This window comes from Cygnus olor, chromosome Z (genome assembly GCF_009769625.2).
Source record: "Cygnus olor isolate bCygOlo1 chromosome Z, bCygOlo1.pri.v2, whole genome shotgun sequence".
In the NCBI taxonomy this organism is placed as follows: Eukaryota; Metazoa; Chordata; class Aves; order Anseriformes; family Anatidae; genus Cygnus; species Cygnus olor.
In genome coordinates this window covers 68,246,433-68,466,639 of record NC_049198.1, presented here as the reverse complement: position 1 = coordinate 68,466,639, position 220,207 = coordinate 68,246,433, and the positions used below count along the sequence as shown (strand labels likewise).

Below are 220,207 nucleotides of genomic sequence, written 5' to 3'. Positions count from 1 at the left end.
TTCCCTGGCTCTTCCTTCTTGTTCTTCCTGAAGATAGGCGTGACGTTCTTTCAGTCTTCAGGAGCCACTCCCAATCAGCATGGATAAAAGAGAATCAAAGCTGTTTCTTTCAAATTGTGTTGTTTTCTTTCCTTGTGTTAGTGAGCTTAGAAAACAATATGCAGTGTTCCTGTGAGCAATTTCAGATGTGCAGAACACTGTGATACATTTTTAATTATTTCTGTCTGATAGTATTGGTTAATGCTTCTTAATGCTGGAATGTACTACTTTACAACTGGAGGAATACATTCCCAAGGTGAAGTGGTTGTAAAGTCTTTCAGTATATTTCCATTTTTCTGCTGCAAGCATGAAACAAAAATACAAGGCACAAACCAGACCATGATGAGGCAATAGCAATAAGAAAATCTTATTTTGAGGAGATAGGTAGCTATTAAAATGCTTACTTTCATAGAATCACAGAATATCCTGAGTTGGAAGGGTCCCACAAGGCTAGTTGAGTCCAACTCCTGGCACCAGACAGGACCACCCAAAAAACAGACCCTACATCTGAGAGCATTGTCCAACCGCTTCTTGAACTCTGGCAGCTCGGTGCTGTGATCACTGCCCTGGGGAGCCTGTCCCAGTGCCCGACCACCCTCTGGGTGCAGAACCTTTCCCTCACACCCAGCCTGACCCTCCCCTGTCCCAGCTCCATGCCGTCCCCTCGGGTCCTGTTGGTGTCCCCAGAGAGCAGAGCTCAGCGCCTGCCCCTCCGCTCCCCTCGTGAGGGAGCTGCAGGCCGCCATGAGGCCTCCCCTCGGCCTGCTCTGCTCTGGGCTGAACAAACCCAGGGACCTCAGCCACTCCTCATACACCTTCCCCTCCAGACCATTCACCCTCCTCTGGATGCTCGCTGATAGTTTTATGTATGTCCTTCTTATACCATTCTTCTTAGTATCTGCTTTGAAGAGACCACCTTAGAAATATTTTTGCCTCACACTGATAAGGCATCTGGGTGGAGTGGACATCACAATTGTCTGGAGTGAAAAAAAAATCTTGGATCCTGAAAAGAGATTATAAAACCAGAGTTTACGTGAATACATTCACAACAGTGAATACTAGCTGAATGCTGTAGACAGCAGTAGGTGGCAAGTCCAGCCAGAGCAATGCTGCAAAGTGCAGGTTAATCAATGGGAAGGAGAACTGAATTATTTCCAAAACAAATAGTTGTCATCTTTTTCAGTTAGGAGGAAGGAAGCCATTCAGCATTTCATAACCACATAGATGATTGGAATTCAAATTCCAGCTTTGATCAATCATTTGTTGGGATTGGCAGACATTTGGAGCAGAGGAAGAAGTGTTTCTTGTCCTTACTTGCAGTCTAAACGGATTCTCATTTCAGGAAGGAGGACTAACCAGACAATATGCCAGAAAAGTGAAATGGAGGAAGCCTCCCACATTTAAAAAAAAATGAGCCAGAAATGTAAAATGACCTGCTCTGTTTCCTCTTGTAAAACTAATTCCTTGAAAGCTACATTCATTAAAAGTGACTGAGCTTGATTCACTGACCACTGGTATCTTTGGATTAGGCCCAAGATTTCTGCTTTGCAGCAAAGAACAAGTAGGGTGCAAGAGGTCTGTCTTGGACACCCAATGTGAGTTTGCCCACCTGCAGTGGGGGTGAGGGGGACTCAGCACATCTGAAAATTAGAAATCAAGAAAAAAAAAAAAAAGCATGCTTATAGTAGAAAGTATTAAACAGTACTATCATTCATACTATGCATGAGAGACAAAATACCAGATTAATGCCTTCAGATTTTCAGTATCCTTCCTTTTCCTTATTTTTCCTCTAAATTAAATGAGGAAATTGTGTTTAATGGGTAGACTTGTGTTCAGGTTTGCTGTATTTAAAATTATTCAGAATTATTGACCTTAGTGTACAATAATGAAGTCCTTTATTTATATGTAAATCTACATTTTTTAAGTAAGTTCTCAACTTAAGAAAAGAAGTGTATTTCTTTCACACTTCCTTATTTCAAGAATGCCTAAAACTGTATCGTTCAAATACTCAAAAACATTACCATTTAGAAACTTCATCTCAGAGAGGAGGGGCTGAATTTAAAGCCAGAGCTTTCCAGTGAAGGAACTGTTACAGACCACCAACAGTGACTCTACTGTTAACCAGTACAAGATTTTAGCCAGTCTGGAGGGTATGTAAATTTGGAAGCAGAGGCAGAAGACAGCAAATTTCTCACTAAGTTGCACTTGCCAAAGGCTGGTGGTCTGCACTGTATTTTGAATGAAAAAGGGATTGTTTATATTTTGGGGGAATTGTTTGACAATATAACAAATGAGTTAAAAGTTGATTCAAATCTTGGGCGGAATCACTATAAAGTTTAGTAATGCAGCCATTCAAATCAAAGTTACCATTAGAATCAAATCAAGAGAGAGATGATTTCAGTGAAAAATAGTGGATCCTGCAAACAGGATTTTAAGAATAAATATTTGTAATGTTAAATGATAAAAACACTACCCCTGAGATCTCTTTAGTGTGACCTATTTCCTGGGCCTTGGAAGCCATAGTCAGATCTGCAAACATCTTGTACATTAAGTGGCTTACACAGTTAATCTTTATTTCTCCAAGCTGAGCAGGTAAGAAACTTGCCTCATTAAGGCAAAGCTACTCTATGGAGACTTATTTTTATTGCCTGATCTAATTTGCGATGATTTAATGTTAACATCTTAACAGTGATTTGGAACTATAGTTGTTACCATTAAACATAATACAGACTCATTCATGCTTCAAAATGCATTGTAGAAAAATTAAGTAGAAAAACAGTAATAAAGAACAGAGAGGAGAAAAATTATAAGCTCTGTGGTTTCTGGATGAGCTCTGCTCACCTCATGTGGGATGACTTCTCTTCCAGGCTGCAGAATCCCATTCGTCTCCAGACTTCTTTTGACTTTAGGGCAGCAGGAGTATTAAACTCCCTTACACTTGTACTCCTAGAACCTGATCCAATCTTGGCAGAGAAACACAAGCTTCAATTTGGGTTAACTTAGCACATGTTCAGGATCACCTCTTTTGGCATGCATTTTAAAAAAAGAGAGCAGATATGCTCTAAAATAGGGAAACAATAGGGTCAAAAAAGTACTGACATCAAGTATGCAGGTTTGTTCTTTTCACACACATGGTGGGATAAAACTAACTTGCTTCTTATTTATGTGACTTTGTACACGTTTGGAACCATCAGTGGCCAGCACCACTGCTGGCCCTTCACTTCTTAAAGTTTCACTCTCCAATAAGTTCTGAAATACAGTTTTTCCCGTTTGTCGGCAAAGAATTGGGAAACAAGAATTATTTTTTTTCTGAATAATTTCTGAAGAATTTATTTTTTTTTTTCTGTTAGCAGAGTTTGTCCTCTGCTAACAACTGGTCACTCTAAAATCTACATAAAGCCTATTTCTGCAAAATACAAGTGACTCACAAAGCTTCCAGAATGCAGGCATCAGGCCTTATTCAATCCGCTTGATGTACTTCTCAATGCCTTTACTGATACAGAGGACTTCAAGGACTCCTGTGTTGTTTGATCAGCTGAACCTTCCCCTTGAGAGAAACCTGAGGTTCCCAAAAGATCCCATGTATGATTCCACTGTAGAAGATGCCATTTCGTTTCATTTACATGGAAAACAAAAAAGCAAAAGCTCCCTTTGGCTAAGGCTATCCTACAGACTGCTCAAACTCAGCCACTTCCCACACTGTGGTCTCCTGAAGACCAAAGAGAAGGACCTTTCTGACAAGAAAACAAAAAAAAAAAAGCTGAGCAAAAAAACATCAAACATCATAGCTCTACCTACACACTGAAACAAAACCTGCCTCCCCCTCCATCTTCTGCACCACCAGTGCCCGGTGTGGGGCTGGAGCCAGTCCGCAGCGCTCAGCACAGGGACAGCTCGTGTCTGGCTGCTGCCATGCTGCCAGGGCCCAAACCCAGGGGTCTGTCAGGCTGTGGTTAGCCCCAGTGGCATACATTGTTCTGTGAGGGACAGCGGGGTCTGTGTAAGGAAGACAGCTTAAAAGTCTGTAATTTATGAGCTTTTGCTCCACTTTAGCTGACTGCAGTGAGCAGCACTCCTGAAGATGCTTTACTGCCTCCTGCTAGCACATATTAACATCATGTCAAGGACAAAGTAATGGCTTGCTTCCAAAAAGCATAACACAGCCAGACACTGCAGGAGGATATGTGTTTTCTGCTAACACATCTACCTGATTAAAGAAGTGCAGAGTGGCATTGTTTCTTTTTCCTCCTCGCATATTTCCATGCTCTGCAGTGTGCATGAATGGATTGTCCTTGAGACAAGCGTGCTGCTTATCTAGAAAGGAAAGCCTGGTGTCAGGAGTTCACAGCACTTGACATATCATAATATTAGCTTTCAGCAAACAGAGTTACGAAAACCCAAGTTTAATGTTCGGATTGTATTTACATGTTGAAAGACAATTTGTTTCCCTGCTTTAATGACTTAACGATGCATGCACACTGCCTTGATGGGTGTGAAGCTAGATGTGAATGCTGATATGTGTTCACCAGCAGTTCACCACCACCACCAAGTTCCTGAGGGAATGCTTGAGAAAGCACATGGGGCTGGGCAGCCTTTCTGACTCCCCAGGTGCCTTCGGAAAAGCCAAGGGTGTTCCTTATGGGGTGCAAACACTGCTGTGAACTCACCTGAGGATGTGCTAGGAGTATGTCCACTGGTCAGCCCAGAAGCCAACAGACTCAATTAGCCCCACGTGCAAGGAAAGCGAGAGTAACTCAACACCTTGTTTTACTCTTCCTGCCATCCTCGCTTTCAGCCCTGTTTCTTTTACTGACAATATCATTTTTGGGGTGGGTGAAGACACTTAGATATGTCAGACACTTAAATATGGGTAAATCAAGCCAGAATAGTGAAATAGTTTAAATTCCAAAAGCTTGTCACAAGATTAATTCTGACTTCAATGGGAGCAAAAATCAAACTGTGATGTTTAAATGCCTTTCAAATAGAAACAGATGTGAGCTTAAGCACTTACTGCACATTAAGTAATTGTTTGCTGAGTCTTTTAAATTATATATATATAAATAGATGCTATTCAAAATTTCTTCAATAATGAAACGATAGAATGAAACAAACAAAAAAAAACAAATGCATGAACTTGATGAGGCTGGTATCCCAATCAAATTCTAACTCTTCCAGTTTCAACAAGAATTTGCATTCTTCTTGTATCTGTGAAATATTACGTATCTGGGCTAGCTGTTCTCATCCCAGAGATAGCTACATTGTCAGGGCACATGAAGTGACCAGTAGGCACAAGCTTTTTTTGAATAATGTTGAATATTCATTCAAAAAATAGTGAATTTCTCCCACAGCTGACCTAGTCATTTATACATACTGTAAAATCAGTATCATCTGCAGCCTGTATTTGCTGTTGTCCATCTAGGCACATTACAAAGGGAAACATGGCACATTCCTCCTCAGTGACCTCTTTATGCACTGGGGAATGAGATTTAAGTAAAAAAAAGAAAATTAAAAATTCAGAACAGTCTGGAGAAGTTTAGTCTTTACTAATGTTGGTTAACCCCCCACCTCTTAGCAAATCAGAAGCCAATGAAGAAAAACTGAGGAAAGGCCAAGTTATAAGTAGGTTACCCACTAGATGGGAACTATGGTAATACTACTCAGTGTCTGGCAATATACTAAGTGTTCTGATAATGGAGGGACCTATACCACTAGGTTTATATAGGATAACATGCAACTGGAGTGTGAATAATCACTTTATGTCTCAGAGAGGAAGAAAATGTTCTCAAAAATCAAATATGGACAAAACACATGTATGTGTGTGCAGAGGAACCAGACCAGGGAAATACTTTGTATTCTGCCTTCTTAAAGCCTTAACATTGAATTTTAGTAGTACATCGACCTCACTCTATGTTTTTCCACCTAGAGGGTATTTTCAATCTAAGTTCCTACTTGGTTTGGTTTCTGTTTTATTTTGGGGGTATGTTGTAAGGAGCAGTTCTGGGTTAATGCATTGAATCTTCTGTAGGTGATACCCTTTTGTCCACAAGGCACTAGATCTTGGGTGTGAAGGACTTCCTCTGTGAAATCTGCACCAACTGAAGTGGAAAAGGTCTTCCAAAGGAAATTAAACTGAAGTAGGATGAACCCACACCCCCTTTCTAAAACGATGCTGAACATTTGCTTTTCCATACTTCTGTAAAAGTCATTCTGGGTGTTAGCATCTTGGCAGAACTACAGGACTTTCAAATGGTGCATTGTCATGGGTTATATTTAGTCAACTGGTAAATATGATTGCCCTTTATTTGCAATTACACTAACTCATCTGAGTGCTGCCTCTGCATTTATTTCATTAATTCTACTCTTTTTTTTGTGTGTGGTTTTCTTTGTATTTTTTCCTCAAGTTTTGCTTCAGCTTCTGAGTTTTGAGCCCCCCGAGTGATGTGGCATTTTGATTCCACTGAAGTCATACAAACTCTGGTTACGATTTATTATCGTAACAAGTTTTCAGCCTGTTTCCAATTGTCACACACACACACAAAAAAAAAAAGCACACAAAATAATGGGGTAGTTGGTTGGATGGTGGCTGGTGTTGGTCTGTATTGGATTCAACTGGTTGCTTCGTCAGGGCTTACTTCATATTTTTATTGCTGGGTGCTGAGACACTTTGCAGCCAGCAGCTTCCACACAGGTTGAGAAGTAACTGGAAAGATGAGAGGGGCCTGAGAAACCAGCAAATCTGCGCTGAGGGAAGGGGGTGACACTTTCCACCTACGCTACCTCGGAGGAGGACGCTCTGCTCACAGTCTCCCGCCAGCTGGAGGATGCCACCGCTGTTCCTGTTTTGCTGACGGTGGCCAGCAGCCGTCCTCTGCTCCCCCAGCAGCTCCCGATAACTGTTTTGATGTATTGCTGGATGGACGGGGCTTGCGCTGCCCTACAGCCCTGCTGATATAAAAATGCCTTTAAGATCCTGCCTTTCCCATCCTAATCTACAAAGGAAACAGGAAAAAGGAACTTAAACTCCCTGTACTCAGACAGCAATGAGACTGTTCCAGCCTGCTTCGCCGCGCCGGTTTCTTGCCCATGACTTGTAAACACACTGCGGTGTAGCATGCTGGAGGAGAGTCACCGGTAAACTCCTGCCCCAGGAAAAGAATACTCCATGAGTGGCTGCAAGAACTGCATGGATATATCTTGGAAAGCATGGACCCTTTAGCACATCTGGTTCTCTATGGATTCAGCCTGATGATTTCAGGTAAGCTTTTGCTTTACTGTCTGTAGTCGACCTGTCACACTGTTCTTGCTTCCAACGCGCAGGCAAAGCACAAATCCCCACTCCTCATTCTAGGAGTTATCTTTATCGATTTAAGTACTTGTGTTTGCTTCAGTGAGACCACTTACCCTGGTGAAGCTCTCTCACAGCAAGTGAGGGGAGGAGGACAGACTGCAAGCTCCCAGGGAGCGTGCTCCTATGGTCAGAAGCTGCCGCTACCTCTTTCTAAGTGCTGAACACTGCAACAGGTTTTCTCTGCTGTCTGAGGGTATTAACTTTTTCATAAAGCTCATTACATTGAAATCATCAGCGTCTTTCCCCCAGATTATCTGCTGTAGACACAGACTAAATGTTGACTCCTTCTGTGCCTCACTTTGTGAACTGGCAGTGCAGCAGGAAGTGTTGACGTTTCCAGGTATTCCCGTACCAGATTTTAGACAAGTATTATTCCAGTACAAGTTTCTAGACTTCATTCTGCAGCTGGAATCCGCATGAAAGTCAGTGGACAAAAGGGGCGGAAGAATGCACATTGTATAAGGCCAATTAATAACACTTCAAGCACAGCTGAAGAATGGTTCGGTATTATCAGCAAATGCGATTACTTTAGCAAGTCAGCAGTTAGTCGTAAGAGACATCTGCAGAAAGGTATAAAGCAGAAATATACTAATGCAAATCTGGTTTATAGCATTCAGAACAGGCAAGTTGGAGATCATCGCTGAAGCTATCACAAGCACAGTCCTGAGGAAGCCTTGCTCTCTTCCCATGGGACTCTCGGTTGCTCAGCATTTAAATATTGCTATCACCTCTCATATTTTGCTTTTCTGGACAGTTTATTCAGGAAAACATACCAAGCATAATCTGTAAAACAGAAATGCATCTCACACAGTAACCTTAGACTCACTCCAAAACGTCACTGAGACACACATAGGTTCTTTCAGTCCATCTCTCAGCAAAAACACAAGACGCTGTAAAACAGCAGATTGTGTTGCAGTGAAAACCAGAAAGAAGCACGAGAAGGCAGAAGTCCTCCCTGCAGGGTAACTCACTTTACAGACCTTCACAATTAGAAGCATGTTAATAGCTAAGTGAACTAATGAGTTTGAGATGTTTCTCATTTTTTAATTATTTTGGCACTTAGAAAAAGCAAGAGATTAACACAGGCAAAAAAAAAAAAAAAGTGCGTTTACAATCTGTTGAATGTGTGTTTGTAAGTATTCTTATCTAGCCAGCGCTGTAATAGGCTGTACATTGTTTACCAGTTCCTCTTCTGTGGCTTAAGTTCCATGATTGCTTAGCTGCACACTGATCCAACCTACGTGGCCCTCAGATCACCTACAGCTCGTCACTTTAAGGCAATTTCTAGTGTTCTAGGCATTATGGACGGAGAAGAAAAGACAGACCAATTACCCCAGCTCTTTCTCCTCGCCCCTTCTGTTGCTCTATGTGGTGGCACACACCTCAATGCCACGGAGGGCAGGCAGTGCTCATGAAGCTGCAGGCATGGCAGAAACGAGCAGCCGGCTGCGCAGATGAGCAGCGCGGGTGGACAGTGCCGGCAGGGGGTTGCTGACGGGCCGCTCGTCACAACCCTTTCCACAGGGGCTGGCCGGTTAGGTGTGTATCGCAGTCACACCCATCTCAATAGATCTGTCAGCTTTCCCGCTTTTGTTCGGGAATGATATCATGTTTCCTGGGGCGAGCGGTGGAAGACAATGCGAGCCCGCTTTCCTCCATATACTGCAGGCGGAGCTCAGGAAAGCGGCGCTGACATTGCCCCGCAGCGGGGGCTCTGCGCCCGCTGCCACTTCATCTTCTCCTTGCTGCCACGGGCTGCTGTAAGCAGGTTCCAAGCCCACCCCAAGCCTCTTCCACCATCAGCTTGCCCCCAGCTACAAGGAACGGCCTTTGATTTAACTCCTTTTTTTGATAAGGGTACTCCATTCGCAGCCGGAGCTCAAGGTCTGGTGTTCGGTACCCCAATACACCCCCCTGTCACGGTGCCCAGAGAGTCACTGCTTGCCACGGCCAGCCTCCAGTTTTACTGACAAGGGGCTGAATTTAATTCCGGAGGGATTCTTGAAACCAAACTGCGCCTCCCCACCTGTTTGTGTTTCGGTTGGTTCTGCTCCAGTCAATGCTTTGTAGAATCAAAGTGATCCTGGAGCACAACCTGCAGTAGGGATTTGAGCCCCAGGGCCACGCCGTGGTACAGCCCCTGCTGAGCGCGGACCAGGAAAGTGCTCCAGACTCACCTACTCCACAACAAGTAGCCCAGTGTCACAACTTGCCTCTTGCAAGAAGCAAGCTTCCTCAGGTGGTCTGGAATTCTGCTTGCAGCTTCTCACGGGGAGATAATTCTCAGAAATGATGGTGCATGAGCCCTGTCTAGGCAAGTTGGCCACCCTGAGTAAGAGATTGGTGGAAGCTGGTGACAATTAAACCCAGTTTCAAGCAATTTTTGTTGAGTGCTTCTGTCAGGAAACAAATACATTGTCAGATGTCTCCATTCTCAAAGATGGAACCTTGAGCTACCAGTAACATCAGATCCAGTGGGTTTCTAAAATCACAGGATTTCTTATTTTGGTGGGTGATTTTGCTTCTGGATCCATATATGGTAAAAGACTCAAATGGTTACATTAGCCTTTAAAGAAAGGATAACAGTGGAACTAACAGTGTAGTGCAATTCAGTGCTATATCCCTGGAGATGGCTGAGCTTTCCTTGGGATCAGTAGGTGTTATCACGAAAAATATACATATACCTATAAATATTATTATTACATGACTCCTTTACATATTCAGAAAGTTAAGCAGCATTTAATATACACTAACAAATGCACACAAGCACAATTGTGATGCTGTATGCTCTTCAAAATGACAAAGAAATTGCATTTTCTAGTTATAGACTGGAAAGTTCTAACAATCCTGTCTCAAGATTTGTTTTTCCTTTATGAAGCCTGACTTAATCTATTGAAAACCGACACTTTTTCTGGTGCGCTTTCTCACACACATGCCTGTGGCAGTGTGCATGACTGTCATTCTTCCCATAACTAAAGGAGAGACTAGGACTGCATGAGCATCTTCAGACAGGCTGTCATCTGTCTGCAGTGGCACCTAAACTTTGACCACAGCCTCTCTTGTGGCTGAGGTGCTGGCTTTTTGAGCCTCTTGACAGCTCAGGCAGTGGATACAAACCATGCCTGAGCTTTCAATCTCAGTTATTTTGAAACTATTCTGACTAGACATTAGACTGACACGGAACATTTCAGACACCTACAATACAGACATCTTCAAGGCCAGGCTGGATGGGGTTTTGGGCAACCTGATCTGGTGGGAGGTGTCCCTGCCCATGGCAGGGGGTTTTGAACTGGATGGTCTTTGAGGTCCCTTCCAACCCAAACCATTCTGTGATCCTAAGGCTCTGTGATCAAACAACTACTAATGTGAATTGCAGAAAAAAATTAAAAAGGGTTCTCACTCCTGAAGAGTATTTGATTTGCGAGATCCAGCAGTTGCATCTGCGGGCCACATTTATATAATTTTCCCAGAGGAATCAGTGTCCTGTTGGGTTTTTCATGAGCCTCAAATTTAGATAAAATTTAGATTCTTGTTGAGATACAGCCTTCACTGAACCCAGGACTGATGGCCTGCCACAGGAATCACTGGTTGAACCTTGGTGACCTGCTGACTCCTGTTACCTCTACACAGGTCTGCTAAGACAACCATGACTACAAAATGGATATATCTACATTGTGGGAGAAAGGAAAGCTGTTCTTTCTTAGCTACACTGCTGACTATATGTTTGCAAAGAAAAATATTCCAGCTGTGACCTAATTCACTGCCCCTGACTCTGCAGCTAGGAGCCAAAACCAACAGCTTCAGCCTGTGCAGGCAGCTCTGTGCACCTACCCTACATGGAATTACAAAAGTGGGCCAACTGTCTTCAGTTATTTCTTCTTAGCTTTATAGATTGCTTTTGGTGTGTGCCTGGTTCAGCCCCAGCAAGAGGCAGGGTGGCTCTCAGCAAGCCTCTGTGCCCAAAGGCCATTCCAGCAGCTGGGAACAGTCAGGCGTGTAGAGGCATTGCATCAGACCCAAAGGAATTAAATCTAAAAGGGAGAAATGAAATCATGCTACATTCACAAGTGTTAACATATGCTGTTGGTTTAGATACAGATTATGTACATACATATTCGATTGTCTGGATATTTAGTCATGATTAAGTTGGTTGGATGGATTACTTTTTTGCTGAAATTTCACTTTAAGAGGGAAAAAGATGAAGCTGAAACATTTTACTGAGATGGTCTGATCCCCACGTAAATTTACTTGAAAGGCTTTAGGTGAAGAAAAGGGATCACACAAGTCAGCAAGACTGACTGCAGCTGAGCAGCAGACTTTAGGACAGGGGAGAGGTGGAGCTGATCCTTCATGTGCCACCTGTGTGGGAGACCTGCTCTGTATCGGTCGGGTAGACTTCAGGCTGCTTGGCCCAGACCTGTCTCTTAAACACACAGATTTCCACAGCAGTCATTGCGGCATGGAGGATGTTGTGTGGGCACAGAACAAACACATGAAAAATGGATGCTTTTACCAATTCTCTGGGATGGACATACAGGTCCAGTGCCAGCTCCCGCTGTGACACAGGGAATAATATGTGACATGGAGGGGCATGTACCTTGTGTTTTTGAGCTCACTGGGGAGGATGCTGAGTCCTTTTCCAGTGCTGGGTTGTCCATCCCAGAAGATTTGCTTCTGGAAGTCCTTCATGTTATATTTGTGGAAGATGCACTTGGGACCCAAGGGATGAAAACGCAATGTGTTAAAAGAAACTGCAGTGGAGGACTGTTCTCTGAAGATATTATCTACCTTATGCTAACTGCAAAGATCATAGTAAGAATGCTGTTCCACTGCAAGTTCAGTGGAGACTCACAGCAATGAACCAGATTTGATAATTCCTACAGCTCCCTCACGAGGGGAGCGGAGGGGCAGGCGCTGAGCTCTGCTCTCTGGGGACAGCGACAGGACCCGAGGGAACGGCATGGAGCTGGGACAGGGGAGGGTCAGGCTGGGGGTTAGGGAAAGGTTCTGCACCCAGAGGGTGGTCGGGCACTGGGACAGGCTCCCCAGGGCACTGGTCACAGCACTGAGTGTGACGGAGTTCAAGAAGTGTTTGGACAACGCTCTCAGACTTAGGGCATAGTTTTGGGGTTGTCCAGTGTGGAGCCAGGAGCGGTACTCAATGATCCTTTTGGGTCCCTTCCAGTTCAGGATATTCTACAATGCTCAACAATGTTCTATGTTTCTAACACCCAAACAAAGAACATGCAGTAAGAACATTAGTAAAGGGTCATATCAAAATGAAGTAACAAATCCCATCAAAATTCATTTTCTAAGTCATCACTAGGAAGCGCAAACACTTTTATAACACAGGGATTCTGGGTCACTGCTAAGTTCTGAAGCGATTTCTGAAAGACAGGTTCACAAATCTGAAATTTCACTATTCAGGGGTAACGTACTTAAACTTTCTGCTTGAAGGTCAGTTTTTTTGCTTATCTGGTGCTTATCTACTTTCTGCATTGTGTCAACTTGACTAATGTGGTGGCTTGCTTAATCTCCCTTTTGAAGTCTAACAAGTTTCTCAAGACAATGCAGTTCCATCTGCACTTCTGACAGGGCTGATGATTTTATCTTGTATTATTTGCTGGTTGTTCATCCTAGGCCTGCCACTGCTCAGGGACAGTCATAAAGTGTACTCATAAATAGAAAAAAAAACCTACTCAGAGAAGTCAGTAAGCAGCAACATGAGGATACACAACTAGACAGGCAAAAACCATGTCCATCCAGCAGCCAAAGCCCATGGACACTTCCAGACTCTATTAACCTTACACGTGCTATCTGTTCTGATACACCCTATGAAGACAAAATTATTGCATATGTTATTTTGTACACTTCAGCTTAGCACATGCACCCAAAAAATATGCCTACATGGTATACACATCAGCTTCATAAAGCAACTGACAAGGACCATCCTTGATATGGACAAACTTAGTCTTGCCTGCAAGTACTTCCCTGATCGTAGTACCCATATTTGGCTGGCTGCAAATCCCGCTGGATTTAGCCTGTTCTACCCAAGCCGTCCCACATTCTTCATCCTTTTTCAGCATTACCTAGCACATTGTCAGCTGCTTGCTCAAGCAATTTCTGCTGATAGTTTGTTTTCTGCTTTACTTGCAGAAAACGAAACCATGCAGAAGGAGAAGTCATGAGAAAGCTTTTTTCTTCTTACTTTTGGATTACTCCACACAGAAATATTTAGGCACCCTCAATTGGGAAACAGCAAACAAGTTGCACCAGTATTTCTTTTTTAGCCTTTTCATCTTAAAATATTGTTTTGATAAGTTGTAAAACAACTGGAATGTAGAGAAAACAGTTTTGCTTTCTTCTGAAAGTAGACAGTTGCATTTCCTTCAGCTGCTCCAGATGTACCCAAGGGCCCTTAAGAAAGTATTAGACCTGGTAGCTTTGGCAGACTGTGACATTTTTCATATTTGTGCTCAGGTTTTCCCACTACTACTAAGTAGCAAAATGATGTCCTGTCACTAATTTTTGCCTCTTTTTAGTTTCACAATGCCTTCCCTCCCAAAACAATGCCCTGTTTCTAAGGATAAGACACATCGATTGAGGTACAAGCTGTCCCACAGCTGCCCGGTAGCATCCATGAGATACAAGTAGTAAGAGTCTTTTCTTGGACATCTGGTACAACAGAAATGGCAAACCTGACTATTTGCTCTTTTATGAGCTGTTTTTCAGAAACATTTCTGCATTTTATTTTTTTTTTATCCTGCTGCTGCTGCTATGTGCTGGAGTGCCTTAATCTGTTTGGGGTAACAATAATCTCTGCAGTGTCTTCCTCTTGAGGACTGCGCTCTCAGAGGAGAATTTGACTCACTGTTAGAAGTCACCCAAGCTGCTGTTGTCTTTGCATCCCAGACGAAGCTTCCAGGACACCAAGAGAAAATTGAGTCCATAAAATAAATATGTGATTTCAAAGGCTCCCCAGATCACTTACTTTTTTGGAGAATGAACGAAAAAAATAACCAAGATTTATACAAGAAATATTGAGTGCACACCCAAAAAAAAAAAAAAAAGAGGAAATAATGATTGCCAAATTCTGGTGCAATGTATATTCTATTCTCCACATGAAAAACATTCCCAAACAGCTAATTTTTGGGGCCAGTTTCTGACTAATTTTAATATTAAATAAGGAATACTCATTTCTTCTTTCTTAGGAGTAATGGATCAGGTCTCTCTGTTGTTAACTTCTTCATATTTCAGCTACATTATTTCAATCTTCCAAATTGATGAATTTGTTAATAAATAGATTTCAATGCAATTTATTCAGTAGTTTACTAAGAGTTAATCAAGCACTATACTTTTTCAGTAATATTGCTTATGTTTTCACTATTTGTATTCCTAAATAGCTTAGTTATATTATTCTGGTTCGTTGGGTGGTTTTATGCAGTAAAATAGAATCAAGGAGTGTACAGCTGAACAGGAAAGTACAAAACAAGATACAAGGAGAAATCTGAGGTACAGATGATTTAGCAAGTAAGGTTTGCTCTAAATCAAAACCACATACTTTCAAGCACTTGGTGGTGTGGGGTTTTTTTAGGAAACATGAAAGAGAGGGGGGTTGGTGACTTGACAGTCTGTGATACACATTTTCACCAGTCTCAAAATAATTATTGAGCCCTGCACTTAGTATTAGAACAGAAATACGAAACTGATTGCTTTGCTCTCAACATAACACCAAACATACACTAAGCACAGATTCTAGTATAGTACCTATATGATTTATACTCACATTTTCAGGTACTTGTTAACAGAAATAATTTGCGTTCCAAGCAATAACAGTAATAAAAACAAGTAAGCAGTTCAAATTTACATCACCCTTCTTTCCTCTCACTATACCTGATGAAAAAAGAGCTAGAATTTACTGGGTAAAAACCTTTCTGCTTTCTCCTCACCTCCTCTCTTAATTAATTAATTGATGTCTCCACCCACCTCCTACAACAGCTCTTTTTTTTTCTTTATTACGCTCCAGATGCAAAGGGAAGGATTTTCATCTTACAGCCACCTCAAGCAATTAGTAACAAAGCACTACAAAGGAAAATAAATACATCATTAGATCTTCAATAGCTGTAGAGCTGTGAATTATTTTTTCCTCCCACTACTACCCTGTATAAATAGCTAAAACATTTACTCAGAACTTTGCATTCTCAATGAACTCTGCAAATTTGGACTGATGGTTAAATATATGTTTTGGGGGCAGTGGGTTATGGTTATTGTTCACCTTGATGAAGCTGACTGCTGTGGCTAACTGCTGTGGTGGAGGTACGTTAGCCAGTACTGACGGTTTTCCGGTTAACAGGGAACTTTTCAAAGGCCTCGTGTTAGGTAGAAATTGTAATGAGTATTTCCATGATTTCCCAGGAACCAGACAAGTGTTAAGTATAAATCAAGAAATATTTGAGCAGCGACTTTCTGAGATGAAAGAACAAATCATAACACTTTTCTATTCTCATAGCATTTGCTCTATGTATTCATCTACGGCATTAAGTTATCTCTTCTTGAGATTGCCTTGTTGTTTTGTTCCCAAACTAGTGTCTAGCACCAGTTCTGGTCTAGGGAAGTGATGTTTCAAACTTCATTAGAGAATGTCATGCTCTTTGAGCAGACCTGTGTCTGGGATATGTTCCAGGGAATTTCCCAGAGATGTTTGATCAAGCTTCTGCTGAGTTTTGCTGGTGCAACAAAGCACTGAAAACATGTTGATTGTGTGCCTGTTAGAATGGCATTTTGATGGGGAATGGGACTGCATAGAGGTTGCAGAGAAAGCATGATATACACTTATCCTCTGTTTGGTGTGATTTCCCCAGAGGACTATGTACCAGAGAAGCTGTGAAAGACCAAGGAAAAAGTCTTGCTGGTGCTGCCCAGGTCAGTACAGCCCAGTATTAATAAGAGAGAGCACAGTCTTGTAGTTAAGGCGGGGGCAAAGGTCTCCCTGCATATGTTTTGCCACTTGGGTTCCAGTGGGTGCACTATTATTTAAACTTACTGCTCTGAAGGATGCCATTTTCTCTGTGCCAGGAGAGCACAAAGCCCTGTACAACAATGAACATGTGTCATAAATATCAGGCAATTAATCCTCTCTGCATGGCATCTCCCATTTTCAACACCAGCTTAAGTGAGTGTTCTCTCTTCTCTAGATCTATTTGCACACACAGCAAATTGCCTTCCTGATAAGGTCAGTCCTTCAAGGACCAGGGCAGGAGTCAAAGGACTTTTTCAAGGAAACACGGAGTATTGTCACTGATACAGGGACAGGCTGTTTCCTGTCTGTATTTGTTGTACTTTTCTCAGAGAGCCAAATCCTGTTGTCCTTATTTAGTCCTTGCATGCTCCAAGTCTTCATTAATACCAAGGGCAGGATCTGTCTACTTTTTGCAGTCCTAGGTAACGAAAATTCCTTCTCAGCAAGGATGGCTGGGTCCTTGCTGAGATGCATTACCAGAAAGACATGCTCTAGGAAACCCTAAGCACAAAGCATATGTAGATTTTACACTTTTCTGTTGTTCTTTTTGTTGTTGTTTTTTGTTTGTTTGTTTTTGTTTCTGTTTTTCCGTAATCTGAGCACAGGAACTCCCAGAGGAGTCAAAGATAGCCTTCCTGTCACCTCAGAGGCCTTAGGCTGACTTCAAAAGGCCAGTCCTGATAGACTCTTGAGTTGAACCAGTGAAACGCTTTCACACACTGCAGGGGTCAATCTTTTCAAAATACACCTAAAGTCTACCTTTACTTAGTGCAAAACTTTCACCTGGATGTATTTTAATTTCTGCATGCAATATACTCCAACTGTGAAATCTTAGCTGCCAAATCATGTCTGGTTCGTGAATCATGAATCATGAATGATTCAGTACTTAAGCATAAATATTACTCCCTATTAGACACAGAAAAGTCTTTAAATGCTGCTCCGTAAAGACATGAGACTCCATCGGTGTTACATCAGCATCACACAGGTGTCTTGAGTTGCTCTTCAGGGTTTAATATGCCAAAGGACACCTAGTTTTAGACAATCCACTATAACACTACTCATCCAACTGTGGCTAGATTTGGATTCCTCCAGAATAATCACAAGTGAAAATGAGTGATAGGCCTGAGCTAAGGTTGTTCTATACCTTGACTTACACAATTTGTGTCACTCCAAAGAAGCAGGAAACTGCGGCAAATGCACCGAATCTGATACGACATTGCTTTGCTCTATCTTGCATAAGGACTCAAGGCAACACGAAAGCTAGTCCTCAAAACTCAGATTTCTCCTACTACTTCTCACCATGTTAAAAGTCTGAGATACAGGGGAAGAAGAGGTGTTATTTTCACCTTTCAGTTTATGTTGGAAGTGAAGGAACAGAGAAATGCTGGGAGCAGAGAAATGGAATCAGAGCCCTGCATGCACAGCAGCTCCTGAGGGACCCCAGCAATTTGGGCCCATCACCCTGTATGGGAAAGGCAGCTGCAGCTCTGTGCTCTGTGGATGCTAGGCAGAAACATCCAAATAGCTCAGATCTAACCTGCAGCACCCTTCCTGATCTCAACTCAGATCATCATAACAAGTCATGCAGTCTGGATCCAGATTTGATTCTGAGCTCTATGGAACTCTGCCAAAAACAGGACCTTGCAATTTATGATTTTAAGCATATCTCTACCTGGCATGTGAGACCATGGGGAAGATCCCTGCTAACATAAATTAAAGCTCTCTGCCTTCAATGTTGGTGACTTTTGAACCACATCTGCCTACAGCTGGTGTGTCAGACCCATACTAAGAGCACAAATGCTCCTCAGATAAGAAACATACTTAGACAAATGACCTATAAGTGAACGCACAAGTCTGGCTTCACTTCTATCACACAGCTCTTTAACTTCACTCCAAGGATTTACTTTTGTAACGTGCGGCAGGATGAACTGACTCCGCTGACCCCTACCTTTATGCAGTGTTTACTGTAACGGCGTGCTGCATCCTTTCCAGGAGGTTTCATTTCTCCATTGTGTAGCCGCAAGTTATCTGGGCTGGCACAGCGCGGGGTGGTGGCTGTCACGGGGCTGGGTGTGGTGAGTGTCAGCACGCTGTCGAGATACTTTGGTCCCCAGAGTGGCTGCTGGCACGGCGAGCAGAGAAGGACCTCCTCTCTTGGCCCCAAGCTGGAGGGACACACGCAAAGGCTGCAGCAAGCACCGAGACCTTTTGGCCTCCCTTATCTAAGACTGTACCCGTTCCTTCCAACAAGAGAAACCTTTGGAAGCCGAATGGCACTAAAATGTTGAGTCTCTCTGTATAAATACACAGCATGCTTGTATCCAAAGCAGGAAAATAGATGTGATAAATAAAAGAAATCAATTATTCTTCCTGTTTTAGCTGGAAAAAATGTTACCGTTTCCCTTCTCCTTACCGTGGATTTCAAAGGTGAAGGGACACACCTATTATTTGCAAAGCGTTGATTATAGGGGACTTTTCTTCCCTGCTGCCATCCACATTCGAACAACTAAGTCTGCCAGTAAAAAAATATTTTTTCAAAATATTTGAAAAAGTATTCCAAGTGTTCAAAATACTATTAATTCCTAAAGCTGAAAGACACATCCTCCTAATACCAATTCATACATATTAAACCCATGTAAAGTACATAACAGAAACCCTGTTAAGCTGACGACCTGACGATAACCAGTCCTCTCACTGGCAAAGCACCACAATTGAGGCAGTTGTGTACATGTCCAGCTAACCAAGGAGCAATCTGCTTCTGCAGCCCAAGATTTTCCCTGGGCTTCTGCAACAGCTTTAGGAAGTACTTATACAAGCCTGGCAGGTCTATTTCCTCTTCTGAGAAGAACAAAGCTTATCTGTTCTTGACATGTTAAGTCAATCCTAAACTCTTACTAGCTGTAACAGAACAATTAATCAGCAGTCTTTTTATTTTGCCCTAAAGCCGTGTAAAACCCAACCAGAGGAAGCCTGCGTGCTTGATGAAACAGTTTCTCTGGTGATTTGATTAGCTGCAAACTCAAAATCTGCAGTAATTTTTTTTCACTTGCTGTTTGTTTTTTTTCTTAGGTAAAGTGGAAGCAGCACTGGACCTCATACTGATCAACTCATTCCCTCTGGTGGGCAACTCAGAGACATCACTCATCTGTATCACTTCCAAGTGGCGCTCCCGTGAGTCCATCACAATTGACCGGGACCACGAGGATGTGACAAACCAGCACCGAGAGCCGCTGGAAGTGAGTGAAGACTCAAAGAGAGCCACAGCCAAAATGGTGGTGTGGAAAAGGGAACAGGCCAGCGAGACTATTGGAGCATACTACTGTGAAGGGAAGCTCAAGGATGAAGTGACGAGGATACACACCATGAAGATGCCGCTGGGAGGTAATGCACAGGGATCAGAGCTGAATTTTGCATGTTGCTGCGTGCACACCAGCAGTCGTCCCTGGTTAGCACAAGTGGGCATGAAAGTGGCTCCAGAGCTGGTAAGGCCGCCTGGAGTCAACAAAAATAGACCGGGCTCAAGTCCATGTTTTTCTTCTGAAGTGCAGAGACAACTGGTTGACACCAGCTGCTAGTCATTTCCTCGTGGAAGTTAGTCAGACATCTATAGGTGCTCTGCCTGCATCTGGCTACTGCCAGGAACATGCAGTCAAGTGGTAAAGGCTCACTGATGCCACGAAATAATGCACGTGCAAACCCCTTCCCTGCAATTTTCACACTCTAGACCCTTGATTTCTAAACACGGTTACACTTCAAATCTTGACAGGTCTGGGATGTAGACAGCCAGACATTGCTGTCCTTTTCCTTGGTAGGAAACCTAAGCCTGGAAAATAACTGCCCACAGTTCGGCACAGCGACACATCAAACACTTCCGATCTGCACAGTCTGTCAGCACAAAAAAAATCCAGCACAACAATGGAAAGGGACTCCAGGGAAGTTTCTCTGATTCTGAGAAGGTTATTCACAAAAATCCACTGCATATTTCACTTTTGATTTGGTGTGGGTTGTAAGGCTATGAAGACTAGAAAAATTAAATTTGGCAGTGAGATAGATAGTGGGGTGCAAAGGTGGGGTTCCCAAAGACCAGCACTCTGTCCTGTATATGGCCTTGTAAGATTTATAGGACAAATTATAAAGCACAGAGATTACCATAAACTACAGAAAAAATCAAGGAATTCTGGCTAGTAGCCCAAAGCAAATCAAGTTTTTAGAACTTCAACTGATTTTAGCACAATTCACTGTATTGCTAACATTTTACACCATAGCAGCTGGGCTGTGAGGACAATCGACATTTTTTGTCTTTGTTTCTAAAGTTTTAATAAGAGGAACTATCATCATTGGTATCTCCCAAAATTATGCAGTCTTAGAAAAAACAAACATCTTAGAAAAAGAGATTTTTCTCTTGTCTGAACTATGGCTGGTGTCCATTTGTTTCTCTTGGTATGGGAATGTTCCAAGAAAGGTGGGCAGGACAAGCACATTTTCATTAGGTTTGTGTCTCTTCTGGCCCAATGTTGTCTTGAAGGGTTTTCTTTCACCAGGAAAGCTCTCAGTGTGCACTTCATTTGCAGGGCAGTCAATTCTGTTGTTTCAGAGGAGTCTGCAGCAGGGAGGAGGACATAAGATAACAGTCCATGGAAAGCTCTGGAGGAGGGAATGACGTCTTCATGTTGACCCTCCCTCTGGCAGAATGCCGATGAGCTGAGCACAGCTCTGGCTGCCGTGTACAGCAACCTTCATGTGTGGATGTGTGTCCTCTGAATCGATCAATTTTTTGCAGTCGCTATCTGTGCAGCTAGCAGCAGAGAAATTAATCAAACTTTGAGAGCTTCCTATGTTGTTCTAACAAAAGAACAAAAAGTTGTTCTAACCAGAAATAATGCAGCATTCACGTCAGCTGTAGGTAGGCTTCTATGAATCATTTCTGAGTTTGAGTCTATTCCTCAGATTTTCCTTGCAAAAGCTTGACTAACAAAATTTGAGCTAGAAACTCAGTGTTGAACATGTATAATCTAATCAGGCTAGATGGGTGAGAAAGAGGTAAGACAGACATTCTCAAAGCTATTAAGTCCACAGAAAGAGGAAGAAAAGGTCAGTGAAGGACTGTGCAGTTTGGCAAAGCATCTGTAATTGGAAAACATGCCTTTTTGCCCTTTACTGTTGTTGTCTGCATAATTTTTAAAGACGCAGTCTGTTGTCCAACACCGAAAGTTAAGCAAGAGTTGAAACATGCCGTTTCCTACTGCGGACACAAAAGACACAGGAAGGAGAAGCACTTTTGAAAATCCAGCCACTGTTTTACAGCCTCAGGCCAAGAAGCTAGTGAAACACTCGCTGAGCATCAATCACTTGGGTAGCCCCTCTGACTTCATGGCAGGGGAAACAGCCACCTGCTTTATTATGTACCTGTTGTCAGATGTGAAGATACAGTGAAGATGTTTGCTATATAATAGGAAGAATAACATTCATTTTCCTGTTTTACTCTACACATTTGCCATTCTGAAAGTAAGGAGTCCATTTTCCTGCATATTTTAGTATTTCAGCATTATGGGTACACATGTAATATTCATACATGCAATAATAAGGATCAGACTATGCTTTTCATGTAGATGGGGAGTAACTATTATACTGCATATAGCATACAAACCTAGAACAGAACACTACATAGTTTGTCCTGCATCTAGTCATACACAATTTGTTCAATTTCTCTACACCATAAATATGTTTTTTCACATATATGATTTTGAGTTTCTCCCACAGAAACTCTCCAGAGCAGGCAAAGGGACAATAATGGAAACACTAGTGAGACAACGTTACAACACTTATCCTGCAACTCAGTTCATTATGTCTCTATAAGGAATTGGCACACTCAAGATGTGAAATCATGAAATACGACTCACAGTCTAAAAATACTTTGGAACTGAGCCTACAAGGGACCATGGGTTCCTTTCCATTGCAACAATACTGTGAAGAAAAAGTCTTGTGGTTAAGGTAAACAACATACAAAGAAAAGAAAATGGGAACACAAAAGTTTAATACCTTGTTAAAACAATTAGTAATTCTTCACAAAATTTAGTGCAGAAACCACTACAACTAAAACACTTATGATCATTTGTAACTAACTGTTCATTTTTGGGAAAGCTCTTGAATTTTCGTTTCCTAAACATTTCATGGTTTTCACCAGGTATTTGTTATTCACAAATATCTTCTAACTCTGCAGCTGAAAGAAGTTGGGAGTGCTCTTAGTTTTTGTTTGCCCGTTTTTAATGAGAACTTATTTCATTATTCTATATGAGAATTCTCTGTTTCTCTAAGACATAAGCCGAGATACCAGTGCCTCGGTAACATGGCAGAAGCTCAATAGAGTCCTGCTGTACCATGCATGTGCTAGGTAGCATGCAGGAAGAGTCTTGCTGAAATCAATTAGATAGCACTTACCGAGGAAGGTGTGAAAACATGTGCCAGAGGCTCATTTCAGTTAGAAATAAACTTTTAAACATCAACATTCACAAGGAAAGAAAATTCTGGCAGAAAGGCTGGCTTGGATTGACAGAAATGTTTTAATTTTTTCTCAAATTTTCCTTATTATTATTTCACATAACGTTACACAATCATTTTGATTTAAAATTAATATGCCGTTCTGAAATGGAAGTATTAATATATTCTTTCCACAAATATTGCGAAAATACTACTTTTATTTTCCTTCAGATTTTACAAAATACTATTCTGGAGATATTAACACCATTATAGCTTCATATTAGCTTTGGAGCAGCATCTACCTGACGTTTACTTACAACTCTATTACATGTAAAATATAACAAGATGTTAGTTGATTTTTTTCCCGTTTTCTGATCCTACCCCTCTATATTTATTAGCAGCCAAATTTCAGTCACTGACTCCAGATTTGTTTTCTGCGACCACTGGCAAGAACCAAAGAACCTTGATAGCTTTCTAAAAATGAAACAAAACAAACAAAAAAAAGAGATAAAAGCTAAATGGAATTTTTAATGATTAAATTGCCTGCAGTTTATACTAACTTGTGTAGGTGTTCCTTAAACAAAATATCCCATGAAATAAATCTGACTTTAATAAAAATGGAACCTATACAAGTACAGAGCTAACCAGGACCATGAACAGCTCTGGAGCAACCCCTCCCAGCTGAGGCTCAGGTGAGTCTTTCTGTTGGAGAGGCCCCACGCACCTTCCTGGCAAGGAAGGGCAGCAGCACTGAGCTTTTGCAAGCTGGCAGAAACAAGATGCAGGAGAGTCTGACCTAAGAGGAGCATGCACGGGAGGCACTATGAGGCTAAACAGCCTCAAAAGTAGAACGAGAAAAGGGGCTAGTAAAAATCAATGCTTCACATCTCTGGGCACTCTACAAAGAAGAGTACAGGGATGTAACAGACTCAGTCAGAAAAAGAGCTGATTATGCAACTTCTAGAAAAATTCAGAATTTCCTTGACACATGACATATCTATCAATAACAGTCCAGCATAAAATCTCAGGGCTAAAGCTATGAGAAAATATGAATTTGTTCTAAAAAAACCTCAGTTTTCCCTAGGAACTTTCCATCTAAAAGAAAGGAAGCATCTTTAATTTCACCTAACTTGTTTCAAAGTAATATATTGCAATCAAAATGAACATTTCACTGGTTACAAAAAATACAGTTTCTTGAGATTCTTCTGCCTCTACCCCAATTGTTCTTTTGACCTTTCTTCCACTGATAATGATATGTAAAAGACAAAAATTCTGTGAAAATCCTTCTATCTACTACTATCTTCTTTTGCTTAAATCAAGAGCTATAAACAAACACATAAAAGTACTTTTCTTTTTCTTTTTGAGCAGGCAAATGGATTTCTATTTCCCTGGAAACTAAAAAAAAAAATAAAAAATTGGAAGTTTAATTCAATTACTAAAGTTGAATGCAATTCCAGTTGAAAAATCCACTAGAAAATTGAAAAATACCACTGATCTAGAAAGCTCCTCCCACAAAACCTCTATTTTAATTAAGTCACATTTTCAGATGAGAGTATTTTGGTAAAAACAACACTGGCTCTGAATACAGTTTCTTCTTTTATTCTCAGTGCAGGCTAACACTCTCAGCATTTACAGACAGCATGTTGAACGAACACAAGAATGGGCCACTCTATCTTACGGTCTCTCCCCCAACCCCTGCAGTATCCTGATCTGTCTCAACTGTTCTGCACCAGAAAGCTGAACCAGAAAAGAACTGAGTCACTCAGCCTATTTATTTGTCTGCCAACGACTGCTTGTTCCCTACAATACATTTTCCAGTACTTTATCCAGTCTGTTTGAAAAATGTCTCAAGGGATGAAGAAACTTAGGAAAGCATTTTACAGCCAGGTGGAGCTCCTAGTTAGGAAGTGTTTCCAATTACTCAGCCAAAATCCCTTTTTCTTTTCTTTCTTTTTTTTTTTTTTTTTCTTTTTCTATTTTCATGCTCTAGGTTCTAGCGGTACTCTGATGTTTCAGATTATAGGTGTGTTTGCAAAAGCACAGGGTAAAGATGGCTGATGCTAAATAGTGTGTGCAATAAGGCAATTTAAACTTCAGAAAATGAGTGGGGGTCATGCTGTAAAACCATTCCCAGCTTCCAGCCCAGAGATCAGGTAGAGATAACAACTGCTGCTATTTATCCTAAACTTATGTCCTGTTCTGTTTTTAGCTTCATTCCACCCTGTGGCCTTAACTGTTACAGCAAACAAGGGAGAGCATGTGAATATTTCCTTCATCAGAATGGCAGCAAAAGAGGAAGATGCAGTGATCTACAAAAATGGTAATTAACCTCTCCTCTTCCTACTATCGTTGTCTTAGCCACCTGCCACATTCCTTGAGGCATAACTCCTTATGCATCTAATGTTCCTTAAAGGAATTATTTCCAATATCTAAATAGTGAAATTGATTGATTTATTTCTCTTCCACCAGAATGCCTTTGCTTGGTTCCTTTTTCATTTCTTTCTCTATCCCCTCATATCTTTTTTTTTTTCTTTTTTCCCTCTGAAGGTTTATTTACTGAATCTCTCTTTGCATTTCTACTGCTTCTCAACTGCATACCATCCCCTCTTCAAATGGCTTTCATAGGCCATTGAGCTTCTGTGATGCTTTTTAGATTAAGAAATTAAGCACTAGTAACCTGCTGTTAGAAAGGCAGAACTGTTAACAAAACCTTATCTTCCCTTCATCCAACTACAAAAACAGTCAGGTTGTAAAATTTATGACATCAGCTTTTCTGTCTAACATAGCACCTAAATCACACGTAACTCAGCGCTCAGCTGCACATTGCTACTGCCCAGCACTTGGAAATACGTGCAGTTTGCTGTGTACCTCCTGTAGAAATGGAGGCCGCTAAAATTCACAGTGCAATCATATTTAATCAGAATGTTAAATGTCAGCAAATTCTAGCTGTGGAGAGCACATGTAACAACATTCTGCTCCATCTTTGTCTACTGACAGTCTAGCTTACAATGAGCCACCAGGAGACAGGGAGTAAGTAGAGCAGGATGATGTCAGTACGTGCCATCACGCTGCAGAAGACTGCATGCAGTTAGTCAGCTTCAGTCCCACTTATAAACACTCAGAGCTCCTTTCTGCAGGCTGGGAGAAAAAAATCACTTGTCCTTTCAGGGTCCCCAAGGAAATTTTGTGACCGCCCTGTCAGCATTTTCCCATGCAAGTTCCAGCTGATATGTTGGTGCAGGAGTGTTTACATCCTGGTGCTGCCTTAGCTGGGGCTCCAACTGGAAATTTGGCAAAAAGCCTCAAATTAACTGTGGACAGTAGGTCAAGTCCTCCACCTGAGACTGCAGCTGAAATATCATCCCAGAGGATTCCTGATACAGCACCTGGCAGAGAACAGAAAAAGCATGTCCTGATACATTTAACCGTTACTGTCTTTTGCCTCAGTCGTTTAAAGTAACGCTTCCCCCTTGCAAACCCTCACAAAGGTTTTCCAGTGAACAAAACTGGTCTGTTAAACAAAATTGTGTTAAGACATTGGCATAACATGGGCCATCATAGAAAATGAGCCACAGAAACTGACCCTTGCTAATGCAATGTTAGCGTAAGGCTTTCTTAATACTTTGCTGTCAACATTGTTTGCAGATTACGACTCAAAAGACATGCAAACAAAAACAGCTCCAGAACTAATCCCTTGCATTCTTTTTCTTTGGCCTTGTTTCCTTGAAGAACTGTTACGTGTTGTCATGGTCTTGTCTTTCTGCTGTTTTGACTGTGACTCTCAACAAAGTTTAATGTTTCTAGGCTGCCTGAAGTTTGACTGCTAGGTAGTATGATCCCAGACAGTGAGGACCTGCTTATCTTTAGCCTGTACATGATTTCAGCATAGTGAAAAAAGGTCTGTGGCTCCCTACCAGGTTCCATTACCACAGTAAATGTACGGAGATGCAGAACATACGGGCATTTGGTTTGTGAGAGTATCATCTGGTTCATGGTCACTCAGCATAAAAGACTAAGATGGGAAATAAGAGAAGTAATAAATAACCAGACGCACAAACCCCTAAGGAGCAGCAGATAACAGAGACAACACTGAAGGCCAGAGCTCTCCAGCTGCTGAGAGGCCACAGGGGGAACAACATGACACCCTGAGGAGCTTCAACCAGAGCTTATAAGAAGGGGAATTATCACAGATCTCAAGGGAGAAGGGGCAAACTTATGATGAGATGATCAAGGGGAACTGGGAATGAGTGAAATAACCGCATGTTTAGGGACAGAGCCGATGGGGGGAAAGGGAGGGATCAAAGCGAAATGGAAAGGAACAAGCATCGGAGAAAGGTGCAGAGAGCAGGTAAAAGGGGTCACTTGCACCAGTGTATGTTGCGAGTCACGACACTCGCCTCGCACAGCCCTGCTCTACAGTTAGTCCGATCTTATTAAACTGTAGTCTTAATTATTCTTCAACATGAGTGTGCACATGTCTAACATGTCTGTGCATGTCTATATTCTGCTGGTGACCTTCAGGTCAGATCAGAAGGCAGGTAGCACAACAGGATTGACTCCTCACAACTGGAAACGCATGCCTGGGGTCAAAGGGTCTTGTAAGTGTGGGGCCAGCAGCTGGCAACACCGGGTGTCTATGTCCAGTTACGGCAGGGACCTTTGTGAGCCAGTGTGTGTGAGCACATACATGTATGTTTTGGCGATAGCTGGCTGGAATGGGCATCAGCGGGCTGCAGCAGCCTTGCTGCAATAGATTGGGGTGGGAGGACTCCCTGGGGTCCTGAACTGCACTGGATGGAACTTCAATTTGACAGCAACCCATGCAACCCATGTTCACATGTCATTACTCGGTGATCCAGAGGGATGGGAGAAGACTAAATGTTTTTGCCTTACTTAGCAAGTATGTATGAACAACTACAGCAAGCCTAGAATAATACAGACAAGCTCCCATGGTGGAAAAAAAAAAAAAAAAAGAGAGAGAATCATATTAAGTTTGTGAAGAAAAGATAAAGCTGTACTGTTGTCTTCCTGTAAATCTCTGAGCTACTGAGATTAAATAGGACCTGCCCAGCATTTGCTGTTTGACTCCTTCCAGCCACACTAGGGCTCCTTACAGGGAGTCATCCTGACTTCAAGGAGGGCCAAGGAATAAAAAGCTTTTAACCACAAGACTACTAGCAACATTCTTGTAAAGCAGTGCTTAACTCCAAGCTGTTTGCACCATTCATCTGCTTCCTTTTCACTTGTACCTCTCCAACTACCAAGAACTAGCACAGTTAAAGAGCTGCCAGAAAATTCGTAACTCATGGATGTATTCTGCTGCTTAGTTCATCCCAGCTGTCCTTCCTCAGTGACCAACTCAACCTTGCTCTGGCTGGAAATGCTGAATGACTTCTGTCCTCTGTCTCTGTGTGCTCCTTCCCCAGGTTCCTTCATTCACTCCGTGCCCAGGCACGAAGTGCCGGGCGAGCTGGAAGTCTCCTATCCTCATGTTCAACCACAGGATGCAGGGGTTTACTCTGCCAGATACATAGGAGGAAACCTCTTTACTTCTGCTTACACAAGGCTTATTGTAAGACGTAAGTTCCATTAATGTGTGCTAATGATTAATTGTTTAACGTTGTAATGAATCTGACATGAAATCTACACTGTGCCCAAATAAGGCCCAAAATCTTCCTTGGCATGAGCTGCCATCAGATTATGTCATAAGAATTTCTTTCCCAACAATCTTCGATATAAGCTGATCGTGATTTAAGCAGCTGAGAGAGAAAAAAAAAACCTTCAGATTTAGGTTCAATTCATCTTAGCCATTGCCAAGAGAGACAGCTCTTTTCTCAGCAGCTCAGCTTTTCAAATATCAAGCAATTAGGAACAAAGAAGGCAGCACAGGGTCTCTCATGAATATATGATGCGGATATGAGCAAAAAATACAAATTTTCAAATGTCTCTGTTCTCTGTAGTAAGTTATATCCAAACTCCATCTATTCTAAAATAATCTTTAGCGTACAGCATTGCAATTTCACAAACTACCCCAGTTTGTTTAAAATTGCCACAGTCAGCCATTAAAGCTCAACTCCCAGTGGAAAACTGGACCACTTCACAGTGCAAGTGGATATTTTTTATTAAGCATTCTAGATGTCTGGTAGCCCATGCTGCCATGCCCAATTTCATCAGATATAAAGAAAATTATATTCTATTAACTTGAATAGAAATGTAAAATTGATGTGTGAAAATAAATAGCTGTTAAAGCATTTTACATGATGGAGAAAATGTTTCTGAAACTAAAACATACTTTACTTGCTGACATCCACAGGATATCCAGGAGTTGCAAATGAATCAATGTAAAGCCCCACATTTGGATTCTGAAGCTATGGCCAGCTTACTAAATAAAATGGTCCAAAGTCTGTTCTCTGCTCTAGTGCCAAGCTGCACAGCAGATGACTTGCCCATACACTGCCCATAAATGCTCTCCCATGCCTTGGAACAGGTCAAAAGCCTTGTGCATCCTGCCTATTGGGAAAACTCCTTGGGTGTAGTCTGGGAGAGCTGTAGGGAGCACACTAACAATAAAGAGAAGGAATGATTACATGCCACTGCTCAGACACATGTTCAGGCTTTCTCTGAGTCACTGTTATAGGCATAGATGGATGATTTTAGCAAAGGTTGTTTTGTTGTTTGTTTGTTTGTTTTTCCCTAAGTATGCACATTTAGTAATTTCATTCTGGGAGAAGGAGGAGACAAAGCTCTAAATACCATGTTGACTCATTAAATGTATGCTGAAATCTGAAAAAGCTGTTCCAAGATTTAATTAACTAAATTACTCCAGTTTTAGCGAGCCTATTTCAGTTTCCCGTTTATCAACTCTGTTCTACTTTTACAGTAGAGGAAGTCATGAAGATCACTTTCTGTGATGTACAAAACATTGTTACAAATCAAATACTGAAAACTACAGAGTCCTCTCACCACTAATTTCAAAAGCAACTCAGTGAATTTTGTATCTTGCAGGGATTTGTTAAGCATTTGCACGATGAGGCAACACACTCCTGTAGTGAAGTTTAGAGGTTAAGTTTTGCTTCTTTTAAATCAGTAGCAAGACTCTCACTGGCAGGATTCATGGTAGCAGTATCTTTTTAAATTAGGAAGTGGGAAAGAAAATTCTGACATGCGTCTAAACTGATATATATACTGGTTGCTCTTAGTCCATTTTTTCTAGAAACACGTCATCAGTTGATTGATCCTTATAGAGGCCCAGTGAAGACAGTAAAGATATAGCAGAGGAGAACCTGCTCTATTGAGCTTTCAAGAAAAATACTGCTACAGAAAAAAATCATCACTTGCCAAATGCTGGTACAATGCCAGTGATGCCAAGCTCGGACCTGCTGGCTTAATATTGGTACAGCCAGCTGCAGGTGAACCTGGAGCTTTCATAGGTCTCAAATACCTGCTATAAGAACAGAAATATTAAATGAAACATCTTTGCCAACTTCCAAACTTACTTTCCCAAACTAAAAAAAAAAGATAGATTTACCTCTGATTTCAAAAAAGGAAGACTTTCACAGTTCCTTCTATGAAAATGCTAGGTGGTGTTGCTGTGTACTACACAGTAGATCTGCTCCAGAAACCGGAAAACTTCCACATGAAAAAAGTGCCTCTTTACATTAAGCCAGCTGGCCAGCATTTTGGGGTAGGGGCATATGGATCATACTGTCACTTATTTTACTGCTTGACTGGTTATTGACTGAGGAGACAACAAACATGTCATATTTCTGCATAAAAGGATGTGAAGCTCAGAAATGGGGCCCTTCCTGTAGCTCCCACTGCCCTTCCTGCATGAACAATGGCATTTGTCATGAAGATACTGGGGAATGCATCTGTCCTCCAGGTTTTATGGGAAAAACATGTGAGAAAGGTAAGCAAATATTCTCTTCACAGATTGCTTATTAATTTGTGCTCTGTAATAGAAGTTGGCAGAATACACTAGCCCTGTTTGACTGTTTATAGCTATTGCATTTACAGCTGGTGCTGGAGACAGGACAGTGTTGGGTGAGATGAACCTGGAATTAGCATAGCAGCTCTTGTAGTTAAGACAAATGTTTCCAATTCCTCAAAAATCAGCATGCTTGAAGCTGCTGACTGACTGTTAAATGCATGACAGACTGTGGGATCTTAAGCATACCCTGGCACTGGGAAATGAAGCCCTGTGACAAACATTCCCACGCTACTCCTGAACAAGCTGCCACCTGGTCAGAGGGTGAACAGTCTCTGGAGGGGCGTATCAATAATATATGTCTGTGCATATCTGTGTCTGTGACAATTAGTTTGGATTCTGGAGTAATTGGAGTACGAGCACACTGCACACTGATCTGTCCAAGCAACTTGTGAGTACAATGCTAAATATCTATCTAAATATTCTGACCAAATTGCAGTGCTGCAAATATTACAATGCAACTATTGGAACAGATGACACCTGAACCACTCTAATTAATCAGTGGTCATAGCAGAGAAGCAAAACCTTGAGCAGTTTTATATGCACTGGCCTCTAAGAAGGAGATTTGGTTTTCAAGGCAGTGTTTGTCCATTCAGTATTAGAAAGGCTTATAAAGAGGGTTTATTGCTGAAGCTCTATGCCCAAATATCCAAAGCAATAGAGGCTTTGATGATGGATTCTTTCTTATATGGCAGAAAGCAATGTTTGTTTCAGCTGCCAGAACTTACCATTCGTGCAGCAGTGCCTTAAGATGTTTTGGAAGTTAATAGCTCTAGTATCTGAATGGTAAAAATGTAACTTTTCATTTTAATTCATGTTTTCTATTGTCTAAAGCTGTATCATTGGAAGCATTAGCTCTCTTGCAGACTTACTGCTCTTGGATCTTTCTTTCACTCTCTCCCTTCAATAGCTTGTGGAGCCAATACATTTGGCAAAACATGTGAAGAGAGCTGCAAAGAAAACTATGGCTGCAAAAACTATATGTTCTGTCTGCCAGATCCATATGGTTGTTCTTGTGCCACAGGATGGATGGGACTGGAATGTGATAAAGGTATAGTCAAAAATATGGGGAATGGTGAAGAGTCCTTAATGTGCTGCACATATGAAACACAGAAACTAACAGAGGAGATTAAGAGAGAGGAATGTTTCCATTCTGTAAAAAAGGGATAATAATATTTAATTACCTCAGAGGAGCATTTCAGATCCTCAAAAGAAGGATTAAGCAAAGTTGCAAACTATTCAAATTATTCTGCAAAATGAATTGATGTTGTAACATCAGCTCTGATAACAGCTACAGCCCTGCTGTATTTCTACATGTCACACTGAGCTATGCACTGTCAATCACATATCCACCTACTGGGCAATAATTAGCCTTGTTCATTTCTATTAGACTGAAATCTCTTTGGGACATGGTGCACATCTCCATGCATGTGTATGTACTATGGTTCATTGGTGCTGTTAACACTGATGAAATTTTGACACTACCACAGTGCAAGCGTGAAACCACAGTGGATGTCGAAGAAGCTTCCACATTTCCATCTAGCGTACAAATGACAGGCATGGATATAAATGTGCTCTATATTTCATGTTATTTGTCCTCCGGATGCTCTGTGGATAACTTAGTGCTGCTACAAAGAGTTTCAAACTCAACCCAACTGAGGGAAGTAAACTCTACTGGAGAGAATTGATGCATGACATTGAAAACTTATGGAAGACATTATCTAGTACCTTTACACTAACTGGAAACATATGTACTTGCAGAGTGCAAACCTGGTTTTTATGGGTCAGATTGCAAACTCAGATGTAATTGTCACAATCGAGGGACGTGCGACAGATTTAAGGGCTGCGTCTGCTCCCTCGGATGGCACGGTCTGCAATGTGAAAAAGAAGGTAAAGCAAGGTAACACGGTAGTAAATGACTTTTACCCAGTGTAACTGAAACAGATCTTCATGCTGGTGTAGCATTTCCACTTCAGGCTGGTATCCTTATGCTGTCAATTGCATTCCAAGGGCCCACATGTATCTGCATACCTTTACTGCAGTGCAGTGTTTCTGAGCGCTATATGCTGCATTTTACAGGCCAGCATGCTACAGTTATATCTGACTTATAGCAGACTTATATCTGCTGCTTACACCAGGTAAAGGATTGCCAATAGGTTGAGGGAGGTGATCCTTCAGCCCTGCTCAGCATTCGTGATGCCATACTTGGGAGTGCTGGGTCCGGTTCTGGGATCCCCAGTACAACAGCAACCATACCAGAAAGAGCCCAAAAATGGCCACAAAGTTGATGAAGGGACTGAAGCACCTCTCCCATGAGGAAAGACTGAGGGAGTTGGGACTGTTCACCCTGGAGAAAAGAAGGCTTGGGGCGATCTTATCAATGTGTGTTAATACCTGACAGGAGGGTGCAAAGAAAACGGAGCCAGGCACTCTCCAGTAGTGACAACACAGGAGGCAGTGGACACAAAATGAAACACAGGAGGTTCCCCCTGAACATCAGGAAACGTTTCACTGTGTGGGTGACCAAGCAATGGCACAGGTTGCCCAGAGAAGCTGTGGAGTCTCCCTCCCTGGAGGTCTTCAAAAGCTGCCTGGACATGGGCCTGAGCAACCTGCTCTGGGTGTCACTTGAGCAGGGGATTGGACCAAGTGACCTCCAGACGTCCGTTCCAACCTCAACCATTCTGTGATTCTGTGACTTGCTTTCATTAAATGTAGCGTTACAGTCTTTACTCTGTAGGTTTGACACCAGCCTTAATATCAATTACTGAAAGGAGCTGGACATCCTACTTGCATGATCACCTTTTGGATAGGTTCATGCTAAACCTTTAAGGTTTCCTGCATACCTCTTATTCAGCTGCATACACTCCTACACCACCAGGCTCATAATCTGAAATTGATGTCAGAGACACTAGGACTACCCCAGAGTTTAAAGCAGCTCTGCCTCTTTGACAGAGTTAGGCTTGCAAAGCTGGATGTACTTCATTCAGAATATCTTCGGATTCAGGCAAGGTTGGCACACAGTATTTTATGAAATGCACTCAGCAACTATCATTTCTGCTTGATAAATAAAGTGACGAATCTATTGTTAACTTGTAAAAGCTTTCAAACACACACACACAAAAAAAAAACAACCAAAGAAATAAAGCCATGACCCAACCAGGTGAATTACACCATTGTGATCCAACTGCTCTTGTGAAAAGACGTAATGGAGAGCTAATAGTAACTACACATTCATTACAAATTGTGCGCATGATTTTGCCATAAGTAGTGTGTGTGTGCTTAGAATATAAAAAGGAGCAAGAAAAAGAGGGAATGGAAGAGGAAACAAAAGAAGAATGGATAGAGGGGTTGTTTCTTCTCACATGCTCTTTACTCTGTTATAACAGTATTGACTTTGGTAAGCTTTGGGTATCCGTGGGTATGCTTACATAAGCGAGGGAGGACCAGATACCTATGCTGCCTAAGCTTTCCAGTGTGCATGTGCATTATATGCCTAAGCGTGCCTTTTGAAAGTTCTGTTTGAAGGATGACATAATATATATTCTGCAGGTTCAGCAGATCTTTCGCCTCAGATAGAAAACTTATTAGACCCTGTGGAACTCAATTCTGGTGTCGAGTTCAAGCCTTTTTGTATAGCTACTGGGATGCCACTTCCTAAATCTGAAGAATTTAAACTTTTGAAGCAAGATGGAACTGTCCTAAGGGTAGGCTCCTGATTACTTGCTTCCTGTTATTTCTGATATTTATACTGACTTTATCTGTAGTTAATGCACACTGTGCTTTATAAGCATAACATGAAATTTCAGTATTCTGAGATTATCATATTGCTTATCGCACTGCTCATTGTTTGCTGTTCTTTATTTACTGAGTTCCTGTTCCAAAAAGTTTAAAACTTTGCTATAATCCACATGACTTACAGGGCTAGCAAAAACAAACAAACAAAAAAAAGTGATTTAGATGAATGGCTCTCACATAGGCTAGGAACCGTTGAACAACCAAATCAGATCATGTTGACATTCCTGAAAATGAGAAAAAAATCTTGACTTGTTGATAAAATGGTAAATTATACTTTGAAATATATATAGGTAACTTAATTTTAATTCTGCTCTTCCTCTATGACTAACTGGTAACAATGTAAAATATGTTACTAAATACAGTAGAAATTAATCATAGTCTCTGAAATACCAGTGATTATTTATTTTTCAATTTTCAATTATTATTTTTAAATAATTTTAAATACTTTTTCAATTATTGAATCTACATTGTGTATTGAAGTTATGTTTACTATGTAAACACTAAAAGAAGGAATACATATACAGCCTTTGATTTAAAGAGATTGAAATCACATACATGGATTAGGATTTAAAGAGAATGAAATCAGATACATGATCAAACACAGCAGTCACCATGTGAGCTTCCTCAACTGTAGAAATAGAACTCACGGACTGAAGCATATGTGAATCTATGGAACTGACCTCTATAGAGCCTCTCTAGTGACACCACTAAACCCTAAATGAATTCCTAACCTGTGAGAAAGGTGGAATGGAAAAATTCCGTAATGCCCGCAGTTTTCAGGTCCATGTCTTTTGTCTTTTCAGCCTTCCTTAATTGTCACCAGTAATCGCTCTGAAGCTATGTTTACAATTAATCGAGTCCAGCCCCGTGATACAGGAACCTGGGTCTGCAGCGTGCAGACAGTAGCAGGAATGGCTGAGAAGCCATTTCAAGTTACAGTTAAAGGTAAGAGCATAAATCTTTTCTAACATCTTTGCCTCTCTATTTTTAAAACAAGATTTATAGTCTAACATGGCAGGGCTTTCCATTCCTGAACTGCAGGAAAATGTCTGAATAAATATCTACAGTCAGAATATAAACAGAAGCCTCTTATAAGCGGCACCCTAATTAAGTGTATTGGGGTATAAAAGTGTGATGGTAAGGATTAAAAGAACAGGCAATTTTTTTATAATTTTTTTTTTTTGAAGGGTACAAACTGTGAGTTTTAGGGTCTAAACCGCTGTCTACTTTTTAAGAGTTTGGAAGAGCATCTCCCATTTTCCTGTAGATGTAGGAAGGTACCAGAGTTTTACTGATGTAGGGAATTAAAAGGCTGGTTTAATACTTGCATTCTTGCTCAGTTCCTCCTGTGCCACAGTATGCCCCACGGCTGACAGACAGTGGACATAATTTTCTCATTATTGATATCAATGCTGAGTTACATCTTGGAGATGGACCTGTTGTGTCAACAAAACTCCTGTACAAGCCAGCAAAGCGTTATCAGTCCTGGATGTCTGTAGAAGGTAAGATTCTCTAATTCTCTCAAACACAAACTTCACTTACATACTGAAACATAATTTCACGTCTGCCCTTGACCCAGATTCAAAAGTCTCTGTAACCCATAAAAATTAAATCTTTTATGACTGGCCACATGGCTCTGTATAACAGTACTGTATAATGTTAATGTGAGTGTGGTACACCGACAGTGGTTGGAAGTGTTTATTCAATTTTCAGTAATCAAAAGGTTCCCCCCTTCTGCCCTAAGATAAACAGTACTCAATGCTGGGCCCAGCTGTTGAAAAATCCTGTGCAAATTCCTGTTTTTCAAAAACAGTGAGCAGTATGGAGTGGTCCTGAAGCATCTGCTGTCTTCCTGTATGCTTACTGTGCCCTCCACTGCAACAAATATTTTACGTAAATAGTGATCAGGAATGGTATAGGTAAAGTGAAGCCTGCTTGTGAGTGAGATGACCACTTTGTCTAAAATACTACAGGAAACATTACAGGAAATTAAACAAGTAAACAATAGTTACACTAATTCATGGTAACCCAAGATCTGCACACAAAATACGTACTGCTGAAGTAACCAGTCCTGCTCTGACCCAAAGGAAGGATGGATGGAAACATCCCTTGCGCTGGGTCAGAACCCAGCCGTTACTATGGGCTTACACTGCTTACGTTAAAACTCCATATATTATATGCTTCAAAATAGCTTATCTTAGTGAATTGGGAACAAAAGAAGAGCCTGAGTATCTTACCTTCCATGTGTAGTCATTCAGGAATATTTTCCTGCCCTTTTCTTCCTTATCATTTTTCAGGACGGGGTATACAACTTTACTGTTTCTTTCTCCTTCTCAGTAAAAGGCACAACCAAAAGACTGGACAATCTGGAACCTAAAACAGAGTATCAGTTCTGTGTTCAGCTGAGTCGGCAAGGGGAAGGTGGGGAAGGCCATCCCGGACCACAGGCTAGCTTCACAACAGCTGCACTTGGTAACTCATCCATCACCTTGGCTTTTCAGAAAAGGGCCATTTCAGAGGGTTATCTCTGTGGTCTGCTCCCTGATCGGCCAGAGCACTTTCATTTGAGCAATGGCAGCAGCTAGATGTGAAAAATATAGAGAGCCTTTTGAAATAATCTCAGGCAAAGGAAAAAAAAAAAAAACAGGGGTGAAGAAAACCACCCTATATGTAAGACAGTCCTATTATGCTCCCTGATTTAGAGGTGGAGGATCTGGGAAAGGAAAATATGCATACTTTGCCTGACTAAGCAACAGAATTGGAAATAGGAAACACTTCTTTTGCATGCTAGTCCTTCCTTCTAACACCAGATTGGTCCTTTCACTTACTATTAGATCAATTTACTTTAAAAATTAAAATGTCTGAACAAGCAGATAAGCTTTCAGATCACTGAGGAGACAGCCCAAACTGAATACTGACGTGCAAAATAAATTAGGATTCCACTAGGAATTACCTAAAAAGACAGCAAATTTCTGATAACTGGGTGGGGTGTGGGAGGGGAGAACTGCCCTTTGTCACTCTAAGTTAGGGCAAGTGGTTGCGAATAACTGGTACCCCTGCTTTGGTTTACATACCAGATGTGAAATGTTGTTCCCTGTCTCACTGTGGCTTCTCCAAGGTCTTCCTCCACCAGAAGGTCTCACACTCCTTCCAAAAAGCACGACATCGCTGAATTTGTCATGGCATCCTTTAACTCTGAGGACAGAGGACGACATTCGTGTTGAAGTGGAAAGGAAGAGCGTGAATGACAATGGTGACGAGAGCAGTGTTATTACTCAAGTGCCAGGAAATATGTCCACACTGATCATTAAAGATCTTGAGCCCAGACAGCAATACATGTGCAGGGTACGGGTGAACACCAGGTCCCAAGGAGAATGGAGCAACTACCTGTATGCGTGGACTTTCAGTGACAGTAAGTAGCTGATTCACTTCCGTTTAATTCTTCCTCTTTCCCCCAGTGGTCAGAATGATTGTTTCTTAATCACTACATTAAACTAATCCTTTGTTTTGGTAACACTCAGTTCCTGATGACAACCTGTCACAGTTGCTATTACTATTATTATAAAGAAAATCTCTGTATCCAAAGGAATTCTTACCTTGGGAATTGTCAGGAACTGATGATGAGTTTTATGGGAAAGAAAAAAAAAAAAAGGAAAAATAAGTGAAAAGCTTTGGAATTCACATCTTCTTAATATCTATATGATTTGTGCTTCTAACACACATAGCACTTTTTTCTCCTTGTAATGATGAACACACAGATTTTCATAATCTAAGCTCTTTTTTAACTCCAAAAAAAACAACACTCAGACCCTGCAGTTCAGCCATGTCAATACAGAAATAGCCAGCTTTTAAGGAAGGAAAAGAAGATACAATGAAAGGTACACATTCCTGTGAGCAAAGTGTAGTTTCAGTGTAGCTACGCTCAAGATCAGTGCCCGTGCTTGAATTCCTGAGTATGAACCGTGCCCTTTCACAGTGCCAAAACAGATGCTCTATCAGAATGAAGTTTGCCTGGCTGATGGGTGTCACTGCCCAAACCCTACACTGGAAAGGTATGCTTCTTCCTCACAACAGGTCATGTGAGGAAGCCCTCAATGAAACCCTACACGTATTAAAAGAAGTATCAACGGTTCTCATGGGACACCGCAGTATCCCAAACTGCACAAAGAAAAACTTAAGGGTACTTTTTTCCAGCAGAAGGTACTTAGCATAGCCGTCATGGGTGTGTCCAGAAGTCCAGACCTCACCTCTGCTGGTGTTTTTCTGATGAAATTTTGGACTTGATGATCCTTGTCGGTCCCTTCCAACTCGGGATACTTTGCTAAACATCGATAACAATTTCCCTTCCTTCTAATAGCCTGTATCCTGACAGGGAATTGCTCCCTGCAGCAGTGAGGGTGCTCAGAATCACATGGGGATGATGATTCAGTACAGAAGTAAATCAACCCTTTCTGCATTAATTTTAAAGCAATTATGCTGTCCTTGCAGAACAGCTTAGAGCATTCGTATCCTTTTTGCAAGGACAGGGCTATACTGAATACTACTCCAACCTCTGCTGGAAGTACGGAGTACTGCAATATGGGTGACTGCACATGGTTCATAAAACAGTTGTGCTCAGTTACCAAAGCTTGTCAACAAAATTCTTCTGTTTAGCACAACAAAGACACTGAGTAAAATGTTTGGCCTCTGAGGGAAGGCAGGTGAGGTGATGTGCACTCCAACACTTTTTGTGTGTTTATGTCTGTTCTCAGGAATCCCTCCTGCACCATACAACATCAAGTTTTCTAACACCACTGACACATCTTCAGTCATCTCTTGGACAACTGCCGAGGGTCACTCCATCTCCTCCATCATCATCAGCTACAAAATTTATGGCAAGGCTGAGTACAACCACATCGACATTATCATTAAGAACACCACCATTACTCAATACCATCTCAAGGGCCTCGAGCCAAACACTGTGTACCAGGTTCAGATTAACGCTCAGAACAACATCGGCTTGAGCAACCCAAACACATCCTTTGAACTGAAGACTCTTCCAGAAACTAAAGGTTAGTTATTCCAGCATACCAGACTTGCACAAACCAGGGCTGATGATATAAGCCAGTTAGATAGAGCAGTCACAATATCCCTTTTTTGACTCTCAGTTCCCTACATGGCATCAGTGAAGTGGAAACATACAGCGTTTGTGTGTATTCACTAGCAAGCGCCCAACAGCTCATAAATTAATGGAGTTAATTAGATCACTGAATGTGACCTTAGCTCTGCTCTCCCTGAAATAAGCAGGTGCTCACAAATCTGAAAATCAGAGCATACAATGTCTGTGACATTTTTGTAAAACAAGGGGATATACCTGTATGTCTTTACGCCGTTTATAAGATGGGAGTGTCTAGCTATGCATTGTTCATGGCTTTTTCAGAATTACCTGGAAATGACAAACTCTTTATGTGCTTCCTCAACAGCTCCATATGAATCGAAAGGAGGCAAAATGCTGCTTATTGCTATCCTTGGCTCTGCAGGGATGACCTGCGTAACGATTCTCCTGGCCTTTCTCATCATGCTGCAGTTAAAGAGAGCCAACTTCCAGCGCAGAATGGCTCAGGCTTTCCAAAATGTGGTGGTGGGTTTCTAGCTTTCCTCTGGCAATGTGGCTAAACATTTTTGCCCCATCTTTTGCAGTTTTTTGTTTGTTTTCACTTCCTTTTCTTTGGCCTTTCCAAATACAATCTCCTCTTCGTGTATGACATTAGTGCTGTTGCTAGTGACCCAGAGCTAAAGCAATCATAGCTATAGGCTATGAGACAGATGACCTGACTTGAAAAAAGATACACACAATTTATCCTTCTCTTTTCTGTCTTGTTGCCCCTGTGTATGACCAAGTATCAAGCCATGCAGAATGGAAGAGCCTGTTTTCCTTCTGTGAAGTTATGCCCTGTTTTGAAAACTGCAGTACTTTTAACCATTGCTTTTGAGCATCAGTGACTGATCTGCCACATTTTTTTAACCTGGGGAGAGCACAGCAGGGATCAGTCAATGGCAACATCATAGCTTTGGCAGTGATGAAATTGCTGAAGTTTGTAGTATCACGTAGAGCTCTCTCTCTGCATATACTCGTATCCTTCTGTAGCTTCTGCCGCACTCAGCTTTCCAGTGTTATCTCTCACTTCAAAGGGAAACCCATGAAGGAGAATGAAGCTGGGCCAAAGAACTCCTCCAATTGGATCTCCACAGGTTATTTCTTAAAAAAGGGACCAGGGGATCCCCTTTTTAAAGGGGACTCATTCAAAGAGATGAGTGGTCTCCAGGCCACAAAATGAGTCCCCAGGCCACACATAATAGCTCCTGCTCCTTGTCTTGAAACTTTTCCCCAAAAAAGTGTTTATTGGGCACGTGTGGCTGAAGTGGAGATGTCTTAAGTATGGAGGAGAATCATTTCCTCTCTCTTTTCTTTCTTTGCATTGTCTTTCCTCAGTCTTCCTACTGAGCCTGATTAGCACGGAATTTACTCAAGACAAACAAAGAGTTAAATCTTGCCCTGAGACTTAAAACTGGTTCTAAGATCAATTTTATCAAATGATTTTTGCCCATCTCTTTCACCTTCATTAATCAGAAAATTTTCAGGATGCCTAGTACAAAGGTACTTATGCATAAATTAGGAGCCTGATTAATTTTGTAGATCTAGGCACAAATGCTTGCTGCAGCCAGTGTCTAAAGTAGGTGTCTCACTCGTGTGTAAGCAGGAGATGGTTCAGGTTGTGTGTGTGTGCACACCAGTGAGCACATATGTATTCAGGGAGGGTAAGCATGGTATTGCTCAGTAAAGAAGAAATCATACTCTATGTCATTTGCTTAACTCTGTTACAGAGGGAAGAGCCAGCTGTACAGTTTAACTCGGGTACTCTCACTCTGAGCAGGAAAGCCAAAAACAGCCCAGATCCCACCATTTATCCAGTTCTTGAGTGGAATGACATCAAATTTCAAGATGTGATCGGGGAAGGTAACTTTGGACAAGTCTTGAAAGCACGAATTAAGAAGGATGGCTTACGCATGGACGCTGCGATTAAAAGGATGAAAGGTAGTAAAGATCAGACCCCGAGACTGTAGACTTCTCTTGGCTGTTTTTTTTTTCTAAGTGTTCCTCTGTCTTAAGAAGTGCTTAGTAGCCCCCTCCTAATGTTTAAATAAATATTCAAAATTACTAGTAACATTATAATGGCTGATACTAGGCCAAGATTTGTGTTCCGGCAAAGACTGCATTTCTGCTCTGTCATGTTGGTCTATATTTCTCTTCAAATGCTAACATCATTAAGGATTATGAATTTTGCACTTCACAGACTAGTACGAACTTCACATGTGAGTTTATTTGCAAAGGAGGAGCCATTAAAACATGCGCTTGATAGAAACAGGTGCACTGAGCTAGCCTTGGGCACAGCATTTAGTTACCTCACCTACCTCATCCAGTCACAGATAACTACATCTCTGCATCTGTACATACATACACTAAATCAAGGGTCACTTGCATTCTTTGTACTCATCGGGCCTGACTGCCATGTTCCAGAGAGAACTACAATGCATGGAATACTGCAAGAACATACATATTTTTTGCAATTCATTAGATTGTTATGTAGGCAAATTGGGAGACACTCAAATACGATCACCATTAAAAAATGAGCCAAGGTCGGCACGCAGGCAGAAATAATCAAAAGCACACAAAAGGAAAGACTTTTAGGCAGCTAGCTGCAGTATGATCTGCTATGACTTCTTACCTTTTGAAATAAGGGAAGGGACAGATGTGTAATATTAAAATGCTTTCTTTCTCTGGAGGTGGCTGCTACAGACATTAGATTCTTTTTCTCCTCTTGGAATGAAAAATCATATTTTTCAAGTAAATATTAATGTATCTTGGAGTTTTCCTCTTTCTATTGGGAATGAAGCTGTAGTGCCCCAGGCAGCCCAGAGTCCTCATAATTAACAATATAATCCTAAATTCAGTTCAAAGGAAAACATAAATACACACTGATTTGATTTTCAGAGTATGCCTCAAAAGATGACCACAGAGACTTTGCTGGAGAACTTGAAGTCCTTTGTAAACTTGGCCATCATCCCAACATCATAAATCTTCTGGGAGCATGTGAACATCGGGGTAAGACACTATTGAATACATGCACTTCAAAAAATCATTAAAAACAACAATAACAAAAACAGTATAGATTCATATTGTCCATAGAAACACCGGCTCATGAACAGGTTTTTCTGTGCAACACTTACGTTAAAAAGCCAAATACACTTGGCGTTAGAACTACAAGTCCATGTTAATCCGTCAGAAATGATGTTCACCAGTAGTTCTAAATTCTCCATTACACGTAGGAGTTACATTGTTTGGTATTTCCCCATAAATCTGTTTTATGTTTATTTTATTTTTACTTACATCAGTGTAGGTTTCCAAATACTATTGCTGAACGTCTTTTACTTTGTGATACACTAACTATCTGATTTTTCATTAGGATATCTTTACCTTGCCATCGAATATGCCCCCCACGGAAATTTACTGGACTTCCTTCGGAAAAGCAGAGTGCTAGAGACAGACCCAGCATTTGCCATTGCCAACAGTACTGCATCTACACTTTCCTCTCAGCAACTTCTCCATTTTGCAGCAGATGTCGCTAGAGGGATGGACTACCTGAGCCAGAAACAGGTCAGTCCTAAATTTTCTACCCACCAAGAGCAGAGTATTAATTTTTCAGGGACTACGCTTTTAAATGAGATCAATATAAGGTTTTAATTTTAGCTTTGATAGCACACACTGGGTGACCATTATTTTGTTGTGTTCACTCAGCCCTATCAAATACTATGTCACAGGGAATCAAGGAGGAGGCATTCAAACTTACAAATGACGTGGTAACTAACTGCTTTCATCTTTAGCTAAAGTTTAAAATGTTATTGGTAATGGCATACTAAGCCATTTGTTTTGGTTTTCATTTTTATTCTGAATGCTTACAATTTTCAGTAGAGCATTCAAATAACACATTTCAAGCTCACAGATACCATACTGATTTCTGTTTTTTAAATTTTAGTTTATTCATCGAGATTTAGCAGCAAGAAACATCTTGGTTGGAGAAAACTATGTTGCAAAAATAGCTGACTTTGGCTTATCCAGAGGTCAAGAAGTTTATGTTAAGAAGACCATGGTAAGAATCAAAAGCCATATAGTCTGTTCTCATTTTTGTTTTCTTATTTCTTATTTTGTATTGTAATATAAATGAAAATGTAAACTCATAGGTACTACAGAACTAATCATATATATATATATATACTTATAATATACTAACATGTATAAATATTTATATTAACTATTAATACACAAGCATTACCTGTAAATCAGCTCTATAACACATTTATAATATACATAATTGAAAATTACTTCTATGAAGATGGATGGCAGTATAATAACCAATTTTGTAATCAGTAATGAGATTTAGTTCAATTCTATATAGAAATACATAGAACATATATTTGATATATGATGAAAATGTGTATCTGAACAGCTGTGAGAATTAAATTTTTGTGCCAGAATTTATCTGGCTGGGGCAAGCTAGTTTAATTTTATTGAACAAGCACGAAGTTAACAAAACGGTAATAACAGACACACCAGGATCTATGAGTTGACAAAACAGCTGTCCAGAGCTAATGCTTTGGAAGACATAGAAGAGAAAGACGTCTAATAAACATCAGACAACCACAGACCAGGAATAACACTGGGTGATCAAGGGAATGGGACTGCTTAGAGACACATGACATTACTCAAGGATTATTTCCAATTTGTCTTGAGATGCTGGTTGGATAAATTTTGTTAGCTTTAGCTTAAACTGTCCCTTCGGTATGTAAACGTACAAATCAAGTCACGGAACAATTAAAGTAATAAATCTAATTACTTAAAAAAGTTTACTTGCTTATAGTCAATTTTCATAAATATAACATGTAGAACAATTGCTGGGGATTCGATTGTGGTATCTATTGGAGCGGGTCCAGAAGAGGGCCATGAAGATGATCAAGGGGCCGGAGAACCTCTCCTGTGAAGCCACGCTGAGGGAGCTGGGGCTGCTCAGCCTGGAGAAGAGAAGGCCCCGGGAAGACCTCATTGCAGCCTTCTAGTACCTAAAGGGGGCCTACAGGAAAGATGAGGAGAGACTCAGGGAGTGCAGTGGCAGGACAAGGGGTAATGATTTTAAACCAAAGGAGGGAGGTTTTTATTAGATATAAGGAAGAAATTCTTCACTGTGACAGTGTTGAGGCACTGGAACAGGCTGCCCAGACAAGTTATGGTTGCCCCATCCCTGGAAGTGTTGAAGGCCAAGCTGGATGGGGCTTTGGGCAACCTGGTGTAGTGGGAGATGTTCCAGTCCACAGCAGGGTTGTGGGGTGGACTATATGTTCTTTAACGAATCCAATCCAAATCGTGCTATGATTCTATATTGTTATTCCAACCACCAACAAACCAACTTTCATGAAATAATTTCCAGGGACGGCTTCCAGTGAGATGGATGGCAATTGAATCTTTGAATTACAGTGTTTACACCACTAATAGTGATGTGTAAGTATGTTTTTAAGTGGTCTTTTTAAAATAAACATTTTTTTTTCAATATCAAGGGAAGTTTGATAGCAAGTATAAAGACATGCACTGAACACAAAAAAACTCACAAACTATGTCAGTGTGAGTAAGCAAATGGCAAGAAAAAATGGAAATCAACAGCAAAAATAGTTACTTTTATTTCATCAGAAATGTCACAAGTCCACAAGCTAATTAGATTTGGGTTACTAATAGAGGTGTATTTCTCACTTGAAATAAAAAAAATCTTCTGAATTCTCGGGCGAGTCAAAGGAAATCAGTATTTTATTCAGGAACCTGGAACCGATATTTAGCAAAGCAATTCTATAAGAGTGCTATTTTTGCTGAAAGCACTTAAGTCTAGTCAAGAACTCTGTCTGATGGACTTACAGGGAATTAATTTTGCTAAAGATCTTGTTCCAAGCACTCCAGTTCCACGAACCCTAAAATTACACAAAAATTGGTAAGAAAAAAAATAGGGAGATTGACTCACACTTCTTTATGTTCTTTGATTATTAGCAAAATTACCTACCATTTTAAAATATGGTATCTTGTTGCATTCTGGTGGCACTCAATAATACTCCTCTCTTGTAGATGGTCATATGGTGTCCTGTTATGGGAAATTGTTAGCTTAGGTAAGTATGTGGATTTTGTTCTGCACAAATAAACTCATCTGGGTCAAGCAACCTCGACTCATTCAGTCTGCTTACAGTTCCTTGCTTTTCATCACACTGCATTTTTTTTCCTGTTTCATTTGACAGAACCTTATTTAGCTTCAGTATTCTTGGAAATACAGTCATCACATTTTCAGTTCAGATACCATTCTAAATGCGAAAAGCATCATGACCATATTTTCATGGCACTGTAAAACCCAGGACATATCTAAATGTAAAATTCAGCATACCACACAATTTGTAGCCTTAATCCAAAAGTGGATATAATGTTGATGGGTAGCTTTTGATCATCCCCCTCAGTTTTAAGTCAGTATTTACATTGTAAACACTTCTTTTTGCCAAACTTCTCCAAGTACTGTCAAAGAAAATTTCTGAACATTAATAAAACTTGAGGGGTTTGTTGTTTTTTTGTTTGGTTGGTTGGTTTGGTTTTGTTCTTGAGTAGTTGAAAAGCTACTGTTTTGTTGTTACTGCTTCCATGCTGCTTAATGCACAGTTTGAAAAGAAAAATGAAAGCCAGTGTAAATTTTTATCACCTACAGGGCTGGTATAAAAACATACTGTCTAATGCTGGACTAATTCACCTGTTACTGAGTCAGTCATTGTTTTTCCTATCGCTATGAAATTACATTTTTTAATTAAAAAAAAAGTAGTGTTCATGACAATGATTAAACCCTGCTTTAGGTGGAACACCATATTGTGGAATGACATGTGCAGAACTCTATGAAAAATTGCCTCAAGGGTACAGACTGGAAAAGCCTCTCAACTGTGATGATGAAGTGTAAGTAACTGCCTCGGCAAACACAAAACGAAACACAGCATCATCTATAGGAAATAAACAAATTCTACAAGAAACTAATTTTTTTTTTTTTTTTATAAAAACACAAATTACATTAAAAATGTAAGGGTACAGAAGTGGAAATAATTATTTCAGGCCCTTTCTGCCCAGCATGCACTGTTATTTGCAATGAGCCCTTTCCGAGGCTTCCCGCTCCTGCCAAATATACTGTTCTCTATGCAATATGGCTGGGCTTTCACTCAAAGAGAGGTTCTTGATTATTCCATAGAAAAATAATTTTTTTCCAGACAGAAACCAAATGTTGAAAATATAAATCCAGATATGTATACAAGTCCACTTTTCTTTTAAAAATAATACACAAGAACTAACAACTCTAACCTATGTGTCTAAACCATCCTGTGTTGATGTTTGCTTTTAAAGGTATGACCTAATGAGACAGTGCTGGAGAGAGAAACCATATGAAAGACCATCATTTGCTCAGATATTGGTGTCACTGAACAGGATGTTAGAAGAAAGAAAGGTAAGAATGAATCCACAGAAATGAATCAGGCCGTGAATAATTTCAATATAGTTTAGGATTCTAGAGGTAATGCAAGTTGTATCACACTCTTTGCTTGCTTCCTTCCCAGACCTATGTGAACACTACCCTATACGAGAAGTTTACCTATGCAGGCATTGACTGCTCCGCTGAAGAAGCTGCTTAAGATAGAAGAAATCTACATTCACCAACGATGTATTAAACAAAACCAAAACTCAATCTGCTGGAGCCCAGAATGTGATGTGCTGTGTAGAACCGTGTATAGTTCTAACTGTATATAATACAGTAATACTGTTTTACTACAGATATCTATGTGTATATCACACAGTAACCCCTGCCTCCACAGACTGTAGAAGTGTACATACTGCTCTGAGTAGGAATAGACTGAAGTCATAAAACCTGCTTTCATATGCAGGGTATTCTTCTTTTCTAGTCATGTAGATGAAGTGTATACATTACAATTATTGTAGTGCATTACATGTTGCCATCGTAGACATGTTTGATACTTTTCAAGAGCTACTGATAGCAAAGTCAGTAAGTTACAGCAGTATTTCATATACATTTTAATTGTGATTCAAACAAAAATGTTATGCTCTATGTGACAGTGGTATTTGCAAGCAGATGCCAATCCAGTATTGTGACCAAGAATACTAAGATTCCTATTTGAAAGTAACGGTAAGGTTGTAGAAATAATCTGTTCAAAAATTCTGCTGACACTTGTAAGATATAAGGAATAATATTGCTTTTCCAGCATCCAGTTTGACAGTGTTTGCCTAACTTCTAAAAACAGGCGTATATTTTGAAGTGTTTGATACTATCTGAGGCAGCCATACAGCAATTATGAAGCACAGGACTGAAGAACATAATACATCAGCCTGGATATAAATGAGGCTTTTTCAATTCGTATTTCATTTGATAATTACCCTGCATAATTATAAATTACTACCTATTATGTACAAGCAGGATTTACTTACTTTTTCTTATTTTATCCCTCACGCAGGTTGTTGTATGGTATGGCTTCTTAGAAATGCTTTACAAAAATGCTTCAAAACAATGGTATCTGGCCTGCCTGAAAGATCTTCCAGCCCTTAGGTGAGACAAACAGAGACAGGATTGGCATTACCTCCTGGCATGAAGTCAGTCACTTGGGATCCTGCAGACTTACCTCATTCAAACTTCACACATCTGCTAATTTCATGCTTTGCACAAATGTTCCCCTTATCCCCCAGGGACTCACCGGCTCATAACTGCCCATCGGATCACGGTGACTTTCTAGCTGAGTGGATCTGGTCACTCCCTGGCACCTGGAAGAGGCTAGAGAGAACAAAATAGAAAGGTTTCCTTCTGATGCTTAGTTTGTGAGTGGCTTGGTTACAAGGCAGGGATACCACAGCAGAATACAGGGTTACGTAACTGGCATATATCAGTCCTTACTCAAACAGAAGAAGCACTAAAAGCCTCATTAAAAGGGAGTCCAGCAGCAAACAAGGACGCTGAGATCACGTGCACTGCCTTGGGATTGGCAGAGCTTGCACTGTAATTACAAATGCTACAAGCTGAGTTTACAGAGATTGCACAGGCTCACTGGACTAAGGGAACCTCAGCAGAACTCTTCAAAAATAGGAGAGAAGAAACAAATTCCACAAATTCCAGGTATTTTTCATAAAAGACTACTTAGCAAGGCACCTTTGAAGTATGGGGATTGCATTTGGCTGTCTGACCAGGTTTCTACAGGTCAGCAACATGAACAGGAAGGGACCTCCATAGATGCCCTGGCAGACAGGCAATGCTAGCTAAAAACTTCTGGTAGAAGTTCTCCGCTTTCTGTAAAGAATTTTTCATGGGTCCAAAACAGCTTGTTGTCCCACACGTCTGAGAAGCAGACACTACTGACTGTTCTACTACTTGATGTAAGCCCATGTTTCTGTGGCAAACTTTTATTTTAAGCAATGTCATGTAAGGAAAGATCAGTCATTCACCAGCCCAGTAGGTCTTAATGCTGTCTGCGTTTTAAGTGTTGAAGTCCTCTGTAATTTTATCTGAAGGTCATTTAAATGTCTTTGTAAATGTTCTTCAGAACCTCAGTTAACATTGTGGTAACATTGTGGTATGCATAAACTTTATGATTTGCTCTAATGAAATTTAAAGATTATTTTTAAGTTGTCATTTGAAAAATATACAGAAGTAATAACCCCAATGCACAGCTTGAGATGTCTCTATTAGATCTACACATCACAGAACTACAGCTATTAATAGATTACTTGCTTCTCCACTTACAACATGCACTGTGTGTTCCACACTCAATATCTAGATATTACTCTGTTAGCCAGGGCTGGAAAATGTGATTTTATGGCGGTTTGTGACATAAAAAGGTTTTCAGCCTACCCATTAGTGGTTGTATGCTCCGGCTTCCACAACACATTATATCAGATCCCATGTCCCCCCGTATCCTCAAATGTCTTTGTTTCTCTGCTGTTAAAAGCATAACACTATCTGCTCCCAACAGTTACTATTCCAAATACCTCATGTCCTAACATCCTTTATACACTTCTACATATTTACACCTGCCTACTTCTATGCACAAGCTTACTCTGTCACCAGCTCTTCTACACACTGCTTTTTGATAGTACTTCCACAGTTTTCTCATATTTTCTCTCATACTGTTACCAAGCTCATAGTAAGGACAAGTATATGCTTGGGAAAGAATAGAAGAATTTCAGACAAGTGGAGCTGGACATGCTTTGAGGAGTATGTGACATACAATGGAAAGGTAACTGTTTACAGTCAAGAATTATCAATAGTTTGAAATTATCAGACACCTATTCAGAGAGAGTGGAGCCTTAAAAAAAAACAAACACATAGAAGAAACACTTGCATACAACTTCTCCCACCGAAATTCTCCCCATCTCTCACTTTGGTTTAGCGCAATAGTTCTTATTGTTCAACAGTGAGTGCAGTTAGAGAAAAAACAAGTCCTTAACACTTTCAGGGAAATCTCAAGCGCTACAGAAGCACACAGCATATTTGGCAGGAAAGCTAAGAATAGTTCTGAGAACAGACATCACCTACTAGAATAAAAAAAAGTTTTACCAGACACCATCTGGCAGGGGGGAACAAGTGTCCAAACAAGAACCTTTACCCTCATTAGACTGGCCAAAAAGTAAAGCATAATTGCCCTGAGGCTGTCTGAATTCAACTACTGTGCTCAAAGGCTGCACTTCTACTCCTCAGTAACAAAAAAGGAAAAACACATCTTGTCTCAAATGATAGGTATATTCAATTCCTACTTCTCTGTGGACAGATTGACTTTAAACTTATGTTTGAAGTCACACACAGCCCCTTCTCCACTGCCCAAAACATAATGGTTGGGCATTTGCTTAAAAAATGTAGTGTTGACCATTACATCAGAATGTACATAAGTACCTGGTAGAAAGAAGTTAGGAAGGTGGAGATGTGCTCTTCTCAGCGATATCCAGCGACAGGATAAGAAGCATTGGGCACAAATGGAAATACAGGAAATTCCATTACAGGTGGTCAATCCATAGAAGAGGTTGCCCAAAGAGGTTGTGGTCTCCATCCCTGCAGATATTCAAAACCTGACTGGACGCAGCCTTGCTCTGAGCAGAAGGCTAGACTAGATGATCTCCCAAGATGCCCTCCAGTCTCAGCTATTCTGTGATCTCTGAAAGACTGGAGAAGGAGAAAATGCAGAAAATAAGCAGAGGCCCAGATAAAGTAACTAATTACATAGGCCTAGTTCAAGAATACAAGTTTTGCCTCTTACTGTTAATTCCCTCCCTGTGCTGGTACGTGACATTCCTGCTTCCAACACAACATTATGTCTTTCCCTGAACCATTCTGCGATGCTAAGCCACATACTGATCAGCCATTGCCATGTGCAGTGCCACTGCTCAGTCACAGGGGAACTCAGATTAAACAACAGTTGGAACAAACAGCCTGGAGCAGTTTGGATTGCTAAATCAAAATCCTCAAATCTAGCAAACTTACTATTATGTTTCCTTATAACATTTCAGAGCTATTTCACATATTCCCGTATCAGCACAACATACAATATAGGTGGTGATATCCTCACAGTAGGAGGCAGAAGCTTCAGCAAGTCCCTCCAAACTGCAGGTTACAATCAGACCACACCAAGTCTCCCACATCTCACAAACATGAGCTAAAATTCTGGCTCTTGAAGATGCTGTGTCACATTTTGCAGTAAAGTCTTCATCATAAACACACACAGGAAACAGTGTGCTTAGAGCAGCAGAAAGATAACTCAATCTCTAGAGCACTGACTTAAGCCTAACTGCTCTTCTATTCACAACACCTTTCAGTTTTCATGAAACTTCATTACTTCCAGGATCAGAGGATTGTTCCATTTTGCCAATTTTACAAAAAAAAATAAAATCTAAAATTCTTTGACATGTTGTACATAGTATTTTTATCAATAGTCAACTACACAAAAAAGGTATGAAGAGGACAAAAATCAGACAATGGATGTTCTTTAGATTGCCTATAAAATCTGAGTTATCAGCTCAGTGCTAACGTTTAGCAGAGAAACCTGTGTTAGTCATCCAACAAAGAGTAACAAATTCTACAAAGTAGGTATTCATCTCATTCCTCAGATTCACTCAAAGCCAAATAATAACAGCAATCTTCACAAAAAAGACCTACTTTCAAAGCTAGGAGTTCCAGGATCCAGGAGCAAGTATATCCTCCTTAAAAAAAAAAAAAAAAAAAAGACACTTCAAAGCCATTCTATAAGCTGTAGTAAGGTGTTTTGGTTTTTTTAAACCACAATCTGAGTATTAAAGACAGGACAATTAACAAGCAACACTACTTCTAACCACAGCTATTACCTCAAAGTATATCACAGAACAGGAGACATGCCCTAGAGACTGAAAAAACATAAAAAGCAAGCACATTGATTTTTTTCTTCAATTTAAATCTAGTCATGCAGTTTACTCCTTGTTATTATGCACAGCATGTCCATGACAACTGCAAGATCTTCTTTACGCTACTCATGTTACAGGGACCTCAGTCAAGACCATTTTCCCCCCACACGCAATATTTTTTCAGGAATCAATGCAAAGCATATCTTCATCTTTACGGTCCTGTAAAAACAGACATTTTTGTACATTTTCTTTTTATCTTCTTTGATTTCCTTCACACAGAAGTGGCAACAAGACTTTAAAATCTTGAACTTACATCCCTTTGTGAAGGTAGCAGATGCTGAATTCTGCCTTAAGAGGGAGGCAAGGAATTAGAGCTTATAGTGTAGTCCAATTCTAGTTGAAGCAATAACCATGTTTATTTCTTGAGATAACTGTGCTTTTAGGAACCCCAATAAAGCCAGTAAAGCACATTGCATTTTCACAGTTGAAAAGCTTCCTACAGGGTCTTTTTTTTTTTTTTTTTTTTTAAGAGAGACCAGTTTATTATGCTCCATAAATGATCCCATTTCTAGTATCGTGCCTTTTTTTGTCGATTAACATAGTAGGGAAAATAAACCTAATCAACTTCAATGAACTCTCTCAGGAAGCAAACAGAGGTGGAGAGAAGCAGATAGGGAAAGAGAGAAAGAAAACAAATCTTAAATCAAGCTTTCATCACACAACAGAAATTAGAGCACTGAAGCTTTATTTGCTGGAGGCTGAACAAGAAGAAATCAAATTATCTCCAGAACTTTAGACAAGTGCTTTCAGTCACTGTGATTGATAGTTTACAGCTACACATAGTAGTAAGGATGATTACAGAAAGTATTATTTTAACAGAACAGACTTGCTATTTAACACAGAAGCATTTACTCAGTGTATCTTACTTGTATTTTGTGCATTTATGTTCTTTGCTGTACATCTTAAGCATAGTAGATGAATTATGATTTTCACATTAAGTTTTCCCACTGCCCTCTTTTACACCCGAAAAATAATTGTAACTGAAGCATTAGAGTCAAATTACAGTCATTAGTGAGTCAAATCAAGGTTGAATTTTAGTCCCACCATCCTGTTCCTTCAAAGCCAAAATCATCATCATTTTCTCCTTTTATTGTCCTCCTTTACTTTCCAGAGGATTAGTTCCATACATGCAATTGCATCTTCACTGGAATTATGGCCATCAACTAAGGGAGAATAAAAAATATTATGTGTCAGATTACACATTTCTTTATAAAATAATGGTAGGAATAATGGTAGGTTTGTTTATTAAGAAGCTGAACAACTGTGAATAATGTTAAAAGAGTACCTGGCATCCAGACAGTTTTTGGTGCAACTTCTTGCTACCAGAATTCAAGATAACTATGTGTCTAGAAGCTCAATATTGTCTGGTAGTATTCCATTTCCTGCCATATCCTCTAGCTTCAATATGCAATTGAGCCTGGGTTAGTAAACTAGAGAATCCAACATAAGTGTCTTTGGAAAGTCAGCCTCCCCAAATCTTGTGCAAAATCAGAAGTTGAAAGAGCAACTGAAGACAAACTGATTTACAACTAGATGGTAATTTTCTCCTCAGAGACAAAGATCTGCTGAAAGAGCCCACAATATCTGAACAAAATGGTGTTAAAGGAATTAAATTATATATGGACATGCATTTTAAGAACATGTTTATTCAAAGTCAACAATTTAAAATAACAAGTCTACATATATTTTATACCATTCCTGTAACTACAAGAAGTACAGCAGCAAGGTTTCAATGCATTCTGGCTGCAAAGTGGTGATAGCCGCACAAATAAACTATCCGTACAATGTTCATTAATTGTCACTTTACATAGGCACCAGAATACCCTTCCTAACATTGTCAATGAAAGAAAATGTTGGCCGTCAGGATAACAGTATGTAATTATGTATGTAATTAAGTATGCAAGTTCTGAGCACTCCCTACTGAAAGCCAAACCTGCATGTTGAAGCAACTAGACTCTAGCAAGTCTAGGATAGGTATAGAATAAACTACTGTATTCAGCCATCTCCATACAGAGAAATTGGTTTCAAATTGAGAGATTTGAATTTGTGTACCTCATTTACCTCATTAAATGCTAAACAGGCTAAACCAAGGCAAATTAAATCCTGGAGAAGAGAAGGCTCTGGGGAGACCGTATAGCATCCTTCTGGTACCTGAAGGGGGCCTACCGAAAAGCTGGGGAGGAACTCTATCAGGGAATGTGGTGACAGGCCATGGGGTAACAGCTTTAAACTAAAAAAGGGTACATTTATACTAGATACAAGGAAGAAATTCTTCACCATAGGGGTGGTGAGACACTGGAACAAGTTGTCTAGGGAAGCTGTGGGTGCCCCATTCCCGGAGGTGTTCAAGGCCAGGCTGGATGGGGCTTTGAGCAACCTGGTCTAGTAGTGGGAGGTGTTCCTGACCATGGCAGGGATTTGGTCCAGGTGACCTTTAAGGTCCCTTCCAACCCAAACCATTTTATGATTCTGTGATTCCAAGAGCATAAGTTTTAATAAAGGTACAGAAGATGTCAATTAAACAGGTTTGGGATGTGGGCTGATGATTCAGAAACCCAAACAGTTGTGGAAAAAAAAATGACATCATAAAGTTCAGCATTTTAATTTGAAGGTGGTAAAAAATCCTATCTCCCTTCTATTTTGAGCTAATGGCTCAATAGACAAACAGAATGGCTTCTTTGCGTTATAGCACTGCATTAATGAACTGATTCCACATATGTTTCAGGCAGGGGAGAACAACAAACAATACAATACATTGACAGTAAGGACAAAATAATTCTTAGATTTAATTACAGTGTTCCATTTTCCAAAGAAGCAGAGGATTTAAGTGCTATCATTACAAAAGATGACTTGATAATAGAGGTACCACTTTCTAGCTCTCTCTTATAAAACTTAAATGTCAAAGATTTTAGATCATTTTCCACATATAGCAGCCTAGACTCAAAAGGAAAGATCTTCAGACTTGAAGTTGCAATTCAGATATATACTGGCATCCAGCAGTGAAGCATTTCCTTGGATGTGTATGTGGCTACACTTCCTTCCCAATGAAAACATAATTTACACAGTTGTGACAGTCAAGCTGGTGAAAGCACTCATGTAACATACCAATGTCGTTGCAAATACAAGAAATATCTCTGCAAAAGATTCTATACTTGTACAGCTTCTATAAAGACTGGACATATTAAAAAAAGCCATAGAAGCAAACTGAAGAGTCATAATCCTGTGAGCTTTCCAGACCCTCTGTTATCTTTTGCACAGGAAGTTGCATCTGCTTCACACCCCAGACTTACTATTACACCTTTCAGATGCTATTTTAACTACCCAAGGAAGTGTAGCCTGTATGAGACAGGTGTTTGTCTTTTTTTTCAAGCAGTCTAGCAAAACTCAGTTATTAAAACCATAGTATCCCAGCCAAATCAAGTATTTGGTATTCCGTAATACAAGCTACCTCAGCAATGGCAGCTCTTCTGACTAGGACACCAAAAATACTGAAGTTGAGAACCTTTAAAATGACACTTCTAGTCATTCAGTTTTCTTGTTAAACTCTACTTTGGGGTATTCAAGAGAAGTCAAACCATCAATTCAATTCAGAGGAAGTTAAATCATCAGAGACCTACTGATTTCAGAAAGGGAAGGGTGCTTCACTCTATCAATCCCCGGGTTTACAAAAAAAATAAATTCAAATTTCAATTTAGTTATTCTCCTCTTATAAGACACAAAGCAGCAGCAAAAAAAATGGCATAAACACAAGGAGGGGAAGTTATGTGTCAGGATTATTTTTTCTAGAAATGGCAGCTATTCAGCTCTATAGGTTAAATTTCGAATTTAGCTCACTGGTGATCAAAGAATGATTAAATCCAGACTTCAACAGAACAGTCTGGAAAATGGCAGTTTTTACTATTTGAGATAGCCATCTAAAATTCTGTACAAATAACTTTGACATTCCCTTCATTCCCACCACAGTGCTATGCATAAGACTGTTAGTGCAAAGGAAGTCAGAAGATGTTACAAGCTTTCACTTGCAAAACCCAGCTCCTCCACTGTCTATCAAAAGCTCTCAAGTTTTGCTTACTGCTACCATTTATCTAGTCCCTGGGCAAAGAAGACACATTAGCAGAATAGAACTTCATCAGTGAAGCCTTCTGGAGAACAATTAAGAGCAAACAGGCAACTGCCAGTTCATTAGAAGAAACTAAACTTGAATATAAGATCAGACTCAAAACAATTGTACACGGTCAATGCAAAATACATCTGTCAAACGTACCATTTCCCAAGTATTATACACGCAGCATAGAATAGGCTTATTCATTTGTCTTTTACAGCCTAGAAGTTTACTCTAATCTTAGTACTGAAAAACCCAGTATTTGAATTGAAGAGTTCTTCTATCAGCTTGATTAAGCAACCAAATCTGTAATAGAGGTTAGCCTCTTCACACCACCTTCAGGATTTTTTTCCAATGTCCCTTCTACAACGCAAAGCAACTGTAACGCTTCTATGTGGTGATCACTTTGACAAGTCAATCACCTTATGTTTCAGGTACATCCTCTGCATTTACTGTACTGGAACAAATGTAGCCAAGAAAAAGCCTTAAATTACAGCAAGTGTATTACTTTATCTTAAATTTTCCTGGGTTATTCCTGTCTACTAGTTCATGACACAACATACTGATTGCTTAGTAAAAACCTGTGCTCTTACCATCACCCTGATGAATTCTCATGAGGTAGTCAGCCATCAGATTCTGAAGTGCTCTTTTGTGAGGCAGACCTAACCGATGAGGAAATACTAGTGATGTGTCCACTACTGTGTCATGAATCAGCTGGAAAAGAGCAAAGGCCACATCAATGATGACATATCCAGTCACAGTCTGGCACCTCCTTTTATTTATTAAAGAAACAGCATGAAGGATCTAAATCATTTACTTTCTGAATAATACACCCAAGCTAATCCTTGAGCTTTTAATACTATCTCATCTGTCCTATGTTGCTCTAATCACTATAGAACAGCAAGCTGTGGTGCAAGAACTGTGGAAAAATAGTGTTGTACAGTGATTGCTGTACGTTTATGCATTGACATTTGTTAGTCGTGTATATATGAGGGTGGCATCCCTGCCCATGGCAGAAGTGTTGGAACTAGATGATCTTTAAGGTCCATTCCAACACAAGCCATTCCATGATTCTGTGGTTTCACTAGCAAGAAATTCTGTTAACGCTAAATTTTAATTCCTTCACTAGGAATAATGACAGAATCACAGAAAGGCTGAGGTTGTTAAGGTCATCTGGGGATCATCTCATCCAAACAGTCTGTTCAAGTACGGCCACCTAGAACAGCTTACCCAGAACTATGTCCAGGCAGCTTCCTCCACAGAGGACTCCACAGCCTATATGGGCATCCTGTGCCAGTGTTTGGTCACCCACATGGTAAAGACGTTTTTCTTGATGTTCAGAACCCTTAGGGCAACCCTTGTGTTCCCATCCCAGTTTGTGCCCATTGCTTCTTATGCTGTCATTGGACACTACTGGAAGAAGCCTGTCTCTGTCTTCTTCAAGCCCTCCCTTCTATTAGTTAGAGACATTGGTAAGATTCCCCATAAGCCTTTTCTTCTCTAGGCTGAGAAAAGTTTGCAGATGGTTGTGTTCTTCATGGAATATTGCTACCTTTGATATATAATAACATAATCCATGTATTTCTGGCTGCTAAGGTGATTATTTGACAGGCAGCATTATTGTTTACAGAGATTCTAAGAGCAATACACTGGTATTAGTTGTGACTGCAAAACTGTAGGAGGCACACTCAAGTTCAGCAACATCAGAAAGCAATAAATTTCAGGTTTCTATCAACCCAAAAATAAGGATATCATTATTCTGTAGTGATGCATGGTTGCCTAGTTAGAAGCACAAAACAGCAGAGTAGAAAGCCCAGGTCTCAGAAAGTTTACCATGCCACATCTTTACGTTTCTTCCTTCTATGAATGTAGTTTTATCTTCAGTACAATTGTCATGTACAATCAAGTATATTTCATTTTTTATATTTGCTGAAATGCAACATTTTTTCTTTTTGAAAGTAATTATAACAAAACAACATGACAAGTAGTCAACTCCTAAAATCTGCTTCAAACAGCTTATTTTACCTTGAGAGCAAACAAATCATTTTCTAAGCTATGTCCAATCAAAATTGTATCTGCACTGAACAAGTTCAGCAGTATTGCCTGTACATCCCGAAGAGTTGTTGTAGTATTCTTCAAGTCATCCTCTGTTACTCCTGAGAATCTAAGGACAGGTTTAGAACAACTTCATTAACAGAGACATGTAAGAAATGTTTCCCTAGCACCTAAAGTTAACCCTAGTTGATAAGGCATTTTTTCCATTCTCCTCCTTTTCACTTAGATTGTACGAGATAATTTGATATCATGTAGCTTTGTTCAACTTCACTCTATCACTACAAGCAACCGAGCCTATTTTTTAGGCACAGACTGAAAACAGGTCTCTGAGCAAACTGTTATTGCTGCCAAAGAAGCAGGCACACACTATGCTGGTTCTCCTCTATTTTTTTATTTATTTTTTTTAGAGGCAGACTCAAAACTTGTTTCTTCTCAGAGCAGTTTCAGGACTTCAAGGAACTAACAGGAGTCTAAAACTTTTTTTTTTTTTCCAGATCTCAAAAATAAGACCCAGTAGGAAGACAGAATACAAGTGGGCTAAATACAGCCAAATCTTATTAAACTGTACAGTTGTTGTGGTTTAACCCAGCTGGCAGCTAAACACCACACAGCCGTTTGCTCACCCTCCACCCTCCCTCTCTGGGATGGGGGAGAGAAACGGGAAAGTGAAGACTGTGGGTTGAGATAAAGACAGTTTATTAGGACAGGAAAATAATAATAAATAAATAAATAAATAATAATAATAATGTGTACAAACAAGTGATGCACAATGCAATTGCTCACCACCCGCTGACTGAGGCCCAGCCTATCCCTGAGCAGCCGACCCCCCCACCCCGGCTAGCCACCCCTATATATTGTTCAGCATGACGTCAGATGGTATGGAATACCCCTGTGGCCAGTTTGGGTCAGCTGTCCTGGGTCTGTTCCCTCCCAGCTCCTGCTGCACCCACAGCCTGCCCTCTGGCAGGACAGAGCAAGAAGCTGAAAAGTCCTTGGTTTAATGTGAGCACTGCTCTGCAACAATTAAAAGATCAGTGTGTTATCACTCTTCTCATCCTAACCCAAAACATAGCACCCTACCAGCTACTAGGAGGAAAATTAACTCTATCCTAGCTGAAACCTGGACAACAGTATTACAGCTTCATTAGATGGTTTATGACTATACTGCTCTTCAGTGAGACATTTACAGATGAAATTTGAAAATTTGAAATTGCGTTTATTCTTAGGGAATGCAGCAAGTCCTGGGAAGTTAACCGTAATGTGTTGTTGTGGTGGTGTGTTTTTTTTTGTTTGTTTGTTTTGAAGGAAGGTGGGGCGTCTTCAGTGTAAAAACAAAAATTGTTCAAAGAGAAAAGTCTTTCTTAATTGAGTCTGCAAGAATGAAAGCCTCATTCCTGACTGAAAGTCTTCAAGTTGTATAACTAGCAATAGGCATTTAAGAGATGCAGGTTTCTGCTTACATCTGAAGTTCACAACTGCCAATTTAAGGAGCCTAATCCTCAAGTAGTATAGACAGAATAGCATACCTTGTATTGTAGTCTACAACTTCACTATCAGGTTTAACAAACGTATCATAGACAACCTGTAGCTTATCATCAACCACTGTCACTCTAGTAAGTTCCAAGCCTTGGGTTGTATAACACTGAAGAAAAAAATAAATTTAATGAGCATTTATTCAGCACCAATGTTTCCTTATAGTATCTGGCTGTACAAAATGTAGAACCAGCTATAGCATCAAGAAATCCAAACAGCTTTGCTCACTGCGTATTTAACACAGAAGGTCCATTCACTTACAGTAACCAGACAGAGTTCTGCAGGCCTCTCAGAGCTATGAGGGCCAAACTACTACACCCAGGAAATTGCCTCCTAAGTAGCAATACACTTTTAACTGAACCAAATTTTTAGGTTGTTCATACCATGTTGCAGTTCAGGGCATATATACCATGGTTTCTATCAGAAGGCGGTGATTTAATTAATGTCTTCACAAAGCCGTACAACTTCTCCTTTCTCCCATCATGAACATGAAGCTGCAAAATTTCCGTTAGTGTTTACATGCAGGCTTGCTAAACTTATCTTACCCAAATTGCCAGTCTGTTTCTCTAATAGATTAAGGAGCATATATATTTCCTGTCAGTAGGTGCCAAAAAATTTATTAAGCCTTAGGCAAGTAAACCCAAAAATCTCATACCAAGTTGCTTGCAAAAAGCTACAACCCAGCTTCAAGTCAAAAGGATACTAAGGAAATCTGAGATACTGCATTAAAGAACATTAATCCTACCTTTGCAATCTGACACCCAGCAGACCCAACTATTCCCTCACAACAGCTATAGCGTTTTTCCAAGCCACCAGGAACTGCCAAAAAGAAAAGTTGAAAGTGGAGCAGTTTTGCAGCAAATAGCACTGGCAAGAAAAAAAAAAAATCAGTACCCTTACTCCTTTTCCACTTTCTCAAGACTGCACTATGGAAAGAGGTAAGCCTGAGTACTGCTCGGTACCATCAAGAAGATGGTACTACATCAATACAAGGTTGTAAATCAAAGAAAATGCCAACAAATGGGAGAAAGGTGTAATATTCCCTATGAGGTTCTCACTGTGGGAAACATTTAGTATAGCTTTGAGTACTTAAGGAGTCTTAGCAAAGATGACAAGGTTCACTTAGAAGCCAATACAGGGCCACACAAGGAGTATTTTTCTCCTTTCTTCGCATGGGGTTTTATCAACATCAACTTTCCTGACGTTATGGCATATACAGAGAAAACAAGCTCCAGTAACTAGACACATTACCTAGAGGACAGCAGAATGTACCTCACCTGAGCCTTGTGCAAGTGAGTTTACTCTGATGAGTAAGAGATGAGATGTCATGACTTGTAACAGCTTCCACAAAGACTGAATACCAAAGAATACTTACCTTTTTGTTCCAACACTCTACCAGAATGGTAGCTGCATTCTTTAAGTCTACGTTTTCCTGAACTAACAGTAAATACTTCACCACACCTACAGCATGTTTTTCTGAAATCTAAAAAAAAAAAGAAAAAGTATTTCCTCACCAGCTTGTCAGCAAGGTGAAAAAAGATGAAACATACTGCATTGAAGTATGAAAGTTACATGAACAGTAATTGCAAGACCAGCATATCAACACATAAGCAGAGTCTCCCAAGACTTGCCATGAGTTTAAAATAAATAAAGCTCCTCTCTAACACTTTCAGAATGTCAGGTTTACGTGCAAGATCAGCTGTTGTGCTGATGAAGTATCACGGTTTAGTTATAAAAGCTTGTGAAGTCATTTGAGGTCCAGGAACTAAGTATGAAACTACTTGGTATTTTGTATACATGCATATTTTAGTTTCCTGTGTAACAATGACTCAAATTCAATTTTTTTGTACTTACTATCTGAAACAGCTTTTTTTGTAACTCCATGAAATATAGCACTACCATTTCTTTCAGGATTTGGTCGAGGGAAGTTATTTTCATTCAATTGTTGCTCAGTTAGAAGGTAATCTTTTAAAAGTCCATACAGAACACCACCTGCGAGTTCTGAAAAAAAAACACAAACACACCAACACCCTAAAAATAAGTAAACCAACTCAGAGTTTAAACAATATTAGACCAAATATAAGCAGCACTTAAATATCCCAGTACTTCCAGAATAAATTAAAACTGAAATTGGAAGATGTGCACCTTGCTTTACATGCAAAAATTACATGCTTTTCCCTCAAAGCAATTGGAAGCTATTAGAGCTGAAAAATTGTTTAAAACAAAGGCACAAAACCATAGAGATGGTAAATTACTAGCTATCCCAGAAAGGCTAGGCAAGCAACACCAAAGAACGTGCTCTTTTCAAGAAGAAGTTCAGCATTTTTCCCCAAAGGATGAACCTTAAAGACAAACAGCAAATTGCATTGGAACCCTTGTAGTAGCTAATGGATAAAACTTGACCTAAAAAAGAACAACATTTTCACACTTTCAACATTTTCATTTTGAAATAAGCCCATTTACGTGCTAAAGTGCAGAACCAACATCTCCATTCTCCTTTCTTTACCTTTCTTTTCGTCTGACTTTACAGATCCAGCACCACTGGGAGTCTTGATGTCACTAAATCGCCCTGAATTCAGGAAAGGATATTTTTAGCATTTGTTCTGAATTTCAGATTTTCTGTTAATGTGCTATGCAGATATTTATAAATGAAAACATCAATTTTTATTTTGGTGATATACTTCTACAAAGGAAGAAGAAAATAATCAGAAATCTCTACAGTAAAGAGAAACTAAATTATCCTTATAATCCCTCTCCCATCCTAACTTCTATACATGCAACCCATTTAAATAATCTTCATTGAAAGCAAAACTACCATGATCTCTCAGCTTTTTCAGTGTCTTTACAGCAAAATTCAAGTACATGTTTTTACTGCCACAACGATCATAAATAGATTGCTCTTCTATCCGGGCCTGCATGAAAAAGAAAGACTGAGTGTTAGTGGGGTAATGTATGTGGTTGGTGTTTATTTTTTGTTTGGCTGTAGTTCCCCCCACACACACCCCAAACACAGGAAGAACTGCCATTTAGAATCTGAGATTCTGAACCTACATGTAGAGACACACATTCAAGTCGTGTCCAAAATCTGAAGTACAACAAAAAACACAGAAATGCATTTGTAAAAAAAAAAATCCCTTCTAATACTAACATACATCATTTTAAAAGATAATTAGCAGTGCTAAGAAAACTGGTTTTGCTGGTGGAAAATTGTAACTGATTGATAACATGAGGAAAGTGTAAGATCCAGTACATTTTAACTTCTGCTTCCTGAAAAGGCTGAAATATTGGTCCTAAACACAAACAAACAAAACACGTTGTGCAATTTAAAACCTACTGACTTGAGAAGAAGAAATGTAAAGACCTGTAAAACATTACAAACCTTGCCACCAGCTTCATTCACCGTGTTACAAATTTTGCGGTATTGTTCAAAAAAAAGTTTGAAATATCGCTGCCTTATCTCCCGTGGTACTTTAGATCCCGATTCAGGAATGGAAGGCTTTTTCTGAGTAGAATCCTAAAAAAAAAAAAAAGAAAAAAAAAACACAGTAATCTGATCAATATGTAACAGCCTAAAGAACTAAACCTTTTAACCTAAAAACTTTTAAACCTAAATTCTTTTGCCCATCCTTAGATAAAGTCATACATTACTGAAAAGCCATTACAAAAACTTACGCAACGGTTACACAAAGAACCAGAAACAGCCATCAGAAATACTAGAGATTTTTCCTGCTTGAACTAAGCAAAGTAGTTTCTGACTCAAAGTTGTATGAGACGTTAAAACTACTTTTAAACTTCATTTTTGTTAGAAAAAGTTCAGCCTTTCAGTGAGCACTGTCAGTTCAGCAACAATTTAACAGTCAGGGTTTCCATCTGGTGTTCATTGCAGGTAGTATTTCATTCAGAGCATAAACTAAGGAGCCAATGAACTAGACTGAAAAAGTTTATTTTGATGGAATTTATAAACTTTCATATCCAATGTAACGTCAAGTTCTTGCTAACTCTGAAATGCTTATTTTACAATAAAACACAGAAGCTAAAATCATCACATTTAAAAATCCGACAGTAAGTTAGATTAACCCTGGCACTGTTGCAGCCAAAAAGGTCCAGACACTTAAAAAAGATACATGGTGTGTATCAAGCAAGGAGTAGTATTTCTGTACCTCCCTTTTGTAATCTAGGAAAGCTCACCTTAGAGTGAGCATTTATATTTGTATACTGCTACCAAGGAAAGTAGTAGTTTTGGCATATGAGGAGCAAAGGCAACGCGTATTATTGTCACAAGCTAGTTTTACCTTTCCTTAGCCACGGAGTAAGCTATTCAGGAAACAAGAATTTACATACTAGAGATATAAAGCACGAAGTAATCCATACTTAATATCCTAGGAAAACATCAATAACCAAACTGACTAAAGCCATAACATTTGTTTGTTATAAAGCTGAGTGGTGCAGTTAATACCAAAGAAGGAAGAGATGCCATTCAAAGGGACCTGGACAGGCTGGAGAAGTGGGTCAATGTGAACCACGTATGATTCAACAAGTCCAAGTGCAAGGTGCTGCACCTGAGTCAGGGCAATCCCCCAATGGCAGGGAGTTGGAACTAGACGATCTTTAAGGTCCCTTCCACCCCAAGCCATTCTATGATTTGACATTTTTGATAAGAAAATGAAGCACCAACCTTGTAATTTATTTTACCTCAGGAAATCTTCAGTGACCTCTGCTTTAAAGAAATTTCAAGATTAGAGTCAGAAGTTCTGAGTAGGGCAGGGACATACATCTCTAGATCAGGCTGCCCAAAGCCCCATCCAGCCTGGCCTTGAACACCTCCAGGGATGGGGCATCCACAGCTCCTCTGGGCAACCTGTTCCAGTGCTTCACCACTCTCTGAGTGAAGAATTTCTTCCTAATTCTAATCTAAACCCACCCTCTTTCAGTTTAAAACCATTTTCCCTTGTCCTATCACTACCTGTCCTTGTAAACAGTTTCTCTCCATTCTTCTCATAAGCCCCATTAAAGAGTTGAAAGGCCACAACGCAGTCCCCCCAGAGCCTTCTCCAGGTGACTTAGCAATTTATACAGTGAATTGCTTACATCTGTACAGTGCAAGCTAGTACAAACATGAAAACAAAAACATAGTTTGCATAGCAACTTGATTTAGCTATGGAGAAAAGCAGCATTTTTATTAGCTGCCAACAGTATGATCAGAATTTCTTAGGTAATTCTAAGTAAGCACTAAAAGACTACAGGAGTTGCACATTGTCTCCAATCTCAAGAGAATGTACAGAATTTTCACCTTTGGAAAACCACAGGATTCAGTACACCCTCACCGCAAGGAATTCACCTTGCTGACCATGTTATTTCCCTGTTTTCTTGTGGATGTGCTGATTGGTTTGAAGCAGTTTGAATCTGGGTACAATTTCTTTTGGAGAAGTTGCTGCAAGCAAAAATGCTTGCTTTTTTGCAGAGATGCCTGGGAGAAGGGGTACTGACAGCATGTGAAAGCACTATATTTATCAACTGAGACATGCTGCATAAAGCTATGTTAGGAGAGTCTTGTGTGATTTCTCACAGATTACCAAACTGAAAAAAAAAAATGTCTTTTTTTCATTAAGAAAAATACATCATAGTCAGGAAATAAGCAGCACCTATGGAGAAGAACAGGTACAAATTTAACTCAAGTTCTACCAGCATGCATCACTTTGAACATTACTGCAGGACATTCCACAAGTGCATACGTGTAATCTTGATTTGAAATATGATTTAATGCATATAATGATCAGTTGTGTTTGTTTTCTTTTTAAAGCTAAACTGGTATATCACGTTATTGGGTTTACACTCTAACATACTGTCTGAAATTGCAGTTTTTCCACCTCTCTTCCCTTTCATATACCAAAGCTCTGCAACTCTACAGTACCTCGTATGGCATGACAACAGTCCTTTCAAATGAACCAACAGACAGTCTGCACGGCTTTACTGTTTCAGCATTTCCTTCAATTGGTATACGCAGTTGACCACTGACGGTTTCAACAGGCTGAACTTCACGCAACTTTGAAGAAGCTGAAACACAGAGAAAATACAGATTTAAATTCCATTAGAGTTCAGATTCAATAACAGTTACCATTAATCTGTCATACTGTTATTTCACTGCTTCTTTAACATAAAGCAGGGTAGAAATAACCTAAACAACAGAAGCAAACTTGGAGCTTCAGGAAACACGTTAAGACCTCACTTCTGCCAACAAGTTTTATCCAAAGCATCCTCCAGTATTTTTGAAGACCTTAGATAGAAACAGCCATACAAGTCAAGTTAAAAAGCTATTTTGAAGTTGTAGTGATTGCAATTTTTAAACACATAATTACCTGCCTTCCCTGTCCCCTCCCCCTCCTCAACCCACAAAAAAATGGTAACAAGTTAAAAAATTAAAATCAGGAAAGCCATCATTCTAACCTAATTTTCCAATGCAATTAATAAGTGCCTTAAAGTACTGCTTTTAAACCCAGAAAAACTACAAATCTCAAAAATGAAATCTGTCATGAGACAAAAAGCTCATCTGGAGCCAAGGTATCAGCATCTGACTTGAATTCATTCTGTTTAACTTTATTTGCAACAACACCTAGCATAAAGCAAGCCATGCTTGTGCAGCATGAAAAACACTAAACCATTTTTGCTATTACTCAGAAGGAATGCATACACTGGGAAAATAACTCAATTTTACATAAAGATTTTTCATTCATGTGTTTTTATTACAGATGTTATAAAACTCTAAAACAGTATTTTAGGTTTAAGTTGCTAGGTAGACTACTTGGTAAGCATATATTTTAAAATACCAGTAGAACAACTGGAGGGGAAATACTGTTGAAGTAGTATGTGATACTGAAAATAACTGCTTCATCAGTATTTTTCACATATAATGGAGAATTTAAAGGGAGAAAAACAGGATTTTCAAATCAGAAGACTTAGCAAATTGTTTCAGACAGTCTAAATGCCTAAAACTAGAACCCTAACAGTTGAAATCAGTACCAAAACGAAACTCGGTAGATTTTCATTCTTTTAACTCATGTATGGATACAACGAAACAAATGTTTTTTCAGGATTTTGGTCAAAATTGTAAATGTTGAAAGACTTTTCTGTTACCACTTCAGCTCATTTGAAGTACTTTAAAGGACTTCAAATAACTTTGTAGTTGGACAGGACATCTATTTCCCAAGCTAAGTGTCCACCATCACTCAGCTGACAATCGCCACAAAGCAAACGTACTCATGAGATGGCTAGCAATCAAAATGAAGTTTAGTTTGTCAGGACTACAGATCAAATTTTCATACCAGTTGATCTGTTACTTTGGACTTGAATAGCTGACCATTTAGACATAGGCTTCTTCTGTCCAAAATCTGTAGCAATAAAAGCTGTTAACTCCCTTGCTTTTGACTGTGCCGTCTGGACTCTTGCATTATTCAGACCCTGCTGCACAGGAGATCCTTTGAAAGGCTCCATTTCATTTTTGTTATGTACCTGTTATGCATGCACACAGAAACAGATGGGTTAGCAGTCAAGCAGTTCCAAACCACAGCAAGATGGTGTTACAGTTAACACTGAATTTTGCTATCAGATTCAGAGCTCAACTTGCTGCCCCAGAATGAAAAGGCCAATCTGAAAGAGGACTGGGGGGCAAGAGCTTAAAGAATTGTACCTGCTGCTATTAACATTGCCACCCAAAGCATTTTAAGAGCAGAGAAAGTATAAATCACTTTTGGTTTCCCACTGCTGTATCTAGAATCTCAGTACAAGCCTCCTTTCCAAACTGATTTTTCAAGGCTCTTTTCATTAGCCTCAGCAGCCCTGGGCAGCAACTTTCTTCACCTGCAACAGGAACTAACTCAAAGTTCTAGGTGATCGCATATTTGCTTCAATTTTTAAAAGGAGAGGTGATGAAGCATTTGTTCTATTTTGTTTTAAAATACTTTTAAAATTACAAGACTCAGCCAACCCGAAGTCAAAATGAGCCTACTCAGATTAAGTGGAGCTATGTTAAACTTCACTTTATTACAAGATTAAAACTCACATCAAATTTTGACGTGTGTGCAATTCTTCTCTTTTGTCCAGCAACATTAACTTCGGTTTCTAATAAACTGGCATCCACATTTTCTCCACAAGTCTATGAAAAATAAGAACAGGTTACTTAGACCAAATGCTATAAACTTCCAGATTAATACCCTCATGACCCACTCACTCCAATGTTTCAGGATATTCACAGTCAAAAAAAAGTCACCAGGAAAGTACAATTCTACCAGTACTTAATAGTTATTCTACATTCAGCGCAGCTCAGCCACAGTGCTTCCAAGCAGGGTAGTGGTACTCAGAGTTCCCACATTCATTTATAAGATGAGCAGGAGACTACTGAACATACAATTGCCTCTAAAACTTCGCTTGTAACAGTGAAACGAATAAAGTCCACCACAAGGCATTGAGCTATTGGGGCGATTTTCTACTTTAGGAAACATATAGATCACCCAGTGCCAAACCAGACTAGAGTCATAAGTGTTCCTCATTAGTTCATCTACTAGCATGGAAGGCTCAACTATTTAACTTTTATTAACACAGAAAATAGCATTTGAACTTGACTATATAGATAACATTCCTCCTCCATATGCTCAGGAAGAAAGAAAAAAAAAGAAGCAAGAACTTAAAGAGAAGCACAATACCTGCTTATCACTGTCTTTCTTTCGTGCCTCTCTCTCAAACTCCTCAAAAATCCTCCGACACTCCTCTATAGGATCATCTGAATCTGAGAGCTCTGTGTCCTCCCCACTGGATTCCATTTCTTCAGCAGATGAACTCAAACGTATTTCCCCTTCTTTCTTGTTTGTGCAAGCAGGTTCAACAGAACTGCTTTTATCAGTGTTTTTGGTCTGTAAAACTGTACCAGAGCAAGCCTCCTTGCCCATGTTTAAGAAATCAGTTGGATATGAGTACATATCCTGTGGGCTATCATTTCCCCCATTTTTATCAGTGCTGCAACTTTTCTCTGTATTTAATATTCTTTGCTTGCCAGGTCTTTCTATTGCAGCTTCATCTCCAGACGAGTGGCTAGTACACAAGACAGACTGTGTTACTCTTCCACTGCCCACACAGTTTTCACTAGCAGTATATTCCTGAACAAATTCTTTGACCAATATATTTCTTTCTGCTTTCTCTTGCTTCGGAATCTCCTTCTGCACATCCGCCTCAGCAAAAGCAGATTTATGTTTCTGTGAGGTACAAGCACGCCTCTCTCTCTGCTCAGAAATCTTCAATGTTTCAGTGTTTACATCAGGCAAATAAATTTTATTTGCTTTCAGAGAAACACTCCCTGCTTTTTCAGATTCATTTAAACATTTGCCACTCTCCTGCAACTCAACTATTTTCTCCGATTTTTCTGCTGTATACCCAGGATCATCTGCTATGGCACTACCATGCAATTCTTCTGCACGTATTACAGCATCCAGTTCTTCTTCTCTATTCAAGTTTTTATAGTCCCTATTTTTTCTTGGTCTTTTATTAACAATAAGTGGTGGCACATCAATGACAAGATCAAATTCATGATCAGATTCTTCAAGTTCCACCGGGGAATAGCTTCTTGACCTCTTTGTGAATTCCCTCTTAAATGGAGACACTTTTGAATTCCCCTCTTGATATTCACAGGGAAATACTTCTGTTGGCTTAGCCAACTGCTGCTTAGCATTTCCATCTTCTTTTGTTATGGAAGAGACAGACGGCCCTGAAAATAATTTCATAAATATTATTTTCTATTTTTCCCAATTAAAGGAAGAGACGTTATTTTTGTACCAGGAAACCAAAATCATATGATAAAAGTGCTAGAAAAAAGCACTACAATAGCTTCCTTACAAGAAAGTATCTTATTTTCAAGGGTTATAGGATTCTTAATCATTTAACCTGGAAGACCGTATTGAGAAAGTTCTTTAGTTTCAATCTTGAATTTATCTACTGCTACTTCAGCCCTTTTAAGTTTTTGCAGATCACCAGCCCATGTTGAGGAAAGAAAGCTATGATATCACATTAAGTCACACTAAGTTGCAAACCATCTACTTCTTTTTCCTCAGCTGAAATACGTCATCTGCTTTATTAATTATGAACAAATCTCATTGTCCCAAATGCCCCCAGTAACATTTCGAGCCAGACATATCTACAGTCATACACAAACTTTAAGTGGCCTTGAAAGCTGAATTTTCCAACTGCACATGTAAGAAACTAACCTCTATCTTTTCAGCTTTTACAGACTATAGACTGAGTTATGGCAAGCTAACATTTTCTCAAGGCACTGTCTTCATCCTCTCCTGCATCTTCTCACTGATTACAGTGTAGTGGTTGTTTCCAAAAGTTTCATTGGCTGACAGGGTCTCAGAGATTTGCTGGTATCAGTCTAGTGTTTTTAACAACAATAGTATTTAACAGAACTGTACTTTTAAAACCGTATGTAACCACTTGTTTTCACAAACAATTGTACCCGTAATGACAGAACATTTCAGGGACCTACTAGAAAGTTGCATTTTGTTGGTGAACAGCATTCTTTCCAGGCTACTCAGAAATCCATAGCTTTGGCATTAACATAACAACACGCAAGCACAGGACAAAACCTCAGCACCCAGTTGCTGTGGTTTAACCCAGCTCACTCCCCCACTGGGGCAGGGAACAGAAGAGCAAAACCAAGAAAACCCATGGACTGGAATAACAACAGTTTACTAGGAAAAGCAAAAACTACACACACAAGCAAAGCAAAATAAAGAATGTGTACACTGCTTTCCATTGGCCAGCAGGTGTTTAGCCATTTCCAGGGATGCAGGGCTTCATCACACCTGATGAACCAAACAACTAGTACCTGGGAAGACAAACACCGTAACTCCAAAAACGGCCCCCTTTCTTCTTTCTCCTTCAAGATTTTATTGCAGAGCACAACATCACAGGGTAAATTACACTGCGACTCCAGCCTGCTCACTGGTGGGGCAGTGTGAGAAACAGAAAAGGCCTTGATGCTGTGCAAACACAGCCCAGCAACAACTAAAACACAGGTGTGTTATCTAGGTTGTTTTGGCCCAAAATCCAAAACATAGCCCCATGCAAACTGCTATGAAGACAATTAACTCCATTCCTGCCCAAACTAGTACTACTATGTACCTCAAAGAAATTGTCTGAGCCACTCTGAGGTGGCAATCGTTCTTATCAGAAATACAAACAGCCTGACAGAAGTAACGTTTCTATGACTTTTATAGAAGACATCCTTTAAACTTTACAGCAATCCATGCTATAGGGTTATTCTTTGACTAAAATGAGAATAAGCAAGCCTTCAGGGTTCAAGCTGGCTAAAGACTGCAGAAGCCATTTAATGAAGCACTCTGGCCACTAAAAAGGAGATGCCAAAGGATTCAGCCTTCAGCAAGTCACATCCTGCTGCACAGGTGGAAGTCAGGAAAGGAAGGACTCCATGCCACAGGCTGTTTTAACCCTGACTCCCACTGCCCTTAGCGAACATCACATTATCCAAGTCCTTCTACCAGGCTGCAGGTCTTTATGCTCAAGTGCAGCAAACTTGGAGAAAGAAATAAAACATGTAGTACATGTTACCCCTTTCTTGGTAAGTGTGAAAACCCAGGCACTTACTGTGAAAAGCAAAGCTCCTGATGCACAGAAAGACACTACATGCCCAGTGAAAACCTGCGCTGTAACAGGGCTGTGGGCACTCTTGGCATGAAGGCAGAAACTCAGTCACACCTACTTCAAAGCCACAGATGTAACAGATGAGAAACACTTTGATAATTACTGATTTGTTAAGCAGCTGTTACAGATAAACTATCAGTGCAGTCCACAGCAAATGATGTGGAAGAGATCCAGCAACATTCAAGGTAACCTGAGAACCACTTGTTTTTAGTAATGCACTTTTTAAGTCCAGTTCAGAAGCATATTTTTTTCCCATTAAGAAGGGCTGTTATTGTCGCTAAGCTTTGTGGTTTGTAACACGAGATCATTTTAGCACCCTGCCCCTTGCACCTCACCCATTCGGCTTTATTACTCTACTCCCTCTCCAAATGACATCTACCCCACAGAAACACTTGATGGAAGAACCACAGAAGAAAACTTACAAGTCTTATTGCCTGATAGACCTCAAAAGAAACCCGAGGATGGTGACAGCACCATAATAAACCAGATTCTCGGCAGCACACGCTGGTTATTGCCTGCTGTGTAAGCAAGCCCTCCACGGGTTGCTCACCCTGGACCACGACTAGCAGAGCTGCTGCTACAACCTCTGAAGGGGAAGGGGACATTTCCAAGCCGGGGAGCCCACCACCTGCCCCGCAGAGCCCCGCAGCCCCCCTCCGCTGCTCCTTCCCCTGCTCCCTTCCGAGGCGTGCTCACCCTCCGAGGGGCCGGCGACGGCACACGGAGACCCCCCGGCCGCCGGCCGCCGCGACGCCTCGTGCAGGTACTGGCAGTGCGGCCGCCAGCAGCCACCGCCCTCCGCCCGGTCGAAGGGGCAGGGGAAAGCGGCGAAGTACCCGGCGGGGCGCAACATGGCAGCCGTCGGGGGTCGCGGGTCGACCCGGCACGGCGCCGCCACCGCCCGTCCCAACCGCGCGCAGAACGGGGAGGCGGAGATGGGAGAAGCGGGCGGGGCTGCCGCTGAGGGGAGGTTGCGGAGGGCTCGCTCTGAGGGGTGAGCAGGGTGAGGAGACCTTCGCCACAGAGCCCTCAGGGTATTCGAGAGCTTTATGCTGAGGGATTTCAGTGAAAGTCTCTCGCTGCCAGCATGCGGTGGCTTGTCCAGCCTGCCCCAAGTCTTCTGGAACAGCCTCTGTTAGATATCTCCAGCCTGGCTCCCAGCCGTGCCATTTGGAGCTTGTTGGTCTTCTTGCTGGCGCAGGTGGTTGTTTGCCATCTGCTACACCCATGTCTTTGTTAACGCAAGTCTCCTTCCAACACTTGTTCTTTTCTAGCCGGCTTTATGGTTGCTGTTGTTGAAGCATTTCTATTATGTATAGTGGTCTCTGCTGCCCTGCCTTGAACCTTTTTCCTGTTTTTGTCATATACTATCGTACAACCCTTAACGTCGGAAAAGACCTCCAAGATCATCTGGTCCGACCATCCCCCTACCACCAATGTCACCCACTAAACCATGTCCTTAAGCACCACGTCCAACCTTTCCTAAAACAAGAATAAGAGACCAGAATTGCTCTCAGTATTCACGGTGTGAACTAACTAGGAATTCGTAGAATATATGTATATAACAGAGAATATATTTGTAGAAATATATTTGTTTCCTTTGTAGCATCTTTATATGTTGTTCTGCATTCTTTTCCTATTATTTCTTGTAGGCTGTGCCATCTGTATTGTCAACACACACGTAGTGGGGTGAGCTTCAATACCATCCCTAAGGCAACGCTTTAATTTCAGGTGATCAAGGACAGTTTCAAAACACTGAAAACATGAAAGTAATAACAATAAAAAGAATGAAGAAACTAACTGAAAATGGGCTGCTAATGTTAACTGTCTCCTGCTGGCCAGTAACATGTCAGGAAAAAGGAAATCTGCTATATTGGATGCCAAAGACAATAACAACTAAATATCCATATATTTAAAATATATATGTATATTGTGGGACAAAAATATTTTCAAAATATAGCTATATGTGTGTAAATGATCATGAAAATTAATGGAAATTAACTGAAAGATTCCCATGCTTTGAGCTGGCTTCAGAAGACCACAGCCAAGCAATTTTTCTAAATCATTGCATTGCTGTAAGGGGCTACATTTAGCCTATGATTTGTAAACCCCAGCTTTTCATGCCTCACTGCTTAAAATTTCTTAATAGGAATTATTTGTAGAATCTGCCTCTACTTCTGATGTACAAGTCTCATTGCACTTTCCTTCCCCATGTCACAGTAGTGTCAACTGAAGAATTGCTGCTGCTGGGTAGGGGTGGCAAAATATGATATGGCTACAGAGGGGAGAGAGTGAAAAACAGATGAAATAGGAGAAAAACGTTCTAATGGAAAACTCAACCAAGAGATTTTTATTTTTTTTCCTTTTTCTGTTAAAAATACCTGCCTTGCTGTTACTTGGGCCTTCGTGTTACGGTGTACATAAAAACAGCATACAAGGCTGTCACATGCACAAACATTCCAAATGCACAGATTCTTTCATATCTCTCCCAAAGAAAAGATATATTTCAAAATTCCATTTGTTAATTTTCACTCAGAAAATATTTGTTCAGAAAATAATTACTGTTCAGAGATCTCACCACAGGTTTTCTACTCAGTGTGAGCCACATATGTTGGATTGGTTGGATTCATTTCAGAAAGTCATTGTGACGGTGTTTCAGCTCTTCCTTTTCAACTTGAATGTGGAGCTTGCCATAGCTGTACCCCCTGGTGCTTTATTCTGAAGTAGTTAATGCTTGCCTGCAAACATTTGTGATCAGAACTGAAATTTACATCCCTCTCCTGTCAAAGCACAAAGCTTATTCTATCCTGTCATGAGATTTCAAGCTACCTATTTAGTGAATCACAAGCACTATTTTATAAAATCATAGAATCATTGAGGTTGGAAAAGACCTCCAAGATCATCTGGTCCAACCACACCCCTACTACCAATATCACCCACTAAACCATGTCCCTAGGCACCAGGTCCAGCCTTTCCTTAAACACCCCCGGGGACAGTGACACCACCACCTCCCTGGGCAACCTGTTCCAGTGCCTGACTGGATTTCTCTCTGAGAAGAAATGTCTCCTAATTTCCAACCTGAACTTCCCCTTGATTTCTCAAAACATAGTTGCACATAAACCAGCAGATGAGTTTGAGAGCTCGGTCAGTAAGTTTATTAGATATATTTGTTTTATTAGATATATTTGTTTTCATTTTTCACTAAGATTATATCATTTCACTAAGATTATTACTTTTCATTTTAGTCCTCAGATGAAGGAGTATCACTGTGATTTGGTTCATCAAGAATAGATGGCGTACCAGCTACTGAACTCATGAGGGGTACAGTTTCTGAGATTGAGCCTTTCTTGTGTGAGTCACTGTGCATATCTAATGCTTTTACCCCACCCTGTGCCTCCGAAGCTGGTCTCTGCTGTTCATGTGAGCATCTGAACATACGACAAAAATTCCTGCAACACAGAACAAAAATAACGTTATTCTGACTAGGGGAATTCAGCGGAAACTTAACAGATACCACTGAAGATGGGTAACAAATTACTCAACTTCAATTTTTTCAAGATTTGAACTGACAAAGAGGTACATTTCATCTTATAATGAAATACTTAGTACACAGACTCCTGGAAATAACATAATTTATATTTTTTTATAATTTCTACTTTTACTTTTCATTTGCCTGTGCAGCCTTTCCCAGCCTTTATCACATTTTTGTGTATTTTGTAATCCTATGTTTGGAGTGGAATTTAATTTTGTTATCCAAAAACCTACAGTCTGTCAATAGCTGTTATTTGTTGGGGGAGGTGTTCTACCAACCAAAACACAACCTAGTAATTGATAGAATATTGTAGGACCTTATTGCTGTACCTGCCTCTGGTTCGCTGAGAGTTCAGAGGTGTTCTAAAGGGATCTAAATATTGGACATGGTACATGACTGGAAAACTTACCCTTTTGGAATTCTGTGCTTGATAAAAATCACACAAAAGAATATCATAAATATTAGGTAGATGACAAGACCTGTAGATGATGCAATAAGCATTACTTGCGCTTTAAAGTCTTCCTGGCTGGTTTCTTTGGTTGCGTTCCTTTGGAGCAAATCAGCATTGTCTGACACTACAACAGTAAAGCACATCACACTACTAGTATTTGAACAGGTAATGCGCTGCGCAAATGGACATATGTAGAAACAGATTATACATATGCATTTTGCAAATAAACGTGAGCACGTCCTAGTAAAACGACTAGTTCTACAAAAACACAGATCCATGTTTAGTTGTCAATAACTTGGCCCAAAGTACACCTCTTCCAAATTTTCTAGACATGACTTTTATCCACCATCAAGGGAAATTCTGACAGAAGTTTAGCAGCTCCATCAACTGTAGTATTTTGAGTTACTAACTGTAGTTTGTATTTTGAGTTTCATTAAAACTCATTTTTTCATCTATGAGGAGAGAGGGGTGTCTTAAGTTATCTGTGGAACCATTGATTCTGCATATTCCTAGTTCTCTGTGTCCAAAACCCATCAACACTGCTACGCCATATTGTTAGTTGGCATTTCTTGGAGAACTACATCACTTCAATGGTATCTGAGGTAATCCCTTTTACCAGAAACAGGTTTTGATTGGTACATACCATCAGAAGGTACAGTAAATTGTCTGTCATTCTTGCTGGTCATCCTTGCTGAGGTTAGGAGGGATACAAAGATGAGCAACATGCCTTTTATAGCAGAAACAATGCTGCTTTCCCAGGGGTTCTTATGGTCCCTGTGGCTGCTGTCTCCGGCCACCTCCCGGACTGTGATGTCACCATTGTCCCCAGAGCCTGGCTGGACAGGGGATCCTCAGGGGACATGGCGGGGAGGATGGCACGTCCTGGAGACATCACACTTGTTCCTCCCTCTGACAGATGCATGTGCAGAGGGCCCTGTGGGCGTGCAAGGATGGAAATCTCCACTCTAACTCCTTGCTGAGGTTGGACGTCGTGCTTAGGGACATGGTTTAGTGGGTGATATTGGTCGTAGGGGAGCGGTTGGACCAGATGATCTTGGAGGTCTTTTCCAACCTTAATGATTATACGATGTTATAACTGTTACAAATGCATATTTACAATTATAACATTTTTGTCCATACTCATTGAAGACTCCATTGCTTCAAAACGCAATGTTCTTTGTTTAGATAGAACAGATCGCAGCCTTCGAGGAATATTTGTTGTGACTAATTATAAACAGATTAAAAACCTAGGAAAGGTCTTGATCTACCAATATCTGTCAAATTTCTTATGTGACTGTCACTGTGCCAGAATCTTTTAAAGAAATGTTAGGGCATGAGAATCTAACTTATGTGAACTAAAAGACAAAACAGCATAAAAAAGATGAAAAAGACAGTTCAAAGCACAAAACCCTATGATGTTTGCCTGGCTTCGGTGCTTTACTTATGTGAGCGACGTCCCCGCCCTCTGCTAGCAGAACTGTAGTTCTTCACACAAGCAATAGAGCCGGCCTAAAAAGCATAAGTGACAAAGCTCCCTCTGCTGACTACAGAAAGAAAAGTCACTCGGTTTTTACAATGGTAAATGAAAAAATAAGAAAGTCGGGGAAAGAGTCTTGCAGAAGAATGTGGAGGAAAAAGCAAAGGCTGAAAACAACGTGATTACGCTAGGAAAATACGTCCGTATTTAGTGAATGCTTTTTTAATCAGCATTCACATAAAGTGGTTTGCTGCTGACCCACATTATCCATGTAAGAAAGAGTTTTAAAGTTGATGGAATAATTCAAAGACTGGAAGGAACAGCATTTGTGGTGTGGCACATACAGGTCCCAGTGTGCAGCTTTGGAAGTTCACAGCTGAGTAAAATGAACTGTGATCTTAGCGCACCATCGCCCTTCCTAGAAACATTCATTTCTGAGGGAAACAGTCACTAATTTTTAAAATTTGCATTTTGACATGAGCACGTGAGCCCTTGTTGATGAAAGACCTCAGGGAGAAGAGCTTTGCTTTCTGGAGACACAGAGAAGTTCAAGCATTCTCCCAGCTAGACTGTATTCAGGTGACATATCACCTGCTACAGCTGAGAGGAGTAACACGGAGGAGACTTTTAGGAGATAATTCCCTGCACAGTCATTACCAACAGCCCACAAACCTGTTTGCAAGAATTTTGAGTTGAACCGAATGGCAGCCCTATGATTGAGCATAGCACAGTTACAGGAAAAAATTAGGATTCATATCCAAAGCAGCCTACAAGTGATTGACTGACAAGTCAACGTCAAGAGCTACCAGGAAATTTGTGCTGCAAGACATGAGCAAATGTGATTTAGAGCTCAGAGCTGAGTTAACAAAATGAGGCAAAATGGAGGTATCCAGCTCCAGAGCCTTGCTGGTTGGGGCAGTGTTGCCTTCACTCGCAGGAGGTATGTGCTGGTGGAGAACCTCTGTTCCAAGTAAGGAGCTGAAGGAGAAGGTCAGCAGGCTCTGCAGTTCCAGATCCAATGAGAAAGAGCTTGACAGAACCATCTCCAAACAAAAGTCTGAGCAGCCAGCTGTCCCAGAGAAGTTAGTGCTCATCGGGCTGGGAAACGGTGGCTCTTTCAATGCTGAAGGCTGGGAGCTGGTGACTTCTTGCACCAGGAGGCTCATTCCTGCTCCACCTGTAGAGCTGCAGCTACAGATCATGTTCAATGTCCTGGCAGCAGTGGAGGGTCTAGGAGCTGTGTCCAAGAAAGTCATCAAGCCCACAGTGCCGGAGCCTTGCAGCAGCACCAGGAGGAAGCGGCAAGTGTTTCTAGTAGGGAGCTCCTGCTGCAGGGACAAGTGTCCCACCTGGTGACCTGATCTGCTGTGGAGGTAGGCTGCTCCTTGCCAGGCCTTGGACATTGTGGAGGGATTGCTGCTGTTTGTCTAGCACTTGGACCAGCAGCCTCCCTTTTGTCCCATGTGGACACCAGGGAGGCTGCCAGGGGGACCTGGAGCATACTGTCTTCTGCAAATGCATGGTAAAATATCTAGACAAGCATCCCTGTGAGGAATAATCTGCAGCCAAAAGCACAGGCTCAGGTGAGGATCTCAGTGAATTACCATTTTTATTCATGATTACAGTAGTGGGCGTCCTGCAAGCAGGAATGCACAGAAGTGCAGCGTAGCCCTATATTCCCTACTGCCTGACGCTTGATTCCTCCCCTGTTTCCTCCCTGGCTGAGTACTACAGGTTCACAACCTACCTGACAATTGTTACTATGCCCTGTATGTAAAGTTTTATTTGACCAACTGTCTCCTTTTTTTTTTTTTTTTTTTTTTTTTAATTGGAGGGGCCCATGATTTCATAGCTTCTTGTTCTTGCTGACTCCATCACTGCTTGTTTTGTTTTTCTTAGCCATCCTCCTTATTTCAGGACAGTGGGACCTTCCCCTGCCCCCTTATCTGCTTAACACACCCCGCACTGTTATGCCTCCGCAATCACCTTTGAAAATTCAGGGTTAGTGGAATTTCCCAGTGCAAAAACACAACTATAATTCTTACATCTTCACTGATGTTTAAATTTCTGATGTGCTGGAGTACAAGCACAGGCAATGTTGCAGTTCATCTAACCTACCATTGTACTTCTACGTGCAGCATGTACTAATTACTGCAGTAGTACAGCTGGAGTACTGAGGCCAGCCAAGTCACTGTGCTGGGTGATCGATAAATGGCAGCCTGGGCCCCACACCGTGCATTCTGAGTTACCTTTTGTTTTCTTGCAGAAGGGACAGGTGTCAAAAGTAGAAGTCGCACAGCGTAGGTCTCTACTAGAGGTACCAGAGAAGATTTAGATCGCCCCTTACTTAGAAATGTCCAAAAATATTTTCAGAACTGACATTAGCTCATATATATAGCCTAAGCCATCTTCTAGCATTAACCACAGGACACTGAAATTAAATCCAGGTGTATGTTATGTATGCATCTTGCTTCCTTATGGAGAAGGAGACACGTATATCTGAATTACACATATAATGTAAAACATGTTTAATTTCAGCGTGTTTGTTCTTGGCTCTCCTGCAATTGGTTAGCAACAACCTAATTGTCTTATTCCGTACTTTTCTCACTTAACCATAGATCACAGATTCTCTTCTATTTTCATCTTTCAGGAAATAATTATACTGCCTGTCATTTTAATGAATAAGCACTGCTACAAGATCAAAGTTAATGAGCTCCAGCCTCTTAAATTTATGTCATGGCCTTTGAAAACGCATTACTTCCTACACATAAAAATATGTTCTATTTAGGACCAGCTCTTTGTCTCTTTACCCTCCTTGAGAGCTCCAGAAGGGGCCCAGATGAGTGTTCACTACAGCTGGTGAACACCTCCTGCCCCTGGAGGGTGTTCTTGGCCCAAATTAGATCGTTTTCTATTATTTCCTCACTTGATCTTCCCCAAAACAAGTGCCAGAGGAGGTTCTAACAAAAACAAATGAATCAAAACCCCAGAACAAAATATAATGTGGGGAGTTTCATACTAACTGCTTAGAAAACTCTTAAGTCTATTTCATTTTGCTCATCAATCAGATAATTAGATTTCTAGTTAAAATCTGCCAACAGAATTGTGTTGCATTTCACTTTGAAAGAAATATAATTTTTCATCTCAAAACTGAAAAGCAAACTAGTGACTGCACAGCAGCCTCAAGCACTGGCAGCTCCAGTGCCATTTCTAGCATGCTGATACCTTGCTGAAGGTTTACTCTGAGCAGGGTTTTAGGAATTTGCTCTTATGAACAGGGGTTTGACAACTAAGAAAAAGGCTTGAAAACTTCAACCTGCTGAAAAAAACAACACATGATTTCAACATTTCCTCATCTTTTTCCACATCACCTTAGGCTCAGAGCAGGAGGTAACACTTTCCAGTTGTTTCACAAGGAGAAGATAAATCTCCCACTTTATGATCCTACTTTCTTTCAGTGGATGAAGCACAAATCTTCCTCCCTCCCTCACTCGCGGTGCTGGTTGCGCTGCTCTATACCTCTCTCATTTCTTTTAGCAAAAACAGAAGCTTTTTCAGCCTTCTGAAGGTGGTGCACAACAAACCCTGTCCGGATCTGATGCAAGCCTCGGGGAACAGCCAACTTGCTGGAAAACTGGAGCGTTTTGAATGAATGCACCAGGCCCACTACGAATCCTGCAGAGCCATCTGAAAGCTAAGAAGAGGAAATGTCAGTAAGAATTAGTCCCACTTGTTATTCCAATCTGTTTAATGAGTAAACTGCTGCAGTAAGGCTTACTATACCACTTGCTTTACAGAGGCCAAATTTTCAGACATTTGGTTAAATTCACATGCAATTTCAGGTATGTTTTTGTTCCAGTGGTTTAATCTCATTTCAGAGACCAGTTTGACCTGTTACAACTCGCAGAAGTACATCAGAAGTGACAAGCTGAACCCACGGAGTTTCCCAGCACCTGACGTGAGGGTGCCAAAAACGGGAGAACAAGCTGATTTTTGATACCGTTCTCCAGGCCTGTTGAGTACGCCCATTATGTCTTGTTTTCTTTGCTAAGTTGTGTTTCTTCTCTGCTGCTGCACTCTGTATTTAGGAATTCATCTTTTTCTCACAGAGTGGTGTAAAAGATGTTTCATGTGGGTGCATCCAACGAAGTCAGCATGTGAAATGCGAGCTAACAGCAACGTAATGCTGTGTCAGGCTGGAAGAGCAGCTTTGCCACAGCTCCTGGTCATCTTTTAGGTCGTTTGAGGTGGGAACCCTGCCATCGTCTCCCTGCAGTCCCACTTCTCCCCTGCTGGCCTAGCTGGGCGAGCATCTGGGAGAATGCAGGGCCCAACCATCGCCCCACAGGGACACCACTGCTGTGCACAGGCCAGAGCATAGCACCCCATGCCCCTGGAGCACCACTTTCTCCTAATCCACCACAATGTGCACATCTGCAGAGCGCCTGGTATACAAAAGCCAGAATATTTGGGCTGGCCACAAGTTCCAGAGGAGGTCTCCAGCCCCACATAGAAGTGAGGGCCGTATGATGGCCCTGGTGCCGATTGCTGCTAGACCAGGGCACCTGGCTGCACCTCGCAGTTACCCCCGAGGGGATTACTGCCACTCAGGGCAGAGACCTGAGCACCACAAAGCAGTCAGTGTGGCCCTCGGGGCATGGCACAGTCCAAAGGCACAAAATCGGCACCCAAGGCCAACTCAGCGCTGTAGCCAGGAAGCCAAAGCAGTCAAAAACAGATGGAAAGAAATGAAAAGTCATCAGGACGGGAAAGGAGTACACGAAGTGAATGAGGAAAGTCTCAGGACCCCAAAAAACATTTTACCACAGGTGGGGAATCTAACACTAGAGAATGACCTCAGGAAGAAAAAAAAAAAAATGGAAACAGAAGTGGGTGAGGGAAGAAACACAATACAAAAAAATAAGGGAGGAAAGGGAGGTGTCCCTGGAGCCTGACACACAAACACAGCTAAAAGAAGCGTGAGCTGGTGGGGCCAGCTCCTCGGGGTCAGTGTGTGCCAGCCGGTGGCATGGCAGCTCCCCAGCTGGCCCAGCTTATCGGGCCCTTGGCTGCCCAGGGCCTGGCTGGTGCCAGCTGCAGAAACTGTGCCAGTCGTGGAGCCAGCGGCTGCCCGGTGCTCCATGCTCAAGCCACAGGGGCAGGAGGGAAGGCAGGGCCACCACGGGGGGGTACCCCCCTCAGGGGAGGTGCAGAGACACCACAGAGCTCTTGGCAGCAAGTATTTTTCTTTCTTTTTTTTTTAATTTTTTTTTTTTTTTTAAATCCAGAGCCAATGTCAGCAAGGAGCACCAGTATGGCTCTGTATTTGAGAGGACAAAAGAGATTCACCCAACCTGTAGCATCGCATGCATAGTAAGTGAGAAGTGGGACCTGGAATCTATCGCTGCTCTTACAGCCGGGGCTCTGCCTTCACGAGGCATCGTGGAGTAGTCTTGTACCCACTTCTTGTCTCATAGCATGCAGACAGCGGATTTATGACAAGCTGTGTCATATATTATTGCCAGTCAATGTGAGCTTTTGATTACTGACCTGGGAATTGAGGGGAAAATTAAAAAAAAAAAAAAAAAAACCACTTAGGGAAGAGGCACATTTTCCCTACTCCCCCGGGGCCAAGGTCAGCCAGAAATCCACTCCCTCATCTCCCAGCTCAACTCCCCTTGTTTCTGCCACACATTACACTCTGTTTTTTGTGCTAAACAAAATGCAGTGTCCCCTTACAGCCGCCTTACAGCAGACAGGTGTGTGACTTCTCCAAAAGATCTACGGAGTTGAACACCGACACCCTCCTGGAGGGCCCAGCCTTCCCTCCCCTTTGCTGTATCTATCCAGGGCTGCAAGGAAAATCTAGCGCAGGAGACAATAGCAAAATATGACCTGGTACTGTAATCTGCTAAGAACACCAGCTCTGCTTCCAAGGCTTCATGCATCAGCTTGAAAACTCACTGTAACAGCAGCCAGTTTGAGAAGGATAAATGCCATGCATTACATTTTTAAGGTTTTGTTGTTTTGTGGCTATTTATTTATTTGTTTAAATCCCCAAAGAGTTTGTAAACTAATAAATGTCATTTCTCTCCTTGTGCTTGATCATATTGTGACTACCTAAAAATTAAGCAAGCAGGCAGATTAATTGGGCATGGCATTAACACAGTTTTATGGTGGCAAATGGGAGACCAGGTGACTTTTTCTTAGGCCTAACTGTGCAGCTCTGACAGATGTGTGCTGCTGAAGCCACCTCAAGTGTGTGAAGTGTGAGAGTTACGAGACTGCATGGTTTGTGTGTTCCTCTGATCATTCACTAAGATAAACTCTCATCCAGTGAAGTCAAAAGCAGGTGATTCTCTCTTTCCATTAGCACAGCATAAATTGCAAATACATTTATTTCAATAACCACTCATCGGCAGGAATCAGAACAGAACAATTTGTGAAAGCGTCTGATTTCTACCTCCTGAGCCCAGGAGAGACCAAAAGACTGTGAGAGAAATGCACGCCATTGCAGCAAAAGGCTGCTAGACTGTGATGTAATTCTTCTTACAGCAGGAGAGTGGCTTGATTTACTGCTTCTGCAACGAGATGCCACCTCCCCTCCTAACCGCTGCCACTCCTTGTGTTGTATTTATTACTGAATGGTTGATAATTACATGGTGCATGGTTTTCAGGGACGTGGGCAACATGCGGCTTTTACTCTGCTGATAACGGTGCCATGCAAACACATGCACCTGGCGTGTGACACCTTCGGATTACCAGCCAATTAAATCAAATTGCTCTAAATTGCTGTGATCTATTAAATGCAATGCAAGGGCTCAAATCATGAGGTTCATCTGCCACATGTGAGAACCACCTTTTCAATCACGCAGAGCTCTCTGTCTTCCACGGCATCTCCTGCTTGTTTTCCCTCGCTGCTGCTTTGTGCTGGCCCTGGGAGCTGCACAGAGCACTGCATGCAACAGGGAAGGCCGAATCCTGCTTCACCACCGCATTGTGCAGCAGCAGACAATGCCACGCCATCCCAGTGACAGCAGAAGACACAGCTGACCCAACTTCTCCAGTGTAAGAGGCAGCCAGCCTGCACTCTCCCCTGCTGCTTCACTCCTGCTCCTGCTACTGCAGCCCCAGAGGCCTTGGCCTTCTTTGCTGCTGGGGATGGTGGATGGGTCATGGTAAGCTCAGTGTCCACCAGGCCCCCCAGGCCCTGTTCTGCCAGGCTGCTGCCCAGCTGGATGGCCCCAGCCTGTCCCCAGGTGCAGGGCTCTGCTTCTTTTATTAAACCCCACGGGCCTCCTGTTTTCTAATTACTCCACCCATCCTAGCATCCTAACACTCAGCTCCCCAAAGAGGAGCCCAAAGAGAGCTCCTCACCCCAAGTCTGGTGTCAGGTCTTCTCTCGTGGGCTGTCTCTGCCTATCCCAAAGCCACTACTGACCCCAGTTCCTTCTCCCTCGCCTCACTGCTCCCCTCCAGCTCCATAACTGACCCATGTCCAGCTCCTGCTCTCCCATTTCCCTGCAGCACCACAGGTGCCCCGACTCCCCTCCCCCTGCAGCTATGCTCCCGTACAGCACATAGGCACATGAATCTATCAAGAAATTTCACCCTGCAGCATGGAAAACACTAGCATTTTCCTTCCCAGAGAATTAAGATTCCAAACAACTTCACAACACTCCTGCGAGATTATGTTTCTTTTATTCGTGATATTTGGATTTTATAGCATCATCCACCAGGATTGATTTGAAAAGCAGTCTTTCACGGTGTCCTTTTCTTTTAATGACTATAGCAGTTAGTGTTGGTCTCTCTTCTCACACAGCTGAATCCCCATTTAACAACAAGCAGAACAAAAAGAGACTAAGACACATCTGACATTAAAAAATATTCAAACACCAAACAGCACTGATGAAAAGGAAAAGGAATTAAGCACTTATTTGTTAGAAATATCCCCTTAAAAATAGCAAAAGAAAAATACATATTCTGTGGGAATGCGTGGGGAGTATACGCGTACCTATTTACACACCGATACTTCCACATCAACATCCTCACCAAAACATACATGCACACGCACACACACATTAGACTGGAAAAGTAATTATTTTTATTTTTGTTGTTGTTGTTTTTTGTGTGTGTTGTTTACTTTTCCCCTGGGAGAATATTTTTGCATCTCTTTACTATGTTGTATCTGTCTTTAAAACAGGAAAACTAATTAAAACAGAAAAGAAGTAACTACTTTTAAGAGCTCAAGCTTATTTGATTAAAACCCTGAAAAACACTGCTTTTCTCGTTAGCATGAAATATATGAAAAATCAAGTTTAATCATTTTGGATTTAAATGTGTACCGCTACCAGGTTCTTACTACTGATTTGCCTTACTTTGCCCTTGGAACTACTTGTGTAATTATTAAAAAATGCCTTTAATTTCTCCCAAGATATAGGAAAAAAATGTCTGATCACTGTCCACTTGTCTACATCTGATCCCCCAGTGTTATCCCCTTTCTAAAGCACTTGAAGCATGTCATATAGTAGCAAACATATTCCTGTTTTATACATAGTGCATCCTGTTTTGCAGCGCTTGAAGGCAATTCCTGCCCTCTGCTTCTGCTCTTCTGAAGAGTAAATGGAAAACCAACCCATGGTGGTATCTCTTCAGAGGGCATAGGTGAGAGCTATCCCTTCTGGAGGCAGAGGGAGGCGAGAAAGCTCATCTTCAACACAACATCATCCTTGGAGAGGTACAGAGAAAATTAAGAGGCAGAAGGTCAGCTCTAAGACCTCACACCCAAGGTATTTTCAGAAACCCCAAGAACATGTAGGAATGACAAGAAGCAGAAGGAATGGCCTTTTGTGGGTGGCTCCAGAACGTGTAATTTATTCAACCCAAGTGCAAAGGTGCTGAAGACCCTGTTCCATATTTATGAGAGAAAGCAACTGGAGACCTTGGACCTTCATCTAGATCTCTCTGGCTGAGAGAAGGCCACCTTTAGCTGGAAACACCCTGGAATCCCCATTGGCAAGAGCAAAGACCTGAGAGGATATTGCTAACAGCGACTTGGCTACTTGCTTCCCAGATACCAAGGGCACCATTCCCCCCGTGTCCTTCCCACGCAGCCCTGGGAATTTTCCTGTGCATGATTGCTGCAAGGATGTTCAGCATTCACCCCTTAGGTCTCTGCTTTTCTTCAGTAGTTGTCTGTAGGTCCCACCGAGTTACATTAACTGCTTGTCTCCTGTCTCCCTGCCCTGTCATTAACGAGTCAGGAGAGTTGAACACCTTGTATGGTGCAAGCTTTGCTGCTTAGAGCTTGAGTTCTTGGCAAAACTCGTTTCCAGAGGTACCCACCTTCTCTCAAATCCAATGGAAATCATCAATTTCACTGCTATCAGCAAAAAAGCCCCCCAGTAGTCCCTGGGACTCTATCCTTCCTACAGCCCAGGAGAGGTTAAGATCTTTTTCAAGTTACGTTGTCACTGCAGTGTAGCACTAACCTATGTTCACACAAAGCAGCAGTTCATTACAAAATCCCTTATTACAGAGACAAATCAATGAAGGCTATTAAGTCTATAATCACTGAAGGCAATTTTGGTATCACAGGAGCCTTTCACACTCTGAAGTAAAGTTGGCTGTGGCCTCAATCAATTAAAGTGATCCCAATTACATTGCCTTGAAGCTCAGCACTAACAGCATCTCTTAAGGTAACTGCCAGACTCAAGAGATTTTTTTTTTTTTTAGGCAGGAAAAAAAAAAAGACCTAATTGACAGACTGGAAAGGTGAGTAAAAGAAACAAAATAAAACAAAACCAAACAAAACAAAAAACATAATCCCAGAACCACATGAAATGCTGTTAAAACACAGGCTGGGGAATGGTTAGGAACACATATAATTGGTAAGATCAAGCAGAAAGATTTTCTCAGTAGGCAAAATGAGTGCCTTTGCATACAATCACATTTAAGCTACGGCTCTCATAACATATCCTGAGGAATTGCATAAATCGGGACCTGTGATTAACAACCGAAACAAGACTCTGGATGTGGCCCTGAGCAAATTGCTGCCGAAGCTGGAATCTGTCAGATCTGGATCCAACAGGGTGCGGCCCCTCTCCTCCAGGGGAGGAGGAAACAAGGGAACACGGCACTGCCACGCAGCGATGCCACCTTCCGGACATCATTCCTGCCAGGACATCAAATACTAGGCACAGGAAAGGGAGAGATGGCACGAGATGGTGAGACCTTGGCCCAACACCTCTGCAGCAAAGGCAGGGCTTGTTGGGAGACAGCTGGGCAAAGGCCCAAGCCCGCCACGTGCAGGAAGTTTATTTCATCACCTGGCAAACTCCAGCCTGCCTCCTGGGTTCTCCACGGTCTCTCCAGCAGCAGGCAGGTCTGAGATGCCCAGACATGAGCCCACACTTAGCCTGGCACAGATGGGAAATGAGGAGGGTGCCAGGAAGCCGCTCCCCTGCCTCCTGCGCCAGGACTTGGGCCAGTAGTGCCCGTCACCACACCACGGGTGCTGACTGCAATAGCTACAGGCTCACGGGGAAAATACAAGCTGGAGCAAAGCACCAGAGCGAGTAACCAAACCGAGCACGTTCTGTGGCTGGTTAAGCTCCTGGGCTGGAAGGGCTTTTCAGTGAGACTCACAGGAATTTTGTCCAGGTCCAACACAAGTCCCTCAGGAGTCCTTCCACTCTGCGTTTCCCTCCTTTGTCTCGCAACACATGCTTCACCACAGAAGGGAACACAAGAGTTTAGGAAACTGAAAGACTGTGTTAGAAGAAGGAAAATACTCCAGCAGTTTTGCAAACACACTGAGATTAATGCATTTACAAGAAGATTATTTAAAAGTAACTAAAAGCAACTAGGAACAAATTCTGCTGTGTTTTCAGACTGCACTACAGCAATTAGACTGAAGACAGCACATGGTAGATAGCACAACAGAATGAAGAGTAGATTATTTTATGCATAAAATACTATCTTTTTCAATTTATGTAGTGCCTCTGATCTTTTCATTAATCTTTAGCACAGAGCATGGCAGTGCTGCCCAGCCATAGGATCACTAGATGGGACTGACTGCAGTGAAGTTCAAGCGCAGCAGGGCAGTGACCGTGCTCTTCGCAGCAGGGTAGGAGAAACCCTGCCACATGTAACTGATGTTGTAACTCCAGGCAGTCCTCATCCACACGTCCTGTGAAGTCTTCTTCTATAGACACGTTTATCCTCCGTCTTTAATATGAAGCAGCTAAGCTCAGTAGTAGCTACGGCAGTGAATTGCACAAGCTAGTTTTATCCTGCAAGAGTGCCAGCACCCCAGAAATTATATGTGTATTGCAGTCCCCAGAGAATTAACCTGATTGCAAAGACCACTGAAGGAGGTAGGACACTCCAGCCCAGTCCCTTGAAAGCAAAGGACAATGCTCCTTGTGTCGTCCTAAAGATGCAGAAGTGCCTCCACCTAGCTACATGGGATGTTCACAAAGGCCCTTTGTCCCAGCAAGGATGTGATCACCAACACTTACAAGCTCTGTTTTAAGCAAGCAAGCAAATCAGAATACACCACAACATGAGCTAGGAAAGGGTTGCTGTTATACTCAATTTCTGCTACACCCCTATTTCAAATGTCCCAGACACTGGATGTTTTACGAGATCTGCTTCTGAAAATGCCTCAGAAGAAATAAACAAAACCAACACACTTGAGGGGAAGGCAGCAACAGGGTTCAGCACTCACCAAGGAAGAGTAATCTCTCACTATAACAAAAATGTGCAAAATGCATTAGAAGGCACAGAATACATAGGCGTGTTCCACTTGATCCCCATTTATTCAGCTAAATCTCTCTTGCGATCTGTTAAGTATTGCTTATAAAAAAAAAAAAAAAGAAAAGAAAAGCCTTTTATTGGGCATATTTACATAGAAGACTGGATTTACTGCAATGTAGCCTTCCAGGCTGTCCACCAATGTGTTATTAAGTTGGACTGGGAAGTGCAGAAAAAAAATGTGAACTACTCCAGTGGGGAAAGGAGCCACACGGCTGGACACTGTTTAGACGCAACAGAGATTTTCACTCAGTCCCTCCTGCCCTGACAGTTATATTACTCATCTTTACTGTATCTTTATCTCCTGGTTAACAAAATTAAATTTATTTCTCCCTGAAAAGATAACACTTTAAGGTGAATGGGTGGGTTCTTTTCTCTAAGGGGATAGGAGGACATCAATTACAGGACAGATCAGTGCACTTCATAGGGTATTTTATGACAACGCTGACTACTGAATTGCTTTTTTATGTAATGCAGCAACACCGATCAGATTTCCTGTCCGTCACAGTAAGAATTCAAAGGCAAGACATCAACACTGCAGTGCTGTATCTGGATTCCTACTCATGTAGCTGGGATCAGAGGCTGCCCCTCTGTCACCCCACTATGAGTCACACTCAAGCACAAACCATCTGATCAGCAAACGGATGGGACTGGAAAGTCACGGCTCACTGGAATTTGGGAATGGTGGCCAAGCCTTGGGTGGTGGTGAAGGGAGGGAGACATGAAAGGCTGTGAGTCTTCTGCAATTCCAGGCTGCCGTGATATTCTGCCATGCTTACGAAACAAAGCACATACCAAGGAACAAAAGAAAAAGAAAACAACATTGCAGCTAATAATAGTCTTGTTTTAAAACAATGAATCTGGAGGTCAGCCCAGGGGCCCAAATTTCAGTAAAGCTTTAGCAGCAGGAAGATGGTCTGTCATCATTCGTGGCTGAAGAGGTTTCTTATCCCTAACATAGGAGCTAAAACTAATATGAAGTTGATTCTTCTTTTTCTCACTAACCCATGTTGCTCAGATGAGGTTCTAGCAGCATATTCAGGGTTAAGCACACAGACAGCAGTGGGAAGCTTTTGTGAAAGTAACTGTGGTTCCCAACTTCTCAGCTTTCCTGGATTAACAAGCAGGTTCATTCTGCGAGGGCTGTCATGTTCTTGAACTCTGCAGCAAGACGAAAATTGGACTTTGCTTTTCTTCAGTGGGTGTTTTTTAGTGACACATCCTGGTTGTCATCTCTTTCTGTAAAACAAGAAGGGGGATTAAATAGCAAAGGGCATTTGTTGTAAACTATGCATATTCCTCTTCCCAATTACCATTTCGACATCTGTGCAAACTCACCTAGTTTTATATGCCACCATCCTTCTGCTCCTCTCTGTCACTTTCAAGGACAATGAATGTAATTGGCAATTAGCATGCTGCATTCTGTCACTGTTGACAGCTTTAATACCTCACTAATTCCCTAGCCCTGCCATATAAATGGTGCTGCATCCCACACAAAAGGAATAAATCAACTGAAAACGTACTCCGAGGTAGAAAACTTCTAACTTAACGTAAGAAAAAGGATTCCAACTGTTGTCACTGCACCTGCAGCCAACAGGAAACGTGGAGATACATTTTTACCTAATAATTTCTGCCTGCACATGGACACACAGGGCAAGGCTCTTCCAGGACTCGACCAGAGCTGTGGAATTTGACTATGATGGCATCTGGGAGTATTCAGACTGCATTAGGAACTGGGGCCTGGGATCCACGATAGGATTTTATTTGATTTGACTTATTTACAGGCATTTTGATGCACACTGTCTGGTAGCTGACTATCCTATTCTATACAATCCTTCATGCTGGTCAGCAGAAATGCTGGAAAGAATTATCAGATGGATCTGTTCTTTTCTAACTTCCTGTCAGAATTTGGAGGTGAAAATGTGTCTTGCTCTGAACAAAGGTCAAGTCTTCTGTGGGAACAGGGGTGGGCATGTTAAGATCAAAAGTCTGTTATTTTGTATGGGTTTTGGTAAAAGATGTAGGAATAAGGAAAGAAGCCCCAGATTTGAGGTCAGGCTTGAAGGGCTGAAGCACCTACAGGTCAGTGGGGCCATGCAGATTGTGCCTTTGGCTCCTCTTTCACAGCATCTCTAGACCTGTACAGCATTTCCTACGGAAAATCTATTTAGATTTACCAAGTTGGCAGAAGTTTCTAAAAATCTTAGCTTGCTTGAATAACTTGTTATTTATATCAGAATCTAATTAAAGGCCTTCTTGGCTGTCTCTGGGCATAGCAGATAATTTATTACTTAAAAAATGGAATTGTAGGATTTCTTTCCCCTTCCAGAGTTTTAATTGGTTTTTATTTCTGGTTGTTTCATGGACTATTTTACATCACCTGTTATTTTGCTGTCATGCAGGTAACAGAATGGGATATTGTCATTTGCAGCTGCTATAAAGACAATGCAACTAGTACAGCAATTTATAGAGTAATCTGTAATACCCACAGTGATCCACACAGTAATCCAAACGGGTACTTGATTCTCCCTCTCATTTGTTAAAGGTGACAAAGGCAAATTGGCATGGAAGGATCTGTCCCCTTTTCATGTCAAATGTTGGATGTGCTCTGCCACCTGGGAGTTTTGGTGGCACGGCGGTGTCCCCAGGGTGTATTTGCCAGCCGGGACCCGCAGTGTGTCTCTGTGCTCCCAGCTGCCTCCACGCGGTGGTGCCAGGCTTTCTGCTATGGCTCGGGGAAGGACTGCCGCTCGCGCAGCATCTTCTGCAGGAAAATCTTCTATTTCCCCTGTCTGAAGATAGTCTGTGTGATGCAGCACCACCGCTCCTTGCTGCAGCTGCTGCCCAGCATCTGCTTATGGGCAGGCAGCGGCATCTATCTCTGCAAAAGCAGCAGGACGATAAAGCAGTACCAGGGTCACTGTAAAAAACCTGGCCATGCTCCTTCGGGAGCAGTGGGAGGCAGACTCCCCCTCTCAATGGAATAATAAAACATCGTAAGCAACTCATTCAACACGTAAAATGCATTTCCACTCCTAAATAAAAAAGTAGCGTCGGAGGTAGGAGATGAGACGTGGGTAAATGTATACAGGCAAAAGAAAGAGCAGGAGCCTGGGTTATCTGTAAACTACAGTGCTTTAAACCAGCTTGCTATGTGAGTGTCTGAAATGTTTCGGCACCAATAAATTGCCCCTCCGAGTTTCACTGCCCAGGTGTCCTAACCCGTGAAGCTATGATGCCACTCTGAGCTCTGCAGTTAGGACAGAAATTCTCTCTTACAGTAACACAAGTTCTGCCCATGCCTGTCCCTCCCTTCACTTCTGTGATGTTGCTTGGTTATACAATCACACTCATGGTCCCCTATGTCCACCGTTGTCCCCCCAACTCCTATTTCCCCCACCCACCCCTGTCACAACAACATTGCTGCAGAAGGCTCTGCAAGTTTTCTCCCGGCTTCTGCTTAAAGGGTCTTCAAAGTTGCAAGTCAGGAAATCCTTGAAACCTACAGAGTATCATTATCTCTAATGCACAGAAACCTCTTCTATATTGGCCTAGATTGTCATAGGTAAACGACACAGAAATATACAAACACGGTCACACTGCATTCCTGTACATATATGCACGTTTCTACTTATTTCAGACAATGAGCTGAAAATGCTTTAGAAAATAAAAAAAGAAAGAAAACCTGTGACCCTACGAACAGCAAGTTGGTCAATGCTTTGTGAGAGTGACCTATTTCTAGCTGTTTTTTTCTAGCCTGCCTGCCTCCTTGCTATTTGTGCTTTCACAGACGCATGCTTCCCTTACTACTTTTCAGGAAGTTTCAAAACAAGAAAAAAAAATCTTTTCCAACAAGATTTCCCAGAAGAAGGAAGAAGACAACACACATTCTTTATCTCTGGTGGATGTCTGATCCTCGCCCCCTCACCACTATCCTAATAAGTATGAAAGATGCATTCAGCATTTAGATCTATACCCAATTATTTTAACTTCTGCTCCCCAGTTCACCTGCAAATTAAGTGAGGAGAGGATGGAAAAAATCCATCTGCCACCTGACAGAGTTCATGAGCAGCTGAAGAAGTCTCTTCTCAATGGGACAAACCTACCCGTGGGGACACACTGAACAAACCTGAATGGACTACATGAAGATGGGTTCCCCACCAAAGAATGATGTTCTTCTAAGAAAACAGTGTTGCAACGCATGTAAGAGTCAGAAAATGTAGGGCATAAAAAACCAGACGTCACCCCAGCACCAGCATTTAATGGAAGCAATGGGGATCCACAGTCCGCAAAAGCTGATGGGAGAGCGGGTGAATTCACACACATGAGCAGCATGAACAACATCACCCTGTGAGGATGCCACTGGTGCGCTAATTGCCCTCACTGAAACGAGCACGGATCATGACTTCTGCTTCTTTTGCTGTTGTGGTTTTCCCCACGAAGATTTCAACAACTGACAAACCACCATCGTGCAGACAAAGGTCTCAGTATCCTGGTCACAAAGGAGGCTGTTTGCTGGGAGTAACGCAGATCACGCGCTCTAAGATCCAGCGTTGCACAACTGATCTATATTCAGACAGCTAATTAACCCGGATAGGAATGCTAAAGCCATATTTGTAACAAGTTATTTACAAAACTCCTTTTTGCTTGGCATTTTTAGAGCCATGCCTTGAATCTTCATTTACAAATTGCTTTCTCCGAAGTTATTTTACAGTTTTTTTAGTTGCCACTGTCTCTGCATACCGATAGAAAAAAAATGACAGGCCGGTAATTGCTATCCAACAGGCAAATTGATTATTTGGGTATTTCCTTTGTTAGAACTTCTTTTCCTTGAATGAGTCTCAATTATGATGATGCTTAGGACTAGATTAATCCCTCCCACAATCTGCTTGGTTCCACGGTAGCTATTTCAAAGCTAAGCATGGCCTGATGATAATCCTCATGGATCACTCCTGAATTTGTACAGCAGCGTTTGCAGGACACAGATAATATTCCTGTCTGCAAATGTAATCCCTTATCACTGGTGACAAAGGCACTTTATCAACTGACTGCAAGTGGCAACAGGACTAGGAAATTGCACTGAGAAATGCACCTGTCAGTAGGGTTAGGTTCAGGCAGCCGATACACACAACGTGCACTTGGGTGACTGACTTGCTTAAATAACTCTTGTTCCCAGGATGTGCCTTCACCTCCTGCATGTTTGTTTCCTCTGTAACAATGGAACAAACCTCCTTCTGTGGCTGGTTTTTGTGTATCTTTCCCTTGGCACTGAGGTCATGCAGGCTGAACAAGCAAATGGTAACACTATCTTTAGTATAAAAGTTTGCAGAATTATTTCTCAGAACACACCAGTTCTCTACTATAATCTACAATATGGTAGGTGTTTCACATAAATCATCTTGTACGCTAACAGATCTATTACAATGGCACAATAAACACATTTTCCCATTTTCTTCAACTTTTTACAATCATAGATGGAAAAACCTATTTGATCCAATTCTGGACAGTTTTGCCACCGTCTGGTTCCACCTGCAGTTATTCCCGACAGTTTCCCTGCGGTGGGGTGTGACCTGTAACCCTGCCTCCCATCTGCGACAGGGCACCAGAAGGGGCCAAGGAAGGTGCCCAGCTGTAGTTCCAGCCCAGCAATCCTGGCTCTGATTCAGCCAACAACTTAAACACGGGCCTAAATCCACGGGCAGGAAGCTCACATGTGAGCAGAGTAGAGGGGATGCTTATCTATCCATTATCAGGTTTCCTTTTCATATCATACCTGATCTGGAGTGCCAAATAATTATGGAAAGGATTTTTTGACTGACATACCTCTTCTACTATAGCAATATGGTGGGAGTTTCTGGTAACACAAAAGTGAAGGAAGAACTGCAAAAGTACCAAATGGATGCTACTGATAGTTATTTTCTCCTCTAATGTTTTGCAGGACTGAACACAGTTGGAAGACCAAGCTCCTTCGAAGTTTCCTGTTCTCACTTTATCCTAGACTGTTAACCCTAACTCTTTTAATCTGGTATTAATAAATCTCTTTGAAGTACAAGCGCGTTGTTGTTTATCACAAAACAGGAACTGTGGGCTAATTTGGAGAAGCCCTTTTTATTCAACAGCCTATAATTTACATTCATTAGCTAAACTTTAAAACAGGATTCATGCAGTGTCTCACCAGCGAAAGAAACATATACTTATGTAACCGCAAAATAGACAGAACTGTGTCAGAGCACGAGATGGCACAATGGCTAATCCGAAGCACCAAACAGAACCACACCAAAACCTCTGGTGAATCACTGACACGCAGAAAATTGTCAGTAGGATTGCCATTCAGCCTTCCTGTTCTTAGCACTGTACGTTTGGATTCAGTGTAAGCAAGGCAGCTGACGTGATAAAAATAGTCATTAAAAACATGCATGCCAGAAAGGATCTACTCAAAAACTCTGGCACTGCAGGGCATCTTGTGACTTTGCTGTTTTCAAGCATCACAGTTGAGAATTCTATTTTTCAGCAACGTTAAGTCCTGATGTTCTCATCTGTTTCAGTAATTTCTTGCAGGAAGTGGAGGAGATGAGGAACAAATACGGCATTTCTTCAGATATCACTTATGTCTTTTTCATTTAAAGATCAGATTCATTTGTTGAGAAATTCTGGCAATTTGTACAGGGTAAAAGAAATCCTGCTGCATATTATCAACATATCTTGTTGAAGTGGAAAAAAGGGACTGGCAGCAGGGAATGCTTGGTTTCTTTGTCTTTTGTTTTTCTTTTTTTTTAAGGAAAAAAAAAGATACCAATGGCTAGTTAGAAGCAGTGACATGCCTTGCCTGAATAGGGACTCTTACTACAGCAAACAGCTGGAGAAAATAAAAAGAAAGAAAGAAAGAAAGAAATGCCTACTTTAAAGCTGACTTAGCTACTATTTATTTATTTCTGGATAATATCCAGACAAGTAGTACGTCAGCCTACTGCTCTGAAATGAGTGACAGAGTTTATAACAACCATGAGCACGAACCTCTCAGGGAAACTACTATGAATTTATACAATAAAACTGACACACAAGTACCTGAGTTATGAACATTTTTAGAACAGCTGTATGCCTGCATTATATACACAGATAGAACTACTGAGCACACACACAGCCTCTGACCCCGTTACCTGTACACACATGCATACGAGGCATTTGTTCTGCATCTGCTGGCACACCAGGCTGTTGAAGGCACTTTTCTACAAGGTGCATGGTAGATACTTGGTAGGTGAATTTTGTTTGAAGAGAGGCTGATGGTCAATTCCATCTAGCAGAAGGCGTGGCATGCAATTTTGTGGGAGGGCAGATGTCGGAGGAAGGACGGGAAAGTTGGGTGCCTGTTTGTCCATTAGGACAATCTGTTGTTACTGCAGCAGTACTGCATGCAGTAAGAGGGTTTCCTGCTCTCCCTTTGGATGTCCCAATGCCAATGTGCCAGGAGAGCAGAAAGAAGTTTTTCACATGGAAGCTTCACTGGTAGATTTCAGAGTCATAAACTGTTCATGACAGATCAATTAGAGAGTGACCAGCTATCCTTCTGGAGCACCACCTACGGCTCTGAACAAGATTAAACCTTATGGGTTCCCTGCCTAAAGCTTAAGCCATCTGGACAGAATACAAAACACACTGGAAAGTCTAGAAGGATAAAAAAAAACAAAGATACCTTTAAAACAATGTGCTAATATTCTTCTTGTCTTGCTCCTTTAAGTGCTGTAGAATGGGACAATTCAGAAGGATCCAAAGGGCTGTACTTCAGTAGTAATGAATAGCAATATAAAAACAGAATTGGGTAGCTACGAAGGATAGTGGTAACAAAAACACAGTGACTTAATGAAATTAGTTCTTTGCTTTCAAGCTCAAACTCTCCTTTGCTGACTGGCAGATCATTTATATGTCAGGGTTTGAAACTGCTTATTTCACAGTCCATTGATTTATGGGTGCCAACGTTGCTTTCACGAAGGCTGGATGTATATATGGAGAAAACGGTCTGGAAAAGTACAAATTCCATTTTCACCACAAACATAAAAAATAGCCAAGCAGAAAAAGCAATGATTTGGAAAAAAAAAAAGAAAAAAGTGAATTAAGAAAGGTATAATTCTGTTTTAAAATCTACGCTTGAAAAATGTATCTGCAGTAGAAGCCTCATTTAATCATCCTGTTTAACTCGGCCGTGTTTCACCTGAACGTGCCCTTGTCGAAATGCCAGTAGTTTGCCATGTTTTGTTAAGCCTGCTACCGCTGTTTTTTCCACTGTAAGCTCTGGAGGTGGCTATTGCCAGATGGGCCATGTTTACAGTATTTCTATAACATCTACGGCATTTCTGGCAATGAACTGCCTGATGAATAAACATTTTATTATTTTTTTTTGTGGGAGACAAAGAGGCAGCAAAACTGCTAATTATTTTGTGAAAAGATGTACTGTTTGCAGTAAACTGGATGTCTAGCAGTGGGTACTTGGGCTTTATGAACAGTAGTGACAGATTTGGGGACTGATTCTTGCTGTACCTATCCCTGGCAAATCAAAAAGTAAAAACGAGAAACTCACAGTGTTCATCTGAACACCATTTGCTTTGAGTACTGCTAAATAGCTCATCCTGAAGCAGGGTGAAGGAAGTTGGTTGACTTCTGTGTGATTCCTACAGCCAGTGGCTGCACCGGCACAAGCAGCTGCTGCAAGCCCAAGCTGCCACGTTAAGGTGGGGATGTTCACTTGTCCAGCACGCAGGGAAAGGACTACATTTTTGGCTGTGCTTGTGCTGCCATGAAGGTGACAGTCATACCATTACGTTTTCCCCTGGCTCCATGTTTTCACCATGTGCCTTGTGCCGATACAAGGCTGTGTGCAACTGCTCCAGAAAGCATCCTGGCAAAAACATCAGTTTTGGCTGAACTGGTGTTGTTCAGCTGATCAGTCCTTGGGTCTGATGATGGTAATGCAAAGGCTCGCTCTGACACAGGGAATAGGTAGCTTGGGTGATAGGAAGGGCAGGACCATCTTTTCCAGTTTCAGGCTGTGCTTATAGTGGTATGACTGTGAAACCATACCTTAAGTGATTTTTTAAAAATAGATTAAAGAAAATATTGGATGAAAGACCTGGAGGTGGAAATACTGCCTATTCACAACAATGCCACACATACAGCAGGCATTTTTTACATCCCAGCTGTATACAAAAATAACTCTTCTTTTTCCCCATGTCACTTTTGGCCATTCTGCTAAATGTGTGCACAAACCTGTCTATGGGGTACAGAAGCATAAAAACCAGCACATTGTGTAGTACTGGGGTTGGTGACAAAACAGCACATGAATATACTGCCCAAGACTGTAGGGCTACAATTTTCCTCTGAATTTTGTGGGAAGATATCAAATAATCCCACTGACTGAGAAGAAAGTGCCCCAGATTTACGTCAGTGTAATCAGGGGAGCAACTTGGCTCTGAAGCATAAAATGTGGGAAGGTAGAGCTATTACACAAACCTCACTGTGAAATTTCCTGAATGAATTTTAACTTTGAAATCCTACTGTCACTCAGACCATGATGGGTTTTTGCAATTAACATACAATATAGCTTGATAAGGGGGGAAAAAATACAAAGCCTGAACACAGTTTAATGCTTAGGTTGGTGTATTAAACACTCATCTCTTTACTTGCTAGACTGCTTGGACAAACATTAGAAGTTCCATTGAGAAAGGAAGTTTCCCAGAGAAATAAACAAACAAACAAACAAAAAACATGTAAGTGTTTACTTTTAAGCGAGTCCTAATATTGGATGAAAATGTTATCAGAAGCCAATCACGCCACAAGGTCAATGGCAGATTTTACATTCAAAATTATAGAGAATAAGGAAAGAAGACCTTATTATCTTTGTTTATTCTGCAAATGAACTCCATCCCCATGAAGGCAATTACCAGTTTGTCCATTTTTATGCATGCAGCTCCACTGACTGCCACCACTTCCAACCCCCAAATTATCTATTTGCTACCATAGCTGATTGTCTCCACATCAAAATTAAATCAGTATTTTAACAGTTATCATAACAACATGCTTAAGTAAAACCCTTCTCTGTTTTTCTCCATCCGAAAGTAGTTATTACTTTCTGTTCTCATAAAACAAAATGTTTACCAAAAAATTACTTCTGAGAGAAAGGTCAAAGTTTTCAAGGGATGGGAATTATAAAAAAAAAGATTTCTAGAGTATGAGCAAAGCAGATGGCCACATTCTTCTGTCTTTTATCCCTGTCCTCAGAGGGGAATTTCACTGCAATCAATAGTTTTCAAAGTTGCATAGGAATCTGCTGGGAATCTGACTGGTTTGCTATGTATTTTTTGATATTTCTAAAAGAGCACAAAAGATACTCTCTGCTCTCTAAGAGGACACTATGTTGGTTAAACATAAAAATGTACAAAAATGGCATATGCTGGTATCTCTGTCTGTCTGGCCAATAGATGTGTGCATTTGACAATTCCTGGTAACTGAGAGAGAAGCAAATGTACTCAAACCACATGAACCCTTCCATCGTATTTGCCAGCGTTTGACCCCCTTGCTCATCACTTCCCACAGCTCTTTGGCACCAGATGAACCCCTGACCTGCCCATGGTTCTGAAATATACGTGTTTTTGCCACCTAGATTTGTTATTAGAACACAAGTTTCAAAGTACGTATTGAATAAACAGGCCCTGCACAGATTTCCAGGCCCTCTATGACCTTCCTCAAACTTGCACAGCAAGAAGACCAAATAACAATTTTTTTTAGAGATGTACCTTAAGGTTATGCTAACCAGTAATGCTCAGTAGCGAGAGAAAGAGATAGGTCCACACCTCCCACAAGGAAAAAAAAATGTGTCTTAAGAACCTTGCTCCTTCGAATGAATTTACACTATGCTCAGATCTTTAAATTTAACACTGAAATCTCACCATGTTTTGGGGTGTACTTTTTAATTTAATCTAACTCTGACAAGCACAAGGCATACTGAAATAGCAGGCCAGTGAAAATGCCGAGATTTAGAAATCAAATCAAGATACTGCAACATACACTAAGAAGTTGGGAGCAAACTGTTGCCTCACCTGTTGTCATGCTGTTACCTGACAAAATGCTTTGCACTGAGGTTCAGCCACAAATCTCTAAGGCCTCCAAATCTAAAATGACTGAAAAAGAGGAGAAATACAGCTGCAGGATTCTTTGCCTCTGTGTCTGTCTGGCAGGCACCTTCTGGCTCAGGGGAAAAAAAACACTGTGGTTTAATGTCTGCCTGGCACTAATTTTATTGCTTTTCAGAAGCCTGTTTTTTCCCCCTTCCTTTACTAGAGGACACGCTGCTGTGGTTGTGCTGATCCTCAGGTTTCATGACACTTCACTGCCTCTCCAGCTAAGCCTGGAGCACAGCAGTAAACAGTCTCTGTGATCACCAAACCCAGCATCCAAAAAGAGCCCGCTGCCTTCAGGAATGGAAGGAGGAATTCAGCTTCTTCGAAGCAGCAGAGCCAGGGAAACTGCTTCTGTGACCGGAGGCTGTGTCATACCTAGCAGACACTTTCAAAAGATAAACTCCTTTACAGGGAGGCTGCTCCACCTGCAGCAGCACTTTATTCCTGCTAGTTAGCCTTTCTCTGAGATAAGAGTAATGGAAAGAGACGCGTATCAGGGAAGGTACTCACCTCCCTCTACAGGAAAATCAGATTTCTGACTCAGCTCACTGGGCTGAGCTAAAGAAATCAAGAAGTATTTGGAAGGGATTATGTTGCCTTGCATGCAGCAGCTTGTATTCCTTAAAAATAAACAAGCTGATGATCGACCTGAAGGGAGGAAGATGAACCAGGAGCAAGTTCTACTCTTATTACAGCTCTTATTTGGTGGTACCAGAGCACTTCACAAACACCGATGAATTCAAGCTCACAATACTGTCTAAATACTATATCCACTAAATACTATATCCAACAGAGGGAAACTCATGAAGAGAGCTATTAGTTTACCTGTTGATAGGTAAGAAACCCAAATTTGAAACAAAATGCAAGGCTTCACCCAACGGATTGCATATGGTAACTAACACTTGCACCTTACTTTGCAGAGAGTGCTTTGTACTGGGCTTAACTGGCAGGGTTTTGGTAGCAGAGGGCTACAGGGGTGGTGGGAGGCCAACAACTGCCCTTTGCCACTCACAGCCACTTCCAGCTGGCTCCAAAACTGCCATAAATAACCCACCGTGTGCCAGAACTTCAACCAGAGAAGCCTGTGGCTCCTCTGTTCACAAACACTTCAGAAAGAGCAGCAGCTGCTAGAAGGCAAGGACACGGGGACAGAGTCACTGTTGGGGTCGTGCTTGGAGGTGCCCCATGCAGAGCAGGCACACCTCTGAAGGGGCCATGGGCCATGGGCAGCCCATGCCACAGCTGAGACACCCTGAGGGACTGTGCCCCACAGTAAACACATGCTGGAGTGGAGGAAAACATGTAAAAAGCAGCAGAAATAAAGCATTGCATACAACCTCCTGCATCATCCCTCACTCACCAAAGGGACTGGCAATGTCTGGGTGTAACGTGGCAAAACTAGAGTGAGTGGAGACTCCGAGGAGGGGAGAGAAGGTTTCTGTTAAATTTGAGCCTGGGGATGAAGGACTTTCTTTCCTGAGTGCTTTGTTCAATTACTAGTCTTTTTTTCCCCCTTGATGTCCATAATAGTTATCAAAAGCTTTTTTTTTAATTGGCAAAAAATGAAGCAGAATTCCCCAGCTCAGGACTGTTTTGCTCACAATGTGCTTACAAGGTGCTTTGGCGTGGTCTTAAGTCCTACATGCTAAGAAATCAGTTGTTTAAAAAGAAGAGTGCAGGAGAAAAAAGCAGAAGAGCATTACTGCTTCTGGAGCTGCACTAAGAGTCCCACTAAAAAGCACATTTAGATTAAGTGTTTCAAGCGTCCTGTGTAAGCATCTGCATAAGGTGAGAATGGAATGAAGGCATGGACATTGCCCAACTAGACTACTTTCAGCCACCGAAACAGGTTCAGAGGTAAACTAAGGTGAACTGTGACAGTGGAGGATAAAATCAGTCACTCGGAGCCAGTACAAAGCAGATGCCACATCCTAAATTCAGACCTTTGTTTATTTCCTGATAACTTCCCCATGGACACATGCCACAAGGGTCTTCTGAGACCTCTCACGGTGTACACTGCCTGTCTGCCTGTCAACGGTGCAAGAGGCCAGGTATGTCCTCAGACTTCTTATTTCCTCCCACATTAACCAACTGGCCATGCCTTGTTTTCTTCAGGACCACCTGCGTGGTCAGAAAGTGTGCCAGCTTCCATTTTTTTCCTCCCAAAGCAGCTCTGTGAAAGACTCAGGGATCTGTCAAATTAACACAGCCTTGGGGATGTGAAAAAGATAAGGAGCATTTTAGACTACAGCCCCCACTTCAACTGAAGCTATGCAACTCCTGAATGGAAGGGGGGAACCCTATTTGACTCATTTGCTTCATTTGATTTTACAGCTGCTGCACGGGGTTGCAGAAGGCTGATAAAATCTGTTTTAAACAGACAGAGTAAGTCCTGCCAGCAGGCTAATATTACTATTCATCTACTGCCTGCTTCCCTCATTATTCTCCCTTTTTGAAGATACGTTGATAAGTCAGTTGCCTTCCTGTTTATTAAAGCATGTGGCAGTCTGTTTTTTATTTAATCAGCTCTTGGCCTATTTTCTAATTAAGGGAGATAATGTAGGCTCATTTCCTGCCATGGTGAACCTGGCAGGGCACAGGTTGTCCTCAACTACCACACTAGAATTCAAGATTATTTGCAAAGTCTGCTGTTGTTTGACAGCTCCTCCCCTTCTCTGTGACCAGCTGAAGACAAAAGTACAGACATTTGTTGTTGTTTTTTTCTGCATTTCCACGCTGCTGACACCCACCCAAGTGGCGGACAGGGAGATGGAAGAAGCAGGTAGGGCTTTGTCAGCTGGTGCCCTCCCAGTGCAGGTGAAGCAGTTTTCTGGAAGAACATGAAGCCCAGCAAAGTTCATAATGCTGCATCCTGTGATAGCACTAAGGGTAGTTTTGTGAAGGGAGGGAATACTGGAAGGCAAGGGGGAAGCACACACCAGTTGGAGCACATTCCTAGCCTGCTCTCCTGCTAGGCTTCAGTCATTACACAGCGTGTACACGTACCACCCCTGCAACAGCTCAAAATCCCACAGAAACACCACTTTGCCACACTTCCGGGAATATTTAATACCATCTCCTTGCAATGTGCCTTTATGTGCCCCTATGACTGAAAACCTGCCTGGAGATGGTCGTGGGCAACCTGCTGTAGGTGACACTGCCTTCAGAGGAGTGGGCTGGACTACAGGGTGTCCACGGGTGCCAGCCAGCCTCAGCTGTTCCGTGCTTCTGCGGGAAAAGAAATCCCAGTGGTTCTAGCACTGCATAGATGAGCTGTATGATACAGTACTTTCCAAACCCTGACCTGTGGAGAAATGTTACCCTGACCCCTTTTAAAGTTGGCTAAACCACCACAGTGAGGGTTTGTACATCAACTGCTTTCTGAATTGTCCCATACTTTTACTTCTCTGTCTACACTTTTATTTTATTTGCATTTATGAGCAACACCAAAAGTGTTTCCATTTCTTAAATCTTACTTTTGGATACAATGAGTTTCATTTTGATCCACCTCAGGCCAAAAGGAAGTGTCTGGTTTTGTTATGCTGTTAATTGTCTGAACCTCTGTCTCACCTCATCTGTTTCACTTAGATCCAGATCTAACACACTCAGTACTTTCACAAACACCTACCTAAAGATTTAAAAAAAAAAACCATTTCACCTTTATACAGACCACTGTTCCCTTCACATGTATTCAGGTGACTGCTATGAGAACCATGCTGTCACTAACTAGTGAAAAAAACAAACAAAAAAACCTCTCTATAAAACATATAGTACAGGAAGGAGCAGAATAAAAATGAATTTCTAATTTCAAATGACAGCATTCCCCACCTTGCATTTTTCCATACAAAACACATTGCATTTTTATCTTTTGACTGAGCCTACTGAGCACACCACAAATGCTGCAGCAGATGGAACAGATCTGTGGTCAGAGGCAAAGTTCTTCCTTTTAAATTGCCTGTGTTCAACCACAGACTTTATCCCCAGAGGAAACCCACTTCAACAAGTGTGGGAAAGGCTCAGTGAAGGGCATTTGTAAAATTTCCTAGAGCTTTCTCCCAGACCTCACACTTACCAAAGGCTCTAGTTCTTTGCGGTCTATCAGGTTGAGCTCTGTCACAAAGTAATAAAAATGCTTGTAACAGGTATTGACGTGGGCCTCAGCCCCCATAAGGATGATACGGTCAAAGTGATGAATGTAGACGTGAACAAACACCCGAAAAAGCCGGCAGAGTATCTTCTTGCAGATCTGAAGGAAGTTCTTTGGAAAAGGAACACCTGTGAATAGAGAAGGCAGGGTTGTCACAACCATCCTGTCATCCTCCCACGACAATGGCTTTGGAGCAAAGCAGAAGTTTGTAACTACAAAAGAGGCTATGACTTCTTGGGCCTCCTTTCCAACCCATGAGATCACTTCATGCATCTGTTTAGCTTACTGCTAGCACCAAAGGTAACCAGATACATAAGCATTTTAATGGCTCAAGACCAATAGGTACTGGATCTTTTTTCCCTTAGTAGTTTAACGGAGGAACAGCCCGTGTTGTAACATTCAGTGATTTTCACTGGACTGCACGCTGCCTCATTAACACCAATGGCTTTACGTCCTGAGGTGGCTCTCACATACTTTTATAGACAGAGTTTGTCCTAGAAGTGATAGACTGTCTTCTGCCCATCTTACTCAACACTGGCATGTTCACCATGTCAGATTTAATAATGAAGAGAGATTAAAGGACCATTCCCTTCGCTTTCACATTCCTCTCAGCTATGTGTGCCGCTATGACTGCTGTTTTATAGAAAAGCTCATAGATCTGCATGTTTTTGCAAGTACACAAAAACAACCATCCCAAAATAGCTTGTAAGTTAGACCAGTCTGCAGCTGGAGACTCCAAAGCAGCAGCAAAAGTAAGATTTGCAAGTAAATTGCCAGGCATCCACAATGTAGCACAAACAGTGCCTTGAACACTCCCCTTCATTAGAGACTTATCTCACATGGCATCGTGTATCATGTAGCTGCCACAAAACCCTGAAGGATTCATCTCCTTCTATGGCTGTGCCCTGGACATGATGACTTCAGTGGCATCCTCAAAACTCCACTACTACTTTGTTTTTTTGCGTATCCTCCTGATTTTATGTTACATTCCACGTTTTAGTCAGATCTGAACTACATAACTGTAATTAATATTTCTTTAAAAAAAAAAATAAAAATCTCACAGCTTACCAGCTCCATAACCACTGGAAATCTGGCTCATGCTCTCAACAAGGAAAATGTTTATTATTTGCAGAAAGAAGATGGAGATATTAAATTAACATTATACCAAACTTTATGGTTTTAAAATTTTAGTATCCTCTTACATATTGCTCAATACTCCTAAGAGACTAGTGAATTAATGCACAAATGGCCCAGGGAAACTGAGGACATACAGTGAGAATTTCCCTGCTTAAAAGAGAATTTTAAATAAAATATCAGGTGTGGCTGTATCGCTCTGGGTCCCAACAACAGGAAAACACACCTTCCTCTGGACTCCCTGGTCCCATACATGTCGGTATCCCAGGGTGTATCCATGGCTGATGTGAGCAGCACTATGCCTGTAAACAGACAAGTGGGGAAGTATCGGCACTCAGATGTGTCCCAGCGTCAGTCCAGCGGGCAGACCCTAAAGGTACGCTCCATGCTGACTAGGAGTAGGTCTGAGCACAAACTATGTTTAGGCCCAACTAATACTAATAATTTCTTAGTCATCTGGAAGAACTGAACATTCCGTCAAACTAAAACGAAACAGCCTTTTATATTATGCACACAGCAGCCTACACACAGTACAACACGAATAAGTACAGCAAGACTGCAGACCCCAGTCTGCAGCATACGCAGGATTAAAGGTCTGAGCGTGTGAAATCAAGAGAGCCGTCAAGGAAGCTCTGGTGCTCTTTCTCTCACACGTTTCCTGAGCAGTAACAAAGGCCAGCAAAGCAGAACTAATGTACAAGCCATGAATGAAATTCAGTTTACCACACTGAGGGACAAGGTATGGAAAGTGGGAAGGACAAGACTGGATGGCAGAGTTCACTCCCACTATTCATTTGACAGAAATACTCAGGATATCCCTGAACTACATCCACGTTTGCCATCACCAAGGTACAAATGTGTGCCAAAGTGCCTTGGTTTCTTTGGCTTGTTCTGGCTCGTTGTAGGCAAATCCTTTAGAAATAATTTTGGGCAGCTTCAAAGACTCAATACAGCCCTTCTTGCTCCTGATGCGCAAACTAGGGCCCAGAGAAATAACTGCATCTGTTGAAGCACAGCTACTTTACCTCCTTCAGAAACATTTGCTATTGATTGTCACATCCATTCATAGGAATTAATTCATCTCAAAGCCACAGCTAGTATCTCAGGCCATGGAGGAGGAGGCCTAAATGCTCAAGCCATGATCTGAGACATCCCTAAGCTACAGAAATCACAATAGGTACAGCTGTCTTGGAAATATTTGAATCAAAACCCCACGCAATTAGCCAAACACCAGTATTATTAAAAGTGGGTTGTCATTTCCAAAGGCAAAATAAATATATCCAAAAGATGTAACAGAAACACCAGTTAGTTAACCAGGTGGATCATATTTCTTCAGGAACAGCTAGAGCAGCAGCCTGATTTACAGTTTTGTTCATCTACCCAAACCAGAATTTTAAAGACGCCCTCTAAAAAATATGTAAAACTTAAAAAAAGGGTGGCGGGGGGAGTTCCTGATGTTGTCACTGCAAGCTGACCTGAGCAAGGAGGGCAGAGTTTCCTAGGCCAGAACATACACGCCCCAAGTGCAGAACAAGCAGGTCCATCCCCGGGACTGCAAGAACAACACTGTAATGAAGAAGGTCCCACTGCTGCCACAGCTGCCAAAAGCGAGCCCAAGACATCAGACTGGCAATAGAAGGATCATTGCAGTCCATGAAATTAGACAAGAAGGGTGGCAGAAATGCCATCTCAAAGGAAAAAACATACCTAATACAACAGAACAGATCCTGAACTGAGTTACGGCAAAATGAATCCAAAGTAATGCCATCAAGACTTGAAAAATCAGAGTGAGCTGGTTCCAGATTTATATTCTGAGGTCAGAATTTGGCCTAATGTTTTCTTCCCACTGCAACTGTTATAAATAAGTCAAGTACCAAGTGCAATCATTACCAGTGACCCTTGGGAAATGACTAGCTTAGATTTAGATCCTTGACTTGCTGAGGAGCCAGCAGTCCTTCAGCTGAGCAGCAGTAGCCTTTGCCTTCACCCCCTCCAAACCCTTTTCAGCATGCAGTCCGTGTTTCATAATTTGTTTCTTGGAAATTTGAAAAGAATTAAAAAAACATGGTCCAAGTATTTAAGTCTGAGTGCTTCCAAGAAAGATGACTGTCTCGGTATCTGCAAGGTGATACAGACAGAATGCAAAACCATCAAATTAGATTGCTAAACCATGTTATTAAAAGGCAAAGGAATACAGAGATGACAGTGAATTTTTTTAAGCTAGCTGCTATTTGCTGGAAGAAAAAAAAAACACAAAAAACATATTTCTGGATGCATGAACTGTTAGCTTTGATTCTTCTGCAGGCTAAGACCCAGCGCTGCTGTATCAGAAGAATGTAACAGGATGATCCTCTTTGTTGACCTGGAGCTCAAAACCCCAGAGCTCCTGATAATGTCCCAGGAAGGTGCCAAGTTATGCAAACACTCTTAAACATCCCAGTCACACCATGTAAGCTCCTTTACTTCAGGGTTATACATGCAAATGGAAAACAATTCAGTGGAGGATAGACAGGTATAGCGTAGCCAGCAGCAAACGTGGCCAGTGTGGTGATAACCACGTATGTGCTGGGCTTGCCAGGGCTAACAACAGCTTCCTCTTGCAGAAAAGGAGGTGCACCAGAACACCACAGAACAGCCACCTCCTCCTCCTTGCTCCCACCTCCCTTCCTTGGCCTTTCTGCTAATTCAACATGGCTTAGTGCCTGGTCCTGCACTTTGGCCACAACAACCCCATGCAGCACTACAGGCTTGGGGCAGAGTGGCTGGAAAGCTGTGCAGAGGAAAAGGATCTGGGGGTGCTGATTGATGGTCACCTGAACATGAGCCAGCAGTGTGCCCAGGGGGCCAAGAAGGCCAACGGCATCCTGGCTTGTGTCAGGAATAGTGTAACCAGCAGGAGCAGGGAGGTGATCATCCCCCCCTGTGCTCTGCTTTGGTGAGGCCGCACCTCGAGTACTGTGTTCAGCTTTGGGCCCCTCACTACAAGGACATCGAGGCCCTGGAGCATGCCCAGAGAAGGGCTACGAAGCTGGTGAAGGGCCTGGAACACAAGTCCTGTGAGGAGCGGCTGAGGGAACTGGGGTTGCTTAGTCTGGAGAAGAGGAGGCTCAGGGGAGACCTTATTGCCCTCTACAGCTACCTGAAAGGAAGGTGTGGGGAGCTGGGGGTCGGCCTCTTCTCACAGATAACTAGTGATAGGACTAGAGGGAAGGGCCTCAAGTTGTGCCAGGGGAGGTTCAGGTTGGAAATTAGGAAGAATTTCTTTATGGAGAGGGTGTTGAGGCATTGGAACAGGCTGCCCATGGAGGTGGTGGAGTCTCCATCCTGGAGGTATTTAAGAGACGTGTGGATGGGATGCTCAGGGACATGGTTTAGTGGAGGACTTGGTAGCGTCAGGTGATGGTTGGACTTGATGATCTTATGGATCTTTTCCAGCCTAAATGATTCTACGATTCTGTGATTCTCCTTACTTGCTAGAAAAGGCTACACCTAACATGAGCAGGACTCTGTGCAAATTCCAAAGCTCAACTCACCCGATTTATCGAGTTTTAACACTTTCTCTTCCACTGGAAAAAAGGACTTCCCCTTCTTTTCAAAAACAGTCTTATTTGTTCCCTACCTACCTTTCTTAATTTTCTATCAGCAGATTTGTTTCTTTGCCTGAGTGAGCCTCCAGACCTAATCCCCTTCCAGCAAGTGGACATGTAGCCCAGTATTGACACTACTGGCCTATGGTCTTACTTCTGTGAGTAATCCACTTACATAGCAACAACAGACACTGCCAAGGCCCACCTCCCAGGAGACTCAGTCTAGAAAAGCAGTATTGTTATTGTTATCTGCTAAAAGGGCTTGTGCAGTGTCCACCAGTGAGTTAATGGTCTGTTGGTTTAAAACACGGAGATGTTTTCATGTCGTGATGAAACCCTGTCAATACAAAACCTGTTCGTTGTGTGACACAGAATATCGGTGGGACGAGAGACAGATAGAGACCAAATGTTAAAGAAACTAAATTAGGTGGGTCTAAAAGGGTCAAAAAGGGTCTAAAAGGTCAAAAAGAGGGTCTGAGATGAATACAACTGGCACAGAGGTTGTCTCCTTTGACACAAAACCATCATGACTCCCCTCACCTCAACACGTGTAATGACCTCCCCCAGAAGCAGGTGAGCACCACAGGAAGAAAGTCATGATGCATTTTTCTCCTTGCTGCCTCTTTTTTCTTCTCTAGGAAAGAGGAAAAACGCGTGCAGTCTCAGGAAGCTTGCGCTGAGGAACAGGCTGTGCTGCTCGGCCTTTCTGCCTGCAACACTGCCGTTGGCTCTGGGCTGGCTCACGCTCCTGCCGGCAGCTTGCAACGAAAACGCAGCCCCAGCTAAATCTTCTGCGATGCCAGATCCACGAGCACTTCTGACCTTCTGTATTTGCGTGGTTTGAAGACTCGCTTTACCCAAGGGAAGATGGTAAGCCCTTTGGCAATTGTGCACAGAAATAGCATGGTGCGTTTTACAGTCCTTAAGCAGGCCACAGTCATAATTCATTCTCTTTTTAAAAACACGCATATGGGAAAAGAAGGGGGACTCCTTTCTCCATCAGCAAAAGGATGGATAATATACTACTGCAAATGCTGCTTAAAAACATGCCACTGTTTTTAAAAAGGGCCGTTTAAGGGGAAAAGAGCACGCATCAGAGAATTTTTGAAACTGCACTGCCAGAGCATCCAGCAGCTCTCTCCTCTGCTGTACACCAACAAGTGGATGACGGCAGTACATTTTGCCATTTAATTAACTCCACCAGGTGTCTTAGAGGCATGTAAATACCTAAGTACACGAACCACCTGAACTGGACGCTCTCCTGTTGCCTGTCCCAGGCAAGGTGAGCTCTGCTCCAGCCGACAATCGGGCCAAGAAACCCATTAGGACAGATCTGCAGGCCCGCAAGGCGATAAGGAAACCGAGGGCCATAAAAAGCAGCTGAATCATGTTTCTGTGACAGAGCAACTCATCAAACACATCTGTCTGCCCTGGAAGAGCCACCTTCACCATAGAAACAAAATGAGATTTGCTGGAGCTCTGCATTTGGACAACTGTGTATGGCATTAATAGACACAGAGTCTAAAACAGGCTTGGAGATGCATTAGAGTAATTTATGGCTCTCCCTGCCTTAGCAGGGGCTATATTACAGATCAGCAAAAGGCAGCCACTTCTGGGGCAGAAATTGCAGTCATTTGGCAGTGTAACACGTGAGAGCTTAGGGTGGGAAAAGAGAATTTAGCAAAGTGCTGAGTCAATGTTAAAAAAAAAAAAAAAAGTACAAAAACACTGGAGCCTGACTAAAGCATCAGTGGAAAAACTCTCCTTCCCACCTGGCACAGGTCTGTTAACAGCTTCATCCCTACTGCACCTACCACAGCCTGACAATTTCTGGGTAATGACGTGGTTTCAGCATCCCATGCTGAGTACACCACTGCCCAGCATGGTTTTCATTTTTGTTACTAACTTCTGATATTTTCAGGAAACAAACATTCTGGTCTCCCATTCATTTCACAAGGACACGCTGTTCCGAGGGTCCCTCTTGGGCTTGCTCCTGCAGTAAGAAGAGGCAATGTGAAGCATTACTGCAAGCAGCAAGCAGCATGGTCTTGGAGAAGCACTAAGACAGAACCGCCTGCTGTCCCCAGCACACATTGTGTTCTAGCATCTAACTAAAAGCAGAGGCCTTACACCTGCCCAAATCTACAACGTGACATTAACAAGTCACTGGATTTGAAAGGTCAACATGGTTAATATCACTAAAGCAATGTTTGCTCTCTGAAATGACTGTTGTGCTCAATTCCTTTCCAGGGGACCACTAAGAGAAACATTGAGAGAGCACAAACAACTCAGATCCCAGCCCTTGTGTCTCTCCCAGGGCGAGACATTTTCTGATCCTCTGATACCTGAGCTGAGCTAGGAATCGATTACCTGCACAAAGGTATTTTCAGTGTATATTGACAGTTCTTTGGAAAAAAAATTTGTAAGTTTTAAAGAAGTAATTTTTCTCTGCAGTAAAACGCAGCTCTCTCCCATGAGACAGGGAAAGAGAATTAAACAGCAGCATGCAAGGGAAATTCAGTGGGAGACTGGGAGTCCTGGTCCAGAAAACTAAGTGAAAGCAGAACAAAATCTGTGTCCTGACTCTGCTTGAGTTAACCCTGACTTACAACAGAGCAGCTTCGAGTGAAGCCTGGTGTCCTGGGAGAGAAATCCACAGGCTGGCAAGCAAGAGTCAGTCAGGGCTTCCCAAACTGCTTTTAACTACTCATGCCTTTATAACACCACATCCGGGGGTAACGTAACAGATGTTTTTTACTACTCTGTTTTTACAGCTGTTGAAAGTGTTGTAAAATCGAATGGACCCACCAGCTGAAGAGACAGGAACCAACCCAACCCTACCCACCTGCCCGAGTGTGAATCTCACTGTGCACAGGTCTGAGGCTTCAGCCTGAGCAATGCTGCCCCCGCTGCCCCCAGCCCCTTCCCCTGCTCTATTGGGACCTCTCCGTGCTCCCAAATTCTCCTTCCCTTGTTTTCTCAGAACTGCCTCCATAGAAGAGGTTGGCCTCCCTCTCCCTGCCTCCCTCCTCCCCTGTAAACACACACCAATGTGGGTAAAGTCCTGCTCTCAGGAGTGCTCCTGCTCTCTGCAGTAACATGTTTGTCAGATAAAAGGAAGCCCATTTTCCATCACGCTGGAATAGGAACCAGAGCACACTGGACTCCACTCTCAGAGATGACTGTGCTTTCCGAAGCTCTACCTGCACACACAAGGTTTCAGGTTACGTCTACAAGCACAAATCCACACACAAACACAGCCATGCACGCTCACCCTGTGAAGCCTGTGAAAAAGCTGCTAACAGGTTTTAGATCCAGTTTAATTCCACAATAGGAACTAAGTCATGCAAACAGAACCTGAGTATTTTGATTGCATATACCCCAATAAGACTACGTTTACCCTCAATGCATGGGCCAACAACCCTTGGGTTTATGAGGTATGCAAAACCTACTATTGCCCATACAAAGAAGCAACGATGATTTAAATAGATTTTTCCAATAGGTCATAAATAGGTGAGATCTGTCTCTTGAAATGCCTGGGGCTCTGGCTGGTACCTGGAAATTGAATGAAACTTTACTACTAACGTCATTGAAAATGGGTCTGAAGAATCAGAGAGCAAAGCATCCTCCTTCCTTTAAAGCATTACGAAGCTAAGCAGCATAATAATATTCTAATGTCACTAGCAAAGGACAATTACAGAATTAATTTGAAAAGTTGCATTAATTTGACCTTAACCAAACACTTTTGCAAGATTAATGCGCTAGTCAAAGCTTTTAATGAACATACATCAATAACAATCAAAAAAAATCATACATCAATAACAATCAAAAAGGGACACACAGGACAAAAACTTTTCAAACATAACAAATAAAGGTAGTAATTTAAAACATATCTGGCCAAAAATACGTTGATTTGCTGTATAACCAAATTCAACTGTGAATGGGATGCACCCCGATTTCAGCAGAGTAAAAGTTTCTCTTTAAAAGATCTTTTACAGGTTTAATGCACTCTCCATCCTTCCCTAACTCATCCCCCAGCGTTCAATTCCTGCTCACCACTGCCTGAAATATGAAAGATTTTTGACAGCTTTGAACACCACCTTTAGCAGAAACACCTCAGATCCCACTAATCATGGGCAACATCAGAATGGGAGCCACTGACAGACCTTCTAACTAATATATAAAGAACATTTCTACTTTGCAACAGCTATAGCTGCATAAACTCTTCTTGGGGTCTTGAAAACTGCCTATAAACGTTTTCTGCTATTCCATTTAATGCCTAGTGAATGCCACAGAACTGAAAGGAAAATAAGGCAAAGATTATTTTACTTTTGTTTCCTTCCCTTGAAGCTCTCTTTCCAACTTCCATTACTTTTATTTCATGTAGAAGAAAACAGTCATTATACCTTAAGATTCATAATTGAAAAGCTTAAAGAAGGGCAAAAACAAAATCATAAAGTATGTCTCTTTACGGTATCTGCTTTCCACACAAATTAATAAAATCCTTTTTCTGTGTACACAAGACCATTTATTTCCATTCCATTTCACAGACACAATAGATACCACTTACGCTTCTGCATTTCCTTTTACCTTCTATTTTAAACTGGTCAGATCTTAAGCTGTTCAGATCCCCATGTTGATTTTATTAGGCAAGGATAATTTAACTGAAAGTGATGTATATAGTGGTTTTTTTGTTGTTGTTCTTTTTAGCACAGCTTTAGAAACCTACAGTAAGACTAAGTGCACTTAGTCTAGTAAGGGTAATTACTGCAGTTCAGCAACAGAACTAAACATTTTTCACTTTATTGCTGAAGAGACTGATTTATCTGTTTAACATTAATCATCTGAGGAGGAAACATTCATTCATCTTATGTCTACTCTTTTAAAGTCTATACGTTTTTATCTATATGTTTAATGTAAGTGTACATGATCTCTGCCACTGTTCATATGGTATTCAACATCAATCACCTTTTAGGTTTATGGAGATTTATACGGTCACGCTGTAACTAACATAGCCCGAAAACAGACTAAGATGTGGAAGTACAGATAAAACTTGTGTGTAAAACCTGACAAAGAGTTGGCAGCTTTATGTACCTGGACACCTAAAATTTCCTGTCTGCAAGGCAGGATGATGAGAGAGTGTGGTCTTGGCTCAGCAATTATCCTGAGACATCTTCAAGGCAGACAATAGCACAGGTTCCAGTTGCCACCTCTGCAGCATTCACAGGTTTTGAGTCTCCTTGTTCAGGATACGAGTACCAATGAGCTAGGTAAGATACAGAGCACTTGCATCTGACAGTGCGGCTGAAGATATAACTACACTAGCACCTGGAGTGATGTCTGCTGTGTATTTCTGAAAAAAAAAGAAAAAAAAAGACAACCAAGAACTGGGTAGGGAGCTCCAAGCCACTACAGATTCATTTCACTGGCATGCACCCACTAGCAGAGGTCTGACAGGTCAAGCAGCTGGAGCAGACCTTCAAAAAGGTTTCATTTTTGTATTTTGAAGAGTATCTGCAGATGCTGGGCTCAACCTGTCTCTTCCCTGGAACAAAAAGTACGAATAAATCATAAAACCCACTGATTTGTTATTTTCTTCATGCTTACTCACAAAACAGCTGTTCAAATCTTTGATTCCTGAAAACCTGAAGACAACATAAATACTATTTTCCTGAAGCCTCCTCTCGCCCCAGTGAGGATTTCCAGTTGAATGTTTCTTAAAACTCTAGGTCTTCATGCTGGCAAATAGGGCAGCCTGACAACTGATCCTTTACTGATGTTCCAGGAAGTTGAATGTTATGGAAATAATGTCTAATGGGGTGCAATTTGTTAAGAGTGTGTTTTACAACTGGAGAACTCCACCTGTGACGCATGATAGATACCAACTGGTTCCTGAGATCACATGCTCACAGCACTGTGCCCTTTTCTTTCCTCCTATCTTTGAGATGAACTCAGAAGCAGATGTAGCTCTGCTGAAAGCAAAAGCTTAGCGTGGTCATGGAAGTGGGACTGTTCGGAGAACAATAAACGTCAGCATACACATATATTTTCAGAGCAAGGAATTCATTGCTAGTAACTGCAATGAGATAAAACTGATGGTCTGCAAGGACCAAATACTTGACTTTCTCTACTAGGATTGCATAGTTCCTAGTCAGGACAAGAGAAAAGCAGTGAGCAAAATATTTGATCTTTAACAATAGCATAGTGTGCTTCGTCAGTGCGCTGCAAGAGGTTTCTGCATGCAAAGTGGAGAAGGATGGGAAGAGATCCAGTGATGTGCTACACGTCTGAAATACAGTGCCTCAACACGCAAATACACATAGGCTCACTGAACCTTCAGAACGAGATTCCTATAAATACCAACTAAGCAACTGCTCATTTAGACAACGTATTCTTTAGGCATGTGCATTCCCTTAGACCTAACTGCTAGCAGGGATCTAGCATGGAATTAATCTATAGTATTTAAGAATTAACACCTAACCGTATGGAAAAGAGAAACTTACCGAGGAGTGTCTGTGGTCCACCACTGGGATTCAGCGTGGATCTGTGCTGGGAAATACACTGACACTCAAAAAATAATTATTACAGACTGTGTTCAAAAAAACTGCTACACTGAGGGTAAAAGCCTGAGCAGAATACAAATGGTATGGAAGAGAAAGGGGACTCCATTTGCCCCTAACAGATTGATGCTGCAGTGTACTGCTCTTCAATATGTGCTGCACAGAAATTCACTCACTAATTTCTGTATCAAGTCATACTTTCTGGCTTTACTATGGTTGGGAATTCACTCATTTCTCAGAAATAACACCTTTTGTGTTACTGAAAAATGACAAAATATTTAAAAATCTTCAAAAGCAGCATTGCGTCAGTATGGACGGCATGTTGTTATACATTCTGACTGACTTTAGAAATTCCAAATTTCTGGTTAAGGAAACTGAGCTAAGTTTACCCTGAACCCCATGGATACAACTGCATTGCTTGCCATGGACATGAGGTCAGAGTTAGCCTGTTTATTTTTTCCTTGAAAGCATCACCATACAGAGTCTTCCACTCCAGCTCCTGATTCAGGGAACTTTTTAGTGGGACTGCTCCCTGGACAAGTGCTGACCGAGGTAGTTGCTTGGTGAGCATCCAAACACTGCAAAGGCTGCAAGACATTCATGAACAACTGACTTCATCCCTAAACCTCTTCAGGAGCTTAGGAGATTGTGCTGCCTTTGGTGAGCATGGGAAACTCTTATGGTGCCATCACAACTGTTCCTACACTGGCATATTTTCTGTTGTAGCACTTAAGCCCTGGGAACAATTTGGTTATATGAAAAATTGGGCTGATTTTATACAGACACATACACAAATATACGCATCACAAAGTTAACTGCAAAGTGTGAGTCTTCTTGATTCTGCTGAGAAGTCTGAAACATGGAACACTAAGGATGGTATCCAGAATACCAAACAAAATAGATTTGTTTAAAAAATGTGTTCCTTTTGCTGTTATTAAGACAGACTGAAGGTTGCCTTTTAACTTATGAATGAGTTCTCATGCAAGATGACTGACGAGCAGAGGCATCACGCTGACCCCCACTCTGTGTTCATCCATTTGGAATTTGCTATGGATCGTCCTTTACCAGAAACTCTGCGATGGCGTCACTCAGAGCTCCTTCAGACCCTCAGTGAGAGTCCTTCAGACCCACATTAAGTCCCAAAAAAGTTTTGGCACTGCTACGGAGAGTACTGCTTCACAACCATGCTAGGGGAAGAGCATATTAAATATAAATAAAAGGAAGCTCTCCCTGTGCATAGATCACGAAGCAGCATAGTCTGTAACATTTTCTCTTCCTTCCTAGCAGGAAGCTTTGGTTTAGAATAAAAGCTGCATCAGTCCATGAAGCTGAGATATTTGTGGGCACCTTGCCAATTCCAGAAATGTGTTTAGAAACTGTGAACATCTCAGTCTGACAAAAGACATAAAAAACTAACCAACAGTAATTTTTCTTAAGTGCTTTTGGGTCTGGTTTACATACTTTGAATGTGAGGATTGGCAAGACTGCAAACGATTCCATGAGTTTGTTCTTATTGTGCACACTGAAATTGCCATGAAATTTAACTGCTTCTACAATCCACTGAAAATAAAAGGTTTATGATTTCTGGGTGATCCATGTAGATAAATGCACCCCACTCAGAAATGGAAGGAAAAAAATAAGGGTGCTCCATCACAGGATTTGGAAAAAGGAGAATTGTAATTCTACACAAAAAATACAAGCCCCGGGAAGAAAAAGAATAATTGTTCTGCACTGAGACTTTCCACATAAAGCTTTTGCAAAGACTCTTTGGAGCTCCCATTTTGATACCACATAAAATGCCAAAGGACAGTTCTTCCTCCAGAAGTGACAAAATTAGTCAGCATGGAAGCCCATGATTTATTTTGGACAAAATTCCCTGTGATTCCTGGGACATGTCCAAGCATCAAAAAAGAACGCTGCCTCCCCCAAAACAATTAATCAATCAAACAAATGTTCTTATCACCTGTCCTTTACAGTGGCAAAACAAATTGCCTACAAATTGAATACATCAAAAGGGGCAGGTGTCCTTCAAGAAGTCCAAAAAATTCTTTAACAAGATGGTTGCTTTGTCCCTGTAAAACTGGAGGAACTGCTGCACTGTGTGATGGCAGCTGAAGACTTACCTTTGTAAAATCGCAAAGTTTCTTAAAGTAATCTTAGTGTACAACATGAGGTGACAAGTACAAGTTACATAGGATGCCCTACTACTGCAAACATAGTGTAGCGTTGTAACATGTATTGCATACATGTGTAGCGTTGTAACATTTCTTATCTATTACCTCCTTTGAAAGTCTAACATGAGTATCAGAAACACAGGTAATGCTGATAGGACAACAAAAAAGCTATTGCACTCAGTGTGCCACTACCTTAATAACTCAAAAGATCCATTACGCTGCCACATCTAACAGAGATTTTCAGCTTAACACCCATCAGTCTGTCTGTCTTTCCTAAAACTTACAGCCCAGGCAGACACCCCATGGGGACAGCAAATAAATTGCACTTACTGCCACCTACCTCTCCACTTCTCTCACATACTCTGCTACTGTTAGGGTACATATGCCCAACCTGTTTCTTTACGAAGTGAAGTCAGAGCTGGCACACCGTGCCGAGCTGGGAAGTGTGTCCGTCTGCCTGGCATCACCACCAAACAGCAGTAAGCTGCCAGACACTGCCCGATGTGCCTGCACCAAACCCCGCTGGCCTGCATGCCTCTCTTCTATGCAAAGAGATGTGCAAACAGATGTGGGAGAAGCAGGGTTTTACACAGTGGCAGAATTACAGTTTTTGTTCTGTGTCCTATGTAAGGCTGCAGAACACTGCTGACTGTCAGCAGTCCTACAGTGCAAGATTTCAACCATTTACTCCTCCCCCTTGCTTCCCTTTCCAGCCAATAATTCATGCATTTATCATTTGCGCTCTCAGCATTGCAATAGTAGCTTTTAGTATGTAAACTGCATAATTGTATCACAATCTAGAGACCACTTTCTTCATGGAGATTCATCAAAAATGGATAAAGAACAATAACTAGATGGGGAAAATCCTGCGTACATTGTTATACAGCTTGATCAGAACTTGAGTTGTGAACCAAAAAACGTCTCTATGTATCAGGAGGTGAAGTGAGGTAGTTTAACTGCATCACTTGACAAAGGAAGACCAACTGATGTCATCTACCTGGACTTCTGTAAGGCCTTTGACATGGTCCCACATGACATCCTGGTCTCCAAATTGGAGAGAGATGGATTTGAAGGCTGGACCATTCAGTGGATGAGGAGTTGGCTTTGAAGGTTGCAGCCAGAGAGTGGTGGTCAATGGATCTATGTCCAGGTGGAGGCCGGTGGTGAGCAGTGTCCCTCAGGGGTCTGTCCTGGGACCACTGCAGTTTAATATCTTTAACAGTGACATGGACAGTGGGATCGAGTGCACTCAGAAAGTTTGCAGATGACACCAAGCTGAGTGGTGCAGTCACACAACAAAAGGAAAGGATGCCATCCAGAGGGACCTGGACAGGCTGGAGAAGTGGGCCCACATGAATCTAATGAAACTCAACAAGGCCAAGTGCAAGGTGCTGCACCTGGGCTGGGGCAATCCCAGAGAGGAGCACAGACTGGGAGAAGAACTCACTGAGAGCAGCCCTGCAGAGAAGGACTTGGAGGTTCTGGTGGACAAAAAGCTCGATGTGAGCCAGCAGTGGGTGCCTGCAGCCCAGAAGGCCAACTGCGTCCTGGGCTGCATCAACAGAGGGGTGGCCAACAGGTAGAGGGAGGTGACTGTCCCCCTCTGCTCTGCCCTCTCGAGACTCCACCTGGAGTGCTGCGTCCAGGTCTGGGGCCCCCAGCACAAGAAGGATGTGGGGCTGTTAGAGCAGGTCCAGAGAAGGGCCACAAAGGCGATCTGAGGGCTGGAGCACCTCTCCTATGCAGAAAGGCTGAGGGCTGGGGGTGTTCAGCCAACAGAAGAGAAGCCTCCAGGGAGACCTCATTGCAACCTTCCAGTACTTGAAGGGGGCTTAAAAAAAGAGATGGAGAGCAACTCTTTGCTCAATTAGATAATGACAGGACAAGGGGGAATGGTTTTAAACTAAAAGAGGGGTGATTTAGATGAGAGGTTCGGAGGAAATTCTTCACACAGAGGGTGGTGAGGCACTGGCACAGGTTGCCCAGAGAAGCTGTGGATGCCACATCCCTGGAGGTGTTCAAGGCTCTCCTTTTTTACTACACCCCTACAATTTTCTTGCTGCCAGAAGTACAGGCTTAGGATTCAGAGACTGTTCATTGCCCTGTACCATGTGCTGCCTCCAGTGCACTTCAAGCATCCAGAAAGCAAGGTTTCTTCAAAGGTCTCTGAAGTCTGGAATTCACAAAATGACATGCTCTAATTAGTAATAATTTCTGATAATTCTGGCAGAAGTAAATACTGCAGTGATATTTTAAAAGCTACTCCAAGCTCCTTTTTTTCCTTTGAGACCATCAAAGCTAGAAGTCAGTGTTCATAATGTTTTGTGCTTCTGCATTACATTGAACATTTTTAAAGTAAAAAGACAATTCAAAACCTGATTGTGAACATCATCTGATGTTCAAAAATAAATTAAATAGAAATCGGGCTCTTTGTGGCTGTCTCTCTTGGGATAACCATGTTAGCAACAAGACAGCGTGCAGAGTTCAAATGTGGTACACAGATGGGAAGTTTAATAGGTATGTCTAAGTACCATTAGATGATTTTACAGCTGTCGCTTGTCTCTGGCCAACAAGGGGAAGTGGGCCATTAAAGATGCAGTGCTAAAGAGGAACCATCTGCCAAAGCCAGCAGAGGCTGTTTGGGTGCATTAGCAACTGGAGTCCACAGCTGAGAGTCCTTACACTCCTTTCTTTGTCCCCAGTCACCAGGAATTAACATTAGAAAGTTTTAAAAGAAAGGAGCGTCCCTTTCGCTCAGCAGCGTGTATTGGAAGTTCACATGGAAGACGCACTCCTTTCCGTTTGGGTTCACATTGGGAGAAACAGGTTGCAAGTTAAAACTTCAGTCCTAGGGGAACAGAGCTGGTGGTAGAAGTGCACAGCTTTTATCTCATACGTGGGTGATTTAGATATAGATCACATGGAATTGTATGTTACAAAGGAAAATGCTGGGGGACACACAGCAGCCAGCAGAGCCGAAACAGAAATACAAGAAAGATATGGCTCCTGCCATTTTCTTCAAGGAGAAAATATTATGAAAATGAAAGTACGGTTTTATATGAATTTTCATTATACTCACTGAAATTAAAAAAAAAGCCTAATTAATCTCTATATGCCTCATCTTCAATATTCAATACTTTTTGTAATCACCTATACTACTGGAAGGAATTGTTCAGTTTTAAGTCATTCTGCCTTGATTTGTGATTTGATTCACAGCCTATGTTTCCATCCTGTCTTTTTCTATTGTCCACAAGAGATGGGTCTATCATACAAGAAATACTTTCTGAACAAGAGTCAAAGGGCATATACAACTAGATATTTTCTGGGAGGTTCTACAGATGCTGATTTTCATTACTACACCTTGTGTTATCACTCACAAGAGAGTCACCTTTTGTCTCCCAACACAGCTGCCGGTGTTTCCGAATCGCTATCAGACATGATATCCCAAGGGGTTTTCAAAGAGAGGGACAGCCATCCATTGTTAAAAGCAAGGAGCATTTCGGCAGCAACCAGATCAGAGGCACTTCAATATATTGGACATATGTAAGTCCACAGTGCCTGAAAGGTTACACCTGCAAGTGCTGGGAGAGACGGCTGATGGCACTGCGAGGCCATCGTTGATAGCCTTTTAGAGGTCATGGAGACTCCTGAAGGTTCTTGATGGCTGGTGATCATCAGTCCTGTTCTCAAAAAGGGCAAAAAGGAAGATGTGGGGAGCTACATGCTAGGCAGCCTCCCTCACTCCCTGGGAAGGTGATGGGGAAAATCCTCATTGCAGGCATTTCCAACCACGTGAAGGACAGGAAGGTGATCAGGAGTAGTCATCAAGGGTATACAAGGGGAAATCACTGGTAGTCTTTACAGTGAGATGACTAGCTTGGTAGATAAGGAGAGAGCAATGGAAGTAGTTAACCTTGACTTGAGTGAAGTCTTTGACACTTCGACACTTACACTGGCAAAAAAGGCCAGCAGTATCCTGGGCTGCAACAGGAAAAGCACGGGCAGCAGGTTAAACGGAGGCAACACCTTGGGTCCTGTGCTTAGTCCTAGGCTCCCCAGTACAAGACATGGACTTACCTGGACTGAGGCCAGTGCAGGGCCACGAAGATGACAAAAGGACTGGAGCACCTCTCATATGAGGAGAGGCTGAGAGGTAGAACTCTTCAGCCTGACGAAGAGAAGGCTCAAGAGGATCTCATCTGTGTATAGACTGAATCCTCTGAAGGAATGATGCCTTAATTAGACCTCTAACTGCACGTGTGACCTCCACAGCTACATATCTCCAGCTATACTAGGTTGTAAGGCAGGCACAGTTCATTAGCCACTTCCATTTCAGGTTAGCTTTTGCAGGTTTGATTGCAGGATAAAGCAAGAGATTAAATAGGCAGCCCTAATTTTTTGCAAGATCTCCGTGGCTGCCAAACACAGTACACCTGACGGAGCAGAAAGGTCCAGTTTTGTTGTCCCACACAATTTCACCCTAAACTAGGTTTCGTACACTATGATGGTACTGGTGTATGTCTGAGGATACTTGTGTGTAGGACAAATTTTCCCAAAATTTCAGCACAGCTTTGGTTAAGCAGAGAATTCAGACCACAGCTGGGAAAAGGAACTGGGCTTTTTTTTTTTTTTTTCTGTGCATTTTGGCCTTCACAATCTGAATTATTTCCAGTGACAGAAATCCTTAGCTTAATGCTCCCAGTTATGCAATATAGTATCATTTTTCCTTCAAAAAGTTTTATAGAAGATTCAGATTTTAGATTCAGAAATCTCACTGGAAGTCAAAGACATTTGTCAGAGCCCGACTCTGTTCCCTCCGTATTTTTTACGTATCCATTACAAAACCCACTCTGATGATTAAAAGAAAAAATGTCAGAAGAAATCACAGTACCAACAAAACAACGAGATCCTAATAAAACAAAGATATTTTTTGTAAATTATCCTTATAAAAATTTCTCACCTGAAGTAAAAGACTACTCAAAAGATCAAAGGAGGTGTCATGGTCAACCAGCACTTACTATGAGAACAGCAAGATTTTTTAATGCTATTTAAAAAGGAACTGTTAAGAAATATTTTTAAATGGAGTGAAAAGAAGTTTTGTGTGCGTTAGCAGCCGAGCCCTCGTAATCGGAGACATGCTAGGATAAGCTCGGGCAGATGACAGGAGAGATAACAAACAAATCCTTCATTTCAGCTGAAGGCTACATTCCACAAGACAATTTTTTCATCTTGGATATTTACATCATCACTTGCTTTACTGTAAAGCTTCTCAGCTCATGGGTAAGCAGCTGCAGCTTCAAAGGGAAGTCCTCAGTGCCCTGCAACCCAAACGTCTGCAGGTGGCATGGAACATGCAAAACCAAAACTTTATCACAATTCTGGTGGCAAATGTCTGCAAATCTATAATAACTGATCCCTCTGGGTCAACAAGCTTCATGGTTGTTCCCCCCCCCCCTTTTTTTTTCACGCTGTTTTCTCATAAAGCAATTAAATAATGGCACCATTCTTTCTGAGTTTATTAACTCATGTTGCTGTGCCTTTGGAAAGTAACACTTTTGTGGTCTCTGCAGCAAAAATACAAACTATTATTTAAATGGTAATCAATCAGCTCAAGGTATGTAACATGAAGACTACAATAAGCACTAGTTTTAATTCCAGAATTTTTGTCTTTGGATATGACAGCTACTGTGGCATAAGGAGTTTTTAAAATATGCCTATTCCAAGACAACCTATAAAGTATTTCAAGGAAGTGCAGGTGTAAATGAAAGACAAAACAGGCATAAAGTTTTACACCCCTGATTTTCACTTCAAAGGAGAACGGAAGGATGTATCTTTGGCTATAAGCCAAACTTACCAACTACTTCTTTCTTCACCTGGAGAATTTATGGACAGAAATTCTCAACTGCAGAAAGCCCAAACCATTAGAAAACTGAAATTAGCAGAGCAGGGAATCAGCAGGAAGATAAAAGAGTGGGACTGCCATTTGTGAGATGCTTATTCCTGCCACAATCTCCCAGATCAAAGGGTGTTCTGACACCTCTGAGAGAACCTCTAAAAGTGAGTTGTTGAGTGCTGGGAAAATAGTACCTGGCCCTTTTCCTGCATTCATCTTCCAAGGACATCATCTACTGGGCTGCACAGACTCCTGCTCTGAACTTGTACAGCCACTTTTCTGCAAACCATGTGCTCAAAATCCATGGTTCTGGAACAAAATATTCAAAACACTGTCATCTTTTAAGTCCTGAGTAAAAAACCAACCAGGCAAAACCTTCCTCTGTTTGCTCTGCAATTTTAACTCCTCCAGAAACTTTGACATAGTTTTTCCCTTAATTTGAGGGCTAAAAATGCATAGGGTTGGAATCTTTCTGAAGTCATTAGTTTGAGTTTTGTTTACTCCAAATTCATACATAAAAAGCTAATGTTTTAGGAACAGATAGACAGTATCTGGAATCCCTGATACTACCTGTCTCTGGACACACCAATGAACAACTACATAATACAAGAAAAATCACTTACATAGACTACTTTGATTACCTGAGCTTTGGTCTCTTACCTGACAGATGAAACAGTTACAATCACCTTGTTCAACAGGGCTCTTCAGAAATTGTATCTATAATAATCCAGAAGCAAGCCCTGAAACTCCAAAATAAAGGCAGCCATGGTATGCTACTAATTTTAAAGCACTTAAATTCTAAACAGATGTATTGTTTTAATGCCCAAATATTCACTGGCACTTTTCTAAAAGGTCTGATCTCATCCAGCATGTGGTTTGGAAGGGTCTCTGTTGTTGAGTATTTTAGCGTCAAGCTTTAGGGATTTATCTATCACAGGGCTGACTTCTTTCTATTATGGCTGATTAGAGCTGACACTGTACGAACAACCATTACCACCATTTCACTATGCTAATGTTGATAGTACACATTTATTGGTAAGCTATAACGTTTCTCTGTTCAGCTGAACATCTGCCTCTTAAAAGTAAAGGTATTTTTTTCCATATCCAGACGGAGTTTTGTCTTTCAAAGACAATCTGTTCATTGTCTTCCTTTTTCCCTTCCAACTATTAACAGACTTTTGATTATTCCCTTCTTGAGCATCTCTGATTCCAGATGGCTCGGCAACCTTCCTTTTATTTCTCATGAGTCAAAGTGCCACTGATTCACATTATGAGAAGAAAATAAAAGTTTCCACCATACATTTTTAGGCTTATGAAAGGGCACATCCCCCCTGGTGTTCCTCAGACATGTGACTCACTGTGAGATGGAAAGAATCAAAAATCCTCTGTGTCAGCACCAGCAGTAAAGCCTGTTCCACTCCATGCTGAGTTGCTCAGATGCTCTGAACATTTGTCAGGTCTTAATCTTCGACTTTTCTAAAGCTGGGTTTTTCTTCTAAGTCATACAAAACAGTCATCCATCAAGTACCAAGGCCTCCATTTATCCACCATCCCAAGGACTCCACAGCCCAGAGGATTTTCCAATTAAAGCAAAATTTTTGAAAAGGGAGACACATGAAACGTGGTGCATCTTCTGCTGGATAGTATTCTATGCCAAGTCTTCTGAGAAAACAAAACCACTTAGACCTTGGCTTCATGGTTTTCTCTACATGAAAAGAACTATTTAAAGTTAAATGTGTTAGCACAAGACTTTGGGTCTCATACAAACAGTGTCAAATGCTGAAAACGACTTGTTATTTCCAGTCCTGCTGCACATAAAGCTTTGTAGCACACTGCCTACTCTAACCAAAGATTTTTTTTCTGTAAGTTTTCTTCTCCGTGACACAGAGGTTACATCCCAGCCCAAGAACGAGTGTCAGGCTGCAGAGCCTTCCTCTGGGGACCCTGCGTTAGCATGAGTCATGGCATGAACAGCAGCTCAGTTTCTCTCAGTGCACTGCTCAGGCAGATGGAAGCAGCATGGACCAGCAGCCAAGGAGAAGGGAAATTAAGACAGTTCTGTCAACATGGTTGGTAGATGGCAAAAGTGAAGTTAATTACCTCACTGTGACTCATTAGATCTTTTCTTTGCAGTTTGAAAAGACATGATCTTGTCCTTTCACAGCTACATTGTTAAGACTGGCCTTCATCTGTTGGCTTCAAATGTCAAAAGGCAATATGCAGGATGCAAGGTTTGTCTCCTCGTTAAGTGCTGGCTGCTTTTTGACTGTGTTGGCTGACAGGCTCCAGTCAAAACCACCCAGCTTAGGGGAAAAACAAACACAAAAAAACAAATAATTATGCCAGCAGCTACATATATTAGGAGGACATCCAGGATGCATGGGAATGTCAATGAAATCCCAGCCTTTGCTGTGTGCCTGCGCACTGCTGACAGCCAAACAGCAAGCAGCCTTTTGTGGGGTAACAGAGGAGCACAGAAGTTCCTTGAGATCAGACAGAGGCACCTGGTGGAGCTCTACAGTGCTCTGAAATTCATGAAAGGTATATGATTTATATGTCACGTACAGCCACAGGACAGCTGGTTTAGGAGCAAGACTCAAGTCACATAGAAAGAGAAGCCTGCATACACTAGCAGGCTGAAAAGTACAGCTCGCAAGTACCATGAAACCCTTCCGCTCACCAGCTCCAGAATGCATTTAGGGACATATCTCCTGTTGGACACGCTTACAGAAGTATTTGCATTACAGCTATGGCAGGCCAGCAGCCAGTATGATTTCTGTTTGCATTGCTGCAGGACATTAACAAAGGTAGATGAAAGCCTTTTCTTCTCTGCTTTGGCAGACCTATTGAAGCTCTGAGGCACGTGCCACTGAAGCTTTCAATTTTTCTTTTAATTTTCCTGAAGTCAGGTGGTCTCCTGACCACCTACACATAACAGTTGGCAGCATGAGAATCAGAGCACACACACACACTCCACTGAAGCACAGAGGATAAGCCAACAAGCATCCATTTTTGTTCTGTTCTTCCAGTGTTTTCAGTTATTTTCTGCCACTTGTTGTGGATCGATACAGGCACAAACACATTTCCTCGATGTATCATCATCCTTGAGAATGAATGCTGTGGAAGGAACACAGCTACCTTATTCCAGATAACATCCAGATTTCAAGTTGTTTCTTCAAGGTATTCAATAGCTAAGGCAGTGAGCATTTGCAGTCCCCTGTGTGAAGGGATACAGTGGCCCACAAAACACAGAAATGGTGAAACTAACCACCACAGAGATGCAGAGGAGCCATTCTCAGGCTCAGAAATAAGTTCCCTGCAGAGCCATTGCCTCCTGCCCCCAACTTCACTTTTGGTCTGGCCTTTTCCAATGTGAACACATGCAAACACCCTCAAGAACAAAAGATAAAGCATGGCGCAGCGAACCAAAGAACTGCAATGCACATACAGTTCACTACTTGAAGAGGAAATGAAACATGCAGCCATGTAGACTGGGGCTACTCACGTCTCGTGCAGCACCACCAGTGAGTGAGGGGTGAGATGGCTGCAGTGGTCCACATAACCTGGAGCAGCCAAACCAGCCTTAGCAGGAGCCACGCTGAACAGCTTTTTTCTCAGGAAGTTCTTCTTCCTGTAACTCCTTACTGACTTTCGTTTAGCCGAGCACGTATTCTCCTCTGTGCAGGGGACTGCTGCATAACTAGGCACAGAAAAGTATCACTACATTTGTCTGCCATGGCAAGCACACAGGTGACAACCACACTTAATACTGATAAACAAACTCTGATGGTTTTCTCTGAAGCATTCTGAGGATGAAACACGGTGCTTACAAATGTTTCAAATTATCTCAGTGTCATTCTTGTTTTTGTTTTTTAAAGAACACAGGCTCACACATGGCTTTTATCAACACAAGGAATTTCTAACCACGTAATTTTTTAAGTACATACTTGACTTTCCTCCAAAAGTTATCTATAAAAGACAGGAGGGCCTCATTTAAAAGAAACTAATGAGTTTCCTCCTGTTAAGATTTCTAATTTTGCTCTACCAGACAGTAACTGAAACAAGAAAGCCAAACTTCTATTCGAAAGAGGAAGGTCAAACTTAAAGGCAGTGTTGGACGGTGGATCTATCTCTGGCTGGTCATGCCCTCGCTTCAGGCTTTCCAGAAGTGCCCCAAGAACCACCCTACCACAGCACTCTACCAGTTCCACAGTTAATTCTCCATTGTGCTTTAAACAGGACTAAATCATTTTCAGACCCCTCTGACCACACGTGATTCTGACCGTTCTTATCATGTGGCTGGGGGAGCTGAAGACCACACTGGCTTATCTCCCTCCTTGGCCAGAGTCTGCCTAAAACATGCCCAGAAGTACTGCTGTTGAGCTCAAAAGATTGACCTTATGGATGAAAATACTTTGTGGGAGTAAAGTGAATTCTCTACAATCTTTCTGAGCTTAAATAACAACTCAGATTTGGCAAAATAAACATGGATAAAAAGTAGACACTAAAAAAGGTGGTATTTGTGAACCTTATTTTGTTTGGGTTCCAGAAAATCATTCAGCAAAGCAATTATGAACTGTAAATGCCACTCCCACATGTGCTCTGCTTTGCAGCATATCAGACAAAGTCTGTTTTATACGGTTTCATATAAGGAGCTATTCTCCTTGTTCACCAGGGAGAGGAATGCACACGAGGCTGTGGAATGCCGATGGATCTCACAACTAGAAAACCCACTTCCCAAGACAAAGCATGTTCAAAGACACTGAATTTCCCACACTAGGAGCTCAGCACAAGCCCAACCCCAGCATCCCTGACAGGACACACAGCAGACTTCAGCCACGCAGCAAAGGCTGCTGAAGAGATCGGGTCACACGTTCAGAGAGAGGAGAAGCTGTGGTGGTGAAGCTGCAGATCCTCCAAGAGACTAATTCAAGTGACGTGCAATCACAGTGTGCTGGAAAGCTCCATTCCTGAAAAGCGAGTGGTCTGGCAGCTAAAGGACAGATGCCTCCAGGTCCCACCAGGGCCACCACACCTGCTGGTGCACTGTATGTCTTGTTTCTTGCCTCCCCAGCAGTAAAATCAGAGTGAGCACAGATTCTGAAATCTTTTAGTCTTTACAGAGCCAGCTGACACATCCCTCTGCCCAGGAGCTTTCGCTCTACCATTCACGCTACCACTTAAGTCTTCATTCTATTTTACTTTTTCAGTTTCTGTAGCATGGATAATAGAAGAAGAGATCTGCTTTTCTGCATGTTAACAAAGATGCTTTTTAGCCCTTATGGATGGCTGTAATACAGAAAACCTGGCATGTGAGGCATCAGCCTTCTAATGCCCATATTCCAGGTGAGGAAGGATTTCTTCATACCAGCAGTGCCAAATCCTTCCCGTGGAATTTGCACTTACTTTCCCTTGCACTTATCTTCTATTATTATCAGAACTAGACTGAAAAATGGGTTAATTTATGTGCTTTAGATAGAAGTAAACCAGAACATTCCTGAAATGGCACATCTAGCATTAGATCAAGAGGGTACATGAGGGAGATGAGACAGCTTTGGGAGCACACTCACTTACCAGTCAGGAACCTGCACTCTGAAAATGGTATTTGCTGCTGCATCACTGAATTTTTACACTGTTCCAGGCAACATGCTTGTTTGGGATTTACCACATTCATTCAAGTGGTGAGACAAATTTGCATTTCTTCAGCTCATGCGTGAAGACTAGCTAGCGATTTTCTAGTCTGCTTTGAGTGATGATGGGTAGCACGAATCTGGTATCATCCCAGAAAACTTCCCCATCCTGCCTTTCTCCAAGATAAAGTAATGTGCTATTAGCTGTTACTAGCAACAGACTGCTAAATGCATGCCCTGCCAGCTAAGTTAGGTCCGTAGCATAGAGTGGGGAAGAACATAATACTAGTGATTGTAATGTAAGAGATGGGGCAAAGAGCCTAATTTCAAAGTTTCAGGTTGAGGTAGCCATTCAAAAACCACTTCTGGAAAATGGAGGAGGTAGTGAAAAATCACTTGGAAGGAACACCTCTGGAACACTTTGAAATCCACTGATCACTTAAAACAGTATAATATGCCCAGTATTTTCTCTGACATAAAGCACTTCCCTACCAGACAAATAGTGGAAAATCCAAACCGCCTATGCCTTTAATCCTCGGCAATTTTAGCCGAATGAAAAAAAAAAGTTCAAAACTTGATTAAAACTGCACAGCAGACTGCTGCATGATCTACATCACTCCTTACTATTACCCCAAGTAATTAGCAGTGATTGGGGTTGAAGACTGTCGAGTACTCCTAAGATTCAGTCCCTATTCTTGGATAAGCAGAAAGCCCAGACCAATCAAGGCATTTTAGATTCCGGACAAAAACAGGGAATCAAATTGCTCCAAAGTATAATCAGTCAGCAAGAAAATAATGCAATGCTTAAAAGGCAAGATACTTATCTATCTAGTAAATGACATGATTCACCACCCAGATGGAGACAACACAATGCTTATCAACCTTCTTTGATGGTACTCTTGAAATGGCACATCCATCTTCCTGTTTAGTTTACAGAACAGTATCTGTTAGATCCTGAACCATGGGAATGGAGAAAAGGGGAGAGAAGGAGGAGGTTCTGGCATATCAACTCATTTTAAAATATCCGTGTGTTATTTTCCAGGCCCATATACTTCAAGACTCCAAACTTTCTGAAAGGATAATTGTGCTGCTGCTATAACTTTACCCTAATGTACATATAAGCATGGAACTCACACTGTTTCATGACTACAGAAAAGCCACAGCATGCAATAACCTACGTCTTGCTGAACTCTCTCTTTACTTCATTTGCACAAAAGATTACTCAAAGCTCTTCTAAGTGCATACATGTGCTGAAGAAGGGACCAAGGGCAGGCAGCAACAGCGGAAAGAAGAAAAGCTTTGCAAAACAGAATTCTTCTTTAGCCAAATCCAACATTGACCTAATAGGTGTAGAAGACAGAAAGGAGTGCGTGGAGTTCACAACTGCCTTCAGCTGGTAGCCAACAGCTATATCCATCCACCACCGGAAGACTGAATGACCAGCTAACAGCCAGCAATCCGACCCACTCCCTTCAGCCCCGGCAAAGCTTTGTCTGAGATACATTAAGTTTTCAGCTGAAACCCTGGGCATTTTAAGAGCATACTGCGATTTTGAGAAGCCATAACCAGGCTATTTGATTACAGTAATTTAATACCTTTGAAATCCTACTCCATGCAAACTCTCCTAGCTTAGAAGTGATTTTGTATTTCCACTAAATGCCAAATTGCACCTTTTTAAACTGCTTAATCAGCTTCTAATCAATTTAGCTCCTGTTCCTTAAGCATCCTGTCAGTGCTGAAATCAGAATTAAGAATCATAGGACAATTCACGCTGGCAGGGACTCTGGGAGGTTTGCAGCCCAGCTTCCTGCTCGATATAGCCACGAGGTCAAAGCAGGTTGCTCAGGGTTTTATCCAATTTGGTCCTGAAAACCCTCAAGGATGGAGACAGCACAACCTCTGGGGCCCCCTCTCCACCATCCGAGTGTCTTCATGGGGTGAAGTTTTTCACTATGTCAAGTCAGAAAAGTTCATGTTCTTGTTTATCTCAGCAGAACTCTCTGTCTTCTGTACCATCTTTGTACTTGAAGCTATGGACCTGATGAAGAAGTCACGTGGTGACATTCTCCAGCCTGTGTTATGCCGGAGGTCACATCAGAGTAGATGAAGATAGTAATCCCTCGCGGACTCTGTATCTGGGCATCTTCCCCAGAGACTCTTAAACAGGAAAAAAAACATTCCAGTCACTCAAGAATCTAAACAAGACAGAATTACTCCCAATTTAAGCCTGCAAAGGGGAGAAGGAAAAAAGGCAACTGACTTTGTTGTGTTTAGGAAGCAGGGCCTGAAGGGAGCACAACAGAAGAGCACTGCTTTATTTGTTAGCTCCTTCCTCCGACACTGCCCAAGCCCACATGGTGAAGGCAGACAATTACAGTTCAATAAAAGCTGCAGCTGCCTCAAGGACTTGCTGCTCCAAATGACTTCTTCAGCCTGCTTACCAAAGTGCACAGAGATAAAGTAGAAAAACACGGCTTGAGGCAACGGACTACAGAAGTTGTCCTTGCGACCCATGGAAATAAATCCCTTTAAAGGTGTTTAAATAGTGAGACTCCTAGGTGCCTAGAAAAACAATTAGTATTATGGAAGGACAAAAGTTTATCCCAAAGCTAAACAAAACCCCAACATGCTATAAAAATCCATGCTGGGGCCTACCACTGAGAGCTCCACCAGAGTGACCTGAGCAGAATGAAATCTCTGTCCTGCTCCTGCATTGCTGTTCAATGAGGGGCAGCACAGGTCAGGGTGTGTGGCTGGCTTCATACAGAACGCGTTTCCAGAGCTGCTTTAAATCCACTTAAAAATGGACAAAGGAAATGGGGAATAATGGGAATAAGAACAAGGTCATCATCAGTAAGATACCCCACAGGCTGTGAGTCTGTTTCCCAAAGACAGTCCTTAAAACTTTGCTTCAAGCAGAAGTGCTCCTCATATTCAGCACCTGTTTTCGTCACATTCACACAACTCTGAACAGCTCCTCGGCTCCCATACCAGCCCCCTTTTCTCCTGCCACCAGTTCAGTATTGGCAGGAGAGTGGCTGGAGGAAGAGGCCCTTCACCAGCATGACTGGAGAAAGCAGAGAGAAGCCAGAGCGCAGGAAGCAGGCAGGCTGGTGAGCGGCCACGGGCCAGAGGTTATGGTGCTGTTGTAAACACCGAGAGGCATTTGTGTTAAATATGGTATTCATAACTATTTATAACTTGACTGCATGTGGTTAAAAGAAAAAAAAAAAAACACAACAAGAAACAAAGGAAAGAAACAAAGCAAAAGCACACCAAGCTGGGCTACCCCCATCCCTCTTTAAGCAGTTTGCCTGAGGTATGTCAAATAAAAGACGGCAATTTTGATAGGATTAAGCTGAGAAAAATGTGTACTAGTTCCTGTGGACAGCTCCTATAAATCTCACTCTAGATCCCAAACTTATCTGGTAATGGAAAGGCCAACTGAAATCCCATCCACTGGACATATGCCTTTTCCAGAGGAATTCTCTGCAGACCATATGCTGCAAGGATTCAATGCAATAAATCAATCTCCTTAAGTTATAGCCAGATATTATGTTTTAATACTGATGTACTGTTAGTAATGGCATACCTACGCCTGTTTTGTTTTGACATTTGAGTATATCGCGTTTCAAGCTCTATTCCAACTACTTTGAAGAAGGAACAATCTTAATTTTCACTGCCATTAATCTCTCTGAATGAAAGCAGAGGTCTGCATTAATGCTAAACGTAACAGCGACCCTATGGTGCATATAAGCCAAGTCTGCTGCAGAACAGGCAGGAACAAATGGTGTCCAGCACCATAACAAAGCTTATCTCCCTGATCAATTGTGAAAAGCAGAGCATGTAACAATACACGTGCTGAGCTATTACATTTCATTCTGCTGCTTTACTCATGATACTTGTATAGGCTGGTAGTACCATCTCCATTTTACTGGTAGGAAATTAGAAAGATTCCTTTGAAAGAAGAGCAGCTTACCCTGGAATGGGTCCCAGGGTCCCTGATGACTTCTGCTACCTGAATATTGTCTTTGTTGGAGATATCCTGACCCAAATATCCCTTTGACTTTTTGTGTGCCTACTTAGGGACTTGCTGAGAGCAGAGGTACACAGAACTCCAGATTCAACACAGTGTGCATCTCTTTTTCCTAAGATCTAAGGTCTCCCAAGCAATCATGCCAACAGTTTCACACCACAAATGGGTGAATCCAGAAGATAATGAGAAATGAATGGGCAGGTGGTCACCACAGTATCTGCAATAAAAGCTCAGGAGGAGTGGAAAGTGGAATACAGATGCAAATGCTGCCTGTTGGAATACTTCTTCAAAGGTTTTATGTAAAATATCTTCATGGGACTTTCCATTCACCTTCACTTCTAACACAACTATGGCACTGTCCAACACTCCACGTAGGCTCAAGCAGTCTCTTCCTCTTCCCTGAGGTCAGCTCAGCGGGGACAAAGACTTGTAACAGACATCGAGCATTCCTGCTTGTATCGGGGTCCAGCCCCACTGCAGAGACCACTACTCTGCTCCCTTCCTCAGTTTCATCACGTTTCATTCAATCCACAACAGCAGTAGCTGCTGGGAAGAGAAAAATGGTAGAGGATATTTACTGATTCCTTCTTACGGTTGCAAGAGATAAGCCTTCAGGATAAAAGTTCCTCCAGATGTATCTTACTGAAAACATAAGGGCGAAGACACTAGACCTGAAAGCTTGCGTGCTGTATTTTTTTTTGTTGTTTCTGTATGCCTGTGTGTTACTTGCTTACCATGCCCATGTTCAAGCCGCAGATATTTTCTGCATATACAAACTGCAATAGCATAGCATGACCATGGAATACTCCACGACCAAAACTTGGTATGACAAAAGCATGCAAAAACACCAATGGAAGCAAAAACATCTTTCACTGCACCCCAACCTGCAGCCCAACCTTCAATTCCAAAATTCGTTCATACCAAAGACACAAAAATAACAAATGCTTTAAGAAATCAAACTTATTTTTCACTATACAAAAAATATGGTGCTGCTTCCTGTGAAATCTTGCTTCTAGCTAAATTGGCAAAGTATAGCTAATAAGGCATAGCTACATCCTTCTTTCTACCTGCTAGTTTAGAAAAGAGAAGGGATAAGGTATGGGAAGCAAACCACAAGTCTGGCCAAGCAAGCAGCAGTCAAGGCCAAGAATAAGGCATTTCAAAGGTTAAGAAAGATTACCAATACATGCAACCTCTTGATGTATCATCTCCTAACAATTAGCCACAGACTGTAACCACATAAACTGCAAAATATTCTGCTGAACTAATTTTAACATATAAGCATTCTTGTTTGTTACTAATCTAGGTATTTACATATCATCTCACAATTCTGACAAATAGCTCCCAGTTTTTGCACTTGCAAGAAGTATATCGGGGCTCATAAAATAAAACTGCTAAAGTTTACATAATTACACTGACATTGCTAAGGTACAGCATCCTTTCTCATTACCTGCAGCACCAGTAAAGATTTAGGATCTCTACACTACACAATGCACTCTTCTGCAAAGTCCTCCTCCTCCAGAGCGAACTATTCAATCAAAGAGACTTTCACCTACTTGCCTACTCTTCAGAAAAACTAACTATAGTATTAAAAGGAAAACTGTGCTGATCTTAACAGCTCCCTTCTCCAGGCTGTCTGCTTATATAGTTAGTAGGCTTTGCTGTGGTTTACAGAAAATTACTCTTCTTAGAAACAGTAATTTGGAGAATAACTCACTTCCTAGATCATCTTTTTTGGGTGTGAAGTCACAAGAGGGTGGGAGAGCAGAGTTCTCTCTATTCCTGACTCTCCACTGCCTTGTATTGAACAGCGCTGTACACGCTTCCAAGGGAAGATACCACTCTAATCAGGCTTTGCTTTCCATCCATCCTGCATCTGCTTAAGTGGACAGACAAAGCACAAAGCAATTCAAACTTGATTAGCTTTCAGTAAGATAATAATGAAATGTAGACCACCTTTAACAATTGACCTGAGAAGCAGAAGCTTACCAGGGACAACTGGCTCAAGTGAAAACCTTTTAGGCTACAAACCCCCCTGCTCCCCATATTCAGCAGCCACAATTAACACTTCATACATTTCAGACTATTCCTGCAAAACCCTCCCACTCATACTTGCTCTTTTAAAGGCTTGGTTTCCACAGTCCCTAGAAGTGAGGTCAGCAAGGGAACATGCTAAGCACACAGAATGAAACGCAGCTTACGGTTCTTCCTTGCACTTACCTACACTTGTAGGAAATATATCCTCATTGTTAATTTGCACCTCAATCCAGTCCATGAGAAGATTCATGTACTGGGGTGCTGGCAATGCTGTAGGCTTCTTGTACTTCATGTCGTCCTGCCACCGGTACTCATACTTAGGCCCTCCAGACATCACGGGGCAGGTCCTCTCTGTGCAGAACTCACAGATAGTTCCATAAATGAGGTTGATCCTGTTGAAGAAGTCAACAACGTGGACAGCTACCCAGTCATTTTGGTCTTCTCCGCTGGGCAACTGCACAGCTGCTTTCAAGTCCACACCTGAGTTCAGAGAGGCTTGTGCTCGTTTATGAAGCTCAAACCTCTGGGTTCCAGGTTCAAACTTGCGTTTTGGACGGAAAGTCTTATCCTTATTAAAGACTTGTTTGAGTGCTATGGACATGTCTTGTAATCTCCTGCTCTGCAGCAGATGGCAGAAAAGCACTGTTGAGATTTAATGCAAGAGTCTGAAAACAGTTGCTCCCTGTCACAGGTCTTCCAGGTTCTTTTCGTCACAGAAGTTTGTACCAACTTCAAAGCAGTCTACTAGCTCTTCCACTTGAAAGCCTTCCCGAAAGGCTTCATGTCCCTAAGGATATGGAAACAATATATGTTAGTGGTAAGCTCAAGTCTAGACCCATCAGTTTGTTACTGTTTTACCATCAACTTCTAGTAATTATGAGCTGAAAAGCAAATTTAGAATCCAAAACAAGCCAGCCTTAAAAACTGGCCAGTCCCTAACCTGAGTTAAATGAAAAGCTTCATTTTATTTAAAGTATTAAGGAATTAACACCTCTGTCTTTTTAAAATATCTACACACACAAATGCTCTTAAGTTATCATAAAGATGGGAATTAAATATATCTTGTACAATCTTACCATCTTTGTACCATTTTTAAACCAACCCTTCCATTTTGCTGTATTTTACAGTGATTGAACACCATACCTAATATATGTATAAAATTAGCAGACAAAATACCACGTGACTATTGAAGTCTTATCCAACTGTTCCTAAAGTGACAGATGGTATCTGTCAGCATTCACCATAGATTCAGTCCTCTTCTCCATAGGAAAAAAAAAATCCATGAGCAAGATTTCTCCATATTTGTTCTGCATTTTTAATTAATGGGCTATTTGTTCTGCAGACCTCACAGAATCTAGTTAGAGTGGAGCCTACCTACAGTACAGCACAGAAATAATTACTGAATTCCACAGACCTGTACAGAGGTTGTTATCATTCTTGACCCACCCTCAGGAATTCAGCAGCGGTGTTAATTTTCCACTGAACTGCGTAAAATGATTAAAAAGCAATGGTGAAGCTGTCACTTTCTTTATAGCTCTATCCATCTTCTCCACAGGGGAGTACTTGGCATAGTGGATCTATGACTCGATGCACAGCACTGCCAGCTGGTCAATGGAAGCGATTGTCCTGCTCTGCGCTGGTGCGGCGTCACCTCAAGCACTGTGTGTGGTTTTGGGCAACACAATATAGGAAGGACATAAAAGTGTTAGAGAGCAACCAAAGAAGGGCTATGAAGATGGTTAAGGGTCTAGAGGTCAAGATGTATGAGGAGCAGCTGAGGTCCCTGGGTTTGTTCAGCCCAGAGCAGAGCAGGCCGAGGGGAGGCCTCATGGCGGCCTGCAGCTCCCTCACGAGGGGAGCGAAGGGGCAGGCGCTGAGCTCTGCTCTCTGGGGACAGCGACAGGACCCGAGGGAACGGCATGGAGCTGGGACAGGGAAGGGTCAGGCTGGGCATTAGGGAAAGGTTCTGCACCCAGAGGGTGGTCGGGCACTGAGACAGGCTCCCCAGGGCAGGGGCCAAGGCACTGAGCTGCCGGAGTGCAAGAGCATTTGGACAGCGCTGTCAGACATAGGGTCTGGTTTTTGGGTGGTCCTGTGTGGAGCCAGGAGTTGGACTCCGTGGTCCTTGTGGGTCCCTTCCAACTCAGAATACTCTATTTACCTACTCTGACTTGCAACAGAATGATTTTAGCAAAAGTAGTTTTAACAGCCAGCCTGACTGAAAAAAGTAAATTACTGCTTTAGAGCCTTGTTTCTTATTACATATTCAGATGTGTAAAAGAGTATTAGCATCAGTAAATGCAGGCAATTAGTAGGTGATAGGATAGATAGGGGCTAGCTCAACAAGAATTTTGTTTTAGTATCAAAGGATTTACAATTAAAGACTCAGAGCAAACATTTCATGCTGTGCATTATTTAAGTGAAATAACACAATGTTTTACATTTGCACAGTTCTACAAAAAACATACACTATCAGTGCATAATGAATGCTCTCCAAGGGATTATGCGTGCTCCACTGTTTTCCCTAAAAGAAATCACATCCATGAAAATTCTGCTAGGTTTTGTGTTGAAAGCACTGCATTATTCCGAAGACAGTTGCCCAAAGCTTTGCTGAGGGGCAGAAAGGACTAGAAAAAAGGTACTTATTTTTTCTTAAGCACCACAAGAAAGTTGCACATACCTAGGCAAAGAGAAATCTAATGTGCTAGACCCCATCTCCATGCAGTAGAACAAAAGCACCATGAAAAATACTCTCCCAAATGGCTGGAAGATTAGCATCCACTCAATTTACCAGCAAGACGCAGCTAAATAAATCCAGAGATGTGTTTGCTTCTCCTTTTGCTGATAGCACATCTTTACACTACCATGCAGAGATACTCCAATCATGAATTCATAAACAGACATTTCTGCGCCAGCAAAATGTTAGACGTTCAGGGATGAACTCCATGCAGACCACTGTCAGATCTGACATGGCCCCTGACATAGTGTTCAAGCACAGTGCAGAGGTGCTGAAACCTGATGAAGGTCAGGGAAAGACTTGAAATAAAGCTAGCCGTGTAACAATTTAGTTGTGTCATTGGCAGGAAATGAGGGCACTTTAAAGAGACAACTTTTGCCCTACAGTTTGTTGTTTGTTGCTAAGACCCGAAACTTCCATCTCTCAGACGCTTAGAAGCTCTGCGGCTGTTTAATGCCCTTTCAAAGGACTGGCGAGTACTGCTGCTCAGACCAAGCTGGTGAGTGGCACACTTTGAGATGGCATCGAGCCAAAGTCCCAGTCTGCAATAACAAGGTTGCTAGCAGTGGAGCTTTACAGCTCAGGTAACTAATTTTTCTAGTCTGGCACTCCAATGTGGCCACTCGGATTCCCTTCCTCACCTGTAAACATTCACCATTCACCATAACGTGACAGGAGTTTTTATTTAAAACAGCAAGCTGAGCACCAAATAAAACTCATCTTCAAAAGATATATTTTGAAGCACAGTACTCACTGCTGTTAAACCTTTTCCAAGAAAAACAGAAGGCACCATATTTTATAAGCTATTTTCTACTGAATATACAAACGCTATCATATTAAATATGTTCTCTCAGCATGCATTCAGTAAGTTTGCAGAAAAACAATTAACAGACGAACCAATTAAGAGATGAAGCAACCAAAACATTCACCAAACAACTCATTATCTTGACTCTTCTATGTACCAAAACTTGATTTTTTCCTCTGTCTCTTAAAACGTCACAGAAGGCTGTGCAAAACTAGGGACAGGTTACTTGCTTTCTCAAATACTTTCACATACAAGACAGAAAAGTGTATGGTCTGAATTTGACAGAAATACTACAGTGAATCAGCCCTCTGAAATTATTTTGTACATATTGCTTCCTGAGGGTATTTGCTGTCTATTTAACCCTGTTCTTCACTCAAAAGCTAGCAGAAATGAATGAAGAAATAAAGAAGAATTTTGAGACACCCCCCTACTGCTTAAACAGACCTCGATCTTGCAGGTTATACAATGCCCTTACTGCCCCCACTAAAGCAACCAGCTCAGTCAGGCATTTCTAAACAGTTACAAACAGCATTGCCAATACTTTACTGGAAGAAAGACGCTTTCATTTTACTTACAAGGGACAAAAGAACAGTCTAAGCATCAGCTTGTGGCTCAGCAGAGTACCTGATTTTCAGTTGAGATTCACGCAGGCACTTTAGGTTTAGACTCTTCAAAGACTTAAACTAATAGGAAAGCTCTAGCCACAGTCAAGGCTCTAAAAGTATCGTTACTGCTTAGGCAATAAAGTGCTGGTACTTAATAACAGGGTGGCCACTCCTCTGCTTTGGACTGAATCACTAAACCATTGCAGAAACTCATGCACCATTAGACTTCCAACACCTTGCAGCACTGCGTTTGAATCAACAACACGTGATGAGAGGTTTGTCATTCCATCATGGATCACATACTGTCAATTAAAACTTTGTAGTGTTAGACTTATAAAGCAAAGCTATTGCTTCAAAATCATACAGCATTATCAAAGGAAACTCATCAGATAACCTTAACAACAAGCAATGAGCAAAATTTAATGATTTTTAAAGTACCAAGAATGTAACTTGGCTTGCCTGTCATCATTTTCACTTCCATGACAATTTTAATCTGCAGAGAATGAGAAATGCTCCCAGTTTCATTATCTGGTCTTGAAAGGGATACTTCATGACTAAATGCTCCTTGAAGTCTATGGTAGAGTAGCACCCTCCTTCCACATAAAATTGTGACTATTCCTAATGCATTTGGCACTGTTTTGTGTTCAACTCTCCTCTCATAGCCCAGTAATGACCGCAGAACTTCTGATCTATACTAGTGTCAAAGGCCGAAGAAAATGGCTTCCGATCCTTTATGACGGATTCTAACTATACACATAGAGACCATGTTCTGGATGCACTTTTGAACTATACCCTTCATTTGTGGCTGTCCTGGTATGGGCATTGCAAGTAGATAACTCCTTCTAACACTTCAGCTTCTCCTCTTTCCTCTTGGAGTAGTGCATTTCTGAAGAGGTGTGATAGTCACCTGCAGCTTTTCTTGAGTGACTATTCCATGGCATGAATGATGTAGTTTGGTGGATTCCTTTGCTGGCAAAGTCATGACTGAGAATGGTTGCCCCAGATTTGGAGATGGTCTCAGAACGAAGAATTAGACCCACAAAATCTTCATGTGTGACATTAGCACCACAGTAATCAATGTCGTCCCCAGATTTGTGTAGAAATACGCACATAGGGAAATTTAGGCCAAGCTCACAGCAATTCAGCATAAACAGCAGTTATACTAAGTCAGCACACGGAAATAATAAACCAGTCCTACCCACACAAATACCACACACACAGAAAAAAAGTAAAGCTTGATCACCATCCTGTCTGAGTCACTAATGAGTTAAAAACCTACTACATCATTTCTTCATATACTTTCTATTAAATCATAGGTAATAATAACATTAAGTGACACACTGGTTTACAAACACACGCTGTTCATCACAGCACTCTAGTGAGCACTACACAAGTCTTAGAGGGCTGCTGCGAATGTAGCTGGTACAATTCACATTTTATTCATCAAGGAAGTGAAAAGATATGATCTCTCCAGCAACAATGACACAGTAAGCTGTCTATCCAGCAAGACAGTCTGAAAATCAACTTTTCATCCACTCATTTTTACATTTTTTCTTTCCAAAATGTAAGCCTTCATTCTGAGCAGTTGCACTGTCTGGTTCAAAGACAGCTGAAGCCTGTAGAAAAGCACATATTAAATCAAAATCCCATTGAGCACCAACCTTTTGTAGACTTCTTATGTTTGACTTCATATTTCACTATGCATTTTACTACAGCTACATTAGACATCACGGGCAACAAATATTTTAAATGGAGGTGCATATACATACCAATGCTCCTTTTTGAATGTGCACTTTCTCTACATCCAGGCTCCTGTTTGAGAGCCAGTATTATAACATATAATGAACAGGTTCTCTAACACACTTAAGTATGAAGAATTGAGTGAGCAAAGGCCTGTCTTGAAGTCTGAAAACACCTTTCCTATTTACACATCAAAAACCATCCAAGTGAGTAGAAACAATAATATCCCTTGTATCTTATTTACATACTTACATTTGTGCAATTCAGATAAGTTTTATCTGTAATCACAAGAAAAAAATGTTGCGCAATCATGCTGTGCAACTTCATGATGAAAACTTCATGAAATGCAAAGAGTTTCCTCATGAACAAAAAGAAACACACACACACAAAACACCTTACCAACCTGTAACATAGATTTGCATTATGGTTTTGGCAGAGTCAAAAGAGAAAGGAAAAAGGATCAAGGCAAATTTAGGTTACTGAGAAAATGGTTCTTAAATAGCACATACATGGGAACCAGATTTTGAAGGTTATTATATCTTTTTTCTACATGTTATCCTATTCTCAAGAGTCTTGCAAACTCCATAAAGAGTGCGCTCCCAGGTATTGCAAGTCTCAGAAGTACACAGAAAAGCATAAACAATGACTTTGTTTCCCAGGTGCTGACTTGCATGGTTTCTCCATGGTTTCTACAGCAAAAGCTTTCATGAAGAACCAACATTATTAAAGAAAAAAATGTCCTGCTGCAGCTTTTGTCCATATTTTGTGTTATTTACCTGGAGACATAGAGCATTTTAATTAATACGCAAAATAAGAACAGAAAATGGTAGCATCCAGTGAAAGGAAGTTAACTGATGCTTGAGGACAAGAATTTGCTTATGATAACAGAAGTTCCAGCAACTTTAGATGAAGTCGCAGTTTGGCTTAAAGTCCTTCTCACAAAAGGATTACTGTGGTTTCTTCACTTCTCTCTAAAGGTACCAGGACTACCTTACATTAATCCTTATATGATAACTGTAAGAACAACACTGAGGCTTCAGGGTTCTCAGGTGGAAAATGTTGACTGTAAAGTCAAAGAAATCAAAGGGCTGGAACACCTCTGCTATGAAGACAGGCTGAGGGAGTTGGGGTTTTTTAATCTAGAGAAGAGAAGGCTCCAGGGAGACCTCATTGCAGCCTTCCAGTACCTAAAGGGGGCCTACAGGAAAGATGGGGAGAGACTTTTTACAAGGGCAAGTAGTGATAAGACAAGGAGTGATGGCTTTGTACTGAAAGAGGGGAGATTTAGATTAGATGTAAGGAAGAAATTCTTTACTGTGAGGGCGGTGAGGCACTGGCACAGGTTGCCCAGAGAAGCTGTGGGTGCCCCATCCCTGGAGGTGTTCAAGACCAGGCTGGATGGGGCTTTGAGCAACCTGGTCTGGTGGGAGGTCTCCCTGCCCATGGCAGAGGGTTGGAACAAAATGATCTTTAAGGTCTCTTCCAGCCCAAACCACTCTGTGAAAAACCTTCTATGAAAAGTCTTCCTAAAGTCAGAAACATTTCCCATTATATAGCAACATCCATTTGACATGCAATAGCTAGCCGTTGTGCATGGGGAGACAAAAGGAGCAAGTACTTTCCTGGGACTACTAAAAACACAACTGTAAAAGATCAGAGAAAACAATATAAAGAGTATTTTAATAATTGAGGTGTCCAGGTTCAATGAAATAAATATAAATGAGTTTTGACTTGATTCTTATCTTGTGTAGAGCAGGAACTTCTTTTCTGTCCCTCCTCTACCTCATTTCTAAGCTATAATATTGGAAAGGGAGAGCAGAATACAATGGATACCTGTCTATAAAAGCTGTGTCCTTCAAAAATGAACATACTCCTGTAACATTTGACAAACAGGAATTTCATTGGATCAGCTTCTGCCTGAAAATCTAACCTAAACTAGTATTGCGGCGACATTTGATAAAGGGAACAGAATCATGCTTTATTCTTCTGAGAAACTATAGAGATTTTCACAGGGATTAAATTTAAAAACGATACAGAACAGGGTCAGTCCCTCTGTTGTGGCTGAGTAGCAATGGCTTACACAGGGGTGAGCGGACATATATCTTAGGTGTAAACTTCACTATACAAATGAAGTATGCTTTTCACTACGAGGATAAATGTTTCTGTTTTAACAGGGCACTCACTTCTCAACCAGTATCAGTCTTTTACAAGTATAAAAGGAATTACATCCCATCTGAAGTTCTAGAGAGGTACAATTTAAGGTGAACTGAAAAAGTTCACTCTCCCATAATTACAATACAGAAACTGCAAAATATTCATGGTTTAGATTACACTGAAGACTACCCTGTTTCTGTAATTCAGGAACTCAAGGTCTTGAGCTTCTACAGACTGATATTCATGCATGGGTGTTACCGTAATTTCTTTCTGAAAAGTTCTGTCCTGCCTCAACTCTCTCTTTCACGTTCCTCCTTCTTACCATGCCTTCTATGATATCTGGTCCAGGTGCTTACATTCCCTTGCAGGAGCTACATGAGACTGAGAACTAAACCACAGTAATTGAAGAGACCACTGATTTTTCATCCCAGTCAATTTATTTGATCCCCTGCTTGGCTACATAGCACAAGGAAGAGGACAGCATGAAGCAAGGTCTGTGGAGGGCAGAGGCTGGGACAAGTGGGAGAAGAGGAGTTCCTTTTTAGCCACAGCCACTTCCGTGAATCACAGCATTTACCATTGCCATCTCAGACCTCCCCAGCCTTAAAGCAGGTAGGCAACTCCCTTTAGCTCACGCAACTATTGAGGTTGAATTTTGACAGGCTGACAGATCACGCAGGGAAGAATTAAGTTCTGACAGTCCCTTTGAATGCTGTTTTTTGGCTACGCAGCCAGGTTCTTCCAGTTCTCTTCTTGGTTCGCAGGCTTCAACTGGTCTGAGCTGCGGCTAGCATGCTTACAAGCACTGCCACGAAACCACATGCTCTATAAGTACACAAACAGCCTCTGCTTTCAGTGATCAAGTGCTTGTGACCTGCTACCTCCTTCCACCACTAACAAAATAAAGCCTTTACAAATTCAAGTGCGTGGTTTGACCAGCTGGTCCTATAACCACTGCTCTTGCAAACACCATACCAGTGGATTGCGTGGTTGGGCTGACTTACTGTGGTAGGAGCAGCAACAGAACCAGCTCACTAACCCTGCTTATGCCAAAATCTTTCGGTTTCTGTAGATGGGAGTCCTTACCACAACAGGGTACGGTTCTTACACGTTTGTAGCATGTTATTGAAGAATTTGCTGTGACAGAGAACAGTTACAATCTTTCATTCCTTTAGAAATATTGACAGGACTGGTGAAAGGTGTAAGAAAAATATAACAGCTTTGAGAGAAGAGATACAAATTGAACTATTTGGTGATTCTCTGTGATAATACACATCTGTCTCCTCCAGTTTGCTTCATTTCTGACTCCAACCAGTTTCAACTATGCTGCAGTCAGTAGGAGCTCTGACACCGACTTAATAGAGGTAAAATTTTACATTTACTCTCTGAATAGTCTCCCTTGAGAGGAGAATAAGAACTCATTAAACCACGGTTTAACTTCATACATCTCTTTGTCCTGTTCAGCTTAACTTGCTCCTTAATCTACATTCTGGCTTTTAAAAGCACTGGCACAACCAAGTATACAGAGTTAAAATACGACTTCCTGCTCACCCCTACTCTCCAGGGCCATCCACGCAATTCCCAAACACAAAAGCCTAAAACCTGAGCTTTCATGTGAATCCACTGAAGTCTGCTGAAAAAATGCCCATGTCAGGTCACGCGAGTGATAGGGAACAGCAAAACATGCACATACAAAAACGTTCCAGCGGTCTGAGATCTGAACTCATGGCCTCACTCTTCTCCTTTGTGTACAGGTTAAGCAGAGGTCCTTCAGTACGCGGCGAGACAGCAGCTTATCTGCTAGAAGTCAGTAGTTTATCCCCTGGGACTTCAAGCTCCCTACTCTGCCTCCACTGGCCAAGCTCATTATTTTTGGTCCAAGACTTAGTTTCAGGAAACCACATATGTGTTCAAGAAAAAAAGTCTAAATCATACATTCCATCTCACAGTGTCATTTCAATTGAAACCACTCATTTTCATGCAGAGAAACAGAGATACAAATGCAAAGTCATGTTATGTACACTACACCGGCCAACACAAATAACGAAGGCTCTGCTGACAAAACAGGGCTTCCCGTAACCTTATATGCTGAAAAACAGATGCAACATCTGTTTGACATCCATTCAGACTCTTTAGCCTTAGCCTGGCTTCTTCCAGCGAAGTTCAAGTTGACTGGCTCAAGGTGGACAGGGGAGAGGCAGGTTGCTGACAGAAAGCTTCAGCAGCAGTCCGGAGCAGCTCAGGATTTCAGAGATGTCTTCCACAGCACACATCTGCCAGCAGCATCAGCCAGCGTGCTGCACACTTTATTAAAGACACTGATAACTCTCAAGACAGCATAGCGATCTTGCATTAAAAACAATTACCCTTAACTCCATGATGCTGAGACAAAACTTGCCTAAAATCATGTGGGAGTTAGTGACTGAGGTGAAGCCTGACCCCATGCAGCCCCTCAGCTGGACCTCCATGAACCCAAAACTGAGTGGGGCTGCTATGGGCACTAAGAACTGCAGTAAGAAGACAGCAAAAGTAGCTTCACTGTTAACCACGGGCAAGGGGGATTTATTTGTCTTTATAAACCAGCGTGAGCCCAGGCAAAATACACAGTTCTTCACAAACAGAGAAATATAAAAATGATACCTTAATTGTAAATATTTAAATTATTTATGCCATAAGTCTAAAATCTTGTCCTGAAGTGCACATTCAGCAGCTGTAGGGATCAATCCACTGACTTTAATGCACAGCTCTGCATAACTATCAGAAGAGCTAAGTAAGAAAGATCAGAAATCTTTGTTTCCCATGGTTTGGATCAAAGTACCCAATGTATAGTGGGGTAGTGAGAGTGGCAGCAACTACAGTTAATTATGGACATTTTCAAACTCAGACCAAAGAGACTTAGCGTCAAGGTATTCCTACTTGTGTCTTTTGAAGAATACAAAAGATTTCACAGATCTAAGAGAGACGATTTTGTAAGCCAAAGGTCTGGTGGTCCGCTACTTTGCAACATGGCAAGTCCTACTGCGCTACAAAAGCATGTAACCACGAGGCATGGCCTTTGCAGTCAGAAGTAGGGTCACAGATGTCTGGTTGTGTGATCCGTGCTTTCGAAATTCAGAAAAATGCATCATCCACAGTGTTCATTTGTTTCTTGGTCTTAACTTGCAGGACTAAACTGACTTGAAGGCTGAAGAAATTTTTTCTGCAGAGGACTGTTCTGATCACCACCCTGCAATTTTACCATGTTCGACCTTATCATTTGGTCAAAATGACCTACCATTATGCACTGAGGGAAAAACACAGAATCGGCTAAATATACGCGTCCCCATAAACCAGACTAGAAACAGAATACCTGGGATGAGGTAGTCATCCACACTCCAGTGCTCTAAATCAGCAGCCTGTAATTTGCAGGATTCACTTGTTTAAAAACAAACAAAAACAGTGCTTTCTTTGCCATCTGGGAGACCAGAGAGGTAATGTGAGTGAGTAAATGAAGTCAGAGACATGATCTATCGAACACTTACTATTGGAAAGAAAACTGAATATAATAACTACCTCCTCTGAGGACAGCCTGACTCCTCTCCAATTCAAGATGATACAGCTGTTGCTGTAACAAGGATTGTTCATTGCAACAGAGAAAATGTGAGCTGAAAAAGTCCTTCAGTGCAGTTTAGCAGAGCCTAAGTAGCCAGGACCATACTAACTGCATACCTCTGCAAGAATCACCAGACAAGAAGATAAAGCACTAACACCAGAGGAGCCACGCGCTAGCATTAAGTTGTAGCAGACAGCTAAGGAACAGCCCTCTTCCCCCTACACTCCCAAGAAGCTTCTAGTTTATGGTGCGGCTTTATCTCTCCAGCAAACTAAACTACTGAAGATTTCAAAGCCTTTTCTCTGCCACTACATACCGCTTAATCCGTACTGTGCTCCAGAAGCCACTTAACACGGCAAACAAAACTTACACTCACCAGCTGATCTGGAAGGAGAGTTTCAGTGGTTTCTTAATTAGCCCCCATGGTAAGCAGTTTATATGCAGAAGCACAGCATTTAATTATTCTTTACAGTCTGGTTTTGTGGTCAGATCAACCATCATCCGGCACTAGCTCTCAGACTGGTTTTCATGTTTCCCTAAACAGTTTTGTACGCTGTAGTACGCTGCTTCCAGCCACGTACAAACAACTTTACTGTGAGACCCACAGGACCAGTCTCTCAACAGGTACAAAAAGAGAAAAACTTCCCTGCAAAATAAGCATCTGGCTTCTCGAACCAAGGTGCCCACAGCTGTTGCCAGTAAATACCCAACGCTACAGAAAGAAGGCAACAAAAATCATTACTTACACAACATGTAAAAATGATCAGCGAGGGATGGTTAAGATGGGTCTTTTCCCGACCGTGATAACAAGCAGTTTACTCTGAAGCAGAATAATTGATTACTCGTTGGGGTCTGTGTGGCCGCAGCAGACAGCTAACAGCGAAAGCACAGCTGACGGTCACCAAAGGGCAACATTTGAAGGACTCCAGTCTGAGCTACAGTCTTTCTCTGCCTGTCAGAGCTCAATTCACCTCTAACTAGGAACTGACTGCTGATTTAATTAAAAATTGTCCGTAAAGCTGGCACAGTTTTAAAGTGGGAGTTGTCAAGGTGGCTGAGCTTCCTCCTACAGAACTAGTTTATGCAGCGTGTTTCGCACACCATAATTTCAGTACCTCCCACACAAAATCTGACCAAGAAAAAAGAAAACATCATAGCTTCCCATTTCTACTTGTAGGCTTGCATGTAGTACATACGGTGATTCAGAAGCAAGGTCTCCATCTGTCTTGCGACCCAGTCACAGCAACACCATTACAGATATTTATTTGCTGATATAACTCCAAAATTTTAGTAGGGACGTTCTGTGGTCAGTTTCATAATAAACCCACAAAACTTTAGTTTTCTGTCATACCTCATGCCATGACCTCAAATCTCATAAAGCAGAGCTCTCTGCCAGACAGGAGAGTTCAGAGAGAACTGCTACAAGGTATTTAAGTCCTGGCACTTTTCCCTAAGGGATGGTAGATGCTGGGGATCCTATATCACAGGAGAGGTTGTACTATCAAACACACATCCAAACCAATGGACAGTTACAGTGGTCGTAGCAGCAGAGGAATTCACATCACCTCTAACAAATCATTGAAAACATACAGACACAACCTGCAAAACTGAACAGTCTCATTCTCTCAAAATAAGATTTCATAAGACTCACACACTTGTATAACCCTTAAGATGTCAGAGGTTGGTGCAGAGTAATTATACTAAACAACTCAGAAGACCTCGGAAGAGAGAAAACGGGCTTTGTGAGTTTAGAGCAGGAAAGCCACCAAAATACATGGTAAAAAGCCATGCACTCACGAACTGTACAGATGCTCTGACACTGCGTCTTCTATCTTCATTCTTTTAGCAGCTCCCATACAATTTGGGAATCTGAATACATGGCACTTGTTTGTCCACTGATATTCTGCAGCTGAAAAACCAATTTAGAAATACTCACTGCCAACATCCCAGGAAGGCTGCAAGATAAAATTTTTGCAGATAATTTGGAGAACCATACATAAACTTAAGTTGTACATTCAAGTTAATTGTATTTAACTGAAGAACATCTACTAGAGAACATCCTCCTAAAAAGATCATTCATTGCTTGATCTTAAAAGGTGATTAGCAACTGAGGTTTCTACCCTACCCAAGCCCACTCCTCACTTTAGTAAAGTCTTCCAGGTGGGAAGCACTTGAATCAGAAACATGCTTTTCATCTGTTCATCTAGACCATGGCCTAGTTAACGGGACCTGCCTCACACCACAACATGAACAAGAGTATCTGTTACACTGCTGAATGTGTCCATGCCCAGGTTCTGCACCCCTTTTCCTCTCCCTCTTACTTCCCGTCAGACCCACACATCCTGCAACATCCAGAAAATGGTGCCTTTTTTTTTCTTCCACTATGGAGATTTTTTCACAATGGAGATTTTTTTTTTCACTATAATAGTTAGCAATTCTACTGTGTGTCTTTATTATATTTAACATTTTAATTTATTGGTTAGAATTTTGCAGAGTCTTTAGGATTTCTGAGAACGCTGCTTATGCAGCTAACAGGCAGGTTAGCACCAGTAATTCATTTCTAAACTGGCAGCAAGCCAGGACAAGCTTAGTCCAACTGCCCTTTAGGATGCCGTCATCATTCTGGTTGCTACATAAATAAACGGTTAGGAAACAGGATTGCTACCTTGCAATTGCTATTCTTTATCCCATTTCAATCACATCTTCTGCCATCCACACATCCCATATATTATGGTTTTGATCCAATCCCAAATCATTTGATTAAACCCAGCTGTATCGCACGCGGTATCTGCCATCAGGTAGGAAGAAGCCATCATCATTTTTGAGGCAGCAATCACCGCAGATCCCAAGAGTAATCCCAAATAATAACACATCTACTCTCTGAGAAGTATGCCACCCAGGTGATTAACAGAGAAGACTGAACCCCTGTCCTACCACAGCTGAGACAGAAGCCCAAGTTTCCTTGTGCTTTTTTTTTCTTCTTCTCCCCTTCTCCCAAGTGTTTCCGGCATTCGTGTTCAGCACTGCAACACACATTGGCTCAAATGCCAGCTAAACAGCAATTTAGAAGGCTGACAGGAGGCACCAAAGCTAACGCTGCTGGCTACACCCTGTTTTATCTCTGAGTTTCTAGCCCAGGGTTCAACTAAAGAAAATAACTAGGCAAATATACCAAAAAAAGTGTAAACCACCCACAATTGCTGCTTTTGATATCATCACGTTCAGGCAGGTTCAATTATTAAATTATTGTACATGTGTGGGAGTACATACAATTAGGGAAGTATTCTTCTTGCACACTTCCTGTTTTAAGAACAGGACAACCTATCACAAATTATACAGCCTGTAAGACCAAAACCTATCACCCAATCCTTCACTTGCTTCTTCTAAAATAAAGCAAGATTAGCTCCGTTTATGTCATAGCCAGACTGATGTGGCACTCCTGGGAATTCAGGACAAAAACCGCCACTCTGAGATTTGTTCTTTAACATACCCACTGAAGGTAGTGTGAAAAATGTGGTGTAAATAATACATAAATTTAGTGAACATGATCACTATAAAGGAACACGATAAATAAAAGGAGAAAATCTTCAAGTACCGACTATATCAGTTACAATTAAGATGGAATATCTACTACCGCTGGGAAAATAGGATTTTCCAAACTCTGGTAAGCATCACCACTTTTCAGTTTCTTTCAGCTCCAAATTCTTTTTTTTTTTTTTTTTTTTAGAACAAATACAAACAACAGTACTGTATTTTCCACTGCTTACTGAAAGAAAATTAGTGAAAACAACAGGCAGAGCTGAGATGTTCTGAAAATTAAAAAAGAAAACTTGCAATACAAACATACATTCAAATTCAGCTACATTTTTGATCATTTGATTGCACATAGGAATTAAAATCAAGCTTACAGCAGTACAACGATCATGCTGGTAAATTTAAAGACAAGATGACAGGTAACTCAGATGTCCATCCAGACCTCTCTAAATGCCTAAGAATTACCCTATTATAAATATATTGATAAACTTTGAGAATGCAATAAACATGCAAGAGTGCTTCTCAGATTGTGAAGACCCCAAGCAAACTGTAATATGAGAAGTCCAACATAATTTAGTAAAGCAGGTAACATCTACAGAGAGATACAGATGTAATATGCAGCTGCACTGGGCTACAGAGATGTAACAGGTTCCTTTTATATTCTGTAGATTTTCATTAAAGCTTGCACACTTGATGTAACCTCAAGTTTTTCACAAGAGACGCCACCTCAGAGGCACAATACCTGCCCAACACACTTTAAGCCAAATGAAATAATACACCCCAGAACCCCACAGAAGAGGTGTCACCCGTGGTAGGCCGGACACACAAAATTCTTGCTTGTTGACAGCACATTTCATCAGTGTGGCAGAGATCCTGTATCCAGAGTGTGAAACAGCATACTGCATACCTAACAGCTCCTTGCACAAAAGAGATTTCAGCATACAGTTGCTAGAAGATAAGGGGTAAGCCTATACACTTGTTTCTCGTATCACTTTGTCTTTGGGACTGTAGGATTAATTGTTTATTACCATTTATTCCAGTATCAGGCAGATGTTAAGGAACAGCTCCACTGAAAAAAATGCAGGAAACATTACATCAAGAGCTATACTTCTTGTCTCTTCGGACTTGGTCATGTTTCTGTTTCTGGAGCACCACCAGGCAGACAGGTCCACATGGGTACCCAAGGACCAGCGAGCAGCCTCAGCTGGAAGAGGTCCTGGGGACTCAATGGCTCAGCCAAGAGTTGTGTCTGCGTGCACAGGTACTGGGATGGCTGAGAAAAGGGGACCTCTGTGGGGAATACTACATCTCAATTCCTTCTTTCAGGCCTCAGCACCTCCAAAAACTGAAAAACTGAAACCCTGCTGTTACCCTACTCTCTGCTTTGAGCTGCAACACCAGCACGCACACAGAAGATCTTCAGCAATAAACCTGCAGTAAAAACACATTTTCACTTAAGCTATACTTGTTCTAAGCAGAACATAAGAACTGAGGCGTGCCTTGCCAAGACAGGTGTAATAAGGAGCACGAAATAGCACAAAACTGTTCTAGAAATGCATAAATTTACCCCACAATCAAATTAATACCTTTCCTAAAGTAAAGCAGCAACCTTTTTGTAGGTAAACATGTTTCCATTTAAGTTCTGTGATTCAGATTTCAAATCCAGTCTCTACACCAGTTTCTGCAGATTATCAGTCATACCTTGCTATCATACCCACATGCCTTCACTCGTGTTTACAGATTGGAAACAAACACCTGCCAGCATTGCAATTCACTACTTTAAATCTTGCGAACTTGAGTCCTAAAAACACTTGAAAAACAGCTTTTACATCAGGTAAAATATACTGGGACATCGTACATTCCTTCCTTTAGTTTAACTAATAAAACAGGACTAACCTGTCTAAAGAGACACTTAGCTTCTATCATTAAGAACAGCGTAAATTGTGTTGAATTTAATACTAACGCCTCACAGTATTACTGCAGCAATATGAATGGTGATCAGGACATAATTAAACCCTGGAATTTACAAGTGGCGGGGTGACATGAACAACACGACAATATACTATCTATCAGCTTAATTCACTACATTACTGAACACAAGCCTATATTAAGGGCAACTAATGGCCTTGCCTTAGAAATCTAATAATTACAAATAATAACTCACCAATTCCACCCTTCTGGACTGAACATCAGATTATATGGCATAATAAACAATCACACGTTAAATAAGCGCATGAAAAAAAAATGCTGATGAGCAATTTGAGCAACTCCCAGCTACCTATCACAGCTGATGGGGTTGTAGGGAGTGAACCACCTATGCCCCTCAACTGACATTGCCTAAACCAGGCTAAACTCTGACTGGGCTTAGGACTGAGTAAGTTTGGACTGTACGACTTACTGGGACAACACAGCTCCTCCAGGGCAGACAAGCACATCCTGATCAGCTATGCCCTGCTCAGCACCGATGCTTCCTTGCTGCACGTCCTGGTTGGTACCAGGACATGTGGTGCAGCTGCAGCATGCTCATCAGAGTGCTTGGGCTGGGGAGCTCTTATGGCCCTCCTGTGTGGTTGGTCCAGCTCATCGATGCCCTGTCCAAGAACATTGGTGACACTAGCATGGATACATGGAGTAGTCCGGTAGGGGAAAGCTGCCACCGCTGTGACTGACAACATGGCAGAAGTTTCAGCTTTCAGATCACTTGTGGGTCACTGCCATAGCCAAGTGCATAAAGCCAGTGAATTCGTTCCTCCTGGGAGGAGTGTAGGGCAGCAGTAAGATGGAATGGAATTCGGGATGGAATTCAGATGTCCAAACGGAGGCATTTCTGGCATAGACTTCGACAAGTTGGTTCTTGCCTAGACTTCCATTATAGTTAATGGAGTAAAACTCATTTCTACAACATGACTCATCTCATCCTAGACATCCAGATTCCATCAGATACATCAAACTTAAAAGTGATCACCAGCCTCCCCTGACAATAAAGGTACCCTAAGGCAATCAGCTCAGATATGCAAGTCTTTAAGCTGGAAGCTGCAGATCTCATCTTTAACATCCCTCCATGTGCTCATCTCTAGCACATAGATTATGGGCATGCTCTTCTGTGCTTGAGTTAAGAAGAAAGTTGGGCAAAGATGCATATATATAAAACAAGGTCACATTAATGTATCTACACATTGTGTGATTCTCTGATGCAAGGCATTTTTACAAATAAATATTATGTAAATACTGTATTAGGTCTTTATGAAAATTAATGAGTAGTATTTCTTTACTGATTTTTAATACAAGCAGTATAGAAGTGCTTCCCAAAAGTTATGATACTGCTACAACAGACCACGAGACAAAAGATTGGGTATTGGGTTTACATGGCAAGGTTTTGGTACCAGGGGGCTGCAGTTATGGCCTCTGTGAGCAGAGCCCAGCAGCTGCCCCATGTCAGAGCAGAGCCAGCTCCAGCTGCTCCAAAACGGACCTGCTGCTGGCCAGAGCAGAGCCATGAGCGACGCTGGGTGGGCCTCTGGGAGAGCAGAGTTAAGGAAGGGAAAGAAGTGCTGGGCAACAGCAGCTGGGAGAGAGGGGTGAGAGCAAGCCCTGCAGCCCCCAAGGGCAGCACAGCAGGAGAGCAGGAGGTCCTCCAGGCACGCAGCACAAGTTCCCCTGTGGCCTGTGGAGAGGCCCCTGGTGGAGCAGGCTGTCCCCCTGCAGCCCATGGGTCCCACATGGAGCAGATCTCCATGCTGCAGCCCGTGGAGGAGCCCCCGGTGGAGGAGGTGAATGTGGCCTGGAGGAGGCTGCAGCCCATGGAGAGCCCCCGCAGGAGCAGGCCCCGGGGCCGGAGCTGCAGCCCATGGAGAGGAGCCCACGCAGGAGCACGGGGCCTGGGGGGAGCTGCCGCCCACCTGTGGAGGACTGGTGCTGGAGCAGTTTGCTCCTGGGGGATGGATGGACCCTGTGGTACAGAGCCATGTGGGAGCAGTTCCCGAAGAGCTGCTGCCTGTGGGCAGCCCCTGCATGATCAGTTTGGGAAGGACGGCATCCCATGGGAGGGACCCCACGTGGAACAGGGGCAGAGAGGGACCCTGAAGGAGCGGCGGAGACAAATCATCAGGGACTGACCGCAGCCCCATTCTCTGCTGCCTGTTGACACCTGAGGGGAGGAGGTAGAAGAGGGTGGATGGGGGCAAGGTGTTTGTAGTTTGTTTTTAGTTTCTCACTGCTCTAGTCTGCTCGTGATAGGCAATGTATTATATTAATTTCCCTACACTGTGTCTGTTTTGCTTGTGACAATAATTGGTGAGTGATCTCCCTGTCCTCATGTCAACCCATGAGCTGTTTTTATCATATTTTCTCCCCCAGTTCTTCTGAAGAGGATAAGTGAGAGCACAGTGTGGTGCTGCTGAACTGCCTTCTGGTGTGAAGTCACCACACATACATACGACTTAAAATGTAGAGGACAATTAAAAAAAAAAAAAAGTCTCTTACATTTTCAAATCCCACTGGGGGGCTTAAGGCTTTAACGCAGGCGGTGGTATCCTCACACTTACCACACTGAAGCTTTAAAGTCACTCTTTCCAGACTTATTGCTATTCAACAGATGGCAATTCCCCTGGTTTGATACACAGAGAGAAATAAAATAAAACAAAGAGTTTGGAAATTCAAACAGGTTAGCCACTAATGTTACAGAGAAAAATCCTTCTGGCATTCACTGAAGTAACTTTACCTGCAGAAATGTGTAACACCTGAAATTTCACTGAGTGAACATGCTGGTGAGAACTCAGTGGCAATTATTAAGCAACATTTTTAGAAATCTATTGAACAATTTGCCCTCCCCAGAGGACAGCGTCAGAAACTAATATCTCTCTCTTGTTCGTCCTTGCTTGCTCGCAGGTAGCTATTTTTGATCTAACCTACCTGAGGGAACTGACTGCTAAATTCACATGGCCTCCACCCATGCCCTTATAAATTCAGTTTCCTTCCAGACACCTGATTTTAACTACATTGAACATGTTTCCATGAGGACTAGGGCATGAAATTAAAAGGCTGCAACCAGTTGAATTCAGACTCCCAGGGCTAAATCCTTTATCCAATGTATCATAAGCACTCCCTATTACTGTCTGAAGCCTTCTACTATAACATAAACGAACCCGTTGTACCTACCTTACTCTCTCTTAGAAGACTTCAAGCTAAGATTGCCTTTTAATCCTAGAAGAGAATGGCATTATGCCTGACTCAGAAAAACAGAAGTTGTATTGGTGGTGACTGGTACCACTCCTTCCACAGGCCTTTATGTATATGATAAGGTTAGTTTTACAGCCAGTCAGTTTACAAAATGAGGAAGAAGATAGTTCTGGTGCCTCATTAACAGACACCCTCTTCTCCACGTACTCGCATCCATCACTGCATCTGCATTTTGCTGCCTGCATCAATGGAAGGTAGCCTTGAGAATTTTGGAAACTGGCTCTGCAGCAAACCTAAGTGCCTGAGTGGAAGGACCAGCTTACACAAGTGTCTCCCTGTTCATGCTCTAGTTTTACCAGAAACAGCTGGATCATTAATAATAATATTTGCAATTCTGCCTCTAAAAAGTGTGCTGGCACTTGTGTTTGGGTGAATGTATTTTATAAAGCACTGCACAGCAGGACTCAGGGCTGTCTAGTGGTAAAAGCAGAAGCGAAGCTGTGCTTCTTCTAAGTCCCTCAAAAAGCGAGGGGAGCTGCCTAGATTTGTAGTCAGGGAGGAATGCAGAATTCCCAAGGATTTTGTATGTAAAGATTTATTTTTGCAAATTCCTTTGGTATCAGGACACAAAGGAAATCAAATTGTGTTTCACCTGTGCTGTGCACTGTGGAGATCAACCATATTTTTTAGCAGCTCACTCTATTAGTTCTTCTCACTAGGGAGAAGATGCATCAGCAGAAGTCTTTCTAGACGAAGCATTTTTCTTACATTCCAAGACAAGGTCTCTTAAAGGTAGTGTCAAATCAAGATTTTGTTCAGGGCTTAGAGTGGAATGCTATCACTATTCCACACTCTTTACATTACATTTTAGGATCCTCTTGTCCCCTACATACCCCACAGAAGCACACTGCACCTGCAATCTGCTGCATTCACTGACACTGCAGAAACTAGTAAACTGCAAGCACAGAGCACTAGAAAAGGCATGGGGAGAAGAAGCCCACACCTGCAAGTAGAACAAATTGTATGATCCAAGACGTATTTTCCTTTTTATAATTTTAGTAAAGCCATTAATGTAGTCAAGTTATGTTTGATGTCTATAATCAGTACAATAAACCAAGAAGAAATTAGATTATAAAAGCTACATTAATATAAGACCTGGTTTTCTAATGGCCTCTAACAGTCCACCTGTAGTAACTGCAGCTGCAACCATCTCTCATTTGGATACTCACGAATGCACACTGATCAGTCCTGCTCCAAGGACTGTTACATTGCCATCAATGCATAAACACAGACTTTTGTACACACGTCATTTAACATGGCATCCCAAACCCTTTGTCTCAAAGAATATCAATTAACAAGTAGTAATCAGTTATTTGTTTAAGGTAAGCTCTGCTGTAAGATGTAACCACAAACTTCTTATCAAAACCAATCCCACTGCCCCTTGTGTAAAGTGTATTTCCTCAAGCATTTAGAGAGCAGCAGATGAAAACAATAACCATGCAAGTAGTCATCTGCCCAAGGTAACACTGCAGGCCAACAGCAGACCGAAGTACAAAACTACAGTTGCCTCATTCAGAGGGCTGCCATCTGTTTGTAAGGTAGACTCCAAACACATTCTTGAAGCAGAACTTTAGCGCCTCTACTTAACTCAGTTTGAATCTGCTTAAAGAAAAAACAATTTCCACTGGACAATGGAGTCCTTTCGATTAATGGATTCACACTGGAAATGAAATAAGTCTGGACTCTTAAGATGCCAGCAAAGGTAGTACAAAGTTGTCATCTTCTTATCCCTCAGGAAGTTTTGCCTCTGACCTGCTAGGATATTGCACTTTGTTTAAAGTCTCAATGTTTTTAAACAAGAATCAGCATGGGTCATAGTTATTAAACAGCATTTTCAACCTGCAAGCAGAGCAGGAAACAGTAGAAGTGAGAGAATATGCCATCTCAAGTTTTTGGGAAAAGGATGGACACAACTCATAAGGTCTTCTGGGACAGATCAAAGATGAGAGAATGAATTTGATTTACTTCATGGGTTCACCTTTGTCTCCTGCGTGTACCTCACTCCTTCATTTAATTGGTTTATAGCCACCTCTCTTTCACTGTCTTGTTCATTAGCCCTGGAAACTGTACCGCTTTTCGAAGAAATAGCCGGATTTTGTACTGAGGGGACTTAAGGCATCCTCTAAATCATTGCCTGAAAATACAGAGTTCTGAGGATCATAAAGACAAATGGTATAAAGGGGGAAACCTTGGAGATGAGAGAAAATGCAAAAGGCTGCCTACAAGATTCCAAGGCCCAGTATCTTCCCTCTGTTACCTGTGCCTCCTTCCAACACAGCACCTCTCTCCATCGACCTGTGACTAACAGAGAACACAGCAGTTACTCATTCACCTTGGGGCACACAGAGTAAAGGTCTCTATGTTTGAACTTATGTAGGGGATTCTCCAATTTGTGTGTACATTTGGACTCTAACACAGTGAACAGTTTTCTGGAACTAAAGTTTTTTTGGATCAGCTTAACAAAATGCATCTCCTCCATGTTGAATTATCATTATCCCATTTATCCCACTGAAGGAAGAAATCAGGCCTCCAATTGTTAATAAACACATCTGGGGCTGACAACCACAACAAAATTAAGGGAAAAATATTTTAGTTCAGGAAATTATCTTGTCCAAGACTCCATTATAAATATCACAAGTTGTTACTTATAAAGATGTAACTTACAAGGATATGTATTACTTGTAAAGATATTCATTACAAGAAACTAAATTCCTTAGAAACTGCTTACCATTGATCTCCTCTGTTCAATATCCAAAGGCCTTTGTGTATATCCCATCCCAAGTCTCTTTACAAAGATGCAAAACCTCAATTAATTCTTCCGCCCAAATTCTATCCAGAGTGAAGAAGCTCAGCGCTGAGCACTCAGAGCTGGGAGTTCCCCTCCCTTCTTACCCAATGCTGGGAGAGGATAGGTACATCATGTAATTATTATTTGCTTGCCAGGCAACCACTGCTGTCAACACCCTTCCTGTGGAGCACTTTAAATTAACCTGATGCATAAGCTACAGAAGGACAACAAAAGCCCTCACCAAGTTAATGAAACTCTTTGCCACTGAAATAACATCTCTACAAATACAGGTAGCCCTACACAAGGGGATAAGTTGGGTAGAAAAAGACAAACAAAAAAAACATAAAACCAGAATAGCACTTTCCCTCCACTTAGTAAAATATTCTAATTTTTTAAAAATAGGAAAGAATGGGAAGAAAATCTTACCCCTTTTAGTACCACAGGGATTTGATGCAGGTTACCCACAGTTACTTCTCTTCATAACCTCACCAAGACACAGAAGGTTGTAGGCATAAAACGTGTTGCAACCAGAGGTCCTGCAAGACCTTGCTTTCCTCTGAGACAGGGAGTGGACAGCTCTGCTTACAAGTAAAGGACTTTTAACCAGGTGCGGTGCCCAAACTGGTCAGTCCAGCCTACTGCTGTCCTGGTTGCCTGGAACCAAAATGCCGGTGAAGAAGAAAGGCATCTTTCTGACAGTAAAGGGGGGGAAGCAGTGACTAAAGGAAAGGAGAGGTAAATACAAACTGGGCTCTCTCCCCTCATCTCTCTCAAACAACATAGGCACTGAGCTGTCCCTTCTTGCCTATCATCACTTACAGAAAGGAACCATCTAAGTGGGAATTGTCTTTTAAAAATTGGTCTTCCAAACGCAATTTTGCTCCAAAGAGTTACTGAAGAAGACCTCAGGGGAAATCGAGACCCACACAAATGCTACGCAAGCAGATGACCCACCTGCAGTGCAAACTGTAGCTCTGTTGTGCTGTCCAGGGTCAGCCCAGCCTGAAATAAGATCCTACTGCATTCCTGTTAGGAAAACATTTCAACAATCTTGAAAAGTGCTGCATACAGTACTAGTTTAAACTGAAGACTGCTCTGAGCTCAAACAGGTATTAAAAAGGTCAAAATGTCAAATGCCAAAAATTAAAAAGGTCAAAATTTCACAGACTTAATCATATCCCATTTCACCTCTTCTTCCACTGTCTGGATTATGACCAGAAAGATGGGTGCCACACTAACTGCACAGTTGCAGACAAGAACTGAATGTCAAACTGAACTGAATGTTGGGACCTGCAGGAGGAACTTCAGTTGCTTCACCCACTTGATACAGGGATGTTGCATGGCAGATAAAACCTGCTGCATTCACAGCAGCACAAGGTGATTCTCAAAATAAAAAACTTTTACCCTCCTAAATATGTAGTACACAACAGGTGTGTGTTTTAAATCTGACAATAAAATACTGTTATCAGCTTGAAATCTCCACTCGTCACACTAAGATTCTACTGTAGATCTCTAAAAAGCACCAGTGGTGCTTCCTAACAAACCAGAGTTTGTTAGGAACGGAGCTTTAGGAAGATGTGCAACTCTCAGTCTCCAGGCCACATTAGTTATAGTCAACAGGAGTACTGGACTACAAGGGATCTCGTTCACTGAGCCCAGTTTTATTTTTTCCAAGAAATGATCAACCTGTCCATGAACTTGCTAACATCATTGTTAGAAATAGTTACAGGTTCTGTGCCCAGAGCTGTGTCCTGCTTGCAATGCTCACCATTCATCCCAACAGCAGTGCTGCCATGCGTCCAGACAGCTAATCCAGATCTGAATCATGGTTCACAAAAGGTGACTGCTAAGTTAGTAGCATAACGCATTTATCTTCCATAATTTACTCTTATATGTGTCATAAGGGCTTATTTTCAGGCCTTCTAGGAAGGGTCTTGTTTCTTCTTCTTAGCCAATAATCCTCATAGAGTACCAGTATTTCAAGCTGTTGCTCACACAAGTACCTTCATGAATGGCTGTAACAGCTCTCTAATGAATTGTTGTTGTAAAAGGACTTCACACTTTTTTTCAACAGGTTCTGTGCAAAGACATATTATATTATTGAGTACTATTTTTGTGGACCTGATCCTTCCTTAAGACAGCAAAAAGATTACAATGAAAGCAAGACCTCTAGAGTGATGCAGTAGCTGTTTGGTCAATGCCTGTCGTGGACGTTTGCCACAGTACCTCTGCTTGCCTAACATGCAGGCATCCAGACAGAAACCTGGCCAACTATTACTCTTTACTCTGTCACGGGTTTTAGAGCAGTCACTCCTATATCCCTCAAAACAAGTGTTACAGTGAACTGGTGTACAGTTTTGGCGCATCAACAATTCCTGTGCTCGGATGCCATCCAAAACATTGATCTGTCATGCGCTAGCCAGCTTGGTTGCCTGTCGCGTGCTGAGCAATTTCAAAATATGCATTGGTGCCAAAAGCCTAGACCACTTAGTAACTGCACTGCGTGAAAAAGCACACTCCCCAGTCACTAGTTCCAGCAGCAATCTCCCCTCGTATTCTCCAAACAACCTCCTAATAAGCAAAGACTGATAAAAGACTTAGGAAACCCACGTAGCTCTTTCACAGATGGACTTTGACAAAACCCCAAGTAGTAAAACCTGAACTACCAATAGTTCTTCACTCTGCAGTGAAAAAAAAAAACTACACAGCAAATTGACTGAATGCCACTGGACTTACTGTGGGATTTCAAACGGGAGGTCTGTACTACTTCTGATGTAGCACATGTTGTGAGAATGGATGGACCCCAAACACTCCTACATACATGGCAGACATGACAGACACTAAGAAAATACAGCATTTTCCCTTAGAGGTCCTACTATGGGAAATAAATAACCTAAAATAAATAAACCTAAACTTACCATCTCAGTGACCTGATGAACGTAGGTCCTGCTCCCATGCTAACAGCCATGCTCTTCCAGTCTTCCCTATGTGCCAGCACCAGCTCTACTCTACTTAGCCTCTTGAAGATATAAAGGCTTTTTTTTTTCCCCATTATTTTTTTCCTCAGGGAGAGGGAAGAGGATTGACTTTTCAGTCAAAATAATTTTCTGGGGTAAAACAGTCCTAAGGTCAAACAGGAGATAGAGAGAGACCTGATTACATCTCTAGGTACACGCTAACTATCAGATCAGTTTGGCTCTGTGTTGTAAAACTTCACCCTCAGCTCTACATCATCTGTGCCCTGTTAGATGCTTATTCCCAAAAGTAATTTGACTGACAAAGATCTCTAAAACATATGAAGCATGAAACATTTCCGCTGCAGCTGGGGGTAAATAAGTTGGCTGGGTGGAGCTTTCCTTATCACATTTATTGGATTTGGTGATTCAGGTCTGAGGGTTTTTCACATCTGAGACAAGATATATCAAAACGTTTGCAGTCTTCCCAGAAAGAAAGAAATGGGAAAAAGAAGTGAGGCTGTCTTCTGGAAAACTGTCTGGCCTCTTGGTTTCTCATCTGCTACAGGAACATTCTAACACATGACCGAACAACTTTAAAGACTAGTGGTGATTATTGCAAGTGAGAAAGCATTAGGAACGTTGTATCTGCCATCCTTATGGAGATGATTTTCTCATGTTATTTTACTGGCTGCCAAGACAGATGAATAATAATGTTATACTAACTGTTTATTACAACTGATTGCAAGCAGATGAGAACAGTCGAGTGTCAGAAATCCAACACGAAGAATTTGATAGAGCAGCCAGATGGAAATTCCCTTGGAAAACCAGTCTCTGTAAGGTATTCCACCTCTGTTTTCCCAGCAGGGTATACGTGGCCCCTTTACCTTCTCCATGGCATATGCTCCAGTGAAGACCAATCCCTGCAAGTGTTCCTTCACTTGTACAGCCTTCAGTAACATAAATACAGGGTGAGGTGGGTATTTCATAAGCACTTGGATGAGACTATGGATTTCCTGTTGGAATTGCTGGTCACCAGCTAATAGAAAATGACCTTAATTTGTTAGGTGGGCAGAATCTGGCAGCCCCACAGAGGCAAGGCTGCCAGAGCTGCATGCCTCCAGGTTCAACCTGCTGCAAGGAACACACACACACAGGCTTACAGGCCAGTGTTGAATGAAACAATGATAATCCAGAAATTCATGTAGCCTCTCTCTGAGGACTTACAGTGTCATCTGGATTCAAAACAGGCTTGCACTTACCTGGCCTTGACCACTTATTTCCCCCCCTTTTTTTTCCCAGCATTACACATGACACTCCCACCAGACAACCTTGACACAAAGCCTGGATAAAGCCTGATAAAATCCCAAGGCATATAGTAGCTAGGTATATCTACCTTGTAAAGATGCCATTAAAATACAGGAAAACTAAATGGCAATTTGAATGCAGGCATCATCTAGGTGAATTCAGATTGGGAACTCGGTTTGATTCACTTGCCTCCTAGACATTTGCACTGGATCTGTTGCTTCAGCTTTAACTTCTGAATTTTGTTTTCAGCTCCCACCTGATCCACAAAACTTTCACATCCTCAGCTCCTAGGACACAAAATAGGATCTACAGTCCAAACAAAGTTCTTTAGCCATTGCTGAAGGACAGCTGAGCTTGTGTGAGTACAGCCACCAGACACTCTGCTCACACTTCTTACAAACATACAAAATCTATAGTGGAATTAAACTTCTTTTTTTAAAACAACAAAAACATTTTTTCTTGTTAGAGAAACTACAGTTCTTCCAGGGACTCTATGTCCTTTGACCAAACTCTAGACGAGTGCTTGAGAAGAAAGAATGTAACGTGAAATTTCAGAAAACCTGGAGCACTGAAACAAAAACACAGATTCATAGCTCCTGCTTTGTTCATTCAAATCATTCTTCTCATTTCCACGGAGAAAGTATTTGCATGTCCGCAGTAACAGCCAACAACACGTTCAGAAATGGCCTGTGTGACGAGACTGGTCTCAGAGTGTATGGTTTGCAGTGCTTCTCTTCCTCTCTGATTTTTGAGGAAAGGAGAGTTTCAATTCAGATGACAATCTTCATGTGGGTAAACAGATGTCCTCCAAGAAAGGGAGTTCCACAAAACATTGTGTAGAGACAATGTAACCTCCCCAGAGAGCAATCATCTTCACTTGTGCCTAGATAAGAAGCGCCAAGCCAACATGTCTGTGATCTCAAGGCCAAAACATTCATCCACAATGAACACATCTCACTCCTTCACCACCTACAATCAACTCATCTGGAAGTGACTGTGAATGGTTTTTCCCTTGTTTCTTCTTCTGGGAGAAAAGAAAGTTTCTTCGGTTACTCCAATAACACCTAAAAGACTTTTAATTATTGCTCAATCTCCCATTGAAAATGTAATGTTTTTCACAACATCCAAATAGGTCATGGATCATCTAAGAAATCACAATGGAAGGAAGACAAAGGATGACTGGCGATGTGATTATTCACTCCAGTGCGTAAACAGAATTCAAAAACAAATAAATAAACAAAAAAACCCTCCGTTTAACAACGGATCAGATCCATTTCTGCCTCACAACACTAAGCTGTTTTTCTGTGTTGCTTTTGATTTAAGCCAATGTTGTTCCACTTAATGCAAGAGAGCTATGCATATATACATGCCAAATTGAAGTTTTGTGGAGGTCTGAGATTTTCTCTACAAAGCTTGAGCCAATGTGAAGGTGAAATGAATTGGCACATAATTCTGAACTGAACTACCAAAACCATGGCCAGACATTAAAACTGCGTTCCTGATGGTAAAGCGTTTGGACCAGGCCCTGGTCCCTCCTGCGTTACCGTACAGACATCCTAAATACGATTAGTCCAGCTGTACCTAGACCTGGATCCAACTTGTTTTATTCCCACATGATACCTTGAACGGACGCACTTCAACATACTTAACTAATCTCTCAATACACACTTCCAGCCATGCATCAAGGTCTGTTTTAGTCCGCTACTTACTTTTGTTCTGCTCCGTCAAGTCAATCAAGCCAGAATCCTCCGACACTTTAACTTCAACTGAAAAGGACATGCTCTACTGCCTTTTTTTAGCCCTCACTTTGTGTCAACATAAAAAAAAAGTCAAAGCAGAGTAATATTTGCTACTGATTTAGACTGTGTAGTGACTAGTAAATGCACTGTGTCCTGCAGTCTTTTGTGACAGATGCCATTTCAGAACTTACAGTTATTCCTCCAGTATAAGCTTCCATAATCTTTTATGACAATAAACTTCAGTTAGATGTTTTGATCTTCAAAACACTACATACTAACTACAGTTTAGCTTAAATCATTTTGATACGTGCACAGACTTCAAGAAAATGTAAAGATATACAACAAAGGCAATGCCTCCAATTAAGTTTAGATCCCTTGCATACTAGAAGTCGTATGTGTCAGTGCTCAACAGTACAGATACAGCAAAGAGCTAGAGAAATGTAATAATCCTTTCTTTCTTAAAAAAAAACAAAAACACTAAGAATGGAAAGATAAAGTAATTGAATGTCTCACTGATGGGTTTCCGTGGCATATTGATGCATTAAATCTGCCATACCCTTCTTCATTCTGTGTCCAGTCTTTCAATCACAAAACCATACCTCCCACAACTGCATTCATAACTTAACTTCTCTGAAGATCTCTTGCTGTTAATAATTTATGACAACACCACAATTATTAGTACAGCATCACCATCAGTAGTAGCAAAACAAGGAAAATAACCACAGGAGCACTACCACGTCAGTAGGGTCCTACTGTATACCTGATGAAGTCATCATGGAGCTTGCTAAAGAAACTGCTCATCTATAGCAATCTTTCAGTCTGTCACACTCTAACAGATCCTACCAAGCATTAATAGGATAATTTTAGCAAAATGTTTTCTAATCTCAAGAGCATCCAGGAGCTCCTTTGCTGCTCACATCTAACATTCTTGAACTTTGACATTTTCCACATCCTCTTCAAAATATCCCTGCAATTATGCAGGCTGAATTAGATGAGGGCACATCCCCTGGCTTTGTGAACTCTGTACGCTTCAGCGACCAGATCAGGTCAGTTCACATACAGATTTAGCAATCCTTAGAGATTCCCACAAGAGAGGAAAATCTGCCCGCTAAATGCCTTGTAACGTCTGCTCATCTTAATCCCCAGCCCAGTCTTCCCACTCAATCTACACTGAGTTCTCATACTACAATCACAGGAGCCAGCTAAGTGGGCTGACCGCTGCCTTCGTGGCACCTCCCTGGTGCACGTTCAGGAGCTGACACATCAAGCGAGCCCTCTCCTGCCAACCCGCAGTGCTCAGCTTACGTAGGTTGGTCTCAGAGCTGCCACCACAGCAGGACGAGGCTGCTGGGGCACTTCGGTCAGCACAGCCTCAGGCAGTCCTGCTACCAGCTGGCCCACAACCTCAATACCCACGGAACTGCACTGGCCTGACGCTGGGAGACCCATTCCAGCGTTATTCTGGCTAGCATGGTCCTGAAGACAGGGCATTTTGCTACCAGCACAGGTAAATTCAGTCTCCCTGAGAGCTTATCTTTACAAGAGGAGGCTTCAGAACAGCAGCTGCCTTCTCTGCACCATAAGGAAGTCCTCTTCTTTACCTAAAAGAACACTTGATGGTGTCAAAAATTTAGTTTACGGTGTCAAAAATTTTGACTCAATTATGGGTTTAGTCAAAATCTAGGCTCGTTCACCTGGTGATAAAGTAGAAGAAAGCTCTTCTGAGCAGCAGATGATCACAGATACTGGGGAAAAAGGCATCTGTCCTAGGAGTTGTACACACTTCTTTTTGCCAACATTGTGATAGCAACAAATGCCCTAGTGAGTCGATGTTGTTGTGTCAACAACAGGGTTCTTCTGCTAATAAAATTTAAGCCACTCCCCAAACAAAACAATTTGTCCTACAAGAAAAAGACATCTGTTTTTAAATCAATGAAATTACATCTTGCTTAGGGCACATATCTGTTAGCTAGGGTTGTGATTCTTTTTTCACACTGTTTTCCAACTTAAGCATAAAAATAAAATTTCTCAGCATAAAGCAATTCTAGTAAGAATAAGAAGATTAAACGTCATTATCAGATGCTGATCTGCCCATGTCCACTGACTAACCATATTGATTCACTTACTCTTCTTTTAATGAAATGAATTTACCGTAGAAATGAGCAAGCCTTTGCAACTGAAAGCAACAGCAAACTTTGGCCAGAATCACAGTTGACAGAAACACAATTCCTACAAAATGAGTAATACCCAACATGTCACACAGGGGAAATAAATTCAGAGTCATGAAAAAGCAGCATGTGAACACAGAAAAGACGACCAAGAAACTGCAGGCTTACAGATCTGCACAATGGCAAGTAATGCTGACCACCTCATCAGCATGACCATCTTGGTTCAGAGGAGTTTGCTGCAAGTTTGCATTGCCTTGGCCTTGTATACCAAAATCTCACACCCAGTTTGCCTTTTCCAGGGAATCAAAGCAAACTACCAGAACATGAACTTTCTGCGCGAAATGGGTGGATATTTTTCTCAGCAGTGTCTCAACGAAACAACTGATTTCAGATTTCCCATGTTGATTACGAAGGTCACAAAGAAGAATGTCACAGTGGTTATCTATGAGTTCCTCCAACAGACCTTCCAGCTATTCAGCAGAAATCTTCCCGAAGGCGCCTGGAGTACAAGCAATATTGAGAGATTCCAAAATGGAATTCATCATCAAATTGAAGAATTGGAGACGTGCGTGCTAGAAGAGCTACCAAAAGCAAGAAACAGCTTTCAGGCATGGATCCTAAAAAGCACAGGTCTCGGTGTGAAGAAGTACTTCCAAAGAATCTTCAACTTCCTAAAAGATAAGCAATACAGCCACTGTTCCTGGGAAGCCGTGCAAATGGAACTGATATCATGCCTTATAATTTTTGACAGCCTTATGAAAACTACACATTATAAAGAGGTAAAATCTTTTGTATTTGGCTTCTTTGTGAGAATCTGGTAATCTTCCCCTTTCTGGTAGGTTTTAAACTTCTGCATTTCAAACAATTTCAAATTGGTACTTGCTTACAAAAAGCATCCAGTGCTCTAAGTTAAGCAAGTAGAGTACTTCAGTGAATGCTGGTATGAATGTTGGGGCAGCTGGTATCACCACCCTCTGTTGAAGACGACCTTTTCTAAAAAGGTGTGGATAGTGCCTCTACATATTCTCTCTCTGCACTGCAAAATATTTTGTGGTCTTCCCACGGAATATGCCAGTTGTTTTACAATCTGAAACTCTTGCATTTAGACGCTGCATTGATTTTACTTCTATATTACTTCTCCTATGCAGAAAGAGGTCCAAGGTGCAGAGATGCATAAGATAGACAGACCTTCCTGGAGTCCTGTACGCTGCGCAGATCTTAATTTACAAAACAGATGAGAATATAGCATGACTCATCTGTCTGACATATTAACGACAGAATATAATAACAACAAAACTCCTTAAACTCAAAAGTCAAAAATAATGGTGCATAGAACTTCCAAGCTCAAAAAGTCTATTTCCAGCCTCGATCCTTATCTTGCAAATAGACACATCCCTATGAGATACAGAAACCATCTGCCTATACAGCATATTTAATAACTACAGCATGGCTTTTTAGGATAAGTTGGTTCACATTATTACAGAAAACATCTATCTGTTCTATCTGCTTTCAGTTCATAACCAGACAAGATTAATCTGAAAACATTTGCAATATGGACATAGATCTAAACAAATTTATTCCACTCCTCCTCTACCATCTTTGCTTCCTCTGTACAGGCAGAGCCAGGCCATGCTTTAAATCACCACCTGTCTTCATCGGTTTAACTGCTTCCCAGAAGACCTTGAAAACCTTGGGCCTCCATGCCATTCCCTACGTATGACAACACTTCTCGACATGGATTTTTCCCACTTCAGATTTCTAAGAATATCTGATTCCCAAAGTAAGTTCACCATAATGGAACACGTTCAATCAGAATGCAAGAGCTAAAAAATACATCTGCGGCTATATGGGAATGAAAAAGAGGGAAAATTCTAAAGACAAAAAGTTCAATATGCTGCTGCTATTACCTGAATCTCAACATTTTGCCTGAGAAGTGACGGGCTGGACAGCAACTGTCAATCAGTATCTTTCCCTTGTTTAAATCGAACACGTATATCGAAATCCATTCTCACTTCAAAAAAAAAAAAATAAGGAAAACTAACAGAGTAGCTACAACTGCCTAATTTTATACATGTAAATTAGACATAGAAGTAACGTGGTCAGGCCCACACCCATCACTCTCATGCACTCCTATTTGAGAGAAATGGGAAAAAGGGAATGGATTTCAGACTCCGGCATGTGTCTGCTCTCAATCACCAATGTAAAAGGTCAGTTCTTTCACCAGTTGTATAGGGAGCATAAAATCAATTAGGAACATTCGCAATGAGCTCATTAATCAGTCTCTAAAGTGGAATCTCTTTTGCTGATTCAAGTACTCTGCAACTAAATCGGGACCACAGATGCTTGAAGTTTTTTTGCTGCTATCAGGCATTCCATTCTGAATTTTTATTAATTTTTGCGTTTAATATATGGTTACTGTAAGCAACTCATATAGCCCAATTTTGGATAACCAACTAAGTAACTTGATGAATTGCAGCCCATGAACTTGAGTTTTCCCTACGCATTATGCAAGATGATGCTACTCAAATCTGCACTTGGATTTCAGCCTCAGAAAAGCCAACAGTCAGCACAGGGTACAGCAGATATGACTTGACACAACCTTACAAATCCTATTAGATTCCTTTAATTCTTTAAGGGATTAAAGGATATTTTGTGCAGGTAATGAGAGCCCATGAACAAAAGCCCATCCCAGGCCACTGTGGAAACGTTAGCCTCCTTTATCTGCCCTTCTGGAGAAGAACTTTCATTAATTTTAACCAGATATGCCTATTAACTCATGTGCTTTACCATCAGTTGTGACTGACATTTCAAGATGCAGTTTTATTTTGAAAAGGATGAACAGGGAGATTGTTAAGCCACATATTCATTAGGTGATAATTCGCAGTATCCAGGTAACCTTAACTCACTAGTGCCTGTTAATTGTAGGGAACAGACAAAGTGTTCATGCCAGCTTTCTGCAAACACCTTTGCTTTTACAAGTTAAAGTCAATTCTATCTTACAGAAGAAAAAAAGAAGCTATTATAGCTTATAGCCAACACCATTTTCACATTTCCTGTTAGTAATTCCGTGCTAACCCTCAATGAGGACACATATGCAGCATTTCATTCTTGCAGAAAGAGAAAACCACAGGCCATATAACGATTATTTCAAGTCAAATAGCTTTGAATCTTTATCTTTTCCTTTAAAGGAACATTTAGAAATGAAGTACCACACTTTGCTAGGAGAAACCCTAGAGTTCTGTTGTTACATGTAACTTTTATGATTACTGTAACTGAAGACTCCAAGAATCAAAAATATGTCTGTTCAAATTTTCTTAAGTTGTGGTTTTTGATACCACTGTGGATACACACCACTTCAATACCTACCTTTATCAAGCACTCTGTTATCATGTCAGTGGGTATTTCCACTTCAGAACGGGACGAACAAAGGCATTTAATTGTGAAAGCAAAAATGGTGTTATAACCACTGAGGGGTTGGAATTAGATGATCTTCAAGGTCCCTTCCAATCCAAACCATTCTAGTATTCTGTAAGACTCTCAGAATCAATAGAGAGATCCAAAGTCACTGAAAATTTCTTTTAAGGAAAAACCTAACTCTGTTTCCAGATGCAGGAACTGGATAGTTTCTTGAATATTCAGTAAAAGAAGAAAAATGGCGATTCTGTATTTTGCAGAGAAGCGCTATCTGAAATGTTGACTGCTAGCTTTTGTACCATGCAGTACTGGTCAGTGAATGGTTGGGTCACTTTGAAATATAGACAGCTGTCTGATGGAGAAGACAAATTGCAGTTCTCCCAAGATTTATAGGTGGAGTAAGTTTTTTAAGACCAAAGAGTGAGAAATAAAACAGGACTTCATTTCTTACAGCCCTCAGCCATGTTCCTTTGGTTTAACACATGGACTGATATTTGGTCGTGAGCTGTGTCAAACCTCCCCCAGCTCTTTTAAATGTCTGTTGAGTACTCACTCCAATCTCTGATTTACAGACTGCATTCATCTGTCTGCTTGCATTTGTTTTAAAACATCAAAGCTGCTTAATTAAGATAGACTTTTTTTTTCTTTTGTACTCCCAAATGGTAATAAATGCAAAGTTACAAAAAGAAAAATCAAAAACCAACCAACCTCAGTACAGTGGGGAAAGACTCGTTTTTAAGCCCAAAGGGACAATCTACTACCAAGTACCTGTATACGCTGCACATTACTAGCCAAGGAATTTGCCACAGCCCTTCTGCATTAAACACCTATCTCTTATAGTAGCACGAGCATATGGATCAACCTTGAAACAAAAACAGAAAATGCATTTTTTCTGACTGTAGTAGCACAGAAAGAAAATGCCCTCAGCAACAAAAGAGGCAAATATTTTAAATTAAATCTGAACACATTTCTTAGAGCAAAGAGATCTTGGAAGGTCTTTAATGGTTAGACTGAAAGGTTAGACTGAAGAGCCCCCTGCTCTTAAGAAGCATGTTCCCATGAAGATGTTCGATTAGGCTAAGTCACTCTTTATCTTTTCTGAGGAATAGTGGACTAAAGTTATGGTTTATGAGTCAGGATGACCCTATTTAATATCCTTCTCCCAACCCCAACTTTTTCAATCCCACACTCTGGTCCTGCTCTATCATTTACTGAATCTTTTCCTCAGCTCAGCAGAAAAGAGAAAGTGAAATGTGGCAGCAAGACTTCTTAACGACCACAGGGAAAGAGAGCAAAACCTCCTGCTCTGTTACTGTCTGATCCAAAATCCCTTAAATGACAGCCTCTCAGTCTCCCTCTGAAATATTTACTCTTAGACCTTCAGCCATTCCTGTCCTTTCTTTGTGAGCATTTGTCCTTTTCTTTCCTACTAATATGCTAATTACCCATCACCAAATAAGCTTACTGCAGTAGTAAGCTGCAAATTTCCCCAGAAGTAAGTTTAAATGTACATGAGCTAGCATTAAGATTCCAGTTACATCCTACTCCTCTCAGCTTCCTGTACCCATCTTACCTGCACAGGCCTAAGTCCACGGCTCAGAGGAGGCTCACAAACTCATGTCTGTCCAAGGTACCTCTGAAACATCAATAATTTCGTAAAACAGAAAAATGAAAATAATGTTGTTTTTTCTGTATTCTGAGAACTCACCTGACTCATGGTAAAGATTAAATATTTAACAAATAATTATACCACATGGTTTTCCTGTAACATTTCTAAACAATTGGTACTCCAAATTACCCTGAGATCCACGTTTCCAGGGTACTCAACCCTCTCTGCTTTTCTTAATTTCTGTTCCAGAACACAAGTACCTTCCTCTGGGATCTTGAATGATGCTGAGTAGTTTGCTGGCAGCTGATAAAGAAACATTTATTGTGACAGAAGTATCAGCAAAGGAGCTGAAGTGATTTGGTCCAGTCCCAAGTTTCACATCGCTCAGTAATGTGTTCTAAGCAGCACCGGCTACTACACCAACACTGTAGCAAACAGTATTAAATCCTAATTCCTAGCTGCTTGATGCCAAACAACACCATACTCTTCTGCATCCACCTCTTTCTACTCTTCAGCACTTTCTGAAATCCAGTATTGCTTGACTGCACCCTGCATACCTTGTGTTCCTCTTCCTTCCGTCCTGCCTGCTCTGAGATCTGCACACTGTCTCTGCTACAAAAGAACAGTCTCTTCCTCTTTCATGCCAGGAACACTCTTTTCTCTCCCCTCCTCTCCCCCCTGCCAAGAGAAGAAAATCTGTCACAAATGTTGGTCCACTCAGAAGAGTATGCAGATGAATAGGAAACTTAGGATAAGCTGCTTCACTATGGTGGGAGAGAGGGCAACAGGTTCTCCAACTACGTACTGGAGAGCACCCGGACTGTGAACTCCCCAGTTCAAGAACGTCCATAAGATTTTCTCCTTCTGTTCCTCTCTTTACAAGCAGTGACAGTACCCCTCGTTATAGATGAATTATATCTGTGCAAATTATACCTCTATCCTAGCTGAAACCAGGACAGTAAAAATGCAATTAAATAGCTTGAGGAACAAAAACAACCCTGTTGTCTGTATGAGAAATTACAGCAACATGAGCAGGGGTGGGAAGGCTCCTCAGCCACCCTTTATCCCTCCGATAATCAAAGAGGCAACCAGTTCTTGCTCTGACTTGGTTCAGGACACACCCCAGCATCATTTGGAACATTTTGTTTATGAGCACTGCCCACAGCCAGCCTCAGAACAGGCTGATCTGACCACCACGTTGGAGCAAGAAGGCTCCTACATCTTTGGATGCCATCTGGCATTACTCTTGCCAGAAGACAGGCAGATGGTTTGCAGGATCACCTGCAAGCAGGACTCCCCAGGATCCCCGCCAACCAGGACCGCTCCATGCTTGAGTTGCGGCTCTTAAGCCAACAGTGGGTACCTCTAGGGCTTGCTAGTCCTCGCACCAGCAGTTCCTCACTTCTCTGTAACAAGCCCTGGGTAAGCCTCTGGGAGACAAGCTGTCAGGTTGTCACACCGTGACGATACAAAGACGTGCACGTAGATATCAAATCCATGTTCCTCCAGTGAACGAGGAAGTTTATTGCAAACCACTTCTCAAGGAGCAGACATCCCCGCAAACCAAACACAAGACCCGGCACACTGAGCCTGTCCCTAAACCACGCAGGTCCGCGGCATGGATGCTCAAGTCACCAACTTCATCCCTAGCGTGAAGCGAAGCGCAGCCACGATGGCGTTAGCCGTGCCACAAAAAAAAAAAAAAAGACAAAAACAGGTGAGCAGGGAACTCCCAGCCTGTGGTGCCCCGTCCACATGCCTCCATGGCTCTGCTCTCACCTCGCCCTTGGCGGTGAGGGTGAGAGGGTTGGGAGGGCGACGCCAGGCTGGGATTTTCCAAACCTGCCTGGATTTCAAGCAGGGTGCCCAAACACCCCACAGAGCCTCAGCAGCAAGTCTGCGGGGCCAGCACCTCGCCGAATGAACCCCAAAGCCCTGCGGGGATGTGCACAGCACCTACCTGTGGGGTGCAGAGGCAGAGCCCCTCCAGGGGCTCCGGAGCCCAGCGTGCCCTTCTGGCCCGACACCCCGCAAAACTGAGGCGGAGGCAGAGGGGCACGCTCGGAGCCAAGCCCGGCCCGGAGGAGAGGGGGGAGCCGGGGTCCGGCGGAGGGAGTGGGGGGGCACCTCCACTTGGGCTAAGAACAGTGGAAATAGGGCGGGCGGAGGGCGGGGGGCGCCGCCGTCCCGGCCGCCCGCTGCCGCCGGGGAAGTTCGTCCCTCAGCCCGGTACCGACCCGCCGCCGCCCCCGCCTTACCTCCACCTCTCCGCCGCCCGCCCAGGTGCCTGCCCCGCCGCACGCCGAGGCGGAGGCAGGACGCAGCTCCCCCGCCCCGGCCCCACAAGCCTGGCACGGCTCGGCCCCGGCACGGCTCGGCTCGGCACGGCCGCCCCCTGTCGGGCGCGGGTCGGCCGCGCGGCCGCTGAAATGGCGGCGCTGCCCTGGGGGGAGCCCCCCGAGGGAGCTCGCTTCGTCCCGGGGGACTTTGGTCAGTAATTAGGCAGGGAGGTCCCCAAAACCTCCCCGCGGGGCTCGTCGTAACCCTGAAGGGGTCAGTTTGTGCTGCAGGGTGGTATAAGTGTGCCCACGGCGGGGCAGAGTCCCGGACACAACCCCCTCCGTCGAGGTAGCAGGATGAGATAAATCACTGTGTGCCCGTCGTTGTATTGGGCTTGTCTGGTCCGTGGAGTCTGTGGGACTCTGCTGTCCCATTGTATAGCTAAACACACCTTTACAGTCACGATGTTGAGACTGTCTTGGTAGGAAAAATAAAAAAAAAAAAAAGACGCTCGCCTAGCTCAGCAAAAGCCTCTTTCTTTTCCATGCCTGCAGAGACTTGAGGGCCTTGCGACTTCTCACCTGAGCCAGTGGGAAAAGAAGAATCAGGAGGAAAAGAGACTGTGTATCAGCTGAGGACCCTAACCCAAAATAAAATGGCACCTCAGCCTGGTTTGACGCTGTCATTACTGTATCTCATGTTACCACATAGGAAACTGAAAGACAGTAAAATATGTGTACAGAAATTTTGTGGGATTAGATCCCTAAAAAGAAGAGAAGCGAAAAGAAGACACTACACTCAGAAGTCGCTATAATATTTGGAAAGACTTTTTGGCAAGCCAGGTCAAAACCCCAACAACTTTGGCTAACGGAGAAGACAGAGTAAAACTATTTTCAAGCAAATATCCTGTTAAAAATAACTGAACCACCTGCACAAGCTATAGTCTTCCCATTGTACCAGTAGCCCCAAAAGTTTAAAACTTGCATCCTGCTAAACCCTGTGGAGAAGGATGTTTTAGAAATGCAGTAGGTTAGGCTGACAAGATCAATTTTATTATATACACTCAAACAAGGATAGACAGTGTCATTGAGTACAGGATTCTCCTTTCTGAGAATCATTAAAGCATATCAAGTAACCGCCAGCTTTGCCGAGGCAGAAATTATTTTTGGCGACAAACTATGGCCCCAAAAGGACAAACTACAGACACGATTCTTCTCCCAAATCTCAGTCCCTGACACCCTTGCTCCTTTCTAATCATCACAAATCACTGGAGGTGTTAGCGGACTCCAGCCAGAGCAAGAAGTGAAAGAGACGAAGTGCTCAAGGGCACGTGAAGGACAGGTGACTTTCCAAGCAGGAAGATGTGAGCACCTCCCTTACGAGCAGTCTCGTTGTCCACTGGTACACGATGACCCCACAGCCACACTTTAACAACCAATGTTTTTGCTGCTGGCAGAGAAGCCAGTGACCACGACTGTGAGCTGCATCAATCAGTTTGCTCCTGCAGAATTTAGCCAGGAATCGATTCAGTTGCATATGCCATGTTATTCTAAGCAAAGATGCCAACACCAAGGCTGTTTCTTCTTCCTACAACGCAGAATGTGCAGCTCAAGTAATAAATGAGCAGGTCTTCAGATTAATTATCCTCAGTACAAGCAAAATGAAATGCAATTTAATTCAGCAACAAATGGGTGAGGATGGCTGTTTGTCTTCTGCTGGGAATGCAGAACAGAGGAGGACACAGATGGGGCAGATCACAGTGGTACTGTAATAATTCTTTTCAGAGTTGATTTCTGCCTTATTTTCTTCCCATCCTCTCTCTTAAATGGCATGCCCTTTGAGGAAATAATGCTTAGTCTGCAAAGAAAGAATGAGCTGAGAAGGACTAATGGTATTCCAGGCTCTGCTCCTACTAAAACCAGAAAGCCTTTGTCTCTACCATAGCATTGGTATCATTTCACAGCAGGTGATTTTACCTATTACAAGGATAACAGTGGGCTCAAGAGAACCTCTTTCGTCTCACATCACAGTGATTGGAGATCATACCAGATAACTGCCCAGAGTCAGACATACTAGAGATTACTGGTAAATCTCATGCAAACTATTCTTTTTCTTTTACAACCAAACACAAAAAATGTTCTACCAAACTGAAATGTGAGGAGGGACAGATATGGAGAGACATTTCCTACAGGTGACCCCATTGTAGGTGAGGTCCAAAACCAGCAGAAATGTTCTTCCAACTTGTGATTGGGTCCAGACATGGCTTTCTTCAACGCAATACCTTTTAGTAAAGGAAAGAAGCAGGAAGGTTTCTATGGGAATATATCAATATTTAGAAAATGAAAGTCATGAACAGGGAACAGAGGGACAGGTTTAGTTACATATTAGCAACAATAAAACTTGTTTTCATCTAATGGTACTACTTCAGTGCAGCTAGCATTGTATTGAGTGAAAGGATATTTTTATTACCCTTTCAGTCTGGACATGGCATACATATTTTTGTTTTGTTTTGTCCCATTAATCATGGCCACTGTAGGCACATACAGACTGCTCAGCATCCTGAGACAGCCTGTAGACCTGCCAGTAGAGGGTGGGAACATTTTACAGTCCCTCGCTTGGAGTTCACACGCACAGAACTGAAAGGCCTCATCAACAGCAGGCAGGTGGCACTTTAGAAAACACACACAGGCTTGCAGGCTTCCCAGCAGCAAAATCTGCTTTACTTACGAATAACATAAACTAGCAAAAACAGCCTGTCCTGGTGGTGTTCTGCTAGGTGTTGGATGTTCTTGGTGCTTGGATGTGCTTAAAGAACCAAGATCTTGCAAGTGGAGCTAAAACACTTTTCCTGTGGCTCTTTTCTCTCTGGTTATTTTGTGCATGATATGATTAAACTCACATACTTCCTTGGCAGACCACTAAGTTTACGCACATCTATTTGCCTACCCTGATGTATATTTGCACAGAAGTTGCTGGAACTTTTTGTCTTTGAGATCTGTATCCCTTAATCAACCTTTTGAAACCAGCTAGAGTTTGACCTGGGGACAAGGAGATGAGTAGAAACATGGATGTAACCAAAATTCTATCATAAATCCTGCTTTATCAGGGAAAATAAAATAAAATAAAATAAAATAAAATAAAATAAAATAAAATAAAATAAAATAAAATAAAATAAAATAAAAATAGAGCCTGCCTCATCCCCTTTCCTTTTTCATGTGGCCCATTATGGTTTTGGCTTAAGACTGGAAGAAATAGCTGTGGCTTTGTTAAGCCTGATTTAAAGTAGGAGATAATTTTTAATCAATTCTAAATCAAACCTGCTTAGTTTTAGATCAAGGTCCAGAATCAGCTTAAACCAATGCAACTGAGGCCATTGTGGGATGCTTACTGGAAGAATCAGCTGGGGCTGTTTAAGTAGTTAAGAAGTTACTGTCCACAGCAGCTGATTGCCTCCCAATTGGGGTGAGTAATATACCCAAAGCTGACTCTGCTTTACTTTTTCATTTAGGTCAACCACCATCAATGGCAGTTCAGGCCAGCTGATCTTGCAGTAAAGTAGGTTTAGGGGCTGTAGGCATGTTAAGCTGCAAAATAATGAAAAAAAACCTTGGAATTACAACTTCAATGACTCAGTCTCTGAAGGAAGTATGTCTTTGTGTTTACCAACGCTCAATTCTGCATACTTTAGGACTGGCCTTGCAACTGACTATAAGCTACAGAGCTTTTCAGAAAACACGGAACTGTGCTAGCCTACACCTGCTGAGCATATGGCCAATGACATGTAACTAAGCTGTTATCAGATGTATTGTGTTTGGAAGATTTCTTAAAAGTTAAATAAATAATAATAATTTAAAAAAAAAAAAAACACTAAGTCTTTTTTTTCTGCTATTAAATCTAATGTTATCCAGGGTACCAAGGGTGTGACCAATGTAACCTTTATATCTGCAGACCATGTCTTTCTGTACAGCCACCTTCAAAAGACTGTTCCTCCCTTTAGTCACCAGAAGGATTTTTCTCCCCTGCCAAGTCTATAGAAAGACAATTTTGTAGAGAAATTGAAAACAAAGAGTCAACACATACAGAGAACCAGTCAATGAAGTTCCGAATAGTTTACAGCCCACGGTTCGCAGCACAACCATCCTCCACGCAGCACCAAGCACTAAGTCCTGATTTAGCCCCGAGTTACAAAGGGCAATGAAGGCCAGCTGCCCTTGAAAATCCTGTACCTTGTGCAGACCTAGCACGATTGCGTCCCCAGCAGTTATGGTGACATGCAGAGCATCCACCAACCTAGGCATGGCCACAGCAGGCAGAGCCCCCAGCGGTCAGGGAGCATCTCTCCTAGTTTTGTTTCTGTTCCCTAGCCACCAGCTTTGCATGGCAAGAGAAATCCTGGAGGTTTGATCACAGCAAGACCTTGCCTGTACCCCTATGAAGCTTGGAGCCAGCTCTCGTGCGAGGCATGCTCCCTTCACAGCCCTCATGGTGAGGCTGTCAACTGGGTGAGCACAGGGAGGGCCCACAGAGACATGTTATGATGGGAGAAGGAGAAGTATGCCAGACAAATTAATGCAGTTTTCTCAAGAAATACATTGTCCAGTAGGTTTTGGATTTGCTCTGCAATTTGCCCAACCTCCTCCTGTATGGGACAGATAGATGGTTTATCCTCCCCACCATGCACATTTGCACCTGTGATTACAAATACAAAGAGTCTGTTTCTTTCACATAAAATAAATAAATAAATAAGTAAAAGTAGGATTTCTATTCTTTTCATACAATAGTGCATCTAATATGCTCCCAGATGCTGTAAATGTTGTCAGTAGAAAGTTTAAATAGTCTACTCAAAAGTTCTTGCTGTTTTTCCTTCAATATGGCAAACATACATTACAATTGTTGGCATTAAGCAGAAATAATACACCAGTAAATCCTCTCTCTGTTATATTTAGGAATTGAACCGCTAGGTCTGATTTTTCACTTAGGCTAAAGGATCCCATCCTGGAAATCTCCCACTTGATATGCCTGGCAAAAGAACATGGTTTGGATGTGGAAATTTCAAGCAGTGTCCTCATGTCATGAGTGGATACAGAATCAGCTTTTCCATATTATTGACTTACTTTCTCTCTCTATTTGTATTTAACTTAGGAAGGAATTCAGCAGTCTGGAGATTTTCCAGCATACTCACTACGGTGGCAAGCAGCAGCACTGAGTGTTGTGATATTTAATGCCCTGTAAGACCAGCTTTGCCGTGCTCACAGGTGGCTCACAGAGCACCCACAACCAGCTCCAGTGCCATGGCTCCTACCTGCAGTCAAAGCTCCCGGTTCCCAGGGCTGGTCAGAGGCAGGGCACAAGAAGGGATGACAAAAGAGCTCTGAAAAAAGCAACTGGATGGCCCCACAGCAGCTTCATTAGGGCAGGAAGCCCTTTTTGTTGATGTTGGCCGGAGATTATGATGATCCTGTCAAAAGCCTATTTTCTGGTTCAGTGGCTCAGAAAGACAGCTATTCCCACCACTGACTCTCCTGGTAATTATAGTTACCTGCAGAAAGATTCATTTCCAGCAGCTGAATGGCATCAGCAAGAACATTTGATGGCCTCTGCGCGGTGCCAGAGGCTTGAGCAAGTTTTGGTGCACTGGAGTCACAGTTTGCCTGTCTCTTCTCCAGGTCTGTCATAACTGCCTTAAGAACATGGCTTCTGGGCTGAAAACTTGATGAGGGGGAAAGAAAACCTCCCCGTTTATCTCTGCTGCCTGCCTGCCTTCCCACCTGCAGGGTACATTGACAGGTTCCTGCTGCTGGCAGCGGATGGGAGAGCAGGGCCCGAGTGTTCCTACTGTAGCACAGCCCCTTTGGTGTTCTCTAAGCAGAGTGAGCAATGCTAAAATTAAGCAAGAAACACAATATCTCAAAGGAAAAGGCAGCATGTGACCAAATCACTAGCCTTGCCTCTCTCTGCATTAGGAAAATTTTTCTAGAGCTCTGCAGTGCCACATGCAACCTTTGTGCTGGTGCTCGTAAGTCCTTCCAGATTTTGACTTGAAGTATATGGAAACAAGTTTTGCCCAATCTTGGCAGGATACACCAAGAAAAGCTTCCACTCCTAGCAATGAAGAGGTTATAAACTTATATGAGGGTGACCAAGAGTGGAACTCAGTGCCCTTTGTCCCTTTGAGATTATTGTTTGACATTCCTACCTGGGGAAAAGTAAACAGCAAAATCCAATCACACTTTTCTCTAACTCAAACACTGCTCAAGGCTCCTCTCAGAACAATGGTTGCATTCAGGCTGCTCTCTGAGCTTAATTCTGCTCTTAAAATTGCAATGTCTCTTTGAAACTGATTTGCCAAAAATGCGTGGATCAAAAAGTGCTGTAATCTTACTGGATTTTGACAAAACATAAGTCCCCTCCTTTTATTTATTAATTTAGTTTTGTGAAATCCTTGCTTTCTTTCTCCTTCCCCTCCAAGACAGTAGCTATAATTTCAGCTCAGGAGTAAAAAATCGAATTTGTATCAGAAGCTGGTGGAGGACACGAATCTTAGCCGTCAAATGCCAAAGCTTTTCAGATAATGTGACCACCTAAATGGTTAAGACTGCTTGAGGATAAACAGCAGAAACAGTTCAATGCTTTCCTGGAACAACTGGCAAAATTATATCTCCTCCAGGGATTGTTTCAACATTAATGTAACACGAAGGCACTCTGTCAGATCCACAAAGCACACATTGCTTCAGTTTCCTGCTCCATTAAGAGCTATTTGATTAAAGATGTTGGTTTCAGCGACTTCAGTCACATCACCAGCAATGCCGTGGCCAAAACCAGCTTCCACCAGTGATCCCACGCCACTGAAGCACAGAGCTGTCACCCCCCAGTAAGTGTCCCACTTACTGCAGGGCACACAGAGATGGCAGAGATAGCTACAGTGACAGGGAAAGCCAGCAAGGCTCCAGCACGGCTCCTTCCTGGTGTACAAGAGCTACTTGACATACTCTAAGCGTGGCTGCTGCTGCATCTGTCTCCAGGTTTTCTCCCAGTCTATTTCCCTCTGATTCCAGAGGTTCCCCACGGACCTCCTCCACTCCTGCTCAGAGATCCCACAGTCCCACTGCCACCTTAAAGCTGGTCATCAAAAGACTGCATGCAAAGTCCTGCAGGCTGCCCTCTTTGCCCAAGTTCCCAGTAATCCCAGCATTTAATAGAGGTTATGCCCTTTTCCAAACACACTAAATCGTTTCATGCAAAACCCAGTAACTCCATGCTGTATTATCCTGGCATGCCACTGTGGGGTAAATACCTTAGAAAAGAATGAAAAGTGTGCAGACTTTCAGTTCTCTAAATATTTCAACCACATTTTGAAGGGAGACCCTCAGTGAAGCCTGTTATGTTTTGCACATACTTGACAACAGTTTGCACATGTGAGGGGCACAGAAAAGTTCATATCTCTTGGATAAGTTATAAATTACACATCAGAACAGTTTGGGTATGAATATGCACTTTAAAAGACACCCCCACCCGCACACAATGATAAATATTATTGCTTGTCATTTAATCCTTTCTGTTGAGTGCTGACACAGCATTTTAGCAATGTTCAGAAAGATGTATATGCAACAGAAGAGATGTGAATTAATGTCATTTCAGCTTCAGGCTGGCCTATTCCCTGTCTGGCTGTAATCTCTCCTATTTAATGACACTATCTGGACGCCAAGGCTAATTTGGAACCTGGCAGCCCACTTATGAAGTGGGGCTGTATGACAGGAGAGCATTACGGTGCTGCTCAGGCAGCTGCACTGGCTGCTTGCAAGCCTCCAGGGAGAATTCAAAGTTTTCAAAGCCCTAATTGTTTTGGATCTGGGTTATTTTGTCAGGAGAAGAGGCACTCCACTTCAAGAAGCCTTGATATAAAAGAGAAGTGGGTGGTAAGGGCACTTGGATGTTCAGGTCTGTTTCTCCTCAGATTAAACTCCCAGAGGTATTATTAAAGCCTATTTTCCAGCCTGACAATTGGGATAGGGAAGGTTAGGAGAAGCTCTTTGCAGCGTGTAATTAGTTTATGTGCTGGGTGCGTTCTACCATCAGCTGGTAGAATACTTTGATGATGAAATTCTGTTATTTTGAACATTACCGTAAGTTAGGAAGACGATTCAATCCTTGAAACATTCCTTGAAACAAATCCTTGAATCCTTCAAACATTTCTGGCGTGCGTGTCTTGTAAAACAGACGTAGATAAAATATACTCTTGGGAATTGTCCTCTGAGATTGGTGTCACCAGTTTGGTGACAGAGATGCACTCTCATGAACACCAGGCCCCAAGAAGAGTGGGCTGATGTCCCACAGAAGGTCTCAGTCCATAGTACCGGGGCTCCAACTTACGGCTGTGGGACCAAAACTATCAGATTTTGCATTCGAGTTGCCACCAGATTGCCTGCTTTGGACAGGACAAAGCTGAGGGCCGCAGCCTGGCTGCTCCTCAGCTGTCACAGGGATGTCTTGGCTAACCTTGTGTGAGCTGGCTAGCAGGGTAGAGCCATTAATTTTCTGTCTATGCTCTCTTTTTCACTGAGCGGATCTGTGGGAACACCCAGAAGAACAGAGAACTCCTCATTGCACATGCAGTAATCTCCCGAGCCCTGCAAGTTTCGCAGTTACTCCTACCACAGTCACTGAAGGACAGACAAGGGCCCACTACCGACCTGAGAAGTACACAAGATACTCCCTCGTGAAACAAAGGAAACCAGCAAATACAGCTCCAAAACACAGCTACGCCACAAGGCTTACGTTTTCCACGGTGACTGTCTCCTTCAAACAACATCAAGGACTCACTTGCTAATAAAGGCAGAATTCATTGTCTAAAATCTCATCTGAAAGCACACGACTTCCTTTTTTTAATTAAGTTGCTAGCTTAATAACAGCCCTGTCTCTCAAAGCACCAATTTCATGTCTGTAGATAAAATATGATGCAGTTATTCATTGAAGAGCAGGTAGCAGCACACCCCTTCATCTCCATGAGAGATGGGAAATGCGGGCTAATCCATCACGAGATAAGACAGCGCGCTGCAGCTGGTGCAAAGGAGTAATGGAAGGGAGTGGGGAAAGCATTTCCAGATGCATAGCTGGTCTAGTCATCCTTGTGTATTGCCTGCACTAGTGCAATTTATCCAGGAAACACAAGTAGTTCACGAGAAATGGAGGGGTTTGAATAAACAAAGGGAATTGTGCATAAGTGGGCTCAGTCTACGTGCAGAAATCTTGATGTAACTCCAGCAAGATTATACAAAGCTGAGTGTGAAGGCCTGTCCAGATACTTTAATTCGGTGTCATGGTGACTAAATTACCCATGTCTATGTAAATGCATTCCCAGACTACATAAACTGATCACTGGTTGTCCATATCCAGACAGCCACACAACCTCTTACATCAGTTTAATGGCAAAGACCTCTAATCACACTGACTCTTTGCACCCCGGCTGTGAAAGCTCACTGCTCTGTCACTGCTGACTGCTCAATGCAAGCACAGAGAGGTGGGAACGTGGTCACCCGTCCACATGCATGTGACACAAAACAGACGGTGCCTTCTGGCTCTGTAAACCTCCACTGGCCTCAGAGTCAGAGAACTTATTCTCTAGAAAAAGTGTCAAAATGGAAAAGATGTCAGCCCCAAAATCTCCTTTTGTTTAAATGCCATGTGCATCTTTAATCACAAGCACATTCTGGTATTACCATTTTTTAATAAACTGTTGCAACATGTTCCTGTGCCTGTTGACATGGATTGCAATCTCACAGCTTTAGTCTCTAGGAGGTCAATATGGGACCACTGCTTTTGCTCACCAAGTTCCATTATGTTTTTCAGATTCATGCAACCCCTAAGCCTCCCTGAATCTGCTGAGACCAGAGAGGCACGTCTTTTCAGTACAATCAAACTACAAATTCAGTGAGGTCATCATGAGACAAAGAGGTGAGTCAGCCCATGACAAAATATTCTTGACGGGTACCTCCAAAGTGAAGAGAAAGAAGTATCTGAAACCCCCTGAAAGTGATGTCCATCGACCTGAGGCAAACCAAGATCCAGACAGTGAAATCCGAACTCCACCTCCTATGGAGGAACCAAAGGAAGAATTGAATTCTTATCCGGAAATATTGCAGTTCACTGTTGTTTTGCCTCAGATACAAAGCTTTTTGGTATATTTTTTCCAGGTATGTATCACTCTGGGATTATTTTGATTTTATATATATTGCATAACTTCCATGAATTACTTGGTGTGAAAAATGGTTCCATCAGGACTGTGCCAGTTCAGCCAGTTCTGTGATCCTTTTATCTAAATGAGTTCAAGAGCATGGTAAACCATGTGGAGAAGCACTCAGGGACTCAGATGCCTGAGACCGAAAACCTGAGAAATTTCAGTTTGTCTTTTCAGCAGGTAAGGCTGCCACTTCTACAAACCATAACACTCCTTGTCTGAAACCATATAACATGGAAAATCAAAAATATCTTTGCAAGCTTTGAAAAGATAACTTTGAAACAGTAAAAAGCCTAAAAGAAGATAATTCCATTACAACTTTTATAGTTCCTTCTCCTTTTCCTTTTCCTTTTTTCCTTTTCCTTTTTTCCTCTTCTTTTTCCTTTTCCTTTTCCCTTTCCTTTTCCTTTTCCCTTTCCGTTTCCGTTTCCGTTTCCGTTTCCTTTTCCTTTTCCTTTTCCTTTTCCTTTTCCTTTCCTTTTCCTTTTCCTTTTCCTTTTCCTTTTCCTTTTCCTTTTCCTTTTTTACTTTTACTTTTTTACACTTCTTTTTCATTTTCCTTTTTTTTCCTTTTCCTTTTCCTTTTCCTTTTCCTTTTCCTTTTCCTTTTCCTTTTCCTTTTCCTTTTCCTTTTCCTTTTCCTTTTCCTTTTCCTTTTCCTTTTCCTTTTCCTTTTCCTTTTCCTTTTCCTTTTCCTTTTCCTTTTCCTTTTCCTTTTCCTTTTCCTTTTCCTTTTCCTTTTCGTATCGTCATGGCAATGAAATACAGAGCTAGATGTATCTTCTAGTGTAAAGCCTAATTTTCTTACCAACAAGCCATGGCTTGGCTTAAACTGACTTTGGGACGTCTGCTCTTGGGAGAAAAATTATCTGTTTTGTTAACTAAAATTTTCAACTTTCAAGAGCTTTTTCTGCCACCCTTTAACCCATAACACCACTAAGAATAGGTATCAAACGGTCTCAAGGAAACTTAACAGCAAATGAAATGTCTCCTTCAGAGAAGTCACTTACTAATGCAAACCACTATAAAAGCACAGCAAACTGAATAATTTCTGTCCCGCATCGTCTCAAGCTGGTTTCTTGTGTCTGGCCACAATCGTTTAACACTAATGAGCCTCATCACCTTTTATCTCTGCAGCCGCCTGCCTGTAGAGTCATTTGTACTCATCAGAGCAACCTCTACAGAAAGTAAGGCTAACAACCTGGAGCACCAGAAAGCTGCCAAAACCCCCACTCTCCAGATCCCTGGAGATGCTTTTTCAGATACTCTCAGCGCACGAGTTGGAAGGCTGAGTTGGTGCCATGGCACAAGGAAAGTCCCTCCAGCTCTTGGTAGGTAGCATTTAGGTCTCTCCTGGCTCAGAAATAGTGGAAACAAGTAGGTCTTATCCTTGGTTCTCTTTCTTGCCCTCACCTACAACCTCTCCCCAGCACCAAGACAAGCAGGTTTCAAATGCTGAATCACTGAAAATATCCTGGTTCTGATGTCTGTGCCCCAAAGTCAGCAAAGAAAAACAGTCTACCTTCTGCACTGTTCAACCTTACAGACATGGTCTCAAACAGTGTAAAAACAGATGGGTCTTGCTTCTGTTGGGGAAAAAATAGCAGTGCTGTTTATAATAATGGCTTTATTTGTCTCCAGCTATTGGAGAGATTTGAAATGCAGAATAGTCAGCATTCCACAACTTCTGCCCACAAGCAAGTGTGAGATGGCTCCAAGATGCCTCGCTTCTTTGTACTGCAGGAGGTTTCTAATGAGAAGACAAACTTCTGAAAACTGGAGATGCTGCAGCACACAAAGCCCTTGGAGAGGAACCCTGTAAAACTCAGTGAAAGTGGAATTAAACCAGGCTGCATTTGAAACTGACAGGACCCTACAGCAATGAACAGAGTAATGAGTGCTTTCTGTAGACTGTTTCAAATGAATTGTGAAAAACTTAAACATGTTTTTTCCAGGACCTCATCCCATGACTGGTGTAAATAAATGTTTTTCAGTCCACTTCGATGCCCTCTGATCAAGCTGTATGTCCTTACAACTGCTTGGACACATTACAATTGTTTTAAAAATTCTTCTCATAATAAAGCACGTGGAAAAATATTTGCTGGGGCATGCTTCTGCTGCTTTTTTGATGCATGCTGCATCAATTTTCTGCTAGAAATAAAAATGTTTCCTGCACTCAGTGATTAGCTGGCAGGGAGGAGAAGGAAGGGAAGGAGCTGGATAAGTGCATTTCAACAAACTTCTACCACTAGAGACAAAAGTATGGTAATCCAAACCAGATGTGAGGGAAAAACTAGAGGCAAATACAATCAGGCAAATAAATACAATCATTCTAATTCCTGTGTGATTTCCCACATCCAGTTTTTCTTTAATGATGCTTATTCAAATGTGTTCCTGATAGATCATTTTTTGTAACCAGAGGCAAAGATCTCTACTCACATTCATTTCTGCCCTACTCCATTCTACCTTTGAATGTAAATGTCTGATAATATTGCTTTCTCCTCTTCTTTGGGAGCTTCCTGGTGACTTTATCCTTTCCTTTTCCCCCTTCTCCTTTTCCAATTTTCTCCTTTTTATTATCCTTCTTCCCTTTTAGTTTCTTCTGCATGCTTGTGACTGGTCAGAGGGAGCAAGATCAGCAGTGTTTCAGTCCAGACCACGAGCACTCCCCGCGATCATTCACCTGGTCATCCATCCCTCCTCGCTGTGGTTGGTTCACCTAAAGGACAGAATAAAACAGACTGCAACCCTTTGGGCTGAGTGGGTCAATGCACTCCAGCCACTCGTGAGCAGTCAGTGTATGGGATCAACCAAAGCTCAACTCCCCAGGGCACCCCAATGCCCCTCACGGCTCTGACTCAATAACAACATTTTGCTCTTGGTTCTCCCATTCCAAGAAAGCTTTGGCTCAGTTTTCCTGACCTCCACCACTTTTTGTACCTTCCCACTCGGCAAGATTTTCATGCCTAGCTGCTCAAAGTCCTCCTCTTTCCGCCTAAATCTTTTCTCTGCGCCAGAGCGAGTGCTGCCCTTTCAGCACAGCCGTAACCACGCAGCCTGCTCACGCTGCGCCATCGTGCTGTTCCTCCCAGCTTTTTCCTCAAAATATTTCATGCATTCCCTCGGCACACAGAGGGCATTTGAAACCCCAGCGGCTGCCCCTGCTGGGATCGGTCAGGGGCTGCCCCAGCTGCATCAGGGCAGCTTCCAGCAGCTGCTGCTGAGGACAGGAGGTCTCTGTGAGCCCACCAGGGCCGGGGACAGCGTGGTGACCGCTGGCACCCACCTCGTCTGAAGCCTCCCTTTCACAGCCCGAATAATTGATCTTTCATCGCGCAGCAGAATAACGCCGGGTTGTGTTTCGGGAAAGAAGCCGTGCTGTTTGGGTTTGAAAGCAAAAACATTTTCAGCCTCTGCACAATCTGGCTCTTTGGGTTTCAGGCAAATGGCCTCATGTGAGAAATACTTAATTCTTACCCATATAAACTGCTGCAAGGCCACAGCACAATCTCCCCCTTGCACAGGAAGACCTCTCAGCCCCTCATGGAGCTGCTGAGCCAACGCAGGTTGCTCTCTAATTTCAGCCCATGGCTTCAACAGCATGCCAGTAGCTCTTGGAAGCCCAAGGCTAGCCTCAAAATTGCTGCAGCTCCCAAATATTATCTTTTGTAGAAGGGCCTTGCTTAACCCAACACACAGAACTTTTGGCCTCTGTCCCGATCCATTGGTTTTGTAGTCTGCGTCATTACTAAGCACCATAAATTAACAAAAACAAAGGGACTGAAAAATGAAAGTTCTGAGCAAAATGAAAGACACTTTGGTATCCAGTCTGTGAATTTGCAACCTCAAATAAAATAACCAGAGGAGAAAGCAGAACAAAGCCACACAAAGTGAAGGAACGCTTAATGGAGATTCCACCAACACAACCATCTGCTTGGAGCACTGCACAGCTCTCTATGCGTACACACTCTAGAGTAACAAAACCCAATAACAACAACAACAATAATAATACTGTTATACTTTGACACTAATGTGTAAAACTAGTCCTGTAGGTTTGTCTTCCTTTTTCTATAGTAAGCACTTTTATAAGCTGGCATTTCTCTGAGACTAATTAGAGAGATCTTGGTGTCATCACATCCATAACACCAGCCAAACATTTCTTTCCACATGTGACAGAGCAGTAGGTTGGCCCACAAATGGACAAAAGAATCTATTGAAATATGACCATGTGGGAATGCAAACTGGGCAATTGGTTTGAAAACAGCCTTTCTGAAACCTTGTGGCATCTATTCACTACATTTTTGGATGGGCATTTTGTCCCTTAAATGCACTATCAGAGAGGCGACTGGAATGCTTTATTATCTTCTTGTCATTTTTATAGCTTGCATTTTATTTGCATGTGTTTTATACTCTCATGAAAAATTTGCCCGAGGTACAGATAGCTGTAAATACAGCCCAGCCAGATGCTCCTGTCATGTGGGCTGCAACTACTGTAAAAATGCTCAGAAATACAGCTGCCCTTCCGTGAACAAGGGGGAACCAAGGGATGATGGAAGGGCTGTGCTGGGGACCTGTCACAAGAGCGGGACCTCTGAGTTTCTCCCAGACCTTCAGCGTGTGTGGTGAGAAACTAGAGGAGACCGGAAGGGAAATTGAGGTTGAAGTAAGATCGTTGTGTCTGGGAAGTGAATAAGGTAAAACAGAATCCAGCCAGGCTGAGAGGAACAACACTGGGGGAAGTTGGGCTGTGAAGCCACTCATGCCAAGGGACTCCCATTGATAAGGCCAATATTGCCAGCATCAGAAATACAACATTTGGGTACAGATATCGCAAAACTGGGACCCGTGGGGAAAAGCAACTGGGACTCCTGCTGGCAGGAGCTCGGCAGTGGAAGGAAGATACGAGGATGGCAAAAAGAAGTCATCTCAAAATAAGAAAAAAGAAAAGGGCATATGGTGTAAAGCCAGACAGAGAAAAGAGGAGGGAGATCCTCCAGCAGAGGACACGCAGCTGCAGGAAGCGTGGTGTGGAGCTGCCATGGGGACACCTCAGACCCTCCTTGGGCAGCCTGCTGTCAGGTCTGTGTTTCCTCAGAGCTGGTGAGAGGGGAAACAGATGTGCACCTCCACACCTACAGAGGTGTAATTCAAGTGTGAGTATGTTCTTACCTACCTCACTGGGATTCAAATCCGTGACTGGCAGCTTCATAGTCCAGCCCAACACTCTGCGTTGTAACGCACTTGCAAGCTGGTGTATCTTATTGCCCAGATCATTGACAGCTCTGCCGCTCCACCAATTTCCTTCTCATGTGATCATTAATTAACAAACATCTTCATCAGTTTGCATCAGTTATGTCTCAAGTCTCTGACCTGCAGGGGAAGTGTCAAACTTTGGCAGTAACAGTGCTAACAGCAGACTGAACCCAAAATTTTCCTCAGCCTGCCAATGCCCAGTTCTCTGCCAAAAAACTGTATGGAGTTAATTAGTCATTACTTATTGCCCAGGCCCTGCATACTCCATGTGGCTTGTCTGTACAGCTGCCCTTGGATCAAAAACAAGAAACAAAGCAGCAAAAACAAACAAACAGAGACTATAAAAACAAAACAAAATCAATCAAACAAAAATATACCCCAAAACGCCGGAAAGTCTCTCCTCCAGAATCTAGGTTATCCAAAATTATTTCCAAATACTGCTGTCACAGAGATAGGCCAGGGAATGCCAGCAGAGCTCAGCATGATGCAGGATTAACCTCTGGTGAATAGGTAGCCAGAAAACAGACATCTCAGGGAGGGCGATCTCTCCTACACATCCCTGTGGATGAATGTGGAAGGCTGAAAACACAGCTCATCTCTCAGCTATACTACTGAACATTTTGGCAGAAATACTGTATGCACAGTCTGCAGTACTAAATTACAGTATTCCCTGACCTGTAATTTCCTGTGTTTCTGCTTCTACTGAAAATCAAAAGCCTGGCAACCCTCAGTCATATTTAACACAAGTTGGACAAGACGCTCTCTCTTACTATGATGAGACAATTTTCTAAATGGAAGAGAAACTGGCATTGAACTTCGTGTTTCACAAATGAGCTTTTGGCTGTTACCTTTCTCAAACATTTGGGCTTGTTATTAGATGCGTGTTAGGGATGAAGCTTCAGACGTTTGCCTTTGAGGTACCACAGCTTCACAGCATCAAGCTTTTACTTTGAAACTTGCTCAGCCAAAAACCTCTTTCATGACTTTATCTGATTACCCTTGCTTGTATGTCTGCGTTCCTCTCTCTTCAAAATCTTTGGTCTTTTGCTGCAGGTAGCTGTTTCTGCACAAAGTCCTGATCAGCCCCCATGCTTCAATTAAGGGGTATGCTGCTGTTGACTGTAACGTGTGTTAGACCCTGTGGATACCGTGCTTCTGATAGAGTTTATTCAGCCCCTGCTTTCACCTGCACCACAGGAGATACTCAAAACTGAGGAGGTGATGCCACAAACAGCTTTGATGGAAGTTGTTCTGGTTTGAGCAGAGGGTCAAACCCATCAGCCTCCAGTGGCTACTGCCCACCTCAGTCATTCTCTGAGTCTAAGCAGCAGTGACTGCAGCCTGTCTGTTGGGCCGCAGCACCACAGGACAATTGGGACCAGTAGGGGCCTCAGGAGGCCTCAAAGTCCGGCCCATGTGTCCAGAGCCGGCTCATCCATGGGGTCAGGCCTTTATCCCACAGGGTCTGGAGACCCTCCAAGCAGGGAGATGAGACCACCTCCCTGCGCCCTACTCCCCACATGGGGAAAAAGCTTTCTCTTCTCTCCAGCCTCTCTGGCCCTGCTCGCTCCCTGCACAAGGCCTGCTGCCTTCTCCCCAGGTCAAGGATAGAGGCGGTGAAAAGGATGTACCTTGGGGAGACCCTGCAGGACCCCATGGGGCACCAACCTCCAGGCAGATGCCTCCCAGTAGCCACCACCTCAAGGCCTGACTGCCTAACTGGGGGTATTTACCCAACCACTGGGACACCCACGGCAGGCCCTATCACCTAGCTTGCGCATGAGGACACTGCAGGAGTGTTGAAGCCTTGCTGAAGTCAACATAAGTGACATCCCGTTTTCCACTTGCCTGTGAATCCAGTCACTTTATCACAGAAGGCAACGAGATGGGCTGTGACTCACTCTTGGTCAAGCCACGCTGACATTTTCCCATCACATTACTCTCCCCCATGTGGCCGGACAGCTGCTCCAAGAGGACACTGGCCGTAACTTTCCCAGCCACCCATGCAAAACTGACCAACCTGCAATTTCCCAGAAAAACTGGCAGTTTTGCAGCTGTCAGGAACCTCCCTCCATCTCCATGACAAAAATATCAGTTGTCATTCTGTGCTGGTTTTTCCTTACAAAAAGAAACTTCACGTAAGTTTCTCCTTCCACTTACCATTTACTTTGAAAAGCAGCCCTGCATGGTAATTGAAGATTTGAAGTTCCTTGCGTGGTTGCTCAATTGTTTTAGTTAGAACTGAAGTCAGACTTACTTGATAGTCATTATTAGGATTGTGTCCCATTTTCATCATACTTCTGAAGTTTAACTGAGGTCTTCCGTGTTTGAAAACTCTAGACATTCATATGAAGAGTCTGGCTTTGACAGGAGAATTACTTCCTTTAAAACAAATATCACATGGACAGCCTGGAAAAGAAGGACAGACTGCCAGGGACTTTCCTTGGTGTTTTGCCCAAGTAGGAGGCGTAACAATTACAGCTTAACAGTATGCCAGGACAAAGGTAAACCACACAGCAATGCTCTACCAGGTGCAAAAAGTCACTCTACATACTATCTTTATTTGTTTTCATTTTCTTTCTCTTTATTGTTGAGGGAAGGACAAAGTACATTCCAATGAACCAACTCCAATTACACATTAGGAGTAAGCAACATGTTTGTATGAGACAACCCTCATATTTTGGACCACTTTCATTTCTCTTTGTGACGTATTTATACAGATTGGAGAAGTCCTCTGCAGTCCTGAGAAACAGACATTCCAGATAAGCACCAGATGATGTCTTCCTGTGCTAACTTTATAAATTTGCAAACACCAGGAATCAGGATCAGAGAAAATACGCTGCTAAAAATGCTCTGTAACACTATTCCTTTCCAAATCCAACTGAAAGAAACACAGTTAGTATACTCCTTAGGCTGTAAGGAACCAGAACCCTGAAGAAAGGTATTTGCTGATGGCTAGAAGTAGTGAACTTCTAAAAACACTTCTAAATTCTCAGAAGTAGAGGCTAGATTCTTATTGAAGTACATCAGAGACTTAGCAAGTCATGTCTGGAAATGAATGAGTCCTTCACAGAAATAAAAGAACAAAGTTGGGAGACTTATTGTGATTTTGAAATGAATACAATCAGACACAGAGTTAGTAACATGATTGTCCACCAGTGACATTCTAAGACTCACCATCTCCAAATATATACATTTTTAATATAACAAGAAGGAAGAACATTTCTTCTTTATTTCAAAGGATAAAGGATCACGATCCTGTAACATACAGAAATTCTATGAAAAAAATCAGCAGAAATTAAAATAAAAAAATTTGCATGAATTTTCTTAGAATACTTTTTTTCCTGAGCAAGATTTACAACACAACATGCAGATGCATTTAATAACTTACTTCACTATACATTCTGCACTTGCGACAGTTGTGCAACAAAGGTAGCAATTAAGTTTCCAGCTTTTAGTCATTTCAAAGTGACAGCACATTCTGTAAACAAACAGAGCTTTATTGTTAGTAGTGTCAATGTTAAGTTTGCAATGCCTATGAAGTGATTTCAGCTGCACATTTAAAGCAGTTCAGACCTCAAACACAACTTCTACATTAGAAGTTTGAGAAGTGTTTATTACATTTTTTTTTCCACAATCTTAGACATGAGAGTAAAACTTAGCAATCAGGCTCTTTTCTGATGGATAAATTTGACTGCAAAAGAAAAGGATAATGTCAGTAAAACAGAAATAATTTCAGCACAAGTAACTTCTGTCATTGTATGCCTGACAAGTTCTTTGGACGAAGTGCTGGCCTCACATTGCAGGAATCCAACATACATGTAAAGCAAAAAAAGAGGCTACAGAATATAGCCTAAGGACTACATTACATTGTGTAAGGCCTACACAATATAATCATCCAGGTAACACAGCTGATTTTTATTCACAAAAAATGGTATGCAGCAGGGGCTGAGTTCCACTTGTTTCAGAAGATTTATATATTTAATTGTAAATTTTTTCTTTTTCAGGAAATATAAAGGAATTCTGGACACGTAAAAAAAAAGAAGGCATTCCTTTTAAGAACTGAGTATTGGACATTTCAGGAAGTTTTGGGTCTGAGTTGTTAACTCTTATGCATGAAGAAGATGCTAAAAAGCTATTTTGAAAACAGGAACCTGTTCATGAAGGACTGCTATGAACAGCTTATGCAATAAGCAACAGCAGCTTCTCAAATCACAAGGGTATCTCCTTTACGAGGAATATGGAGTTATGAGGTTACACTAAAACATGAAACAAATATATTCCTCCCTCTGTCCAAAAAGATAAGTATAACATCATGCAGTGCAGATGTATCACTGATTTCAATATAACACACCAAATGTGTCAGAACTGTCAAAAAAATAGGTCTGGTTATCTTGACATTGCACCTCTCTTCATGTTACTGAGAAAGAAAGGTTGAGGCATACAAAGAGATGAGTTTTTGGACCTCCCTATTTTTTCTTTTCAAGTAAAGCAAAGTTGAACATGTGCTAACTATGAACTAAAAAGACTGGCACTATTATTGACTTAAATTCACTTAGTAAAATGATAATCATATTAGTTCATAGCTGTGCTGCTCTCTGAATTAAGGATTAGTAAATATATTAATGGTAATGTAAAAAGAATTATTTTTATCTTTTAGTTTGGCTATCAGCTTGGTGTTCTTTGGAAAGGTCTAATACTTTAATCTAAACCTTATTTTAATTGACAATGGACAAAGCAGAAGCAATTTAGACAGAAAGACAGACAACTGCTGCTGAATGACACAGGTTTCCTGCTTTGTGTTTTGAAAGAGCTCAATTATGCTGGATCACTGAATACTTAACCGCAGGATAGCCAACAATCTGTGGCAGAATATCCTGGTTGGCATTTACATGCAGCAGCTTAAATAATGACCCAGTTCCCATGGGCAGAGTGCTGCTATTTATGCTGCTAATAGCCAACAGTTCACCCACAGGAACACTGTGTAGTATATTTAAAAACAACAACAACAAAAAAAACCCATAAACCCACAAACAAACAAAAAATCCCCACACCTTTAAATGCTGCAAATGGAGCCAGTAGTGTTTAAAAGGGAGATAAAGGAAAGCATATTTCAGAATTATACCACATACATAAGAACAAACACATTTAAAAACTCTTTGAAACTCTGGAAAAGCTCCTATCCCCTGACCTCTCTGATTAGAGAGGACATACTCATTGTTTTCTTTACTGACACAGCAGAATGGGGAAAAACAGACACACACTTGAAGGAAATCTGAGGGGAAAGAAGATAAAAGTGCCTCCCTTTGTCATACACCACAACACGTTCAAATTTACCTAGTAAGCCCATATGGCAAAGGAACTTTCGGTAATGTTTACTTTTACTGTTAAAAAAAGCACACAGAAGAGATGAATTCATTAAAATCATGTCTTCCTAGCTATGCTGATATTCCCTCTGACATGACCCCCTCCTGCTTCAGACAGATTGTAGTGTTACTTGATTCCTAGTGATCCATTCTAAATCAGGTCAATGAGTGTCACAAGTGTGGTGTTCACACTGAGAGATTTCTTTTAGTGCCATGCAAGGCTGCGCTATTACACATTAACAGTGAAGAGCTTTAAAACGTCATTAGCATATCACGTTCCTGTAAGCTAGTGTAGAACGGCCTCCCAAAGATGAAGGAATGTAGACCCGGTTTAATCTTCTCAGCCAAAGCCATTATTATGTTAAGATCGCCCTCTGCTGTTAAGTCAAGATCAATCTTTAAGCTACGAAGAGACTTAAAAGGTTTTTTTTCCTTTTTGCCTGAAAGAAAATAAAAAGGGGGTTTGTAAGAAAGAACAAAGTTAAGTTTCTCAAAGCCTGCTTTATATTATCTGTTCACTTACGTGTCATCCTCTATGTATTTTATTAAAGTTAAGGCTTTTCTGTGAAGGACTAGCAGAAATTGTGCAAGGAATGTACTCCTCAGAGACATGCCAGGTTTCAGATGAAAGATCTGTTAAAAATTACATGAGAAAATCAGCTAGACACGGAAATTCAAGAATCATTTTAAGAATGTGGAATATAAAGAAACATTGAATACACATGTAACGTGTTCCTAATTATAGCAAAGCAAGCATATTAGCAGATTTGTAGGCATACTCAAGATTCATTTTTAGTTTTCTTGCTGCTCAGATGCAATGTATTAAACTTTGACCTTTTTTTTTTTTTTTTTTTTTTTACAATTTTATTTGGATAAAGTACTATTTTTCTTCTAAAAATGATCTGAAATGGATCGCAGGTAGCTTATTCAATACTGTAATTGTAGACACTCTTAAACATCAAACTAAAAAAAGGAACTGTTTTTCATATATAAGAAGTAGTTTCAGTACTATATTATTACAAATGACACTTAAGCATTTTTAAATCATTTGTGTTACCAGACAGACATTTTAAATGGTCAGTTCTTGATGCCTTCTCTAGCTATGCAGAAAAGAATCACAGCACTTGTATGAAAAAAAGAGGTACCACACCAACAAAGCATCTATTCATGTTAAATTACCTGTTACTAAGAGCTCAAAATACTGTTCTCTAGCTCTTGTTCTTTCTGAAAAAGCAATTATTACCTGATCCAGAAAGGCTTTTACTAGTGTATCTCGATGCAGGATATCTTGAAAGACATTTCTAAAGAAAAAAATAAAAAGCAAACAAATATGTGAGGTAATGACATGAAGAGATAGCGATGTCCAGCAGTTGTGCACATAATACTATTGCTTGTAACAGTCTGGCAGAAATTGAAAGTGCATTCAAAATTTGAGTGAATTATAATCCTGTTACTTAAAGGTAATACAGAACTTTTAAGCAGAACTTTCAGGAGAAATGCATTAAACCCAGAAAAGCCACTGGGACTTGCCCAGTACACTTGGCTCTGGAATATGCTATTTAAAACAGGCAACAAAATTACCATAACACTGTCAGTACCACTGGATTTCAGTAACACTTAATGCAACAAAACCACTCACAGAACTCCTAAATTCTGCAGAATACAACCACCAGAGCTGAAGAAGCTTCTTACAAGCAAAGAAAACAAAAACAAAAAACAACAACAAAAAAACCTCCAGTACTTTTTTGTATTAGAAAGCATGCTTTACACCTTATTCTTTCAACTCAAATCAAGTAACTTTAAGACGCTTGGGAGGAAAGTACATACAAATCAGGTGTGAAACTCTCATCTGTGTGGATAATAGGATCTTGAGACATTTCTTCATCTGAATTAGCTCTCCAAAATGCTGTCAGCTCGGACCTCATGTACCGTCGTTGGTTGTAGATGTGCTCATGACACGGGGGCATCTGCTTCACTGTATTGACATCTACATCTATATGTGTTGTGGGATATGGAGCATACATTACTTGACGGAATGGCAACACAAAGCTTCCTGTTGCATCCTGTTTTAGTCAAAACAAAACAAAACTCTTCTAGTTACTTAAAAACAAAACAAAACAAAATTGGAACAAAGCAATAGGAAAACATCATGCCTACATTTCAAATCCCAATTGTGCAGACGTATTTTGTTTGAAAGAAATCATGGCTGTAGCCAGCCAAATGTCTTCAATACCGCACGATTCCGTTAATGTAATGGTGAAAAGAGGTATTGAGATATCCTGTGCACTCCATTGCATCATCTGGTTCTTGAACCCATTAACACTACAATACGATATTTACCTGTCAAGTTTAGAGTGCTCATTAGAGCAAGAAGTATTACTTTTCTATTTATCTTCACTAACTGCTACAGCCCTTTTAATAAACTTGGAAACCATAGGACTGATGGACTGTTCTTTTTTATTGATGTAACACAAACTGAATGCCTTCTTGAATTCTAGCCCTAAGAAGGCAAAGTATTATTATTATTATTGTATTAAGTATAGGAATAATTCTGATCAATACTCAACACAAGGAATTTCTGGGTCAGAGAAAAGACTGGCTTAGAATTTTAACATACGAAGAGTCATAAGCCAGCTCTAGCACCAAGAAGAACTCAAGTGAAGACATATTTCTTCAAACATGAATGCGATTATGAATGTGCTTATCATATGTGCACATATCCACGTATACTGAAGAATGTTCTTAAACACAGAATAGAATTTTACTAAGTGAACTTACTTTGAGTAAGCCTTGAACAAAAAGCCCTGACTCATATTTGAAAGAAGACTCATTTCTACAGAGTCTGGAACACTTCCGCTCTGATGGTGTAAGAAACAGACACAATGTTCTCACAATCTGCATTAAAAAGAACAGGTTCAAAAAAAAAAAAAAACAAGAAAATATAAGGAATTAAGTGATCTTCAAATGCAATTTCTGACTTCATCCTGCTTATTAGAAAAAACAAAACTTGAGTAACATCAGAGAATAGTGACATGCTTAAATAATTAAGATGTAAGCCATGCAAGTCCAACTTCTTGTCAAATGAAAAGGAAAGCCTAAACTTTTTGGCAACATTTTTAGCCAACTATGTAGGATAAAAAACTTTTGCCTTTTGATGCCTCTTTGTATTACATAAACGTAAATTACTGTGATTAATTTCCTAGCCTTTTAAGCCTCTTGTTCCATATTGAAATGTCAGCTATTGTCTCCAATGAGGCACATTTAATTTTCTAAATAACCATCCATGCTTATTTCCTCATTAATTTGCTCAAACTCGCCATTAAAATCAACACAGGTACTTTATTATTTTAAGCTTCTATGCTCCAACTGCTGCGGACAATCATCTCCAAATACAAACATGTAATCCTGTCTCGTAGTCAAACATACATGTTCTGACTAATGTTTTTGCCTGCAGTAGGTGGTTTTTTTTTTTTTTTTAATTTTTTACTTGAAGGAAAGCTAAGGTATACTATAAAGAAATGAATTACTTCAAAACATAGCACCATAACACAATGGCCACACTACTGATAAGAGCCTGTGCAATTTTAAATAAATTTGTCCAGAATAGATCTTGAGACTCCATTCTTCTAGACTGCTTTTTTAACTACTCAGCTTATCAATACATTGTTACACACACTCATAACCATTTAGACACCTAAGCCTTTTTATTAGTTATTACGCTTAATAATATGTTTGCACATAACTTAGTAGTGTGCAAATTTTACATCACTAAAATTATGTGTATTAACTATTAGCTGACTTCAGCTGAGGACTGAGATTTTTCTTTTCTCAGGTTCCTTTGTTTCTCATAGTTATTTTAATTGAGCACCAGCATTTATCACTTATTTGATCAGAGATGCTTAAACATTACTGCCAAAAACACACAAAACAATGCATTCTTTCTCCAGATTATTGTAAAGCGTCATGAAGAGCGTATTTCAAAACACAGGTTTACTGAAGATGCCTTACATTTTCTGAATCTTTTTACAAGAAAGTATGTCTCACTGCAGCAGAGAACCCTGCATACTATAAAATATACATTATATAATTGTATATATTATATAATGAATATATATTATACAGGCTCACTTAATTTTATTTGACACTGAAGCAATCAATAAACACATATCAAAAAAGCATCAACTTCAAGAATTATTTTTTTTCAAAGGAAGGTTTCAGTCTTACTAAATGGACTAGAACACAATGACTATTACAACACTATTAAACGAAAAGTCAGACAGAAAAGCCCAACATGCAGAAAGATTTCCTATCAAAAAATGAAGTTACCTAAATATACTGCTTCACCACATGCACTGCAGTAGAAGCTTTGTCATGGTCTTAGAATGAGGAACTATTGTTACTGCGTTGCCCAGAGGCCCCACTGTAAATTGAAAACTTATCATGCTACATAACTACAAAGAACCTTACCCTCACAGCAGTACTGGTATACTCATTAAGTGCAGTGGTGCCTAATGCCTAAAAAGCTGTAGGACTGCACATTTTTATAAAATCCTTCTTTTCATTCCCAGTTGCAGGGATATTCTGAATCAATGAGGTTTATTAAAGGACTCAACTGTGAACATAGAGAGGCAATTGATTTAGTGAAATACATTTTCTCTCTAAGAAAATAACACTTTCTTCAATGATTTGTCTCTGAATATTCTAACTGAAAACTAACCAGCACTTTTATTAGAAGGGATGGAGTAACAGCCTAATTAAATGCAAGTCAAAGGCAAGTCTTTCTGAACAAAATGCCAATACATCGCAGAATACTATAAAGAAATACACTTTAAGATATATCTCAATGGAAAGTATATACAAGTGTATCTCTTCCAAGAATTGCTTTCAATTCATCTGAAGCAATCAGTTTGGTATAATCAAAAAACCATGTACAAAAAGTACTTGGAGAATTCTGAATAAGGAACATTTCTTCATTTGATTTTTCCTTCACGTACTCAGCTTAAAATAAGCATCAAGAAACTCTCCATTTACACAAAAAAAAAGTAGAGAAAAAGTAGAGCAGGTTATAATTTCGTATCAGTTCAAATTCAGTATTTGATAATGGGCAAAAAGAAAAACAGCATGGCAAAAATTATGTCTACCACAAAAATGTAATTACGTTCCTGTTCTGAAATGACTGATTCCAAAAGTGACCTTTTTTCCTCCACATGGACCATTGGAACATATATACATTCTGCTTTTCTCCATCAAGAGAACAGCTAATGCTGCTTTTTTTTTTATCTAGGCCTGAACGCTCCTAAGTATCATCCCTACTGATAAATTCTGCACGTGTTCCACCAAGTTTGCTGACACACTGAGTTGTTTTTTTTGTGGTTTGTTACAGTACTCAATTTTAGGTGTTTGTATCTGTATTTTGCCTCTCTGGTTCTTCTGGAACTGGTTACAGTTACAGTCAGCTGTAATCTGTTCAGATAGTACATTTTAGCTAGCAAAACTTACTTTAGAAGCTCAGACTTAATTAGAACTTATTTATAACAGTATCAATTACATTAAATTCACTGGTTTTCTTATAGTTTTCAGAATACAATTGATAAGGCAATTTTCTGGCAGAATTATCAACTGCTAGAGCAATCAACAGAAGAAAACCAAGACAATATGCTCTCCTTCTGCAACCTAAAGTATGTTTTTATAAAAAACTTTTTTTCAAACACACTAACACTACTTATAATCAGCATTTAAGTTTCATTTATTAAGAACTGTATTACCTTATTAACTTTTTCTGCACTGCTTCCTACAACTACAGAACAACCACAGGTCTGCAGATGTGAACTAATTGCACTGCAAATAAAAACAAACATAGGTTAATAAATCTAACCAGACTTTTCAAATAAAACCATTATCATCTTTACAATAAGAATTAAGGGCTGCGAGTTATACTACAGGTCTATAGCATAGCCCTCACAAACATACATAGGTACTGCTGAAATCCAAAGTCCAGCAATATCTGTATTTTCAGTTTGGTGAATAAAAAGACTGCCAGACAGAACCTCCAAACACCACTTACAGAGCGAATAAAAATTATTACTAACTGTATTACAGAATCAATATTAAAAAATTCATCTAAAGCAATGGAAGAAATATTAATAATAAAGGATCTGAAAGCGTCTTGAAAGATGACCTGTCGTCATTTTTTTTGACACAACTGTGGATCAGAAGCTAGTTTTGGAAGACCTGGCAGGTAAACTGTGCTAATTTGGCAACTACAAGGGTAAGAGTGCTTCATAAACTCGAGTACCTTGGAATACAGCCAGGCAAGCTGGGAGTTGGGTGATCTTGTCTCATGAGCTGCCATCAGCAAAGACATGATTTAGTTTATCTTAAGTTTGGAGGGTGCAGTAAGTATGCCAGGACTAACCATGGGAACTCTTAACCTATCCTTAGCAAACTTCTTTTCAGGTTCCTTTCCTCAACCTCCCCTTATGCCCCACCTTCTCAAACCCATAACTGGCCCACAGTTTCAAAAAGTCGAGATACTATTAGACAGTTTTCTCCAATACCTATCGATATATGGAAGTATAATTATCTTATCTTACTGAAGGATGCCTCGTAAGGTGATTAACCAGTTCTAATAAACACTTCTAACTTGTAAGGACTGTAACAGCCAGACTCAGACTCTGATGGGCTATATACTGGACTCGTTACTATTTATCTTACCAATTTTATTTTTAAGTTGGATTTAAGGCCACTTGAATTCTTCCTTTGGGGCAAAAACAGAAGTGTTGTTTCATTTAGAAGTTACTAAGAAACTTTGAGTTTATTTTACAAGTTGGTATTGTTAAAATGGCAGTTCATTTTCCTTAATCCAATTCTTATCTGACATAGAAATCCATTCCAACACTACATTCAAGACTCGAAATCTGAGCCTAGATGAGTTGACAAGCTTTGCTTCCCGCTAAAAAGCACACATTTCAACCCTTCACACAAATAGAGAGGTTATTCTTTCCGTGTCTGGACAAAATTTCCATGAAGAAGTAGTAGCGCAGAGAGAGAACTGACACCCTTTGTTATCCCTGCAGTCTATTACACACCCCAAAAATCTACATCTATTATGAGAATAGCTCACCATTGTAGAATCAATAGCCCTAGTTATTTACAATAACTCATTCCATAATATTCACTTCATTTTTTCTGAAAGATTGTCTTATAAAGACTGAAAACCCGAAGAAATCCTATATTCTCTAGAAAACCGAATAAAACATTATTCTGAAGAATTAGTTAATTTAACACATGAATTTGTGCAGCGCTGAAAAGAGAATGTGAAGCTGTTTAAATAGACTACAAACTCTTTGGCAGTAAGTGTTGTTATATAGGAGATGTTCTGGAACACAACACCAGTTAAAACTCACGAAATATACTCTTCTATATGAAGAGACCAAGTTGCTCTGAAGTGCAACTACTTCCAGTTATGCATGAAAAATGGGGGAAAAAGATAAAAATGGATAATTTAATAATAGGTGCTCCACATGCCATGTCATTAATACTTTTATTCGTAATTAATGCATTATACATGACTCAGTGTTTTGGTTAATTCATAAAGACGTAAGACTTTGACTTAGAACTTTATATACAAAGAGTCAAGCAAAAATTGTATTTGATAGGAATTCTATTTTCAAGCAAATGACTGACAACACAGTCGAACAGCTGCAGCTACTAGCCCAGAACCATTCTTTTAAGAAGAAAATAACTTCTTGAGATTTTTGTCTAAGAAATGCTGTAGAAGTCAAACACATATCAATATACCCCCCTCCTATGAAGAAAACTAATATAATACATGTTCACATGCACATACAGATACATACACGCACACACAAGTTTAATCGATTTTACTACAGTATAAGTCAAAACAGAAATTCATACTTGAGAAGAAATCCTTCATGGCAACTATCCCCAATGTCATCATCATTTAGCACCGTGTCACTTATCTGAAATGCAAATAAACATAAACAAATGTTAGAAAATGATCTAGAACACCTTAGAATTAAATGATTTTGTTTTTTGATAAGTGGGAATTGTTTGGGATCTATTTAAGGTACATTGTAAGACTGCCAGAAAAGAACAACCTTAAAAAAACCTGACTTACCCAAAGCATTTTGAAAATAAGAAAGTCACTTAAATATTATTTTTTTTTCCCCACCAACAATGACAATAAGATTCCTCCCAGTGTTTTTTCTTAAAGTCTTGTCCAGAATACTTTAACCTAGTCCATGTGAAATCATTCCTACTTTTTTCATGAGAACACTAAACCACACTGGAACAGATATCAACATTAAGGCCATCTACCTCCTCATTTGTTTTTCATCAAATAGCCTTTCGACATGGCTCTTAGGAAGCATGTCACCCCAGGCAGTCCGTTTTGTTAAGTCCTAACCATAAAAAACCACTGCTAGTACTGTTAGCATTTACCAAACTAAAACTGTTATACCATTCCCTACAGCATTTAGGAGAACTTGATGCGAAGCAGCAGAAGGATACAGGAATTTATGACAACTGTGGGCTGTTTTTTTTTTTTTTTTTTTTCTGCCAAAGAGAGTAGCAAATTAGACTGGCGGTATCTTTCTCTTATTCAGAATGCAAAGAACATAGGGACTTACATCTATTTCTTCTGGAACACTGTGTGATTTCATAGATGAAAGGAGCTCCATTACAGGAATGACTTCTCCTGTCAGCATTGGAATGATGCTTTGGCCCTGTGCAATAAATAAAATGCCTGAAGTGCAGTATAAGAAATTACTAATAACATAAACTTGCAATATTATCGAATTACAGAATCACTCAGGTCGGAAAAGACCTGTAAGATCACCTGGTCCAATCTCTAACATGCAAAAACATCTTTAAAATCAAATTACATGCAAAACACCTTTAACTTCCTATTGTTTCAAAGTGCGGTTGTGGGTGTCAACTGATACACAGACTTCTTTGGTTTTGCTTATCATTCATTATGAACTGGAAACATGCATTTCACTTTTCAACATCATGTCTAAAATACATTTTCAGGGTCCTATGCTAATTTTCCCAATCAGTTTGATCTGCCCACACAAGACGTATTTGGAATGTGATAATCTGATCATACTGTATTACATACAATTACTGTTAAACATTTATAGATCCAAAATCTGACATTTTGATGATGGGAAAACAAAAACAGGCTATTATTTATTAGCATGTGAAATTATTTATCTGATTTAATTTATCTGATTTCATCTTTTCACAACAAAACCAAAGCCACAATTTTGTATTTACAGTTTCAGAAATCAAAGTCTTTTCACAATCTTACGCGTTAAGTCTACCACCACATTTCAACACGACAGACTCTGTACGTCTCTGTAAAACAGCCTAGTAAAAGACTACCCTTGACAGGAGGAGAGCATAAATCTAGGAAGCTACTACCTTTACAGAGCTTCAAGTTCAAGTAAATGAATTCCCTTTTCTGAAAGGTAATATTCTTCATAGATTTCCACTTCTCCCACAGTGTGATGAAATATATTTTCCTTCAATTTGTTCACAGCTTCCATCATCCTATCTTCAGAAAGTTTGTCTCCTGTGCATGTCAGGTCACCAGCCAGTCCAAAGTATCTTCCTGGATCCCAAAGATAAGAAGCAGCACCAACTTCTACAGCCATCAGATCCAGCCAAACAGTTTTGTGGTGGTGGGCCAAACGCATCAACCTGACGGTCTTACCTGATCCTCCATTCTCTCCGTGCCTTCCAAGACAATCTTCTGGAAATGTTCTTGCCTCTCCTGAGCAAGAGAAGCAGTTAATTATAAACGCTCTGGCACTTGTTTATATATGTATGCACACAACAGTCATATGGAACAATTTCTTCCCTGTTGAGTCATGCTTCTCAGGTTCAAATTTCGATGTTCAAGTCTTTTTTCTTTTACAGAGCTGATATTGGTAGGAAGCGATGTCATTTTAAACAGATCAATGTTCCCTGAGAACAAATCAACACCCCACTAAACCTCTCACATGCTTGGGCAGGACTGGCAGGAAAAGGAGGGTATGATGGCAATGACAAAAGATTAACATTTTCTTCGTTACAGACCAAGAAAATGCCATATGATCAGACTATGGTGCAGAACTCCACTTTATGGATTTCTGTTTCAAATGGGTAAGGTACAGACTGATGATTCCTGATGCAACCAGAGAAAAAATGAGATCTCTTGAATGAGGGAAATTATGGCTGGGGAGGGTAGGTGTTCACCATTTTTCTTCCCACATCTTGAGACAATGACAAGTCTTCAAAACATTGTTTTGTAAACAAGTACAGGAGACATGAAACCTCAAACTACACAAAACACTGTACAAAAAGTACTACACAAAAGACTGTACAAAGTTCTCAAAACAGACTGATCAGAAGCTGAGCCTTAATCACTGGAACAATCAATACAGTATGTAAAAAAAATCAAAGATGCAGACAAATAATGATAGCTTTTGCTATATACTAAGTAGTTGTTGCCTTCTTAATGGTTGTGGCTGAATTGCTTGAAGTTGATCAACCTCAAGTGGGAAAAGAGTTCACATAATGTTTTTTGAGCAGATGAATAGGTAGCAAACTACAGTAAATTGCCCTAAAACAGATGTAAAACTCATCTGACCATCTTAAGGAAGCATCAGTGAAAAATAACACTGGAACTTGGCAGAATATTCCTTTGGGGCACCTTGAGCTTTGACTTCAGTAAGACATACTCGATAATGAAGATCTTTTGCTTTGAAAGAAGTCAGTCTTCATGAAGACCAGGCTGAACAAATGACATAAGCCACTTCTTTTTAGAAATACAACTGCTACAAATTATTAGACAAACATCCAGACCATAAGATTTAGGTAAATATATGGGGTTTCTAATCTCACATAGAAGACTTGATTGGAGTTGCTTGTCTTTGCCAGTCTCAGCATTGTTCCATGTTTCTCCTAGTCCTTGAGTTCAGAAGGTTTCTTCTCTCTGAACAGAAGTTGTGACAGCTGATAATCACAACACCCATTAGATATGCCAGAGCACATACACAGTTCCTCTCAGATACTATTTCAACCTTTTGTATGCTGTTGTAGCCATACCTGCTGAACCGCCTCAAACAGCAAACTATAGTATTTGGGTCTGTTTTCATTCAATAATGTAATTCTACAACTCATGCCTAAATTTTAATTTACACTTTTAATGCAGTTTAGTGTCTTCTAGGTAAGTCTGCAGATGTGCAGTTATATGCAGGCACACTTTTCATCTTCCTCCAAAGAAGAAAAATAAAAGACAATAAATGTCTCTTTTAGAATCTCGAGTTGTTGTGGCTGATTTAGTTGACCTAGCTACTTCAAGATAATCTGAAAAAGATTTAAGAACTTCATGACTAATTTCAGAGAGAACTAGAAGAAAACTTTGTTGTTCTCAAAGCCACCTGAGCGCCATTTTTACTGCAGAAACAGATTGATATGGGTCAATGTCAAAAAAGAGTGAAGGCATACAGTATTTAACAATAACAGACAATTCTTATTTGACCATTCACATAAGACATCAGTAGAGAAAACACTAGATGACAGAGAAGCAATGTAATCAAGAGCATGAGATAGCATTCACTTGTGTCAAAAGTACTAACGTCCAGTGAACAATTTCTTTTAGGAATTAGGAATGTAATATTTCTTTCTGCTCTATTGAAAATGAAGATTTATGTCCTATCTTTACTCCAAGAAAATAACCCCTAGGTTATCAAGAGCAAACATGAAAGAAGACACTGCCAGCCATCATCAGGAAATATATCAGAAAACAATGGACACTCTTAAGTGTAACATAAAGGAAATGACAATGCAAAATTTATGTCAGTTTCTTATTTTTGGAATCTTAATTAGATTAGAACACTTAAAAAGGAAGTTTAAAATATGTTGACTAGAGGTCTCAAAACAGAAGAGGAAGAAAAACATTACCGGACAACCATGCATCACCACACATATTACAGCTGACATGCAATGTATTGCTCTATGACAGGTTGTACTCCATTAAGACAGAGATTTTTTTGTTTTTATTAGAATGCTATTTATTTTTTTAACAAAAATACATAATAATTTCCTTTTCATAAAGAAATACCCATAATTACCCAGAAGTAAGAGTTGCAACTCTTGAAAAATTTTAGTATTTTTTCAGTTTATCAGATTCAAAAGTAGCAATATTTGGACTAAAGTAGCTATATTTTCTTGGGTCTCCCATCAGTTTAATGCAATTTAACACCTGCAAAAGTCTTTGCTGATACCCTTTTTTGATAAATAAAGAGTGACTACAATATATAGGATGACAACATTAATTCCATCAGTTCCCATTTCGAACCTCAATAGTAAAATAAATAAATAAATAAATTGAAGCAGTAAATTTACAATTCTACCTCGCTTAAATTGAAGCAGTAAATTTACAATTCTACCTCGCTTAAATACAGTAATTAACACAGTTACAAGCAATGACTTAGATCAAATTCAGAAAGATGGAAAACTTTACACAACAGCTAATGTAACTAAATAGCCTGGTATACACTTGATATTCCCAGGGCAAATTTTGTGGCTAAAAACACCAGCCTCAAATTTGGTGACATACGGATAACTTTCTAACTTCAAAATCCTATCCTTGTAGAGAGGTCAGCCTCCTCTGAGTTCTTGTGTTAACGTAACAGGTGTCACAAAACCTTAATTCCTGGTTTTGCTCAAGACAACTATTTTTAGTAATGAACAACAAACCTACCTTATGCATCCATATTCTTCCTTTCCTTATAATATGTGTTAACCTATCCACGCACACTCTGTGAAGAGGTAGGTAGAAGCCAAGTTCACTTTGTGGAAGTATAATTGACAGTCCGTACGTGCTTCTGTCTCCATTCCAGTTTCCATCAAAGATTAAAGACACAATTATAACCCTTTTTTCTGCCAAGACAAAGAACTTCACATCTATTGCACCGCTTTCTGCATTCCGAAGTATTTCTCCGTTCAGGGTGTGGTTAGCAAGAAAAGTTATTTCACCATCACTGAGAAGTACCTGGTCTGTCTTTGGGGCCCAGATATGCCGCACTCGGGGGCCAAGAATGTTGTCCCAGTAAGCAAAAGTGGCAGCTAATAAAGGTGACTCGCCATTCAAAGCGATCTCTGTTTTAGCAACTGCAGGAGATGGTGGCGGACAAAGAGCTGACATGACTGCTTCCTCTCTTGCATACCACTGAAATGCTTACATTACCTAAAAAACACAGGTTTTAGAGAAAAAAATAACAATTAGCGCACTACTCATTATGACCACTTTTTGTTGTGTTTCCCAAGTAAGACTTAAAGAGACAGCTCTGACTTTTACACCTGAGATTTCATTGTAGACTACATTCACAAAGGAAATTGATACGCATGCCATCCACACAGCAATGTAGCATGCATGACAAATGTCACTGTGTCTGACCTCCGGTGCCCTTTACTCACTACACAAGTATGAGCCTACACAACATCCAACCGCTGTAAGGAGGCTGACGTCTGGTAAACACTGCCTTCTCCTACGGGTGGCTGGGACCTTTACCTACAGGTGGCACGCTGGTGGCTGGGACACAAGATGAGTCCTCGAGCACTGAACAGCGTGTATTGATGGAAAATGCCTCGCACTCCTCAGGCACAACCTCCTGGACGTGTGCCCTAGCAGCTGCCAACAACCCTGCCGCTTCCCCACTTGAAGGGCTTGGAGAATAAATACACCAGGAAGGTGTGCTGATGTACATGCTCGGCCCAGGATAGGCGTCTGCCAGAAACAAGGCGCCGCTCTGAGGGCCATTACCAGGAGCTGCTCACGGTTTCAGCCCGCCGGGCCCCGCCGCTGTCGCTGCCCCAAAATCTTACTTTTTCCTCGTAGATATCCCCACAGAGCCCGCCCAGCCGCACCTCACGGCGGGCACCGCACCCTCAGGCCCGACAGAACGAGGTTAGCCCCCGCCAGGGGCAGCCTGCACACCGCCCGGGAGCTGGTTTTGCCTTCGGACAGGACACACACCCCCAGGACCCAGCGCCCAGCTCCTCAGCTCGCCCAAAACCCTCCCGGTCCGCGACGTGCGACCACCCCCGCCGCCTGCCTGCCTCCCACCCGCCCGCCTACCTTCGCCTCACCTGCGCGCCCGCCGACCGGCCTCCGCCACACCACGCATGCGCTCCACCTCCCCCCCGCCCTAGAGCCGCCCCTGTGCGGCGCGGCGAAATGGTGGCGGCGCGGCGACAAGATGGCGGCGGGAGGGCGGCGGGCGGAGCTGCGTAGTGCCCGCCCCACAGCTGCGGGAAGGGCCGCAAGCTCACGGTGAAGAGTGGTAGGGCGCTGTCACCTGCTCCAAAATAAACAATCGAACAAACAAACAAACCCACGTCTGATATAAAAACCAAGGGAGAAGGTACTGCTTGTGAAGGGAGTCCCAGGTGCGTGTAGCTGAGGAAGCAGGTTTGTGCTAGCTGCAGCGCTTCACGGAGGGGCATTTAAAATAGGAAGTTTATAATGACAGGTTAGAGACCAAATAATCTGTATGCAAGACAGTGAAAGTGCACTGTTTCAGGCTTCATTTAGTTTTACAGATAAACAGCAAGTACCTTTACCTTATATTGTTTCCAAACTAAACCACCACACAAAACCTCTATGGTTCAACAAGAGCACAGAGAAACAGCAGAACTAAGATCTTTTAGAAATTGCTGATAACTTTCTGCAGTCAAAAACTAGGCATCAAAATCAATGGAATTTCACCACTTGCTTGTTGCCTAAATGTAAACCATACAATCACAGAATTGTTTAGGTTCAAAAAGACTTTCAGGATGGACACAGAGAAAACTCAGTAAGTAAAGTTATTAAGCAGGTATTCTTCATTACAGCACAAGGTGTGTGGGGGATTGCTCCGCCTAACACACACGCCAAAGGTTATTGCCAGGGTGCTTATATTAATGGCATATATACGTGTTCATCTCACTTTCCTGTAAGTCTATTGCATATTCATTAGGTGCCTGAAGAATCATTAACATAATGTTCCTAACCCTGTTCGCATGAGCGCTAGAGTCCTTGGGTGGTTGTCCAGCATACTCTGGTGGTCTTTTGATGAAGGCCAGAAGTCTTCCTTGCTTCTAAACTCCTGACCCTTCTTTTCTTTTACAGGTTCTATTATCTGTGTGTATGAAGTCTTTTCTTCCCTTATCTTTTAGGGTCGTCCCACAGTCACCCGCTGTGGGATCTTCACCGTTTTTCCAGGTTATTATTGCCAATGTGCTGGCCCATGTTGATGGTGCATTCCATACAAACTTCCGCCATATGGGTCGAGTACACTGGACTTCATCTGGATCTGTGGATGTTTGTGCATCGTCTAAGTCCTTATAAATTACTTCCCGTACGGCTAATTCCCTCAGGTACTGAATTCCCTTCTCCATGGTGGTCCACTTGACTGGTACACATACAAGTTCTTCCTTGTAGGGATACCTTCCCTTCACAGCTAACAGGAGACGCCTCCAGAGGCTGTGAGATCGTGCTCCATCTCCAATTGCTTTGTCAATGCTTGCATCTCTAGCAAGGGATCCCAACCGCTTGGCTTCCCTGCCCTCTAATTTCACACCATTGGCTCCAGTGTCCCAGCACCGGAGCAGCCAGGTGACAAGCTGTTCACCTATACAGCGACCAAAATCTTTTCGCACATCTCGTAGCTCACGCTGGTATAGGGTTCGGGTAGTTACTGTTGACTTACTGACATCCTCATCCTCATCTTCATCCTCCTGCACACTTGATGGCCCAGCCTCGTCTTCTCCACACCCAGACTTAGCAGAAGACTTTCTGCGTTCTAAACGACCTGAGTCTCTATACCATTTTTTCACCTTTTCTACAGGGGCAACTTGCACTGCTACAGTTCGTTTCTCTGACCCAGCCACAGGAGTGGGAACGGCTGCGGGAGCTGGAACGGCTGCGGGAGCTGGAACGGCTGCGGGAGCTGGAGCCGGGATGGCTGCAGGGGCTGGAACGGCTATGGGAGCCGGAACGGCTGCGGGAGCTGGAGCTGGAGTGGCTGCAGGAGCCGGGACTGGAACGGCCGCAGGGTCTGTCACTAGGTTGATAGTAGCATCAATTGCAGCTTGATAGGCACAAGCCAGACCCCAGCACGCCACAGTGATTTGTGTCACTTTGGAACTGCCAGAGTCATGACACCTTTTTTTCAAGCATTCTACCAGTTTTTTAGGATTTTGCAGTTGTTCAGGGGTGAATGTCCAAAACACTGGAGGTGCCCACTGCCCTAGAAACCTGCCCATATCCTCCCACACTCCCTGCCACTCGCAACTATCCCGCCTCAAGACAGATCTCCGGATGAGATGCCTAAGTAGTTGTTTAACCTTAAACAAAACCTGAAGCGCATTCAGGAGACGTAACAACAAGAACATGCTGGTCTGAGTATCCCAAGGATATTCGACATCTTGGAGAGCTACCGTAACTAGCTCAGGGGATAAGAGGGTGGTGAAGGAGGAAGGGAGAGTGAACAGGTAGGAAAAAATATCTTCCCCTGTCCCCTCCAGAGACTGACTCCCTGATGAAAAAAGGCAATAGGTGTAATTGCTAATAGTTTCTGAGATATGGTTTCCGAAGTATAGAGTCGACGACAATGCTGAGTACAAATACCAGGTTAGAGTCATGACCAGATACCTCATCATTTCATAAGCCATCGTTACACCACACAGTACCATAACAATCTTAAACCAGGGCCCGGAAAGGATAAACAGCGTGTCAGGGAGCACATACAGAAAGTAACTTGCTATAAAACTCAATTTGGGAAACAGGCACAGCAGACTTGAGATTAAGGCAATCAACATTGTGACTAGCAACTATTAAGCAGGTCGAATACTTATACCAATTTTAGTTTAACACACTCTGGTCAAATCTGTCGATATCTCAACCCTTCAGGCCCCACGTTGGGCGCTAAATGGACTGTTGTGGTTTAGCCCGGCTGGCAGCTAAACACCACACAGCCGTTCGCTCACCCTCCCCCCTCCCTCTCCGGGATGGGGGAGAGAAACGGGAAAGTGAAGCCTGTGAGTTGAGATAAAGACAGTTTATTAAGACAGGGAAAATAATAATAATAATAATAATAATAATAATAATAATAATAATAATAATAATAATAATAGTATTAATAGTAATAATGTGTACGAAATAAGTGATGCACAATGCAATTGCTCACCACCCACTGACCGATGCCCAGCCTATCCCCGAGCAGCCGGCCCCCCCCCACCCCGGCTAGCCACCCCTATATATTGTTCAGCATGACGTCAGATGGTATGGAATACCCCTTTGGCCAGTTTGGGTCAGCTGTCCTGGGTCTGTCCCCTCCCAGCTCCTGCTGCATCCCTAGCCTGCTCGCTAGCAGGACAGAGCGAGAAGCTGAAAAGTCCTTGGCTTGGTGTAAGCACTGCTCTACAACAATTAAAACATCAGCATGTTATCAGCGCTCTTCTCATCCTAATCCAAAACATAGCACCCTGCCAGCTACTAGGAGGAAAATTAACTCTGTCCTAACTGAAACCAAGACAATGAAGTCTTTTCTTCCCTTATCTTTTAGGGTCGTCCCGTCCTCGTACTCCCCGCCTCAGTCCTGTCCTTACAGTTGATATACAACATACTCCCTGTGTTAGCTAAAACCTGCAAAATCAGTCTGCTTTCCCTTGTTCACTGCCTCAAGATCATGAAGTCCACCAAGTCCCATCACTGTAACATCCCTTAGTGCCATGTCCACGTGTCTTTTAAATGCCTCCAGGGATGGAGACTGCCATTTCCCAGGGCAGCCCATTCAAGTGCTAGAAACCCATGCAGCTTAAAAAATACTTACTATACATTTCAACAGTGAAGATAAAACCTCTTGTAGGCCATAAACTCTATGTTATGAAAGGTGCATTGATATTAGGTAAGTAATGATGTAGGAAAAGCGGGCTTCAGGGATGGGGAGCAGGGTTTATCTTTATTTTGTCACTGAAATGTCATGGAGCCTTGCATTAGGCACTTGATATTACCACATCGATTTCCCATTAGGAACTGCTTTAAGAATTCTACGTCTGAAAGCAAATCACTGTATTATATGCAAAGAAGTGCTAGCATGAAGTACAAATCTTTTCTTTTGAAGTAATAGCTGAGTCTCTGTAATTGCCTGAATGCTCTTACTGGCAGTGTGAAATTTCTGTGTGTTTTAGCAATATTGACCTTTTTTTTTTTTTTCCTTCAGTTTTTAGTATTTTCTTCAGACAGACGAGAGAGTAATAATCTCATTGCATACAATCTGAAGAGACTAATAATAAGTCTGCAGGTGCATTATGTGGACACATCTGAGAAGTGATAGGCTGCATTGTAAGCAGGATTTTTTTCCCCAGACATCTGGTTACAAAGCCTAATGCTGTGCATCTGCAAATAAATTAATTAGACTGTGGAATGCAGAAGATGAAAATGAGCTCAGGTTCTGAGCTCAAGCAAAAACACATTTCAATTTTATGTTTTTAGTAGGGCATCCTGAATCATCATTTTGACTGATGCCTTGTTTTAAAATAAGGGAGTACATAGGCAAAAAAGGAAAGGGATGAAAAAAAGCAATGGAATTCAGTTGCTCCGCCTGGTTGAGAAGGACCACGGAAATATGGGGATGGAAGGAACACAAGATATAACCTAGCTATCCTGCTACACTGAAATCATACATGCATTCAGGCTAGTGCAGGTTTGCACTGCTGTAAAAAACTTGGTCTAGAAGAAAGCTAATTGCACAGTAATAAAAAGCAATGTTTTCCAGACAGATCACATTGCTGCAAAATTGATACACAAAGTAGAGCAAATCGGGATGGTTGGCTGGGGTTGAAAGGAGCAGGAACACCTGGTGGTTGTGCACAAATCTGTGGCAAGATTACACTTTATGCACATATAAACTATATAAAGCTAGATTTCAGTTAAAAAAAAAAAAAAGAAAAAAAAAAAAAGACAACTCCTGCACTCCCCAAGCCCCAACTATTCATTTCTTCCAGCAGAGGGAAGTTGGGACTTTCCATAGTATCTTTGGTGGTTTAAGGCTGTAGTTTCACATCCGTGTTTAAAACAGTGAAGTACACTTCACACACGATTAGGTTTATGGAGTCTCTTTCCTTACCAGTTTTAACTTGTTCTTAGGCACGAGCTCTCAGAAGTGCTAGAGCCCATGCAACTTTGAGCTTGTGAAAATTGGATGTTCTGTGCCTGGAAAGATGCACTGAAGTTTTACACGAGCAATTCAACTTTGTACTGGTAGGATAGAGAGACTGTGGATTTACACAGTAAAGAAAATTAACTCTTGCTTGGCAGTTGGGGTCACATTGCAGTTCCTCTTGAGCTGCCACAAATTTAAGAGATGAAAAATTCACTGTCTTTATTATAGGTGCCTAGCACTGATTAGAAATCGTTAAAATTAAAAATTCCAAAGGTGATACAATTTTATTTGTGATGCAGTAGTGATCATGTGGACTTCGAGTTTTTTTATTGATTCTAGAGTAGTTTTCAAAACAGCAAGACAGTTCCTGCCACAATAAGCACACGTGGTTTTATTATTTGACTTGTCAAACTAGTAGGAATGCAGAGTCCACACCATATTGCTATAGCATCAGTTAGAAATAAGGTACAAAACTAAAGGAGAATCCAGCACTGAGATAATATGCAGCTCAGCTGTTTTAGTCTACAGCCACTGAATGAGGTTGTGCTCTCAATAAGAAAATAAATGATGTTAAAGCAAGCATACAGTAATGAATCAATGTTGTTTAGCTGGATTGTGGAGATAGACGTGTCACTTTCATTAAGCAACAGATAACATCCTGTGATTTGTGTATCTTTCTGACCGGCTGTGTAAAACTGGGATCCTTGTATCAGTGAGAGCTTGGTTTGAACAAACTGTGATACCCTGTCATCTACAGATGTCCAGTCATCTGTTGCATTTGGCATGGAAAATACAGTATTTGCAAACATTACAAGGCACCCTAGGAGAAGAGCACTAGCCCTGACTGAACTCCTGACTGGGAGTAAGTAAATAAGTTTGTGCTTGAATTTATTTCAGTGTAGACTATTGCACAAAGCATTTGCTAAAAGTAGCACAGGATTCTTCCTTTTTATGCTTCATTTGAAAGGCAGTTCCCCAATCAGAACTGTGATCAGATCTTTGGTGAATTATGTGCAGAGCATGTGCTGGGTGTAGTTGTATCTACATCATGTGTAACAGATGCCATGGGTACATATCAAACTTTAAACATTTAAAAATTTTCTACTTTCCATCATTCAAGTTACTGTGTTAGGTGTATTTGACTTTCCTAGAGTCAAAGACATTGTTTGGGTGCAGTTATGGAGCTGACTTAGTAAAATTTAAATTTGCACAGATGCTGAAAACAGCTGGTCTGGTTTGGTTTCATCTCTCTCTCCAGTCCAGGGTAAATGTTCCCACTGTCCTCTTTGTGCTTGTATTAACACCTGTGTGATGATGCAACCTAGCTGTATACCAGATCAGGCTCATCTCTCTGAAAATCAATTTTTCTTTTGAACAGCCATGCAAGCCAACCTAAGTTTAAGGAATGATGTACAAAAAAAAGTATATATCATTATCTCATATTAATCTTTAGAATGATAAAATTGGTCATAACCCAACACATTTTAAGAAAGATGATGTATACTTCAGGAAATTGTCAAGTGTGAAGGATGCCAAAACCTGACTTTAACAGGAAATTTGCTTCAAGACATCGTGAAGACAAAGACAGGAGAAACTACAGCAACCACTTCTTCCTCAGTTTCACTTCTTCTGTTGAGTTTTACTTCTCTTCTTGGGAGAGATGGATATGTACTAATGAAAATCTGTGGCAACATGCTTTTTTTAAAAGCTGTAGTTTTTCTATGGCCATGCTTTTGGCTGTAGTTTTCTATGGCTGCTGGCAATCTTAAAGGAGCTTTAATCAAAGCAAATCTTGTCCTTTTCTCCAAGGCTCATGAAAATGGCATAGTACTACTCTTTTAGGACAAGCAGGTTTGGGGAATATTTTAAAATCTTCAGTATGAATGCATTAGCTTTTATATACTAAAGAGAAGAAGACTGCAAAGTTCTCTCATAGACCTTAAAGCTGTCATGAACAGTTTTCTTGAACTTTGGATAGCAAATTAGACCAGGACTGCCAATGCTGAGAAAGACTTTCTGTTGACAAATTGCATTTCCTTCACAATAAGGAATGGTTGAACAGACTTAGTCTGGAAGTCTGATGTTTGATGGACACTCCTGAACGTCAAACAAGCTGTACTGTTCATGCAGTAGTACTTTTATTCATGGGAAAAAGTATATTGGGAAGCTAATGAAGGCAATTTAAAATTCTTTTGCTTATTTTTCAGAGTCTAAAGATTTTTATACTAAAACTGAAAATATTTGAGTTTGTTCAAGTTTTGAATCTAAAACATCACATATATTTTGCTGCACCTTACCCAGCTATTTTCTTGGATAGACAGCATTTTTATAAGCCCTGACATACAAACTTTTGAGATTTATGATATTCCTGTACTTCAAGGATTTCTTCCACTTGTAACAGAAAATTAAAGTACAGAGTTTTTTAAAAATATATTTTCCACTCCATTATTTCCTGTCTCATTTCCTCGTGAAAAATGCTCACCGATTTTAAAGGCATCTGCCCTGTTGATGTTGGAAGTGTTTCTGTACCATTCTGCATACAGGGAGTGCTGACTAGTCTTGAGGAAAATACATAACTTTTAAAATTATCATGTTCTCTCAAGATACATTAATATACACTCTTAAATGGGATGGCAACATTCAATTTCAAATTTGACTTTGGAATCTTGCTGCGGAGAGACCTGCTGTGGAGTCATCAGAAGCTGGTCTTCTTCCAAAGCTGGGTAAAAAGTTCTCTCATGTTTTATCTAAGGTCAGTGCTCATAGTTTTGGTGCACACTTTTCCAGGTAAAAGGTGGGATGATTCCAATGCCAGGATTTGTATCAAGAGAAAGCAGCAGGGTCATTCTGATGCTCTTGGTCTACTGTAGTGTCTTCAGAGGACATTGCTCCATAAGCAAAAGCAGTTTCTGTAGGACTTTATGTAAACTGAAGGCCTTTGTGGGGACATGCAAGTTTCCTCAGAAGTTATTTTCCTCATAAATCTTCCTGATGAGTTTTCTGCATATGCAGTTTTATGTAGTCAGTTAGAACCAGTGACCATCAAACGTCTGATTATTAATGTGTATCAATGTCAGCAATATATAAACTACTACTGAAGTCTTGCAAAACATTAGTATACACTTACAGATTTTTTGAGTGCCGTTCTATAATCCCCAGAAGTTAAATATCATTCACAAAAGCTGTCCCCCAGTCAAATGGATGACTGGACTGGTGGGTCACACAAGCTCGTGTCACCTCTCCAGAGTTCTGCTGTGGGTGGCAGGGTGCTCCAGCTGCCCCTGCACCTGTGCTGCCCCTAAAGCCCACTGGCCCATGTGTTACTGAGGAAGCCTCCTTTAAGGTCTCATAGGCACATTCCAAAAGGGTTAGGAGGCTATTGCTACAAACTAGATCATATCTTTTTGGTGCTCTGATTGTGTTTTGTACATGTAATCCATCAGTTCAGATACTCGAAAAGAATACGAGTGGCACTAGTATGTTTGGTGCTTGAAATAGCACCAGCTGAAGCGTGATCACAGGTTTATGGAGCTATGAATGTTGAGCTAGTCTGCAGCCAAGCTGTTGAAGTAGGTTTGTCTCCCTGCCAGCTCATTTTAATCTCATAAACATAAAAAATGTTTGCTGTTATTAAGACATCTACAGGTATTGAAGAATTAGATTTTTTTTTTCCCTCTGAAAAAAAGTATTCTGGCACCCCAAATTCACATGTTGTTAGAGCAGCTTGCTCATCTCTCTCTGGCTTATCCACCTGTGTGAGACAAAAGGCATCTCAGCAGGATTTTATGGAGAGCTTTAAATGCACTTTTACGAGCTCATAGGTGTGTAAGCTTCTTTGCTCCTCCTGTAGAGCCAAACAAAATTACTTTAGCTATTTTTCTATAGCTCCAAGTCTAAAGAAATACATTGCCCTCCACTTAGACAGGACATACTCAAGGTACATATCCAACTCTTCCCAGGCACATAACACCTACCTCCAACCCAAAGACCCAGGAGTAATTTGCAAGCAGAAAATGGCAGTAGCTGTTCATTGAGGGATAGCTAGTTATTCAGCTAGACACCAAGGTAGTGAACTGGCACCTTAGGCATGCTTGCTCTCATGGTGAGACACTTGATTATCCATCAGCACTGTCCTCATAATGCTTTGCTGCCTTCATTGCCTGTAGCTTCAGAACAGATACTGAACTTCTAAGAGCTGTATGTGACTCAGGAGCCGGTCCTGCAAACAATTGGACTAGGCAGCCGAGGGAAGTGATGGTGTCTGAGGATCACAGCAGTTGCCAAGTCTCATATGCTTTCCGTATGGGAAAGTACTTAAAATCCAGATGCAGCCCAGCACTTTGTCATCAGCTGGAAGGAGACGTGAGATTGTGTCTTTCAGCATAGGTGAGTGCAAGCCATATATGTAACCACATGAATAAGTAGCTGCTGGCTGCATAGCTTTTAAGACTGTTGATGAACAGATTTCTTCAAGCAACCCTACAGCTAACTAGCAGCCACACCAAACACATTTAACAAGCCTTCTGAGCTACGTGTTAGAAATTCTGGTCAGTATATGTCAGTTTAATAGTGCAAATAGGATATCAAAATGATTGCAGATACTTTCTCATCTCTTACAGCTAAGGCAAACAGTGGCATGTTACCCAGGCAAATCTTGGACTGCTTACAGTATCAGTAAGACCTGCAGGAATAAACCTGTGTTGAAGATATTCCTCTCATTTTGCGCTGCCTTTTTTTTTGCTTTCACTGCATTTGGTTTTACCTACACTGGAATCAGTGGTGAAAGTTTTCTTTTGATTTCCAGGAGAGGAAAAGTAAGCCTTGAGGCAGAGCAAGACATTATTTACTGCAGCAGTCAATGACAGCTTTATTTTAGAACGACAGTGTGGGCACAACTCAACACTGCCTTGTAACGTGTATGATTATTTTCACTGGCAAAAAGATTTGGTAGCTCTCTGCACCTCCTTCATTTGATCCTGTGCTGCATACAAAGTTTGCTAACAGAATCATGCTTCGCATCTGTGGCATTCTGTCTTGACTTCAATATTTATTTTCTCTGTTTTTCTGTCTTTCGGGCTTGATTATCTTGTTTGGTATGTTCAAATATTAGAGAGCAGGTCTTTCTGAATGATACAGAAAAACTGTGTTGTAATTCATCAAATATTTGTTTTAGTGTTCAGCTATACTTGTATTGGTTTACGGCAGGCTTCAGTCTCACAGAAGCTTCTCTCTACATAACCTAGTAATGCATTTTTATTAGATATTTTATTTGTCCCTTATTTTCACATCTTACTGTCATCAGCATTACAGAGAAAACATATTTGGATAATAAGGTTTTAAGAACTGGTGGTGTTGGCACCATTGTCCTCCTTTATTGTTTCATACACACCTTCTCACACTCACTTCCCAAAGTCACTTTCAGTCTTGACTTCCTGTCCCACTGGGCAGACTGGAGTTGGTCCTGGGGAGCTGTGAAGGAGTTGTTGACTTTGTGCCTTCCATTTGCTTGCAGTTGCTGATCTTGGGTGTTACTGGCCAAGACTCTAACCATCTCTAGGTTTCTGTAGGTGCATTTCTGAGGATCTTCCCCCGTTTCCAGGAACTTTTGCAATTTTACAGATCTGCATTTCTCCAACTAAATATTATGTCTGCAGAAACACAACATGCTCTGTCTCTTAATTGAGGGTTCTGCCTGATGTACGGCATGTGTCTTTTTATTCACTGGAGGATTCAGTACACGTCTCGTCTGATTAGTGCAGGTCTTACTACATTTTACAACAAGCCCATAGGGGTTGTAGCTAACAAGTACCAGTCCCGTGCTTGAGAATTCAGAATCTTAGTTTTGAACATCCACTCCTCCTGCCACTACAGGTACCTCCTGCCTGTTGATGTTAACAGTCTAACTTATTTCTCATCCAACATGTTTACATGTATCAACATTTAAAAGGTCTAAAGAACACAAACTATTCTATGCTCTGCTTGCAATTTTTCCTGTCTTCTTACTGAATAGCCTTATTCTTAGTTTCTTATCCATGTTTCAGGTAACACACTATTCATTTTCCACTTGGGACTTAAGTTCCTATCAGGCATTTTAAAACTAAATGCTGCTTTGCTGTGTGGTTTGATGTGGGTGGGCTAGCCTAATAATGTGAAGGGGAAATTCAAACTATAACTGCTCAGCGAA

The 220,207-nt window shown here is 41.6% G+C and overlaps 4 protein-coding genes and 1 long non-coding RNA gene across 20 annotated transcripts; 2 read left to right on the top strand and 3 right to left on the bottom strand.

Annotated features, from left to right (window-relative positions):
• The first annotated feature begins 6,024 nt into the window (after positions 1-6,024).
• Positions 6,025-48,038, top strand: TEK (TEK receptor tyrosine kinase). Its single transcript, XM_040541357.1, has 23 exons — positions 6,025-7,294; positions 19,476-19,787; positions 25,093-25,203; positions 28,310-28,462; positions 30,661-30,792; positions 31,781-31,921; positions 32,632-32,760; positions 34,423-34,577; positions 35,472-35,613; positions 36,009-36,170; positions 37,006-37,140; positions 37,787-38,080; positions 39,420-39,719; positions 40,131-40,288; positions 41,533-41,743; positions 42,701-42,811; positions 43,173-43,363; positions 43,743-43,856; positions 45,189-45,259; positions 45,869-45,909; positions 46,633-46,729; positions 47,168-47,267; positions 47,377-48,038. Exons 1-23 carry the CDS (start codon positions 7,243-7,245, stop codon positions 47,449-47,451), a joined length of 3,387 nt encoding a protein of 1,128 aa, XP_040397291.1. The 5' UTR covers positions 6,025-7,242; the 3' UTR covers positions 47,452-48,038.
• Positions 48,039-52,914: 4,876 nt separating this feature from the next.
• LOC121061903 (RNA exonuclease 1 homolog) lies at positions 52,915-72,679 on the bottom strand. Its single transcript, XM_040541356.1, has 16 exons — positions 72,339-72,679; positions 68,633-69,687; positions 67,993-68,085; positions 67,256-67,442; positions 65,848-65,990; positions 63,316-63,450; positions 62,752-62,848; positions 62,443-62,505; positions 61,791-61,937; positions 61,312-61,419; positions 60,682-60,755; positions 60,320-60,430; positions 59,930-60,045; positions 58,374-58,512; positions 56,942-57,062; positions 52,915-53,409 (listed from the first exon to the last, which is right to left on the bottom strand). Exons 1-16 carry the CDS (start codon positions 72,493-72,495, stop codon positions 53,321-53,323), a joined length of 2,835 nt encoding a protein of 944 aa, XP_040397290.1. The 5' UTR covers positions 72,496-72,679; the 3' UTR covers positions 52,915-53,320.
• A 3,789-nt stretch (positions 72,680-76,468) lies between these two features.
• LOC121062002 lies at positions 76,469-83,154 on the top strand. 3 transcript variants are annotated; one of them, XR_005815367.1, is made up of 4 exons: positions 76,469-78,685; positions 80,661-80,811; positions 80,981-81,349; positions 82,391-83,154. It is a non-coding gene; the product is annotated as an uncharacterized LOC121062002 (long non-coding RNA). The 3 variants fall into 3 exon arrangements; XR_005815368.1 differs by lacking the exon at positions 82,391-83,154 and having other exon boundaries at positions 80,981-81,116; positions 81,212-82,327; XR_005815366.1 differs by lacking the exon at positions 82,391-83,154 and having other exon boundaries at positions 80,981-82,327.
• Positions 83,155-84,784: 1,630 nt separating this feature from the next.
• Positions 84,785-171,716, bottom strand: MOB3B (MOB kinase activator 3B). 3 transcript variants are annotated; one of them, XM_040541527.1, is made up of 4 exons: positions 171,635-171,716; positions 135,469-136,072; positions 104,160-104,362; positions 84,785-90,158 (listed from the first exon to the last, which is right to left on the bottom strand). In XM_040541527.1, the coding sequence occupies exons 2-4, from the start codon at positions 135,884-135,886 to the stop codon at positions 90,129-90,131; spliced, it is 651 nt and encodes a 216-aa protein (XP_040397461.1). In that variant the 5' UTR covers positions 135,887-136,072; positions 171,635-171,716; the 3' UTR covers positions 84,785-90,128. The 3 variants fall into 3 exon arrangements, with proteins under 3 accessions (XP_040397461.1, XP_040397463.1, XP_040397462.1); XM_040541529.1 differs by lacking the exon at positions 104,160-104,362; XM_040541528.1 differs by lacking the exons at positions 84,785-90,158; positions 104,160-104,362 and adding an exon at positions 123,476-123,891.
• Positions 171,717-192,002: 20,286 nt separating this feature from the next.
• C9orf72 (C9orf72-SMCR8 complex subunit) lies at positions 192,003-209,148 on the bottom strand. 12 transcript variants are annotated; one of them, XM_040541043.1, is made up of 11 exons: positions 208,967-209,147; positions 207,579-208,064; positions 204,543-204,602; positions 203,455-203,550; positions 202,721-202,785; positions 200,569-200,641; positions 197,582-197,698; positions 196,631-196,866; positions 196,047-196,104; positions 195,327-195,436; positions 192,003-195,243 (listed from the first exon to the last, which is right to left on the bottom strand). In XM_040541043.1, exons 2-11 carry the CDS (start codon positions 208,020-208,022, stop codon positions 195,219-195,221), a joined length of 1,284 nt encoding a protein of 427 aa, XP_040396977.1. In that variant the 5' UTR covers positions 208,023-208,064; positions 208,967-209,147; the 3' UTR covers positions 192,003-195,218. The 12 variants fall into 12 exon arrangements, with proteins under 12 accessions (XP_040396977.1, XP_040396978.1, XP_040396979.1 ...); XM_040541044.1 differs by having other exon boundaries at positions 208,956-209,034; XM_040541045.1 differs by lacking the exon at positions 208,967-209,147 and adding an exon at positions 208,854-208,934.
• Between the last annotated feature and the right edge of the window lie 11,059 nt (positions 209,149-220,207).

Excerpts from the sequence above, each read along its gene's own strand:
- TEK (XM_040541357.1), top strand. The coding sequence starts at position 7,243 with ATGGACCCTTTAGCACATCTGGTTCTCTATGGATTCAGCCTGATGATT. Across the intron at positions 32,761-34,422 it reads TCTGCAATGTGAAAAAGAAG|GTTCAGCAGATCTTTCGCCT; the intron begins GTAAAGCAAGGT and ends TATATTCTGCAG. Across the intron at positions 47,268-47,376 it reads GGATGTTAGAAGAAAGAAAG|ACCTATGTGAACACTACCCT; the intron begins GTAAGAATGAAT and ends CTTCCTTCCCAG.
- LOC121061903 (XM_040541356.1), bottom strand. The coding sequence starts at position 72,495 with ATGTTGCGCCCCGCCGGGTACTTCGCCGCTTTCCCCTGCCCCTTCGAC. Across the intron at positions 62,849-63,315 it reads TGAATGAAGCTGGTGGCAAG|GCCCGGATAGAAGAGCAATC; the intron begins GTTTGTAATGTT and ends TTTTTCATGCAG. Across the intron at positions 60,431-60,681 it reads CTGGGTGTCAGATTGCAAAG|CTTCATGTTCATGATGGGAG; the intron begins GTAGGATTAATG and ends GAAATTTTGCAG.
- MOB3B (XM_040541527.1), bottom strand. The coding sequence starts at position 135,886 with ATGTCCATAGCACTCAAACAAGTCTTTAATAAGGATAAGACTTTCCGT. Across the intron at positions 104,363-135,468 it reads TATATTTCCTACAAGTGTAG|GTGTTCCTTTTCCAAAGAAC; the intron begins GTAAGTGCAAGG and ends CTCTATTCACAG. Across the intron at positions 90,159-104,159 it reads GCAAAGAACTAGAGCCTTTG|AAAGAGATGACAACCAGGAT; the intron begins GTAAGTGTGAGG and ends CTTGTTTTACAG.
- C9orf72 (XM_040541043.1), bottom strand. The coding sequence starts at position 208,022 with ATGTCAGCTCTTTGTCCGCCACCATCTCCTGCAGTTGCTAAAACAGAG. Across the intron at positions 204,603-207,578 it reads GAAGAATATGGATGCATAAG|GAGAGGCAAGAACATTTCCA; the intron begins GTAGGTTTGTTG and ends TCTCTTGCTCAG. Across the intron at positions 200,642-202,720 it reads CATGAAGGATTTCTTCTCAA|TGCAATTAGTTCACATCTGC; the intron begins GTATGAATTTCT and ends TTTTATTTGCAG.